Genomic DNA, 283,006 nt, shown 5'->3' with positions numbered 1-283,006 from the left:
CTGGGAAGGGTCTTTATACACTGTGAGGAATAAGTGGAAGCAAGGAAGGGATGCCTGCTGAGGAAGGGGAGTTTTTCTTACTAGAAAGGATGTGTATATCGTATTTTTTTAAAAAAAAAAGAACACTTGGTTCTGACTATATGGACCCTGTGCTAACCCACGCAGAATGGGGCAGCAGGAATGCAACACCCCAAGATATGCCTCTGCCATCACCAGACTACAGAGTGCTCCGAGGAGCCCTGCAGCTCCTGGGTTACGTTACAGCAGCCAACAGCTCCTCTGTGAGGCGTAAGCTGGCCTTTCTCTGCCTTCCTCCGAGGGATGATTTGCAGGGTACAACCCGCTCCGTCCATTGGAGCACTGCCAGCAGCCCTCTTGCTGCTCCGATTCTGCGTTGTAGGTGACCACAGCAAAATGAAAGGGATTGCCTTGGTTGCGCCACAGCAGGAGCGGCGAGCCACCTTCCCAGCCCCGTGCCCAGCCTGAGCTTGCTTCTCAGCCTCGCACCCGCTTCTGCTCCTCGACCGTCCTGGGCTCACGGCTGGACATCCAGCAGCAGCTCCCGGCTACGGGTAGCCCTCGCCTGCTTTCCCTCTACTTTGAGTGGTTTGAGAGGTTGGGGCTTCTCGCCCCATTTTCTCCTGCTCGTTCACGGGCGCCAGGCTCCCACGGGTCCTGCAATCCCCTTGTTAATATTCCGGGTGTGAGAGCATTCAGCATCACATGAACAGAAGCCAGAGGTTAAAAAGTACAAATATAATTATGGTGAAAACACTCCTGGGCAGCCAGCTGGAATGGCAGGGAAGGAGGTGACTAGAGAGGGCTTTGCCGTCAGCCTCCACTCCACCCTGGCTTCCTCTGACCAGGTATTTTTCTTCTCTGCTTGGGGTAATGCATCCTCAGTACCAAGATCCCAGGCCACAGGGAGGCTGAGGGTTTCAACTTAGTTTTGAGAGACACGGCTCACGAGCACGTTGGTTTCCCCATGCTCCACGCCAGCTCCCATCCCTCCTCCATTGCTTACAGGTCCTTCAGGTGCAACGGAGCTGGGTGCTGGCTTTAAAGCATCCACTCTTGCGTTTGCAATGTGGTCTTCATGCTAACCATATCCATTTAATAACAGCCAAGGCCCCGTGTATTCCCTGGCAAGCTTGACCTAAATTCGGCAGCAAGGTTTATTCTGCAGCTTGCACTGCAGCGGATGGGAGAGTCTGCAGCAGCTGGGGGAAAAAACCAAAACTTGAAAGGGAGAAGCTTGGATTGAATTAAATCTGAATCAAATCACAGCCATCTCCTCTATTTATTTAATTGGAAGTTCGAATTCAGTTTATTGTTACCAGCTCCATCATTTTTAGTTCCCAATGTGCTGCAGGATTTGCAATCTCAAATGGCTGTGATTGTTGCACAGGGAAACTTTTGACTGCTGTGGATGCTAGAAATTGGGTGAGAGCTGTGGTGTAGTTTGGATGATGGTTTATTACGTTTCAGAGTTAGCACTGAGTGGAAGGTTCCCTGCCTCTGTGAGGCATTACTGGCTTCTCTTTCATCACCCGTGGAAGGTATTCACTGGGCTAATTTATTTTATGTTATTACAGTGACACTTAGGCATAAAGGGCATAAATAGGTGGCTCCAGCAAACTCCATTCTTGGGGAACAAGAAAATAGCCAGGGTTTGATAATGACAAGCTAAACAGGTCTCACATACATGCCTTTAACCACTGTAACCTCAGGAGGGTTAGAGCAATGACACGCTTAATCCTGGCTGTTTGGCCAACTCTTAACTTTGTTAGTCAGCTCCCTGGAGGAGGAACAAAGCTGCTCACGTATGTACAGCTCTAAGCCATTGGCCATGCTCCAGGAAACAGTCCTCTCTGCTGCTGGAGAAGGATCCTCACCAAGCTTTGCTTGTGCTCATTCAGGCACATCCCCTGAAGGGAATAATGCTCAGGAGACGCCACCTGAAACATGCAGAGAAAGGGAAATGCCACTTTTCCCTGGAGAGTGGCAAGGGGTACGCTGTCAGATTCAGGTGTAGGCAGGAGCCAATGCTGGGAGCCTTCTGGTATTGCCTTATGCTCCGGGGCAAGCCCGGGCTCTGGCACCCTCCTCAGCAATGTCTAAGGCCCACCTCCACCACCTGCCCAAGTAGGCAGCTCAGCAGTGTTGTAAGAGACTGGGAACAGAGCTAGATGGAGGAGGATGAGGATATGGTCTCATATTGCCTGATCAGAGCTTTGCCCCAGCCTCGGCGTAGGTGTCTCGTCACCACCCTGTTGCAACCCTCCTGCTCAGCCTTTGGGAAATGCCTCTTTGCTGCTGGAGAGACTGCCCCTGCTCCGCCAGCCCCGCCTTGCCATGCCACCCTGGCCCCTGGCAGCAGCAATTGCACGCTGTTGGCTTAAGAAACCCAAAGTCATCAATCCCTGCTAGGCAGCTCCCAGCTCTGCCACCCGGTGCCTCACTCCAGCCAAACATTGAAGAGCTGAGCCCCATCGTGCCACTAGTACCCAGGACCCACTTTGGCGTGCGTGGCAGGGACCTGCACTTCCAGCTGCCCCAAGGATGGCTCCAAACATCCTCCCCTCTTCCTGGGTATCACTTGGGGTGCTTTGGGAGAAGGGGTGGTTTTGGTTTTGTTCACATCACCGGGGAGGAGGAGGGAAATGCAACTCTTCTGCTCTTTTCCAAGCCCAGGCGAGTTAGCCTCCTTGTCTCCTGTTATCCCCCCAAGGGGCTGGGGATAACACTCTGCTCCTCAGAGGGACCAGGGCAGGTCCTACAGAGGCTTTGGACCCTTCATCTTCAGCAGGAGGGAGGTGAGACAGCATGGGGGACCCTTTGCAGCCCACCAGTGCAGCCCAGATGTGCCCTGGGCCTTGCCAGGCTGTAGGAAATGGCTGTTCTGGCAGGGAAAATCAGATGCTGCTCCATAAGTAACCTGCGTTTTGGCTGGAGAGACAGAAGGGGCAGGATGGCCTGGCGTGATGCTGTGAGGGGGGCAGCAGGTGCTGGATGGAGGGGTCCCGCTATGGTGGCAGCCCTGTCCCAGGGGAGCTGGCTGCTCCTGGGCTCACAGGGCACAGCAGGGAGGGAGGGAGGGAGGGTGCTGACACATCCCACAGAGATGCCCCAGCTGGCTCTCCCCAAAAACACATCAAGGCAAACCAAGCACCTGGGGGAGCCAGGCGGGGTGCTTTGGAGCCCCGTTTGGGGCGGACGCTCTGCCAACTTGGCCACCAAGGCAGGGGGACATCCCTGCCACACCAGATGCATCTCTCACCTGAAAAGCCAACTTCAGCCCGACTCCGGAGAACGAAGCCAGAGCAAAGCAAAAGCAGAGTCACCCTTTGGTTTCTCCACCTGACCTAGCCTTAAAAACTCAATTTGAAGGTGGCATTAGGGAAGTAAGATATCGTTTATCAGGAGTGACATATCCAATCTATAAATTAACATGCTCAGCCTGGGAGCCAGGAGGCAGAGATATCAATTCCTCCCCAGCAGGCTGACACAGGCACACAAATTTGGCCAATTCCCCAGAGCAGCACCTGGTCTCCAGCAGTCCTGAGGACCCAGGAGTGCTGGGGGATAGAGCCAGCAATGGGGAAATTATATGGGAGAGCCCTGGAAAAGAACCAAGCTCCCACCTCCACCCCACCCTGTCCTCTGTGACATGGGAACAAGAGGACCCCCAAGAAAATGGGGTTGGCATCTCAGTCCAAAGGCATAATATGTTTTTAAATGCACCATCAAGGCATTCACTATATGATGAGTTACAAAATGGCTGCAGTCCGTTAGGGAAAAGCTGGCATTTTAAGATACATCTACACAGTTCTCCTCAACCCTCCAAAAAGAAAGGATAAGCCATGGAAATAGTATTTGCTTTTTATGCAGGACCTACACAAACATAACTTTACATGTATACAAATTACTGTCTCTGTGCCCAGTAAATCTGGGGTCTTAGGGCTGCTCACCTGCCAGCCCTGGGAGGTGCTGGGTGACATTTGGTGATGCCTGGCATGACTATGCTGAAAAGGACAAGTAAATGAGGACATTCGCAAACCTGTCACGAGGCACTTGTCTCGCTGAATCCCTTTTCTACATAAAACCAGAGAGGCTGGGCCAAATGGTGAGAATGGGTTCGATCAGAGCCCCCGGCACAGCCTCGCACCCACCCCAGGTAGCTGAGTCTCTGCATCAGCCGCTCCCCGCAGGGAGGGACGGCCGGCGGGGCCGAGGGGACGGCTCCCTCCGAGGGACATGGAAATGAAATGATCAGGGGGCTCAGACAGTGCAGCCAGGAAGCCTGTTAAAGGCCTCGTAAATAAGAGCCCATGTAGACAGCAGGTACTGCAGGGCTTTATAGGCCTATAAAACACCCTGAGCTGCCACGGAGGCTGGAAGGGATGGGTAGGGAATCTAATTTCACAGGATTTAAAGCAGGTGAGAGAGATATAAATGTGTGTTTTTAATAGTAATTAATGCTGCCATTCAGAAGCACTTAAGCACTGGGTTCGGAGAGTTTCCAAGGGCTTGTCTCATAAATCACAGCCCGCTGCCTACCCACCCTGCTCCTGGGGAGACGGGCTGCTGCTCCCTCACCTGACCCAGCCACGGCAGCAGGGCCATTTCCAGCCTCAAGCGGAGAGCTCAGCATTGCTGCGGCCAGGCTGCTCCAGAGCCATGGCAAGTGGAGCCAGCCCCAGCCATCCCTCTGAACTGGCCACCACCCTGGGATGGGCACAGGGCCACCTTCCCCCAAGGTTATTCCCTTTTCTGCAGAGCCAGAGGGACTAAGCAGCAGCTTCCTCACGCCTAGCTAACTGCTCGCTTCTCTGCCGTGGGCTGAGAGTTTTCACCCTGCCTTCTTGTGTCATTTCTGCTGTGCAGGTGGTCAGGCCCCAGCCAGCTCCTTCTGCCTGCTGTGGGTGGGGAGCAGAGGCTGCTGCAGCCCACAGGGATGAGGTGGGGAGTGGGGGGGTGCACGGGAAACGCGCAGGAACCAGGCAGTGTACATAATCCGTGCTGGTTTGTGTGGTGCTGTGATTTCTAAGCTGATGCCAGGACCCTTGGGGTCTGATTTCATACCGTTCCTGGATGGTGACAGAGGCCAAGTGCTTAGCAGAGAAGCCCGGTGTGGGCAGCTGAAGATGCACCTTAGCATCGCCACGCACCCTGGAAAGCAGTTGCAGAGCGCACGGTCTTTGCTGCATGGTGTGCACCCACTCCTGCCTCCCACGGCTGCAAGTGGGCAGGCGAAGCAGGACAGCAAGGCCAGGGCTCGCCTCCACCGCGGCCCCAGTCCTCCCCCAGCCTAGCCCCAGTCCTGTCCACCCCTACCCCAGTGCCTCCCAGTCCAGCCCCAGGCTTGTCCCAGCCCTGGCTGGGAAGGCTCCAACCGTGTGCCAGCCCTGCCCTCTAGTGTCACTTCTGCCACAACCGCACTTTATAATACAGCTCATTCCCCCAGCACCTCTGGTGCAGATGTTCGGTCGGGTCTAAGGTGCGACTGCTTCAGGCAGAGCTTGACTTTCATGCTAAGGGAGCAGGACAGGGCAAGGATCCAGGCTCAGAGATTTGCCAGGTGGTGATGCTGTAATTTGGGGGGTGGAAGGAACTTGCTGCTGCCTTCACCTCTGGTCCCTGCCCATGGTCAAAGCAGGTCCGCACCGTTTCCCCAGTCAAGGCAGGAGTCCTGAGGAAACCAGGCAAGATCACGACAGCCAGGAGAAACCTTCATTAACTATTTCTTATGCACTATTCTTCCACTTACATGCAGTCAGATTATCCAGGTTGGGGATTAAGCATGCCCCAGATGCAGAGACAGTCTGAGATGTGGCCAGGTTTATTAGCTGATGGGGCACCTGCACTGCTTCCAGAAACAGCTTGGGTCTGCAAAGCCCAGGGCTGCTTTGGTGTGGCACAGCGCCCACACAGAGGTCCTCTTGGACCCCATTGCCTCCATAAAGAGCTGAGTCAGCATGACTGCTCCAGGGCCCTGGCACCAGACACGCAGAGGCTGAAGAGCTCAGGCAGTGCTGGTTTTGATCCAGTTACAGAGCTTGTTTGGATCCAGCTGGGAGTGAGCACCTTCTGGGCTCCAGCAGACTCTGCATGAGTCCCCCATGTCCTGCAGTCCAGGAAGGTGTCTGAGCCAGGTGCAGCTGCAGCCACTCTCCAGCTGGTGCCACCAAGCTGCTGGAGGGCAGCACGTGGGGCAGGCACCGAAGCATCTTTGCAGCAGCTGCCTGGGCCAACACTGCTGGCACAGAACCACAGCTAATAAATCCACATGGACCAAATCTGTTCCCATTTTGCAGTGACACCAGGCTGCCTCTGCAGTGGACTCCCCAGGTGCTCCATGTTTCTCCATGATACAACTGCAGAGACATCTATTATCCTGCACGAGAGAGAGCTACAGCAGCACTACCTTGCCACAGCCATTTCTCCTACTAACCAGGGAGAGTCTGGAAAGACACTGTATCATAATGGGAAATGCCAGCACTAGAAACTGGTGTTGTTTGGGGGTGATACTAAGAGATTTCTATTCTCTCACCCTGATTCATGTCTACTACCTAGCAGAGAGAGACCTGATCCAGCTGTTCTGACCTGATAAATCAGACTTGGATTTTGCATTGGCCTCCTTTTCCTGTATTAATTATCAGCAAATATGAAAGAATGGTGCAACAGCTGAGACCTGTTGTTACCAGGCAATATCTGAAGTTCAAACTTGAAACCTTGAACGCTCAAGCTAGTTTTGCTGAGGTACACAGCAAACCAGAGGAATCACCAGAAGGTGCAGTAATACTCCCGCCACAGGTGAACCCTCCTGGGTTGTTGGTCCCTGCTTGGATGCCCTTGTGGGGTCATACTGACTACATACAGGCTGAGCATACACACATGCATATGTACAGATATACATATACTTACATATATGTGTGTATATACATGTGTACATGTGCTAATGCATGCATAAAGCTAGATTGATGCCTTGACTTGTTAGCCCCACACTTTATAAACATCTGCATCAGGGATGCTTGTATTAACTGGAAATCAGATCCCCATACACACAAGGAACAATAAATCCTTAAATACAGTGGAATGACCTCACTGCCGAGCTGGTTTCTTCCCATTTCCCATTCCAGGTAGCGGAATGAGCCCTATTTCTAACCCCAAAGGGGTCTTCCTGAAGACCCAGAAATACTCAAAACTGGTGGTGTTTTCTGCTGCTTTGTTTGCTGTTCTACACGACTTACAAAGGGCCTGTTCCTTCACTAACATGCTGGTCAGTACGTCCAGGTCTCCTGTGTGGCCAGGAAATGCAATTTATGCTGTCTCACCACATAGGTGAGGGTTTGACCTACACCCCAAAGCCTATTGCTATTTTATCAGCCAGGCTGCTGGTTATCAGCTGTTTTGCTTTCAAGTAGGTCACATAATTTAAAGGGGAAGGGGAGAGCTCTCCTCAGGGGACCACTGCCTCTCATATTTTAAAAGGTTTTCTGTTCCCATAGGAAAGGATTAAATAAGATGCAGGAGTGCACGCATGTGTGTGTGCATGCCGGCGGGCAGCCAGGCGTGCCAGCCACCGGCAGCAGCACAGGCACCTCGCAAGGCATGGGAGCAAGGGCACTACTAGGCAGCCAGATTTCCCAACACGAAGAACCTGTCAAGGCTGCTTATTTTCCAGCCTGAGACCTCCACTAGCGATAATTGTTTATTTTGAAAGCGCTCGGGGAACATGAAGCAGCACACTCCTAAACCAGAAATAATCCTGTGCTGGCTCTTCACGATATGTGCTATCATGTTAATATACGACCAGGCAGCAGGGCAGGAAAAATACCTAGGTCTCGGCTGCATAAGGAAGCAAATTGCTGCTGCTATAGCATAATAAGCATGCTCTGTAAGGAAGTTAAATGTATTTATCTTCTCAAAAAAATGGATTAAAAGGTAACTTCATCTGCCTGTAAGCGTTTGCTTGTAAAAAAATCAGCTAAGTTGTAACAAGATCCAGAGGTTGAAATCTTGAATCAGACAACTCCAAGCATGAAAAAGAGTATACATTATTTAGTGGGAAATAATCAGCCCTCAGAATAATATTGCTAGTGTCCTACTGAATTCAGTATCCCTGGAAGTATTTTTAATTGAGATGATTGATTTTTTTTTTTTTCCTAAAAGATCAGCTTTAATTCAAGCAGGAATTAATTCAAGGAAGCCCAAGGTGCTGTGCAGGAGACCAGACTACATTGTCACAACAGCTCCAATCAGCATTATAACCTGTTCATTACTACCTTTACTCTGAAATTTCTAAATCACCTACAACTTTAGATCACCTTCTCCCCAGAGCAGAGCATCCCTGTGAGGCAGGCAGGCAGGCACAGCTATGGCAGAGTAACTCTGCTGGTCAGTTTTTGCACCTAGGCAAGCCTTTATGCAAAGCACTTGTCAGAACCATTGCCATGCTCTAGACAAGCTCTGCCTAAGGGGATTGACCAGCACAACTATCACAGAACTACCTGATTATTCGAGAATAAATCACTTTTATTTTGGAATACACTGTCAACACTGGGGAGTTATATTGGCAGAACTGAGCGCGCTATTCTGGTCAATTCTCCCATGCAGACGTGCCATACATGTGTGATAAGGGTGGAGAATAATCCCCCAGGAGAAGCAATGAACATTTTATTGATTGGGGTATTTCAAACTTGTGCAGGACAAAGCAATCTTCTATGTGCTGAATGAGCAGACAAGATGGAATTGAGGGTTGGGGTTTTTTCCATCTCTAATTTCTGTGTTTAGTTTAGAGAAGACATTTTGAACAACACTAGCAAGTGGTGGGGCGGGGGGAGGGGGGGGAAGATCTATATCTGGCTCTGATTCTGCCAGAGGTGCTATCATACTTGAGACATTAGTGGTAGGAGAGGTCATCTCCTTGAAATTCAAGACAAATGTGTGATGCTGAAGCACACAGGTATGTGTAACAGGCCACGGGGACCTCTAGCACCGACCCAGAGCCCCACACCCAGCCTGTTCCCTTTCTTTTTCTTAGCCGACCAACGCTGTTTACGGGACAAGCGCTGGGCCAGGTGCTGGAAGGAGGTGGATGGGAAGGGACGCAGGATGGGAAGTTTGCAATGAGTAAGTGCTAGCTGCACTTCTAGCAGCAGGATCAAAGTGTGGCTGAGCTAGAGGGGACGCCGGTCGATCATTTCCAGCATATCGATAGCAGCTTTCCCTGCCTTGATGCCAGCCCCTCTGCAGAGTCATGATCTCTGCTGTTTCCACAGCAGGAACTGCAGGCCTGCGTCCGCCTGCTCTCACGCCCCGTGTGCGCTGGGGCAAACACCACGCACCGCTGCGGCTGTCCCGGCTGCCTGCGCAGGCAGGCTGAGCGGGGAGGTCAGTGAGGCGAGGAAGCAAAACTCGCTTGGGGTTGCAAGGGCTCTCCCAGGCTGGAAAGGCGCGTGATAGCCCCTCACAAGGGGCAGGGGTGGGAGCTGGTGCTCAGCATGTACCCAGAGCTCTCCATCACCCCGCGGGGCGCTTGGGCAGTCCAGAGCAAACACCCAGGCACCAACTTTTTCTGTCCAGAGGGAACGTGATTCCTACCAGTGCCCAGGTGCTGTTTACAAGGGAAGGGCTATGAGGAAAGGCAACACCTTTTACTAAACCAACTGATGCAGCTGGGGGGGGGGGGGGGAAATCAAGTGTGATTTCAGAGATTTGAGAAAAGCACATTATGCCTGAAACATTTTCCAGCCACATCAACTGGTCTGATGAAATACGTCATTTCTCTCCCCACAACCCCTGCTACGCTTCTGTCCTTCACAACTGCAAGAGCATGGCTGCTATGAGGGCAATTAACGCTGCTGGCTTTGCCTCCGAAATCCCCTTAATTGTGCCCTCTGCGAATCGCTGGGCCTCAGGGCATTGCAGAGCAGACATTTTGCAGCAGTCTCAGCTGAAATAAGGCGTGGGGGATCGTACTGACCAATGTTTGACACTGAGCTCACTGCTGCCTCCCCCGCCACATGGAATCTGGTATTAATTTTAATTTATTTCGTCCTGTCTAGCAGTTTGAATTCACAACATGCTCGAGTTTGGTATTGAAAAGGCTCCTTTGTTATAAAGCACCATTAAGAGAAGGCGGGACCTTTTGGCATGTGAGTACGGGCAGAAGGGTCTTTTATACCTGGGATGATGATTTAGGACTGCGGGATAACTGCTTTAGCAGGAGAGCGTGTGCAGCTTACCCCAATACCCAGGCTACCTTGCAAGTCGGTAGTTCCTGCATTGCTCCCAGTGTAGCAGGGTGCAGAGTCCAGCGCATCAGTACCCGAGTAGTTAATGATGGCATTGGCAGCGACATTCTCCTGACTTGGTTTCAAAGTTAACGCTGCAGGAAGGGGAACAAGGCAGCCGACACTTCCCTGTGCTGCCCTTAGGAGCTGTTTGCAGGTGTCACCATGTCTACTTCATTCAGGTCAGGTGGGGAAGGTTTTATTTGCCTCCACAAAAGCGTGAACTTTATTTCTGTAAAGAAGGCTCAGGCAGCAGAGCGCAGACCGGCGCTTTGCGGGGGGCTGCGGGGACAATCCGTGCTGGGAAATCACTGAACGCACAGACCCAGCTCCCATGGCAGCACCTCCCCAACGGCGCCTGCAGCAAGCCCTTCCCCGCTGCCCGCACGGGGGTGCATGAGGACGAAACCGCTCCGGGTGTTCACCCCCCCCCGGCAGCGCTCCCCGCCGCCCCTCCGCCTGCCGCGGCCTGGGCCGGGGCGGGGCGGCGGGGCCGGGCCGGGCCCTCCCCCGACATGGCGGCGCGGCCGGGCGGGCGCCGAGGGGCGCCCGCGGGGCGTGAATACAGGGCGGCGGGCGGGGCCGCGGCGCTCCGGGAAGCTCGGGCCCGGCGGCGGGTGAGCGGGTGAGCGGGGCCGGCGGCGGTAGGAGGGCGGCCGGGCCGGGCCGGGGCGGGGCGGGGCGGGGCGGGGCTGGCGGCCGTCGGCTGACGGCCCGCGCCCGCCATGAGCAGGGCGCAGCTGACGCGGACGGGGATCCTGCGGATGGCGCTGGGCGGCGGCGCCGCCGACCCGCTGCTGCCGGCGGAGGGCGGCGGGGGCCGGCGGGCGCCCTTCCTGCTGCGGGCCCTGCGCATCGCCGTGGTGGTCTGCCTCTACTGGTTCACCTCCATCGCCATGGTCTTCCTCAACAAGTACCTGCTGGACAGCCCCTCGCTGCGCCTCGACGCCCCCCTCTTCGTCACCTTCTTCCAGTGCGCCCTGACGGCCGCCCTCTGCCTGGGCCTCAGCCTGGGGGCGGCCTGCGGACCCCCCTGCCCCGGCCTGCCTGCCCTCCGCCTCGACCCCAAGGTGTCCCGCAGCGTCCTGCCCCTCTCCGCCGTCTTCATTGGCATGGTCACCTCCAACAACCTCTGCCTCAAGCATGTCGGCGTGGCCTTCTACAATGTGGGGCGCTCCCTCACCACCGTCTTCAATGTGCTGCTCTCCTACCTGCTCCTCAAGCAGACCACCTCCCTCTACGCCCTCCTGGCCTGCGGAGTCATCATAGGTGAGGGGGAGCGGGAGGGGGCTGCCCCATAACCCCGGAGGGCCGGAGGTGGGGTGTCTGTCCCGTGGGAAACCATCTCTGCCTGCACGGCGGCTCCCTGGCAAGGTGGGGTCGCTCAGGGCTATTGCCTTGCTCTGCCGTGAGCAACCCGCTTCGTCTGTCTGGAGTACGTAGGTAACTTATTAAGAAAGGAAATTACCCTTACTTGACCACGGCTCCCTTTTTCCTTTGAGCACTAAAACCTGTCTGCTCTCTAATGAAGTTTAACTTGCCATACCTTTTTTTTTCTTTTCCCCCTACAAAGGCCATAAACCAGCAGGTGGCTTTGTCCCTGTTCTCAAGTGTTTGTTGATTATTAACTTTGGTAACAATAACAGTATTTATGTCAGCACCATTGGGACCATACAATGGAGCCAGCCAATTCAGACAGGCTGAATGCATGGGATGAAGGGTTAGCTGATCAAGGCGAGTGTAAAACACCACCAGAAGATCTGGTTGTGTGGTTAGTATGTAGGGCAGGGCATTGACTGGGTTAACGGGAATTGCTTACAAGTCTTTCGTTCCAAAGGCTGCCTTCCACTGGAGGGCCAGTTAGATGCCAAGAATGGTGAAATGTTGACTTCAGTCTGGTTCCAGGTGGACATGTGTTCACTTTGGTGCTTAGACAAGCAGATGGACCCAGATGAAAATGAGACAAGAGATTCTCCTCTCCATAGAAGAGGTGAACAGGAACAGAACTACTGTTTTTTCCACCCAAGTGATGCAAGCAATTGCCTTCAGTTAGTCTTGTGGTCAGATATTGCCCAGGACTGTGGCGTCTGCCAGCCTTGCAGGGTTTCTCCGAGACTCTATCCCCCTGGCTCGCATCTCCTTTTGCTGTGGGAGCATTGCCCATATGCCTATAGCAGCGTGGCTGAGCATCTTCTGTGGCCTGACGCAAAGTCTTTCCTGTCTATGCATTGAACCCATTTGTATTTGGGCTTAGTTTAAAGCACGTTAGCTGCTTTGCAGGCAGCTTCCCAGACGGCCTCCAACATGATGAAGCAGCTAATGGAGAGGCGGTGCAGTGCTCCTTCGGTAGCTCGTCTCCCCTTTTATGTTTTGCTTATGAGCAGGATGGGGAGAGGTCTCCCTCTCTGCCCTGGAGACACAAAGCCTGTAGCTCCTGTTTTGGAGGTGGTTAAAGAGTGCATTACCCATCAAAGAAGCTTAAGATGTTGAAGATGCTGCACTCAGTTTCTGCTTTGTGATCTTTTTTTGATCAAGCTTCTTAATATCACATGCACGTGTTTACTATCTTTCCATCTTCTTTTAACATATCTTTCCCTTCCTCTTAACAGCGCAGCAAAGCCTGAGGCCTTTTTTTTTTTTTTTTTTTTTAAAAACCTTGAGGAATATTTCTTGCTACCTGTGTGTCAGTTTCCTGCCTTTTCAATTAAAAAAAAAAATCACATGATCTCCTGAAAATGACCTATACAAAAAGAGTAGCTTTAGCTTTAGTTCATGGCTCTTTGGAATAATAGTTTCTAAACTCATGCTGCCTGCTCAGTGTGGGAATCGGTCCTCTGAGATTGAATGATAGCACCGTAAATTACCTGCACTCCCAAAATAAATCTTACCAGGGCACTAGTCAGGACACTTTGTGGGTTCACTTAATAGAAAGGGGAAGCCCTTAAGCCTGTCTCTGCTTGTGGTTGTGGTTGTTCAGTATAAGATAGATGATGAATTGCTGACTGTATGTTTTGAGTCCTTCAGCAGTTGTTCAGATGATGTCTGATTTGTTTGGTTGCAGGTGGCTTCTGGCTGGGTGTTGACCAGGAAGGAGCAGAGGGCACTCTGTCATGGCCAGGTATAGTCTTTGGGATCTTAGCAAGCCTGTGTGTCTCGCTCAATGCCATCTACACGAAGAAGGTGCTGCCGGTGGTGGATGGTAGCATCTGGCGCCTGACCTTCTACAACAACGTCAATGCTTGTGTCCTGTTCTTCCCTCTCATGATGCTGCTGGGCGAGTTCCGTACCCTCTACCACTTTGACAAGCTGGGAAGCCCCAGTTTTTGGGGCATGATGACCCTGGGGGGAGTGTTTGGCTTTGCCATTGGGTATGTGACCGGACTTCAGATTAAGTTCACTAGCCCACTCACCCACAATGTGTCTGGGACAGCCAAGGCCTGTGCCCAAACAGTGCTGGCTGTTATCTACTTTGAGGAGACAAAGAGCCTCTTGTGGTGGACGAGTAACTTGATGGTTCTGGGCGGCTCCTTCGCCTACACGTGGGTGAAAGGGCTGGAGATGAGAAAGGTGCAAGAGGATCCTAATGTCAAAAGCAGCGAAAGAAACGAGACTGGTGTGTAGGCAGCTCCTGCACCTCCATTTCTGTGCCCGGGGAGTTAACCTTCAGTGCTCCTTTCCTCCTGGGGAGAAGAAGAGCAAGGAGCAGGAAAGAATTCACCTGCAAAGTATATGGGGAACTGTGTCAGGAACTAGAGCCAAAGACCTGACTGGATCATGTTTTATCCACAGGATCTCACCCTGTATCAGAGTTGGGGAGAGCATGTGTTGTAGAGAGCAATCAGGTTTTTTTTGTGATTGTTTTTTAAAATGGATGTTGATATTGACCTAATCTGGGCAATTTGCATCTCTGGGGGGGTGGGCTCGTAGCAGACAAAGACCGGGATGGGAGCTTTGTGTACTTGGGGATCTACAGTTAACTGAATGAGCGCAGTCTGAAGTTATAAAATCCTAAACCTCCATGTAAGGAAGAAGCAGGTAGCCAGACTGTTGGGGATAGACTGCAGTAAACTGTTCTGCTGTAAAAGGATTGGCAACTGCCGTTCTTCCTGTTGCCCCATGCAATGCGAGGGATGGGAAATTCCCTCCCTTCTGGTTCTGTAGAAGCCTAAGCAGCAGCAGGGCCTCCAGATCTCCTTTCCAAAGAGTCAGTATCACATCCTGCTGAGGTCTCTTCTGCGTTTCTCTCCACCTGGTTTCTTAGTTCGGGAAATCATGCTAAGGAGCGGGAATGAAACTTCTCATTCCCTCCGCACTGTGTCCTGTGAGGGAGAGCATGCTCTCTCCAGTGGCCTTTCTCAGGGAGGAGTGAGCTTGGCCTCTGCCTCTGTCGGGGACAGGCAGGAGGGGAAAAGTTACTCTGAAGCACTTGCTTCTGTAGGGTGGAGATCCCAGTTCACCGGGTTCACAATACTTGTCTTCTTTACCCTCTGTGTAGGGGGTAGGTTTCTGTTTGAAAATGGGGTTCTTGCTAATTAGGCTTGTTTCGGAGGACTTGTTCCATGCCTACTTTGGATCTCCTCTGGTGTTTGGAGTTTGTCTTTTGGCCCGTTCTTTTTAAACACCCCCCGTAGCCAGCTCAATGAATTCTTCACCCCCAAAAATCCTGGTTCTGCTCAGCTGCATCAATCCCTTTCCTTGAAACTTGCTGCTGAACAGTTAGTCCTGCAGAAATCTCTGCCCCTCCGTCTGGCCTCATGCAGGTGCCACCCAAGGTGATTTTTGATCCCAGGGGTCAGCTGCAACATCCTATAGTCAGCTGTCATGCTGCACCGGCTTTCTAAACCCCTGCCCCCTTTATATTTAACGGGTTATTTGAACAAGGGTGTGGGGCAGTTGGTGTGACTGCTTCGTGCCCTGCCCCTTGGATCCTCCACGATATAGCCAGCCCCCGTGCGTGATGTCTGGCCGCTCCTACGGAAGGACACTCCATTTCTGCCCGGAATATGTTCCTGTCTAATTTTGGGGGCGCTCCTGCTCCAGGTTTCATGACCACAGGTACCTTCTTTTGGGTGCAGGGTGCCATTTGGGGTCCTGGAATTATTTTTTTTTATTTTTTTTTTTTTTTACGGGAACTGACGTTTTTAATGTCGCACGTACTGACTTGTAACGGCCAAATCTGCTGAATAAAGTCGGGGGGTCGCTTTCCGGGTCTGATGAGGGGTGGGAGCGACGGTTGCAGCGTGTATCGCCATGGCGGGGGAGGGGGACGACACACACACACGACAGGCGACAGCTCCCTGTGCCCAGCTCCGGGCGCGGCCGCTAGGGGGCGGCAGAGCGCCTTTAGAGCACCGCCCGCTCCCGCCCCACCCCGCCGCGCTGATTGGCTGTCGCCGCGTACGCGGCGACAGCCAATCAGCGCGGCGGGGTGGGGCGGGAGCGGGCGGCGCGCGGAGGCCGCGGCGGCAGTTGGCGGCGGCGATGGCGGCGGCTGCCCCGGTCCCGGCCCCGGCCCTTTGCCGGTCGGTGCATTGGTTCCGCCGCGGGCTGCGCCTCCACGATAATCCGGCGCTGCAGGAAGCGTTACGTGACGCCGCCTCCCTCCGTTGCATCTATATCTTGGACCCCTGGTTCGCCGCCTCTTCCGCCGTGGGCATCAACCGCTGGCGGTGAGTGGGCTGAGGAGGTTGCTGGGCCCTCAGGCCCGCGGGTAGGCCCGAGGGGGACCGGGCAGGCTTAGGGACGCGCCAGGTGTGGGCAGGAGCGACGGGACTGTTGCTGGGAAGGGAGTCGGAGCGCTTTTAGGTGCAGCGGCTGGGCCGTGTCGGTCAGGCCGCCGCCGCAGCAGCGGGAGCAGCGCACGCTGCCTCGTCCCGCCCGGTCCACGTATTGCTCCCGCCGGTGCTCTCCGGGCAGGAGAGAGCTTGCCTTCCGCGGCTGGCCTCGCCACGGCTTTCACAGCGGTGTTGCCTGACTGTGTGGGAGGGTGCCTTCAACTTTATGTAATGTCATTAGACTTTCTCCTTATAAGCTGGCCGAATGTATGACAGCAGCAACCCATGGGCGTTTCGCTTCAGGAACGCTTTTGCCTGAATTCAGAGACAAATGCAACGAACCCTCCGAGCTGCGTGACCGCACCGCGCCTTCCCTCTGCCCTTCGGCTGCCGAGGGTGCGTAGGCATGTGCGCACACCTGCCGCCTTCCCATCCCCCAAATTTTTACGGAAATACGCTTTGGCTGCTGCTAGGAAGGTAGAGAGGAAGCTGTTTGGGCTTTTCCCCTCTCTGCAAATGGGAAAATGTGTGGGGTGAGTTGTGTCTGTGCAGAGAGCGAGACCTTATGTACTGACAGCCGGTAACATTACATAATTCCGTCAGGTCTCAGCTGCCTAAACATTTGGAAACCCAGTCCGGACAGGGATTCTTCTCTGCAAGACTGCCCTGCATACAAGCGAAGCAGATCTCCCCCTGCCCTTGCACTACCCTGTCAAGGGGGTTCTGGACAGGACAGCCACCTGGCTAAAAATCCCTTAAGCGCTCTTTGAAATGTCACGTGGCTGTGTGTGTAAGGTTAGGGAAACTGTGGTTGTAACTGATTGCCTCTGCTGTCCACCTTTGCTTCATCTTAAAGGAATGGGATAGCATGGGTGGTTTCTAAGCGTTTCTAGAACCAACATCAGAGGATGGCTTAAACGTTGTAAATGTGCAGAAATGACCACAACGTAGATGTTTAAATTACAGAAAACTGTGGGTTGTGTTACTGCTTGATATCCTAGGAGCCTGAAGAGATCTTTCCATAGACCAGACTTTCTACAGGCAGCAGCAGACAGAAATGCCTTTCACGTGCTGCTGTTGTTGCTAACTGTCCTCATTTGGAAGAACGAAAGCGGTGCCCCCAAAAAGTTAATTCCTGATCCATTTAATCCTTGTTTATTTCCACCAACATTGCAGAGGGAGGGAAGCAGGTAGTGGTTTTATTTATGTTGTAGTCATGGAATATATGAGCTGGTGAAGTTTTTAAAAATAATGTTTTCTTGGAGGTGTGTAGCTACACACAGAAATTAGCACCACTGGCTGTTAGGCAAAAATGTATTAGCAAGTTACTTATATTTACCAGAGTTCCATTGGTTCCCATTGGGAACCTTGGCTTTGTTTTGCTGTTTTTGTTTTTTTTTTTTTTTATGCAATTACTTGTATTCAGAGTTCTGTGCTCCAAAAGCAAATGTTTGTGTTTTACCTAGCTACCAGAAATTTATCATGTCGAAAATCCCGTATTGTTTTACTGCACAGCATGTGTGAGGCATATAGGACTAACCCTTGTTTAATTTTTAGAACACCTTGGAAAGCTGATATTTCTATTTAATAGATGGAAAGTGGGCTGGGGGTGGGGGAGTGGTTTGTTTAGGTTACCCAGACCTGGTTCTGGGTCTTCTGTACTGTGATACTGAGCCCTTCTTTCCATGAACCCCGAGTCCCTTTCTCCCTCAGGAAGTGCAGAAGGAGCTTGTTCTATCTCAAAGTTTGCAGTTCACATTATGGGCAGTGCAGTTGAGGAGAAAGTACCCGGTTTGCAGGGCAGTTGTAGCTTAGCTCTCCTGTTAGCTGTCTGTGGTCTCAAGGCAGCTGATGCAGATACTCATGTCTTGCAGATCACGCTGCAGAGTGAGCATGTAGGAATGAGGGAGAGGTAGAGGTTGGCAGGCTCACTTACAAAGGGTTGCGAGTTTGCCAGCAGTGCCACGTGCTGTCGCAGAGATTAAAGTTTTAAAGCTGGCGTCTTTTGCAGAGTTAGACAAAACGAAGTGACGTTATGATGTAGATGGGGTGACGTATGGCTGTGAAAGCAAAGATGATACATTTGATGTTTTGTAGCATAGTGGGGGATCAGTAAGACACACCATTGAATGCAAAGAGCACTTAAATGCTTTTTTTACAGTTTTGGGGTGGGAGGGAATAGATTAATGTCTTGGCATGCTCTCAGCTTTGCATCTTCATGGTGGAAGATAAATTGCAGTTCTGCTTGCAACTATTCTCAGTACAGATAATTCTTGCCTTGGGACATCTTGGTGCTCAGTCTCATGCTACTGATGGGCTAGGAGTGTACATTTCTGTGCTGTGACATTGCCTGTTTGTAGCCAGAACGGTAAACTTTGCACAGTTCTTGTAGTGATTCATTGCTTTCCTTGGACAAGTGTATCGACATCTTTCTACTTCATATGCAAAATCCCTCCTGCCCCAGAACCCATGAAAGAATATACTGTAGTGAATTATATATATAAATATACGCTTTTCTCCATGTCGTAATGCGGAGAGAGCAGCTGGCGGGGGGTGCTCCCAGCTCAGAGAGAACATGGAAGGGGCTTGCAGGAAGAAGAAAATCCTGGAAACCTCTTGCATCTGGACAAGCACAACATGCATGTGAATGGCTGGGAGCTGGCTCGTGCTGTGATCTCATAGCAGTTGGTAGACAGACTGGGGATGAATACAAATTCTTGTTTTCTGTTTCTTGTCCTAACTTTCAGTTTGATTTGGTGATGCAGGTTTGCTGGAGTTCCCTGCAAATTATCCTTGTTTGTCTTTTAGCTGTAACTGGACTGACTGACACTTAACTGCTGTTGTTTCTTCTCTGCAGATTTCTGCTCCAGTCTCTGGAAGATCTGGACAACAGTTTAAGGAAACTCAACTCCCGCTTGTTTGTTGTGCGAGGGCAGCCAACAGATGTCTTCCCAAGACTCTTTAAAGTAAGAGAATAAAGTCATTTTCTGGAGCATAGTGAAGAAAAACTGATGTCCCAATGCTATCCTTGTTTTCACTCACTAATGATTTGCTAGTTGTTGGAAATCCCCTCAGCTTCTCTTTAACTATAACTAATTCTTCACTATAACAAACTGTTCTCTTTAACTACAACTAACTTTAACCACTGTCCATAAGGGCCAGCTTGGGAGCCAGATACAGTCTTGAACTCAGACTTGTAAATAAATTTAGTAGTAGGGTGTAACCTAGTACCGGGGTGCTTGAGCTTTTCTTTTTGGATGGTGGCCTTTGCCTTTGTTTCTGTTAAGTCAGGTCTCACAGAGTTGCACTGTAACACGCTGACTCCTCTGTGTTGAGAGCTTCTTCCCTACTGGCCATTTTCTTCCTGCAGCTCTTACTTGAGAAGACTGCTATGTCCATATACCTTTACAGACAACTGAAAAAGCGTATTGATCTGTTTGTGAATTGCAAATAGGGCTTTGTGTTAAAATTTCAAAATTCAGAAGCTTTTGTGTTAGCTGACCTTCCTTTTCTTCTCCTGTTCAAGGCTGCAGTTCAGTCAGCTCAGCAGCAGAATACAGCTTGGGTCCAAGCTTCCTGCTGATGATTTAGGACAGTGGAATATGCGGTGACCTCAGTGGTCGATGATGTGTGATGATTAGTGGGGATACATTTCTAAAGTGATATGTCAGTGCTGCAGATTATGAGAGACAGGACTGGCAAGACCATCTCCTTGAATATCAAGGTTCCTCAAGCAGTATCATTCTTCTTTATCCTGCTCTAAGATTGTACTTCCTATTGTCTTTGAAGCTTTTTGATGGTGTCTTTGCTAGAGTGACAAAGCTAAAGGAAAAAAAACACGGTTCACAATAGTTTTATGAATTGGGTTTCTCACGTGGGCTGTACCTTACATATGGTTGACAGAACTAGTGTCCCCAAGGCCTGCTATAAACCAGCTGGTGAGAAGGAGTGGTAAACTTGAATCTATGCCCTCCTGCTGTAAATGGTTCTGATGTGTATTTTCTGGAGGAGGGTAGCACTGGGAAGGGGAATTGGACTAGGCAGGTCAAAAGGGGCACAGATTTATTTTGGCTTCTGCATCTTAACACATTACACAAACTATGTGCCGCTTTGGGCCTTTTCAGAGTCTGGGTTATTTTTGTCTTTTGATCTGCAAATAAATTCTGGCTAGTAGTAGTCTGTGCGCTCCTTATTTTAGTTCAAGGTATTCACAGGCTAATTGAAACTTTGTTGGAGAAAAATGGCCGCTTTGGTCAAAGAACAAAAAGTAGTTGGCAGCGTCTGAGGTTTGAGAGATGGGTGTGGAATCAGCCAGACCTGCATTTTGCTGACGTCTGTTTTGCCTGGGCGAGTGAGTTGATGAGTATCTTAGATGTGCTGTAACAGAGCTGAAAAGAATGTGGGGGTTTTTTATGCTATTGTATGGTAAATGTATGGCTTTTCATGGGAATTCAGACCTCTCCAGAGCTGCTGCACTGAACAGTGAATTAGCAGCAGCTCATGCCTTGCTGTCAGCTGTTGTGGAGAGGAGAGTTATGTCACATGTGGTAATGCAACAGTTAGACCTAGTATAATTTCTGCTCTTGCTGCCACTAGCTGAGCTATGTTGTTGATAGCAGTCACTGCAAAGGTACTATTATGCATGAATATCATGAGAAGTGTACTTGTTAGCTCTGTGTTAACCTTTGCAGAGGTTTTTCTGTCTCACTTGCTCTGAACAAACATCTGTAATTTTACCTCTTCTGTCAAAGAAAAGTGTGTCGTTTCTTCACTGAAGTTTGCTCACAGTCCCTTTGGTGTGTTTTTTTTTTCCTTACCGTTTTTCTTTGCTGTAGGGTAGTTACTAAGAGACAAGTCAGTCATGACTTTTGTATATCTGCAGCAATTTGTTGTCATACAGTTTACTGTTTTCTGGTTGGTTGTGCTCTGCTTCCTGTGTGCTACTGTAGCACATAGAGTGGTGGGCTTCTCAAAACTGTAGGAAATACCTGATTTTGAAGTTTCGTATTCTTACCTAAAATCTTTTAGCCTTAATTTTTTTTTTTTTTTTTATTCCATGCCTTTCTTTCAAGGCAGTAATGTATGTTTCTTCAAAACCAAAGCCATCTTTTCTAAGCCTTCCAGCTGATACTGTCTTTCATATAAAAGAAAGAAAAGTTTAAAATTAAGCTGTTAAATCACATAGGAGCAGGGCAGGAACATGTCTGTTTGACCCCTGCTCTGAGTTATGGATGCTGTCATGTTCTTATTTTGAAAAAGGAGTGGAGGACCTCTCAGAGATGTACATTCAGTGGTCCATTACTGTTTCAGTTCTCTGTTCTTCCTAATACTATATTTTAGGATTGAATCTGGAAGCTTAGAGAAGAAAGGGGCTTATACAGTTGTTTTCTGCTTCTAAATTCCCTTCCCCAGCTTGGGCATTATTTTTTAATGGTCTTTAGTGAATTAATCACATCTATTCTTTGTGCTGCATTTCTGGTTCTGGTTCCAAGGTGGAAAAGACTGTCCTGTATATACAGAGGTGATTTAGACTCTCACTTTGAGAATGTGGTTCACATCTTAGTTGTGTGAGGGGTTTTTTAAGTGTCTCTATAGATTTCTGGCTGTGTTTGACTAAAGTGTTTGCTAAACAAATCTGTGGGCTGCTGCTCTGCTTGATGGATGTCTCGGGAGGGTCGCTGTGGAAACTGTTAAACCTCTTCTCATAGGATTCATTTTCTGAGGAAAACTAGGCCATAGCCTTTGAGAGCAAACTGTGCTCTGGAAAAGCCTGGAAGAGGCTGAATGCTATTTCATAAGGCCTATTCCATGTAATCTGTGAGGGATCTATTAAAGGTGTGAAGATACAGAATACGTGCATAGCATGACTAGCGTGAAATAACTCTCCAAAGGCAGGACTTTAATTTGAAACTGAATTGCAGTATCATACTCTACTGTGCTGACCAGAAAGGTTCACTCAGTTGCCACCCTTTGTCCTGCATTTCCCACTACCTTGTTTTTTGCTGTTCAGGTTGGATATTGGTCCTCTATTATGTGATGGCTTTAAAGAGACATTGGAAAAAATTTAGAGTGTGTTGGTTTTACTTAATGGTAGTCTCCACATAAAAATACGGTTTTTTAGAAGAGAACTTGTATTGAAAGAGTTCTCTGAAATGCTTTCTCTGCAAATGGTGGAACAGGATGGTAGGGTTACTTTTGGACATCGTGGGCAACAAAACAAGGTGTTGTTAGGCTTCGGGACTGAGCTGTAACCTAAGAACATCAATAGAGAAGAACTCAAAGCTCCTCTTATGTGTTTTAAACCTGACATATAGGAATTTGCATAGCAGATGTGATGTTTGCTAGAGTTGATAAAATTATTGATTCTTTGGTTATCTTGGCTCCAGACTGCTGTTTCTCACAGGAACCATCTCTAAGCTTCCAGGACTTAACACTGGCCAGGAATTCCAACATCCTCATTCGTAATTGTGCTAGTTAGAAAGTCTTCTGTTTGACAGCTGTGTGTATTGTGTTTCTTGCAGGAATGGGGAGTCACCCGTCTCACCTTTGAATACGACTCGGAGCCGTTTGGTAAGGAGAGGGACGCAGCTATCGTCAAACTGGCCAAGGAGGCTGGCGTGGAGGTGGTGATAGAGAACTCCCACACCCTCTATGACCTGGACAGGTACGGGGAGAGCAAGGGCAGAGGTGCTGCCTGGGCTAGGCTGGGATTGTCGCGTCTGGGAAGGCTTCGGTTTCCTCCATTACGTTGATCACTACACGTTGATCACTGTCATCCTGTGTGAGCCTAGAAGGTGTCAACAGGATTACTCTGTGCACTCGCACTTTTGATTAGAGGACGTCAGAGTGCTGACAGTGACGTGAAGGTACAGAAAGGTGTTGCCTCAAGCTTATTAAACTGTACTTGACAATCATTTTCGTTGTTCAGCTGTGTCCTATTGATTCTCTCCTTGAGCATGCCCTCACTGCGTGGACTGCTTTTTTTGCTTCATTGTAATAAAGATAGTTGAGCTGTTGTCTCAAACAGGTTATGAAGGCAGGGCTTTTAACTGATGGATGTGCCAGAACAGCTGGAAGAAGTAGTACGAGGTAGATTGTGGCAAACTTACCTTATTTTAAAACCTGAATGCCTTGTCTTTGTTGTGTATTTGCTATGGGGGAGCCTTGCCTTTATGTTGAGTTTTATGTATTTACTTATATATGTAATCTCTCTCTGTATATGATCTCCTTAAACAGTGGAGACAGTCTTTCAGCGAAGACTCTAAGGTATGCTTTTCTTCAACCATGTTTCAGTACTACTCGTACAGGTTGCTTGGTTTTTTTGGGGGGCTTTTTTTTTTTTTTTGATGACTGGTGCAAGTAATGCTGAATGTAGATTTCCTCCTATCTTTAGCATCCATAATTTCCTATGGGAAGGAGCACATGCTGGGTGGAAATGTTTGTCTTTGGAGTGAGGGGGATTCTTGAACCTGCCTCGTGAGCAGACACCACTTTCTAATTTTTGCATTAGAAGAGACCATGAATACTTATTACATCCTCACCCCTTCAATGTCAATGCTCCTCACATCCTTCCTCATGTCATCTTTGTCTTTTCCAAGGTGGAGAGTCCTAGTTTATTTAAGTTTTCAGGTGGAATCTGTTCCAAATCTCTTCTAAGTTTTGCTCTAGAGATGGAGAGCAGTGGTGAAAACTCTAGCTAGTGTTCAAAATGTAGGAGCAACTTGGATTTGTATAGCGCTATAATGTTTCCTGTCTTCTCCTAATAGTCACTAACATTCTTTTTGCTTTTTTTGAGTGCTGCTAAACACTAAACTGATATCTCGGGGCTTCCTTCCAGAATGGTCGTAGGTTATTTGAGAGGCTGCTACTATATAAGTAAGTTTAAGATTGCATAGCCATGCATATGGAGAAACAACATGACCAACACTGCATTTCATCTGATATTTTTGTCAGCTGGTCATGTGGTGTATAGGGAAATTTTTAAGTTGCCTTTCATTTTTAGCTATCCCAGATAGCTTCTTGCGTCAGTAAACTTTATCATCACGCTCTTTTTTGTCCCTTTGCAGATCATTTATGAATAATGTTGAGCAGCACAAGCCCTAGCTCAGCTCTGTGTAGGATTTCTCCTCCTGTTGGAAAAATGGATTCCTACTCTGTCCTGTATCTCGAAGAATTTTCTGTCTGCAGGGACCTTTTCCTTTATCCCAATTTATCTTGGTTTCTTTAAAAATTTTCAGTGAGGGATCTAGTCAGATGGCTTCTGAAAATCCAGGTAGAGTATATCAACTAAATCTCCCTTGCCCCAGGCTCAAATGTCACTAATAGATTTTTGAGGCACAACTTCCCTTTACCAAGCCCAAATTAACCCTCCAGCATATTGCATATACCCATCCATTCACTGATTCCATTAGTATTTTATACCCATCTGCCTAATGCACATATCAGACTTTCTGTTCTGTCATCCCTCTGATGCCCTTGAAATGCTTTTTAAATCTGGAGTCATATTTGCCTTTTTTTCCTCATAGTATTCGGACAGTTTTAAGGCAAGTGTTACATGCAGCAGCTATTAGTTTGGGTATTTCTTGATGTCCTTTACAACTCCTAGGTGAATGCTTGCTGGTCCTGGCAAGCTGTTGCTGTTCAAGCATAGCTTTGTTTTGTGGTGTTTCTTCCTGACTTCCCAGTCTGTGACATCTCCTGATACATTTCCTTAAACAGATTCAGAGTGGCAGCCTACCCGAATACCTCCATAGCGAATACACATGCAGAACTAAATGCATGATTTTTTTCTGTGGTGTTACAGTCTCTGCTTTTTTTATGACTTGATCAGCTCTTGACGCTGTAAATATCCTGGAGTGTCTGTAAAGGGATTTTATTTTTTTTTTTAACTATTTATGCTTTTTTTTAAAAGGTTTCTCAAACTTTCATTTGCGTTGGGAGGTGCAAAGAGGCTGCTTTTGTGGCTTTTAATTTAACCTACCTGTTGTTTTTTTCTGTCTTTATTTGGCGTTCATTTTTCTGAATGATTTTGCCTTCTGTTAGCGTTGATGATGGTATTCTTTAATTGTTTTGACTTTTGTGATCTTTCTGAAATCTTTTTTTGATGGTTTGTGTGCATTTGTTGAATTTTTTTTCCCCATCATCTTCAAATCATCTCTGTGTTGCCTGTCAGTGGTTTACATCTCAGCTTGTTCTTTTTGCTTAGCACGCTTCCTTATTTTTATGCATTTCTCTTCTTGAAATATAAGCCGTTATGGTATTATAGCTGCTGGAAGGATGTTAAATTGTTGCATGCCAAAGTCACGGTTAGAGCAGGCAAGTGATGACTAACATTTTCAGCTATACCTTAGCGCTGCCTAAGACTAAATCATGAATTGCCTTTCCTTGTGGGTTCCTGATTAATTGTTCCATGGAGCAGTCATTTATGACAACTAGAAGATTGGTTTTTGGCAGGCAGCGGGGTGTGACAGCTACCCAGTCTGTGTGGAGGCAGTTGAAGTCTCCAGTTACTCTGACATTTCCTGGTTCTTGGCATCTCTGAGATTTCTCAGCAGGTGGTAATACAGTTCTAATATTATATTTCTCCTGGAAGCCTCTCTCAGAGTGTATCGCCCTCCAGTCATGTTACTCAGTCTTTTAACTCATGGTATGTGTTGTCCCTCTGCTCAGCCTACTGTTTTTCCTGCATAATTACTAACCTGGTGGTGGTGTCCTACTTCTCATCTTTCTTTAATCAAGTTTCTGACAAGATTGTCAGGCCTGGTTTTGAACAATTTAGACTAATCTTTTACTTCTACATAAATGATTCCAGCAGTCCTTCTCTTGTTCCCTGCAGCGTATTCACAGTACCATCACCACCAGCTCCTTTTAAACATGTACAAAGAGCCTGTTCAGTTAACTTGTGAATTTGACCAGTTCTACCCAGCAGGAAGATTACAATATGCTCCTTGTTGGCACTGCCAGGATAGCTGTGTGGTTATCAGAGCATCTTTCCCCTCCCCCAAAACAGGGAGACGGCTATAGAAAATCAGCATCAGTGCTGGAAAATACTCCTAAGAAAATCTAGGAATTCTCAGTCAAGATTAGCGATGTTCAGATTGTAGAAGTCAGACAGAAAAGATAATCTCTCGGGTATCAGCTTAGCCTGCTCAAAGTCTTTACTTGACAATTATTCTGTCTGACAACTTCCAGCTGACAAGTTGTTTTGTCCCTTCTCTGGGTCTGCCTGTTTTCTCCTCCTTAGGATCTAAATCCTCTGTATTCTGCTTGCTGACGGTCAGCATCATAGTTTCAGTAATCCAGGGCAGGCCGGGGTTATTCAGGGGGAGCGGTTTAGGTCAGAAAAGAACACTGTGAACTTGTATGTTTGTAGCATGCATCAGGAGCAGCTTTTCCTCAAATATTCTAGCCTAAGGCTGAAGTGATAGCTAAATGCACTTTAATAGGAGGATGTACTGACTTAAAGGAACAAAGCACTGGGGAAGTGTGCATACCGTGGTGGTTCTGCAATTCAGAATTACGCTATGCCAAAAAAATGGTTTATTTCCATCTAAGAAGGTTAAGTCAAACTTCTGCCTGCCAGATCTTGTTATCCTTGTCTGTCTTGCATGGTGCTCTGGTGTCAGGTGTTTTCCCCCTGCGCTGATACTTAGCCTGTCATCAAGTCACTTCTTCATCTTTCACACACTCGTGTGTGCGATTCTGCGGAAGTTGAATTGTTCGTCCTTTGTCCAGTGTCTGTTGTGTGGAATATCTTTTGGTTATCTCTCATCTCCTCTTCGAATCTGTAGAAATACTCCTTTTCTTATACACGTGTAGCCCTACGCGAGCTCTCTGCAGCGAGGATTTAGATCAGAGCAATTGCATAAGCTGGCGAGGCTAACGAAATAGTCTGTGGGAGCTGGTAGTGGGGTGCATTGTTGAGCAGCTTGCTTGCCGAGTGCTGGCACCCAGCTCTTCCTCGCGGGAGGAAGTAGGGGGGAGCACATTCAGTCCCTTGCCAGAGCCGGGCCCTGTCATTTGCAAGCGAGCTGAGGTGTCAGGTTTTTGAGGCGAGCGGCTTTCCCTCGCCCGGTGGCCATCCTGCTGGGGCACTGGTGTGGAGGTGTGAGTCGGAAGCTGACACCTGTGGGAGTGTGTATTCAAAGTCTGCCGACGCTCTGCTGTCACAGGTGACTGACGGTAGGATACCTGATAATCCTAGCAGCACCAGAACTCTGGTCAGGTTTTGGTTGCCTGCTTTCTTGAGGTAAAGTGTGACTGACAGTCAAAAAGACCCTCATAACTTCTGGCATCCAGGTACTACTGTCAGGCAGCGCTGGGCACTATATTGCTAGGCTGGTAGCGCAGCTATTTTTATGTGTGTTCACTAACACCAGAAAGATTAGGTTTTGTAGGATGAATACAGTGATTCTGCTCTTCTCTGTTCCGCTTCAAGAAAGCTAGAAGAATAATGGCCACGTGTAGTCTGAGGGTTGTGCTGGGGAGATGGATGAAATGGGAGTATTAAATCCTGGGGAAGGACCTCCCTTTTTCTGTCCTCGGGCAAAGTCCTGTGAGATTGTACTGCCTGGGTTAGAAGGACAGGAGGAGGAAGGAAAGGACTCCTGCTTGGGGGGCTTCCTGTACAAATCTTTGTACAGAAGGCTGAACAGCACTACAATACCCAGTATGTATCGTATAATATCCAGTATTGTACAGTAGCCAATATTTGATACTTCTTTTCATGGCGGTATTGTGAAAGGTTCAAATTCTGTTGCATAATGCCAGTGTCAGGTGCTGTGAAATGTGCAAGTTGTCCTAGTCCTATCTCTTAAAGATTTGTGTCCCAGATCCAATAACTGTCTGGTTAGGAATTCAGGAGCTGTACAAGGTAACTTCACTCGTATTCACGTTCTTCAGGATGTCAAATACAGGCACTGGCATCCACCTGCAAGTCACAGCGATTTGCTCAAAGCTGTCTGTTCACAAAAGTTTTAGCTGTGGATCTGGGACGTGGTATAATAGCGTGGATCTCAGACTGAGCTGCAGCCTCAGCAGGTCTGTGGAAGAGGACTGAAAAATGAGGCAGTGTTGAAGAAGCGGCTTCCCCGCCCCCATCCCAGGCACCTCAGGGCAAGCACCGTGCAGCTTTGTCACGTTTTTGCTTCCCAGCACTGAACTACTCTGGAAACAAGGGAGCGTCTGTGGAGTGCTGTAACTGGAAATGCCTCTCTTCTCTTCCAGCAGCAACACTGATTTTCTGGGGATCTCTGTGAAGTGATGGGCTTGTTTGGGGGCCCCAGTGCTCAGAGCAAGCCACAGAGAAGATTGTGGTGGGTAGTATTCATGAGCGTTCACGATCTCGTACTATCTCTGGGGTGGTACACGGAGACAGCCGGCTGAGAAGTGAGTGAAAGCAGAGGAGATGCTCCAGTGTTTCGCACTCTGTGCACATCCCGCTTGCCCTCCCTCCCCTGTCCTGTTCATTAGTGTCGTCTTCTCCCAGTGTTTACAACCTAGAAGCAGAAAACCAGGAGGAAACTGCAGGAGGCTTTATTTTTAACCTTTGCAACTGTGCTGCCTGTTTTCAAGGCTCCCCTTCCCTCGGCTGGCAGTGTGCAGGAGGCCCGGGCTCCGGCTGGCCGGGATGGAGGCACTGGGCAGTGGGGCCAGCTGCCCGCATTGCCGGGGCTGGGTGACTGCTGGGTGACTGCGGCGCACACGTGAGGAAGGGCTGCGGGCTGGGCAGGCCCTGGGCCGGCATGTCGCTCCTCCTCGCTACACGTGCGGCTTCGGGGGGAAGGGAAGGCACATGGCGTCCGCCGAAAGGCTGGGCTTTAAGCCCAGCCCCTTGCATAAGCTGTTGACTGTAATGGGTGGGGAAGGTGGCTCTGCTGCAGCTCCTGTGTGAGCTGTGGGGTTGGCTGCCTCAACTTTATGTAATGCTGGCGATCCCTGTGCTGTCTGCTTTGCTGTTAACTCCTTCCTCGCCCTGCAGGAGAGGGGGTTAAAAATGGCATCTTTGACCCTGGGGAAGCTTGCCTTGCCTGGGGGGCTTCTCAAAGCTCTCTGTCTCAGGAAAAATGAGGCTGTGTGGCCCTAGCAGGCTGTGGATTCTTAGTAAAGTAGAGGAATGGGGAACCGTGGCTGTCTTTTCCGTGGCATGATCTGACACGGGTGAATTAGCATGAGACAGGTCTACTCGTGACCTTATGGCGTGGGGGAGGGTGGTGATTTCTCTAATCATGGGGAGAGAGGAACGACATGACGCAAACTGGGATTTGTCTCATCCAAGATAGGTGGAGGAGGGGTCACTAACAGGCTGGGACCTTTTGTGTCAGACGAGGAGGGAGTAAGGTCAGAATCAGGTTAGGATATCACAAGGTGTCAGGGGAACAGTTGCAGGTCTGGGATCTGCCATCTTGGGGAGACAGAAAGGCAGTAATCAGATTGAGATTTCATACAGGGGTCTGATGAGGACCTCTGGGAGAGAGATTGATGCTAAGCCTGATTCAGCTGGAGCTGTTTTGTTTTGTTTTTTCCTATGGACATGAATTAGTATGTGGGGTTTTGTTTTCTGGTGTGTTTGGGGGTTTTGTTTGTTTGTTTTTAATATCCCTTTGAGGGATGCATCAAGTGGAAGGTAGGTCTGTAAGGATTTCTGTATCCAAAGAGAAAGGCTGTCCTGAGCAGTGATAGTGGGATGCAGTTTGGCTGTTATTTCCTTGTGTCTTCTGTGGTAGCAAGGCTGCGTTGTTTCACCTTGCTTATTTTGTCTCCAGAATAATTGAGCTGAATGGCCACAAGCCACCCCTCACCTACAAGCGCTTCCAGGCCATCATTAGCCGTATGGAGCTCCCAAAGAAGCCGGTGAGCACCGTAATGAGCCAGCAGATGGAGACATGTAAAGTGGACATCCAGGAGAACCATGACGATGTGTATGGGGTCCCATCCCTGGAAGAGCTGGGTATGTGTCAAGAGTGAAGGCAAGGGTTAACTGCCAGCTGAAACGGGCTCTAGTGAAACTGTTCCTGATGGCTGGCATGTGCCCAGAACAAGTCCAGCCTTCTCATCTGACCTGGGCTGCCTCTAGCCATAGAAGCAGCCTAATGTTTTCAGTGAGTGCTGGACCTCATGAAAATAGACTGCTGTCCCTTGCACTACTGTCGATGCACAGCGTCCCCTTTAACATTGCTCTGAAACGCTCTGCATCTGTCCTTCTGTTCTCTGCTATACTGAGCATGTAACCGCTGTATCAGTGTCTCATGTCCTTGCCAGCTGCTTTCCTCCTACTGCCATCTCTGACACATTGTGTAACAGACCTGAAGAGGTAAACTAACTGTGTACCAGGCTTAGATCATTTAATTCAGTTATTGCCAAGCAGCAGCAATTTGGGAGCTTAGCAAAACAAAAGATTACAGAAGCTTCTTTCACTCATCCTGTGATGCCTTGTGGTCCTGTATTTTTCTTGGAGGAGGATGAATTGAGAGCTGAGGCATGAGGTATGCAAGGCCTATATCAGAGAAGTGAATCTAAATGCAAGGGAAGAAAGGATTAATGCAGAATACTGTGTGTGTGACTGGAGGCTCCATGCCAACTTTATAGGAGTATCACCTGTACCTTAAGGTACAGTTTTAGCAGTCGTGTAAAAGCGGAGGGCTTCACAACAGGAGCATCCAAAGGGTTGCAGTCCTGGGTAGCTCTGCTGCCTTTATTGTCTGGCCTAATGAGAGACTGCCTGCAACCTTACGCTGCTCTGCTTGCTGCAGGGGAGGCTCCTCTGTCAGCCCAGAGCAGAGCAGGGCAACTGCATTATTACTTCCCCTTTTGCATCAGTTCTTCAGCACTAATCCAGTGCCCTCCCCAGCATTCGCTTTCAGCAGAATAGGATCCTCACCAGGAGCAGCCAGGCTCTCTAGTGAGCTGCTGGTGTCCATGGCAAGGTATTTTGGAAGGCAGAGCTGTGGAGCAGATGTTCCTTTGCCAGCTGCTCTGGCCTTTGGAGCAGAGCCCTGTGGGTAGTGCTGACACACAAGAGAGAGTACTGGCGTACGAGTGATGGGAGAAGTCCCCAGAAGGCTGCCTGAAGCGTTGCAGGGAGAGGCCCTTGTAGTGCAGTGTCATGAGCAGGCTCTCCCCATGTTCCACATGATTTGCCTGCTGTAGAAGGACTAGAGCAGCAAGGAAGCCATGTTAGGCAACTGCAGTATGTAGTGTCTTGCTGTTACTAGTGCTTAGTCCCATCTATACCCTTTGTCTAGGCATGGCTTCAATTCTTACAAAGTTCTTTCCCTCAGGCTTTCCTACAGATGGTCTTGCCCCTGCAGTTTGGCAAGGAGGGGAGACGGAAGCCTTGGCGCGTCTGGATAAACACTTGGAAAGAAAGGTAACCCCTGTTATTTAAGTGGCGATTCCTGCAGGCTGTGCCTCCAAACGAAAAATGTTGAGCGTTGGCCATTGCTCTATTTCCCTGCTCTGCCTAGCAACAGTTGCAGCGTTCACCTCTGGAAGGCTATTTAGTACTGTTGGAGTACCCCTGTGATCTTGGGTTGTGTGTGGAGCAGGGAGCTCCTGGGCTTCCTCAGACCCAAAGAAGTAGAGGTGTGTATTAATTATGCTGCTGTTTGAAACACATAGGATTCTTTTCCTTGTTTCTACCCCTCAGTTTCCTTTAGAGGAGTGCAAACTTGGAAACTCTCGTCTAACTCTTGTTCAGTCCCTGCTGCACACTGCACACCATCTCGTTTTGTCTTTAGCTGAGGTACTGGTGCGAGTACATGCTCATAAAAGAATGCCTTCCCCTTGTACCTCAGCCTGTTAATATGTTGTCTCACTGGCTGGCATTCCTTGAGCCCCTTGCTGAAATACTCTCTTTTTCCTATGGGCATGTATTCTTGATTATAGTGCACAAGGCAAACAATTTCAGAGTAATGAAAGATGACCCAGCTGCAAAGGCATGACTCAATTTTAACCAGTTTGTATCTTTTTAATGCTGGGTGGTTTGGTGGCAGTTGTAGAGATCAAAGCGTAAATTCTTGTGCTGAAGGGGGAATAAACTGTCAATATAATACTCCACAAAAAGGTCTAAATTTCCCTAATTTTCTTGTTTAGTATGAGAAATGAGATAGTTGTACCTGGACATAAACAATTGCATTAGCTTGTGTCCCTAGGAGCTCTCAGGGTTATTAGCTCCTGCATGCAAAGCAAATTTGGTCCTTTTCTTGGCCAAAATGACTAACTGGTTTAAATCCTGGAGCAAAGGTTTTGCATTTCTGGAATAGGGTGTGGGGGTTGGGATTGCCCACTTGAGATCTCTCCCAGGGGTGGTTGGAGGTGAACAGAAGAGACTGCTGTCAGACCCGAGTGGCCTTACCACCTGCACAGAGGCCTGCCCTTTGCAGCATCGCACAAATTTAGGGTTTTTTTTGGCTCATTTCTCCTGAATGTCTAGGCATGGGTTGCAAATTATGAAAGACCAAGGATGAACGCCAATTCGTTGCTGGCCAGCCCTACAGGACTCAGTCCCTACCTGCGTTTTGGCTGCTTGTCCTGTCGCTTGTTTTACTACCGTCTCTGGGAGCTGTATAAGAAGGTAAGACAAAAGGTTCATCTGGAGAGCAGGCTGGTTTTGAGCATAGCATGATGCTGGTTCCCAGACAGTGTGCCAGAACAGCTGCAAAAGTTACTGTTGCCTCACTTGGGTTTGACTGTTGGGCTAAGCTTGTTGCTAGTACAGAAGAGGCTCTTGGGTGAGGAAAAGTGTTTCTTCTGTATATAGTTGAGCAAACCTTAAATCTGCCAATGCCCTGTTCTTCAACCTGGACTCCTGTGTCATGAGCCACGTAGAGCTTTTTGCTGTTAGTTTTGGGTCATTCAAGTCTCTTGTCAGTGTCCTGGGTGAGCCAAAAGCAGCACTGACTTTACTACCTGGGGTTTCTGGTGAAGGATGATCTGGAACTGAGCTCCTTTATGGCAGTTGTCAGTAACTGACTTGAGAATTCTGTATAAATGCATGGGTGGCCTACAGCTGAGCTTAATGAAGCCAGTCCTCCCCTGCTTGTGAATACCCTTATTTCCTCCTCCACAGGTAAAGCGGAACAGCACGCCCCCCCTCTCTCTGTACGGCCAGCTTCTGTGGCGGGAGTTTTTCTACACAGCAGCCACAAACAACCCGAAGTTTGATCGTATGGAGGGGAACCCCATCTGCATCCAAATCCCCTGGGACAGGAACCCTGAAGCCTTGGCAAAGTGGGCAGAGGGCAAGACAGGCTTCCCTTGGATCGATGCGATCATGACTCAACTGAGACAGGAAGGGTGGATCCACCATCTGGCCAGGCATGCGGTGGCCTGCTTCCTGACCAGGGGCGACCTCTGGATCAGCTGGGAGTCAGGAGTCAGGGTGAGTCTGGCATTTCCAGAGGCTTGCAGGAGGCCATAAGGAAAACAGTCTCCCTGGCACTCAATGCAAGGATGGGCGCACAGGTATGGCTTTTGCTTCGCATGTAAAAGTTGCGTGGAAGAGAGGATTTGCTAGCGGGCTCTTGGCCTGCCAACGGCCTGACTTCTTTCTGCCTTCTACCACAAGGCTCTGATAGTATCAAGAGTCTCCAGTAACCATAACTAAATGGTAGTGGGACCCACTGGTAAATATGGTCTGGGGTTTTGGGTGCTTTTTTACTTTTTTGCAAAAGTTCTCTCAGTCCATCTGTTTTCTTTGCAAGTTCAATGTCAGTTCATAACTGGACCTTTTTCCTCATTGTGTAATCCATCACCGTGCCGGTCAGGGAACGCTCCATGACTGTGAGATCCGAGTCTAGAGTCTCTCAAGGAAAGAGGTAAAAGACCCTCCTCTTGGGCCATCTGAAGGGACAGGCAGCTTTGAACCTATCCAGTGTACCTATTGCCCTACGCAAAAAGTGGAGGCAGGGGCATCTTGTCACAAAGCTGACAAAGCAGAGCATAGCTGAAAGTGCGTCATAGGGTCAGATGCTAAAAGCGCAGCGTCTGTGCATGGAAGTGAGTGAGTTACTGCTGAAACCTGTCCGCCTGTCAGTGGCAGTGTGCTCTGGGACCTTCAGAGGGGTTCTTCCTTCTTGCTTTGGTGCTTGTTCTTCTGTGCAGCATCTGCCTGCTTCCCACGGTTGGTGCTTTGCACTTGTTACGCCTCCCAGGCTAGGATCAATATCCAAGGCTTGCTGCAACACTAGGTAGTGATTTAGCCTGTAGCTGCATGAGAGAGAAGCCAGCACTTCATCAGCATGAGCAGACAGTACCTCCCTATGTGAAAGCATCAGGAAGTGAGATATATTGACCAGCCAACTGGCTTCAGCCAGCAGATCACCTCTTTGCTGCTGCTTTGGTTACTAGGAGCTGTTCTCACAGCTCAGTGCCTGCCATTTGAAAGAGCACCTTGGGTCCTCCTGCCACAAAGTCCCTCCTGGGGAAGCTCTCACTGCCTTTTCCTCCAATTGCTGCAGGTATTTGACGAACTGTTGCTGGATGCAGATTTCAGCGTAAATGCAGGCAGCTGGATGTGGCTTTCATGCAGTGCGTTCTTCCAGCAGTTCTTCCACTGTTACTGCCCCGTGGGCTTCGGCCGTCGCACAGACCCCAGTGGTGACTACGTTAAGTAAGCGATGTGACTGGAGCTTCTTTCTTGCTTGATCTGTGAGCCTAAGTCGTTCAGTAGCTGACAGGTGCACGGTGCTTTCTGTGCATTGTGAATGCTGCAAGTGCAGCCACTTGTAAGTGGTGTTTCTGCATCTTTTTACTTGTGTTGCAGGAGGTATCTGCCCAAACTAAAGGGCTTCCCCTCACGATATATCTACGAACCGTGGAATGCCCCGGAGTCTGTGCAGAAGGCAGCCAAGTGCATCATTGGGGTGGACTACCCCAAACCCATGGTGAACCATGCGGAGACCAGCCGACTGAACATCGAACGCATGAAGCAGATCTACCAGCAGCTGTCGCGCTACAGGGGGCTCTGTAAGTACCAAAAATTGCAAAAGATTGTGTCTTTAATAGGAAATAAAAAAGATGGGAGGAGGGGTCGTGATTTAAAACAGATAGCATTTGTCTCTCTGGCCAGTCTTTGCAAGAGGAAGCAGTCCCTGCCAAAGCTGCTGAATCAGTTTCCAGGGAGAGCTCCATTGAGCTCTTGGACAGCTAAGAGTGGAGTTTGATTAGTTTTGAGAGCTGGCGATGGCACGGCACCATCCATATGCCACCAATGGTCCAGTCTTCACTTTGGAAAAAAAACCTAGGTATCGCATCCTAAATAAATACGCTGCTAGATCCCAGTGTCTGTCTGTCGCCACCACTGGATGAGCGCAGCTCTGAACTCATCCCGCTTTGGGATATGGATGTGCTGGTTGGTGATCACTAAGGTGTTCCCATGTGAAAGGCTTCTCTCACCCCAGGTGTTTTTTGTTTCTTAGCTATGGCCCTTTTGCCTTTCTCCAGGTTTACTGGCATCAGTCCCTTCGTGTGTGGAAGATCTCAGTGGCCCAGTCACAGACACAGCTTCGGGGCAGGGCTGCAGCACCAGCACAGGTGAGTCAGAGCTATTCATGTGTTTCTGAGATAGTTTCATGTCGACTTAAAGGCTACAGGCAGGAGAGAGAGATCCTTTTCTAATAAGAAGAGGGTGTGTAACTAGGAAAACATAGATCACGTTCACCTTCCTTTAGGCTTTCTTCAGAAGTCCCCAGTGAGCCTTTATTCCTAAAAGGGCTGAAGAACAGGAGTTCATTAAAGTGAATCTTTTATTGCCTGTATGGGATCGTGTGCAGTCACTTAAGGGAGAAGTGCAGATCACTGTAGGGCTAATCAGGTATAATTAAGCTGTCCCCTGTCAAAGGAGGATACTTTTGTGTTTGTTCTGGGGGACTCAATTGTTCTGCTTTTAACTTTTCAAAAGTTTTCAAGGAGGCTGTGGCAACATCTCTCTGTGCTTGTGCACTGCATAGTCTTCTTTCTCCCAGCTCTGTAGCAGGTTAGGCTAGGGTGTGTTTCTGAGGAGATTTAAAGGCAGGGGAAATGTTGCAGTGACTCTTCTTCCTTTACAGCAATGAGGCTGTCACAAGCAGACCAGGCCTCTCCAAAGCGCAAACATGAGGGAGCAGAAGAGCTGTGCACTGAAGAACTGTACAAACGAGCCAAAGTGACATGTCTGCCCGCTCCAGAGATCCCTGGCAAGAGTTTATGATTGTGAGTAGTCCCTAGTGTGATCTGGCCTAAACTACCTTGTTCTGGCAGCTAGCAAGGCTCAATCTTTTGCTCCCTGTGTTTTAATGAACTAAACGGACTTGCTTGTGGAGGGAGGTGGCTCCTAACTGTAATTCCATAGCCCTGTTAATTTGGCACTGGTCTGCCCTCTGGTTGTTTTGCTTTTGCTTGACAAGCTGTTAACTCAGTTGTCCAGCAGAGAGCAGTACCCTGTTACTACAATCACAGAGCACAGTTGTTTGTAGGCTTGCTTTAGTGAGGCTGCTTCTCCTTCCACAGAGTGGGTTTGCAAGCCAGGTTTGCCCATGTGGTGAGGGTACGGGCTAGAGGAGGGGAGCAGGCAGGTCCAGTCGTATGCCTGAAATGTTCCGGATCCCAGGAGGGAGGAGCTGGTCGCATGTTCTGCCAACTTTTCAGTATGAGGGCGAGAGGTCAAGGCAAATTCTGTCTTTTGCTTTCTCCTACAGCCAGCGACAAGCACCTTGCAAGTGAAGAGTGAGAGTGCTGAAGAGGTGACCAGAGGAGGAGGGACTGCTGCCACAGAAGGACTGGAACTTGTGATCCGCAACAGAAAATCTGGGGTCTCATACAAATGTGTAATTCCAATAGCTGCCACAAAAGGGCACTGCATTACTTGTGCTTGGGAATATTTGGCTTTGTGGTCTCCAAAGAGCCAAATATGTCTCTTCTCAGCCATGCCCAAAATCTGCCCCCATTTAAGGGGGCAAGAGCCTCCTGTCAACTTGTTCACTCCCAGGTGTATCTTTCTCTTCTGACAGTGGCTCAGTGCGTGTGAGTTGATGCAATGATGTAGGGAGCAGCATCTGCGCCTCTCAGACATAGTGAACATCCTTTCTCATCACTAGTACTAGGCAGGGAGGTGCACTGATTACTTCAAGTTATAGTAGGAGTTGAGAAGGAAGCTGCTACAGTGTCAAAAATGGAGTACCCATCCTACAAGAGAACAGGGAAATTTCAGTATTTCTTTCATTAGGCTAGACTGATGGGGATGTAAACGCTTTCTGAGTAAATCAAGGTGGTACTCATGTGGGATGGAAATGAAATGAAGGACAACTGTAGCACAAGAACAAAGAGATTCAAACTGTCTGTACACTTGACAGGCACTTAAAACTTGCCCTGCAGAAGAATCTCACTGCTGCAGGGTGAGCCATAGTGCTGTTGCCTGGAATGGGCAGCTTCAGAGCGGTTTGACATCTGGTGAGGGGGGACTCTGAGAGAAGGAGGAATTCTTCAGGGAATAAGATCATGCCTTGATATGAGTAAAGCAGTCTCCCAGAAGCTTGCTGGTCCAAATAATAAGGTAGCTGCACCTGGGCCCTGTACTCTACAGCATTTCCTTCCCTGAGTGAGAGCTCTCTCAAACGGAGTGACTGGTGTCTGGTGTGTGGCCTGTGGAGTGCCTCGTACTGATAGGGGATGTATTACACATCAGCTCCTTGAAGTGAGTCTTACTCGGGCTCTGTCTGTTGTCCATTCTGTGTGGATGTTTGCTCTTTCCTGTATTGGCATCTGTGTTTTGAGTTTCTACACAGTATACTCCTGTACCTCGTGCCCTGCACACTGCTCCTTCTTGCCATTTGCATTCACGCTGGTGCTTTGTGTCTAGCAGGACAATTGCGTAGCTTTCCTGGCTCTTAACCATACACTCCTTGGCCTGCTCCTGTTATGTGTCATTTCAACACGGTGCTGGCAGAGCGCCTCTGCTTGCCTTCCCACCTAAGAGGGCAAGGGAGGGTAGTGCTGCAGAAGAGCCTCTCTTTTGGCGGTTTTCAAGAGGGATTAGATCGAGTAGCTAATCCCGTGCAATGGGCTGCCGTTGGCACTGTTTTCATTTGCTGTCCAAAACCTTTCATCCCCGCCTGGCACAGACAGTGTGGGGCTATAGGTGAGCTTATGCAACTAACAGCTTGGGGAGCACAGGAGTTGTCTCCCACTCTGACTGGGATAATCAGATTCCGTTTTGGAGCCCATGTTTGAGCGCAGAGCAATGGGGCTACAAATAGAAACTGGCTCAAATCTATCTGGGAAACCTGGAGTGGTTCAGTTAGGTCGGTGAGTTAATTTATTGAATAGCTGAATAACCTTTCCTTCCCACTCATCTCTCTGGGGCATTGACCCTAGATTCCTTTTTCCAAGGGAATCCATTGGCCAGACTGACCAAGTAAACAAGAGTCACTTTTCCTGCCCTTACTTTCTTCTAAACTGCTATTCATAGTCTGCCTAGTGGATAACTCAGTAATAAACAGGTTTTGTCTCCTTCAGTCTGACCCAGACCTTACTCCCACTGTCTTGAGGGTAAAAAGGTATAAAGAAAAAGAGACCCTCCCACCCCACCCCATCTTCTGCTGCAGAGAGAAGAAAGGGGAAAGACATGCACTTTGTACACTTAGATTACAGAAATTGTGACTTCTGTCATTTGGAGAGTTACATGTTTAGGCAATGGTCTGTAAATATGACTTTTTTATATATATATATAAATGTCTTTAACCCTCTCTTTGCTGTCATCCAAATTATTTTGTTTGGTAAGTGGCATTTTTGGGGCTGGATCCATGGGGGTAAGGAGCCAAAAGGAGGAGAGGAAAAATCTCCTAAGCGATCTCTTAGAAGGCTTTGTGGGTGAGGAGGAAATCGCATTTGCAAGGTTTCTGTCAGCGTGGCATGTGGCACACATCTGTGATGTGGATGGTGGCAGCTGGAAGAGCTGCAGTTTGGGTAGTAGAACTGGGATGGACACGGAGAAACACAAGGCCAAGCAAAGATACAGGAAAAACTTCCTGCAGGAAGCCGGTTAAGTAGGCTGAGATTCATCCACTGATACCTTTTCCCAGTTGAAATGATAATGGGGTGTGAAACTGTATGACAAAGAAGTAGAGAAGGGGATGGTTGTTCACTGTGTTCTGTAATGTTTAGGATTGGGTGTGTTCAATTAAACAAGACCGCACACTGAACAAGGTTGCAGCTTCCTTAGTTTTTCTGGTAAGCTGTGGGTGCTAACAGTTTGACTGAGTTCAAAAAGGCTTGACCAGTTCAGGGGGAAAGAAAAGGCCATCAATAACCATTAGTGAAGATACCATCTTTGTTTCAGGAAGGAGCACAGGATTGCTGGAGGCTGAGGTAAAGGAAGCATCATGAAATGGATGCCAGTTTGGGGGTTTCCATTTCATACAGTCATAGAATCGTTTAGGCTGAAAAAGACCTTTAAAATCATCAAGTCCAACCGTTAACCTGTCACTGCCAAGTCCACCACTAAACCATGTCCCTAAGCACCACGTCTACCCGTCTTTTAAATACCGCCAGGGATGGAGACTCAACCCCTTCCCTGGGCAGCCTGTTCCAATGCCTGACTACCCTTTCGGTGAAGAAGTTTTTCCTAATGTCCAACCTAAACCTCCCCTGGCGCAGCTTGAGGCCGTTTCCTGTCGTCCTATCACTCGTTATGTGGGAGAAGAGACCGACCCCCACCTCGCTACAACCTCCTTTCAGCTAGTTGTAGAGAGCAATAAGGTCTCCCCTCAGCCTCCTCTTCTCCAGACTAAACCACCCCAGCTCCCTCAGCCTCTCCTCATAAGACTTGGGCTCCAGACCCTTCACCAATGTCATTGCCCTACTTTGGACACGCTCCAGCACCTCAATGTCCTTCTTGTAGTGAGGGGCCCAACACTGAACACAGTACTCGAGGTGCGGCCTCACCAGTGCCACGTACAGGGGGACGATCACTGTCCTAGGCCTGCTGGCCACACTATTCCTGATACAAGCCAGGATGCTGTTAGCTGCCTTGGCCACCTGAGCACACTGCCAGATAATATTCAGCCGGCTGTCGACCAACACCCCCAGGTCCTTTTCCACTGGGCAGCTTTCCAGCCACTCTTCCCCATTGCATGGGGTTGTTGTGACCCAAGTGCAGGACCCGGCACTTAGCCTTGTTGAATCTCATACAGGTGGCCTCAGCCCAACGATCCAGCCTGTCCAGGTCCCTCTGCAGGACCTTCCTGCCCTCCAGCAGATCAACACTTCCACCCAACTTGGTGTGGTCTGCAAACTTACTGAGGGTGCACTTGATCCCCTCATCCAGATCATCAATGAAGATGTTGAACAGGACTGGCCCCAACACTGAGCCCTGGGGAACACCACTCGTGACCGGCCGCCAACTGGATTTGACTCCATTCACCACCGCTCTCTGGGCTCAGCCGTCCAGCCAGTTTTTAACCCAGCGCAGAGTGCACTTATCCAAGCCGTGAGCAGCCAGCTTCTCCAGGAGAATGCTGTGGGAGACAGTGTCAAAGGCCTTACTAAAGTCCAAGTAGACAACATCCACAGCCTTCCCCTCATCCACTAAGCGGGTCACCTTGTCGTAGAAGACCAGGTTAGTCAAGCAGGACCTGCCTTTCGTCAACCCATGCTGGCTGGGCCTGATCCCCTGTTGGTTTGGGTTTTTTTTATTTCCCGGGATAACAACTGTTTTCTGTGTCTCAGGGCTAGGTGACAATACCTGACCTGGTACAGGCACCCCCAAAGCAGGCATAGTGTGAGCTCTTTACCCGAGAAGAGGGAGCAGTTTGGTTTGGATGTTGTGAGAGCGGTGGCTTTCAGGGTGTTCCACAGGGTGGTGTGGAGGCTCCTTTCAGCTGAGAGGGTGGGCGCTGGGACAGAGAAGTGCTGCAGAGCTGTGAACAATGTGAACGTTGTTCGGCATGGGTCTCCTGTCAGTGACTGAGCCTTTTCTCTTGCAGTTCTTCAGCTAGGTCATGAACTGATACTAAATACACCATGACTGAGCAGTCTAGTTACTAGCTGGGACACAGTTGGAGTAAAGTTCTGCTTGTGCACTGTGCCATCATCCTCGCTGCTCCTGCGTAGACCCAGTTACTGGAACCTTTTTTTTATCTTTGGAGAATTACATGAGGTACGTTATTTTCTTAGTAACCAGCAAGACTTTAGGAATTGCAAGTAGCCATGAAATTTCTCATCCAGGTTTGGCAGTGGGGCTGATCTAGAACAGAAGTTGCTACGCCCCTAGCCTCAGTTGGGTATGTTCAGATACCACCAGTCCAAACACCAGCTAAGCGATTATTACAAACAATTTAACAAAGCCAAGGTGCAATTTTAAACATTTTGCATATATAAGTATTTAAAATTTGGAGCCTAATTTGTTCAGCAAGTTTGAAACGCAAAAGGCAGTTTTTGAAGGTGCAAAGAGGTCTTTTAAAGAGGCGCTGGAGCTAAAAGGGCACATCTGGTCTACAGGGAGAGCAACGTGTACAGTGCGTTGGTTAACTGAGTGAGGGTGCGGTCAAGGTTCATGCTATTGCTGGGTTCTCTTGTCTCCAGCGACGACCTCGTGGGCTTGAGGAAGTAACACTTCAATGCTTGAAGTGGCTCGTACGTGACAAAAACCTTTTGAAAACAGCAGCCGAAGATGAAGAGCCAGGCTGACAGCAAGCTCAGTCCAGCTTTCTCTACCCCGAGTGTAACAATGTAAATTAAACCTGGAGAGGCTGGGTTTGAGGCTGCTTCTCTGTGCTGGCCAGAACATCTGTCAAAGCAATGATGGTGATGTGGCTAAGGATGGACACTGGCTAACCTTGGATTTCTAGCAGAGAGTGATTGCCTGCTCCACGTGCTGGTGGTTGGGGAAGCTCACTACCCCCATGTCTCTTCTGTCTGCACAAAGAAGGAGCTGGAGTAGCTTCAGGTGGGGCTGGCTGAAAGGTTTGAAAGTAGAAAACACACCTGGATATGAAGGGATGGGAGCCGGAGCTGTGGCCACAGGGGCAGAGGGGGAAGTGGAGCAGTGAGAAGGATGGCTGATGGAAAGAGAGCAGAGTGCTAGTCTGGTATCACAGCTACATCTAGGGGGAGATCGGGTGGTTCAGCTGGGAGAGAGAAGCTGGAAAACCTCTCAGCACATAACCTTTCCTCAGGTTTAGATTAAGGCTGGGAACAGTTGCTCTGAAGTGAACCCGATGGTCAACTGGACAATTTGAAAGAGACTAAAACAACAGCAGATGCCTTGTGAGCAGAGACACTGGCTAGGACAGAAGCGTAGTCTCTGTTTTGCAGGACATGTACGTGCACATCCTCTGGGAGCCCTCTCCCAGAGGCCATGGGCTCTACCATGCATACAAGGAGATAGATGTGAGCGGCAGTAGCGCAGCCAGAAAGACCAAAGTGGGTCTCCTGCCACGCCAGCCTGCGCCAGGGCTGGGATGAAGGGCCTGATGGCCAGATGGAGGGGGAGCTCTTGGTGCTGGGCTTCCCAGAACAAGACGAGATATGCTGGTGGTGATCTGGCTGCAGGAGGAGGAGGAGGCAGCCTTACCTTCTGCCCCAGGTCAGAGGCCAAACCACAGCTGTGCTGTGGAGGAATAGTTTTGACAGCTGGGGTTTATGCTTTAAGATGGAGCTGTGTCAAAGCTCCCCCAGTCCCTCAGTGGATGCTGCTGAGTCTCTTGGGTCCTGCATGTAAGACCATTCAGTCTGTGCATCCAAACTGCAAAGGGGACACCTCCCCTGCCTTGGGAGGCTGCCCCGGAGGTTCCTGTGCGTGGTGACCCTGTGGGCGTGCGCTTGTTTCCATGCTGGCCCAGGAGTAACATCTCTTTTGAGTTTGTCTGGCAGGAGATCAAGACTCCCGAGTGAGAGCAGGGCTGTGTGCCTCGGAGGGCTCTGCTTGCTCTTCTCTGGAGGAGCAGCTGATGTCCTGGGTCTTGGCCAAGAACTAATACCTTTGCCTCAATGACAGTCTGCTCCGTGGTGTGAGAGATGCTGGTGGCACCTGCTATATCTTTAAAGTTTGAACTGCTAAAGCAGTGACAACCACCCCATCCAGGACTGTCACGGACAGTAACCGGGAGCACACTGGGCATGCAGGGAATGTGATCCTGTTCAGGTCCAGAAGTGGCCTTGTGACCTAAAAATACTGATGTTGCCCACTTCTGCGCACAGCACAACCTGCACGGTTTTATGAGATAGCCTGCAAAGCGTGAGGAGGAGAGGCAGGGGCGAGAAAGCTGCTGCTCAGGCTGGTGGGAAAGGGTAGCAGCGAAGAGCATTCACCCAAGGTAAGATGCTCCCTGGGACACAGCTGGATGCAAGAGTGGATCTGTCTGTTCTGGGGAGAGACCTGCAACCTCGAGATGCATTTTTTCCCCCTTGTGCCTGTGGAACGTGTATATAAGCTGCTTTTTTAATTCTCCTTGCAGCCCTGGCAAGCTTCAATAGGGACGGGGTTCGTGCTGGGGCTGCCGGACCTGTTGCCAGCCGGGCGCTGCCAACCTGCGATGGGTGGGAAGGCGCAGGCTGATTCCCGCGGCGGCTCCTGCTGCCCCCGCTGCGGGGAGACCCTTGCAAGCGGCCCTGTGCGTCCAGCCCCTCGCCCTGGGCTGCTGCCTGCCGGCTCCGCCAGCCAGCCCCGGGCCTGGGGGGGACCCCGGCCAGCCCCCCGCACCGGGGCTCTGGGGCTGCTGCCGCCACCTGCGGCACATCTGCCCGGGGGGCGCTGCCTCCAGCTGCGGGCACAGCTGGGGAGAGGGGCGATCCAGCTGCGGGCACATCTGCCCCGCCGGGGCCGGCGTTTCCCAGGGCCCGGGCGGTGCGGCTGGGGACGGGGTGCAGGGGGCCGCCTCCAGCTGCGGCCGCATCTGTCCTGCAGCTGCCGCCGGGGGCCGCGGGAAGGAGCCCCCGGGCTGCGCCCGCCGCTCCCCCCCCGACGGCAGGTATGTCCCTCCCCGCCGGCACCGCCGGCATCCCCCTCCCTCCATCCCTCCTTCCCTGCCTCCTTCCCTGCCTCCCTCCCTCCCGCCCGCCCTCCGCCTGCATGGAGAGAGCCACAGAATGGCGGAGCGAGAGAAAGGAGCCGCATCCCCGCCCGCCTCCTCCCCCTTCCTGGGGCTGCACCTCGCCTCGCCCCCCAATTTCAGGTACTGGCCGCCCCCCCCCCCGGATCCCCGCGGGGCTGCCCCTGCCCCCCGCCCCGGGCAGCGCTCCCCATCTGCTGCAGCCCCCGCCCCGCACCGCCGGGCCCCCGCCTCGTCCAGCGCTGCTGCCTCCTTCCCGCGCATCCCTTCGCCCCCCACCCACCCCGTCCCACCCATCCCTTCAGCCCCCCACCCCAGACACCGCTGAACCCCCACCCCACACACACCAGCCCCTCCATCGCTGCTTCAGCCCACCCACCCCATATGTTCCTTCAGCCCCCCCACCCCCCAAGTCCATGTTGGCCCTCACCCCATTTCAGCTCCTGCCAGGCCCCTGCTTGGCCCCATGTCCCCTTCCAACCTGCCCAGCCTCCTTACCTGTCTTATCTCCTCTTCAAACACCTCTTCCTCACAAAAAAAAAAAAAAAGCTTCATCTCTTTCTCCACCCCCAGGAAAGCCTTTTTCTAGCCCTTTCCTAGAAATCCCAGGTGCTCCCGCTTCCTTCCCACCCCTGTGAAACAGGAACCCCAAGTGAGAGGGTGGGAGAGTGCCAGAATTGATCCTCTTGGCAATACCAAGTGCTCCCATCGATTTGGGATGCAGGGGGCTGTCTCTCCTCCGAAACCCAGCGAGGCTGCTCACAGGGACTTCCGATGGCACCGGCCAGGCCAGGGATGGCTGGAGGTGCTGATCTGCGGGGGCCGGGGGCTTTGGACCCTCCCGTGCCTCCCGAGGGCAGTTCTGGGATGGGGATGCGCTGGGCAGGTAAGGGAGCTCTGCCACTGCCCTCGGGTGCGGTGCCCGGCGTTGCTTGCTTGTCATCCGGGGGAGGCTCGATGCTTCTGGCGGCTGTGCCATCGTCAGCCATTGCTCTCTGCTTGCCTCTGGCACTGAGGGGTGCTGCGGGGGAGCTGGCTGAGAAGGGGGATCAGTACCGGCTGCTTTGTGTGGCAAGAATTTGGGGAGGAAGAGGAGGGGCTGGTCCACGCTTGGGGCCACGGCTGAGCTCATGCCTGCCTCTGGCAGGCCCCAGTCCCTGAGGCTTGGGGGCCAGCGGGCCCCTGCAAGGAAGCAGGCAGGTGCAGTTGAGGCAATTTATGGTGGTGTTCAGGCAATTTACCCCTGAAGGGCTCCTCTGCTCCTGGAGCCCCTTTGCCGAGTGGCTCCGGAGCTTCAGCAGCTGCCTCCTATTGCAGCGCTGCCTGTGAGAGCTGCTGGGAGCTGTTGCAACATGGCTGGGTAAACCCTGCAAATCGAGCGATTAAATGCTGCCTCTGGAAATGTCCACCATAGAGAAGGGGCTTGGCCACCGAGCCGGGGGCTGGAGGCTGAGTTGCCAAGCAGCTCTGGGCCCATGAGAGGGTCAGGCTCGCCACACGGCGCTGTCCTGGATGCAGCAGCTGTTCCCTGGACACCCTCCTGCTCCCCAGCAAGTGGTGACACCCCGGGAGGGAGAACGAGGGGCTGCTTCTTGCTGTGCCTCAGACCTTTGGAAAGGGAGCCCAGCCTGCTCCGGGGAAGAGCCGACCTCCGTGGGGGAGGCCGTGCAGCCAGGTGGAGAGCTGGCGAGCTGGAGCAGGAGTGTGAGATCTTCCCTGGGCGCTGAGCTCGGTGTGTGAGATACGAAGTGGAAGGAGACGCCAGTGATGTCCCTGAGCCTGGGGCAGGGTCTGGCAGACCAGAGGTGACACTGCAGTGGGGAGCGGTGTGTGAGGAGGGAGCTCTGCTTGTGCAATATTTGTGAGCTGGGTTACATGACACAGCTTGGGTTGTGCCTGTCCCAGGTCCTGCATCCCCACCGTGGGGGCTCAGCGAGGGGCCATCCCCCATAGCCGAGCTGGAGCCGGCAACAATGAGCATGGTCTAGGGTGAGGGATCAGCCCGTGGCTGGTGGTGAGGTCCTGGGTGACTCCTGCCCTCTCCCCCAGCTTGCTGCTTGCAGGATGAGGTATTTCAGCATTTTTGCCCTCTGGTACGTGCGCCTGCTCTTCCAGCTCCCTGAGCAGCCCAAGCATTAGGTGATTGGGTGGCTTGAATCAAGAGAGGACTTGGTTCTGGCCAGCAAGTGGCCCGATGGGCTGGGGTCTGAAGCTCTGGTGGCCAGAGATGACGGTCTGGCAGGTCCTCATTGCTGGTGATGGTTTGGTGTTGTCTGAGAAGAGGTGGGAGGAGAAGGATGGTGAGGTGAGCCCTCCTTTAGCCAGGAGGCCCTCCAGAGGTGGCTGCTCACCACGACAAGAACAGCAGCATTTTAGGAAACAGCAATAAAAAAGTTCTTCTCACCCAGCCTCCCAAAGCCCTTTAAGCCTCCCAAAGCCCCGCGGTCGGGGCTGCGCCCTGCTGGGGCTCCTTGGCACCTTCCTCTGGGACACCATGTTGCAGCTCCTCACCCTGCCAAGAAGCTTTGCCAGTGCTTCAGGCCAAGCTTTCCTGCAAGGGGCTCTCAGGGGCCTCTCCAGGGGTGGGGGTCCCTCTGCCCAGTATAAGAGGGGCAGGGAGGGCTGGCACAACCGGGGTGCAGCTGGGTACCTGCCCCGCTGCCCACTGGAGCACGGCTCTGATGTAGCCAGGACCTGGGGGAGGGGTCAGCGACCAATCTCCTCTATCTCCTTCTGGTTTCTGCAATCCACCTTGCTGCTGGGGCAGGAAGGCTCCTAGAGAAGGAAACCCTTAGGGAAGTGCTTAGAAGCACCTTCAAGCTGAGGCAAAAATCAGTCCCAGCACGATGGGTTGTTTTACGTGTCTGCCATGCTCATCTGGAGCTGTCGGAGGAGCCTGTTTGGAGACAATGAGCTGGGCGTTGGAGTGGGGCTACCTGTCTTCTTGCAAGGGGAGACGAAAGGGCTGTCTTCTTCTGATGGAGAGAGAGAGGAGCCGCCTCCTCGGTTCAAATAAGAGAGTCATTTGGCAAGCCAAATGTAAGATGTTTCTTTCCTGCTGATGCTGGTTACAGGACTTCCACACCACGCTGCCTGGGAGCAGAGTACCGGAGTACGGCCTGACCAGCCTGGGAAATCCTGCGCGGCGGCAGCGGGCTGGGGAGGCGATGCTGGAAATCCCCTTTTCCCTGGCAGGGGATGGAGTGGAGGGAGGTGCAGCAGCCAGGCTTGATTATAAGGCTGTTATTAGGATTGTGATCAAGCCGCTCCTGCTAAGGGCAGGTACCGGCTGCCTCTGCTCACGCACACACACGTGCTCCCTCGCTCGCAGTTCCCAGGTGTCCTAAGTTTATAGGTTCTTGTGCATTCCACAGGTCTGCCAGCCTCCGGGAGCCTCTCGGCACATCCCTCAGGAGAGCACCCGTAACCTCTGCAGACTCAGGGCTCACCCACCGTCACGGCCAAGGGGCAACCTCCCACGTACCTGTGACGCCGTGGTGCCTGCCTGCAGCGGCATGTTGGTGGCACCCGTGCCTCTGCTGCTGCCGCTGGGGAGGGAAGTTGGCCAAAATACCCGTGTAGGTCCTGCTCAGACTTTTACTGCCAATGATGCAGCTGAGGGGAGTCAGAGCTGTTTCGTTTTGCTGGTATTTTTAGCCTCTTTGAGAAGCAAGAGAGAAAGGCAGGGGTGTTTCCAGCACAGGGAGCGAGGGGGGATAACGGAGAGCCTTCCTTGTATCTCCTAAGAAGTCCTGGAGCATCCATGTGAGAGGAGAAAAGGGTGGGAGTAATACAGAGACAGAGATTTCTCTATTCATTGCATTAAGCGAGGAGGTTTCGAGCAGACGAGGTGCCTCCAGGCAGAGCTGATAGGGAAGATGGAGCCCTGGATACTGTTATCGAGGAACTGAGAGACAGCGAGCACAGTATCATGAGTGACATTTGCCAGTGGCATGGCACTGGCACAGTGACAATTAGCTCAGCAGAGTGGTCCAGGCCACCCAGTGACCTGGACTTCTGCGAACATCACCCACCTTAACCCGGCTAGGGGCGAAGCTGGGTCCCAAGGACCTGACAGTGCTGGTCAGGCTGGTGGGAGATGCACCCATCACTCCCAGCCCCTGGGCTGGGGTCCAAGGAGAGCTCCTGGGGTGGGTGCCAGCGTGGGGCAGGAGGGCAGTGCTGAATGGGCGGCAGTGGGGCACGACCCTGCTGGGTGCCAGAGCAGTGTATGTGCAGCTGGTGGGGAGCGGGGTCCCCCATCCCCATCTCGAAATTGGGGTGGGTGCCTCTTTCCCAGAGCTGCTTTGGCTCCATCCGATGGGGCAAGGGGTGAATGGCTCCACAGAGGCTCAGGGTCTGTGGCATGCCGGCGGGCAGTGAGTGGCTGCAAGAGGCATCGGAGTGATGGAGGATTATCTGAGGCCCCTACGCCAACATTTTGTTGGCAACACCTGGCAGCCCCTCCTGGGAAAGGCTCCTATTTCCTTCGGCAGCAGAAGAGGGGTGGGAGCTGGCAGAGCAGCTCACCAGGTATTTTTCTGGCCCTTAACAGGGGTTAGAGGTTGGGGAAGCTCAGGGATGGCCCTGCCTGAGGTGGGAGTGGGGCTGGGGGTTAGGTGGGGGCAGAAAGGGAAAGGGCAACACTCCTGGCACTGCTCTGCACTGGCTGGGCTTGCCCCTTGGCAAAGGTGCTCATCTTGCTTCCCTCCACTCGGGGAATGCGGCCGGCTGTGATGCCGGTCCTGCTGTGCTGGAAGCTCTCCGGCCTTTGCGTCGGTGAGCCAGCCCCACTCTACCTGGCGAGAAGCCGGACAAGTGCTCCCGTCTCCTGCAGGAAGGGATCCCATCGCTGCAGCGGGGCAGAGAGGGGCAGAGCCCCTTGTCCCTGGCTCGGCCAGTGATGCTGCAAGGGCAGGAGGAGGAGGAGGCTGGGTGGCGCAGGCATCTGTGCCGGGGTAAGCAGATCCCCTGTGCCCGCTGCGGGTGGTGGGGAGCGGGCGCTGGAGCAGGACCAGGAGCCGGGCTGGCTGGCTGGCAGGCGGAAGCAGTCAGCATCCCCGGCAGAGTGCAGGGACTTGGCACTGGCTCAGCTGGGGAGGTTATTTTTTTTTTTTTTCCCCTCCAGGACAGCTGATTCCATCTATTTTTAATGAGCTTCCCCAGGTTGCGCAGTGAGGAGACAGAGCAGCGCCGGCAGCCACAGACTGCGCCGGGGCAGGCAGAGGGACAGCGGGTGCCTGGGGCTCGGCTGTCACCTCCCTCACTCCTCCTCAACCTGGCCCTGGGAATCTTCTTTGGGGTGGGAGCGTGTCCCCCAGGGAAGGGGGGTCCTTCTCAATGCAGCTGCCCTTGAAAATGGAGTCGAGCACCGAGGAGGACTGCTGGCTGGAAGATCAGTGGGAGAAATGGTAGGGGATCTGCCGGGCCTCAGGGAGGGGGGGCTGTCCCCACGGGTGGGCACAGGGATGAGGGGCAGCTCCTTGCCCCTGGGCACATTGCCCTCCTCCACGAGAGATGGCCGCAGGACAGGAGAAAACTTGGCACCCAGTTGAGCCCAAAGTTTTCCCGGCTGCGCAGAGATCTGCGTGGCAGCCGGGCGCCAGAGCGGCAAAGGTGGCCGGCCGCATCTTGCCATGCACCAGCTTCTGCCTTGTCTCCCCGTCCCTGAGAGCACGGGTAGGGCTGGCTGTCCCCATCCCGGAGCAGGGGGCACTGCCACCCACCCCAGCCGCTCCTGCAGAGCTGGGGAGCCCCTGCCAGCCCCTCAGCAATGTTGAGCCTCTTGCCAGGACCCCGCGGCACCCGCTGCGCTCCTGCGCCAGGGCGAGTGAGGCCCCGAGCATTAGCGGCTGATGGTGTCCCACCCTGGCGACCCACGTAACCGGAGAAGAAATCGATTTGTGCTTTGAAGGCTCATCATGAGCCTCCTGCTCCACGTTCCTTCCCTCCCATGGGCAGCAGCGGGAGATGGACGGGGGAGGGGGTGTCCGGACTCCCCACCCTGTGCTGGAGGCTGTGTCCCTGCCCCCCAACCCTTCTCTTTCCTTCCCCGCCAGTGAGGGCCAAGCTGGAGAGGGGTGCTGGGCTCGGCGTGGTGCTTCCACCCCAGCATCCCCCAGCCCGAGGAGCTGGGAGCAAATGGAAATGGCAGCACACAAAGCAGCGCCTGTGGCTGTTCCAGGCAAACTTGGGGGGCTGAGTTGGTTGGCAGAGGACTTCCGAGCTGGGCTCTTTTATTTACCCCCATGGTAATGAATAAGCGAGAGGAGCATTGCGGTACCACCACTGAGAAATGTTTTAATGCACAGAAGCCAGGAGCGCCTCGCTGTTCCCCTGGGGATGCAAGCAAGCACGCCAAGAGCCTGCTCATCAGCACGTTTCCAGCCACTAAAAGGATATCTCTGTAAACTTTTTAAAGGGGTGTAATGAGCTTGTGGGGCTGACAGCCTTAAGGGACCCCTGAGGCCATGCAGTTGGGCTTGGCACCGCGGGCTTGGCAGCACCTATAGCCATGGGGATGCCCGCAGTCACCCCGGGCAGTGATTTTGGCACAGAGGGAAATTGCTTCCCTCTCTTACTGCAGACACCTGGGCTGGGCCATCCCTCCCAGCTGTGGCTCAGGGGCTGGTTGTGCCATCGTCTGCGGGTTTGCGGTGCTTGCAAGGTCTGTGGGTCTTGCTGTGGTCACCTGTCCCAGCAGGTCCATCCTCCAGCTGTGCCCTGCCAGGACCCCAGCCCTTCCGCTCCCTGTAACCCTGGCCTTTGCCCTGCTGGGTGCCTGTGCCCAGCTGGAACAACACCAGAGCCTCCTGGCGATGGTGGGAGCCGAACCTCCTGGGAACACCTGGCTGTGCCATCTGTCCTGTCCTCTCCCAACCTGCATGTCCCTGCTGGCTTCAGTCAGGCAGGGGCTGGTTTGGGGCACACTCCTCCTGCCTTCCCACAGTCACAGACCATGCCAAGCCCAGCTGTTTGGTGGGGACAGACCCATCCCCTCCAGAAGGAGCCCCCTTCCCAGTCTTTCTGCCCAGTAAAGACTGGGAGAGCCTCTCCCCGGGGCGGGCGGTGCTGCTCACTGCTCCTGCCTGCTGCCTGCACAGGGGGTGACCACCCCGTCTCTGCTCCCTCCAGGCTCACCCACGACATCAGCCTTGAGGAGTTTGAGGATGAAGACCTCTCCGAGATCACCGACGAGTGTGGAATCAGCCTGCACTGCAAGGAGAGCCTGGCCACCCGGGTAAGCGCGATGGGGACAGGAAGGGGGATGGGGACAGGCAGAGCCTGTCAGTGGGGCTAGTGGGGCCAGCAGCTCCTGTGCAGGACCACCAGATCCCCAGGCCAGTGATGCTTCCTTGATGTACCCATTGCCATGACCCCAATCCCCTCTGCTTGGCAGTGTCCTCTCCTCACCACGGCACAGCACAGACCCTTTCTGACCCAGCCAAACCCAGGGGTCAAAAAAGCATCTCAAAGCTGGTGCCTTTTGGTCCCCACTGCGCTGGAGGGGTTTGAGTTCATTCCTCAGGGATGAGCCTAAGGCTTTGGGCATGACTGGGGGCATGTCCCCAATTTGAGCGGGATGGCCAGCGAGCCTCTGGCACCTGATCAGCATCCTTGGGAAACAAGGACACATGCAAGGTGGCACCGAAGGTCCTGCACAGGCTGTGCCTCCTGCCCCCACGTGCATCCCTGCACCTGCAGGTGCAGCTGGGCTGGCACGGTGAGAGCCCTCCTCCACCCAGCCAAGGCGTTACTTCTGGCTGCCTTTAGCAGGAGCCAACCTCAGGTGTTTTGGAAGCGGGAGACCTGGCATGCCAGGGAAACGGGGATGGAGAAAGCAGCTCCAACCGCAGCAGGCAGCAGGTGAAATAAAAATGGGAGCTGTGAAGCCTGTGCAGATCCTGCAGGCAGATCTCCCACCCACCTTAAGCACCCTAGGGCATGCTGTGGAGACCCCGACAGGGTTCACACCACTATTTGAACTGCTCAAGGAGGCCATGGGGGCAGAAATGTGGAGATAAACTGAGAATTACACTGGATTTGAAAATATGCAGGGATCCTGTGTTTTGTCAATGTGTTTCATGCTAAAGGGATGCAAATGCTGGAGGAGCAACCAAATGGTTTGAGAATCATTTTGTCCCTCAGGAGAAATATTTCCTCTGCAAAACTGATGAAGACCCAGCAAGGAGGGGAAAGGCAGAGGAATTTCTCGCAGATTTAAAATCTGAAAGTGAATTTGTGGTGTTGGGAGTCCCTCATTGCAGGCAGAAGGGTACAGGCAGACCTCATCCCTGGGAGGTGAAGGTGTCCTGCTGTGCTCCCTGGTCTAATTCAGGACCTTCCCAGCAGAAATTCGGCTGCTCCCAGAGATGGGGCTGCTGCTCCACGTCTTCTCTGGCCGCAGCCTCCTGCTGCTCCAGGGAAGGACGGGGAGAGCCTGGGCTCGTGGGCTGTGTACGCTGAAGGAAAGAGGGATAATGCTGGAGGCAAGACCAGAGGCAAACCTGGTGCTGGGTGTCCATGAGGGCACAGTTGCAGCAAGGGCAGGGCATCGGGAAGATCCTCCTGCCTGCAATAGGTGAGCTCTTAGGACAGGATTTCTTTTTTCTTTAGGGACTGCCAGCCCTTGGCTGAGGTTTGGCAGGGAGGGTAAGAGGTGGGGGAGGACTTGCAGCTCAACTGCTGCAGGCCTTCCTTGAGGGTGAGGAAAAATAGACTGTTTTGCCCATTTAAAACAGTTTACTGCGATGCAGAGACCTGACCCTCGGTAGAGGGTTTGCTCGGGCTCCAGCAGCGAGCCCCATGCCTTCCCCAGGGACGGCTCGGAGCTGCTTTGCACAAATGCCCGGGTGCACTGAGAGTCTCCTGGGGTGGAAGGGGGATGCGAGGCTGCCCCCGGCGAAGCAATGAGCTATTCATAAACACAGCAGTGGAAGAAGCCTACGACGCTCAGAAAAAATGCCTGCTAAAAATATGTCCAAATGGGACGCGGAGGATTGCCCGAGGAGCAGAACCGAAAGCGGTGACAGCAATGGCGGCAAGAGGGGCTTTTCAATCCCAAACACCGAAGGCGAGAGCCAGGGAGCTTTCCAACTCAATTGCCATCCAGAGTGAGCTCGGGGCGACGGGCTTGCAGGATCTGCCTGATGGAAGCAGCCAGGCCCAGAGGGAGCGGCTTGGCCGGGTCTCTGCGCAGTGCGGGGGCCAGCAAATCAGTAATGACCCGTGGCCGGCATCAGCCAGCTAATTGCATCACGTGGGGACGGCTGGCTTGGCAAGTCAGCCCGATGCCGGGGCTGGGGGGGCCCCGCGCCGATGCCCTGCCTGCGTCGAGCTCCTGTGCCGGTGTCGCAGAGCACCCATGGTACGTAGGAGGCAGGGTTGGCCCTGGTCGCACAGAAGCACCGGGCGGCTGGTGAAAACCCAGTGATGGAGCAAGGGATGTGGGGCGAGGGCAAGCTGCCAGCTTGCCAGATCACACCGGAGCAGAGAGCAATGAGGAAGGCAGAAACAGAGGCTCTGGGGAGCACGGTGAGCCACGGGGCTGGGGGCATCCCGCCGCTCCAAGCTTCCCGACCCAGAGGTGAGTCTCTGGAGAGAGGGCAGGAGCAGTAACTGCCCCAGCAGCGAGCAGGAAAGCACCAGGACGGAGCGAGGGAACAAGCCCTGCCAGAGGGCTGGGAAGGAGGCTACTAGATGGGGACGGCCGGTGACCTTGGCAAGGCAGGGGGTCTGGGCAGAGCTGCTTGGCGGCAAAGCCCCGTGGCAGGAACAGGCAGCTGGTGTGGAGTTCAACACCCAAACAGAGGTGGGGTTTGGGTTTTTTTTTTCAGTCCTGGAAAAACAAAGATGACTTCATCATCAGCTATTTTAGCAGCTTGCCAGAAATAGTGGCTTAGACACACAGAAACTGCAAGGAGGCGTAGACTGATGTTTGTGCAAGAGGGAACTCTATACGACGATAAGGACTGCACCTCATGGACGGGAGACCACGTACTAAAAATGAGGAATATTCCCAAACGCAGCGGAAACACCCCTTAATTTCCACAAGAAGTCCCAGGTGAATGAAAACTGGGAACGAAGCGAGGGGTGGGCTGAGGCGAGCGCTCAGCGGAGGAGCAGAGCTGCCTTTAGGGCAGGAGGCCGGCTGGGGAGGAGCAGCAGCCGCCGGGGCGAGCGACGCCACTCCCGCCTCGCAAATGGCAGCCGGCTCCAGCTCGGGCGCGTCGAGAGGGACGGTTGCAACAGAAGCGTCAGGCATGTGCTTCGGGTTTGACCTCAGTTTGGTGGCTTGGAAATCTAGGGTGACTGTTCTTGGCTTCAGCAAGATGGATCCCAGCAAACAACCAGGCTGTGGTTAATAAAGGCTCGGTGCCTCATCTGTATTCCAGGAGCTGCGGAAAAAGGTTAATGCAGGAATGAAAAAAAAGAAAAAAATAAGAAATACCCTTCTTGGAAATACCTGCAAGCATGAGAACAAGTGCCCAAACGAAAAGAACCAATATAGGGCTGTGCTGAGCCTTCATGGTCTGCATGAAAAGGCCTGAACCGGCCATGAAGATACAGATATGTGGAGGAAAAAACCAAAACACTTTGGTTTTCCAGCATAACGAGACCGCTGGAAATGCCGGGCTTCCTCTTGATGATCACCATCACTGATGCAGCGTGCCGCTGGCAGCAGCCGGCCCTGGAAGGCCAGCGGGACCCACTGCAAAGGGGGAAGCAGGTGCCAGCAGCCAGCAGACCTGCTGATCCCGGGACTAGCGGGGAGCCGGCTGCATGGGCTGGGAGCAAACGATACAGCAGCAAGGCGGCTGCTTACTCCAGGCGGCTTTTCAAAGGCTGTCCCGCCTCTGTGATCCATTGCCAGCTGCGGCTGCACCAGGCTGGGGGCAGAGAGGCTTCTCCTGGCACTTTGAAGCCAGGAGGAAAGCAGTCACAGCCAGGTGGTAGGGAGAGGGGACACAGTTGTCCCCTCTGCTCGGCAAGTCCCCCATGCTCATAAAATGCTTTTCCCAGCTGAAGGTTTTGTCACTCCTCTGATGGGGAAGGCTGCGGAGGTGGAGGAGCAGGGAAGAGCCTTTCGCTTGCTCAACCACAGGGGGTAGGGACCAGGGTCACTCAAGCAACACCTTGCGTATCACCCCGCTCCCCTTGCAAGAGCCTTTCATTCGTAGGGAAGCGAGCAGCATCCGTCCCTTCCTGGGGTCAGCAGCAGCCCCCACGCAGGCGGTTCCCCTGGCTAGATCAGTGCTCCCAGGGGTGCTCTCAGCACCCCGCAATTGCAGCAGGGCTCGAGCTGCTCCGGCTCCCCTGGGGCCCATGGATCACAGCATCAGGACCATCAGACACTGGTTGCTGGACACTGGGACTTCTTGCCATTGGGACGGCACCATGCGGGTGGGAGCACACCAGCAGTGTGGCCATCCCAGGGACAGATCCGTGATGGAGGTGTGAGCCTCCCTGTGACTGCATTGGGGTCCAGGTGTGCATCTTGTGTACAACCTGCCGCAGGATTCGGGCACTGGTACTGGTCTCCCACACAGCCTAATCTCTCCCACGGGCTGAAGGGAGTTTGGGAAGTCGCCTCACTGTCGCATACTCAGGCTGGCCTTAGGTTACATGAACTTCTTCCTAGAGGGCTCCCAGGGCAGCCTGTTCTGGTGGGGCAGTGTCCTTCCAGTCAGAAAGGCTTCCCAACATCTAGTCCCTGCCGTCGCTTTGCAGATCACCGCAGGTCCCACTTGGGTGGCAAGGTGATCTATTGCTGCACGGTTTCAAAATCACTTTGTTGTGCTACAGTCCATTAATAAGTACCTGCAGTGGTTGTAGCTTCCTCCTAGCTATTGAACCTGGAATGGTGCATCCCTCCTAGGGTACACTTTTCTTCAGAACAGGTGGTGTTTTGCTTTTCTGCATCCTTCTGGGACTTCCCCTCCTCTGTGAGTTTTCCAAGTGATTGCTACAGCTACAGGATTACTGAGGCAGCATCATTAGCAGTCTAGGTTGAACGTCACCAGCTAACTCGAACACACCTACCTTAGCTAGGTACAATCTATTTAGTTGGCATTTTGTCCCAGTTCTTCTCCTTTGCTTCTGTTTCCTTCTTAAAATCCATGTCATTTGCCATAAGCAACTGGTAGGATCTGCCATAGAAACACAGAACTTGTTGTATGAAGGCTAACATTAAAAACAAGGGAGTTAAAGCCTTGAGAGGACAGGTTTTGGTGGCAGTGCTCCAGTGCTCCCTGTGCCTGCCAGGACTGCAGCAGGGACACTGGGGTGAAATGGCCCCCATGAGAGGGGTCGTACTGTGCCTGCAGCAGGCAGAGCCCTGCCTGTGCTGGCTTTAGTCCAACAGTTTAGGAGCTGGTAGCAGTGAGAGCTCTTGGAGGGGCTGCCAGAGCTGCTGGGGCTGTTTCTTCTCCCACAGCTCAAGGGGCATCCTCTGTGCAGCCGGAGACACGGATAGCATCAGCTGCAAAAAAATGCCTGCTGACGAGCTTTCCAGTCACCACAAACAGCTGATAACATGGGGACTTCGACTCGCTAATGCCAAGTTGCAGCCTTTATTGCTGTCTGCAGCAACCTGTGCATGTGCAAGCTCCAGTTACTGCAAGGAACGTGGCTTGGGAAGGAAACCACTGACCTTTAAACACCTGCAACCGTGGGGGGACATCGGTGGCTCTTCGCCCAGCAATGCAGCCCTGAGGGCGTCCGCTCCTCGCAGCCCTCAGGGGCCATGGTGGCCACCTTGCTCCAAGGGTGCAAGGGGAAAGAGTGGGGCTGTTCCTGGCCAGAGTACAGCCACTGCCAGCGGGTGACTGGAAAGCTAATGCCAGGCTGCCGGCTTGTCGGGTATCCCTTCTGCACGGTTTCACATCCCAATATGTGCAAATGCAAGGTGTATGAGAAGAGGCTTGTTCAAGGAGAGGAGGCCAAGGGGGATGTAACTGCTGTCCCTGGCTGCCTCACAGGCGATACAGGGAAGAAGGAGCCTCACTCCTCTCAGCGGTGTGCAGTGAAAATGTCAACCCCATAGAGAGAAAAAGTAGTGGTAGTGCAGCACTGGCACCAGTGCCCAATGCGGCGGTGGGTTCTCTGTCTGTGAGGATACTCGGGTGTGATGGGCAAGGCCCTGAGCGACCTGCCCCAGGCAGGGGTTGGACCAAACCTCCAACCAAAATGATTGCGTGCTTGTACGAGTCCCAGTGGGCAGGACAGGAACCAAGGGCACGGTCTGCCTTGGGAGGAAGAATCATAGGACAGCCCATGCTGGAAGGGACCTTGGAAGATCACCTGGCCCAACCTTTCGTGGGAAAGGGAGCCTGGATAAGATTATCTAGCACCCTGTCCAGTCGCATCTTGAAAACCTCCAGCGATGGGGACTCTACCACGTCCCTGGGGAGGTTGTTTCAGTGAACGATTGCTCTCACTGTAGAAAAATGTCCTTGTTACGTCGAGATGAAACCTGGGTGCGCACATTGGTGCGCTTTGCGGTGGATGTGATGGGGACACGTACCTCCAGACACCTGCCGGGAGCGAGGTGGAGGGGTGTCCCGGCACCCGGGGCGGGGAGCAAGGAGGGATGGGGAGGCGGGGAGGGGGCGCGGGGCTCCCCGGCCCCGGGAATAACACCCTGCCCCTTTAAAAGGCAGCGGCCGCCGGGTGCCGATGCGGCTGCACCGGCGCCGGCCCCCCCTCCCCGGCCCCGGCGGGAGGCGCGGCGCGGCGGCTGCCGGCCCGCCCGCCCGCCCTCCCGGTGGCCTGATCGCCGCCGCTAATCCCGGCAGGGCCATGTGAGCCGGCAGGGCGGCGGGGCCCGGGCGGCGGGCGGCGGGGAGGCCAGCCGGCTGCAGGCGGAGATGCTCCAGCTCGACCTCATCGACGCGGCGGGGGACGCGCCGGCCGAGGAGCAGACGGCGCCCGAGCCGCTGCAGAAAGACCCCCCGGCCGGGACCACGGAGGTCTACAGGCCGAAGAGACCCACAACTCTCAACCTCTTCCCGCAGGTGCCTCGCAGCCAGGTGAGGCCGGGCCGGGGGGGGCTCGGGGAGAGCGGGCCGGGGGGGGCGGGGAGGAGGAGGAGGAGGAGGAGGGATGCTCCCGCCGCCGGGGGCTTTTGTCTCGGAGGGATGGAGAGAGGGAGGGAGGGATGGCGGGGCTCGGCTGGAGGGGCGGCGGGGAGAGGCTCCGCTGCCCCTCCCCGCGATGCCCTGCGGGGCGGCCGCCCCCCGCCCGGGGTCCCTGCCCGCCGCCGCCCGCGTCCCCGGGCCGGGCGCAGCGCGGGCTCGGTCCCTACCGCGGAGCCGGGGGGAGCGGTCTGCGGGCCCGGGGGCACCGGGGGGACGCGAGGCCCCGCCGTGCCGCCCCCTCGCACCGCCCGCCCGGGCACCGCGTTCGGCGGGGGCGGATGGCGGGGCCTAGGGGCCGGGTGGGTCCTTCTTCCATCCCTGCCGCCGGGGCGGGGAGGGCACAGGCCAGGCCGGGGCATCAGTGGGGCAGGGCTGGGCTGTGCCCCCAGCAGAGCCTGTGGGGCAGGGGCAGGGTGGGAGCGGGGAAGGGACCCCGTGGGGATGCAGGGCGAATGAGGCATGGCGTACCGAACGCATGAATGAGCCATCACGGGACAGGGCACCACGCCGCGGGGCTGGCGAGCCCCCGGCGGCACTGCTGGCCAACAGCTGGCAGGGCTCCAGCCCCAGGCCAGGGCAGCGCCAGCCCCGGGGCAGGGTGGTGACACTGGGTGCCCCGTGCCCAGCAGTGGGGACTCAGCGGCCTCCGCTCCTGAGCAGCAGCGCCCGGCAAAAGAAGCATTAATGTCAGCGCCCGGTGCAAAATTCAAGAGACAGACTGGCAACGCCCAAAATGGTGGCTGGGAGGACGAGGGGGTTCTGTTGTCTCACTTGCTCTCAGATTTTGCACGAGGTTTTGGATGGTTTTCCCCAACACTGCCCACCCCACGCAGCCTTGGGGTTGCTGTTATCCCCAGGGCAGGTGGCGTTTCGGCGCCCCGCGCCCTGGCTCTCTGCGCGGCAGCCAGAGTCCCTTTGCCCCGTCTCTCCTGCAAACTTCATGAACGCATGCAAGATGCGCGAGGCGCAGGGCTATTTTTGCCACCCTCCTGCGTTCAGCCATGCCTTCTGCCAAGTAGGAGGATTTTCGTCTTGGTGACGTTCAGCCAAGGAGCACGAAGCGAGAGGCAGGTGTCCCCGTGGGTGACAGATGGGGAGTAGTCAGAGCTGGGTGTCACCAGCCCAGCACCAGCAGCTGATGCCAGCTCTCTGCCTGAGGCCACGGGTGGGAGGAGGAGGAGGAGGAGGAAGGCACAGAGCCAGGATGGGCGCCCTCAGGGCAGCTGGCACTGGGGACAAAGGCAACAGGGCTGGGGAGGCGGGGGGAGCCCCACCGAGCATAATGGACAAGGGGACAGCAGCAGCCTTGTCCCACCCTGCACAGGGACCCCGAGGAGCAAGTGGCACGTGGCAGCCACATCCAGCTGGGGTGACGGGGGACAGCAGGGCCCCCCTCCCAGGCAGCCGGTCCCAACCAGTGTCCAGGGGTGGCAGCATATGGTCCCCTCGCAGGGGAATGCTGGAGGCTGCGGGGCCACAGGCATGGCTGAAGGTGAGGACATGGGGAACAGGAGGTGAGGGCTTTGCCACAGCTGGCAGTGGGAGCCCGGAGGGGGATGGAGGCACAGGGCTGGGGCATGGCTGAACGGGGAGGGTGGTGCTGTCAGTGGCATCTATCAAGAAGCAGGAGAAGTGCCGGAGGCAGGCTGGCTGTAAGGTGCTTGGGGTGCCTGTTTTGGATGCCTGCCTCTGGCCACAGGTAGGCAGGTGCCCCTGCCCACATGTAGTGCCCCGAGGAGAGGACAAGGTGCAGAGCATCCCTTGGGGATCGGCCCGAGATCTGCCTCCACCTGTGCCAGACCCTCCTGCACCCTCCTGGCTTGCCCGCCTCCCTCCTCCTGCAGGTGGTCAGAAGAGGGACCGTAGCCATGCGTCCTCTCTTGAATGCCCAGCCAGGACACCAGGCTGCCCTCCCGTGCCTCCAGCCTCCTCGTGCTGGGCAGGGTGTGCATGGGCAGGGCACCGTCCCACCCTCTGCTCCAGCTTCTCCTTGCGGGGCTAGGAGCTGGCTTGGTGATGTCTTGGTTGCCACTCTCTGTGAGAGTCATCCCAGGTAGGTGGCCCGGGATGAGAGGAGCATCCCCCCCAACTTCCTAGGAGGGGAAGAAACAGCTGTTGGGACTGACTAGATTCATCCTCTAAGACCTTGTGAGTGCCTCTCCGCCATGGCTGGGTGTTACTGACCCCAGCATGCCCTGGCCCTGCGGGATGGGTGGGCTCTGCCTGCTGTGTTGCTGCCTCCTGCCCTGGTCCAGGCAGCTGGGCTGGCTCGTGTGCTGGCCCCGTGGCACTTCGCACGCAGAGGCTGTCACTGCGGCAGCTCGCCTGGCCCGCGTCCCGGCCCACCGTGTCCCTGGGAAAGGCAAGCAGGGATGCGCCGTTATTTGCCTTGGCACAGGAGGGGCTCGCGGAGGCCGTGCTGGAAGGTCGCCAAAGCCCTGTGGCGGGGGTCTTTCCCCTCCCTGCGTGAAGGCAGGGATCTGGCAGCCGTGTGACTCCGTGGAGTTTCAGGGCAAAGGCTTGCTTCGTGTTGGTGGGGAAGCAAAGTAAGTACAGGGCAGCTCCTGCGCTGCTGGTGATAGCTGCAAGCTGGCGATAAGGCCGTGAGAAAATCCAGGGAGTCCCAACGGGGCTTAGTACTTGAGCAAAAACTAACGATGTGGAAAATGCCGCTGCTGCAGCTGGGGGAGAAACACCCTTGCGAAGATGGGCAGGGAGGACTTGTCCCCCATCTGCAAGAGGGCCCTTGTTGGAGGGGGACCAGTGGCCTTCGGGACCGGGGAGGGCTCCTCTCCCAGCCCTGCAGACATGAGCCTGCTGCGGTTCCCTGTCCCCAGGTCTCACAGTGAGGCTGAGCACACGTTCCCCTGGGAACACACGCATGTGGCACAAGCGTGGCCGGCCACCCAGGGCAAGGTAGGCAGGGCACAGCACCCAAGGAAACTCACCTAAGCATGGGCAGCACAGGTGGCCTGATCCTGCCTCGCCTCTCCAGCTGATCAGGATTGACATCTGCTAGTGGACTATATATATATATATATATAAAAAGTGTGTCTGCATGTATAGATATGTATCCATACATATATGTGTGTGCATATGTATACCCCTATATACACCCAATATGGATGACTCCAGTAGCAGATGTCAGTCTATCCAGTAGCTGGCTCCCAGCTGGGCAGCAGCACAACCCCTGGCCCTTGGGACTTACCCCATTTAATAACATTGGGTGGTTTGAAGGTAGGTAGGAGCAAAGCATGCCTGCCCAGCCTAGGTGGGCTCCAGGCAGGCTCAGGTCTTGAATTTTTGGCTTGGGACCGTCCAGCCGTGGGCTCCTGCATCCAAGCCTCCCCAGGGCAGACAAGTACATCCATCCAGGCCAGGCCATCTGCCTCCCAGCTGGCTCCTTGCCCGCCTTGCTTTGGCCGCCGGGCCAGCTCTCGCAGCAGCGGCATGGCAAGGTGTGGGGCTGGCAGGCAGGTCCCCCTAAGCACTACGTGTCCTGGTGTGCCCAGGCGAGGGGGGAGCCAAGCAGGGTGCTGTGGATCCGGGGAGGGATGGGTGCTGCCGCCGCTGCGCCACGCGCTGTTTACTGTTGAGGCTACAAGGCGGCTTTGTTCTTCTCCTCAGGACACTCTGAATAACAACTCTCTGGGGAAAAAGCACAGTTGGCAGGAGCGGGTGTCCCGGTCATCGTCCCCTCTGAAAACGGGTGAGTTCTCGGGCTGTTGGCCAGGGGCAGCTCCTTGCACCCTTTTGTGGCTCTCGGGAGCCTGGGGCAAGTGGTGCCAGAGCAGGAGGTTGGGGGAAACATCCCACATGGATGCAGGGTGCATGTCCATCTTGAGTCTGGGTGGCATCCCTGGCCACCTTCCCTGGCAGGGACTATCACCCTCTGCGGGGCTGTCAATGCTGCTTTCCTCCCCCTCCAGGTGAGCAGACCCCTCCCCACGACCACGTTTGCCTGAGTGATGAGGTCAATCACCAAAACAGCACAACCTCCACCAAAGACCGGGGCACGTCCACAGAGAGCCCATGCCGGCGCACAGCGGCCACCCAGATGGCACCTGCCTGTGTTGCCTCATCCCGGCCACCCGAGAAGCACCAGGCCACCAGCCGGCCCCCACCACACGGCGCCAGCGTGGTGGTGGTGACAACGAGAGGCCCCGAGGCCCACCGGGACCGCATCCGCTACCAGACGGATGTGAGGCTGGAAGCCACAGAGGAGATCTACCTGACGCCTGTGCAGAAGAACTCGGACCCCCTGGAGACGGACAAGCCGTTCCTGTCTCAGTCCAGTGAGAACCGCATGTCCATCAGCTCTGACATCGACACCTCTGGCTATTCGGCCCTGGTGGGGAAAACCAACCCCTCCATCAGCGAGGAGGACGAGGTGCTGGACTACATGTCCTCCCCCGACAAGATGAACCTGCCCAGGGCCTCCTGCGGTGGCGGGAGCGGTGGCTGCCGGCCCGGGCACAGCCTTCAGAGAGCCTCGGTGAGTTCGGACACCAGCGCCCTCTCCTACGACTCGGTCAAGTACACACTGGTGGTGGACGAGAACGTGCAGCTGGAGCTCGTCAGCCTCAAGCAGTGCTACTCAGGCTACAGCGACGAGAGCGACTCGGCCACCGTCTACGACAATTGTGTCTCCTCGCCCTACGAGTCGGCCATCGGCGAGGAGTATGAGGAGGACGCGCTGAAGCGTGACTCGGTCTGCCTCTCCGAGGACTCCACCCCGGAGGCAGACATCCACTTCTCCAAGAAGTTCCTCAACGTCTTCATGAGCGGCCGGGCGCGCTCCTCCAGTGAGTGCTGGGTGCCAGGGGGAGGTGGGCTGGTGGCTGCCTGCCCGGGCAGCCCTGCCTGTCCCTGGTACGAGGCTGAGGGCACGCTCATGGCCCCGCAGCGAGGTGGAGAGCCACCAGCAGGCACCAGCCCCAGCTCTGCTTGCTACAGCCTGTGGCTTCGTCCCTGGTGGCAGGGGGCGGGGGGGGGGAGCCTTGGAAAAGCCTTGTGACCTGCAGGTGGGGGTGGCCAGAGGTGTTTCAGGCTGCTTTTTTGGCTAGTATGGCTGTGCTGAGGGTACTGAAGGCTGCATGGTCTCACAGTGGGACAGCATCATTTCTGGAGTGTCCCCCTCCTCCCTGAGCCTGGAGGAACACCAGGGCTGGTGGCACGCCCCGGCAGGCATGGCTTCCTGCGGCATGGCCAGTCCCACAGTGCTGGTGGCACCAGCTGTCACAGCTGTGCAGGATGGCGCAGGGAGGTCGTGGTCCCAGTGGGGACCACTGGACACCAGTGTGGTGGCTCTAGCCATGCCTTTCTCTCGTGCGGCATCACGCACCTTCGTCTCAGCCCAGTGATCCCCCAGGGGCATCAGGAGCCTGTTTGGCTTGATGTCCATCCCTTAGTTGTGGTGCTGACCCCTCAACGCTGAGATGTCCCCCTCTGCCTTTGTCCCCAGGTGCCGAGTCCTTTGGGTTGTTCTCCTGTGTGATCAATGGGGAGGAGCAGGAGCAGACCCACCGTGCTGTCTTCAGGTGAGCTTGCATGAGCGAGCGGTGTCCCCAGCTTCTCATGGGGCAAAGCCAGTGCTGCCCTACCACCATGGTGGGGCCAGCCCAAACCCCAGTGTTTCCAGCTTTTGGGAAGCTCCAGGGACCAAACCACTGCCCATAGCTCATGTCCTGCCCAGGAGTGACATCTGCCCAGGGTGCTGCAGGGGCAAGACCTCTGAGGGCAGCTGGGACCTCTGGGGAGCAGCATGGGTGGTGCCATAGGGATACTCTTGCCTTAGGTGCCAGGGTGCTGCCACCTTTTGAGCCTAAACCTGCTCAGATGCTTTATTCAGCATCTCAGGTCCCCATGGCTAATTACACCTGCCATGGTGCTGCCTGCCTGGGCCGGTGGCAGGTTTTGTGTTGCCCCCTGCCCCAGCAGTGTGCCGGTGAGAAGGCCACCAGCGCTGCTGGCCGGCCAGGTGCTAGTGCCTCCCTGCCCAGGTTTGTGCCTCGCCATGCGGATGAGCTGGAACTGGAGGTGGACGATCCTTTGCTGGTGGAGGTGCAGGCAGAAGATTATTGGTACGAGGCCTACAACATGCGGACGGGTGACCGGGGCATTTTTCCTGCCTACTATGCTATCGAAGTCACCAAGGACCCAGACCATGTAACAGGTACCAGTCCTCTGCGTGCAGCCTGCTGATGTCCCCTGTCTTGTGTCCACCTCCTCTCTGCTGAGCAGAGCCTGGTGCTGAGCAGGGGGATGGAGGGAGGACCAAGCTGGGCACCCGGCAGGGAGTGATGGGCAGCTTCTGGTGCAATGCTGGGAGCTGGAACCCGGTGCTGCAGGAAGCCTTCCCTGGGCAGGGAAATATGCAGGGCTGGGAATATGGAGCAGGGAGGCGGGTCTCGGCCCACGTTCCCCGTCACCAGAGATGATCCCTGCTGTGTGCTCTCTCTTCCAGCTCTGGCCAAGAGCAGTGACTGGGTGGACCAGTTTCGGGTGAAGTTCCTTGGCTCGGTGCAGGTTCCCTATCACAAGGGCAATGACGTGCTGTGCGCGGCCATGCAGAAGGTAGTGTCCCACTCCATCCCTGGGAGCAGGAGTGCCTGCTTCTGGCAGCAGGGCAGAGCCTCAGTGGGGAAGGGGAAAGGGAAGGGGAAAGGGTGAGCCATCATCACTGCTCACGAGTGCTAGGGCTTTGTCTCTGTTTTCCCCCCAGATTGCCACCACGCGCCGCCTCACTGTGCACTTTAATCCACCCTCCAGCTGCGTCCTGGAGATCAGCGTGCGTGGGGTCAAGATTGCCGTGAAAGCCGACGACTCCAAGGAGCACAGCAAGGTAGTGCCCTGTTCCTAGCTCGTCTCGTCCCTTCCTCGGCTGCTGGCTCGTGCCCCCTGTGCTACAGGTCATGTTTGCATATGAAAATGGAGGATCTCCACCCATCTAAGGGTGTGAAAAACACTATCAGCAGGGTTGTAGGCCCACCTCAGGGTCCCTCATGCCCCACGGGCTCCCAGCTTTGGGCTGTACCGCCGGCTGATGCCCTTGCAGTTGCCAAGCACATAGCTGTGCTGGGATGCTGCGAGCTGAGCCACCCCTGGTAATCTGTCAGCTGCTCCTAAACCCTTCTGCTACTATTTTGAGTGGTGTCCTCCAGATCTGCCCTGTAATCTCTTTAGCTGGCTATGGCAGGCTGCTGATTAGCATTCTGCATAAGTAGCCTAGCAAAGCATGGCAAGATGCTGGGCAGAGGCAAACAAGCGCTTTGCAGCAAGCCTTTGGGAAACCTCCCCTACAGCTGGGGGCAGGAGTAGTTCATGGCTGTGGATGCTGTGGTAGGGACCTGGGCTGGGGTTTCTACAAGTCCTGCCTGTATTTACAGGATGCCATCAACTTGGTTGCTCTTTAAACTTATATAAATAAGTTCTCATTTCTAGCTGGGACCTTTTGAACACCCAGGCTTGAATGACTTAGAACTAAGTTATCCATTCACCTTCTATCTGCTGGTATTTCTGAGAGCCTTTTTAGCGAGGGAGAAGGGCTGTGTGCACCAGGCAAACAGCAGCCTAACCCAGGGCCTCCAGGGAAGCTCCGCAGGAGCTGCTGGAGGTGGAGGCAGCTGGGGTGGGAGCCAGCCGGGCTGCCTGGAAGAGCACCCTGTGTGCGGGTGCTTGGGGCCATCCTGAAGTGCTGCAGGTAGCAGCCCAGGATCAGGCTCCAATTCCTTTCACTGCACAGCCCAAGTGCGTGTTTCCAGGGGCCAGAGACTGGCTGCCCCACAGAGTGGTGGGGAGGAACTCTTTGACAGTTCATCTCTCTCCCCCCCCCAGGTAAACAAGTGTAGCCATTTTTTCCAGCTGAAGAACATTTCCTTTTGTGGGTACCATCCAAAGAACAACAAGTGAGTAGCAGGGAGGCGCGGGGCGGCTCTCAATGCCAGCATCTCGGCACGGAGGCTTTGCTGCCTTCCTGCTCCCTGGGGGCAGTGCAATTGGGGCTGGGAAGGGTCCTGAGGGCTCCCCTTCCCTGTGAGCCCAGCACTGCGGCTTCATGCAAAAGCAGCCTTTGGATGGGAATTACATCCCAGCTCTAGGCACGGGATGTGGCAGCTGGTGACCACTAGGGTTTGGGGGCGGGGGTGGAGGTCCCAAAACCTTATGCTCAAGGGTGGGTACACCTTGGGGATGTTGGGGTACCTGTGCCTGCTTCTCTGCTGGTCCAGTCACACCTACTCTCTCTGCCCTCAGATATTTTGGGTTCATCACCAAGCATCCTGCTGACCACAGATTTGCCTGTCATGTCTTCGTCTCGGAGGAGTCCACGAAGCCACTGGCCGAGTCCGTAGGGTGAGTCCTGGCTGGGCAGGGAGGGAGGCGCTTGCTCCCAAAGGGCAGGAGGAATGAGGCAGCCAGGATGAATCCTGCCATCTCCCCCTACGTGTGGGGCTTGGGCCTGGCCCCAGGCTGGCACCTCTTCCCTCAAGTGAGAGGCCTGGGGCGAGAGCCAGGGCTATGGGCAGCATATTCCTGACAGCACTGGAACAAATCCCAGGGCAAGGCTTTGCAGGCAGATGGCTGAAAGTCATGTGCTGTGCAGGGAATCAGAGCAAGGATGGATACCCTGTGGCTCTGATGGCAGCTCTGGGTGCTAATGCGGGAGGGGCTGGGGGGCTAGAGGGTCAAACTGGCTGGAGGGTAGGGAGAGAGGGTGAGAAGGAAAGCGGCTTTGTACACGCGTCTCGGGGAGGACGCTGCTCAGCTTTGCCGGGTGCTGTGTTGCAGGAGGGCTTTTCAGCAATTCTACAAGGAGTATGTGGAGTACACGTGCCCCACGGAGGACATCTACCTGGAGTAGGGGCTGGCACAGGCACCTCCTGCACAGCCAGGGCTGCCATCTGCCCCTTCCCCGTGTCGTGCATGGACAAGAGCTGCTTTGAGCCTGGAGAAGGAGCGGGCCCGGGGCAGGGCTCCCTGGGGCACGGAGCGCCGCCTCTTTTCATGACTCCCCTTCCTTGGGCTGGGGGGGATGGGAGGGGGGAGGGCTGGACAAATTGTGTTTATTGTACAAAATATTCTTAGTTTATTCTATTGGAGAAGCACCCGCTGGGTGCCCTGCCTGTGAGCAGCGGAGGGGTGAGCAGCAGCATGCTCTGGCCCTTTCCTGCTGCAGGCTGGGGTGACAGCGTCTCCTCCTCGTGACCATGGCCCAGCTTCCCATCACATCCCTCTGGGGTGACTTTTAATGCAGTGGCAGAGTCGGACTGTCGCAGTATGAAGACGCAGCAGCTACAGCAAACAAGGCCCACGTGCAGGTTCATGCCTGGGGCATGGGCTTGCCTTGGGCAGGCATCGCCTCCCTGCCAGGCCCTGGGGCCAAGGCTGCTGGGCAGGGATGACAGAGGAAGCCCCAGTATCTCCTCTGCCAGAGGCGTGCCAGCACCAGGCTGAGCTGAGCCAGCTCACCCCTGCCTCTGCCCCCATCACCACGCCTCCCTCTTGTCTCTGTGCCCTGGGGAGAGAAAAGTCCGCCCCATACCTCCCTGCAGTAACTACACCCTTGGGAGGGGAGACTTTCTCTGCCCCTCTCCCCCTCTCCCCCCAGCTGCAGGTGCCAGAGGCAGCGGCAGGGCTGGGCCACCCCAGGGCGGTGGGGCTTAGCCCCTGCGCAGAGCTGGGTCCCTGTCAGAAGCGGGGCAGGGGAGGAATAAAGCCTGCAGGGAGCCGTGCAAAACACCGGGGCGGTAGAAGAGCTCTCCCCGTCCCTGCAGCCAGCAGTCTCTGTGCTTCAGCTGGATCTGCTGTGATGGCAACAACTATTAAATATGATGGTTCATGGAGCAGGGCTGCTGTGCTGTTTGTGTCCCACCACAGTGGGTTTGGGCTCTGGCTCATTCCTTCCCTTGGAACCCCAAGAGGAGCTGGAGCTTCTCAGGTTTGGCCTGAGAGCCCAGCTGCAATCCCTGGAGGCCAGAGATCATCGTATGATGATCAGAAGGGACTGCTGGAGGTCATCTGCTCCAGCCCCCACCCTAAGCAGGGCTTACCCTTACCCCCCCGGCCATTGCTACACTCCACACCTACCCCGTCCTGCAGCAGCGGAGGCAGGTGGGTCCCAGAGGCCGGGCTGCAGTGGGCATAGGGGCACGCTGGCTCAGAGGCGGGCATCATAGTAGTACTCCAGCAAGTCAAGCTCATCGCGCTTGCTTTTGCCAGCTCTGCGCAGCCCTGCTGGCCGCTCCCGGGCTGCCCGGGTCCTGAAGCGAGGCTGCTTGGGTTTGATGCCATAATCTGTGGGGAGAGCAGAGAGGCTGGGCTCAGCTGTGGGGCTGCTCGTGGGGCTGGGGACAACCACCCATCTGGAGGGGTGAGCACGTGGAAAGGGGGTTCAGAGGGGTGAGGAGAGCACTGTACCGTCCACCAGGCCAAAGTGCTGCTGTGGAAGCTCCAGGGGAGCAGAGAAGTCCTCAGGGACCCAGTAGCTGACCCTGTGGAGGATAACCAGGGGCAGGAGTGAGCCGAGACCCTACAGCGCTCACCCATGCTGACACAACAGCTCCCATGCACCACTTATCTTCACCCAGCCCGGCCAGCTCTCTAGGGCTTGGTGCCACAAGTGCCAGCCCACGCCTAGGCCAGGAGCCCTGGGGTACCTCTGCAGGTACCGGGGCAGGGAGGAGGAGGAGGAGCGGGGGGAAGCGCCGTCACCTCTGGCGCAGGGGCCGTGGGCGGGCAGCCCCCAGCAGCAGGGCAAGCAGCAGGAGCCAGCACCGCATGGCGCACCCCGACACTGACTCGACGGCGAGGTCACAGAGGAGCCACCCCGGTGGCCTGGGACACCGGCTGGGCTGGGCAGGAGGCAGGCACGGCCAAAGCCCTGGGATCCCCAACTGCGGTGACCCATTAGGGGGTTGGGGGGGGGGTACATCCCCTATTTCAGGTGCTGAGCCAAGCAGGCTGTGACCCCTGCAGCCCCAGCATCCCTCCAGGATGGTTCAGGTAGGAATGCTCCTGTCACCCACTTGAGGCTAACACACCTGGCAGTTTCCAGCTTCCAAGCTCTGCACAGGGCTGGCAGCTGCCTGGGGGGCAATCCAGTGCCACCAGCTGGCTACCCCTTTGTCTGGGCCAAGGGAGCCTCCACAGCAGCTCACTGAGCAGACTGGTGCCTCAACTGTCCACTAGTTAGCAGAGCAGATACAAAAAGATGGCCATGGCTGTCCATGCCTCTCCTGGGCCCGTTATTAAGCACGGCACAGCAGTATTTGCTGAATTAACCTCTTCATTTCTCCTCTTCTCTGCCCTTGGCCAAGGCCCTGAGCACTGGCTGGCAGCCACTCTGCAAACCCTTTTAGCACACATTAGGTGCTAGGAAAGCAGCCCGCAAACTGCAGCTCTCCACACCCCCAGGGGAACCCCAGGAAACTGGGGACTGAACCAGACACCTGGAGTTAGAGAGGCTACAGTCATCAGCCGAGCACTGTGTGGGGCCCTGCCTGACACAGGCTAAGGGACAGCGTATCCCAGGGTAGACAACTGCAAAAGCTGCTCTTTCTGATAGAGAGAGACCTGCTGGCATCCAGACATGAGGAGAGCCCATGCAAACAGGGGAAAAGAGGTCTTTCAGCTCAATTCTTTCTGTTCAGTCAGTTTATTTGACATACAAGCCCGCTCCAAGCAGATCGGCCAGGCACGGCCAACACAAGCAGGTCAATCTCAGCGCCATAAGGTGGGAGACAATGCTCTCCAAAAAACCACTACGCTGCCGGCTTTATTATAGAGCAGCTGTATAAAAGGAGAAAAATAAGTGCTTTTAAAAAAAAAAAAAAAAAAAAGAGATTGTCCCGTCACCATCACTGCAGCCACAGCACGGTCCAGAGAAATAGGTGGCCAGGGTCTCTCCATGCATGTAGCGTCCATCATTCACAGACAGATCTGTTAAAAAAGTTACATACACCCCCCTCCCCACCCTGCAGAACAGGAGCTTCTCACTGATGGCTTAACTGGAAATTAGACATTATCAACATCCCTCCCCCAGCCTGCTTGCCCTCCTTAGAAATGTCTAGCCATGATCTTAGCAGAGAATAATCATCTTCTCATCAGCCCCAGTTATAGAAATAGATTTTCTGCCAAGCAGGCAAGTAATCCATCAGTGGCCCTGAAACAAGAGAACAGAGGGATCACGCACATAGAAAGGCAAGAATTTGAAGCTGTATGTATACAGGGTACATCCCCCCTTCTCATTATGATACCCAACAATCCCAAATCTCCAGTTACACCACTCCCTCAGAGCGGACACATCCAAGCTCCAGTGGGAAGGGGGTTTTACGATGTGCAAGGGGAAAACCTGCATGCAGCGAGTCAGGAGGACGCTGCTGCGGCACAGGAAAGAGGGAAGACAACTCAGTAGTAACGAGCAGGTACAGACACAGAAGCAACTGCTGTAGAATGAAAACGCTTATGTACCACATGGCTTAATGCAGGCTCCAACACCTCTCCGAAATCACTAACTGGAGGAAGCAGCTCCTGAGCTAGCCAGCTTTGTGAACTCCCCAAAGAAAGTACCATCCCACGATGCCAGGCTGATCTAATGCAACAACACTGCCATGAATCACTCCACAAAAGGCTTCACATCGGCAAGCAAGAGGGGGAGGTGGAATTTTGGCCCATAATAAAGGGATCCTCTGGTGAAGGACTAGGAGAAGACAGACTGGGTTCGGCCCTTTGATTTACAATTGGCTCCTGGCTGGGTCGATACCTCTAGGCACCTGTTTACCCCTCATGTCTACACTGCAGACTGGGGATCAAGGAAACAAGTTCAAAAACAGGGGCTGCAAAGCAGGTCTCTGGCGCACCAGCTGAGGTGCAGAAAGGGAGCCCAGGAGAACAAGCCGAGGTGGCAGAGACCGAGCTCTGCAGCCTGGGAGTGCACAGGGAGATTTATCACTGTGGTCGAGCACAGGTCCCTAATAGCCAGGAAGCAACGCATCCTTTCCTGTTCCAGTTTAACACAACACAAGCATCAATACAGGGCGCACTGGTGCTAACCCTTCTAGGGACTTCCCAATTCCTTCCTCAGGTTGGAAACCAATTGACAAATGTTCCGCCCAACTCCCCCGATTTTTCTCCACCCAACAGAAACAGGATATAGCAGCGGGGCCCACTTACGTGTGACAAAGCCAACTCCAGGCACATAATCAGCCAACAAGCGCAGAAGGAGGAGGATCCTGCCCCTAGGAAGGGAGAAAGTATAAACAAGTCCAGTGGGACACCTCCTGCCCCAGCTGTTGAATGCACGAACAGCAATGGCAGCTGTTACGCAAGGGCTCAGATTAACCTGGTCACAGGCACCCAGACCTCTTCAGATCTACTCACCCAGTCCCCTGACGCTATTTCTGTTAAAAGGGAAATTTTCAGCAAAAGCCCAGCAGGGGCCCCTTACTCTGAGTATCGGTCATAGAAAGGAGATCTCAGCAGGTAGTACAGCAGTAGGATGGTTCGTCGCCTCAGCTCTGCTCGCTCTCGCCTGTTCAGGTCTTTCAGATCACTCAGCAAGCTCAGACTGGAAGGAGAAGAGCAGAGAGCTAACTCACGGCAACGACAGCCAGCAGGGAAAAGAAAGTGGGTTTCTAAATGCCCTCCGTTCTCAGCTCCATGCAGAGCAGGCTGCACCAGCTCAGAACAGAGAGTACCATAAGTGCTGCAGAAGGTAACTACATGTGTCAATCTCCCAGCTAAAGACCAGGCCCAGCCCCCGTGCGTATTTCTCTCAGTAGGGCCTGCCCTGGATTGGGGAGCAGGGGGAAATGTGATGCTCAGCCACCACCAACCTCAAGCACCTGCAAAGACTCTTCGTCAGACTGACCTAGAGATGTCCAGGACTGCCGAGAGGAGCCAGGGTTTCCACGATCTCTGGCCCCACACTCCTAAACTCAATACTAGGAACACACAGTCAAGGAACAGAAAGAATCAGAGATGCCTAACAAGAGGCAGGCAGACAAGTGATGCCCTGGGTACCAGCAAAGTCTGCTGAGCCCAGGAGAACACACTGTAAGGCAGTGCTGGGGGGGCCCACACACTGTAAGGCAGTGCTGGGGGGGCCCACACACTGTAAGGCAGTGCTGGGGGGGCCCAGGGAAGGGGCTGGAGGACTTGCGCCCACAACTCCAGCGGCTGAGGCTAGCCATCAAGGCGTAAGGGAGGAGAACCCAGGCCTCTGCCTAAGCTGCCTGGCGTGGCACTGCCCTGCGCCAGGGCCGCAGCACCCTCTGCCGGCACCCGGGGTATGGCGTGAGCCCGCACGCAGCCAGGGCAGGATACGGTGGAGCAGAGGGCGGGTAATGTAGATGGATTCTGCGATGGTTTCTTGGAGACCCAGAGGGGTGGGAGGCTGGTTCATCTCCTCGGCTCTTCGGCTCTGCGACTCCTCCCTCTGCTGGGGGGACCCCCAATGCCGGGACTGCAGGGATGGGGCTGAAACAAGCAGATCAGGACACTAACACAAGTAAAACCTTCCTCCTGCGCTTCCCCACACGACAACCCCACTGCTTTCTGCACCGTGAAGGCGTGAAACAGGAAAGCTTGAAGAGCTGCGCACACAGCAACGGCTGCGGCTGACCAGCACCCTCAGAGCTTGCCTCCAGAGGGGACAGAGCAGGGAGAGGTACTTGTAAGGTCCGTGGTCCTCAAAGCATAACCACGCTGAAGGGTTGTCTCCGTTGCACAGCCCACTTAGGAAAATACAATTTAAGCACGAGCCTTGCACCACGTGCCTGAATCCCCGTTGCTTTGATGTCCCCCCACCCACAGGGCCCAGTGACTGGCAGGATATGCCCCAATACAATGTTCTGCTCTTTACTGCCCACACCCAGGTCATACATGAAGGGCACAGAGCAGAAACAGCTCGGGCAAGGACAGAAAACGGGCTCAGCTACTTACTGCTCTGGAGAGAGCGCACAACACGGCTGGAACGCCTGCCAACATAGGTCTGATCCTTCCCTGAGGAGCTGTCCTCCACGTCTGCAAAAGAAAACAGCCACAGGGGTCAAGCTCCAAAGGAACATGCCTCACCCCAGAGCTGGCAGCACCCTTCCCTACATTGTCATCAAGAAGACCAGATCGAAAGTTTGATCTAGTGCAAAACAGACCATCCTGAAGGGGCTAACACTGCGCAGAGCTGTCAGAGGATGAAAAGGTAAATCTGCCTGACATTGCCCAGGCCTAGGATCTCTTTCCTCACTATCAGACCAGGGGGACACACAGCCTGACTCACAGTTCAGCCAGTGGTTCCAGGCTTGGACTCCTTCACCCCTTCCTTCCAGACTGTAGGACAACCCTGCCACTAAGCTAACTTGTGCTCTGCAGAGGGTGGAAAGTTCAACGTAGCTCAGCTTTGTGTACTGAAGCCTTACAACTGTGCCACTCAAGCCACTGCTCTGATGACTAATTCCTAGCAGGACAAGACGTGTGGCCCAGCGAGGCGCCAAGCCAGTGATGACAGCACTGTGGGCTCACCTTGGGGGTGGAGAGGCTGCTGCTGCTCCCTGTTCAGCGGCACGATGGGAGGAGACGTCTGGATGCCAGCTTTGTACCACAGCAGGAGCAGGAGACGAAGGATGGCTCTGTGAGAAGATGTATGGAAGCCTTCAATACCAGGCTATGGAGCTGGGCTCCTGTTGCACTGGAAAGGTGGCTTCCACAGAAGAGGGAAACACTCGGGTCTGCTCAGGGCAACTAGCAAGGCGAGAGGGGTAAGGGTCCCCTTCTGTGGCACAGTATCCAGCACGCCGTGGGGCTCCAAATTCCCCCAGCCTCAGGGACCCGCAGCTCAGTCCTGCTTGGGCTTTTTCCTGGGGTACTGCTGAGTCCCCTCCAGATCCCCTTTCCGAGCGCACGCTGCCCCTTCCCCTCCGCCCGCGGCACTTACTTAGCCAGCTGGATGAGGACAATGATGGTCCACCGGCCCATCTCCCCCCACACCCTGGCTGTCCCCATCTCTGCAAAGACCTCCACGCATTCTAGCACACTCAGCCAGGTCAGCAGCTTCTGCTGGGGCAGCGACTGCAAAACACAGAGGGGAGGAGGGGGACAGGATGCAGGGTCTGCTTGGGAGTTAAACAGGGCAGAAGCACAGCCCAACCTGGCAGGACTCTCAGAAATAAGCACCAGGTGGCCTTGGAAGTCACAGCCCCAGAAGCAGAGAGTGGCGCCTCCACCGTGGCCAGAGTCTACGCACAAGCCCACTTCTCTGCCTCCAAGGAGGGGCAGACCGAGACATCACAGTATCACACAGAGCTGCTACCCCAGAAACAGGGAGAACATCACCCCTGTATCTTGGATTGCCTTCTACCCCCGCTGACACAGCGCGATAGTCTCCTGGGTTGCGGCACTGTGCCTGAACTCCACAGCAAAACTCTCTCCTCCTCCTTGTCCCGGAGTTGTGATACAGGACAAACCTCCTCCCTGGTTAGAGCTGACAAGGGAGTACGCTTGGAGCAGAGGGAAGGGGACCCAGCGTCCACAGTCACGCCAGAGCGGATGCCTGCTGAATACAGCATCAGTCTAGGTCAGGAACCCCAAGACGGTGGGTGCTCTTCCAGCCTGGGTCCCTGCTCCCCACATGGGAACTTGCTGGTGCTGCCAACCACAGGATTTAACCCGTTGAAAAGCGTCAATAAAGACAATACAGCTGAAATTCACTTCAGCCTTTAACAACCAGGAAAGCAAATCATCTGCATTTCTGTTCGTTACACACCTGACGCTCCAGCCAGAGAGCTGCCTACACCCAAACCCACACAGCGGGCAGGCTTGCAACAGAAGAGGCCTGTCTGGAAAAAACCGCCCTCCTCTGCATTCCCCAAAGGGTCTAACAAGTGCTGGGAGCCAGCCTGGGGCTCTTGCAAGAGACACATAGAAGCAAGGTGCTTATACTTGTTTTGCTCAATAGCATATGCAAAGGAAGAGTCTGAGGGACACAGACTGAGGGACGACTGAGGGACATATCAGAGCTTCAGTACTCCAGAGCCACTGCTCTGGAAATAGCGATAGTTATTCAGCAACACCTTTGCCTAACTCAAGTTCTGAGCTTCTCAAAAGCCAGTGGAGCTCCTGGTGCAAGCCAGGGCCTGATTTCTGTGGTCCAGGGAGTGCTCCGGTCACTCCTCCAAGTCAGGAGCTGGAGTTTACCTGCGTTCAGAGGTTGCCTCTGGCCTCTACATACCTCACAGCAAAGAGAGGCCACAGCAAAGAGCTGTTTATTTCTACAGACACTCCCTGATAGCTTCTGCAAGGAAGAAAGCATGTGTCCCAAATCTTCCTCCCACACACACCAGCCTTACCACGGGCAGGCTCCGCTGCAGCTCCTTTCGGAGAATCCAATCATTTAATAGCACTAGGAGGTTGGAGGCAGAGTAGACTAGAAAAGGAAGAGAACACCGCAGTTACGGGATGCACACGAAGCAAACCGAAGCGGGACTGCTGCCTGTTTCCCCGGCAGGGGATGAGGGAAGAAGGGCAGCAAGAGGTGCAGATTCCTCCCACAGGCTGCCGGAGGATGCAGCCAGGCGTGAAGAAAACAGGGAGTCCGGGGAACGGCCCCGCATGCCCCCGCGCAAAGACACACCGCCAGCCCCCCGCTGCCCACCTACCCAGCTCCGACAGGGCGTGCGAGTCCGAGAAGCGACCTGCGAAGGGAGGAGAGCGGCTACCAGCCAGCGCCCAGCGCGGGAGGAGGCCCCCGCTCCCCGCTGGGCCCCGGCCCCCCGCACCCCCCCGGGCAGGTGCCGGAGCGGGGCCCGGCCCAGGCCCAGGCCCAGGCCCCGGCGGGAGGGACGAGGGCCCGGCCGCCCCCCCCCGCACCTGGCAGCAGGTAGGAGAGGCCCCTCACGGTGCCCTCCAATTGGGCCGTGGCGGCCGGGTGCCGCCTCACGTACTCCTGGTAGCGCTGGCACAGCAGGCGCAGCCGCCCCGCCGGGCCGCCGCGGGCAAGGACCGGGGCCGGAGCCCCCACCGCCGCCATGGCTCCCGCGGCCGCGCGCTTCCGGGGGCCGCCACCGCGCCTGCGCGCCCCGCCCCGCCCAGCCCAGCCCAGCCGAGCGGGCGGAGCGGGCCAGGCGCGGCGGCCGAGCGCCGAGCAGCCGATTGAGCGGCGGGGCGGGGGTTTAAAGGCTCGGGAGCGGCGGCGGCGGCGGCTGGGCAGGTGCGGGGCGAGCGCGGGGACGGGGCCGCTGCCTTCTGTGGGGGCCGTGGGTGTCGGGGGCGGGGCGGGCGCGGCTGCCGCGGGGCGTAGAGGCGCGGTACGGGTCGGTTTTGGGGGTCCCCGGGAGGGAAGCGTCCCTCGGGCGCCGCAGCGGGGCGGGGGTCGGCCCACGCGTGGGGTCTGGCGCTCCGTGGGCCCGGGAGCCGGGGCGGCCGGGGCCGCTGGCGGCGATGTGGGCAGCACCGGCCGCCCCTGGGAAAGCCGGCCTGGGGCGGCTCGGGGGAGCTGCCGGGTCTGGTGGCGGCACCCCTAAAAAGTTCCCGGGGGCGTCGGGGAGGGAGCGTGGGCGCCGGCCGCATCTCCGCCCGGCGGGGCCCGACGTGCAGGAGCCCCCGTCCCGGCCGGGAGGGCCCGTGCCCGCCGGGGAGGGGAGGTGCCCCCATGGGCACCCGGGGACCGCGGCGGGGCCCCCCCTCGGCATCCCCGCCCCTGGCCAGGGCTGTGCTTCGGGAAGCGCCAGGCGGGACCCCGCGGGCAGGGGCAGCCCCCGCCGCTGTCGGAGCGGCCCGGCCCCGGCTGCGGGGCGGGAGGGGGTGCCGCCCCGCGGGGTGCAAGCGGCGGGCAGGGGCTGGAAAAGGGGGGGGGGGGGGGGGGGGCCTTGGGGACGGGGACCTGCCAACCGCCTGGTGGTCTTCTATCGTGCGTGGCAGTGCCCCTCCCTGGCGGGGATGGGGGGTCCGGAGGAGGCTGGGGGGGGAGGGCAGGAGGGAGCACCGAGAGGGGGGCAGAGGCGCAGAAGGGAGGTGGTCAGGGCTGTCGGTGCTCCCCTGCTCTTTCCCGGAGCCCGTGCGGGACTTGCACAGCCAGAGTCACGCTCTGGTCTTTACTGCACTTAGCCACTAACCCCCATTTTACAGGTGGGAGGCAGAGGCGCGGGACCCGCCTGGCTGCAGCCTGTTGCAGAAGAAGGCTCAAACCTGCGTTCAGTCCTGCAGGCCCAGTGGTGCTGGGCCGCGCAGGCTGTGCTCCGGCTCTGCCTCCCGCTCAGCCGGGGAGAGTCACCCTGCGCCCAGGTTGCCTGGCCATCCCCTCCTGCTGCACGCTGCTCCCCTGAGCCGGGCCTGGCCCGCGGCACACCTTGCGGTGCAAAGATCGGCAGCAGTGCACAGGGAGACAGCTGCGCGCCTCCCTGCTGAACCTTTGAGGGTGCGCAGGGTGGGTGAGGAGGGTGTTTCGTGGCCTCTTGCAGGTCTCCCGAGTGCAAACACAGCTCCGCCAAGGTGCCCCTCCTTCCTCCTGTCCAGTTACCTCCACACAATGGACGCAGTGTGTGCCTGCAGCTTCCTCTGCAAGAATTACAGTTGCATGGGCAGGCACTTTATCCTTTCTGATCTCTCCTCTTCTCCCCCCTTCCCCCTGAGGGTTTGTTTTCCAGCAGGCTGAGTTCAAAAAGGGCACGAGATACTGCTGGCAAACAGTCTGGCGCTAAACAAACCTTTTTAGTCAGAATCACATGGATTAGACCCAACTTTCCATTCACATGCAGTGCTACCTGTGAGCTCCTCTGAATTTCACAGTGGCCGAGCTGCTAGTCTAAGTACCAGGGCGGGTGAGATAGCACCTGAAGCCCGTGACAGAGGTCTGGAGCGCAGCTTGCTGGGGGTAGGTGTGTGCTGCTGGTGACTCTAGGGGCATATCCAGTGCAGACTGCTGGAGCTGCTCTCCTTCAAGGAGAAGCTCTGCCTCTGCCAGACAGCAATCTGAGAACCGGCTGCCTAGGAGACTGCCAAAGACACCTTGTCTTCAGCCAGAGGTGAAGCTTGATGCACAAAGTCCTTGGGCTACTCCGAACAGCATAGCTAGATACTGCCGTTCTGTCCCTGAGTGAGAAGCTTTTTGGCACATGCTTCCTCTTCATCCCTTGCCCCCAGCCTCCTTCCCACCCGCTGTCTGTCCTGTCCCCCTTTCTGTTCATCTCCCTCCTGCAGCGAGTGAGTTTGGAGGACAGTTTGAGTAGCATCACGCTGCCTTTTTATGGTAAATATGCTGCAAGGGAGTGCTGGAGGAGGGGTGGCTTCTCAGAGCAGCAGCAAGCCCATGAGACTGGCCAAGACTTAAATTGCCTTGGCTTATGGTGCCCACAGTGCGGGGGGGGTAGGAGGTGAAAGGCTGGGTTGAGGGTCTAGTTTCTCTTTCAACTGTACCTGGAAAGATCTCTGAGCAGCTTCTTTCTTAGCACTTACTGTCAGCCTGGGTGCCAAGGGCTCGTGCTTACTGGAAATCCACTGGCTGTAACTGAGGCCAAACAGTTCCTCTGCTCTGATGATGAGGGGTGCAGGCTCAGCACTAATGGTAGGAAAAGAAGCAAACCAAAAAAAGCAAACACTCTGCCAGCCCGTCAGCAGGTACAGTGCTGAAGTCCGGCTTGCTTGGCTGCCAGTGTCTCGCTCTTTGCTCAGATCTGTGAGACCATACCATTTCTAGGGACCCTGATCCCAGGCGGAGCACTGCCGTGTGTCTGAGACAGCTCATCCTAAGTAAGCCTTGCTCAAAACACACCTTGCAGGGTGCTGGGGTAGGTGAGGACGTGTTCGTACGGTGCCTGCCAGCATTAGAGCTGGAGAGCGGGATGCGGGAGAATAGACTCAGTATATCGATGCTTGGCTGTGTCTTGGTAGTTGTGGGGGAAGTGGATATTCTCCCCAGCCATGTTTCCCTGTTGTCCTTCCATCTTTCCAGCTGTGGTTGGAAGGGAGCCGTCCTGGTGGGGGATGAGATGGCCTTTCTGGCCCTGTTTCCTTGGCGCATCCCTTCCTGCCCTGCTCAGCTCCCACACCGTGGTGTGCCCGTCTATTTTCTTTGCTTCTGGATGAGCTCAGCCAATACTTTGGGATAGCTAGGGATAAATTGTGACTCGCTCCAAATAACCTGTAGACAGAGGCATGTCCAGGGAGTATTTTAGTCCCTGACACATGAGCCCTGCCTAGAATGGAAGGCCTGATTCACTCACAGTATCTCACTGGAGGCCAGCACCTTTCAGGAGAGCTCCAAATCTCTGTCCAAATGAGGAGACAAGGGCAATGAAGCACATGAGGCTCCGAGCATGGCATTGCTGGTGGTGGCAGCTTGCACCTCTGATCTCTGACGGCCCTCCTGGAGCCTGGAAAGGCAACAGCTGGCAGGGGATGTTGGTGGTGGTGTCCTTGAGTTCCTGAAGTGTTGCTGACAGGTCTCTTGCTTGAAGCAGTAGTCTGAGGGGAAGGGAAACCCAGGTCAAACAAGCTTAAGGGGCCTTTTAATGCGTGTTTTGACTTGGAGGCATTTTGTTGCTGTTCTCTGTCAGGGTGCCCCTGCCCTTCTCAGCTTAGCTGAGACTTGGCATCTCAGGAGAGAGACGACTCTTGGCTTCCCAGGAGGAACAACACGTCTGGCAATGCGTGCAGAGCCCTGCTGTGAGATTGTGACTGCCTCCTGCCTCCAGATGCTTTTCCAGAAAGCCATTTAGAGCCCCAGGCTTTACTTGGATAAGTCCCTTCCCTGATTCATTAGTAATGTGCAGCCTCTCCTGGTAATATCCCAAATCTGACTGTGCTACAGGCTGAGAGGGAGAGGCCATATCTTTTAATAACCATGTGATGCAGTTGGAAAAAACTTCTGGACATGCAGTTCTCTGGTGGCCTGAGTTGATGGAAACACTCCAAGGGAGAGATGCAGCTGGGCCCTGAGGGAGAGGGTGCTGCAACTGCTTTTGGGTGAGGGGGGCAACTGCTCGTGGTTTCTGATCTGCCTTTCCCCCAGCCTCATCCAAGCTCCCCTGACCCCACCTGGAGAAGGCAGCAGGAGATCGGTCCCACCATGCTGCAGGTCTTGCAGGTCCCGCGCGCGGCGCTGTGTAAATAACTGCTGGTGGCTGGGTTGCAGCCGCTGGACGTGGGCTCCACCCTGGAGATGAGGCTCCTGCCACGTGCGCGCGGGAGGTCTGCTTTCCCGGTGAGGCTGGTGGCCGTGCTGTGGCGGATCCCACTGGGCAGCACTGCTGTGTGTGGCAGGCACACGCCTGGCTCTCCCCACTCAGTATTGGCTCTGCTGAAGGCGCCTTTGCTTTTCCAGCTATTGAAACTACTCAGTCTTGTTGCCAGCAGCTTCTGCTTCCTATCCCAGGTGGGTGCCAGGGGCTTGGCTCTTACCTGCTTAACTGCTCCCTGGAAATGCAGGGCTCTACTAGCACCAGAGGGAGGGTTGTGACTGCAAAAGGGACGTGTGCTGGGCGGATTTGGCACCCTGATTCATATCCTGTTCTCCCTGCTCCAGAAGTATCCATCTTCGAGGTTCCCCCCTTAGACCCCTTCGGTGTGAGGTGGGAGCTGACAGACCAGGACAAGCAGAGTGGGGATGATGGAGGGGGTAGATGTCTGTTCACTGATGCGTGCCATAGTGTCCATACGTGTCCTCTCTCACTGACTGCCACCTTGCAGCCAGATATTGAGGCAGACTTGCAAAGCAGAAGTAGTGTCAGGCCTTGTTGCTGGAGGAGGGTTTTGCTGGGCAGTTGTGTGTACGTCTTCGCTGGAGTTGCTGGGTTTCACTGTTCAGGTAGCAGCTCTTGTAAATTATTTCTTATTTCCAGGCCTTGTTGGGATTGATGTTGCCTCCCGTGTTTCATATTGTGCTGTGCCAGGCTGACCTGGGGTTTGCTGTGGCCAGAGGGGTGCAACGGGGCTGCTGCCCAGCACACTGCACACTTACTTCTCTGTTTGGGATTTTAAAACAGGCAGGACAGACCAGAAAGGTGATTTTGGTAGGTTTTGCCTGCTTTGAAGGTCCTCTTCCTCCTGTATCTCGGAGCAGTGATGTGTGGTTAGAGGGGCTGTAAATCAAAAACTCCTGATACCTCTCTGATTCCTTTGCTCCAACTTATTTGCGTGGCTCTGTGCTTCTGGTTTGGGCTTTCTCCTGATAAGGAGGTGATAATCCCTGTAGCCTCCTGAGAGAAGGGCTCCTCCATTCCAGCCTGCAGTTGTGGGTCGTGGGTGCCCAGCTCCATGGGAGCTGGAGGAAAGGGGTGCGCTGGCAAGATCCCAGCAGAGGAGGAGGATCTCCTCTTCCTCTGAGGAGGAGTGACATGTGCAGGCTGCTCTGCTCTCTGTAGTGCAAGTTCCGTGGTGGTTTTTGCCTGCCTTCTCTCTCCCTGTTGTGCATCTATCTGGATAGACTCTCTTGACTCCCCTCCTGGGACCGGCCAGGGTATGTTGCAGGGGCTCGGGTTACTGGACATGATAGTTAATCCCCTCCTTGCCTCACAAGCTAAACACTTGCTGTTGCTATCATGTTTGGGAGGGGGCCAGGGAACTTGCATCCCTCCCCCAGCTCCTCGTCCTGCTGAAGAGTCAGTGTGAGGACTCACGTGTGTTGCGATGGAGCACGCCGGCTGTGGCTTTGCCAGCACTTCTGGGGACACGTGTACAGTCCTCCTTGCGTGGGTGGGGAATGTGCTATAGGACAGTGCAGTGATCTGAGACTAGAAACATGCAGCACGCAGATATTCTCCCATGGGCTGTCTGGGTAGCCTTGGGTGACATTGAGCTGTGCTTTGTAACAGGCTGGAGGAAAGGGACAGGACCAAGGTGTTGGGTGCTGCTGATCTATGGCACTCTTGGCTGTGCAGGGGCCTGTCCCCAGAGCTCTCTTATGCAGTAGCTCTTCATGTGATTGTTTGCCTTTTGGGTTTCAGGTGGCAGCAAGCTCCAAAACCCTCAAGTACAGCTGAGATGTGTTATCTGCCCTTCAAGTTGAGAATCCCTGGTTAAAGGGTGGTCCTCACGGCCACCACCAGGCCCTGCCGTCTTCTCCAGCTGTTTCCAGGTACCCCTGCAACATTGGCAGTCTCCAAAGGTTAGTTATCTTGCTTGTTAAGTAGATGGTTTACATGTGCCTGCTCCCTTCCTGTCTTAGCGCTTCTGTACCCAAACTGCTAAACTGGGGATAACTGCATGGCAGAAAGTCTTGGCTCTGTGGGTTTCCTCTCTACTGGGCAGGTGGTTATTTGGGACCTGTGGGGAGGTTCTGGAGACAACACTGGCACTTGTAAGCCCCTGTGGCCCAGTTCTCTGGAGGGAAAGACCAGATTCCCTGCATGAATCCTTGGAACAAAGTGTGGTACCATCTCCATGGCTGTTTCAGTTGAACTTCCCTTGAACGTGCACGTCTGGATCCTTCTCGCCAAACACTACTATGGTCTATTGCTTGTTTCTAGTGTAGTGGGCAGTAGGTGACTGGGACCTGGGCTGAGGAGCTGGAACAAGCTCCCTGGGCCAGGGGAAATGGGAAGACCCCCTTCTGAAGGCTGGGAGCTTGTGCTGGCATTGTGCTCCCCTAGCTGCTGCTTTTCCCTCTGTCCCTTACACCAAGTGTTTCTGTGGGGCCACTGTTCACAGTGGCCACCTCTCTCTCCTCTACCCCTCATTAGTACAGGGCTTGGCATGCCAGCAGGAGGGAGCCTCAGCGTGTCTGCGCCTTGATCGGATTTGTCAAGGCTCCTTCCCTTTTCTTCCTGTTCATTGAGGGCTGAAACAAAGCAAACAGAAGAGAGGAATTCCAAAGAATAGGAGCTAGGGAAGAGAGGGACGCTGGAGTGACAGGCTGCCCCTGCACACACGCACCCCCCCGCCTCGGTCTGGTGGGGCAGAGCATTTCGGGAGGTGAGGCCCTTCCCCAGCACTCCTGTTCCCAGCTATGCCACCAGCTGCCTTGCTCCCCGTGCTGTGGGGCCGTGGCATGCTGCAGCCCAGAGAGCTCCTGTCCCCACTGCTTCGGTAGTTTCCCTGGTGAGGCTGTCCGCGCTGCGTGCTGAAGTGCCAGCAGCGAGGAGCGGAGGCTCGGGCTTGCTGCCTCCTCTCGGCACAGGCATGTGGGCCTGAACACAGCTTGAGGGAAATAGGCCATTATTTGAACTACTTTGTTTGTCATAGGCTGCGGTAAAAGGTTTCCCTCTTTACCTGTGCCAGGAAAGTTTCCCCTGCCAGGCAGCCCCAAACGAGCCCAGCGCAGAGCCGAACGTCCTGCCTGGGTGCCAGGGCAGCAAGGCACCATCCCCTCCCCAGCCTGGAGCCAGATAAGCGCTTGAACAAGGGCCTTCTGTGCAGACAGGTCTGTGAAGTGGAGACAAACATGGTCTGGCGCTCATATTGTTTCCCAGGAGGCAGGGGACTCGGGAGGGGAGTCACGGCCGGCTAGGCAAGGCTGGTGCAGGTAAAGTTTCGTCTGGTCTGATGGAGCCCCTCGCTCCCTCCTCTGCCATCCCCAGGCCATCGCGCAGGTTCCCCTTCATCCTGCCCTCAGCCCCGCTGTGGATTGGATCAAGAGAGGCAACAGGATGCTCCGTAGCCCTGGCATAAAGCACTTGTGGTGAAATACATCCCTACCAGTGACCCCCCCACCTTGCATTTAAGCCACAAGGAACAGCCTTTAAGCCACAGCCTCTGTTTCCTTTCCTTCTTCCTCCTTGTTCTCCGCCTTCTGGCAATCTCTGCACTCTGTGGTTTAATTAGAGAGTGGAGTAAAGTGCTTGGACTCCAAAATGTGCAGATTAGGGGGTTACTAATCCTCTTCCTCAACGGGTGCTCACATCCTGCCCAGTCTGTTACTGAGCTTCTGTCCCCAGAGTGGAAACTCAGCCAAACGCGAGACCTCTACCTCTCCTCTTCCTTGCTGCGCAGAGGAGGAAGGGCGCGGGGTGACAGGAGAGCCGTGGGTGAGGAGGGAAGTGAGCCGTGGGCTTCCGAAATTCTCAAGGTGGGTTTGTAGTCAGCACTGGCTGTCTTTGCTTCTTGTGCCCTGGCTGGTTTTGGTGCTCCAGGAGCAATAAAGCAAGGGTCTGGTGTTTTGGGTTTGGGGTTTTTTTTGAGTGCTGTATTCCTGTTCTGACAAAAAAACATTTCTGTCAGAGGAAGCAAATGCTTCCCTGTATGTGTGTGTGCATGTGTGTTTATATGCTGGGTGATTCAGTTTAGATCTTGTGCCTTCCCTGTGCGTACACACCTCTCCCCATGTTCCCCACTGTCTCTTCTGCACTCATTCCCAGCGTACGCCCAAGTGAGCCGTGCTGCAGCATCGCTGAAAGTGCAGGGCTCCCCGCTGAGAGTGGGAGGCTGGTGCCTGGCAGTGCTGCGTGAGGCCGCTCGTATCCTCATCTGTGGAGGCTGAGGTCCCTTGAAAGGACATATTCTGTCAGTGTGAAGGGGAAGGCAGAGTATCTGCTATTCCAGATGGAGGCACCAGCAAGGGAAGAGGGAGTAGGGAGGACGAGTGTGGTGGGAAGGCTAAGACTCTGCCTGGAGGTAGGAGGGAAACTTGATGCTGATGGTCACAGGATGGGCTGAGCTCTTATGCTTCTGTCCCACTCCTGGTGCAGGCTGGATGCTGCACAGAGGTTGCTGTGGATTGCAGAAGACATGAGCTTTTGTCGTGAGCCACTCATCTGCTGCTTGGTTGAGTTGAGGTATGCTGTTTCTTCCCTGCCTTTGTCCTTCGGTGTGCGAGTTCAGGGTTTAGCTCAGCAGTGTGAGAAGCCACCGGGATGGGAACACAAGGAGCAGCAGGAAGGGGAGGAGTGCTGGGAATGGTCAGTAAGGAGTTCGGGTGTTGGGAGCATTCTCCTTTCCACTGCTTGGCTTTGGGAACTGCCTCCCCTCTGGCACCCACTTCCCCTCCGTTTTTTTGCCCCCATCAGTCGCTACCTCATTTCCAGTTTGCAAAATGCCCCATATGCCTTTTTGCAGATAAGTTTGCAGTCTCTTAGCCTAGCCAGCAGCTCTTCCTCCACAGTGTTGTCAGAGCCTATTTGTGATGTGTAAGCCTCTCTGTAGCTCAGGTATCACTTCAGGTCTTACAAAATGCCCAGGGCACCCTGAGTGGATGGCACTATTGCTGCTTGGGTTTTTAGAGCCTGCCCTGAGCCATCCTGGTTTGCTATTTATAGTGCAGTTGTTCCATTCCTCTGTGGATGAGCTCTGCTTTCAGCCTTGCTTGGGCACTGAGGGCACCAGTGCCAGGAATAGCTCTGGGCAAGGAAGACACGGGAGTGGCTGCTTGAGCACAGCTCCCAGTTTGGGCCAGTCCCTGGTAGAAGAGGCAGCAGGCAGCATCCGTGAGCTCTGGCTCTCGGTGAGTGTCAGCCTCCTGCGGCACAGCTGCTTTTCATGCAGGGGAAGTGAAGGGATTGCCTTTCTTCGTCAGGTGCCCCGTGTGCGTGCCTGGCTCCCCTGTGCTGACGAGGAGTAGAAGTCAGCACTGCGAGAGATGTCGTCTGGAAGAGTTGCTCCAGTGCCAGGTACCAGCGGGAGCAGTGAGGGACCTTGGTGTGATATGCCTGCACTGTAGAGGGCAATTTGCTTGGGAAGCCCTGCTCCTAGCATGTCCTTCAAGCAGTGGCTGTGACCTCTTGGTTGTGTATCCTGAACCGCTGCCCACTAGGGCAAGTAGATGCCTTTTCGGTGGGGCACCTGCCATCCCTCACACAGGGCCCTGCTCTCCTTCCCCCAGGAGAGTGCTTGCTGGCCTCGAGGGAGCTCCAGCTGAGGTCTAGAAGGAGCCTGCAGCACAGAAAACACCAACGCTCTCCTCAGCTCTGCTGCTTGGGCAGAACTGCTTCGGCCCTTTGGCTCGTGATGCTCGCAGCTTGTCTGGAGAGCAGAGCTGAACAAATAATTAATTGCTTGATTTAGTGCCCAAAATGAAAAGCTGGAGGAAAAGAACACAACACAGCCGAGTTTGAGAGACCCTTTATCTTTTCTTTTAAATGTAACGCGGCTCAATTTCAAACAAAACAATGCAAAACGAGACTTTTTTTTCTGGGAAAACAAAGCATTTTGTTCTTGTCCAAAACTTGTCGTGAAGTAGCAAATAGCTCTGAGCTGTCTGGAAACTGCAGTTTTCAATCAATAACTATTCAGCCGAAAACACTTAGCCAGCTCTGCCGGTGACAATGCACGGCAGGTACCTGGGGGTCTGGCTCAGATCCGTGCCCCTGGCACCTTACCAGAGGTGGCGGGGAAGATGGTGCTGTGCCTCTTGTGGACTTTTCCAGGTAGAGTGCCGGTCTGGGGTTGTTGGAGTCCCTTTGCCTCCTTTTTTTGCTGTAATTAACCTGATTAATTTTGTATGACATGGTGCAGACTCCACAAGCTTGTTAGGTCTGGTCAGATGTGCTGGGATATGGTCTCCCTTGTCCCACCAGGGAGCAGCTGCTGGTGCAGGTTGTTGAAGGGTTTCAAGGGAGCAGGGAGGTTTGGGGTGGGAAGGAATCTCCTGTCAGTCCCTACCCATGAGCACTGCTAGCTGGAAACTTAAGACATCAGTAGTTCACAGGGTGAAATTCCCACCCCTTTGCTGTATGGGGCGTGATGCCTGCTGGGTGCCCCAGCTGTGCTGATGGCAGAGCTGGAGCTGGCAGAGGGCTTGCTGCAGACTGGCTTGGGCAGAAGCGGGAGCTCCCGGCTGCTGACCCTGCTCAGCTCTGACCCCAGGAACCACCGTCTGCCTCTAGCCCGCGGCAGTGGAAGTATCAGGAAATGGCAGGGGTCAACAGGTATTGATGCCCGGAGCACATCCGGAGGGCGGGACACGGTGAACCTAATGGATTCAGAGCTGGCCATTAGCTGCAGCACAGATGTCAGCAAAAATGCAGATATTAGAAACCTAATCCTGGCAGAGGGAAGGGAGCTGGAGATCAGCCCAAATGCTGCTCCTCTTCTGTTTCAAGAAGCAAGTGGGGTCCTCCTGCCCCTTGTAGTGCTCCTGCACAGAGCCCAGGCTTGTTCCTCCTGTGCCTAGCTGTGCTGGTCAGGGAAGAGATTTGATGTGGAAGAGATTTGATCCAGGACCCTGTAGCTTCTGTGTTACGGTCAGAGCAGCTGTCCTGCGTCAGGCTTATGCTCCATCAGGCCCAGAAGGTGGCCAGTCAGTGTTGATACTTCACCAGCCGAGTATCCTCCTGGCATCAAACAACTTGTAGTCCAGGGAGGAAAAGCTGGAAGCAGTGTGTTGAACAGGTATCTCCTCCGTGAGCATGTTGAGGGTCTCAGCAGCACATGGGCAGGGTCTCACAAAGGGAGGAGGCGCTGGGGTCACCTCCAGGTGCCAGGTTGGAGCGGGGCTGGTGTACCCCACCAGGCTGTGCAGGAAGCGGGCTCAGTGGGAAAACCGTGGCCAGCATGGACATGCGGTGTGCTCCCTTGCCCTGAGCCTGGCACTGTGGGCCCAGGGCTGGCTGAGCGCTGGGGGAAGGTGGTCTTCTCCAGAGCCATGCTGGAGGGTTGGACAACCCTTGGGTGAGGGGCTTCCTGCTGGCAGGGATTGACTTGGTCCCTGAGAGGTGATCCTTACTTCTTGCCCGGTGTGAGACCCAGCGGGTGGTGTTGGCATGTCTGGGTGGGTGTCCTGGGCAGCATGTCTGGTGTGCTGCAGCTCTGCTCACACACAAGCTTCCAGGGTCTATCTTGCTGGTCCCCTGTTGCAACAAGGGACAAATGCAGCACATGCAGAGGAGTGCAAGCCAGCACCCTGCTTTCTGCTGCCCTGGTGTCCCCACAGACGTGGTTGAAGGCTATTGCCAGCTGGATTCTTCCAGCTTCTTCTTGGGCCCAACAGGAGTGAGAGCATTTAGGGACTGTGTTGCTAGCTGGGTGGCCCCCTCTTGCCTTGCCTGCAAAATGCAGCTGCCCAATTTATAAGCGTTGTGGGATGTCTGGTAGACTCCTACGCAACGCTTGCACGCTGTGCCATGGCACCGGACTCCCCGCATGTGCCCTGCACAGCCCTCTCTCCAGCTGGGGCTCTGCCGGGCAGCTGAATCCAGTGCCCGGTTGTGGACAGGGAGACTGGCTGCAGTGCCGCTCTGCAAAAGCGGACTGTGTCTAGCAGGGCCTCATGATCGGAGTCCCTGCCAAGAGGGGTTGGTCCCTGATGCATTCCTGGGGTTTCAGACATGGAGAGGTAAGCAGCGAGGCGTGTTCCCGTGTCAGACCCAGTCTGAACTTGCTTGTTTCCTCTGGAAACAAGGAAACGGTCTGGTGACGAAAGTCTCTGCTTCAGCCAAGCTTGGAGCTTCCACTAACACCCTTCAGAGACTGTTAGCTGCTCCTCCCCAAGTGCTATGCTGCTGTCAGAGAAGAGAAGATGGCTTTTCAGTGTGACCTTTGCAGAATAAAAAGCTGAACTCTTAGAGCAGCAGAATTGTGTGTGGTGATAATATTACGGGCCTGAGGAGAGCTTGATGCGCGAGAATGAGCCATAACTGAGGCACAGCTGGCTGCTGTCCCAGGGAGATCTTCACCTTTCTGGGATTTTCTCTGCAGCTTGGTGATGTTGGGGGCAGTGGGGAGATGGGGACACTTTCTTCTTTTACAGCTCACGTGCTGGTATCCAACTCTGTGGCTGCTGCCTCATCCCACCTCTAGAATATGGTGGCTGTTTTGCCGCGGGTTGCTCTTTCCAGGGAAATAAGAAGGTGAAATTCTCGCTTAAGTTTTGCTTATCATAAGAGTAGGGAGGGAGGGACGACGTGGTAATCCGGAGCATGGGGTTTTAATCCTGCTCTCCAGGCCGAATTCCATTCCGCCTCTGTAAATTCCTGCAGCTGCCCCACTCTGTGCTGCCTGTGTGGTAGCCACCGGCTGGCGCAGCCCCCCTCAAGCGGCAGCATCTCAGCCATGGGGAGCGGGGCAGGGAGGTGACCCCGAATCGTAAGGCACTTTGTCAGATGGGTGCTGCGGTACGTGCTTCAAAGGTGACCTGCTGAATGAGGAACCAGCCTGTCCCCTCCTATCTCTTTGTAAGAGCAGAAGAGATGGTCCCCAGTTGCCTCTCTTCAAAGTGTGGTGCCTTTTCTCAGTTGCCAGTCTTGCTGCGCAGCTCTCACTGTGGCTGTCGGGCCCTTTCTCACCTCCTGCGAGCCCGGAAAGTTGCTGTGTTGTGCTCCTGCTAAGGCAGTCTAAGCAGGTCAGCTAAACTGTTGCCGCTCTCCCAGCACCAAAAATGAGACCTGGGAGAAGGATTTGCAGTTCCTGTCACCTACGGCTAGGTAAGATGCGCCTACAGCGTGGCTCCACAAAATCACTCCTCTCCTGGCTGCCCTGCAGCTCTTTAGTGGGAACAGCCAGGCCACCTCTTCACTTGTAATGCCTGGGGGGACACAGTAGGGGGACAGCAAGCCTGGGGCTGTCCCTGTGCCCCTCAGGGCTGCTGTCCTGTGGGCTGCAGACAGTCTTGCTGTGCCTCAGCATCCCCTCTGCAAGTGCACATTAGCTCTAGGAGAGATAACAGGCTAAGATGCCCACCCTGCCATGGGCCTTGCTGCCAGCTGCAGTGCTGTGGGAAAACAGGGCTGCTCCCCTCTGTGCTTGTGGGACTGGGGAAAACATGCTGATGTGATGGGAAAGCTCCTACCGCCAGCTCTCCCTAAACATTAACTGCTCACCTGATAGTCACCGAGCCAGGGAGAGCGAAGGCCAGTGGGGCTGAGCCACGCTCCTACAAAAAGAGGGGATTTTGAAGGAGCAGGGTGCCAGCACATGGGCAGCTCTGGGGGAGAGCCTGGGGCAAGCAAGGTGGGTGCACTGTCCTGGGAGCAAAGGCTGCTTGTGCACGGAGGGGTGGCTGGCGGGCAGCCAGCCTTGGGCTCCTGCCCACGCCTCAGAGGTTGGTGTGAGTGTGCACCCGGTGTTTGTGCAGCTGCCCGGCTCTGCTGGCTTGACGCTCCCTGTCCCCTGGCTATCGCCCTGTTGGCACTGGAGGCGGGGGTGTCCAGGCACGAGGCAAGACCAGGGTCCTGCCTGCCCCTTCCCCAGTGTCTGCCATCAGCCTCTCCCAGCGAGAGAGGGGACCCGGGTGCCTCTTTCTGTCCTGTTTGCCATGTGCCTGATCCCTTTGGAAGCAGGAGCTGCCCTGCTCCCCGGGAGAACGTGGGGGAGGGAGGATAACCTGCTGCGAACAGCACTTCTGCCCCGCACCCTCGCACTGGGTCGCAAACCTGCAGTATTGGGAAACCTCTCATCTTACTGCTGGCTGCACTTGTCTGGCGTGAGCAAGGAGACCGAGGAGGGAGGGCGGAGAGGCCGAGTGCTGTGGCTGCAGGGATGGGTAGAGCCAGGACGCTTGCATGCCATGACACGGCTGCGGGTACCCACTGTGCCCCTTGCCTGGGAGCCCCTTCGAGCCTTGCCCTCCACTTGCTGTGCCTTTAGCATTTCATGGAGGAGGAGAGGCTGTGTAGCTGCCTTCCTGCTTGCCGTCTCCTCTCCACCACCGTAAACATCCTAAAATGCCTCCGCCTTGCCTGTGCTCCCCAGCAGCCTACCTGCTCCTGCCCTGGCTGGTGAGGACCTGGCTGGGTCTCACTGCACTGGGCCTGCTGCTGGGCCCTCGCTCGCGGGAGCAAGCCCAGATAGGGAGGCCAGGAAAGGCGTGCGGAGAGGCGGCGGTGGTCAGCCGGAGCAGGAGGCGGTTTCCTCCCCCAGAGCAGTGCTGTTGGCAGGGGGCTGCGGGAGGTCTGGACTTCCCCCAGGAGCACGGGTAAGCCGCTGCCTCCGATGCATCAGCTGGAGCACTTGTTACATGATTTGGGACAGGTTTGGGACTTGTACCATGGTTTGGGACAGGACAGTCCCGGGGGCTGAGCTCCATGTGCCCCTGGGCCAGGCGGGGGAGCAAAGGGAGGGCTCCTGCTCTGGGGAGCCGCTGTGGAGGGGCGACTGCTTGTTGTAACGGGGCTCTGCAAGGGCAAGCAAGAGCTGCCTGAGCGGGAGGCAAACGCGTCTCCCGGGGCAGCGATTTCAGTGCTGCCTGGGTGGAGACCCAGCCTGCCCCTGCCCTGGGGCTGGAGGGCTGACTTTGCAGGCGCTGCTCTGCCTTTGCCAGGCAGGCCGGGGCTTGCTGCCGCAGCTCGCCCGTGGGTTATGGGGTGGGGGGCAATTTACGTTTCATCTAAATTGCTATGCAGGCAGTTTGCATCCTAATCCCTGCTGCCGGTGGCGGCCTCCTCCCACCACACCCTGCCTTCTCCAGGCACCCTCCCGAGGCTCCATCCAAGGCCAAGGCAGGCGGGAGGGCAGGGGCTCCTGCCCCGGCCCCGGCAGCAGCTGGCCGCATTTCCCCAGCTGCGGGGCCTGGTGCAGGGTGAGCCGCAGGTAGAGCCCGTCCCCGCATAGTCAGCATTCCCAGCCCTGGCCTCCCGCTCCTCCTGCTGCCATCCTGCTCGCTCCTCGTGCGCGGGGCGGGTCTGGGGGACGCTGCGCATTTTGGGGAGCCCCGCTCTCCTGGGCTGGTGGGGCTGGAGCAAGCCCGGGCAATCGGGGGGCAGCACTTCTTTCCTTTTCAAACCTACAGTGGCGTTTGCACCCTGTCCAGGTGAGGGGCGAGTGCTCCGACGGCAGCTGGTGTCTCTGCTCTCCGGGTAGCGAGGGCTGCACCCCATCCTTGCCGTTCTTGCACCCCGGGCTGGCCGTGCAGCCCCTCTCTGCCAGCCAAGGGAAGGTGGGGTGGGCTCTGCTGCCTTCCAGAGCCCCCCCGAGTATCTCCGTGTGGACAAATGCTCCTGCACCTGCCCCGGGAAAGGAGGAGGCAGGTGCTGGGTAGGGGGTAACTAACACCGATGCTCCCCTTATCTCAGCAAAAGAGGGATATTCGAGGCCTGGGAGCGGGAAGGGGGCTGGAGGGAGGGCGGGTTCCTCCTGACTTACTTCGGGCAACTCCGTGCCCCTGGCGCTGGGGGCTCTTGAGTCGAAAGCGAATTTAATCTCTTGTTTTGTTTGTTCTTTCCTCCTCCGAGAGGGGGGCGGGCGCGGGGCCTGCGGGGGGAGCTCGGGCTGGGAGCGGGGGAAGTGTCAGGTCGGGAAGGGAGGAGTGAAGGGCGGCCGGGGAGCGGCGGCCCCGGGAGGCGGCCGCGGCAGTGGGCTGCCGGCCGGCGGGGAGGCGCCCGCAGCGGGGGGACGGCAGGTAAGGAGCTCGCCTCCTGCCGGGAGAGGAGGGGGAGAGGGGACGGCCACGGGGGGGATGGATGGATGGATGGATGGATGGATGGAGTCCTTGGGTGCCTCCGGGAGGGTCCTTGGCAACTGGCCTGCTGCCAGTCCCATCCCGTGCCCCAAAATCGCCGTCCCGGTAGCGTGCTGACGTGCGGGCTGGGGACAGGGTGCGTTCCCTGCAGTGAGCCCCCCCAGAGGGGCCGCGGGGGCAAGCAGGCGCAGGAGGGGTGCTGCTGTGGGCCACCACCTTCTCCCTCCTTTGTTCGTGCTGAAGTCCCTTTCCCGTCCCGCGGCTTCCCAGGCTGCTCGGTGCCCGCTGCCCTCCCTCATCTCACCTCCCGCCCGTTTCTTCTGTGAGCTCAACGCAAAGTTTGGGGGATGCTTAGGCCAGGCAGGAGGGGTGGAGATTGGCTTGTGGGACGGGGGACAGGCTGGCAGCAGCGTGCAGGGACCTTGCCAGGTCCAGCATGGTTCATGGCTGTGGCAGGGAGAAGGGGCACCAGGGCCTGGTGTGCTCCATGCATCAGCTCCCTCTTCCCCACCATGCCAGCGCTTGGCCTGCTCTATAGAGCGGAGAAGCAGGGCAATGCCAGGCCCTACCTGCAGGGAGCTGTGGTGCACGGCAGGACCCCTTCTCTGCCAGGAAAAGGGGTGCAGCCCTCAGGCGCCGTGCCTGCTGCCACGGGGGCTCGGCTGCATCCCCCAGCGGGCTGGGGCGGCTGTGCCCCAGCCCTTGCAGAGCCTGAGCCTGTTGCTGCGTACCCCTTGCTCCTGGCGAGCTTGCCATCCACCCTCATTTGCATTTGCAGCCTGGCCCCATGGGCTGCTGAGGGTGGTGTCCTCCCGGGCTGCCTCTTTCAGCCCCCAAGCTGGCGGCCCCATGGGCATCTGCACATCAATGGTCTCCAGCGGGGTGTGTGCGAGGGGGAACGGACCCTAATCCGCCCCATTCATCCCTACGGCAGCTTTTGTTGAGCCTCCAGATGTTGCACTGAGGGCCGGGGCTCAGTCTCGAGCTGCAGCAGGCAGGCAGGCAGGCAGGGGTGCGGAGCGAGGCCAGCCTGCCAGGGAGAGGTTGGTGTTCCCTTGCTTTCTGGGTTCCTTGTCTGCCCTGGACACTTGGCTCTTTGGGATCTTGGGGCAGGCCTCTCTGGAGATGGGCTTTCTGTCCCCGTGTTGGGCCTGGGTGCAGGAGCAAGGCGGGGAGCGTGGTGCTCTGCTCAGTGGGGAGCGTCTCGCCGCCGCCAAGGAATGAAAGCAGCGCAGCACGCGTGGCTGGAGCCGCCGTGGTGGGGCGAGGGGGGTCCCCCGGCATGCCCCGTTGAGCCAGCAGTGCCGGGAAGTGAGTTTCACTGAAGCGTTTGGGATTTTTCCACCAAACTTTGTCGGGGCAGGTAGCTGTGAGCAGAGGGGGAGGCGTTTGGCCCACGGCAGACCACAGCATGGGGTGCTGCGGGAGTTCCCCCGAGCCGGTCGGCGGGAGGGCTGGGAAGGAGCCAGCGTGCCCAGCCGGGCTCCTCGCCTGGCTCCGCGTGGGCTGTGCTCCCACCCAGCCTGACCCTGTCCTTGAGGCCTCCTCTCAAGAGCAGTCCTGGCCCCTTCGGCCTCTGGACGCAGTGGGGGAGGGACCTGCGCTTCTTCTCAAGGGCAGGCTCCATTAACCGCCCCGTGACCGGCCACCCGGCTCGGGCAGGACCTCTCCAGCACAGCCTCTCTTCTCCCCTGGCAGCTCTTCGTTCTTTCCCCTTGCCTGTGGGATGGCGAGGAGCAAGGAACAGAGGTAGAGTGAAATCACTTGGAGGACTCCTTCCCTTCTCACGTGTTTGAGGTCCCCCCTGAGAGCCGTGGGGCCGCAGCAGGGTGGTAGGACAGGCGGGGGGGGGGGGGGGGGCAGATGCCCCAGTGTGGGCAGGAGGGTGCCAGCTGGGAGAGGCTGTCACTGGAGTGGTGAAGGGCATCTGTCTCGCCGCTGTGCTCACCCAGGCAGTGTCCTGGAGGGAGCAGGAGATGGGGGACATCCTGCTGGGGGACGTCAGACCACCTGGGTGTGGGCTGCAGGGCTGCTGGTGACACCGCTCTCTGCTCCCCTGCCCCTCGCAGGCTCTAGGATGCCGGGGCCAGCCGGGCTCGGGCTGCCCACCTGATCCTCGCCACCCCCGTCCCACCGGCACACCATGTTGCGCTCCTGGCGCGTGAAGCTGAAGCTGCTGCTCGCCACGGTGACCCTGGCCATCCTCCTCTCCTGGCTCTACCTGTTTGTGGGCAGCCTTGAATGTGAGTGGGTCCTCCTCCTCGGATCAAGGGACAGTCCCCAACAGAGGGTGGGCAGGGGAGGCCGAGGCCTTGGGGTGGTTGCTCTGCGGCTGTGCAAGTCACTGCAGGTGTATCTGAGCAGAGCTGTGATGTTGGCTGAGCACACGTGGGATGTGCCAGGACCCCTCAGCTGGGGCTCTGCCCCCACCCCGCCCCATCCACACCCATCCACACCCGGTCCCTCCCGGCCGAGCTCTGCCTTGCGGTGCCCATCTTATGCCCTGTGTCTCCTCCTCAGATGGCCGCTTCCTCCTGCTGCCGCCCTGCCTGGGCGAGCAGCCGAGCCGGGACGTGGAGCGGGAGGCGCTGGCCTCAAGGGTGCGCAGGGTGGAGGAGGAGAACCAGCAGCTCCGTCTGCAGCTCAGCCAGGTGCAGGCGGAGGGCAGCGATGGCAGCCCGCAGTGGGGGGCCTCTGCCGAGGACGGGGAACCCCCCAGGGGTGCAGAGAGGAGCAACCGCACGGCCTGCCCCAAGCAGCGGACGGTGCACAAGTGTGAGGTGGGTGCTGGCACCGGCACGGTGGATAGGGGATGTCGGATGGGAGGCTGGGACCCTGGCTGAGCATGGATGTATGCGCAGCCTGCCTGGCACTGCTCGCCCCGTGCTCTGGCCATGCTGGGGCCTCATCCTGGCTCTCCATGGTGCTCAATGGGCTACAGCTGGTGGGTGAGGGTGTCTTGCTTCTCTGGAGAGGGAGGCCAGACAGGAGAAGTGACAGCCAGACTCCTGGTCCCTGCTTCTAAGCCAGGGGACTCCCACCTCTCGTTGGGGCTCCTTCCCCAGGGGAAGGGCTGGGTTACGGAGTCTGTCCCCATAGCACGGCCCCAGGGAGGAGCTGACAGGCCCCCGTGAGGGGGGAAGTTCAGTCTCAAAAAGGCGCTGTTTGTCTCTGGGCAGCTCCTGCACGTTGCGATTGTGTGTGCCGGGCACAACGCGAGCCGGGATGTGGTCACCCTGGTGAAATCCATCCTCTTCCACAGGTAATGGGGAGGTGCTGTGCCAGAGGCCTGCTGGTTTGGGGTTCCCAGATGAGCTGCTGTAGGCTGCAGGGGGGGCAGTGCTGCGGGAGAGGGGCTCTAGGGCCTCTCTCTCCCCTCTGTGCCACTGCTTAGAGGGCGAGAGGGGGATTTGTTTCCCCCAGATGGCTGATTTTTCTCCATCTGCCCCCTCAGCTGATGTCTGTCCCCTGGCAGGGGTGGGAGGGATGGGGACCATGTCCTCTTCCTCCTGCTGTGGTGCTGAGTGCTGCTGCGCTTGCCCTCGGCAGGAAAAACCCCCTCCACTTTCACTTCATCACGGACTCGGTGGCCCACCAGATCCTCCAGACGCTCTTCCAGTCCTGGATGGTGCCCTCCGTCCACATCAGCTTCTACAACGCCGATGACTTGAAGGCAGGCACTTGCCCCCCCTTTGCCCTGTCCCAATCCAGTGCTTGGAGGGCGAGGGGAGCAGCAGAGAGGGAGGGCGAGGGGAGCAGCAGAGAGGGGCGTGCGGGAGGGGGTTTATTAACTCTTTTCCTGCTGGTCCCTTGCTCACCTGCTCCCTTTTCTGGACCTGTTGCTGGTCCAGCTGAGAAGGGGGGCACAGGGCTGGTGCTGGAGGGATGGGGAGGCCCCTTGGGGTAGCGCTGCCTCTGCGGTGGAGCTGGGTTCCTCACTGAGCACTGAAACGCTGGGGTTCAGGCGGGGGTTCTGGTGGCTGGAGGAAGAGCCAGGCCAGGGTGAGAGCAAAGGAGATGCAGCGAGTGCCTGAAGGGCCTGGGGAGAGAGGTGTGTGGCTGCCCGTGGTGCAGCTGGAGGAGATGCTCCAGGCTCGGCTGGCTGCACAGCTCTGTTGTGCCCCTCTGCACGGGGTGCCAGGCACACCGAGCCATCCTGCCCAGGCAGGGGAAGGGCATGGCCGTGCCCAGCCCTGAGGCCGTGTCGCCTTGCAGCCGGAGGTGTCGTGGATCCCCAACAAGCACTACTCTGGCATCTACGGGCTGATGAAGCTGACGCTTACCAAGGCACTGCCCTCCAACCTCTCCAAGGTCATCGTCTTGGACACCGACATCACCTTCGCCACTGACATCGCTGAGCTCTGGGCTGTCTTCGGGAAGTTTTCTGGTGAGGACAGGGTGCCCCTGGGACCTGCTGGGGCCCTGGCAGGGCCCTGGGTGCTGGGCTCAGGGTGGCAGTCCCCGTCTGCCACAGCACAAGCACAGTGGATTTGCTTGGGCCCTCTGAACCTACAGCAAGATGGGCTGCATCCATGTCCCTCTGTTTCCTCAGACAAGCAGGTGATTGGGCTGGTGGAGAACCAAAGCGACTGGTATTTGGGCAACCTGTGGAAGAACCACAAACCGTGGCCAGCCCTGGGACGTGGCTTCAACACGGGTGAGTGTGGGCTGCCGGGGTGGGCCCTGCAGCCTGATGGTGCATCCAGCTGAGGCGGTACTTGGCACGGGGAGGCTGGGGAAGGCTGAGGTGAGGCAGGAGAGTCTGGTGGGCATGAGGGGGCTGCTACAGTGTTCCGGGGTTGTGTGGGTGGGCGCAGAAAAGTGCCATGTCCCAGGGGCCGAAGGCATGCAGGCTGCTGTCCTCCAGCTCTGTAATGGCTGGGTGCTGCCTCGGTGACCCAGTGCCCTCTTCCCTGGCACCCAGGGGTGATCCTGCTCCTGCTCGACCGCCTGCGTCGCCTGGGCTGGGAGCAGATGTGGCGGCTGACGGCGGAGCGGGAGCTCATGAGCATGCTCTCCACCTCGCTGGCTGATCAGGTAATGGTCCCTCCTCCGGGGTGGTCGGCCCTGCTGCGTTCCCATAGCGCTGCTGGCACGGCGGGGCCATGCTGTCTTCCTCATCCTCCTGTGCACTCACCTTTCTCTCTCCTAGGACATCTTTAACGCAGTGATCAAGCAGGACCCAGCCTTGGTATACCGGCTCCCCTGCTTCTGGAACGTCCAGCTCTCTGATCACACCCGCTCGGAGCAGTGCTACACCGAGGTCTCGGATCTCAAGGTGGGTGCATTTGCTGCCTTTGAGACTGGGGAGGGCCTGAAGGACAGCGCATGCGCTGGACGTCTGTGGGAGTCAGCGTGGGGTCTGGGGGCTTGGGGACTGCTGGGTGCTGCTGACTTTCCCTCTGCGGGGTGACACACCGCTGCCCTCAGGTGATCCACTGGAACTCGCCCAAGAAGCTGCGGGTGAAGAACAAGCACGTTGAATTCTTCCGCAACCTCTACCTGACCTTCCTGGAGTACGACGGGAACCTGCTGCGCAGGGAGCTCTTCGGCTGTGCCAGTCTCCCCAGCCCACCCAGCGACCAGGTGAGGGCGATTGCGACTCTGCCCTCGACCCCAGATCATGGGGTGGGCAGAGACCCCACGCGGCCGCCCCAGCTCTCCGTGGGGCTCCTGCTCTCCCTCACCTTCACGGCGTTGCAGCTGCAGCAGGCACTGGAGGAGCTGGATGAGGATGATCCCTGCTACGATTTCCGCCGGCAGCACCTCACGCAGCACCGTGTCCACCTGTTCTTCCTGCAGTACGAGTTCCTGGCCCTTCCCAACCCCACCGATGTCACCCTCGTGGCCCAGCTCTCCATGGACAGGTACTTGCTGGTGGGGCTGGTGGGAGGTCAGATTCTACCTCCACTCCTGTGGGGCGGCTCCACAGCTTGGGAGCTACCAGGGATCTTGAAACAGAGGTTCCTCACCCTCACACCAGCACTTTGCAGTGAGGAGGAACATCCCGAGCTGGGAGCTTCAATTCTGGCTGCTCTCCCCCGAACTGGGCTCGGCTGGCACACGGCTGACTGGCAGGCACATGGTTCTGGGTTTGGCCAAGCCACCGTGGAGCAGGTCTCCTGCTCACGCAGTGCCCTCTGCTTCACAGGTTACAGATGTTGGAGGCCATCTGCAAACACTGGGCGGGCCCCATCAGCCTGGCGCTGTACATGTCGGACGCAGAGGCTCAGCAGTTCCTGCGCTACGCCCAGGCCTCAGAGGTGCTGAGCGCCCGTCGCAATGTCGCCTACCACATTGTCTACAAGGAGGGGCAGTTCTACCCCATCAACCTCCTGCGTAACGTGGCGTTGGCCAACACGCAGACGCCATACGTCTTTCTGACAGACATTGACTTCCTGCCTATGTATGGCCTCTACGATTACCTCAGGTAAGGCTTTCTCCAGATGGCTCTTGCTCAGCCTGCTGGGCTCCCCAAGCACTGGGGATTGCAGGAAGCACCATGGGCAGCAGTTCTCAACATGCAGAAACTGTTTCCTTTGTGTTCAACCTTGGGATCCTGCCCTTGCTTTTGTCAGACACCAGCGGGTAAGGAAGCAGCCATGGCTGTGAGGGCTGCCCCGTTTCTCCTGCCCCTGCATGGCACCGCTACAAAGTGTCTAAACCCATTGATACCCTTCTGGGCAGGCTGGAGGGGCCGAGGAAGGAGGCTGTGGCCACAGCTCACAGCCAGGGAGACCTCACACCTTTCCTACCATCATAGGAACTCCATCCAGCAGCTGGATCTGCCCCAGAGGAAGGCAGCTCTCATCGTGCCAGCATTCGAGACCCTGCACTACCGTTTGATCTTCCCCAAATCCAAAGCAGAGCTGCTCTCCATGCTGGACATGGGCTCCCTCTACACCTTCAGGTAGGGACTGGAGTTGCCCCACTGTCCAGCGGGGCTGTCACACCCAGCAGAAGCCAGTTTTGTACCCTTGTGCCTCGGGGCTGTGGGGCAGCCAGGTTAGAGGACCCCCTGCGTCCTCTGCCTGTCCTGGGGAGCTGCCAGTTTTGCCTGGTCTCTCATTTCCATCTCTTCCCGCAGGTACCACGTGTGGCCAAAAGGCCATGCCCCAACTGACTACGCCAAGTGGCGGACGGCCACCGTGCCATACCGTGTGGCATGGCAGCCAGACTTCGAGCCTTACGTTGTAGTGAGGCGAGACTGCCCCAAGTACGACCAGAGGTTCGTGGGCTTCGGCTGGAACAAGGTGTCCCACATCATGGAGCTGGATGCGCAGGTGGGTGAGGGGCTGCTCCTGGCACCATGGAGGCGCTGGGTGTTGGGGGTTCTTGGCTGGGCAGTGACATGTTGGTACCACCAAGCCGATGCTGACAGTAAGGGCTGTTGCTCTGCCCCCAGGAGTATGAGCTGCTGGTCCTGCCCAACGCCTTCATGATCCACATGCCCCATGCCCCCAGCTTTGACATCTCCAAGTTTCGCCTGAGCGCAGGGTACCGGGGCTGCCTCCAGACACTGCGGGAGGAGTTCCACCAGGACCTGTCGCGGCGGTACGGGGCTGCTGCGCTCAAATACCTCACCGCTGAGAGGAGCCTGTGACGCCCGGGGACAGTGGGTGCGGGGTGCTAGCAGCACGCTGGAGAGGGGAGGGCGCAGGGCCTCCCTCCTGCCCCGGCCCACCGCCGTATCCTGGCCCGAGGGCACCGCACCGGCAGCACAGCCTCTCCAGCCCAGCAAAGGGATGCCCATAGATAAGATGGAAGATGCCAGCTGCGAGAACAGGCAGTGCCTGCAGGTCAAGCTGCTGCGGCATGGCCAAGGGTTTTTCCGGAGGAGCAGCCTTCCTGTGTTACAGGGGAACCTCCCCATGCCAGGGGCCAGGGGGACGGGTCTCCTCCCTCCCCTGTTTGAGCAGATGTGGATTCTCATTAGCTCACCTCAGCCTGGGGCCTGGCTGCTAGAGAAGCCTGAGAGCTCTACCTTACCCTCCTCTGCCTCTGCGTTGTGGTACCAAGTCCCAGTCTTCCACACACCCCTCCGGGGCTTTGGTGAGTGGGAGACGAGGACGTAGAGCATCCTTTTGCATCCTTTGTGGAGCAGGCTCAGAGAAAGCCTCCCAGCACCCTGGGAGGTGGGGCCGGGGTGTACCAGGAGTTGCGGAGACCTGGTTCAAGCCCAGACAGAGGCTGGCTGGTTAACAGGGCAAAATAATTTTTACTCCCCATCCCTATGGATGCAGTCTCCAGTGGGGCTGGCCCAGTACTGCTTCACCCAGAGCAGGATGGGCTGTCTGCCTTCCCCAGCAGTGAGCACCCAGAACGGGCCTGTGCCTCCTGGCTGGAAGCAGCCATGCCACTGACGGGCCCCGTCCCGGGTCTGGCAGTGCCCTGCAGGGCAGGGCTGCGAACCACACCTGGCAGCCATTGCGACGGGCAAAACAGCAGCTTCGTGGGCCAGCAGGTGCTTGGAGAAGTTCCTGGCGGGGGACCACCCTGCTCCTCCCCAGCTCGTGGCAGCGCAGACATTGCCATCGACAATCAGGGATGTGGTTGACACTGGACATGACCGTAGCTGAGCACTGTGGCGGGATCCCCGTGCCGGGAGCAGCTTGGCCAGGCACTGTTCCACCGCTATCACACACTGGAGCACAGAGGATGCATTGCTTTCCTCACGCTATTTAAATTATTTAATACTTTTATCATAAGAATTAAATGATTAGGGTGTCTCGGGGTTTTTTTTTTTTTTTTAATCCTTTCTTCCTCCTGGATGATTTTTGCTGGTGGCTCTGGAGGCTGTCCAGGCCAGTTGCTGCTGCAGTCTCTGCTGTTCTCTCCTTTGCATTACTCTGGGCTGCAAGAGCCAGCTCTGTGCAGGTGTAGGATTTCCGTCCATGGTGGGAGCGGCTAGGAGGAGCCATACAAAGCGCGGGGTATGGAAAGGGCACAAGCGCCTCTTGCTTATTCTCTCTTTTTAATTTAATTTTTAAATTAAAGCTTTTTTATTCTTTTTCACATCTTTGTTGGAACTGCCTGGTTATTATTTTTTTTTTCTGCTGCGAGCCTGCACGTGTCCCCTGGAGGGAAGGCAGCGGGAAGAGAGCAATGCAGGGGTAGCCTGAGCCTCAGCTAGGGAAAAGCGTCGCTGGGCTTGCTCTGCCTGGCGCGTTTGAAGCCTTTTCCCTTTCTGGCTGGCACAGTGGGAGGGTGGGGGAGCAAGGAGCAACAGCAGGCAAAAGAAATGCCTGTGTCACCAAGTGGCAGCCTTGAAACAGCTGGCGGTTGCCGACTGCGGTGGGATGGAGCCCGCTGGGGCTGGCAGCCTGGGTGGTGGGGCAGCCTGCTTGCACAGCCAGCGCCCCTTAAATGGAGCCTGGGGCTTCACGGCTTAGGCAGGTAGTGCGTTTAATCACACCCAAGTAGAAGAGATGTGGTTTCTTCTTCTGGCGGTGCTGTGGCTCGCTCCTGAGACCAGCATGTCACGCTGGCCGCTGCGCCGTGACCCGTGGGACCTTCCCCTCGCCCGCCAAGGACAGGCGCCCAGCTCTGGCCACAACGCAGGCAGGAGGACCCCCCCCGCCTTGGCTTTGCAAGACTGTTGGGACTAAAAACCGGCTCTTCGGCCATATGAGCCACCGGCCTTGCAGCTGCGGGGGGAGGGAGGACGGGGGTGGTATGCCAGAAGCAACTTGTTGAGGCTTTATTTGGGAAAGGGCTGGAAAGACATTGCTGATCACCGTGAAGCCAGGCACAGCTCCACCCCACCACTCCCTAGCAGACAGCTTTTGTTTAATACAGCCAAAGCTCGCTGATACCGCTCTGCTTCCACACTAAGCGACAACACAGGTTTAGCTCAGACCTAGACAGGAGCTTAGCCTGCTCTCTGCTAGAGATGTGGTGGCGGAGCAGTGCCGGGATGGAGCAGGCCTCTTCTGGCCGTTTCTTTGATGGTTAGATGGCTACAGAAATGCTGGCTCTGCAGTTTTTTTTGGAAGGTGTACTGCTGTGCCTATAGCAGGAGGACTGTGTGCCATCATTTTCAGATACTCCTTCCCAGCCTAGCCAGCCCTTAGCCCAAAACGTGCCTACAGGGCTTTAGGTACCTGGAGCAAGCCCAGCTCGGTTTTGGTCTCCATGTGCCCTCTGCCGGGCGGCACCAGCTGGAGGCAACCACAGAGTCAGAGCCTGCGGAGAGTTTTCTTCACCGAGCACAGCCCCTGTTAGAGCTAAAATTCGTTTCTACTAACGCAGCACCCTTCCCTCTCCCTGCCAAGAAAGGGAGCCTCCAGCCGGAGCGCGCCGCAGCCACCGCGCAGGGCCACGCTCGGAAACCCCTCTCGGGGCTGGGGACCTTCTGCGGGCACTGCGCCATCCCCGGGGCCTCTGGGACCCGCGGTCCCCGCCTGGTACACATGGCTAAGGAGACAAGAGGTTTTATTGTGTTTTATTTAGTAAAATGTTAAAATAAATAAATACAAATTGATCAGATGCTCTGTACCCCCTCCCCCCCCAACTTTAATTTGCTAAAATCTAAACACATTTGTACCAAAACTGAAACCACAAGGGACTTGAAGGCAGCAAAGAGACTGCAGATCACTATGAGCATCAGGCTAAAAAAAATAGAGATATTTTAAAAACCCAAACCAGCTCATGAGTCGGTGTTCTCATGATGTGATTCTGTGACAACAGAGCGGTACCGGTCAGAAAGGGCATTTTACACCAGGGCCTGCAAGGACGGGAGATTGGCGGGGAGAGGGGCGGCACAGGCGGCGCTGGCTCACGGAGGGCAGAGCCATGGCTTTGCCGTGCGGAAACTCAGCCAGGAGAGAAGCTGCCACCGTCCCCTGGCAGCGCCAGGCCCACGGCCGCAGGGGGCTGCACCACCAGAACTGGGGGCCCTTCACCAAAAGCACCTGGAGAAAGTCGGGCAGGCTGGGGAGCTCGGACACGGCGCCCTTCAGCGTCAGCTCCTGGTCCGACCCCAAGCCAGGACTCTGCCTTTACAGCTTGGTCTCAGGTAAAACGCTGGGGGTGTGGGGGGACAGGACAAAGCACGGCACATAGGCGGGGGGGTGGCATCAACAAGTCTACTGAGATGGTGCCGGCACGATCGCAGGAACGTGAAGCTGTGATCGAGGCTTGAGTATTTTCTCTATGCAAGCAGGGCTGCCTTCACACCCGCCCGCCCTCAGCTGCGGGTGACACGGTGAGTGTTTGCAGATTACAGCTGGTCAGCCCCCAAAAGGTGAAGTACCAGATGGGAAGCCACCCCACCACTGCAGCAGGCCCTCCCAGGCAAGCTGCAGCTCACCACCACGTCTCTGCACCGCGGGCTCCACTGCTGTTAACGCTGGAAAGTTGTTTCTTTCCTCTGCAGGAGCCTGAACAGGTTGGCACTAGCTGCCTTCCTCCCGGTTACCTTGCTTAATCTTTGCTTAATGGAGTTTGCAACAGCACCCCCGTGCTTTGCTCCTGTGGGACTACGAGAGGTGCCTCTGCCAGCGTAAGGGGGTGCCTGGGGGGGCCCTGCAGCTGTAACCGGAGCGAAGCAGCCTGTGGGGCGCGACTGCCTGTTGGCTCTGGTTGCGTGGGGCTGCCGGGAAGCTGCCCGAGCCTCAGGGGTTTGTGCGGTAGCAAAAACCCTCCTTAAGGAGGGTCTTGGCTGCCTGTCACATATGGCATCAGGAATGACTCGGAGACAACGTACCTTCTGGAAGGGAATGCTGACGGGTAAGACGCTACTCCTGGCTCTAGAATCAATCACTGTTTTGATGCCAGTGATAATTAAAGTAAAGAAACGTATGAAACTATGATTAGAAATTACGCATTAGCCCAGAACAAGCAGAAACACACAGCCTCCTGCCGCACCCAGCATGGAGCGTGACTGTACCTCTTCTTTCAACCGTGCCTGCAGCCCATGAGGAACAGCTCTTGCAGCGTCAGAACTGCCGGTACCCGCTTTGCGGAGGGGAACGTGAGGCACAGAGGGATTCTTCCTTTCTCTTTTAAATAAGTGCCGCCCCCCCCTCAGTTTTGGCACTCCCCACCGGATAGATCTGGACAACGAGCAAGGGGGGCCCCCTGCCCTTGCTTGCATGGGCACAGCGTCTTCCCCGTGCTGCTGCAGTATCAACCCTCAGCGCCGGGGATCCAAAATCAAGGGCGGCCACAGAACACAGCCTCTGCCAGCGTCGGACCTGCATAAGCCACCGCCTCCCTTCCCCGCCTGGGCTACATCCCCAAGGCCATTCTGGTTGCTCGCTAAGAAAAGTGCTTTCTCGAGGCTCAGAGGCAACAATACTTCTTTTCCAACAACACAGATAAAAGAAGGCAGGCAACAAAAGGGCAGGAATTGGTCGAGGTCTACATTTTCCAGTGTAAATTTAGGAAAAAGAAAAAAGGTGCAAATTCCCCAGCCGGTGAAAAGTCTGCTGAGTGCCAGCAGACCGATATTGCTCACTGCTTTCTGCTGCTGCCTTTCTGTGCCGCCTCTCCACCCAGGACAGACAGAGGCAAGCTTACAAGGCTTTTGAGTTCCCCAGGCGCTCCTGATAGTAAACATGCTCTTAAGTACTTCTTCCTTCCTAGATGGGGACTGGGCTGAGTTTCTCTGTCTGAAGCATTTGACACCTGCTTGGATACTAAGCAGACACAGAGAGCTTACTAGCCTGCTAACACACTACAGCCGGGACAGCCATTCTCCCAGGAGGGTGCCCCGTGGGCTGCTGCTTAATGTAGCCTTGATGCAGGCCCTCAGCACGGCTCTCCAGGCTCAGCTCCTGAAGGGTTACGTTAAACTTAACACAGGACCCTGTCTAGCTGCTCTGGTGAACCGCCTCTTTACACGTCTCCCTAGATAAACCAGATCCTAAGAAAACAGGGCGGCATTGCTGCAGAGAGTGGTTTTGGCACAGAACTGCCAGACGCGATGGGCCAGAGAACAGGAACCTTGCACGGCCAAGAAGGGCCTGACTCAAAGGTCCTGCCTGGCATCATCTCCTCCGCTCACTCGGGACCCAGGACCTCTAGAAGCTGACCCTGGTTTCAGCTAGGCTGATCGCGACACTCGAACTAGGAGGTGCAACCACACTGGCAAGCTGAACCTTTGGGTAATATTCCTCCCGGGAATATTTCTAGCCAGGGAAATTTTTAATTAATTTGGTCCAGATTAGAGCAGGCTCTGGCTGCCCCGAAGTCTGCTTGATCTGCCTTGTCCCATGTTGTAGCACAGAAGTCAAACAAGGCTCTGGTCAGGACGGGATGACTCGGCAGCAGAAGCAGAGCTAGGGGTGACTTGGCACCCGCTTCCTTCCCCATCTGCAGCTGCGCAGCTCTTTTCTCCCACTACACTCGGTCCTTTTGGAACAGAGATCAACCCAAGTCAGAAACTGAGGTAGGATAAAGAGCCTTTTTGTTCTAGTCTTTCCATTGTACTTTCAAACTCAGGTATCCCTGCAGTTACAGTGTCCTCACAACGGAGCCCTATGTCACTCCTGGATTTTTCCTTGCTTTCCCTCCTTCTCATCTCTTTCTATTTTTTCTCTCTGCTCTGCTTTACCCCACACAATCTTCCTTTCTTTTGCTCCTCCTGCTTCCCTGCTTCCTTCCGCCCGTCTCCGGCGCTGTACCCCGTCTCACTGCCCTTGCTTCTCAGAAGAGGCTTCTGTCCTTCCCTTTGTCCCCGCAGCACCCACCGCTGGCCAGGGGCGAGGAGAAGCCCTGGCCTGACTGCTCTCACGCGACGGACTCCAGCGCAGCACAGCCATTTTCACAGCACCACCGCTCTTGGCGAGCCTGTTTTCCATTCACTACTCGGGTATTTTACTAATACTGACAGGGGATACGGACGGACCCTCACACGGGTAAGGTCTTGGTTTTCTGAAACAAGCCCACATCTTAAATTAACCTCTAGGAGAGGTGTTTGTCTTTTCATGGCTCTATAATTACCAAGCTTACTAGTGCATGGTATAAATAATTTTCTTTATTGGCAAGTTTCAACTATGTGCTCAGCCTATACAAGACACAATGATGCAGAAAGTTCTTGTCCCAGGTGAAAGATAAACACGGGGGAAATGGGAGCTAAATGTAAAGGATAGAGTCAGTCATATTTTTCAAGTATTACATTCCATTCTGCAGGTGTTACAAACAGGACTGAGGCTTAAAGAAGGATCTGAGTAAGACAGCAATAACCCAGAGACAAGATGTCTGCAGCTCTTGTGTTTTCCTAATCCCACCTGATTGTTAGGGCGTTCCCTGGTCCACGTCTGACCACTGAAAACAAGGATCCAACAGCGTGTTGCTGCGAGGCTCGCTCGCCTGTCCTCAGCAGCAGTACCTAGCTGGCTGTTGGAAGGGTTCTTCGGAGACCTTTTGCCTTCTGAATGCCAGAAACTACAGAATCCACATGGTGCTTGGGAATGGCCTTTGCTGAGGTAGTTTGTTGGCCAGGCAAGCCTAAGTGACAAATGAATTAGCTGCACGACAAAACACCTTCCTCTTTCTCCAGGTTCCTGACTCCTCTGAAGAGTTTCTACACACTTGTCAGAAAACTCTCTGCAGTAACGTGGCAAGGCTGAACTTGCCCTGGATCTTCAGAATCCCAAGGGAGGACAAATGGAGGTGAAGAAGTGTCAAAACAGTTCTGAAAAGACACAACAAATTGTGCCCACAGGGGCACGGTCCACAAGGAAGTGTAATATCGGTATTTCAGTGGTTATCTGAGCAGCTCACTGAGAGAGGCCCTCAGTAAAAGAGTGAATTTTGGTTTGACGTCTGAATGTGATATTTTAAAAACACGTTTCATTAAAAAACATGTATTCATCATTAGTGCTTCAGAAGCAAAGAGGGCAGGGTACAACCCAGCTGGCGAAAAAAAGGAAGAGAAACGTGTGTGCTGCAAATTCACAAATATTTTCCACCATATCCACATGGGAAGGAAATTTCAGAGTTTACTCCCTGTGTTGTGGGCTGCCACAGCTTGGTGGGGCTAAGAGGGAGATTTCACTCTGGGTCCTCCCGAATGCTGATCATGCTGCTTTTCAGGGCTGTCTCTGCAACAGTGCAGGGAAAATGATGATTTGAGGCCAAGGAGGTCAGAATTAGGGTTCACATTTCTAGACAGCTGGAATACAGATTTGCTTTCTTAAGCCTGGTCAGCTAGGAAGGACAAAATACAGTATTGTTTTTTCTACCAGAACAAAACCAACAGATCTGCCCATAAAATTATCACCTCTTTAGTTTCTAGGTTAGTGGCTTTTAATTCATATCCCCACCGACAGAAGCTTGCTTGCAACAAAGAAGAAAGTCCTTGTTTTGCTCATGCAAACCATTAGTTCATCCTACCAACATGGTAACTCCTGGCTAATGGTGTCCTCAAAGAATCATCCATGCTACTCACCCTACCTGCCAGTCATCCCTAGAGGTATTGCCTTTACCGTGTTTTGTACAGCACTAAAACCACTGCTGGCTCTAAACGAAGATAATGAGAATACTAATGATAATACTAATTCTTCTAGTCAGGTCACACGTTCGCTTTCCCATTCTGACCACAACGCACCTTTCCAGCTGTTTAAAGAACAGATTGCGAGGAGAAGGGAAAAAACTACTTCTGCCATGCTTAGCCTATTTCTGCGCAAAGAAGCAGGGTGACTTCTTAAAGCCCTTAGCACTGGGCTGAGAGCCAGGACCGTCCCTGATACGAGCTTCCTCTGTGGTCTCATCTCCTCCTTTACAACAGAGATTTAAAAGCCACTGACTTCCCACCAATGACAAGCAATGACATAAGAATTAGTTAGTATCTTGATGGTGGTTTGGAAATACGAAATGCCAGTCATTATGACAGCTTCCCAAAGAGCAGAAGTTTTAGTACAAACTCTGTCTTAAATATTACATGAGAGAAAAAAAAAAAAAAATCCAAACCCAGAAGACAAGCTTGAGCCTTAAGCTGTGAAAGAGTTTAAATTTCTCCCTTGATTGGAACCTCTTAGAGCAGCTAGGAAAAAAACATTTTCCTCTCTATTTAGCAAAGGCCAATTCCCCTTCCACTCTATTGTTGCTAATTGGGCAGAGAGAACCCCAATTTACTTGTGTCTATGTAGCAGCATCATTGCCAGTGTCAGTGCAGCCCTGGGAATGCTCCTTGCCTATTGACTGATACTGCTACAGAGCCAGGAGGGAAAGCACCCAAACAGGATCAGCGCAAGAGAAAGAAAACTATCTAGCAGTATCAAAAAGTCTAAGTTAAGATCATTTCTCTGCCAGGTAATGATTAACTAAAGGCATCCTTTTACAGTCTGGAACACAAATGCTCTAACAAAAGGGACATAAAAGTCTATACTTATCTACTCAGATTCTGGAGACAAGCAGATGCCTCAGAAAAGCAGTAATAGCTGTTTTAACATCTCCTGGTGCTCCAATTTAAATAGGGCTACCAGTGAATTTCACTTCCATCCCCTCCTGAACTGGCAAAGAAAACAGAACTACCAAGTCTTCAGGCATAGCTTGCTACCCCCAAATAGTGCAGTGCTTCCAAGACAGCTCAGAAGGTAACACCAGAACTAAGAACATGAGAACCATGAAGACTCAGTGCACCTATCCCTAGGGACTGTCTCTTACCAGGAATGTACTCAATGCTTCAGGAAGATGACGTTAAGAATTACCCAAGTGGCCAACTAGAGAACAACCTGGCCAAAAAGGCATTTTCTCCTGAGTAGCTGGCCATTAGCTGCTGGCTCATATTCTAAAGAAAGGAGGCTCATGTTCGGTTTGTTTTTTCTCTTCATCCCTTGAAATATAGTCCTTTGTTTAAATGCTATGGGTTGCTGGCCCAGTGCTGCCCTATGGTAATGACCCCCACTGGTAACCGGGTTGATGCAAGGACATTTTTACTTCGACCGGTTTTGACGATGTCTGCCCAGCTGTCTCCCTGCCACTTGTGCTAACTTATCCTTCCAGCTCTGCTAGTTCCAGAACAGCACTCAAACATCAAAAGACAGAGTCGAGGTTATCACAGGTTCAGCTGAGAAGTGCACGTAAGAGTCACTTTCCCAACTACAGACAAATGTGAGAACTTGGGATATCAGTTCTGAGCTCAGAGCTGAAAATAGTGCACACTCCTATAGAAGGAATAAAAGTCTTTAAAGGGCAGAAGGGCAACCTAAAGGCGAGGGAAGAAAACAGCTCCAAGAATCCCGCAGAAGCACACTTGGCTGTGGCAGCAAAGAGACTCTCTCAGGCTATGTAGTGTCTGGAGTATTCACTTCTTCTCGCTCAGAAATGCATCCTTGAAATCCAAAGCTTTTCTGTCTTCCACTAGGAACAGCTGAGCAGGTCTGCCTTGCCACCCAACACATGCTCTCAAGGGCACCACACCAGGGACTCTGCCTCACCTTGTGTGCGTAGTGGCTCAACTCTGCTCCCGCTGGAAGCAAAGGGAGTTTTCCCAGTACTTCCCGTGGAAACAGGGTTTGCCCAAATGTTTATATGCAGCAGTGAAACCAGGCAGCCCTGGGACACAACCTTAAGTGACCAGAATCAGCACTCTAAAGTGAGACAGACCCCACAATAATAGGAAGCACAAGGCAAGATTTGCTATCTAGAGTGAAAAGATTATACATAAGAGATGAACTTCTTAAGCAAGAGGATATAACAGAAGGCGATTTCAGTCCAGCCAACTCACTGCCTTTCATTCTCAAGCTCTAATCAGTCCATATCACAAACTATAAAAGCCTTAAACAAGCACACTGCCAATTGCTTTTCTCTGGGTTACAAACACATGAAAGAATGGGGGAGATACAGTAACAGCAGAGACAAGCCTGGCAGATCCTCCAGGTGGGGTGAGATCCAGCACTGCAGGATTTGATTCTCTTTAGAGTTCAGCCAGTAGCATGTATGGTATAATCTATAGAAACTGTCCCACTGGATTTTAAAACACAAACACAGCAGAATGTCATCATAAATAAGCAAAGTCTGTGTTAAAAAATTCTAAGTACACAGCATTTTCTCCAGTTCTGACACCTTTTTAATAGAAATCACTTGTTTAGGAAACAAATAGCACTTTTGTAATTTTTTTTTTTTTTTTTTACAATGTTTCTTACCTTGATCTTATTTTAAGTAACACTAGGAAGACCTCAATATCTTTTATTTTCCTTTTTAATTTAAAAAAGTTGTTTTTTTTTTTCCCCCAGATACAAAGATTTTGCCCTTGCATAAAAAAACAGTGCCCAAAACGATGACACAAGGACTCACAAAGACTCACTGTATCTCACTGACACTATTACTTCTAATCTATACCATGCAAGGTCCCATCTACCTCTTTAATTAGACTGTCAGCCTGAAAAACAGCTTTTCTATTCCTTATTTAGTTCTTGTTACCAAAAGAAGAGAAAGGAAGTGAAAGAAAAGGACATTTCTCTGTTCAGTTCACACATCTGGGTCATGTGCTACTTTGTTCAGGATACCTTTGTTGTTTATAAATATAGAAAAGGGCTGGAATCTCATTTTCAAGTAATCGATGCACATTTTCTCTTGGGACACCTCCGTCCAATGCTCCAAGCTGACCCTGGATTCTGGCCCTCTATTTTCCCATTCCCAACACAGGCTTTCCGGATGAATGTGAGGACCCAAACCAATTCTGCAAAGCATGTCTGTTGTTTAATGTGAAGAAATAGGATTAACCCAAAGCTGTTGGGACAGTAGATCTTCAGCCTGTTCATGTGCTGGTTACTCAGTGAAAAGTCCATCTCCTTTCCTTTTGTACATCTCCTGTCTAAACAATAGTAAATACTGCTTATTTGATAGACTTGTCCCTTCTGGGCACTGGGATTTGATAATTTATGTTTCTGTTTTTTTGGTTTAATAGTACTGAGAGTTTAGAAACAGGAAAAGCCCACAGGCTCTTTGGACTTTTGTTTTCCCCTAGCTAAACAAACTGTTCTGCAAATAAGGATTTGAAACCTGCTCTCCTCCCCCATCCCTGCTCCTCACCCCAAACAAAAATAAAACAAACCTATAGTGGCTGTGGAGGCTGCTGCAGGCACACACTGGTGTAAAATATAGAGAGAGTAAATATATTATTTCACTTGGCATGGTGCTGGCAAAGAACCCCCAGCTGGCACTATTCATGTAACATGATCCAAACTTTGCATGTACACACAGAATAAGAAGGATCGATTGGCAAACTCCGGTGCCGCCTGGCACAAGCATCTTCACGCTCTCTCTGGAACCAAAGAACTAAAGAATTCTGCACTTTCCAGAAGAAATCCGGTTTTGCTTTTCTAGAGTTTCGTTATTTTGCTCTTCCTCCTCGCCGCCACCTCCCCTGGCCCCTTCTTAACTTCATTGTGTTATTTAGTCTCATCGCCCTTGTTACAGTTCACCATGCAGCTCTGGGAAGGGGAGGGGGCTAAGGTGGAGGTGGCAGCATTAGTATTGTTAGTGGAGTCCATGCCGTTGGAGATGGCTACTGAATTGACCTCAGAGTTTATGGGTTTTGAAAGGTCGATGCCTTGGATGAGGCGGATCAGCTGTTTTACCTTCTCCAAGGAGCTGTGCATCTCCTTCTGTTTTGCAAGGATGGTATTCTTCATTTCCATGCATTTCTGCAGCAAAACAGAAAAGCAGTACTCAGTTCAAGCTTATGAATGAAAGAAGGTAAGAGAAGGAATATGATGTTCACAGATCTAAATGTAAGTACGCAGAAAAGACTGCAGCTACAATTTCACTTTCCCAGCCTAGAAGAAAAAGGGCTGTGTTCACAGGAGAATTTGAATTTGCAGGCTGAGGAATTAAATTGCCAGTATGTAGCTGTCACCTGGTATGGCCCCCTTTCATCCCAAGGTGTTTTGCAAATCCACACAGACAGCTCCATCCTTTTGCGTTCCCTTTGAAGGGAAACTTTGTTATTTTTCTATTAGTATTGCATTGCTGAAATTTCTTTAGCTCAGATCTGCAAACTCAGGCATCCTACTGCAGCTGACTGCTGACAGTGTGTGTGCATGCTGCTAATGGGATACAGCCTTTGCTTTCACATACATTTGAGCAGGAACATCACTTCCTCCTCTCAATAAATAAAGGGGCACTTGAAAAGAAAACCAAGCCCTTCTTCACTTGAAAATCTTATTTTGTGGCCACTTCTTTCTCTTAGAAGCGGTAGTAACCTAGCCAGCTCATCAGTTAAGAGTCAGGGTAAGATAACTTTAAAAAAAGCCCACAAATGATGTTTCAAGGGTGAAAAACTGCTTAGATCTATATTTGAAACTCTCAAAAAGGAGGAGATGGTAGCTATGTCTGTAACATTCAGGTTCTTACATGAAGATGGCAACCTTCCTACATTTTTTAAACCCTTTATCCATGCTGATCTCCAGACACTGTTGGTTTCAGCTTTACTCTTTTCACATGCAGCTCGTGGCATTGTAAAAACACCACAAAATTCAGACCCAATGTGTCTTTTTCAGACAGTTCCAATGAAAGTATAAACAATGACTTGATCATAGAAAATAAACCATTCTCCTTACCTACTGTCAATCCCTCATGTTAAGGGCTTGCATCTGCCTGGGTATGTCACTGAGAAACAGTGTTAGTGCTCTAGTGCTGCTCAGGTTATGCCCAGCTACTGCTAACCAGAAGATGACAGCCTCCAGAACTGCTAACCAGCACCTCTCACCACTTGTTTCCTCACAGTCGTTTTATTTGTATCGTCAGCATTTAGGGGTCTTTAAACATGGGACACTGACTTTTGTTCTAATAGGTAAAGACAGGCAGACCGGAAAGTGCATCTGTATTTAAAAATAAAAGTCTGTACTTATGTATCCAGCCTTACAGATGCTGCCACATATGAGATTTCAGTATTTTTCATTCCATGATACTGACTAGGGCTACGCTAAGTGAGGGGCTCAAACTTTACACTGGTAACTCAAGAGCCTGATTTGCCTATTAAGGTGAGAAGAGAGAGCAAATTCATATGTATGCTCCAATTACTGTGATAAACTAAGGTGGAAACTACAGCTTCTGGTTAGAACTATGACATTGTCTAATTAATATTATGCAGAGGCATGCACAGTGTCCGGCTGCTGATTGCCAAGGCAACATGTCAAGAGCCTGAGAGCCAGTCAAGAGTAAATGCTCACTTTTGTAATAGGAAGGTCTGGAAAGCACACCAAGACTGTAACTCTTATTATGCAGAGAGGCCCAACTATTCATATTTAAGTGAGCCACTAGAGAATTTGACTTAATCTACTGCCCACAGACAGTAATGCTCTGGGTCATGTTTGTCAGCTGCTGATATTACAGGTCACCACACATCTACAATATATGGTCAGCATGGATCATGTATAAGTGACTCAATCTAAGTATATGTTGCCTGTATTTCACTCCTGCTCCCCAAAGTCCTAAAAAGCAAAGGAAAGCACTCACTTAGTTCTCAGTAAATCCAGTGGAAGACAGGTCTAGTACATGGAGTCACTCTATGGTTTTCTCTCTGCATTCTGGCACCAGAACACAGGTGCAGAGCTATTTGGGAGGGCAATACTCACCGTTATAGAATTGCTGAGCTGTTTGACCTTCTGCTCTAGTTGTTCTCTTTCCTGTTTTAAATCTGAACTCCATTTAAGTAGTTTCTGTTTTTCCTCTTCTTTTGCTACAAAACAGAGTATTAATCAGAATATTTAAAATGTTATAGGACAGTGGACAGAGACTCTAAACTGGTTCATATAAAGAGGGTAACTGTGTTTAAAGCCAATTCAACAACTTGTACACTAAATCACACCCAAAATTTCACCTACATACAAAAGCATCACAGAAGGCTTAAGTATTTAGACTGCTGTTTTCACTTCACTAGTGATTAAGGTTCCTCCCCTTTAATTTCCTGTTGTAAAGGAAGTACCATTCTATCCCATTCCCGAAATAACATCTTCCATTATTAAAAGTGATACAAAGTGATGTTCCCCATTTTCCTACCTGCTTTATATGCAATATATGAATGAACAATTGCTAAAGTTCCTGGCCATGGGATTGCTTCTTCCTTCTTTAACATCTGAAAGAAAAGCGTTTAGAGATTTAGCTGGTACACAATCTACCTCTAGGAAAGCAAAAAGGAGAGAGAGGAAGAAGGAAAGACTTGAGAATTTTCTTTTATGGCTATCATTAGTCTCAGCCCTGTTAACATGAAGCTTCACAGACCTGTTCTGAGATTTAATAGAGGGAATTATTCACAACTGTATTGTGGCTCCCACAAAGCAGGCGTGTTTCTTACAAATGTCAGCATTTTCTCAAACTCCCTCCATAGCCACAAATAAACTCTACTAATGAAACTGAACAACTTAAAAGAGGAATGAAAGGATAATATATCTGAACTCAAACTTGCCAGAAGATATAAACATTTCACGGTTCAGACAAATTGCTGATCTTAGTTGTTCTGGGAGAAAACTTTTCATAGCACAGAGCAGCCTCCACACCACATAGTTAAACATCATGCTTCCTGGCTAGTAAAACATGAAACTGTTCTATCTCCTCTTCTTATCAGAATCATCTTAATAGAGCTGTCAAACCCTCTTTATAAGGGTAAGCACCGTTCACGTCTTTCAGATCCTTCCTACATATTCCTTCCTAACAAACTTTATTTTGAGAGGAAAGACACATATCATGTCTTTTGAATAAGTGAATCAGAGGGGTGTCTCAGAAGATAGAGGACTTGGTCACTTCACAGTGAAATAACTCAGATTTTTTTCCCCCTAATTTTGTGGGAAACTATCACAGAAGTATGAAGAGAAGGGATAAGGTCAGAGTAGGCAAGAGTGGGAGTAGGGAAGTGGTAACACCCCCTCCTCACTTGCAACTATTGACCAAGTCATTTGAGTTTTGCATTTTCATGCTTCTGAACAGCATCTTCTGAACAGGCTGTTTTCTTACGTTACCATCTGGCTAGCCAAAGGTCACGTGGGCGACCAAGCAATATGCTAGATCAGACAGAACGCTAACGGCTTCAGGCTGCTGATTATCAGCAATCCTTTGCAACTGCTGGAGTTCCATGTAAGGGTTAAGAATACAACAGTTTACTTCTTTGTCTTGTAATCTCAATGCAATTATAAACAAAATATTAAAATATAATCTGTTCACTTCAATTGTGTACTTTCAGAAAGGGATGTGGAAGGAAGAACCAAACTGTTCACCTACCCTCATTATACTGGTACTGGATGATATTATTATGATTATTATGATTCAGAGATCACTGAAGACAACCTCTCTGACATTTGATTTGTATGAGTAAACAGGGGCTTACATTTGCTCTATCTGTTGAGGTAGGCTTGTGCAAATGTTTTATTTATTTGTCCAGAAGAATATACTAATAACTTTTGAAGAAACAATGAGCTTAAGATGAACAGGAAAATTTCTATGGGTCATAGAGAACCTTTCCCAAAAGTCTGTGTGCTTTGGCCCAGAAAAAGAGTAAAAACAAGGGTAACAAATGAGGACCCCAAATCTGGGAGCAAGACTTAACAGTTTTGTATTTGCATGCATCCCAACAGAGGTAATTCGATCAAATTCACACAAGCCTTATTACAGATCAAATAGATTTGTTCAGTGTCAGACTGTCTTGATCTAAGTAAGCCAAGTGATCTGGTTATTTTCTTTACATGGAAAAATCTTCATAGTGTGCTGCGTGTAAGTCTCCCTGTCTGTCAAACAATACCTGGTCTTGACATTTGGGACAGATCCACATGCCCTTGGGAATGGTTTTCAGAGGCGGGTCCAGACAGTCCAGGTGATAAACACGTGAACATGTGTCACACATCAGCAACTGCCCGCTTTTTCTGCAAACACTGCAAAAATCCTCATGGATATCGCCCTATAAAATTGAGGGGAAGGGGTGTGGGTGAGAGAAAGAGAGAGAGAAGGCAAAAAAGTGAACTTTGACCTTTGACATCTACATCCTAGTTGAACGCAAAGTTTACAGCACAAACTATGTCTAAGGGGATTCCAAATGGTCAAACCTTTTTAGGACATGAAACAGGAAAACCAGGCAGGATGTCAGAAACACTGACATATGTCCTCCCAAACATTCCCTCTGTCCTCCCAAGGCAAAATGTTACAGCAAACACTTATTACCATAGCTTCTCTTAAAAACTGCTATCCCATAGCCTGTAAGATTCCCCCTTTACCCTGCTTTTTTTTTTGCCTAAAGGTATGAGCTACCCACTTTCTTAACCCTTCTCATTTCAGGAGGTAAGCACAAGTCCACTTTGGGAATGCTGATGAGGCTGTCTCTTGCCAGTAATAGTATGTAAGAAACCCCAACTGAGTGACTTAAAAAAACACTGTCAAATATTTAGATCACCTTTAAAAATGAAACTGGAAGGAAAAGGTGTTGTGCTTGTAAATGAGAAAGAACAGAATGAATTATGTTCTGAGACAATTCTTTTTACTTCACTTAGGTTACCTCAAATTGCACCAAGAAAGCTGTGACTCAAAATTTTCTCGTTCTCTACAGAGAGTGGTTTATATTTCATCACTAACATAGGCTGAGAGCCAGGATGAGGGAATACCAAGAGAGATTTTCTAACTAAGCTTTTTTTTTTAAAGAAAGAATTGAAAACATTACTGGCAGTGTCTCTTAAAACAACTAGGTTTAGTTACTATTGCATCACCATCAGAGAGAATTTTTTTCTACAGCCATTAACTTCCCAGAAAGGTAGGTCTGATTTTAGTCACTTTTTCTTCTCTCTCTCTCTCTCCTCCTGTTACTCCCATCTCATGCTTGGAGGCGTGGTGGCGTTTCTCTTTGGTTTTCTTTGGGTTTTGGATATTTGGATATTTGAACAAAGAAGCATGAAAGAAAGATGCCACATCCACAGAGGGGCACGGCAGCCCTCTCCTCTCACTGCCTGTGGGCTGTCCTGGCAACTTGACATACTCAAGGTCCCACCTGGAGTCTGAAATACACACTTCTCACTGACTTCGGACAAAGTTTCACACGCACCAGATCTGCAAGATCGCTATGTGTGTGTGGAGTCAAACTGCACGTACACACTCCCCCTGTATGAAATATCAACGTGTGCAATGTTTCATTTTGACCTGTACAGTCTTTTCACGTGCGTGAATAAGTTCTGTCAGTCTGGAGGGATAGCAGACTTGGCCATGCACTTACATATTAAGTTGCCAGGCAAGAAAAATGACACTAATCTCTACTATGGATAAAATATTAAACATATTAGAAGAATGACACAGAAGCAATCTGCTCAGGTTTCTACTTCCCGGCTCTATTGCTGATGAGGCCTTTCTTCAAAGGGGAGTCTATTCTTCTCTTAATTCCCAAGGTTAGCACTGATGTCATGTTTTGTAAAGGATCAATCTTTAGTGAATTTTCAGTGCTGTGTTGTGGTTCCGTAACTCCCAGGGATCACTGAGAGCTGGGTTATGGCATTATTTCATCCTTTAACACCAAAATGTGCCTCAGTGTTAAATGAAGAATTAAATGAGTGACATTTCATGCCTCTTGTGAAGTGATCTGTGTAACCAGGCTGGGAAGAACTTCTTTTCCTCTATTATGCATTCTGGGAGTATGAGGAAAAAGAAGTAGGCAGGAGATGTCATGTAAGCTAAAACAAAATCCTCTGCAACCTAAGGAAAAATTTAAGAGGAAAATTCTCACGTTTTAGAAGAGAATTCTCATTCTAAAGAATTACATGTGTTAAGATGCTTTGGTTGCCACAGACTACATGATGGCATTTGGTAACTGGCTCAGGTGAAAAATTATTGGTCTGTTGAAAACCAAACCTGTTTTGTCTGATGCCCTGCAGAAAGAGACCTACACAACAGACACATGCAGTTGCTTCTTGAAGGGGAGACATTTAGAAATTTAGACCCAGAACCTTCTGAATTCAATTGAACGCTGCAAAACCTGAAGTGACACAGCTGGTCAGTGTGCAGTGTGGCTGAACGCATTGAGATGACAACACACGTGCACAAAATCCACAGCCCTGTTTTTGGTAATGCAAAATTCAGTGCATTTCCTCAGAAATAATAACCAGCCTTACCAAAATCCAGATTTTATGGGCAGTTAATAAATATATGTATAAAGGGGGGCTGGATTTGATGCTGTGACACGCACCTCACTAGTCTCAGCTTCTGGACCAGCTCTGTGAAGGCTGCAGGCAGCCAACTTAGGCTGGAGCAGAGCTCACTGAGGCTGCTCTAACACATGCTACGGGCTGAAGAGACTGAAGAATAATTTCAGAACAAAGACCATAAAAGGTGATTTAATGTCACTTTTTGCTCTACTTCCTCAGCACCAAGAGACCAGGAAAATAAATGAAAGCTTTTTGGACAGCTAACAGTTTTCTTTTTTTTGTGAAGTGTCTAGAGCAGCACGGCCTGGCTTTAGGCAATACAACTGAATAATACAGCATCAAATCAGAAGTACATGTAGTTTGCGTGTTTGAATATGTATTATGTATATGTATATTTCATTGGAACAACATGGGAAAACTAAATATTCTGCAACAGGAACTGTTCATGACCGTATAAATAAAGATGATCATAATGTATGATGTAAGTGAATTAAGTTATCAGAAGCAATAATAATTCTGGCATTTCCTAACTTCTATGGGCTTGACTTTGCAATCTGAATGTTCTCTAATGCTCCTTTCAATTGAAACATTGTTTTGATATGAAGAGTTTACTAATAAAAAGGCATTTTGTGACCACAGACTTGAACCATCACTAGAACAGAGATTTTTGCACTATTCTTACTGCTGAGTAATTGACCGTCAAAGGCAATTGCTATCTTCCAAGTGAATATGCCACTATTGCGTGAGGGAGAATCACACATAAGCAAGTGGTTCACAGCCAATTGCCAAATAGAAAAAAGGGAAAAAAAAAAAAAAAAAAAAGAAAAAAGAGAAGTTTTGCTCAATCCTGCATAGTGCATTACTTCCTTCCTTTTCCCAGGTTCTGTTCCTACTTTCTACCCCTTAGTCCTTATCACCAATCCCATCTCAAGTTCCTGCTTCATCCTCCCTTCAAACTTTATCCCTGTCATTCAGAGAATGACAAGTCAGGAGAAAGCCAAGAAAGCTGTTCTGGGCCATGGTGCCTGGTGCCAAGTGCTTGGCCTGATTTGTAATTTTCATAGGTTGGATAAAGACAAAGATTACTCAAGTGCTAAATACCAAATTTCCATTCTAAAGCCTATAGGAATTAGACCTTCTCAGCAAATTAATGCAAAAATACTTTAAAGATGGGCAAAACTGTAGTGTTCTTCTATATCGGTCTGAGGAACTGCTCAATTGTCTTAACTGAGACTTCTGAAATAGCCTTTTACTTAGGCATGCACTTGTGTTTTCATTTTTAAGTCTCCAAAAGCTGGAGGCTGTAATGTTTAATAGTCTATTTTTAATTAAAAAATATTTTTATGAGCACTTTGAAATACATTTTCTGCTTTTACATGTATTTTATTTTATATGGAATACAATACCAAATATTTCTGAAAAGTCTACCAAATTAGCCCAATTGATAGCGAATATGCATTGAACAGGACTTTGGGATAAAATTCTTTGAAAAAATTAAACCCACAAAAATGTTAGTGCTGTTGCATATGGATAAACTAAACGACTTGCCTGGAAACATGTTAAAGGAGATTTTTGTATGATTCTAAAGGGGAAAGAGTGCTACTGTGCTATATTATAATATGCTTAGGTAAGAGAGAATGTTAATTACCTGCCATGTAATCTTCCATTGTCTCCTTTAAAATACTTCTGTTTTCATTAATTAATGACTATTAAAGCAATCCAGAACCTAGGCCTAAATACTATCCAAATTCAGAAAATTCAGGGCATTCAGAACTAGATTTGAATGCTACAGGAATTCACTATTCTTGATTTAGCTTGCTGCCACCAGGCATTGCAGAAAACAGGGCAACAACTCACTGTACTGTTTTGAGAGCTCTTACACAGTGGGAAAAGACTCGGCAGTATACACACACAAGTCAGAGATGGAAAAGACCCCCACCACATTATCCAGTCCTCCTCTTGGGGCCAATGTAAAAAATGTGCTCTCCAGCATGTTTGCTAGTTGTTTGTAATGTTTACTTTTAAAAGTCCCCGGAGATGGAGCTGCCCCACCTTCTCCCTGCGGGGCTGTTCCACAGTCCCATTCATTTGACTGCCAGGAAAGGGTTTTTACAGTCAAGTGCTATTCTGCTCTCAAAAGCGACTATATAAAAGAGAACCTTTTAATTTCACATACATACTCCCTGGGTATCAGAATGGCATCTATTTATTTCAGTGACTCAGACACACTTTGATTATTTCTATTCTTGTTACCTCTGTAGAACAAATGCAGTTCAGAGGCAAGAAGTTGGCTTCTATTCCCTATTGTATGTGGCCAGTAGAGCTGGCCTCTCAGTCTATGTACTTACAGTGGTGCAACTGCATAGATGAAAATAAAGTGGCCCAACTCTTCCTTAAAGCCCACTTCAAATGGTTGGGCCTCAATTATATGTGATAATATGTTTAAAAAAACCGCTCTGACTCAGATTGCAGAAGGAGTTTGCAGCACTGGTACAAAGAAATAAGCAAGTACCTTCTTATTTTTAAACTGTGCCCAGTAAGTACTAGTCATTAAAACGCAAGCATTTCACTAGAAGTACACTACAACTCCTGAGAATTTTTGTGCAATGAATTGTTTCACCCATACTGAACAGTCACAGTGCGCTTTCAGACAAATCATAGCATACAGTCCCTTCGTTACATCATTTTGGACCTACATAGCAACTCAGTCCAATCCTTCCCACATTATTTATCTTCTAAAGTTTATACATGACCTTTAATTTTTTTCATCATGCTTTTGCAAGAAATAGAAACAATGAAATAACTGGACAGTTCTCAGCAACTTAAAAAAGGTTGTGCTTTCAGTAGCAAATCTTAACTTCGAATTAACTTAAAATAAGAACACTCAGTTCTTCATAAATTATAACAAAATGTCCAGATTTCACGATTTGACCACAGGGGCGATGAATTTAGCTACGCCAGTACACCAGAACTGCCACAACCAGTGCTGTGAACGCTGCTCCTGGCTGTCCTGGGTGATCCAAGCAGTTTCCCTCCTTCTCCCATTACAGAAACACCCCAACTTTTTGTTATTATGGTCTGTAAGTAATACTTTTCATTCTCCCCTTCCCCCTTTTTCATGGATGACAGATTCAATTCAGTCAGACAAGATCTCAGACACTGCACAAAGGAAATGAGCTCATCTGGCATGCCTGGTGCCTCCCAATGTTTCAATCCACTGAAGAAGTTATAAATAAAATCTCCACAGGATAAGAACATAGGTGCAGGAGGAAAAAGGAAGGGTGTTAAAGGAACACTGGACTGTTTTACTGCACTGAATCAGGACAAATGATGAGTGAGACTAAAGAAACAAAATCTGTAACGATTTTCCTTGTGGCTGTTTCTGCGTATCTTTCTAAAAGTAACCCCCCTCCCCATGAGTTACTTACGTCTGTGGAGCTGGGGCTAGGCAGGGACACAGGCTGAACAGCTGCGGGAAAAGTAAATGTGGTCTCTGTCTTTTCATTGTCGGGGGAGTCAGGATAACTGGACAGAGGGGACGTGGGGGTCAAAGCCCCGAACCCCAGCACCGTGTTGTATTTAGGTGGACGACCTACATATTAACAACAGGGAACAAAACAAAACAAAACAAAACAAAAAAAAAAAAAAAAAAAAGGAAAAATGATCTTACATACCTTTGGCCAGTGGTCCTCATTGGCTAGCGTGAAAAAGGAAATGATGTAGCACAGAGAGGAAGTTAATATAAAAGTTACAAGTAGAAGGACAGAAGCAAAGATTTAAACATTTTTTAGAAATCTTTAAGTAGAATTTTGCAAGGAAAGAACATTTAAAAGATGTATTTCAGAAGGAAATAGAAATAAGCTCTGTAGAAGGTCAAAGAATCACTCCCACAAAAGCAGCATGGGGACACTTGCCACTCCTAGAAATGAGGCTATTCAGTTTTTAGGGAAAACATGTTGGCATCAAAGCTAGAGAGAAGCTACAATAACTACTATTAAATCCTTTCTACTGTTATTCCACACCTCCCTATCTTTCTAGTGCCAGCATAAATCTACATAAAGGTTAAGTCCTTTATCAGAGGCCAACACTCACCAACCCCCTCCTTTTCTTCCCCCTTTTTTAAACCCACTCACCCACAGATCAGCACTTTCTACCCTACTGATACTTTCTAAATTAGGCTACCTCAAGAACGGGTCCTGTTGTCTGACCCATTACACCAGCACTACCAGTTGTAACCTACCACTGGTCTTCCACTGTAACCCTCCTCAAATTCTGTATTCTTTCTTAGACTTTCTCAGACAAGTATGTTTGATTATGTACAACTCCTATATGCTCCTTTAGACTAGCAGAAATGCAAAATGTGTTCGTAACAATTTTCATAAAATTATGTATGCAAAGCAAGACAGCAAAAAACCAGTATGTAACCGTCATTTCTGCCTCCCTTCTCCAGGGTAATTTATGGATATGTAAACATAAAGGAGTTAGGATCTAGGAATAATTCCCCAGATCTTATGTTTACAGATTGTCAGTCTATACCTATTAACATGCTAAACCTTGCATTTAAGGTCTGGATAGGTTCCAGAACTAAGTATGTCCTTGGAAACGGATTTCTGATAGTGATGTCCATGGCTGAAATTTCTGACATGCTCAGCACCATCTAGAATTAAAGTAAAGCTCTCAAGGGCATATGCTTGCATTAGCTTTTCACCTAATATACTGCTATACTAAATCACAAACCAAACGTATATATTTGTCAACTGAAAATGTGTGCTACTAATTTGGTGCTGACGCAAGGTACAGGCTCACAACAGGGTGTGAGAAAAAAAAGAAAGTATAATAGCAGTCAGTGCGCAAAAACAGGCTACAAGAGTATCCAGTACAAAAGCATGCAATTGTTTTCATTGATACAGTAATTGCTCACAATGAGTTATAAAACAGAACTAAGAAATCATTACTAGAAGAAGGAACATTTACTTATCCACAGAGTAAATGCAAAACTCTTCTCTCTATAAAATCTACATCATGTAATTTTAAAAAATACATTTAATGTTATTAGAGGATGGCGGTAGAGACTGATGTCTTTTGTTTAGAAACAGCATAGCTGCAGAAGTGCCAGCTTTGCCACATTGCCTGCTGGACTGAAGAGGTGTATCAATGAGAGCACATATCAAATGAATATTTGACCTTGCAGCCAAAAAACAACGATAATGGAACTGGTCAGTGCTAGGTAGGACTGTGGGTTTTTTAATTGGATTGATGACTTTTTTTAGACAGCAAACTCAGGAGTAGAGAAGGTGTTAGGAGTCTTTAAGGACTGCAGAAAATCATCAAAAATCAGGGAAAGATTGACATATATGTGTGGTTGATGCCATGCACAAAAAATGGTATCACGTTCTCTCCTATGCTGTTCTGACTCATCTGTTTCTCCATAATCTAAGTCTTAAAATTTCCCCTGTTCTACGGAAGGATTTCTACTGAATAATACTGCATACCTATATGAAAGATCATCTCTCATTTTAGGACAAGTGGCACTCTGGTTGCAGAGAAGTGCTCAGTATGAGCATGATAGCCTTTCTTGCTCAAGATAAATTCTTTTGAAGGACCCATCTCTACTCCCAGTGGGGAACAAGGCTTTTGTTACACACTAAGCTTCCTCTCCTATTCAGGGCACAGACACTTTTTCCATAACCACCTTCCTCTTTACAGTAACAATATGATTTAGTTATTAACAAGAGGATCTTGACAGCAGCTTTATACCACTAAATGATGTTCAAACATCTCACCTTTCACTTTGCTCTATCTATTGGTTTGTTTTTTGGGGGGTTTTTGTTGTTTTTTGAGAGTGAAACTGAAATGAAACATAGAGCTGCCTAATAAAACCTGCTATGTTAATCCCTAGAAGTCATGATCTTTGTCTACCATGGAAATTTACTGGACAAATGAAGTACTGTAGAGTCCTTCTTTGTTTTGCTCTTCTAAATCAACTAGGGGATTGCAAATGGAAGGTGGAGGAAGAGGCATACAGCAGGGAGACAGGTCTAAGTATACCTCACCTCTTTTACGTGTCCCGGGATGCATTGTGCTGTTCAGGTACGTGACTGTACTCTTCTTGCGCTGCAGGGAAGAATGTAACAATTTTTGTTGGCTAACATTTTTGGCAACAACTATATGCAAGAGCTGAGGAACAGCACAGTAGTACTAAGTGAGATTACTGGCTGTTCTGTTTTCTGAAGCACAACTTCAGAAAAGTTAACTTTTTTACACTACTTCTGACATCTGGACTGCTTCAAGGCTGATACACAAGCTGACCTAATGGTAGACACACTGCCATTTAATGTCAGCTTTACATAGGCAGAAAAATACATAAGTATTAGAAGAACACCCCAATGTATTTACTAATTAAAAATCCGAGGGTCATATCATTGCAATGGCCTTTTGAATTATAAATGATAGCTTGCCTGTCTAGTTAGAACTGAGACAGCTTAGGAGGTAGCAACATGGCAGAAAGACACACAAGCTCAGAATGAAAATACCCGCTTCCCCCAGCAAAAAATTAATACCTCGGGCTCAAAAACGGCTCCACTGTACACTGGATTTGCTGTTGTTCTTCTTTTCCTCTCTTGTCGCTTACTTTGGATTTCTTGTAAAACAAAGCATTCAGGTTAGAAAACAACGGGTCTCAGAAATTATAAAAAGTCCTCAGAATTCAGTTTGCATGTGAGGAGAGCTGTGAAGATTTCTACAGAACACCAATCATGCTGAATATAGGCAACTTTGTTAAACTTCTAATTTCTGAAGCTTTGAAAACTAAGAGCTGACAAGGAATACAAATACAGTGCTCAAGTAACTAATGAAATGACTGCCATCTTCTTGCCAAGTACTCCATGACTAAGGCATTTTAAAGTCATGGTCAGTGTGATTGGGATCTAAAATGAAAAGCCTCTGGTAACTTTGTTGATACTTAAAAATAAATACAGTAGAGAAATATGCAAGTCATTGAAATGTTAGGCTGTATTTCACTGTATAGGATGAAGGAGTTTAAATTATAAAACCCATTATAATCTATAAACTCATTCACTACAGATTACAGTCCCATGAAATCATGAAATAAATGAAAAATCCAGATGTGGGTTACAGTAAAATGATCCATGGTGTAACTTTGCAGATACAGGAGTTGTGCAGAAAGCAATGGGATTGTCACAAATGTCCTTCCTACCATCAGAGCATACGCTTTCTCCCCAACCACTGCTCTCAGCTGCATAAGCAACTGCTTTGTTTCAATGTAATACAAGGAATAAAAAAGTATGCACAGCAAACTAAGTTGGATCAAGAGTACAGACATCCCAAATGCACTTTCGTGCAAGAAAACACTGCATTTAATACAGAAATATTTTGGACCTGTACTTCCAATTCAGAATGGCCATGAAACAAGGAGCTCAAGAACCAACTTAAGACATTTTTCCTACCTTCCAGATGGTCATGAGTAACTAGTCCCAGAGACACCATGAAGGCAAGTTTCTGTGAGGGGGGAGAAAAAAAGATCATGACAAGTCCAACCATTAGGATGAGCTATGTCACTTAGGCCCTTTGAAGTCAGTTGACAGGTAACTAAGAAAAATGTTATTAGTAATACTTTGCTTCTATAAATCACTTTTAATTCATATATGTCAAACTGCTTTACAGAGGATAGACAACAGTCCCGTTTTCTAGATGACAACCTAGGCTGAAGTACAGGGAAAATGCCAGTTGCTCATGATCACAGAGCTGGCAGCGCTAAGAAAGAGAAAGCAGTTTCTTTACTTCCAGCCCAGCGCTGAACCACCATGTGATTGGCTCTTAGTAAATACCAACACAGTTCAATTGCCAGCAAAATACTGCTAGTTGAAGATCATTCTCCATATATTGCGAAGTACAAGGAGCAACTCTGGTTTACATTTGCCGTTTGATAAGGGCTATGGCTTTCTTAAAGGATTCTAATTTTAATGCAGGAAGTGCACAGATGTGTAAAAATTAGAATTCGTACTGACAACAGTTAATGCTCACACAGTAGGCAGTTTGAATCCATCTACAAAAACAAATGTAGTAGAGCATTTAGCTGTAATCAGTTCCAAAGCTCTGCATGGCAGAAAGGCTTTAAGAAATAACCATTCTGGCCTCTCTTTCCCCCCAAAACCAACTGGACCTAAACTGGAATAAAACCTGGGCAGAATGTGAACATACATGACTCTTTCCATCCTGCTCACCAGAGCAGAAATGTTTTATAAAGCAAAATAAAGACATTTCTCCAGCATTAAAAATAACTCCAGAAGTCTAAAACCTCAAAGGAACAGAAATCAACACTGTAACCTAAGCCTCCTCATTGAAGGAAGTATCAGAAGGAAATTATAATCTTCTAACTTACAAAAGACTCAGAAGTCAAATGCATTCCAGGACTGAAAAATGCAATGCATTATATTTATTTAGATTTCTTATTCTGTACCCTTATCAACTACTGCTGTCCAACGGGAATGTATGGAATGTTAAAAGTTAAGGAGTCTTGAGGGAACAGAGGGGGAAAAATGTTTTCTGAAAGACAGAGAGTTTCCTTTTTTTCTCAAAAGAAAGCTCTGGGTGTGTGCTCGTACCTGTGGATTTTCTTCTCGTTTTGGCTTCGGTGCAGCAGGTGGAGTAACTGTACGACTTTCTGTTTGCTTCTCTTCTGCTTCCACATGTGGTTTAATAGTCTGAAAAGAAACAGTGTTTTTCTCATTCAGTGATAAGAATTACTTTTTTACTTTGACTAATAAAGCAGAACAAATACTTCCGCAGATACAGGAGAAAAAGTTTAAAGCTGGCAGTGTACTAACAAAGACTTAATTGAGGAATCTGACGTGAGAGGAATGTTAAATAAACTGTTTTCCTTTAACAAAGGATGAAACAGTCTTACCACCATTCCATTAACCCACACAGCCATGCAAGCAATAAAAGTAATCTTAAGAGTTAACTCCCTTACAGAAATCACTATACGGTATGGGAAAACTAACAGACACTTTAAGAAAAAGCATCCCATGGAAGACTTCCAGGTAGAAACCATTCTGCATGGCACATGCATTTTGTACTTCTCACTCCTCAGTCTTTATATTTCATAGGCTTATGAATGGCTCAAAAGCTGTCTCTCTGACTCCTGTGATTTCAGATGTTTCTGAAGCTTTTTTTTTTTTTCTGAAGTCATAATCTTCTGCAACGGTATCACAAACCCTGCACGACAATCCTCAGCCCCTGGCATAGCTGCTGAGGCTACAAACTGCATAAGGTAAGCTACAGAGAGAAAAACCTTTCCCCTTTATGATATGGAGAAAATATACAGGAAAATTCATGTATTATTAAGCCACCACCATTCTTCTGTATGTTTTTCAACAGTTGAATTGCCGGTAATCATTCGAAGAGCAAACAAATATTGCTAACACCAAAAGGAATAGGCATCAAAAGTACAATATTGTAGAAGTACGACTTCAAATCATAAGAAAAGGGCATGCATTGCTGAACAACTTGTGGAACAGTCTTGAGGTACGCAAGAACCTACTCATGAGAACTCATAAGCAGAACTGAGCATGAGCATATCTTTCATGCATGTGATTTTCACAGTCTCCATAGGTGACTTCAAAAGCAGAAAGTAACTTCAAGGCACATTAGTCTATGAAAGAGTTATAAATGAAATATATACTACTATTATTTATATAAATTACAGAAACATTATATGTTATAGATAATGCATTATATAGTATACAATATTATACTAACAGATAGTATATGAAAGAGTTAAAAGTGAAACAAAAGATTGCTTTGCTTCAACTGAATGGCAAGGACTTGGTTGCAATCCACACTGACTAAAGTCACGTTTTATTTTATAAAAGTCTTTTCTGGAGAGAGACTTTAAAACTGAATATCTAGAATTCTCTGTTTCTGAGGGTGACCTTTCCACTCAATCAATCCAATTTAGTCATGGGGAACTATCAGTCTTCAGAAGCTGAGTGAGACTATTTTGCCTCCAATCACAAGACTGCAACATTAAGGAAGAAATGGCTACATTTATTGTATAAAAATACCCCTGCGATTTTGCGTAATTTTTGTCCTTCACGTAGCCACCCTTTGAAAAACAGAAACACAGAAAACATTTTTCCAGTGTTTCTTAAAGGCTTGATATGAACATGGACTTCAGTTTGTACTTGGTCTCCAAGATACTAGTACAGCCCTGCAATGTAGCTAGCTTATAAACTACTCAAGTTAAGACAGTAGGGGGAGCATAAAACACTGAAGCACGAGAAAAAGATTCCAATGGGCTGTATTAAAGAAAATGGGAACTTCTGGCTCAAGAGTTGCAAGTCATTCCCTAAATTGTACTGTTATTGGAACATAAGTATCTCCAGTACCCACTGAAAATTTCTCCATGGTTGTCGTCCTCTCCAAACCGGCACAGTAAAGCAATAAACCAAGTATGCTGCACTAATAGACACTTTCTTATCTGTACCTGTTTTTCAATGTTTGGTTTGCTGATCTGTACAGTCTGAGGTCCAGCGAGCCTGGTACCCGGTGCTGCTATCACAATGCTGGTGAGCTGTGCCATAGGGAAGGTTTTGGCTATGGTTGCTGTCTGCCCGTTAACTACACGAACAGGATGTATGGAGTTCTGAGAGTTGGGTAAAGAGGTGGGTGTGAATTTTGTTGTCAACATCACAGGCCTCTGAATAAGCTGAGGAGCTGCAAGCATTGGAGGAGGTGCTGGGGCAATAGGAATGTTATTTTGGGCAACCGGTTTAGGTCGAACCTACAAAAAAAAGAAAAAAGAAAAAAAAAGAGAGAGATTTGTATATCAGTATTTCCGATGAACTTTTTTTACTAAGTCTTTCAATTCAGCCTGTATAGTCTGCAGAAGGTTGCTTGATTTTTTATAGAATGTAATTTTTAGCATAGTGTCCTAAGTATGCTATGAAAAGGAAAAAGCCGCATTTTCAAACCTACTTGCATAAAATGCATCCGTAACATTTGCATATGCAGTCACTGTCCCTGAAATGGCATTTGGATGCACAGACACTTATATTGCATGTTTATTGCCAAGTGCCTTATCTGTATCTAAATCAACACATTGGTTTTGCAAGCCAAAAAATTCATGTAATATTTACAGGCACAGCTGAGGCTCTCATGTTACAAGTGTGTCTCAGGGCTTTATATTGAGCCTCCAAGAAATCATGAACAGTTGATTGTTCCCTGAAAGAAATAATTAAAATTTTCAACAAATCCTTGTTACCTTTGTCAGCTCTATATATTATTTAGACACCTGCATAACCAATCTTGCTAAGCAAAAAAATTGTTAAGATTATACATTAATCCCTCATTGAAAGGGCTAAAGGCTACAGGCAAATGCAGTCATTACTCTTTTTCTTCTTTCACAAGAAAGAAAAGAGCTGCAAGAATCTTCCAATCCTCCACCACCAATACTTGCTTATTTCTTGCCCATTGTTAAGTTTGTACTTATCACATCATTACAGAGTACATAAGTAGAATACATTACTCTGAAAAGAAACTCTTCTTCCTTATTTAATTTCTCTTGTCCTATCCACCTTTAATACTCCATAATGCATTTTATCATGGAAAACTAGGTCACATTGCAACAGATCCCACCATCCCCAAATCTTAATCAGATACCAGCCTATACTTTTCTTTTTTCTTTTGTAAAAGATTTATACTTGGTACAGCCCAATATGCTGCTAGGCTTCTTTGCTGCCAGGGCAGACTGCTAGTTTAGCTACTGTCAACCAAGACCTTTTAAGCAGTGCTGTTCCCCATCCAGCCAGTCCTCAGCCTGTACCCAGGCAGGGGGTTAGTCCATTCCAGGCCCATTTCTCTATCCTGTGTAGGACCCTCTGAATGTCAGCACTGCCCTCAAGAGTATTGACTGCACCCTCAAATTTGGCACCATCTGCAAACCTGTTGAGGAATAATTGTCCCCTCCACCAGGTCACCAATAAAGACTGATGAAAATGATGTTCATAGAAAGTATCTCCTATCTATGCTATAATTAAGTTCCTTCTTCTATTGCTTGCTCTCTGTACACTCACCTGTGGAAGAAAATTTGGACGAGGAGTAAGTCTGGGAGGAGGGATGAACTGCGGCACTTTTATGGGCTGAGGCGTAGCCTGAACCTGCTATGAGAATACAAGAGAGTTCAGTAAGAGGAAAATAGCTCTGAAGTCATTCACCAAAATCAACATCCTGAATGTATTTTCAAACCTGATGTCCCCGGTTTTCCACTCTGTAAATAATTTTTCACAGTAACAGATTCCTCCTTAGAAATGTATTAAACACAGAGCTAATCTTACTTTCCAGTTCCTACACACCTTGCTTCATAAATTGAAGGCATCTTTCCTTTTAGTTCAACTGTACTAACTACTGTGCTCTACAATCTAAAACCATTTCATTTGAAGATAATGAAAACTCCTATTTGTTTTAATAGTTAAAAACTGGCTTTACAACAGACAGAAAATAATAAGAGACTTTGATGTCACATAAATCATTGTCCTTTCATACTGAATGGAATACAGAAGAATGAAAGAGTATCTCATGCAAATAGAAAAGATCTGGAAGTTCCAACTCTTTTAGCAACATTAATGACACTATGAAGGGCTCTAAATACACAACTTGAAATTTTCAGAAGTAAGCCATTCATTCGAAACAATTAAGATCTCATTTTAAGGTATCCTAAGTACTTCCCTGTCTCACTGAAATCAGTTAGATGGAGCTGCCACATGATAACCTCTAAATAGCACTACTAGCTACCCTAAGTTGTGTACTCGGCAAGATTCTCTGAAATTAACGTCCATGTTCATTTCCACCCTTCTGTACTTCTGTCCACCCGCATAAGATCGCAATTTACTTCAAAAAGGTCTTGTACTGATTAGTTAATGCTTGGGATAATATTCTGAGATTTTTGATGAAATTTGCCACAGAAACATGAATCATGAACTATTATTAGAACAGAATCACCTCCCCAAAACTAAGTAAGTTATTCAGCAAAGAAATGAAGCACAGACGCAAAGGACAGATGAGAGTGGTGCAAGGGACGGCATGGGAAAAGAGAACAGTAGAAAAAACTCCACTCAAATAGTCTTCTCTATTTTGATTGCAAACATATGCCTCATTAGGAAGCAAAATTACTTCCATTTGCATTATTAAACTGTATTTTTCAATAAAGATAAATTGGATTTATGTTTAGTGAAGCCTTAACCTTTACTCCAGAAGTAAAATTTCCCTGTCATGATGTTATACAATGCCTGGTTTCCAGACCAGTAAGCCTATATAACCCAATTCTAAAGCATTACTCCTTTCATTTCTAGGTGGCTAACTATTCTGGAAAACACCGTGTGATGTAATCAAAGCACATTCCAAAATATACACTTAAAGAAACAGGTCCTGTACATGTGTACGAAAAAGTGGTGAGTGAAGACATGGTAGCGGGCAGTTAAGTGATGTGTCTAACACTAGAGACTTTATCACACAAAGGGAATGAGAGAGATTTACTCAAAAAAATCTACGATGAAAACCCAAACTGATCAAATGAAGAAAGTCTGACATCTCCTTTACCAAAGAAAAGAGCAGGAATTCTGCAGAACACAGCCACATAGATTAGGTAGGGGCAAAACAATTGCTTCTTCCCCATGACTAACAGTTACTAACAGGGGAAACTTTACACAGAGGTGATGATAGCACTGATTTAATTCTACAAACCAAAACAGTAATAACAACCCATGTAGATGGTAAATGCTTTTCTCTTAGACTATCATTTTAACAACGCCAACTAGTGAAGACTCACGACATGTCCCGACTAGTCTTTCTGTGCAAAACCCTGTTTGTTTGTTTATCTTTTTCAATAACCCTCTTGTAAACTAAACCCACACATATCTGCAGGGCAAACACATGAAACGCTTACCAAAGTTACTGTGTTTTTTGCCACTATTTGGACTGCCTCAGCTCCTGGCCCAGTGACCTTATTTGTTGTCTGGAGGTTGACTGGTGCACTCTGCGCATCAGTGCTGAGGACTGCTTTCTGATTGTTGTTGATAGCAGTAACCATGGCAATGGTAGGTCTCTGACCCACAACAGAGGCAGGCATGGTCGCAGTTGCTGCTTTCAAGACGAGAGGTAGTGTCTTAGTGGTGATCATAGAAGCTGTAGTTACAGTTTTCTAAGGGAAACAGAAAATACACTGTAAGAGACAGAGACACTTCGCATCAGATAGGACGTGGGTTGGTTAGTCAGAAACAACAGACAGTAAGAGAAAGAAAAGGCAGCACTGAGTCTATCTACCTGTTGTTCACACAAGCACATTATCTTACACCCTGGAAAACTGGATAGCTAGAAAGGATTCTCATTTGGGGCACCTGTTGGGTATATTTGAATCATCTGCAGCATTACAGATTGATTCAAAACAAATTCCTGAGAAAATGACAATCAAGTGTTAGTAGTGGCATATGCATTTTTGGATCTTTTGGTTTCATATTACGTCCAAATATGTGCTGTCAATATCAAACAAATAAGGTGGAGGTTTATGAAACATATCAGCAAACTAGCTTCTCACCAATTAGAACTCACATTTTCAAATGGAAACTTTATTTACAGAGATCCTCACAATCAGAGGAAGAGGGGAAAACATTCATAAATTGGTTTCTTTAAGAATAAAAATGTATTTTGACTTTGGGTATCCCAAATTTCAGTTTTATCCGTACATACAGTTACTTAGCCCTTAACTTTCTTTCCTAAGAATATCAGTAGGGCTATCCTGAAGTCGTAAGAGCTGGCTGTTAGTCTGTCCAGGTGCAGGCAATGAAGTTTAACCTCTGCGGAATGGGGTGGTTTTGGAACATACATGTGATGCCATGAGTTGCTCTCGGCCTGTTTTCAAGAGAGTGGTTTTGAATCACTCAATGCCAGCATTTACCTGAAATGCCCGAATACACTATGTCCACAAATTCCAAAGTTAAAACAACTATAATTTCATATTTTTGTTTTAAAAAGTACTGTCTTCTGAGATGTGAAGGGAACAACGGACAATTACAAATCTCATTCAAAAAGCAACAAGGCAAGAGAGTCTCCATATAAAACCAGAACACCATGTGCACAGAAAACTCATGGCAAGCGACACTCAACAGAATGGGAAGTGGGCTTATTTCTTTTCTCTTTGGTGTAAAAAGTCCATTGTACCAATGGCACTGCATCTTCAGAACAGTTACTGGCATGATCAAGTGCTGCTAGTATGAAATAACCACCATTCCCTCACTGATGTCAGCGCTACGCTCTACAACAGGAAAAATGGAGAACCAGGGATCAGGCAGTCTTTTTCGTGTTCTGAACATGCCTCATTTAGACTGCTTGATTTTAATCACACAAGACCTTGCTCTTCTTTCTAATAAAATAACTATATTTCCAGTTGGATTCTTTAGTATTTTCACTGATATTGTCTCCTTAAACAAAAATGCAGTTAACTTTCACACGTCTAATTTCATAATGCTTAAACTATATCCCGTTAATTACGCACAAGTGTGAAAAAATTCAAACACTGTATAATGCCAAATCAAAGGATAATTAACGTTTCAATTTTATACATTTATACAAAATCCAGACATAATTAACTTTTTCTTGTCACAATGTGAACAAATCCCTTAACTTTTTAACTGAGATTCAAGAGCTTCTTATTGACCTCTGCTGCACCTTCTCCAAAGCAAGAGGCTCCACTCCCCTAATGCAGTAACATTACTCAAGGTTTTCCAATGAGATGTAACATGGTAGCATTTTCACAAGCATTACATTCAGCCATAAACGTTTTAAAGAAAAGTGTAATCAATCATGTAATACAAGACTGTGACTCTTTGAAGGGGTTCTAGTAGGTCTCTAAGTACTAAGAGTCTAGCTTCAGTCAGCAGATCACAGAGCTTGAATATCCCTGTTACTTTGCTGAGCATTAATTACCTTGGTTATTCTAAAAAGTTTTCAATGCATGAATTCATACTGAAGTAGCATTCATAGTAAGTCTGCATTATTTCGCATAACAACATTGCAAGAATATGACCTTTTAGCAGGCTTGCTGCTTTATGAAAATTTTAAAAGTCCTTTTTACTGGACTATATTAAGTATATTAAAATGTCACTATTAAGGCAGCATATATACCTTGACTCCTAAATTGAATTACTCTGAGAATAACCATTGAAAGCATCCTCTTTACTGACACAGCCTTGAAAGATGTATTATTTACAAAAGTAAGCACCAAAAAACTTTATAGAGAGACAAAACATTTGACTTTTCTTTGCTGAAAGAGATTGAGGGGCAACAGGACAGAGGCACAACCTGAGATGCAAAATGTGGACAGAAGCAAGTGGGGTTACTTCAGAATTATACCAACATAAATAAAAATAGAAAAGTGTTAAGGATAAAAGCTGGCTTATTTATTCAAATGAGAATATGAACTGCCTTTCAGTTTATAATTACTTTCCAACTACAACTGTATCAACGGTAGTCAGAAGGGTGTAGCAGTTTTTTGACTGTTTCACTAGAGGGCTCTTTAACTTTGAACAAAACCTCAATTTTTACAACCCAGGAGATGACCTGGAAGTTAATGCATGAATGCAAAGTGTGGAATACACAGAAACGCATGAAACTGCTTTTGCAGTCATGTTTCCTGACTGAAAAACAGAGACCAGTGATACAGCAAATAGTGATCCATGCCTGTAAATATTTTAGGACACAGTAATATTTACTTCTTTGTTCTGTTTTAGCTTTGATATAGATGTTGCTGCTCAAAAACACCTTTTCCTTAGTTAAATTTGCTTAATTTCGTCAATATTCTTTTATCAAAAATGCAATTACCTAAGTCTCTCAAATACATTTTTAGACAGCATCCAAAACAACCTGTTGAGTTACTGAGAAAAGTAACAGCCCAGCCCTTTCTCCCCTTTCTGTTTCCAGGAAAAGACAAGACAAGAACCACCACTGGTCAAAGCTATGGTTGTGATTCACTGCAACGTGCATAAAGTAAACTTCATGGGTGGATTCTGCCATCTGCCTGTCCAGGTGAAGGCGAACTGCTGAGATTGCATCAATGGGAAAAAAGACCTCACACACACTTCTTTTTACAAAACACCTCCATGCACTTTCTTGCTGTTTTATTAGCACACTTTGGGGATTCTAAATAATTGAACAGGAGAGACTTGGAATCAGCTTGGAATTCCCCTCTCAGTAAAAGCAGACCACTTTCTCTGGTGAGTTCTGGGATTATTATGTCTCTAATCCTATACTGTACTGAAATGCAGTGTACCTTCCCAATAAAGACACTACTTTCTAAAATTCAAACTTTGCAATTACCATTGTGTAATTTTAGACTAATCCTTGAAAACTCAGGTAAGTATTATCTGATACGAGTTACATCTGTTTAAAAAGAACCAAGCAGAAAGAAGAGGGAACTATTTTCTTACATTTGGTTCACAGATACAGTGAGCACTCTGTTATTCTTTTAAAAATAAATTATTTTAGTCATACACCTCATACAGTGCATGTAAAGTCTCTACTGTTTCTTAAGACCTACTGGGCATGGACAGACAATCATTCATGCACCTATGGAAAAGACAGGTTCATTTGCTAAACTTTCATTTATTTTTAAGAAAGGTGATACTGCCACGCTTCTTTTCTGTCACGTTGCCATCTGACTTTTAAACACTACATTTTTTTTTTGACTCAGATAGGAGGTTATTGCTGAAAAAAAACCCCACAAGACCTATACGTGTATATACACAAAAGGAGAAACTCATATTGGTACACTAACGGGCATAAGGGAAAGTTTGTAATTTTCTCTCTGCACCTTTTTTTGTGGTTTTTGTTTTTGTTTTGTTTTGTTTTGTTTTTTTGCAGTGAACTTCACCTTCAGCAAGGAAAAGAATTATTGTAGAGATTTTTACCTGTGATCCAATCACGTTTGGAGAGGGTGCAGTAGACTGCTGCTGCTGTTGATGGTGGTGTTGCTGTAGCTGTTGTAGTGGTTGCGGCTGTGGTGTCTGTAGTTTGTTTTCTGACTGTGCCAACGGCTGTATTTGAAACTTACTGTCCGGCTGTTCCTGCTTCACTATCAAATTCTTTCGAAGTTGTTCCACCACTCTTTTCTACCAGATAAACAGAAACAAACAGAAATGATGATAGTAATTTAGCTGCACATATTAGAGAAGATAATAACACCTGAATTTACATTTATTTAATGTAAATAAAGAACTGTTCAGAAGCTTAGTGGGATTTCTCTTTTTCGAATTTTAAATATTGGTGTTATCTAATGGGCAGAGTGTCAAAATAGGCCACAGAGGAGTACTGCTGCCCAGCAGGGTGACCTTGCTGTCCTTGCAGAAACCCACCCATCTGAATTCAGCCTGTTCACAAACCACTGCAAGACTTCATTAACCTGTATTCACTTGAGACTGTAAGCATTCAGATTCCAAAGTTTTTGACTCCTTCAAACATGCACCATTCCTACACAGTCATGAAAAAGGACTTCAGGTTGAAGCCTCAGGGCTGACTTCAAGGCAATGAGGATGCCGTTTTGTGCCAGGCATCGAAACCGAGTGGAGAGACAGCCAGTTTGAGTGCAGAGTGGGGAACAGGAAGGGCGCGGTTGTGCGGTCATTCTGTTCCATATTATTGTCACCTGAAAGAAAATCAGACAGGGCTACCTACGTGGGAAGGAAACTGCACAGATTTATCTTTCCCAGCTTAAAAGCTTCCTATTACATTATAGCTTCCATGAAAGTTTGAAACTATTTAAAAAAGAAGTTTCTTCTTTTGGTAGCCATTGTGTATCTTTAGATGGCAACTCAACAGATTTAAGAGCAGACCAGGTGACCTGCAGGATAAGATACCATGTCGCCACATGGGCAATAAGGGCTTACAATTTATGTTTATATTATACTTCAGTGTGGACAAGGGTGAAAACACCACGAGACTTTTTTTACCTTTTGCGAGCATGATAGAAAATGGACTTTTTTTCCTACACTCCAACCACTCCCAAATCAGGACAGCTTTAAAAAAATTTAGATATATACTTAAGCCCCCTTCATCAAGACCATACGCATACTCCAAAACAGTTATACAACAAGGTTGGCTTCGGAAGAGGACAATGAAGTCAACAGACGTGGCAGGGACTCAACTGAGAAAGCTCTAGCGGAAACAGAAATGGTCAGGAAACCTCTACCAGAGCCAGGCGCTGACAGAGTGGGCCGCCCCAAGCAGTTCCACTTACACGGAACGGAAAAGAAAAAAAAACATCCTGACAATATAAAATGCTTAGATTTTTGTTTTGAAGCATTAGTGTTAAGACACAGAACAAAACAGAGAGATCGAACAAACAAACAAACAAACAAAAGAATCCAGCTATTTACAACCAACTGAAACAATTTTTTCCCTCCAATTTCTTTCACACAGGACATTCTGAGCTAACAAAATATCTGTTCTCTGCATAGTTCTTGTGGACATACTGTAGACTTTCGATTCCGAGTATCTTGCTTACAATGAGTTAAAACCGTGCTGGGCCTCACACACTGAATGTGTACCTCTAGCCCAGAAGAAGGTAACAAAAGGTGCAGGGTGACAGATTGGCAGATGTGCAACCAGAACTTTAAAAAGCCAAATAAAACACACAATCAAGGAAAAAAACACCTCTGTTTCTTCAGGTTGAAATGTGTGAGCTCACATTTTTTGCAAAAGACTGAATTCAGCGACTCAGAGGTGTACAGAAGAAGGACTGCCTGGCTTCTACAAACCCCCCAGCCCTGGCTGGGGATGCACGCTCAGCTCCAACAATAAGAGAAACATAGGCCCAACTTCACCGAAAATTCAGGGAGTTGGTAATGGACAGCAGTGTGAAGGAACTATTTTACGCTGCATCCAGAAAAGTGCTAAAAGCTGTCAAAGCCCAAAAGCTGTGAATTGTTTGTTCCCTGCTAGAACAAGGAGGAAATAATAGGAGGTGTAGAAGGAATTTTTCTAATTCAGATATTTTACATAGTTTTAAATGGCCTGTGTCTATCAGCCCATTCGTACACTTAATAACAGGACAATCATTTAAAATTGCTTTCTGAAAAGACCAACCACGTTAACATGCAAACCAAAGTAACGTGTCAGCGAGCAGATACAAGAGCTGAAAAAACATGTCCAGAGAGTAACCCAAGGGGGAGGGGAGGAGAACGGAGCAAAGAGAGGAAATAACGCAACATGCCTTTGGAATACCTGCCAAAAACTGGACTGCACATACACTGCACAGGAGGCTAAAGAATTACTGTACCCGGCGTGAACAGGAAGGGAGTTTTTGTCTTCCACAGCTGCCTGTATGAAGTTCAGTGATATGCTGCTCTCCTACTGATTCCCTAACTGGAGGAAATCAGCAGCAATGGCCCAAGAATTCATTTCCATCTTGTTCTTTACAATGGGAGGGAACATTAGAAAGGATTTAAAAAAAAAAAAAAAAAAAAAGAGAGAGAGAGAGAGAGGAGAGGGAGAGGCAGGCTGGAGGACTCCTGCCATACTGCTATGGCAGGGCGAGAGCCAGCAAGAATGGGAGCAGGAGCGAGGTGAGTCACATCACATTCACATACCGCCTGTTCCACCCCCGGGCCCGAACCACGGCGTGCAGGGCTGGGGAAAAACAGGGCCGAAGCACAACTTTTATTAGTGCCTTGGGCAAAAAGCTGAGGCTCAGCATATTTGGCACAAGATGGATAACGTGAGTGGAAAAACGCTGTTGCTCTGGAAGTCTACAGTAGCCTGTTAGAGGCTGCTGAGAGCTGCCTGGCAGCAGCATATCCTGCCATCCATATCCATTATGCAGATATTAAATTGGAAGAAACATCTAATGCTTTTAAGATTCAGAGAGTAAAACTGAAGTTTGCAGTGCATGCCAATTGCTTACTCAGTTTATTAAGCTGCTTCTACCAACTGTCAGTAAAAATGCCACACTGAAACTACAGAAATCATTTTACTATCTGCAAGACTGTTGGGATTAGCTGTTTGCTAGTACTTATCAAGAGGGACTCTGAACAACACATTCCAAAATTACTTAGCTTAATTAGCAAAACCAGACGAGACTCTCAGGGTTGCACCTACACAGGAACTAAGAGCAGATCTACGCCCATTTTCAGCACTACCCTCTGCTGCGTCCTCCTCTGCACGGTCTCAACCCACGCTGTCGGTCTGACACCGTCCAGCTCTTCCTCGGCGTCCTGCTGGAACCGCTGCTCTGCGGTCGCGCAAGAGCCCCGGCACGTGGCTTGTCTGCAGCAATGTGAGCAGAGCCTCGTTTTGCAGGGGATTAAACAAGAGGGCAGTATGAAAGAAACTCTTGTCTACTGCCAGACTTGATACTTCATTCAGACTGTATTTTAAAATTGTTCTTGAGTTACTTGACTGTTGTTAATCAATTTTGGAGGTGGCTTGTGCTGCAGAAATTACAATCTGTATGACCGAAATTTGCCAAGGCTGGTATAAAGTCCTAGCTATGTGCCTTAGAGACTGAGTGCCAGTGAGACTGAAGTTATCTAAAAGTACAGCAGAACTCTTAAGAAATATTCCTAATTCTTTAAATGTAATCACTGCCATTTTTCCTTCCCACTGTTATTTAAGAATATTTAATTTAATTAAATTCTGACTGACAAATTCAAAATTTTAAATTGAGATTAACTCAGTCATAAACACATCATCATAAACACAACATAATAGTTTTTCTGCATGTCAGAAAGCTCTAACCCTCTCCATATTCCTAAAATAGTTTCTTTTCCGGCAACACTACAGATGTATGAAAAACATGTCTTTCAAGTTTACTGAATTTTCCTCAAAGCCAAACGCCAATCCTCTCTTTACATCCAGAATGTTAAAGGAATTAATAATCACATCCTTTCTTCCAAACTGTATTCTACCCAAAAAGTAACTGCTAGCCCTCTGCAATGGTTACTGTCAGACTACTTCAAAATCCATTTGTCGAACAGTGCCCTGTAAGCATACTTCATAATCTCATAGCTCTTGCTGTCTTGACAGCTTCATCGCTAATCTCATCAAGAACCGCTCACACCACTGAGTTCACAGAGCTCTAGACATCTTATATGACCCTTTCTTAAAGGTAATAAATGTAATCAATATTGTGACATTTAGTGATACCACTTTCTCATTCATGCCACAGGCCAGATCCTAACATAGCATTAGAAGATTATTTTGCTTTGATTAAGCAGAAAATCTGCCTCTATGTCTTGTTGGCCATAGATCTGTGCCAAAAGGTGTCTTCTCTGTGCTCACAGAAAAAACTATCACGAATATGTTGCTGTAAGATAAGGACAGTCCTTGGAGCAAACTGAAAGCTCAGTAAGGTTTAAGTATAACATTATTAGCTAAGCATTATTTCCATTTTAATCAATCAATCAATAACAAAGTAATTCTCTGAGTATAGCAATTTTTAAAATACTAGATCCCTTGTTACGTTTGGTGACACATTTTCTTCTTCATCCAGGAAACGCATTCAGGAAAGCTAAAGGATAGAATATTGAAAGGAAGGTCTGTTTTTAAACTTCAAAAATCTATAAAAATTAAAAAACAAAAATCTTCTAAAAATGAGAGAGAAAAGTAAAGTACTAAACAGCCTTGCAATGCATACCTTTTATATCACAAAAACAAAGCTGAGGTGGTTTGAATTGCTCAACTGCCTGCTAGTGACCTGCTTTCCTCCACCACCAATTCCAGGAAGTCAGCTATTAGGGATCCTCTGTTACCTGTTCCCTCCAATGACCAAGAGATGCTCTCTCGAATATAAAAGTTGCCAACTGCTGAGACTGAAATGGTAAGAGAAAGTACTGATTTCAGATAAGCTCCAACTCGGGAGCGGGGAAGATGGACTGAATCTTTCTTTCCAGCCTCCCGCCCCTCTCCTTGCCAGCGCCATCCCCTGCCGCTACTCAAAGAGAAGTGAAATACCTCTGCGTTTTGACAAAACAGAAAGAGACCAAAACTTCCGTGGCAGAAAGAAGCTAAAAGATTTTGGAGCCCTGGCATGGTTAGTCTCTAACCTGCAAAGAGGGTGCGTTTTGGGAGTGGAAATACTACAAGCAAGGAGAATAACTGTACGCTCATCTACCGCTTTAAGATAGGATCTAAAATTTAAAGTAGTTAAATCCAATTATAGAAATTGATGACGCAGAATCTACACCAGCGAGAAAAAAAACCTGTTGTACAAAACAACTTGAATTTAATTCCATTGAAAGACTGATCAAAGGACTATAGAAATATTTTCAGCTATTTCTGTGGTTATCCTGTATTTTTATGGAATTTTGCACTTCTGGCTGTGCTTCACTCATACCCAGATCTTTTTATCAACAAAAAAAATCTAAACCAACTAAATTAGAAAGAATTTTATTCCAAGAAAAAAGCATGGTACAATTTCCTATTTCTTAAAGATGATCCAACTGGCACCTATACCTTTCAGTCGGGAAAGACTCTCTCGGGGCAGGGGTGCTTGCGTGCTGAATGGGAATGTAGCAGCGGGTCTGGGAGACCACCTCCGCTGCAAGCCTGAATGTCTTACTGGGCATGATTGCTGAAATGTGCACCATTTCTTTTTATAGTTTAAAAACTTAATTTTTTTTAAAGCTTTGTTAAATACACAGATATCTTAAGCATACCCAGTCAACGGCTTCATTGCCAACACTCCAGTAACTATCCCGAAGAGCACGTGCTGCATTCGGCCTGCAGAAACCATGGCTAAAAGCCGCACAAAGATACAAGGACTTCGGCATGTCTAAAAGGGGTTGCAGAGCATGTTAGGGGAACCGAATGATTCTCCTCCCTCTGCCACGATGGTCCTATGGGATAAAATGAGCAACACACTTGTGATACCGATGAGCACTAGAGATGGTCCAAGACAGTACAGTTAATTTTGGTATGCTCTAAATTGATGAGCTTGCTTTGCGGTCTTAATATCTTTAATACAATTATTGAATATGGCATAGGGTACCTTGTGTAAAACGGAATTTAAATAAATCTTCATTCCGTAAAAATCTACTTTGACATTTTGTCAGATAAATATTGTTATATAGCATTGGCATGATGTGAAAAGTATTTTTGTCATTAAAAATGTTGGCAAACTTATTACACTTCATTGTCTTTTAAATTATTTAGAATAATTACTACAGGTGTGATTCTGAAACAAATACACAGTTCACACATGAACGTACATACTTTGAAAAGGAATGTGGGATTTTTCCTTTATGATAGAGAAACACTACTTGAAGTCGCTAGAAATCATTCATAAGTGAATTATGTAAGGTCTGAAAATAATGTTCATTCCTTCATTCTTAACGGGGGCGAATGCTTATCATTTTTTATTTTCTTTAAAAATATAGCTAGAATTATAAATGAAAATGACCAAAAATAGCTGCTGTGCCATTCTGCTTTATGTGACTTCTTGATTGCTTTATTTTCAGTACCGTGTCTTTTACCATTTGCAGCACCACAAGACGAATTAATTTTTGGAAAGGAATGTTGTACCGTGAAATGCCTTATGCATCACTGTCTTCTCGGTTTAGAATTTTTACTCTTGCACAAAGTAGGGAACCGAGGCTGAACTAGTAGGAGCAGCACACATACAACATTTTCCTGCATCTTAATATATTAAATAAATGTAGTATCTACCTTCTCACCCCAGTACGTACGTTAACGGAAAGAAACTTGCAAGAACAGCTACAGTAATTAAACAATGAAGCAATTAATGAATGGAGAATTAAGTGTGTGACAACAGGCAAAACAGAACAGGAAAGACAGTTAAGTGCAGTACTTTGAATGTAATTAAGGAGGAATGGAATGAAAGGAGGGAAATTAAATTTTTTTTAAATTTGACAAGGTTTGACAAGGTTTGTTTTGTTTTGGTTTAGGTTTTTCCACTTCCCAGAAATACTTCCGAGCACAAATACAAACTGGTAAAACAACGTGGGGATCACCTCAACATGAAAAGGCTGAAGAGACCAAAAAATTAAACTGCTGACTACCATGGAAAAGGTGTTCATTTTAATTTTATCTTGCCTATCTCTGTATTGTTCTACCTCCATTTGTCTGTTTCAGGGGAAAAAAAAAAATCTCCTTAGAAAAAAAAAAGCCACCTAGATTGTGCAGAAATGAAACAAGGGTTTTTTTGTACTTCAACGTGAAGTATGTTTCTATGATCTCTGACTGAACCTAGTTTTCCAGAAGTGTATAATGTGGTCTTGTAAAATCTGTCATGGACTGAAGCTTGGGATATAAAATCACAGCACAAAAAATACTGTGGATTATTATTCCTGTGCAGGAGAACACACAGGAACAACCACCCCCCTGGGAAAGCCATTCGCATCTATACGCAGTAGCCAGTTGTCTAAGCTAAACACCCCTGCCAGTGAAGTCCTGCCGCTTCTCTTCTCTTACCTCTGATTTACCTCATAACGTGACATTCTTTAAACTGAATTTCTCTGAATTAAGCAAACCCAGTAGAGCAATTTAAATCTGTAAACTTATTTCATGTTTTACAAAGGATCAACCTAAATAAAAGTCTACTTTCTAATCTGGTAACTCCTCATATTTTTGAATAACCCAAGTGGAAAGGATAGTCATCAAGTAATTTTACAGTGTACTACTGCACAGTAACACAGTCCCTTGAATAAAAATGAATCAGCTTCAGCAGGATTCTTGTGCATCCTACAGCTATTCCCACGACTGAATCACACCTCCTCTCCTCCTCATGAAAGGAAACACACACCGTTCATGCTCATGCGCTTCACGCATGATACGAAGTAGCGAGCAAAATGACTAGTTTTATTCCACCACAGAACACAAACTTGTTCTTTTGTGAACAGAAAGATCTGGATGCACAAACTATGTTGCACAACCACCTGTTGATTACTCTGATGTTGTTAACAGCATCTAACATTTCTTTTTCCACAGTTGTTTCCCAAACTAACAGCAGCAGACAGGCTTTTCCCCTACGTCGTCAACCAAATACTGCTTAGCGCCAATTCAATTAAAACCCATCACTAACAACATTGCATCGCAATTCACTGTTGATCTCTAATTCACAGGCAGAATGAGCTACCAGAGCAAAAAGTCATAGTTTCACCTCGCTCAAATGAGAGATTTTCTCTCTTCCTAGTCGCTTGAACAGTATATCAGATATTCTGACCAGCTAAATATACCTGCTGTACTATTCTCTTTAGTTAACCAAGCACGATCAAAACAAAGAAAAATGCTTGCTTCACAGAGCAGACATCAAATTAAATCACTGAAGACAACCCAAATTGCTGTTCTTCAATGGTATCAAGGTTTGTGGATCAATCAACGGTGACTCTCTGAAAAACAGAGCAATGGTTCTTCCTTAGCCTCCCAATTTAAATGGCAAGGGGAGGGGGCTTTGACCCTGAGTTTGTTTATCTCAGCGCAAAAAGCGCCTCACTAAGTAAGGCTAAAACTACTCAACAATGAAGATTTGGTGAACTTCCACTTCTCTTAAAAACTCCCAAGAAAACAGGCATTTTGCCAAAAGAATGGAAAGCTACCTTTTTCACAGGGGATGCAGAGCTACTGGAGACAGTTCAAAGGAAAACCACAAATGTAATCAAGGACCCAAGAAACCACGGTGTGTAATGTGAGGCTTACTGGGGCTCAGCATATCCAGTTTATCAGAGAGAAGCCTGAGAGGTAACTTCTCACTGAGTATAGATATTTATACATGGAGAAGACATCTGATGATGGGAGGGGTTTTAGTTTCTCTGAGAAACGTAAAATGCTGATTCTGTGGCTGCAAGTTGAAGGCAGACAAATTCAACCTTGAAATCAAGATGCAGAGATGGTTAAATGCTGGAACAGCCTAGTATGAGAGGTAATGGCCCACCATGGTTTGAAGTCTTTAGGACAAGGTTGTGCAGCTTTCTAAAGGAAATGCTTAATCTAAATTTTGGAGGAGATTGTACAGTACACGTGACGGGGAGAGGGCCCTGGAACCTGAGAAGCCTCTGCTCATTCCCATCCCTTACCAGGGACAGTGCAAATGCCAGCGCTGTTCCCAGCATGCTTCTCCAGCACTGAAACTCCGCATAAGGACAGTCTTACTCTTCAGAATATGAACATGTCCAGAGGCACAACCAACCAGGTACGCTCAAGGGTGTTTTTTCACCTTCCTCTGAAACACAAGATATTGGCCACAGCTAGAGAAAAGAAGCTAAGCAAAGCAAGCTTATCTTCTTCCTTTGATGCCTTTTATTGTATGCCTTCTTTACATATATAGATTCTTATTGATTTTAGACTTGGAATGGGAAAAAACTTCCCCAGGTCAGACTTCCTGAGATGTTGTTTTTTTCCCTTCCACTGCAATGCAGGATGTGGACTGCCTGCTAGGATTAGCTGGGCAAATTTCCCCTAATCAACCTGCTGACATTGCAAGGGCCTTCAGAATAACTGGCAGCTCAATCCACCACCTGTTTTCTGGAACACAAAGATGTGGAAGACAAAAATTTAGTCTCCTGATGACCAAACTGTCCTAGTCTCCCTGAAGGCAGAAGATGTCACACAGGAGTACTGGAGTAGAATATAAGGGCCTCTAACATGCAGAAGTTAAATTGGTTAATCTCCTTGCCCTTTTTGACATGTGGTGTCTTCCTTTTACTTCCTAGATGCAGTTTCACAACTGAAGTTTATCAATTTTCTTTTAAAAGACAAAAAAGAAATCTGCATGTTAGATGAAAGACAAAAAAACATTTTATGAACATGATAGTTTTCAACAGATGTACACAGTACCTAACTTAATTAACAGGATCAGGCATTAGTATCTAATCTCAAATTATCCATGTAATCTCAAATTTTGGTTAGTTCCTGGAATGTAAACCCAGAAGCTGTTCTTGCTCCCACCAGAACTCTTCTCTGTGAAAAATTAATCCCTTGCTATCAAAATGCCTTAGGAAGGTGCCATCACTTCATCCAGCAAGGTAACAGTAATGTGATGCGCAGACACGAAGAAGCCACGCATGGAACAGAAAGATCTTTCTGGCTTTGATGGACACCTCACAGGAAAATGCATTTGAGACCTGTTATATCAATATGGACAATATCCAGCATGAAAAAAAGTACTAACAGAGACCACATAAGGGAATGTAAACATTTCTATCCATAAGTTCATACTACTTCTTCACAGTGTGCTTGCTTGTTTGACAGTTATACTGTCATCATTTTAGACTGTTAAACCTCTGCTCTAGGGTTTATAAAAGATCAGAGCACTTGTCACTCTCAGTGCAGGTAGAGTGAGATAGAGTGGTTGAGCAGTTCATTTTTCTTTCTAATTACACTCCATTAACCTTCCACATGAGAGCTCCCCTGTGCTTTCGTACCAGCAGCACCAACTGGCTGTGTTTGATAAGGCTCAGCAGAGTCTGCAAGACCAGCACGTGTAACTAAAGGAACACTTCAGCACTGCAGGCTTGACAGAAGCTGGGCTGAAGCTCTGTTACTGAGCAGCAGTCGTATTCAGCTAAATGGTACACAGATGGACACCAGCCTCACCCTACCCACTTCCCTCACAACTTTACTCCTTGAACTTCACAGATACATGATCTAGCATTTGAAAGCCAAATGCAGAACTAGGGAATTATTCACTATAAGGAACTGAATAGTTACATGCTTTTACCTCACTGCACAGACCTGCCAAGAGAAATGCATTTAGAGCATTAAAGCATGCAGGGCAATAGAAAAGAAGTTCTCGTTACATTATAATTAGATCATGTTAGTGTATGCAACCAGAGTACAGAGAAGGAAAATTCCTTTTGAAATTTAAATCTTTTTTTAATGCACTTTCAGTATCCAGGGTTGTTTGTTGTATGTTCTGAAGACCACACTGTTAACAAAACAGCATTATATTTATCTATAACCTTCTCAACGGTGACCACCTAAATGACAGGCTTTTCTAAAAAGAGAGACTTCTTCGATTAATAATGTATTCTATGGGAGTTTTAAACTCAGTGCCAGGAAAGCTATATTCCATGTGCATGAAGGTAGATTAGCATTTGTGTATACTGAGCAACAGTGTCAGCACATGCTTACACAGATAAAAGGGAAACAAATTTGGAAGGAGGGATTGTAAACAATCTGGAACAGAATCCAAATTATTTAAAAAATAAATGAAACACTACAAAATCTGCACTTTCAAATGACATTTTATACTATCAGTTGGAATTTTTAACTGTTTCAAATGACTTCACAACATAAAGTTGTGTACGGAACTGGCCTATATAAGTGAGTGATGATGATATTCTTTTCGCTATTACCTCCATTATCCTTTCCCATCCCTCTCCTGTTGTTTAACATATTGCGATACTCACATCTGCATGCATCTCCATAAATAAATATAACTTATTTCTCTTCTACGGTAAGTTTCCCAACCTTCAGCTAATATTTTGAAATGATCTGCTGTTTTCTAAGTCTTGGTAACTCTGAAGTGCCTGAAAGAGAATCTGTTTGTGCTACAAGCCAAGCTATGAATCCAACACTGTCCTTGTTCAGAACGGTACAGGGATTTTATTTCAGAGTTCTGGTGAATGCTGTCAAAGATCCCCTCCAGTACAAAGGAAACAGAGGTGGCCCTTCTCTTCTAACAGAAAGGCAAACACTGCTACTGAACCCACCTAAAGCACCGTGAAGAGACTTGGTTTTCAGAGTGATCATTAAAGGCTCTTAACATAAGACTTCTTACATCTAAGTAATTTTCTAATAGATTTTGGACCTCCTTTCCCAAATTTTCTTAAATTTAATCTAAAGATGCCAGTTCAGTCTTTAATGCAATTTAACTTGTGCCATCTAAGCCTATAATATACGACATAAATTCAGAATTCGTGGATGTGACTGAACACAGTGATTCCAAAACTGTCAAGCTGCTGAGGTTGCCTCAGGAAAGCTGAATAGTCAGAGGACAGTTAGTTCTTCCCTCTAAGACAGGCTTGCTCAAAGTGCAAACACAAGTACCTTTGTAACAGTAATTTCTTAGATGAACAATGAACGCTGTTGTTGGGATGCATTTGATATCAACTGAGATGCAAGATGAATTTTGTCAGATATAATTTCTCTACTAAAGATGATGTTCACTATCAAACCTAATAAATTTGAAACATACATGATTAGGACATTGAATAAAATTATCCAAAGCATCCATCTCTCTTGTTTCGTAAAAATGTATCTATAGTGCTTCAATGCTGTAATGCAACAAAATCTTGTTTGAGATGCAATTAAAATTTGTCAGGACAGTCAGGATAGCACTGTGAAGGAAGGCAGAACCACATTTTTGAGCCACACTTAGCTCTTACTTCTGTAAAAAGAATTTTGAATTTATGTACACATGAATTGTACTTAATGCCTCTATAACTTGCTCTCTCGTCTTTTTTGGAGTACGTACTAGAATCATGACTGAAAGCTACAAAATTCCTGGCTGCAAGCATCCAGTGTTGAAACTGCTTTCAGAACACAGCATTGCAGAGGTGCTTCCACTTCCTTCAGCTGTCCCATCGCTGCTAACACCATTCGGAATACTGTTTTCCAACCAGTGGGCCAAGCTCACCTCTGAAGAATGCAACATTGCAGTTGATGGGACCTTTTTTTAGCTCATCACCTGAGAAATATCCCTCTTCAGAACCTTTTGGTAATGTTTGTTCTTTTCCCAACACCTCTTAGGAAATACTTCAGAAGGAAATATTTTGCTCTATGCTGGCTCATCATTCTCTTTTTACAGAAGACCTGTCAGAAATAATGCAAGTACTTTCCTTTTTTATTATGTCAATAAAGAATATCTCTTGAGAGTTTTGGGGGGCCATGAGGTGGGTAAACAGATCTTTTAACCTAACACATACAGAAATATGCAGTCTGGTGACAGATTCTGGAAGAGAATTGCTGAGGCTTTTTATACTGTTCCTGTAATAATCCTTGAAGACTGAGGAACTGTTGGTATCACAAATACAAACGTGAGAACCCCATTTCAAAAGGTGGGAAAAGAGTCCCAGTGCAACTGGCTAAAACTCTCTGTATTTTATTTTTTGGGGGGGAGTATTTTTGTTAACAGTATTTTGTTAAAACTTTTAATAAGACAGACTGTAAATGCTACAGATGTAAAATGAACTCTGAAGAAGCCTTTGATTAATTTCTATAACTCTCCAAGGAGTTCTCTATCATAGAGAGGTAAGAAATAGAAAATAATATTTCTTGTAATTCCTCTTTATGCAATACTAAACATATATAATAAGTGTGTTTTTAGGGGAGACCAAGATTTCTTCTTTGCCTCTGCAGGCCCATATTAGATTTAAAAGGCAAATTAACTTTTTTTTCAAAAGGATTAAACAAAAACTACCATATATTTTCATCACATAATGAAGTGCAAGTTCTTTTTTGAGACCATATGCTTGACTTGTTACTTATTGCAGAGAACACACAATATATTGCCGGGTGAACACATTTCATGCTACAAACCGGTCTGACCAGTTAAACCTGCTCTCAGAGGTATCAGACAGTCTTCGTGAAACTCAGAAGTATTATTTCATTGGCCCTCACTCAGCATTTCTTGCGTGACAATTCAGCTGCGAATATGTTTGGAAGCATTAGCTCAGAACACACAGCCTTCTAAAAACAGCACCAGCAGGTCTCTCTCGGGTATCTCTAAAGACACCCATCACACCTGTCTCTAAGAGCTGTACATCACCAAACAGTAGTTTTCCTCCCCATGGTTTTGCACTGATGGATTTTTTTTTTTTTTTTAAAAGAAACACATGTTGCGCTGTTGAGAAAGGCTGAAAGATTACAGAAACCTAGCAACTGAAACACAGGCTATTACAGCAAGCCATCTTGCTTTGTGTCCTCAGGTCTGGTAACTTATACTGGGATCTCAAGCTCTGTTATTTACCTGGAGAACTACCTTAAAGCTGCACTGTCTCTGCAACCAGAGTCTAATTAAAGTTTCGTATACATAATGTGTACCTTTTTCAATTCCAGTCCATAAAAATAAGCCCTCTCATAACCCTCTTTCTCAGATAACCTCCACAAAACGAGAAGCAGAAGGGGAGCTTCAACATTAGGAAAGTGGTTCTGTGGGCTCTGAGCTAGGGAGGCCATTAGAGCAAAGAAGCAGCTGAGAGAACATTTTCCCTCACATTACCTCTGAATAAACCAAACTGACGCTGAAATGCAGGGGTGCTTTGGGGGAAAAAGCTTCAGGGTTTCTTTCTGTTTTCTAACAAATACGACAGGGCACATATTGAAGAAAACAGAGCATATTTATTTGTTTGTTTTGATAAAACTATCCTCTATTGTATTTCATCTGGAGTTGGGGTAGGATGTAAGCAGAGGAAAGAGGCTTTTAAAAGATCTATACTACACACCCACACACTTCTATCAGTAAATACATGCAAGGGCATGTTAGTAACTAGTGATCTAACTTTACTTTTAAAAAAAACCCACCATGACCAAAGGCTAAGAAAATGTTAACTAATTGTAACAAAAATGTCAGTGTGTGACAGGTGTTGCAGAAATAGAACAAAAAAAAACAACATGAAGATTTTAACGCGCAAACCGAAATACTTGACTTCACACTGTATAGGCAGTATTTCATTACGAGCAGAGTAGGACTTTCATGGTAACTGTTTGGAGGATATATAAATATGTTCATATCAAAACCACACTTAATCCCAAACATGTTTGCCAGTCTACATAGGAAGACAGTCAAGCTGTCATTGATTGCAAGGAAGCTCAGAAGGAAACAAAAACCAAGCTCCGAAGAACAGTATCAGGAAACACAGAAAGGAGTAAGAGGAACAGGTTCACGCAAGCGAACGGCACTCACACACAATGTAAAGCTGAATGGCAAAGTAGTGAAGTCTGACAAGCAAAAATTAGTCCTGTCTCACTGGCAGGTGAGGCTTGCAGGAGAAAGTATTATATTTTACCAGACTGACTTGGAAAAAAGGGCACACTTCTGGCCACATAAGCCCCCTTCAAAGCCCCTTCTCACTGACACGTCAGGCCTATGCCCAGAGGGATGTCCAAGGTGACACAAGTAGTGCAGGGCATACTTTGAGATTTTTTTCCAAGGTATTAGAAATAACCATCTCAGTGAAGAAAGAAAGTCCATACTTCATATACACATATGCAAAACCCGACCGGTAAACCATGCTCAGTTTAACCTCACAGACCCACATTCTTAATTGTTTTTCCTCGTTTGTCTCCCCGCCGGTAGGTTGCACAATTAGCTTGTAGGCTCTGCAGACCAAAAACCTAGTCTGCAAAAATCTTTTAAAATATTTAACACATACCAGTACTACGCAAATAGTAATAACAATTCAGTGGCCTTTTCCTGCTCTGCATTTTGAATGTATTTACTATGAGCTAGACAAATAATGCAGGATTGTAGCATTCTGCCTCCACATTCCTTGTCTTCCTCTTCCAGTTTACCAGAGCAATGAGGAAAGAGGAGTTTTTGCTCCAAGCCTTTAACACCTTCAGCACAGATTCTCACACTGCGTAGCTCTCCGAAGTGGACGATCCATCTTTTGCACAGGGGCAGAAACTGGTTTTCTTAATTAATTTAAAGAAGATCAGAAGCCTGCCCAGTGACCCACATTGCTCAAGAAACCGCACCATCAGCGGAGGCTATAGAGGCAGCTGCTTTTAGGCCAGCAACAGCATGCTCAGCATGAACAGACTGTACTAAGATTTTTCTCCCACACACAAAACCAAACTGTTCCTGTGCCCCCTTTGTGCTGATGGAGCCTGTCTCTCGGTTGATGAGCAAGTCGCTATTTAGAAAATAATTTCTCAGCCTATTTTGGAAATCCACAATCACGTACAATTGGCTGCGTTGGTTAGTATTCAGCGGCGATTTCAAAGGTTCTTTGTCCTGGGGAGGAGATACAACCATTCACCAGCATGCCGGCAGAACTGCTGAGTTACACAGCTGGAGCGTACGCGGGGGAAGGGAAACGGTGTATGATTTTGCAATTGTATCTGTTAAATCCATACAGTTTTGAAGAATGATCACTTGGCATTTTTTCTGTTCTGCAAGTAAAAACTTTTAATGCATTTGCCAGAATTATTTGGCTGTTTTTTCTTGTAAGAGGATAGAGGATCAGTGCAGAGAAACGTTAAGCCACATGTACGTGCTACATAATTGGTTCTTTCAGCCCCTTGCAGCGCAAATGATTTGCAGTAACATGCTCCGCACCTCCTTACTAGTCAGCAGCCCAATCCAAGACAAATACATCAAGAAAGATAGAGAGGAAAAAGCTGTGGACAAGATTAACCACAGTAGCTTGTTTTTTTCATGATGCTCGCATTTTTTCTATTACCCAGCTGCCAGATATTCAAGAGGAAACAGGGTGTACTGTAACAACTGCTACAACAGGCCACAAGAGCATAAAACCAGTAAGAAACCTTTCTGTTTGGCTCTTCACAGGGCTCTCACTTGTACTAGAAAAACGTCACTTTGATGCCCTGTTTGCATTCCATTTCCAACAACAAGGAGGAGGATGGAGGTCTCCGGTTTCTATGGCAACCCAGATGGGCCACAATACAAGATACTTACAAATGTTCAACTGCGGGGATGCCAGATCAAATTAAGCTAGAGTTTACACTACTTCACAGAAACTAAAATGAAAGAAAAAACCCAAACAAAACATGAATGTCAAAGGAAGGATGACATTTCCTCAGCACATTCCAAAAGATTTCTGAAAGTAGATGATAAAGAAAGGAGGGATTTTTCTCTGAAAAAAATAATAATGTCAATACAAACAAACCAAAACCCTCATTTACATGAGTAAATGTTTTCATTAAAACTAGACTACTGGAAAATTACCACCAGACATTAAAAGCAGAAAACAGGTCCCCAAAATAACATGATTTTATTAATTTACTTAACTCATTATAAACTGGCAAATTTGTCATCCCACTGTTTTGTATGGCTGTTTTAACGCCATGAGTTATATTTTGCAATACTGTTTGTTTTTCTGTTGTTTTACCCCTGATCTGGTCTTCTATGATATTTTGCAAAAGACACTTGGATGCAGAAAATACTCCGTATTCTACCTGGAGAAGTGAAATTAGGGATAGTGAGATATTTTAGTAACACTAACAAAACTGCAAATACATTTCATGTGTGTTCTTAGTAGCTTAACTGGTCAGTTGTTAAAAAGGTGGGGTGACCTTACTTCTCAAAGGCACTGACTCCATGTGCTGGGAAGGCCGGTAACTGTAACAGGCAAGCCAGTTTAGGCAACATGAGTAAAACGCCTTCTGAAGAAACACCTGCAAAAGCTTTTTGTAAGCTTTTCAGATGTGATATGCATAGGTGTGGTTCCCAAAACAAATCAAGTTAAAGAATTTCTTAATACACGCTAGGTATTGTCTTTCTTTTTAGTCACTGTCCTATTTCCAGTTACTCCCCTTTCTTTCTTTCAACTTAATCACAAGGTAGTTAATAGCCTTCATTAAATATGTGAGAGCCAGCAAGGCTCACAGTAAGACAGATAACCATGGACTTTTAGAGGCTTATGTTCTTTGGGGAGAGGAGAGGCAGAAGAGGAGAGAAAGGCTTAACAGCTGTGCCTAGTCAAAATAATCCAAAATTAGAGGGACTGTAACATTTAAAATTGGAACAGAGAGCCTTAAAACCTGGGTGTGTGCAGACATCTTTAAATACTTTATTAAAAACTGCAGACACTCACTCTTCATAAATCAGTCCCCTTTGCAGCACCGCTAACCAGAACTATTCACACAAGGACTCGTCAGCCTGGCTTGGCAGTGCCACCTCATCACCCAGGAGCACCCGGCGCTGCCAGCTGAGAACACCCACCCCTCGGCACCAGTCGGCTGTGCCTGCTGGTGCCTCAGCCTCTCCCCCTATTTAAGGGACGAGCCAGGACCTGGGGGCCACGGATTTAGACAACATGCCTGGTGTGGGCAGACAGTGGCACTGAGACACCCCGGTTAGCACCTGCCTGTCACCCGCTCCCCAGCACTCCTCCTCCTTCCTTTTTCACCCCAAGCCCTCCCGCTGAAAGCCGTCTCCCCTGTGAACAGCACAGCCCGACACTGCGAGGGCTCTCGCCGCTGCTGACAGGAGCACGGCTGGCACGTGGTGTGGCAGGCCGAGGCCGAGCAGCAGCGGCATGCCCTGCCGCGTTCCCGCGCCCCACGCAACGGTGAGCTGAGCGGAGCCGGGAAGACACGCTGCAGGGATGGTATCGGCACCTCAGGCAGAGTGCTCCGGGGATTTGCAAGGAGCTCCTGCAGAATGACCAGAGTGCCTCAGTGCCGAGGGGTGAAGAGCTGAGGGCTGAAATTACACATCTGTAATAAAAATTAACATACCCGACGACTCCACTCAGCTAGTGGGAATTAACTGGAAGTGACGAATTAGGATGGAGAGGTGTGACTAAGGACACAGCTGGGCACGATTAGCTTTAAACTGGGACTGCACTGCTTAAACTTTGGCTATACAGCTGGGGCTGTGCAGTCACATCATGTAACTGCTACCTGTGTTTCGCATACAAAGCAGAAAACAAGGAACGGCGCAGTGAAAAAGAGAACCTGTAAAGTGCTAATGCTTACTAGAATTGTAACAGTTTAATGGGAAGAACAGAACGAACTGGAAATAACAGCAGGAAGGAGCTCTAAGTTGGAAGGGATGGCAGTGTGGCAATGAAGAATCTGCTTGATGTCACACGGTTAAGAGTTACTCTAATCATAATTGGGTGTAAATATCAAGAAACTGGACAAGTAACCAGGCCAGTGGATTCCTCTCACAGGTGCTATTGCCCATCTCATACTCCAGGCATTTTAAAGCATGAACTTCCACTCTGCAGTGATATGGCACGGAAAAAAGCTGTACTTGCAAATTGCACAACATCCGCTATTCCACCGGCTCATTCATCTATCAGTTTCATCCAACAGCAACAGCATAACTGATTACTGACCCCCACAAGGAATTCTTTCTTATCAACAAAGAACATGGACAAACACCGAAGTTTTAAGGAAATTCAGCAACAAAAATCTTTATTAACAAGGAATTATAGCTGTCTGGTGCTATTGCTGACTATCAAACTCAGTGAAACCCAAGTATCTGAAACTAAGGAAGTGTTCAGGGTACACATCCATGCATATTAATTTTGTCCTCTTGGGATCCTCATGCTCTGGATATCATCAACACTAAATGCATGGTACTTTTTTTTTTTAGAAGTAGCGGGGAACGTATTTGCAGTCTTCCAGTACCTCAGCTGACTACAGCACAGATATTTTCAGAAAAGCCATCTACACTGCGTACCTAGGATGGTATTCAGCTCTTCTAGTACTGTAATTAAAAACTAAATCATCCTTTGCCTCCACATATATTCAACAGAAACAGACAGCTGGATGGTTCAATAAGTAATGCTCGGCATGTGCCCTGTCTTCACAAATTCTGGACAGTTTAGACTACTTTTTACACAGCTGAAATTAGAAACCTTGAGCTCACTCTCTAGACAGAACATCTCTTCCTCAACTCCACAGACCCCTCTTTTACCGTTATGCATATACCGCTGTTTGATATTATAACTTAATCTGTCCATCATTGAAAACAGCAACCACACTCATCCTCCACTTTGTTGTTGACAGCAGCAATCACTTACAGATGCATACCCTGATGCAAAAACACAGGCAATACAATGCAGCACCTCTGCCCTTGCTGACATTCACTCTGCTTCACAAATACCACCCACCTCTTCCTCTCCGACTGACAGTTTTCAATTAAAACTCTGAGTGACTCTTCTCAGCGTGTTTGTAGCTTGAAGCGTGCTTTTTCCATTTTGCAACTATAAAAGGCTTGCGTTCCTGATGGGGCATCATTTCTTTGAATCAAAGACATTACCACTTCCTACAAACTTTGCCACAGTGAAATGATTCACAGCAGATCTCCCTGGGTAGATACGCATCTTGCTTGTTTGGTTATGAACACGATGGAGACACAAAGGGGTTATCTCATAAATCATCTAGGAAATCCCCTTAAAACAGCTTTGACATATGATCCAGCTAAGTATTGTTAACTTTGCACACTGTTTTGACTGACTTCAGGTTAATACTAAAGTATTCGCAAATAATTCCTACAGGCTAGCTCCAGCATCAAAGGAGCCCTAACACGGAGTTTTGCTGAACTTAGCTTTCTGCGAGGGCCCAAGATACTATTGGGAAAGCTGTGTTAAAATTTCTAACACTATTCGTATTTTCAATATATGTATCATAACATATTGCGTTTCAGCCAGAACTGACACACTTTGCAGGGGGAATCAAAAAAGTAGATAATCTCTCCCAGATTATTAAAGCCCATGAGACTGGAGAACTACCAAGGATCACTAGACTTACAGCTGTTCCATCGTCTTGGCTTTACGGCTATACTGAAATACAGAAAATCACCTACACAAGAAAGTAAAGCAGCATGGTTTTTAGCAGCTGGTAAATGATAATTTTAGAACTGAACCAGTATTATCAGTCTTGAAGATGCACAAGCAACGAAGCAAATAAGACGACCTCTGTTAAATTCACATCCAATAAATACACATGAAATACATCAAAGTTTGCTGAACAGAATAGGATGCAGCAGATGAAAAGCAGGTAACTTATCTGCTTCTAACAGACTTTTTGCAAACAGATTAAAACCAAAAGATATTAACATTTATAAACCCAAAAATAGTTAAAAGCTTTTTACATGCCCAAACATTTAAGTGGTTGCATCTGTAAAATGCATCCTTCTTTTGGACTTGACATTTTTCAAAGGTATCAAATCGATGTTCATGTTTTTAGTTATGTGAAGTCTTAATAACATCGATACCAAATTGATGTTCGTGTTTTCAGTTATGCAAAGTCTTGACAACATTGAGCAAGTAAGTATTGTTGTAAGCCAGCTAAATACTTCTGCTGCTGCATTTTGTTCAAAACCCAATCACAGTACCAAACACTTCTGCCCATTGTTTTCTGCTTTTGCACTTTTTCCCCAAATCTACTCAATTATACTATCTATGTGCAGACAGGAAAAACGTATGTTCTCAAAAACTTGCCCCCACAGATGTTTCTGTATTCATTTTCAATTAATTAGGGTCGGAATGGTCTTTAAAAGTAAGATAGCTGAACGCTAACAATCTGTCAGTGTAAAACAAGCACTGAAAGACAAGCTCATGCTGTTCAAAGTACTGGCTGTTCCGTGCATCTGGAAGAATTTGCACTCATCAAGCGTGTTTGCACGATCGGACCAAAAATTACTTTACCAGAACATGGAAGTTGTTTCAGTAGCAGGAACCCTGACATCTTTAAGAACTGGTCTTCCAAAAAATTACCTACTTAATGCACATGAATAGGAATTTCGCATTAACCCCCCCCCCCCCAAAAGCCAAACTCTCAAAACTTGCACAAAGGTTTGCATTCTTTAAAATGAGCTGAAACTTCTACAAAATACCCCAAAACAAACCCTCACAAATTTATCTCTGTTACACAGAATTAAAAATAATGGACAGTGCCAAAAACCCTCCCAAGTAAATAAGAAGCGCCTCTTCCACTTCACTTGTCCAGTGGCCAAACCACCAAAATGGCTAACAAATAATTTGGTTGTTAATTCAGTTATTATAAAACTTTTTTTCTTCTTGGAAGATACTGAGCAACTTCCTGTTCCAACAGAGAACGGCGACATCCTACCCTCACTTTCTAAAAGCGTAGCAGAGCAGAGGGATGAGAAGCCGAGCCCTTGCAGAAACCATCAGAAAGGAGGAAGGCGGCCGCGTGTACAGGCGGCAGAGGGGCGCACGGTGCGTGCCACCACCCGATGCCCATTCCCGTGTTACAGAAGGCGGCGGACGCAAAGTCCATCTTCGGCTCACAGAGGACGGGCGCCCGCGGCTTCGGCGGACCCGTGCGGCGCCGGGGCCGGGGCGGAGGCCGGGGCCCGCCACCCCGCCGCTGCCCGGCCGCCGGATCCCGCAGCGCCGCGGCGGCGGCGGGAGGGAACGGCCGCCATCTAGCGGGGGCGGCGGGCGGCGGGCGCTGCGGCTGCCTGCGGCCGCACCGCGCCTCGCTCGCCCACCGGGTTCTGGATCGGGCAGCAGCGGAGATGAGAGTTTGCACCGATATAAAAAAAACCCTCACACCGCTGTTGAACTCCTAAGAGATTTTCCAGATCTGAAAACCCATCTACATCTGTCTGTAGTGAAACGGAAGCATGGCAATGATGCTGTAGAGTCTTCATTCACATTAATCTCCTAAAAAAGTTGTTGCTAGACTTAACTCCACGGTTAGCACGAAACCTCTCTTGCGTGACGTTATTTACTCCTAACGCACATTACGGTATTTGCAAAGGCTCTAGCTGAAGACCGAACAAGACTTCGGAGACTTCCACCGCCGATCCCGCTCCAGCTGCTGCGCGCTGCGCCAGCGGCTCGAGGCAGCTGGAAAGCCAGGGGGAACAGCAGCCCAGGCACTCCAGCAAGGCAGGGGTCCCTCCCCAGATGTGCCACAGCTGGCACACCAGCTCAGGCGCTACTCGCTGCCGGGCACAACCAAACCAGAACGTTACACCCACTCTCAGACTTAACTGCCCTCGTGGCCAGCGGAGCTACAGCCAAGCAGATGTCCGCAAAAGGCTTTCAGCACCCTCTAACTTGCAGCAAAGTCTAGCCTCATCTGTCCTCAAATGAGAGGAACATAATCAAGACAGACAGACACACACATATACGTATATAAGGAATGCGAGCGAGCTAATATTATGAGAAATCTGGTTCTACATTTCTGTGAGTTATGGCAGAGTATAATCTAAATGTGCTCCGCCTTACATACAAAGTGCAAGACACCTGAAAACAAATACTAATTTCCACATGCCCGTAACAGCCATCTGTCTAGCCACATCCACGTACACAAACAGGTTATCATGTTCAAGACCAGCAGATACCTCCGCTGCTGGCCTGAAAGCCGGGCCTCTGACAAGCACTGTTCAGAGACGCGTACCAGTATCAGCTGTCCGGCAGGCATCCCAGACCTCCCAAGCATCACAGATTTCAGTGTTTCAGAGCCTGAGTCAATCAATCTCCTTGACACGCATCTCTGCTAAGCAGAAGTTGAGAAAAACGGTGTTCTACAAAATATATGGCCTTAAGGAAGGTACAGTGAACTATAAGGCAAGGCACACTCACTGCTATTCATGTTTTTGTTCAGCTCTAACATTTTACTATTGAACCTGGCCACAAACCATTCACCCTGTAAGGGCAACAAATTATTTCTTTTGCGTTATAAATGAATTAACATAGATTGCACAAGGGTATTTCTGCAATACCAGACATGAAACCAAAAGAAAAAAGACTCACCCAGTCCAGCCTTTACGACGGTGTGTGAAATCCGTATATTTGACTATCCTGCATAAAACCACAGCTCTAATCAGGTGCCTCTCCTCAAAATAGGAAGAGATTCAAGGAAATCGAATGCACATTCAAATGCTACTTTAAAAATAGCTGTGTTTTTGGCAAAAACACCAACAAATTGCTTTTGTTACTTCTCCCACTATCCCATTAACTCAGTCAAGAGAGAGCCGTGCTGAGAGCTAACGAAAGGTCCTTGTTTCAAACCTTCTCGTAATCCACTTGCGCGAGGACTGAAAGTAGCATATTTATCATGGTAACCCATAGCAAAATCTGTTTTTTTTCTAGTTTTCTTTCATAAATAAGTATTTGATTTAATTCACATGAATATTTTCTTCAAAAAATCATCATTGACAAAAATACCAGAACTGAAATTACAAGGACGTACAACAGAAGACAGGTGTTGGAAATTTCAGTCGCTTCTCATGTGTTTTGATCATGTCCCACACACCGTATGTCACAGCGCGTGGAGGCTGAGACGCGCCGCCCTCCGCTGTCCCAGCAGCTCTCTGGCAGCCGAAGCCCAAGGGCCTGATGGGTCAGCAGAAACTCCAGCGCTGTAGAGAGCAAGAACTGAGCTTTCCTAACTTCATAGATCTGAGATGAACCTGCAGCTCCTGAACTTTATAAAGGACCAGTTAAATGTATCCACGCACTTTGAAAATAAGCCTCCTTTCCTCTCTCCTGACATTTTCGCACTGTTTTCAGACAAAAAAAAAAAAAAAAAAAGAACCTGCCTGTACAATTGTTTAATATACTAAGACTTTAATCTTAACTAGGTCTTCTGGCTGTTTACATTAATAAGCAAAATCAAGCCTTTAATAGTTGGAAGAGCTGAGCTAAACTGATATTGGTGAATGCAAAAAAATGGAAAACATTAAATTTTTTTTCCTTCAATTTGGTTCTGAACACTTAAGGAGGAATATGCTACAAAAATTCAAGATAAAATTAGAATCACGTGAAAAGGAAGTTTAAATACGGAAAGTGCAAGGATGAACTTAGCTAAAAATAACATCAGAGTAATTAAAAAAAAAGTATCAGAACACGTGGAATCAAACAGAAATGTAACAATTTTTCTGTCTCATCTCTAGTCAAGAACATCTCTCTGCTTAAAACTTTTTTAAGAAAGTGCAGAAACAGAAAGAACAGAGGTTTTAAAAATGAGAATGCCAGATGTTGAACATAATACTCTGCTAAATTGTTTTCCTGGATACTGCTGGAAATCACTGGTTGAAAAACCTTACTCCAGCAATCTTGTTTCAGGAAGCTACCGTTTTTGTTCCAGTGCATTACTGACTTTCTGAGGTGTTATTAATAATTAAACTTTTCTTTTAAAATTATTCATTAATATTAACTTTGTCTGAAATCTTACTGGAAGCTAATACTTTTAAAGGAAATAAAACAGTAAAAATACACTAACCGCAACAGTTAAATAAAATAAAGCATTTAATTTGAGAAAGGAAGTTACTTCTTGTAAATTCACTTTCCACGACTCATACTCGGTAGTACAGTAAAAATGCTGGATAAAAGACATTTTCAGTCTTCACTTTTTACGCCTATGAGAAACTGAAAAGTGATGGCAATTTACCAACCTGATCTCCTTCTTTGCTTTTGATTCCTCTAAACTAATAGAAGGTAAAGTAAGATAAGAAAGTAAAATAATGTAGGGGAAACCATCCTATCTAAGCCTCAGAAGCCAAGTAGGCTAGCGAAGTCTGTTTGACACCACTTGCATCTGAAATGTGAGGAATAACCATTAGTACTGAATTGGATCCAAACGAGCTGTCTTACAAGAAAAGCCACTTCTCTAAGCTCCCGGAGATACTGAGTTCCAAGTTATTTCATTCTTACTTTTTCCACCTTTTTTCCTAGTGGCTAGTGCAGCACAGCTCCACATTGTGGAACTGAACGCATCATCCCGGCTACCTACACACAGGCTCACATGACCATGCTGGGCCACCTCTGCACCTTATGCAGTGCTTAGGGAGAGTTAACACGAAAGATTTACAACACCTGGAGTCCCATTAGTCCAATTCTGCCTAAAGGAAATCCTGAAGAGAAAAAATGCCTGAAATCCCATCTCTTCTGCACACTTAGGCATCTACCCACATTACTCGGGCAGTGCTTGGCTGCACATGTCCTTGTGGTTGGAGTACTTGCCCAAAAAGTGACAGATGACATTCATTTCCCCTTTCAGCTCGAGATAATACAGAAGTACATCTCTTTTTCCCAAGAGCTTTCTAAGCGCCTAGTAGTATGTGAAGTTGGGCCAGGGACGCTTATTATCTCCCCTTCTTAGCCACAATGTAGAAAAGAACCCAAGATTCCCAGGAATGGAGTGAGAAGGGAAGAGGGAGTTTAAAGAGGGATTTTCCCCGAGAGAGAATGCTGGTCTCTGCACCAGCATCTGTTTATTTTAATTTTGCGTTTGAAACCATCAGATACCATAGATATGAAGTACTCCCATACAGACTGCCTTATCAGGACCCCCCATCTTCCAAGCCACTGCACATGAACTATAAAATTCCATCTTCTGCAATCATTCAGTCACTGCCATGTCTCCCGCCCCGGACCGAACAAAGCTCTGCAAGACATCCCAGGGGCACACTGCTACCCAGATTCCACCAAGAATCACATGCAAGGGCTTCTGCCGCGTTTCGATTTAGTGGGAGGACTGTGTCTTGAGCCTCTACCTAAAAAAGCTACATGTTACCTACAGGTTCTATCTGCTCCCTTAGAAGAACCAGTTAAGTCCATATTATTCCTAGGTCTTGTTTGGATTCATTTATTAACTTCTGCATCAAATATTTCTGGCACGTTTATTTTACTTTCCTCTTGAAACACTGTAGAGAAAGTAATGAAAAAAATGCATACAGAGTGTACTGAGGAGAACTGGGTTCTCCTCTAACATCACAACTCAGAAATCCTGGTCTGCAAAACCTACTCTCTACAAACTACAAGCAGAAGATGACTGTGTTGCAATATGCGCAGCATTAAATTGTTTAAAGCTGTTCAAATAAGTCTTACAGTATTTTTCCTTAAAAACATTTTCTAACCTCAGTTGCCTCAGTAAAACAAAAATGAGGTTGTTATTTGGGTATAACTATACCCTAATTCTACAAATATTTTTTCCCCCGTTTCTTAAGGGAAGGAAAAAATGCTACAAAAGATGATGGCTTCCAGCAACTAAGTGCTGTCAGATGAGTTCAACAGGCTTTCTCATTTGCATTTTGCCTGTAACAGAGTCACTGAGCACTCTCACGTAACACACGCCGCTAACTGCTGTTCCCCCCTCCTCCAAAAACCTTCTTTCCAGATGCAGAAACCCAAAGTATAAGCAGTAGCTTTAAGGAGAAGCTACTGATAAACTTATGAGGCCTGTCTGTACAGGGTGGCTGACTAGCAGGTCACAATTCCCTTTGCCATTCAAGCTGAGGAGCAGCAGCTGCTGTCCCTTCTCAATCTGTACAAAACTGCTGAAATGTCTATCATGTTCATTAATATTTTTTAAACCTCTTCTAGAAGTAGCCTGTCAAGATCATTTTCACGTTAAAGCGAACTCCAGTATCAGGTCCATATAGCACAGCATACAGAATCCATTTAAGTCAGCTACAAAACCCCCAAACGCTTATGTGGACTAGGGAAAATCCAAATGCTGCCTTTTGTTAATTTATAATACATTTATTGCATGTTTTGGATTCTGAAACATACTGTAATACCACACAAAACTGTAACCTCAAGGATTCAACCGTATAGTCAACTCAGCCAATGCTGTCACCAACCTGAACAGCTTTACCTGGGTTAAACTGCTGCCAGCTGAGGCTAGAAAGAGTAAAAACTGTATCATTAGTTTCAGTCGCAGCAGAAATGACTACAGTTCCCCAAATAATGGTAATGAATGTCCGTGTACCTATGTAGATGCCCTGTGTAATGTCAGGTAGACAATGTGAAAGCAATAGGAGCAGTAACCGAATGCATGATGGCAGAATAACATAACACTTTCCTTTTCTTCGTCTCTAATAACCTGCAGGTGTCCAAGCCTGCTTCTTACAGAGACGACAAATTACAGTAACATAGCTCAGTGCAGGGCACTGGCAAAAGTTGCAAGACGTGTTGCGACAACTGCAAAACTAATGTATGTCACATGTATCTGTAGCAAAAGCGCATCCTTACTGCGACAGGATCTCGGTTAAAGCTATGAAAGAACAGGAAGACTAAGCAATAATTCAAAACTAGACCTTTAGAAATATACAGAGGCCAGTATTACCTATTTGAAAGTCAGCTCCTAGAGGGAAATAATGATGTTTTGAAAGTCTAGGCCTATCAATGGGTATGAGACATTTTCTGAAGTTTGACCTGGGATACATCAACACAATATTATTTTTTTAAATACCTCCTTTCAAAGTTCCTCACACGGTATCAGCTATGTCCGTGATGGTTAAAAATTAATATATTTCCTTTGTGTGCACACGATGAGATACACATTATATTGTCTGAGGGCCTGCAATTTCTCATTTTAAATAGTTGGCTTTTGCTTTAACTTCTTGAATACACAGAGAAAAGCTACTTCTCATGTTTTTTAAAGCCTTCTAAAGCATTTCTGGGGTGTCAGCATTCTCATTTGCCACTAGAAGCTCTTTCTGATGAGCTCAGGACTTCAGCTTCAAATCAAGTTACATCAAAATGACATCAGCTGAATATTAATCAGGGCAGCATGCACAAACAGGTGTGACAAAACCACGCTGTGACTAAAATGTGAAATTCTAATTCACATCAAGCCCCCAAAAGAGTCTTCATTTAAGTCCATCCGTCAAAAAAGACACAAAAACCTATCGAACATATTGAAACGACAGAATTGTTCACTAAAGAAGTCATGCACTGTACAATCATCCTCTTGACAAATCAAACAGCAAAATGTAAACTATCAGGTTAGTGTAATTCAAATATGGAGAGTTACACATTCACTTCTGGATGCTGATGACAAGGCTGTGGTTACATGCTACTATTAGACACTACTACATTACTGATAAATTCAACCTTTCTGGAGGCTACTCATTTCTTCAGCCCTGCTGGTTCAGCTGTGGCTGGAATAAAACACATGTGGCGCAGGGAAGGAAAGGAGGTAATCTAACAACCAACAGAATAGTAACAAGAAAGTGCTACCTACGATGCTGCAGCTAAAGCACGATGCTGTTGACCTTGGCTTCTAACATACCTCTCTCTCCCGGTAGTCAGATAAAGAAGCGAACATCCACTAGTGACATTATAAACAAAACAGATCATACGGACACAAAGAGAAAGACTTGGACAATGCTGTCGCCCTCTGTGACTCCTAGACACAAAGATCTATAGGTACCCCTACATTATCAGGTGAGTTAAATAAATTAAAGTCTACGGGTACATTTTATCCATCAGGGCCCACAAAGTCAGTGAGCTTTGATTTTGATTTTTCCTTTGAACAGGAAAATCTTCATTTAAAGAGCTGGGTTTTAATCTTTTCTGAATTTGTATTTCTTTTTAACTTTTTAGAAAAAAGTTGGTTCTCACTGGCAGTGAATCTATAAAACAATGTAACAAAACCAGTCTCTCAAATTTTGCTCAGATCGGTATAATTTTAAGGTAAAAATAAAGCTAAACATACATTCATTCAAATTATTCACATATAGATGACTATGTTCAAAAATTATTATTTCATGTTACTAGATTTTATTCTTTTAATCTCTTACTATAATTTGTGGCAAGAAGAATATCAATATTGTACCAGAACACTACACATTTTAAAGATGATCAGTACAAATATATTGAATGTGTTGTGTATCTGAGGGGAATGGAAGTTTATCAAGGCATGATTCGCATTTAAAACAGACGTATTAAACAGAGAGGGGGCATCTGATAAGACAAAACTGAACTGGTTTTAGTGAGCATGTCCTTCAAGATTTTAGAATTAGTAGATCTTGCCCTTCTTCAGCTGCTTTTTACTTACAGATTAAGATAGAAAACAGTTTCTCCATCATTGTTTTTCAGCTCTTTATGAAGTGATTATAAAACTAAATTAACTGAATATGCATAAATGAGTAAATATGCTCTTTACCTGCAGAAGGGACTACTACTCTCATAATTCAATTTAACACATAAACACTAATTCCAGCAGTGTACCAAGTGATTTCCATGAGGTGGTTCATTTGAGTTCTTTAAGATGTCACAAACAACCTTGTATTGTTTAATATTATCTTTATTAAAATTAGATTTATTCAAATTGAAACAGGGCATGACATTGATTTGTAATAATTTTAAGTAGGCACATTTTAAAATAAAAGGAGGAATTTAAATGAACAACCTTTTTTTCTTCTTTGTTAAATTATCAACTGCTAACTACTCATCATTGAACATTACACATTTACCTATAGGATGAACCATGCAAATACCTAATAAAGCACAGTAATACTGCTGGCAATATTCAGGCCTTTATATAATGTTTACAAGCATAATTAATCTTCACAATAACCTTGTAATGTTGGTAGGGAGTAAAGTATTCATTATTCTTTAACTTCACATATGGGAAAACTGAAACAGAGAGATTAATTTAACAACAAAAACGCAAGTGTAGGTCCCCCAAATGTAAAGTCAAGGCCTAAGCAAAAAAAGACTAATTTTAAAGGCACTAAAATCAATAAAAGCAGATGGGGCTCTGAGCTTGTGAAAACAAGTTTTCTCCAGGAGTATAGCATTAGACATTTGACAGTCTGAGCTAACATTTTTATTTTAATTTATTTTTGAAATTTTGTTACATTATCTTCCATAATTAATGAAATGGGGGTCCAGTTCTGTAGCAAGATTAGCCAGGTCCTGTTAAAGCTTCTAGCCCACGATCTTACCTACCTTTTTATAATAATAAATTTCAACTAAGAATGCATGTTAGTTCTTCAGCTATACAGACACAGAGAGGCCTTTATTTAATACTATGAAGAATCATACACTGGGTCAATGGCACCTTCGTCAGAATTAGGGCAACCAAGCGCCAGCCTGGGCCCACTTTTACTTTGGTTTTAACGTGAAGCAGGACAACGGTGGCTCCAAACTTACACGGAGAGGACACCTCTCTGCATGCATTTTTATTGTAGAGAAGTAGAAAAACTACCACTGTCTCCTTTGGCTGTTCTGATTATTCACCACAGGAAAATGGACTGTATATACTATGCCATATCAGTTCAAGGTAAATAACTTCCTAGCAGGACATCTTTGCTCTTAATTTGGCTTCACTTCCTTTGAGGGCACGGCACTTTTTTCCAATATAATTCTTAACCAGTGAACAAACCTTCTCTCAGCTGATCTCTTACACATACATTTAGATTTTTTCGGAACAAAACCTGATATTGCTTTGGGTCAGCACGTTCACCGAGTCTTTCGCTTATTCCATCTCCCGCAAAGAAAAAGTTCGTGAAAATAAGTACAAAAGAAACACCTCACCGCGGGTGCTGACTGGGGAGCGGTGAAAGGAAAGGTATTCCAGCACGCAGCTGACATATGTGAGCACACGCCAATGAAAAATACGTGTGCTTGCCCAGAGCTGGTCTGGTCTTTGTTCCTGGGCTGGAACAGATTCCTGCCAGGGACACAAAATCCAACGAGAAAAGACGGTGCAGTAGCAGAAAGACGACGCAAGGTGGTGGTCACTGAAGCCCGGAGGAGAGGAACGGGAGCGGAAAGCCTGAGTGGGGAAGGCCATGAAATGGGGATGTTGGCTCCAACCGTGGTATCTGACTGCCGGGCAGGGGATGCTGTAATGGAAAGCACTCCCTTTGAATCTAAGCCAAAAACTTAAAAGCATCGCCACAGCTGCCTGCATTGTGTTACTTTAGGTTTCAAAAGGGGAGGAAAAAAATCCAGAACTCCCCCCCCCCCAGCTCAGTTCACAAGCTCCACCAGTTTCTCCGATTACGCTTGGAAGCTCATACAAACACACAAGATAGCTAACCGGACACATGCACACAAACGTGTATGAGCACTGCCCAGAGAGGATCCCTCTGGGGAAGGGCAGGTGTCGTACACCTGGAATTCCAAACACTAACCGCTAACTTACAACTTCAGAAAAATTATGTGGGTCAAAAGGCTTTACAAATAAAGGCAGGGAAACTAAAACCCCAATACTTACTAGAAAGCCTTTTACCAAGCGAAAAAGACTCATAGAAACCATAAAACAAGCAAAGAAAAAAAACCCATACAGAATAGGAAGCAGAAAAGTGAGAAATAAACCAATTTCATTAATGGTGTGATTGAAGAGGTTATTAGAGGCAAACATGCATCCTTCAAAGGAGGGAAATTCACCCCCAGCAAACCAACAGCAGGCAGTATCAATTATGACAACTGAAATGAAAGATGGAAATACGGAGACACGAGGGGAAATGTGAAGAGCAAAGAACAGAGCTGTAACGGCAATACCAAGGCATTCTTGAAATGCATCAAAGCAGGAAGCCACCAGGCTGCTGAAGAATCAACGGACAGCTAAGGTCAAACATTTGCAGAGAAAACAAAATTATGTCTTTGTATGAGGTCTTCTTCACAGAAGATGAATATATGCCTATAACTTTGCTTTTCGTGTACCTTGATATGATAACTGAGATGCCAAAGAGAGGGTGTTGGAATCGGATGATAAAATTACAGGAGAGAGAGAGTCACTGAGAAGATATATAAAATATCTGGAAACTATTAAGAAATTTAAAATTAAGGACGTGAGCAACTGGCAGAAACAGGCGTTTTATATACAGCAGCATATTAAAATGTAAACACTAAAACTGTCTTAAAGATGCAAAAAGAAATCCTAGCAATTACAGCTGAACCAGCTTTACTTCAGCGTAAGGCACTTTGAACGCTTACTACAGACAATCCAGTCAGCAATGACATAGCAAAATCAATCAATAAATATATTTGAAATTAAAAAACTAGAATGTTTCTTTTGGAATCTCAGTTTTACACAATGTGAAAATTATTTTTAAAAAAGGAAAGCAAAGAAGATGTAATACACAAATGATACGGCATTATATAAATGAACAGTAGGCCTAGGATCCTGAATGTATTTTTTCCCTATTTCTGTTCACGGAAACAACCAAAATATAATTAATTCAGTAACAGACAACACAAATAAATATAAGGTTTAGAAAGATTTTCATGTGAAGAAATAAAAAATCAGGCTTATATAATTGATTCAAATGAAGTGAGTGAATAAATGCTACAGAGAAAACAAAGTCCTATTAGTCCTTTTAAAAATTGAAGTACAAAGGAATATAAAAAAAATTGAAAGTAAACAATTTCAATTAAAAATAAACTAATTTTGTTTAATAACTTGTAGAACTCACAGCCACAAGGTAGCATGGTGAAGAACTTACATTCACATTTATTTAGGTAAGGACATCACTATGTAAAGACAAGACTCCTCCTACCCCTTTATTTCCCCTTTTCTCCCCCAAAAGACAGGAAATCTGATTTATCTCAAGGTTTAAGGTACCAAATCAATTGCAGTCTCATAGCACATTTTGATAGAGAAGGGAAGTTAACTACATTATCTCAATATGTAAAAATATTTTACTTATCTCCTTGTCAGGAATACTCCAAACAGCACATCAGGTCAAGATATAACGTAATACTCTACACTGCTTAGTTGTGCACCAGCCTGGTTACAATAATCTTCCCACAAAACATTTCCTAATGTAAAAATTTAAGATTTCTTTAAGATTTCTGAAGATTGCCAGAGTTACAGAGTAAAGGAGCTGGGGGTACTGGGAAAGGTGAGAGGCTGGAGGGAACTGACCTTCACATGATATCAAATCAATTGGTAAAACTCCTGCATCCGAGTAGTTAAACAAGTCACTTAGGCTCTATGCTCTTGCGTGTTAGGCAGACATCTAGCCAGAAATCACCTCCAAGTGGAATCAATGCCTGCCTTTATAAGTCCCCCATGTGACTTATGAATGGAATTGCCCTAATATTCAAAAAGGTAATTTTAAGGTAATACCACTGCATGTGTTTAAAATGTCAATTAAAAAAGAAGAAAAAAAAAAACAAAACAAAACAAAAAAATGAAACAGGCTGGTAACTGTTACAGACTTATTCTCATACACAGCCAAGATTTGTGTGACGCTCAATCTCACCTGACACTATCATTTCAGATGGCATTCAGGACATGTAAACAAGCCCTACTACTATAACATGTTTGATTCATGCAAAAAATCAGTAACAAACTGTTAAATAGTGTTTCCTGAAACAAAAGTACTATACCATTCAAAACTATTTAACATACCAAAAATTTGGTTTGGTCCATTTATTTAATTTCTTTAGAATGTGAAAACTATGCATTGCTTTAAAAAATAAAATGCTTAGCATATATATACAAACAATCATCACTGGTATCTGATGTGTTACAGCCAAGCACAGTAATCTAGCTACCAGCCTGCCCGATTATAAATAGGCTGCCAATCCGGGCAGCAGCGGCAGCAGCAGCTGTCTCTCATCATTCTGCTTTCTCCCTCCATTTCTATTAGATTTCTAACATGATATAGTGATTTCTACGTATTTTCTCCACGCTTTGTAATAGGTGTGACAGGCACAAGCACAAATACATTTGTTTTTAAGATTATACACAATGAACACAATTCCATACTAGCCTGTTACTGTTTACCTGATTTATATATGTGTACAGACTAACTGGCCTGCACACTTGCATTGTCTGTTATAAATTAAATGTTTAGTATTATAATTCAGCTGTCTTTAGAAAAACAACTAAACTGCTTGTCCTACTAGACACTGGGAAATAATATATGCACCTGAATGCTGAAGCCTGCAGCAACAACCGCCAGACACAGCCCAGTCTGTGCCTCTGTCACGCAAGCAACAAAACCTACCCAACTCACTGAGGCACTTACTCAAATACCAACATAATGAAAAGCATGCTCAGAAGTCTGCCAGCTCATTTTTAAACTACATACAAACTAAAAATCAAAATTATAATTAAAACCAACTTATTTTTGTGTTATGCACAGAAATGCCATAAAAAATACTTCATCATAGTTAATATTCTGGAGGAATTATATAAAGGATGACTCTCAGAGTACAATTCTTATTACAAAAACTATAAGAGGTGATCTCTGGTTTTGTATTTGCAACACATTAAGTCTTGACACTGTTCCTACTTGAACACTTTTACTTTCTGTTCTTAAAGTATTTTCTCTTGACTATAGAAAACTTACTTTGTCAGGTAAGCATGAGTTTTATCCTGTTGGCAAAACTGTATGTTCAGATACCACTATATTAGACTATGTCCTTACAAGTTGTACAGGTATTTTTAAGACAAAGTACACAAGTGAAAATGTTCTTGAAGGGCTCTTAATGGTTGTAATGCTCTAAGTAATTGGTAATGCACTCACAATTCTTCTACGCGCTCCTTGGCCAAAAAGTTCAAAGTCCAGTTGGTTTAGTGGCTATTTCCAGCAAAGGCACATCATTTCATTTCAATACACACATATGTTATTACACAGCTTGTATTTGAGAATTTTCAGTGGGATCAATTAAAGACTACCTTTCCTGCTGCATACTTCCTCTAAAATATTGAAATCAACACGTACAATGCACCCAGCGGTGCTTAAAGTAAAGTTCAAGAAAGCTGGAAACAGATGCTCTCAGCAAAAGACATGAAGCTATAGAACACTGACACTGATCAGGGTTAATCGTATGTCTTCCTTCTTTTAAAGCAACACAAGACATATCTGTTTGCTTCAGGTACTTTCAGACAGGATCCTACACCTAGAACCAAAACAGTGTTGTACCGATAAAAAAAAACAAACCAAAACAAAAAAACCCCAAACCCAAGACCCAACTACCTGCCCTCTTAATACAGTGTTAGCAAGATCATGCTGAGCTAAAATTTTCAGTAGATGCCTAATTTTTACTATGCCTGCAGTATCAATATAGGTCATACAGAAATGTAAAAAAATAAAGTGCAGAGCTTTTCACTTGTCCTTCAAGTTTTGTCAGTATGAGCACTGTACAGATTCCTATTCCTGCCCAGGCGCTTACTGATACCACACATCATACAGAAATTCATTAGTAATCTTTGCAAGCGTAATGCAAGTTCTGAAGTTATACCTGTTTAAACCTGATGCACAAACAACGTACTAGTTGCTTTCCAGACAGCCTGGGCTCCAGCAGATATTATCTTGTAAATCTGCCTACAACCCTTTTAGGAGTTACTTTTCCCCACTCCTATGTTCTACTCCTCTGCAGATGAAAACTTGAGGTCACTTTGCCCCAAGTTTTGTCCCCATCAGCTTGTAAAACATTTGAAGTATTTGATTAGCTGCGGTGCAGAACATGTAACTGCTGCTAGTAACGTCTTAAATTATTCTAGACATTTTTGCAAAAGGGTATCTGTCTAGGCATTTAAAGGGAGTTGGTAATATGAGCAGCGTACAGTTTATAGATACAGCAACAGAAGTTACAGAAGGAGGAATAATAAACAGGAAAGATTTTTTTTTTTTTTTTTTAAATAAAATCCAACTCAGCTCCATAAAAGGAGAAGAAGTGTGCTCTTAAATGGGACTTAAATGTGGCCAAGCTACGCGCTTCTACAGATGAGTCCTGGGAGGTCATAGTATGCATAGATGGTAACATGGAAGATGACACGGAAGCAACTGCTCAAGAAGTGACAGATGGATGTGTGGGAACATTAAAGAAGTGGAGCGGGTGGGGGAGAGACAGGAAACTCAACGAAGGAACATAAGTAAGGAAGGGCAGAATTATATAGAACTTTGAAAGTACTGAAAGGAGCTCGAATCTGATGCAAATATGGGTGGTGAACAGTAGGGGGAATACAAAAATAAGAGCGACAATTAAATCAGCAAGCAGGAAGGATTATTTTAACAGCTACATGTTAGGAAGTGAAAGAAGTCTCTATTCCTTCTGTCATAATAGACATGTCTAGAACAGAGCTGAAGATAGTGCAGTGGTGAAGACATGGCATGAAATGAGGCTTGCCCATAGGGATACAAAAAAAAAAAAAAAAAAAAGCATGTCTGAAGATGCTAAGAAATCAAGCACCAGATTTATAGCTGACCTAGATGACTACAACCAATGGAATGAAAATACTAAAAAAAAAAATCTAAAAATTGCATACCTGAATAATATAGAAATTGAAGACTGTATTGTCAGGAGCAGAAAAAGACAGAAAACTAAGAAGCTGGGACAGAAATAGGACAAGAGATGAAACTTTGGCCCCACTGAAATAAATAGCAAAATGTACACCAGCTTCATTGATATCTGGATTTTACAAAAGGAAATAAGTTTTGGCCATTTTTCAGCTGATGACATGATATCTGAGAACCATCATATGCATGACTGCCTCATACTGGAAAATGGATCTGGAGGTGTCATGGAGAAGCAGAATAAAATGTAGTTTCTGAACACATTCATATTAGTAAGATCTCATGAAATAACTGGGGGAGATTCAAGAGGTTATGAAAGGGGCTAATTTTTTTTTTTTTTCGGCTTTCCACCAGCTGAGTACCAAACCTCAGACAATTTTCACTATTCACATCCTAATTTAAAGAAGGATTACTCAGTTTTAATTATCCCATTTTACCGATGTTTAGAAACAAACAGGACTGCATTTGTATCAGTCCAATAAAAGACTAGAATATGAACACTGAAAAATTTTGCAAAAGGTCTGCTCTATATTCTACTCCAAAGAACTCTAGAGCTTGGCTGTAGTCTTACACTCCATTACACCTGCTGCAATCTTTAAAAAATAATTTTAAAGTTAAATAAAGACAAACTTTCCACAATGGTCCAAATGACTACAAAGTCTGTTTTCCATTTGCAGAAGGTGAGTAGGCACTTCAAAGTCCGCGCCTTCAAGAAAGACAGCAAGTCCTAATTTTGGAGATCTATTCCGTGGCTCCTGTCAAATATTAAATGGACGAAGCCAGGCTGACTACAAATAAAATATATTTGAGAGAGAACTAAGACCTACAAAAAGCAAGATTAACAACTCGTTCCACAATTAAAAAAAAAAAAACACTATTAAAAGCAGTTTTGTTTGGACAGCAATTCCTGTGTTTGCAACACATGTAATATATTAGCACCAATATAGCTGATCAGAAACATAAATTATCTTTACAGAACTAGGATGTAATACAAAAGTTGGCAAAAAATATAGCAAATAATGTTATTTCGCAAATTGCCCGGTTTAACTACTCTTAGGGATGTTGTTAATGGTGTGTTTCAAGGATTTTTCTTTTACTTTCTCTTCTACATATGGACTAAATCCCTGAGCTACTCACTTATTTCTCATTCCCCATATTCTTAGACAATTTCTCACCAATTCAGTGGGTATTCACCCAAAAGAGCACTTCAAGAATTGGCTCTATTTTCTAACTGACACCTTTCCAAATGCGGTTGAGAGTTTCATTTTTGAATAGGTGAGAATTGAGAGCAGGACCAATAAAACAGCTTAAGAACACACCCACTTCCACTAAGAACCTGCATTTTCACATTAATGAAAGAAATACACTACATAGTTAATTCATGCTTTACATGCGTATCTTAAATCAAGTCATTAAGAATAATAATTTTAATGTATTCAAAAAGTTCTGTGGTTGGTGTAGTGATTTTAAGTGTTATGAACACTGTCACCTTCTACTATTCAGTATCTTTAAGAGTAAGCTATGAGTATTGTTCATGGTGACTGCTGGGAACGCTGCTCTGGAGGCCGCTTTGCGCAGGCTGTCCATGGCTGGACAATGTTTCTGGGTTCTCCTCTGGCCTGTTTCAAGATTGATTGTTTCATTTTCTCTAACAACAGAGGTAAATTTACTGTTTAAAACATGAACGGAAACTTAGAGTTCAATTATTTTATTCCTTAGTGATATTATGTAGTAAAAATCAGAAAATACAAGAATTTTCCATGGGAGGCTTGATTCTGTACCAATTCAAGTGAACAGAAAAATTGTTGATTTTAAATGATGAGAACCAAGCCTGGGAAGGGGCTGGAATATGCTACACCTTGTACTAAATAATTATCAATACCCACAGATAAACTCTTTGATACATTGCTTATGTAATGTAATGTAAATATTCTGGTCCATTTAGCAGATCTGACTTTTTGTAAGTTATAAAAGTTAAATAAAAGTTTTGTAAACTTTTATTGTTAAATACTGCTGAATCCATCCATGCAGAATTTATTCAATAAAAATTATTTCTGCTTCATATCAAATCAAATTCAAACCAACTTTGAGGATACTGTTCAATAATTTTTTATCTTCCATCATTTTACTCAACCTGCTTTAAAAAGCAGGAAAATATTTGTCGAGACATTATTTTTTTTTTTGTCCAGAATTTATCCTCCTGAACTGAAATGAAGACAACTGTTTTTAACACAAAAATTAGGCTGTCCTTTTGTAAAATCAGCGCAGCTTACTTTCTGCAGTAGCAGTACAGAAAGACATCCTTACAAATTGATCGGAAGTCAATGTTCAATAGTTACCAATGACACAAGGGCAGTAGAGAGAGCGTAATACAATGGTGCTTGTGGCAACTAACTCCCCCTCCGCCCGTACTGTGACACATGTATAGTGTACTTAGCTCTCCCATCATATAAACCAACAGGTAAACAGGTCAGACTTTTAATCAAAAAAACTTGTATCATTTGCTGTACCATTTTCATTCTGACGTTCATGAGTGGTATGCAGTGCGCTGAAATTTCCTGAATGAGTAGTGTAAATTGATGCACAAGTTAGCCATTCTATGCACTGCACCTATTGACCTATTCTTTTCCCAAATTCAGTTTAGGAAAAATAAATTAGTCAATAGAACGGAAGATAACTCTGTTCCTCAGCCACACCTGTTCACAGTCCGACACCTTGCCATAAATTATAACTTAGCATGAGTATGAGATATGATACAGGACTGAACTGGTAAAGTCTAAGCATGCAGTACGTTCCTTCCTTCTACTGACAGGGCAGTAACTTGCAACAGAGAAATACACTGGCTACCTTAAGGCAGAGCCCTACCTGTAGAGCTGCTACTCTTCTTTCTTTTCCTGTCCTTCTGACACAAAACTAGGAGAGCACCCTCTCGCTAGCAAATAACTAAAATCTATTACTAAATTCCCATTGTCTTTGAAGAGTTTCTCTCAAAGCAAAGGAAAACCATCATTAAAGAGAAACAGACAAACTGAAAATAAAGAACCACTGGAGGCTGTAAAAATCTGGAATTTTTTCTGAAGAAGCTCAAAACTTTCTGAATAAGATTAAGTAAATATGTCAGAATGAAGATTACCAGTAGGTCTGACTCTGTCTTCTTCCCTTCCACACTTCATTTCATAGCAAAATGAAGCATGAAAGTATGCTCCAAATTCACATGTGAAATTACCGAACACTAAAACCTTGTCCTAAATAGGTGTTTATATTTGTAGGTTCATCTACACAGACGGTTCTCCCACCTACACGCACCTAGGTGCTGCCCAGACACTACAGCATTATACCAAACCAACACTATTATAACAGAATTTGCCCTTCCTTATGTATGAGCAACTAAAGTAGGTTATAACACTATTTTGTCCCTATTGCTTATGAGGCAATTTAATACTTCAAAGCACCACACAAACATTAACAAATTGATATGGAGAATCTTTTATAAGTTACTCTACAGAAGTAAATTCTACAAAGTAGAAATTCTACATTCTACAGCTCTACATGTTGGAACAATTTTTGCGCTTTCATTTCACACACTGGGGAATAAAATCTTCATTTACGTGACTTCCAGCATAATTACTTCTGAATGAATTAGTTAAAGTGAATAAGAAAACAGCAGAACAAGGCAAACAATGTCCATACCACAATACATTGCTTCTTCCCATTTGCAGCCTTCTTCGCATGGCTGTGAACGAGTCCTCTTCTCTCCATGTGGGGGGCTGTCAAGCTATCTAAGTTTCAGCTGAACACATCTACAGACAAACACTGCCACATAATTCCCCGATTTTGATGTAGCATTACATACGCATAATGAAAACTGCCAAAAGATTCATTTTTAAAGAAAATTACCCACTTTCAAAAATCAGCAGTTTTTTGTTCCAGGTGAAATATGAATATTTATATCTAATAGTGATGATGCCAGAAGCAAACATTCCAAACAGGATTACTGATGTGAGCATTTCACTTGGGCATCCTGAAGGACAATTCTCTAATAATTTTCTTAGCCCTCAGAACTGTAAATTGCAGATAGGGTGGCTACGTGTGAGGAAAACAATGAAAAATTAATCTCTCTTAGAATCTTAAAATGTGCATTTAATGATTTATATCAAGCCATTTAATAATTGAATTTGCAGTAAATCAAGGGAACTGGGCAACTTGGGGTTTGCGGTTAACAGCTTTAAACCTGTTTCTATCTTTGCCACACGTTAACAAAGCTTTCTCATCGGGCACCATGGTTCAGGCCAGCATAAACTTATTGTGATGACACTTAACTGAAATCCAGTTCAAACCGGAGATCAGTTGCTTAAGGACAGACTGATTTTGACAACTCTTAATACAGCATACTCAAAGAAAATAAGCCGAGAAACATTACATCCTACCCAAATCCGCACAAAAACCCCCTTACATCAAGACATTCTTTCTATCTAGATTATGCCTTCTTTAAATTCACCAGAAAGTAAAACTGTTTGCTAGTCTTTGATCGGCCTTCTTTGAACTGACTGTCCTGCTACAAGGAGTTTCAACTAAGCTTAAAAACGCCCAGTTTAATACTAAGGCACATTTGTTTGCCAAGTATCTATTGTTAAAATGTTGCATCTTAAAATGTTTAAATTTACAATTAGCTTAGAGTTGGTTTTAACTGCTTTTGTGGGGAGAGGAGCAGGGGTCCTGCAGAAGCTCTCTTTCTTCCCTTCCTTAAATACGCTATTTAAGCAATGCCACTACACAGCACTTGCACAAACATTACTGCCTAATGAAAAAGCTTTTATTGCCCTGTGCATGTTTTCCCTTGGAAGACCAGAATATATCTGAAAGTTTTTCTACATACAGGAAGGATTTAAAACCCACAATGCTAAAAAAGAAATATTTTGAAAAATTAGAAGACGTGCTAGGGTAACGTTTATATGTAGCTATAGTCTACATGGACATCAGGGTACTTCTGTGTCCATGCCCAAGTGTGTAGTATTGGATCGCTTACATTTAATAGTAACGTAGCTCTTCGCATAATCTAGGTAGTTTGTAAACAGAAATTAATATATCTTCAGTTACTTAGTTACTTGATGACATACTCTGAGCCATGTTTAATTGATCAGGGATCTGGCACAGAGAAGCTTTTGTAAGTACATCCAGTGAATGACAGGGAAGTAGGAATTAGAATTCAGAGCAGTTGCTAACTTCCAGACTATGATTTTTTTACCTACTCACTGAACAGAACGTGCTGCAAAAGTGTTCTGTGAAGAGAGAATATGGTGAACTAGTAAGGGGAAAATACAGACAGTAAACATCTTTTTTTACCTCTTTTGATAAACTTCACAATGAAGATCACCAAAACTGTAGTCCCCCCTTCCCACCTTGCTCTTACAAGTACTCTCTCAGTTCCTTCCTGAACTGAAATCATCCTGTGAGCGACTGGGATGCTTAGGGTGAACAACAGGAATCAGTGTATTCTAAGTGTAATTAAATTTTAAACCAGCCTTTTGGGGACTCTAGTTAAACAGAAAGCCCGCTATTTCCCTTTGTATTTTTATTTCAACAGCACTAGAAATCAAACTTTCAAATGTGAGTATCCCTGCTCCGAAGGTTGTCCACATTACAGAGCATCCATGCGCCCTCTCTACACAGCCGTAAGCGCGCTGATATGCCCTCTTTCACAGCATCTGGGGAAGTACCTTCTGGCTCTTTGTACTGAAACCCTTTTGATTCCTTCTCAATCAAATGTGCAAAATCTACAAGCATTTGCAGATGGGATAAAGAAGCATGTAAGTTACAGGAAAACACTGGAGATTTTACGTTATTTAGTGTGCATCCTTAACCACAGACTGGCATCTGCCAGCTCACAGTTAAGCAAAATTCACATTTGAATCCACATCTCCAGTGAGCAACCTAGTCAAGAATTAAGTCATGTCACATAAGATGTATATGCAAGGACTGTCACAGGACTCAGAATAAACCTTTATGTTCAAGGGCCAATCCACATCTAGGCCACAAGCCCTGTTACAGCAGGACAGTCCCTAATAGCCAAAGGCACACAAAGGAACCGATGCAATCAGCAGACACGGCTGCCCAGCATGAATGATCAGGTAGTCCCACTGTCAACGCAGCAGAGACCAAAGGGAAAGTTTTCAGTGGCAGTTTGAAGCAAGGCTAAAACTCACACCTCAACCTGGACATAAGAAGGGCTTTAATTTCTACATCACCACATCCCTGAAGGCGAGATAAGCACCATGCCGTTATCACTGCAGCTTGCTCGAATGACTGGCATCCAGATTCGAGCTGATGTGTAAGCAGGGACACTGTATTGCCATATCCCACTATCTTCGCATAGGTAACAAACTACCTACAGTTTGCTGATAGGATTTCAGGCCCTAGCACAGGTTGCTTTTGTGTTGTATGCATTAAGTGGTGCGTCTTTCCCAGTTTTAGAACTTGCCTACTCTTCCAAATACATGATAGAAAGAAACTACAAAAAGCCATTAGAAAACTACCATATTGCAATGACTACAACGTTATTCAGAAGTGGCTGATTAAAAAGATAAGTGTAAAAAAATACTGCCCATGCTTAATACAGACTCCTAGCTGCAGCAGCAAAGGTGAGCTTCAAATCATGCCAAATTCGGTGAAACGTTTGGTGCGTGCATTTGTATAGAAGTTTACATAGAAATATGAGCGTGAAAAATCCTGAGAACAAGCCGGGTTAATTCTGCAATAAAAATACACACTAAAGGAACAATTTTATTTCTCTTTCATTAAACTTCACAGGCAGCTTTGCTATTGTGAAGTTTTACTGACTTCCCAGAGTTTGCATCTTGTCTTGTTTTAGGACTGCATGCATCTGTGTTTTAAGAGCACAAGTTGGTCCTTCAACAGTTAGTTGTAGTTACTCAAGCGTTTTCAAACGCTTGAAATATTGAAGAACGTTTCTAAGTTATTAATGCTTATCATCTATTATGGTTTGCTCCTAAAGTAACACCTTAAAAACTGACTAGTTGTTACCTTACAACAGTAAGCCATTTTTGTAGCTATCTGTTACAACTGAAATCCCCAATATTTGCAAGCTTTAGCTAGCATTCAGCATGAGAGATTATGAAAGCACATGCTACCCCATCATCTTTCGCTGAGTTTCTTGGAGGCTTTCTCTCTCTCTGCATACGCTTGCACGGGAGTCTATGTTCTTCAGTCAATTCACACACATCATTGAACAGCAAGAGCACGTATCCAGGCCCACAGCAGGGGGCTTAATTAACTGTACAAGGGACAGAGCTAGCTCTAGAGCTATCTTTTACATGTATACAGAGAATAAACAGAGCTGACACTCAAGGGAAAATGCAGTAAGTTTTGCACTCCTCACTTCCTCATAAAAAGACACTAATTTTAAAAAAAAAAAGTTTAGCAGCAGCTCTAGACTAGACTTGACTAAGAAAGATCTCATCTCAAACGCTGACAGTGAAACACTCACTTTAAGACTCTCTACAGACTGGAATAAGATCTTGCAGATGGACAAATGAAAACATTTATCTCCTTGTCACAGCACCTGCTCAGATCTACTGCACTTAATAATGGCTGGATGCACAAGAGAAAAGCAGTGGTTGCTTACTTTCGTGTTAAGAGTTAGCAGACAACACAGTAACAAAAACCGTTTGCATACAGCACCACTCCTCTTGGTGTTAGTGCCAGCAGAGCTGCAGCAGTGTTAATGCCCTGGAAGTGTTTCAGAAAAACAACAGTGTTTTCAAAACATCTTCCTAAAATGCTGCAATGGAGGGAGTTTTCCAGCCCAGGAAAATAAATTGTCAAATATATGCATGAACATATTAAGACTGATGGCACATGCATTGAGTTCAGACAGTGACACTAAGTAATACAAATGGGAAAACAACTCTTATACTTTTATTCAAATAATGCAAGTCCAGGCCATCAATCTCTTTTGGGAGACTGGTATCACCCTGTAGTCATGAAGTACATATGTCCTTTGAGCAGGAGGTTGGACTAGACGACCTCTGGAGCTCCCTTTGTACCTAGTTTTCCATTTACCATACCCCATCAAAACACCAATTATGGTATCAGCCCTGAATGCACATTGCGAAAATAAAACTTGAATTACATGCTCTTGAGTGTACCCCATGCCTGAACTTCTCCATCTTTTTCACTTTCCTGTGTCATAACAATCTTATTTCTTATCATTGAGGCATAACACGCTTCTGACAAGCATCCTGTATGAGTCTGTGCCTCTAGAGTTGAACTATGTACTCTAACAGTGCACTTGGGGGCGGGGGGGATATATAACAAATGTAAGCTAGGGTCAAAGATGTTTCCTACTTCCTCCGTGTAAAGAAGTCTACCTCTGCCTATTGTCCCTCACTCTTTAGACTATTTTCTCACTCTTTAGACTATGAGGATCTAGGTTGATGATAAGAGGAGACACTTTTCTTGGGCTTTCTTTTTTCATTGTATTGGTTGTGGTAGCTTGGTGGGGGAGGAAGAAGGTGGTTGGTTGTTTTTAAGCTCCATTATGTTAGTCTTTGTCATTTACAATTCCTTTCTGGCTGACCTGGCTGCTGCTTTGTCCAGAAACAACCTGACTGCATCAGCACACTAGTAAAAAATTATTGAACAGCATGTTAAAGTTTCACAGATGTCTTTCCTCTCAGACATCCTTCCCCATCACCCTACTACCATATAAAGCAATTCTGATGAGGGATTTGCAGGGGGCAGAGGAGCAGAAAAATGAGAGACTGCCCTGCTTGGAAAAAGCAGAAAACCTCTTACAAGTGCCTGGCCCAAATAGTAATTTTTAAATTTTTTTCTTTTTTTTTTTTTTTTTTTTTTTAAATCCATGCCTGTGACCAACTAAATGAGAGTGTCTGCATTCTTATGCTTTAGCATTGAGTTTCTCTAGCATTTTTTAAGTGATCAAGTGATAAATGTCTTAATAACAACTATGTACTGATCCAAAATATAAAGATGCCCTACAGCATTAGACTGAAGTTACTCTCTAGAATTCTTGATTCTGAAAGTGATTTTGTGTAAGTCATACTGCTAGCTTTCTGTTACAGACTCAGCTACGCTTTGTGTAGTGCAGAAAAGTTGTCTTCCTTAGCAGCTTGATCCCCACATACATTTAAAGTATAAAACAAACAAACAAACAAAAAAACCCAAACAAACAATTTTACTATTTTTTATTTATGTTGAATCAACTCTGCAGAACTTGGAAGGAAAAAAACCCCTTGTTTCTATTCCAATTCATGCATAAAAACAACCCAACGCTTCCTAACCAAGCTCCAAGTACAGGACAAATTCTCCCTGTAGCTATGCCTACGTAAGACCACTGAAAACAAAAGTAGCTGTGGAAAATTCACATCCTTTTCAGCAGAATTCAGGGGTTTCCTCCTTTTTCATAATTGGGCAGCAGGAGTGAGGATACCCACAGTGGAAACTCAGGACTTGTGTTGCAAGTTCTCAGGCAGAATTTAAAAGTTCTGTCTCTGACCAATTCAGTTTGAAATTTGCTAAACAAAAATCATAACGCCTTCGAATTCAGGTTGCTCTCTGCTGTCAAACAGCTTCCAAAAACCTTCTCAGCTGTTCTTGCTATGTACAACTCAAGTTATACAAATTCAGTTCTTCAAAGAACACTCAATTACTGTTTTAGATTTCTTTTTGTGCTTCATCTTCATACTTCTTGTGTTAGGTTATACTGAAAATAGTATCAGTGGTAACAAACAAAATGCAAAGCTTTAACAGAAATTTTCTGTGTGCAACTGTAACAATCTCCATTCTCTATGCTTAAATCCCAGTCATTCAGGTCTACCGTCACATGTCTTACGTCTGCTTCATGCATACGGCCAATGTGCGGATTAGCTATTCCGGTGGGAGAAGGAAGATAGACACAGCCTGCCTTCCTTTCTGCCATTCAGGAGCTGCAGGTACATTTACCATAACTGCACCCCTGAAAAAGGAGACTACCAAGTCACAGATTGGGGTCAAAGCTGTGGTTACACAGCTGTTTAGTCCAGGATAAATTCAGGCAGCTGTCAAATGAAAGATGTTTCACCCTTCCTTTGTTTCAGCCCTTCCTTTCTGCCACTTCCCTTATGCCAAAAGCAGCGTTTGTTCAACTGCATGCAAGCCAAGCAAGCAAACTGGATCATGCTCAAAAACTAGCACATCTCAGAGTTAGTCTTCAGCCAGACAACTTTTTGACTGCAGTTACTGCACAGCGACATGAGCACTAATTCTGGCACAAGAGAGGGGCAGAAGTATGCAGCTAAACCAGGCAGGAAGGCAGGTCACTACTTCCACACCAGCAGTCTCATTTGAAGCTTAATGAAAGCGGCCAAACCAAATCACAACCTACAAAAGCACAAGGTATGGGATCTGAACTCAGTTTTGCCTCTGAAACATAGTGTATTTGGTGCCTTGGAAGCACAGCGCTGGAACCACTGGTTCCAGAGGAAGACAAAGGAAAGAACCACAACCTTTCCTCACTCCTGCGCACTGTTTCAGTAACTCCAGATAATGACACTATAAACTGTTATCATCAGCCCAACCACAGGATGTTCTTAAATAGGCATTTCTTCAGCAACCTGCTTACAGCCTTTCAAAGACCATTAGGAAAAAACAAAGAAAACAGCAGTTTGTAAAAAGCAGGTTTGGGGGGTATTTTTTAGTACAAGATGAACATTTATTAAAAAAGCAGACACTTCTCTAGTCTGAGTTACCAAAGGCCTGTTGCAAAAATAAAAGTACAAAAGCTTCTTAAAGAAATGTTTATCTTTTATAATAGGCACCACAGAGATTAACTCTTTCTATAAATTATATGCCACACATCAGTCGATTAAACAATTTATTGAAATGTGCTCAGCCCTACAAAATAAAAGATTTCAAAACAACCCGTACTTTTAAAGACAGGCCAGGAAACAGAATGGACTGGGAGCGAGGGGGAAGATTACTTTTAAAGATATTTTCTTATTACCTTGTTCCCTGTAGAACTTGGCTCCTTACCAAAGCAGTTTAAACACACACATTAAATTACCTAAAGCCTTGTAATAGGCAATTTTTATTTCTTATGACACTACATTTGATGCCTACTGTCTTCGCAGCTTTCCCAGCACGCTGAAAGCACAACCTGCTTCGGGGACGTTACACAGTTGGAAAGTGCCACAGCGTAGGTCAGTGCAAACAGGATACGCACGAGGTGCGCCATCCTTTCAGGGGATGCATCCCACTCCTCTCTCGGCAGTTTGTCCTCTTTGCCGACCTCCAGAAATGACGAGTGGGCTGCAAAAAGGGCTTCATCTCCGGGGAATAGGAATAGTCCGAGTAGGCATGAAGTGTAGGTAAACACATGGCACAGTTGGACAGCTTCCCTTAAAAGCAGGTATGAAAGCAGTAATGGACACTGGGAAATACTGAGCAAATTGAGATTAGATGGGTGGACAGGACTGCAACTGTTCTGAAGAGTTTAAAGTGTTTTGGGGTGCAACTGCTCTTATAATCCAAATCCATGCACCGGAGACAAAAATTTTCTCTTGGCATCAATAAACACCTTATGTCGTGACGTCTTCAATATGGGAGAGTAAGCTACAGTCAGATACGCAAACGCTGCCTCTCCCCCCTCCCCCAGCAAGGCAGACAAAAGACCATCTGAGAATGGGCCAAGCTCCTACCAAGCCTTCCAACAGAAGCACACGTACCCCATACCCAAGCCCTCTGATAAGAAAAAAATACCCCAGTAACGCAACACCAACCTTCGTGCAAGCTTTCTCCTCAGAAGCAGCTGCTAACAGGGCTTCCCCCAGGGCCTCTGCAGTCCTGCCTCCCTCTCACTTTTGGTTCAGAGACACGCTCCTGTCCCCGTTCTGGTCCACGTTAAATCACATTCATCTTTCAGCCTGACGTGGCAGTAATGATCCTGGGTCTTAGTGGAGAGTTTTATCAAGCGAGTCCAAGATTATTAAAGCACCTGGTATTTCCTCATGGCCTCAGAATTTGGCACTGTTATTAGGACACTCTTAGAGGAAAATTTAACTTTATAGAAATTTATACAACTAATTTTCAAGATACTAGGTGGGGAGGGAGGGTAAATCTGTTTTCACAGATTTACTGGCTATCCCAGACAGTCCAAGAGAGCACAGACACTCTATCCTGTGGGTTGTAGGAACAACTCTAACAAAAAAATAAAACAACAAGAAAATACCACACACTCCCCTGCATGCCTCAGACTGGGGTCAAATTTAAGTCCACAACCCATTTCTCCCCTCGTACAGAAGTTTATGAGATATTATGTGATCAATTAGTCAAACCTTGTCTTTTCAAGGAACAGACTTCAACTCAGGAGGTCTTAGAATATTTAATATTGTTTGAGACATGTAACTAAACACATAGAAACCCTGGGTACCATAAGCGGCAAAATGAACTTTTTGTCTCAGCATTTTCTAGTCTTAATCAGCATATTGCATGAGCAAATCATTAATATTTTAAAGGCAAATACAGGCTGTAATGAAATTTTGGAGACATCTGACCCACTAAAATATTTTTGAAAGCTAAGGCTCAAAATGACTGTATGTGTGTCAGTTAAGTGGGTCTCCTGCTAACTCAGGAGAGGTCAGAAGGCAAGCTAACTATCTTCTAAATGCTGCAATTCACATACTGTTTAAAAAAAAACATTCCTGCATAGAGAAATTATATAAACTTTAAAAGCTAACCAAGCAGCCACCATTCAAAGATATAAATAAGTGAACTATGAAGGTGAAGGAGGAGATTTTATCACCTGCAAGGCTTCAAATGATCAGCGATTTTCATTCAAGCAACTTTTGAATAATTTGGAACCTATGAAGATTATTCTGAGAAGAAGTACATCAAGTTTAATTCCACATAGCTAAATGCAAATAATGTAAACCCCACTATGAAATGATGGAATAAAAAGTGTTTACATCACTTAATACAGTGGAAAGAGATAAGCAGGATAAAGAAAGAGGAAAGGGCAAAACTTCTTTATTTACCCTTTACCTTCTAAAAGTGCTACATAGATTACTTAATATGCACTGTATACTAGTGCCAGTGCTTTGAGATCATGCCTGATTATCATAGAGGACGTACAAGCCTAATAAATACTAACTCTTGTTCTGAAGGAATTTAGTTTAAAAGTAGCATTTATATTCAAAACTAAAACACAGAATAAAAGCAGTGCAATATTTCAAGTTCTAAGCTCTCTTTTTAAACATGAGGACAATAACTGCCTCTTACCATTCAAATATAGAACCCAGCATGCTATACAGGGAGTTAAACCTAGCGCTGCCATACTGCAGTCTAGGTGATGTTACCCCATAAAAATAAGCAGGTATACTGTGTTAGTGTCCCATGTAGTGCCACACCCCGGCTGCTGCAGGGCTGTCCTACTTAACACTTTGATTATTGCCTGTGTTCTTGTCAGAAAAATTAAGGTTTAGGGATATAGAACCTGATACATTTTTATATTACCATAATGCACCTTCCTAATGCAAAGGATAAAAGCAATGCATTTGGCATTTACTACAAACACACACACCCCCGCAAAAACAAAACAAACAAACAAAAAAAACCCAGAAAAAACTATCAGCTGTGGTTTTACCTGGTTTGTCCAGGAAAAATGAATTGTAGAGCATCCGTAAGGTAAACCCAGCTAGCATAGCTGTTCCTAAAAATGTTTGGCTATATATTTCCTCTAAGTGTTTTAGTTTTATGACGGACATTACATCTAGCAATTTTTGGTGACCTCAGAAAAAATATTCTGCTTGCAGATCCATCCAGCTCGCAGGCAAGCTTGCCCAACAGACCATTTTGCTTGCCTGCAGTTGGTGCGTCTGCTTGACTTCTTGCAGTGCCCAGAGATGTTTGCATTCTAAGTGTCGATTTCTATGGGTTCTTGAAGAGTTTTCTCTTTATAGTTCTCCATGTAAGCAGGATTTCAAGGCCTTCAGATTACTAAACTAAGAAGAATAATAGAGACAAGGCTAAAAGTTAAAATGGCTTCATATTTTAAGTTAACTGGACTCTACCCATAATATTCCTTGGATTTTAAACTCTGAATAGACTTGCTGAGGGCCTGACCCAGTGCTCTTATTAACAGGAGATACACATAGCTCTGAACTCCAGGGCATAGAGAATGTTCAAGTATCCAAAGTGATCTACAAATTCATAATAGCTCCTAAAGAATCAACCTCATATCATAACTAAAAATCCTCTCAAAAATATCTTTCCATTAACTGATCAAAATTGAATTTGTAGTATCTGCATTTCTCATCTAACTGTATTGTATTTTGCTCAAAAATTAAGACCTTTGCAGAAATTTCATTCTTGACTGTTGAAACTCTGTCAGATAAAAGCTACGCAACTACTTGAATGCATTTAAAAGTAATTTGGGAGAAATTATCAAGTCTCTCGCCAGTTCTCCATACAGAAAACTGTTATAAACTCCCAATCTATTTTCTGATAGTCATGTCTAAGTGAATATTTAAAGGAAATTAATATACACTAAGTTACATTTCAAGACTAAATCTTTCAAATAATTTGTCTGTATCTATAAATATAAATTAGTGTCATTTGCTTTTGAAAAAGAAGCCTAGTATCTGATTAAAATGAATCTTCTCCAGTTAAGCACTGTATTGTGCACAAAAATCCTTTACACAGTAACTTCTGAAGTTCCTAAAGCTATGTTAAAAGCATACCTACAACAAATTTTTGTCCCAAATGACAGTACCTTGATAGGTAACCAAACAATAGGGTAGAAATTCAAAAGAAGGGAATAATATTCAGTTCTCTAAACAACAGAATTATTTGACACTTATATGATACCCAGTTCCCCTACAGAGAGCCATTTTCTCCATAAGATATTAAAGCACCAGCCCTGGCCTGGTAGCAGAAGAAATTCTAACATTTAGACAGAGCAAGATTTTGCAGCTTTCCATCCATTTGAAGTGGACAATTTCGATGCACTAAAGCATCCCAATAACTTATTTCTGAAGAGTCTCACTGTATGGAAGAAACACCTATCAAACCAGCCTTCAAGTGCAGGATTCCTGCATATTACAGAAGACAAGATGTTGAGAAAGTAGTTCTTATGTGGCAGGTAGAACTGAATCTTGGATAGCCAGTAAGCCATTCTCATTTGAAAAAACTTAAATTGAAAATCTTCTTCTGTTTCCAAGCTTCAAACAGCGAACATAGTACCTTTAGGCCACACAATTTTAATTGCCCAGCAGACAAATGTTAGGAGCTTAGTTTTCTGGGTTGCTGTAAAACTGCTTCCCCCAAATGATTTACTCGGAGAATGGGATACTTCTGTTTCTTGAGATATACGACAAAATTTAAAATGAGTTGGAGAATTCGAGAACGTAGTTTTGTCCAAGTTGATCGCTGAAGCATTTGTTACCAGCCCAAAGGTGCACGTGGAGCTTTTGACGCTAGAAAGCTGCTGACAATCAGGCACTTCCACACCGCTCTGGGCTGGCTGCAACTCTAAAGGACAAAGCGCTGCTCTGAAAAGCTGCCATACTACTACGAAAATTAAGCCATTTATAAAAAGAGTGCATGGATATGGAGCAAGACTCCACAGGCTTAAATACTGCCAAGTATTCAATTTTTCAGAAGTCTAAAATAAAAGGATAGCCACTCGCTGTTCTGCAGGACATTAAGCAGCTCTAAAGCATATGTCTCAAAAACTCACATCACATATTAGAGTTCCCATGTAACTTTTCTCTGTTTATTTTTAAAGGAAAAATAAGGTAAACAAGTTCTGCTTTCTATAAACAGTGCAAACACCATCACTGAAATTTTACTTAACAGGAAAGGAAAAAGCTGGTTCATTTCTCCTTGCTACATGGGGCAGCCTGGGTCCAACTGTTTTACACACTAGTGTCCATTTACTATGGCATACTGCCAACGTTTTACTGAGAAAATCTTGAGAAAGAAGAAGAAAAAAAAAAAAAAAATCACAACTACTTAACTGTTTCTACCTCGCCTCAGCTAACCTTGAAGGGAGTTTACAGGACAAAGAAGAAATGCTCATCACAACTCAATGGCTTTCGCCCTGCTAGCTTTCAAAAGTCTACCATAAGACAACACATAGATTTTCTTGCTATTAAAAAAAAAAAAAAGAATAGGAAAAGAATTCTTTTCCATAGAATAGATCAGATAAATGTTGTAGGGAAAACAGGTAATGAACTCACAGAAGTTAACTGAAGCCTAATCTTCCTACAAGTTTTCTATAGTCAGTGGAGTGAGGGGTGGGCCCTCACAAAGGCAACACGGAACGGTTAAGAATTAGGTTCCCTTGTCTGAATTGCCTCCTGGAAAGTACTCTTTCCACCTCTCTGTTGATCCCCATAGTAATTCAAAATTCATTCCAGCAAAATTTGTCAGAATTCTGCACTCACCACTGCCTAAATCTACCTGTTACATTACAATAAGGGGGGAAAGTTAAGAAAGGCACCTTGCACATCAATACCAGTTTTGACAGACTTAGCAGGAGGAAGGAGGACTTAGAAGGAGGAAATGAAGAAAAGCTCAGAGAATAATGGACCTAATCAAAACAAAAAACACACCAAGAAAACCCACATGCTATCTGGCCTCCACCACCTATCTTCCCTAACAGGGAAGCTCCCCGTCAGGTGTCTCTGCTAACTAGTTATTGCAATACAACCGCAAGGGAAACGTTGCTCTAAAGAGATTATATACTTTTTGGAGTTTCTTAAAGTCAGAACAAGTATTTTAAATGTTAACCCAGAAATGAGTACAATACTGAAAGAAACTGACTATATATAATGCCCACAAATAGCAGAATTCACATTGACTTGACCCACAATTGAAGAAAATACTCTTAATTATTTCTGTGGACAGAAAATGTATATCAGATTATAATTTCAGTGAACACCAATGTTTCCTGAGGATGAAGACTGCATTCTTTCCCTACAACAGTGTCAATATAGAAAAGAAGGCACAGAGATTTAGTGAAACCCCATCAAGGGCATTCTTACCCTTTAATCCTTAGAGTTTGTTCTCTCTTTAAGCCCTTCAAGGCCCAAGCCTATCACAGTCTCCACAATAAAACGAGGGAAAAAAAAAAAAAAAACAACAAAAAACAAACCTCAGAGACTAGAGCAATAAGGGCAGATAACACTTATGAAAATAGAAAAGTCAAACCCTAAAATAAACTTTTACAAAAACTGTACACGCATTTAGCCCTCTAATGCTTCCTTAGTATGCCATCTTCTCTCTAAATCACTTCCAGAAGGGCATATCTCCTCTTTACTTGTCCAGTGTCCATCACAAAGGACCCCCAGTCCACCTGGAAAGTGCAGTACAATTAACAGAAACCAATTCCAAGCTGGCACTACAGAAGCAACGTAATGTATCACATTCACCTCGGTCCTTTTCAAAAATAAGCATGAGGAGTTGAACTGAGTGGTTCCACAATGCACTATGAGGGTGTAACGTGTAACCCGTATGTTGGAAAATACTACCTAATGCTGACTATCCTAGTCAGTCTTGTTCTTGGCATAGTACCATTAAATAAGTTAATCTTTACTAACAACATTTTTTAGCCCATAGCTGTACTACATTTCATAACTCTTAGTGCAAAACAGCACAATCTCAGGAAGCGGTTTATTTTCAAATCAAGTAACAGGCAGCAGAGAACAAACAGCAAAAGACAAGATTTGCCTGTATTCTAAGCATTAGACACACTGTCTTTCTCTCTTCTTCCATCCAAAATTCAACACAGTTTTCAGAAGAGCTGGGGACCAAACAACTCCAATAGGAACTAAAGATCCATAAGGCTCTGAAAAGCAGATCCCTGGATTTGATTCCCCTCCTAACACTGATACACTTGGAACAAATCAAAATACTCTTTCTGCGGCTGTGAGGTTGTTCCACTGAGACATGCAGAACACAGCAGAATGGGCTATTTTAATCTGTTTTCACTTATAAAATTCATTAGTAGATTTAATCCCTTTTCCCAGCCTCCAACTAAGATGCCTTTAAGGGTGCTATACAAAACATCCTAAGTCCCAGCCATCACAATCTGATGTTTCGCCTGTCTTTCCTCCAACTATAAAAAGGAAAAGGGAATAGTAGGCCTTGAAACAACTACTGATGTGTGAGGTTATCCAGCAAGTCAAAACATGCAGGAGCACCTAATAACAAACTCTCGCCATCAGTAGGGGATTTTCAAGGAAATACTGTGATTTAACTGCCCATTTTCTATCTACAATGTTGATTTTCAAGCAGAGCAGGCTATTTTGGAGTTATGCCCTAGCTTATATGAAGATGAAAGACGTATCCAACTAGGCTCAATTAAAAAAAAAGTTCTCCAGCTGCATCCAAATCTGGCTTAAATACAGCATGAACTCAAAAATTAAGAGTTGAGCCAGAAAATCAATGCTAAAGGAAGGGTAGCAAGAGGAAGATGTGGAGGGTTTTTCTTCTTTTTAATGATACCATGAAATGGTCACTTGCATTTCCTAAATTAAGTTACTCCGGTGCTAATGTGTATTAGATACGCAAAAATTAAGTTCACAAACCAACAGTGAGAAGTCTAGGTGGAGTTACATTAAGAGAAGAATGGGAAATCCAAGTTTAAATGCTGGTATGGGTTTAATCATGATTTAAGCATTACAAAAGGTCTGAGAAAGCTTAGCAATATTTCAGTCATATGCAAATGATTATAACATCAGTTTCGCAAAAGAGTTTGGGGCAAAAGAGGCAGCAGGGAGAGATACATGCACTCTGCCTATCTACAATCACCTGTACAACATTGAAAATTTGTTTCAGCCAATATATCTTGAGAATATGAAAGATGATAACTTAATGAGAAGTCATTATATTCACATTTTCACACAATATTTGGATGCAAATTAAATAAATAACGAAGATTAAAATAGTAAACTCATGCAGATTTCTCAGACAAACATTCACCTTCTAAACAGGTGCTGTTCACACTGATCAGAGGGTTCAAAAGGGTCTGATGAGTCACAGAGACAGTTAACTTACTCCTCCTTATGTCCAGATAGACCAGTATCTTTCTGACAGGAATCTACAAATAGTCAATTATGGGAGGAGACAGAGCTAACTGTATCACTACAGGGTTTCATTATTAAAACCAAACTCTGGGAAGGTGCAGAATCGTTTTCATATATTTTAAGACTGCTTTATGAACTGTTGGCATAAATGGATGCTTGCAGTTACATGGAAATTAGTGTATCTTTATCATTCATGCCATTTAGTTTTAAAAGATAGGTGTGTAATAATACATACAGTTCCAGATAAACAATTGGAACTGAAATTAAGCATCACCTGCCTCGAGTTATTAGTTACTACACGTTCATATGGCATATTTGCACATTTCCTCCGTTACTGACAGAATAACTGGCATTTTAATATGCCCTTGACGGATCTTGGGGAAAGGAGGGATTAGAAACTCCAGACAAAACTGGCAGGAGTGAGAAGTGACTGTCTTCATTATCTCCTTCCAGATTTTGAGCCCTAAAGTTCTCATGGTATTCATTAGGTGTACCTACAACATACAGGCGTATCTTGCCTACCTTCTCATGCAGAAGCATTTCGAAGTGCTCTTTCCTACTTGTTAACTGCACTCAGTTTCCCTCCTGCTCTCTAGCTTTCTTGCGCTTACTTTCCTCTCACCGAAACACAGCCTTTCATCTTTACAGAACATGATGGAACACGTTTCAGGTACAATTTTCTGATAATGTGTTCAAAAAGCCTCCATAAAAATTCACCTTTACTATGGATGACAAGCATTCAAGAACAGTCTCACAGGATGAATTTATGCACATTACCAATCTTTTCATTACTCCGTTATGGTACTTGTAATAAATATAGCAACATTAATGCCTAAACCTATTCCTGACAGTTTTTGAAGACTTAAATAACAAGTTTCCTTTGTCAGTCTAAACCGCATGTTTACATTTATTCAACTATACAAAACCATGGTTAAATTACACTACCTTTCTTAAAATCCCCCCCCAAATCCCCTTTCCCATTACTTGCTATTTAGCGGCAAGGTTAAAAGGAGTCTCACCTTGAACATACAGAACAACCTCAACGACCTCAATTTGCTGTAAACTTTAAAGACAAGCAAAAGTCACTAGATTTGCCTATTCATAATAATAGAGATAAGCTTGCTTTTTTAGTGTGCATTGTTTCTGATGATACAGTTTCAACTATTCACAGTAAAGTATGTTAAACTTTCCCCCATGAAAAATAAAAACACAAGTATCCCTATATTAACAACTATTTTTGAGTACTTTTTCCTACAAGTGTATACAGCTCTTCAGATATCAAAGTAACAAAGGGATTCACTTTATTATTTCGATGTCAAGAGCAAATGCATTAGAATACAAGTCTAGTTTTCACAAGACCGTTTTCTTGAAGATTCAATGAATTTAACTGCAATTACAGTAAGAGACATTTTCATTTTAAAGATAAGGGAAAGAGCCATGCAATTTCTTTAGTATATGCTTACCACCATCACCTTTTTACTGTAACATCAAAAGGCTATTCCTGTAAGCTTTCTTCCACATTTAAGACAAAACGCTGCTCCAACTTTTCCAAGAAATTGTGATAAGGATAGATGTAGAAAATCCTTTGTATTTGACATGATATTGCTAAAAAGCATTAATTGCTGCCCACTTCTTTCTTTACATTTCTTTAGTCAAACAAACATGACCTCTTCCTTGTCACTGAAAAAAAGTACTGTTATGATAGACACTCGATGATATATCTGCAAGATCATATTGTAATTTTTTAATTAACTATGGAGGGAAAGAAGCAGAAAAAAGGTGTTACTTCAAGATTACATCCCTCCTGCTCCTTTATGTTAGCCCTGCTCTACCGCAGTCTTTCACTACTGCCACTGGTAACAATCTCTACCCTACCTCCCCAAAGTAAAAAAAGTACACTCTGGTAAACTTCCTTATGGAAAAATGCAATAACACATTCTTTGTTTTTTATTGTAAGGAGTATATTTAACCCACAAAAGCTGAGTAGTGACAGGTAATTGTGGGTAAAAGTCTACAAAGCAGAATACCAAAGGAAGACATTATCGTAGAATACAAAGTAAAGAGTGCTAAGACTACTACTTTCTTACAATGATGTGAAAACATAATAAAAAACAGTGCTACACAGCAACAGAATTAATTCATATTTGCAACCCAAGCTTAGATTTGGCAATTAAAACTGTTTTGCAAAAAGCTAATCTTGACTTCTCATTACTGAAGAGAGGGGTGGGGGAAGAAAGAGGAAACCAGTTTTAAAACGAAGGCATTCAGGGTTTCCAAACTGCAGCACTCACATTTCTAGCTGAGCAACAAGACTGTTAAACTGAATTCACTTTATTGCCCCCAGATTAGGAAAATAAAGTAAGCACAGTTTAGAACTCCATGGTAATAACAAAAAGAGACTAGCAGAGGAAAAATGATCATCTGAAGGATTCATGTTTACTGCCCTTTAAATGCAAATTATCTTCAAATAAGTTTTTTCTCTTTTTGAAGTTTTTCTTCCATATGATAACAAAATCAGCATACATTGCTCATCAACTCTCAGGTGAAACAAATCAAAGCACTTATTTTCACCTCTTTAACATTTTCAAAAAAGCGTATGAATATATGACATACCTTATGCTGTAACAGTTTAACCCTGCATTGGCTAACAAATTTCTTTAGGTCTAAGCCTACATGCTGCACAGCCTACTTGCTTTCTTTTTATACTTCGCCAGACCTCTTCAGTTTCACAAACTTCTGAACAGAGCTGTCATTATTAATTCTCAGCAAGAAACCTAAGCCACTATGAATCACCGCAGCGACTGGCAGCAAGTGTCGGCACTACTCTCACAATGCTTCAGAAATGGAGAGAAGTCCTAAAGCAACTAAAAGCTTTTAGTTAACCTACCACTGACTTGCTTCTTGCACAAGTCTTCATGCAACTTCATTAAATAAGAGAGCAAAGAAAAAGGGTACATAAGGCTGACATAATATTTCAGAAGCCAGAAATATTTCAGTATTCTGCCTAACACCAGGGTCTCAGCTCCATGCCACTGTCTCCAAGTAGGGACACCACACAGGCTGGAACTTTAGTTTTGCACATTTCATTAAAAGCTTGCCAGACAGCAACAATTATACCTCCCATATCTGTCCACAGTGGAACTAGGCCCTCAGAGTTTATTCATCAAACATCAGACATCCAGACTACTTACTTGGCTCTAAACAAGAGTACAGATAACACATGTTGCACTCTTCCTTAAGAAACGCACTGGACAATGTAAAGCATTTATTTACTATGCAAAACCGCACATTTCTCTATACTGTGTGAAAATTAAATTGTTGGATTATATTCTCCCCATAAAACATTTGATAATAATTATTTTTCCTAAAGAGAAATGAAAGTGAGAACAGAAAAAAGGGCTTTGTTGTAGTCTCTAAAATGGTGCTCAACTCTGCACTGCTAAGCCACAGACGTCTATAAAACAGATTCCTACAAGTAAGAGGGAGCGAGCATTTCTCTGCATTGGGAAGTTGTGGGTTTTTTTCTAGAACTCACACTTGCCATGACCATTGCATTTTAGCAGCCATAGTACTTTAACAGCACTATCATCTAGGACACTGGCAGCTCTGTGGTCCAGTGGTAGATATAGCAAAATATTTAAACTTCAACAATCGTAGAGAAGTTCACTGTTCTACTGATAATCAAAACCATAAAAATACAAAGAAGGAAACTGGACTGTGACTTCGTATTGACTGTATTCGCTGTGTGGTGGAAGTGAAGTCAGAAACTTATTTTTCAAAGTCTTTTGGAAACTTAGCCCATGTTCATCCCCTGGACATGTGCGCTTTAGTACTTTGAGCTGTTATTTTCAGCAGAAAGGATACAGCTGCATTTCTGGTGATGAGCAATTTAAAATACATGATAGTATAGACCACTCTGTAACATAACTTCAAAGAGTTATGAATCCAAGTTTAAAAGTTACAGTAAGATATACTTACTTCTTTCTTACCTTCCACTCGCTATCTCACTGCCTGTCCCTGCTGATCATGTGAACTGGTAGTCAATATGACTTGCTTCGTGGCATCAAGGGAAGCTAATTTTGAAATTACCATGGGCCTCCAGAGCTTACCAGAGAATTCTGAAGCTGCTTGCTGTGCGACATAGCCACATGCAGAGGCCCATGCTGGTTTTAGAGAATAAATCATCTTCAAGAGAGGCATGCCATCACATCAGCAAAACCTCAGTTTTTGTTGAATTAGTATTCTCATTAAAAAATCATTTTCTTTATTATCTTTACATGTTCCTTCCCAGACTCACTGTTCCACTACTAAAACATACTATAATGTTTTAGTAAACAAAGTTTCTAGATAAATGTTAATCCCTGTCGGCCCATTTCCTTAGGAAAGGTAATTCTCAAAACAGAACACATGCACATAACAACAGGTAAATACAGGTATCTAGATGTGACACTGATGCATAACTGTATTCTTACCTATGCACACGTTCTGAAATGTTTCCTCTCTTCAGAGGTGTTAAATATTGACCTAATTTGGTTCCGTTATTGACACAGTAGCAATACAATTAAGGGACTGCTTAAGTCAGTTCAGGTTTGGTTTGTTGTTTTTTGGTTGGTTGTTTTTTTTTGTTTGTTTGTTTTTTTTTTCCAGGGAAGTGGGTGGGGGGAGTATTGAGGGGTTTTTGTGTGTGTTGCTGTTCTGTTTTTTTTAAACATAAGCGAGAACAAGTTTTGTAGATCTCTCAATGTTACTTATTTTTCTTCTAGTTACCCACGAGATGCATCTTCAAGTTCTACAACCTTTCTATTAAGCATTCAGTTGTAGTTATTACTCATACTTTAGACCTGTCAAAGAGAATTCCTACCAAATGGCGAACGTAAGACAACTGTGGTGTAATTTACCATGGTAAAAACACACAACTAATTTCCAAATTGTCTATTAGGTACCCATATTTAGTTGGTCTAGACACAAAGAATAATTCCAGCATATTCATCCAGATGCACAGTGTGGACCAACTAAGACAAAATCTAAAGATTTGCCCAAACCAGAACGGTCTGGGTTTAGAATAAGTTTCAAGACAATAACAAAAGGAAGTGACAAAATTAATTCATTTTCCCAGCTCCCTTAATACAAAACATTAGTTTCAACACAAGAAAAATTGCTATAGCTTCCACTGATTACACTAGTTGCTTGTTTGACAGACTCACAATAACTCATCCTATCTTTTGTTGAGAAATCAAAAATCCAAAATGTCTGGTTGCCCACACTTATTTTTACACTTAAAAATTTAGCAGCTATCTTGGAAGCTGGGAAAAAGAGACATCTTTAGCAAAGGGTGTTAAAAATACATCTCTGCTTCCCTACCTGTTTCTCACTCAGAGCTGTGATTTTGGCTTGAAGTTCATGAAGCTGTTTCTTCAAATCAGCGTTCTGATTAGAAAGAAAAAATATCTGTGAGAAAGATATTCCATTTGTTAACATAGAGTAGTAGCAGGAAGGTGGTTTTTTTGTTGTTGTTGTTTTTGTTTTTTGCATAGTGTACTACAAATAGAGCACCTCTGGATGTACAACCAATAAAATTCAAGAGGCTCAACAAAGCCTTACTTAAGTCACTGAGTGCAGCAATAACCAAGAGGACCTTTCTAGCACTCAGAGAAACAACCCAGTTTGGAACGAAGATTTCATTAAAACATCCATTAGTGCTTACTGCATTATAAAGCACATTTGTACATTTCATCAAGCTTACAAATTAAACGAGAAATGTTTGTTAATATGTAAACTATAGTATCATATTGTATACAATAGTATGCTATGGTATGTTACCTAAAGCATTCTCACCTATGCTACTTAGGCAAAGACATTATCATACATTTGACTGTGTAGAGCATCAGCAAATATATCTATTAAATCTTAACTGACACATGTCAAATGAAGGCAAACATATCTAAGTCTTCACTTCCATGTACGGTTATGCCTTAAACTGTATTTAAGAGAATTACATTTGCCTTAGCACATCATTCATATCAGCACTTTGCTTACAATAGCACTTTAAGATTTGAAAGCCATAAGCATCACTATAAAGATGCAGTCAGAAAACAATTTTTTACCAGGACTGTTTCTTTCCTACTAAAAATAAAATAAAAAAATCTGTCCTCAGTTTAAAGCCTGTGAAGCTCTGCAGAAACATGACAGGGAAGCGAGCTTCCCTGCCTTTTGCTCTTTTTCTACTTTTTTTGTTCTCATTTATGGTATAAACTCTTTACACTAGATTACACAGGTTTGCTTTGCTACACAAAAATATTAAAACATAGGACTACTATCATTACAGGAGCTTCATGCTCAGGACAACTTCCCTATTTTTGTATTCCTCCATACAATTTTGAAATGCATTACAATCTCAGCTTGTAGATAGCCTTCTCCAATATATATACAATTTTAGCAAAACCAGATATTGACCAATCATCCTCCCTTCGTCTAGATTCCACTTGATAATCTGGGATAAAAATGCATTAAAAGCACCAGAAGCAGGGACCAGATTTACTCTTCCTGGTTCCAGGAACTTTGCATGGCTGCTTGCAGCATGACTTGGCTTTCAGCAGAGATGAACCAAAAGCGAACTGCTCTGCAGGCTAATCATTAGCGGACTTGCCCAGCAAGAAGGAGTAGCAGACCTTACCCAAATCCCATCAGAATAAGGAATTTCTAGAAAGCAGATTTTCCAATATCACCCTACTCTTTGCTCATCCCTCCCCGTCAGGGGTCTAACTACTTGACTGTTACAAAAGGCTGTCTTCCCACTCCACTAAGCTCAGAAAAAGATATGCTCAGAAAATTACAGGGCATTTAGTATTGTATGGGGATGGAAGCACTTAACAGCAAGCTTCAGGTGAGCTGCCTTTATCCCTCTACTCGACATTTCAGACTGGTTAGAGAACTCCACAGAACTCCCCATTCAGCACACTGGAGTGCTTAATTGCCGTACAAGACAATCTAGTCTCCTTACACAGTCACTGGGAAAGGGATGACTTCTGCTGTCTACACGAGGAGTCTAGTTATCCAACTTCAGTAACTCTGAAACATCCCAAGGCCAAGTGTCCACTCTTTGGACACTACAGTGCTGAAGTTGGATACCTAAGACAGGCAATCTGAACATAGCCTTAAGCTGCATTCTTTATTTGGACAAAATATCCTATCTGTTCTTGTACAACTGTGAACCTTCCGATACTCAGAAAAGGAAAACGTGAATTCTAGTAATGGCAGATTTTATAGAGCAGCTTCCAATAGAATCAGAAACTTACTGCATATGTTTGAACTGCACCATAACCCACAAGAGTCGCTTGCTTTAAACTATTAAGAATGTGAGGCAAAAGGCTTCATAAAGGCAAAAGTTTTTGTTTTGTTTTAAACTATCCAACAGTCATTGTTTAAAGACTTGTTCATAATAGTTTTCTTCTAAACATTGTGTTAGCCAGGAAGAACATAATCAAGAAATATCTAAAATTCTCGAGCTTCATGCACTGTTATTTCCTGTATTTTTAAGGGTAAATAATGCAGTATAAAAATAAATAGTTACCTGTGGATCTTGCTTCATTTGGGCAACCAATTTCTAGAAAGAAAAAAGATGCAACAATACAATGAAGATTTTCATTGCGGATCTTGTCGAACAGTTTAAAAATTCAACATTTTTGAAGAACCTTTGTAAAAGCAAAATATTCAGTTTACAGCATTTCAATAGCAAGGCCTGGAATGCAATATTATGTGATTTCCAAACCCATTCTTATTAATATAGTAAAACTACCACACTAAGCTACCGCTTTTGCTCCTTCTCCTAAACAGATCTTGAACAAGTGATGCTTTTTAAGGACAATTTAAGCCAGCTGGGTAAGATAATACAATAGCTGTGTCTCCTCTGGAACTGCTGCCTTCTTTGCTTGCAGTCACAAGAATCACAAATCACAGATAACGGCTGTGGGCACAAAAGCTGTTTGTATATTCAAGAGCAGAACATTTCGAGTACTGAGGGTCCGCCTGTGTGTTCGCTTGGCTGGTACCACATGGAAGACCCATGTTCAGAAGTATCTTTGCCACTTTTCTCCCTCAGAGAGAGATTGAGATCATTGTAGAAGAGATGCCCTCTAGATCCAAGGGAAAGCAGACAGATGGTTACCATTCACTATTCTTCCTCCTTCACTTCCTTCAGGCAGCTGCAGGAGAATGCTGTCTATTGCTAAGCAAGGAAAAAGTTACCAGGCTGCCACCAAAGAAAACCACAGCCCAGAATGAAGAGGCAATGTAAACCAAAAATTCCCAATTTCTTTTTTGGTTACAGCCACGTTTATTCATCACATTGCCATGTGCCTTCCACACATGCAAAGAACAATGTAAAGTCCGTACTTTCTTCCCCATTTGCTCATCAGAATCAGGAAAAAGAGTGAGAAACAGGACAGAGCAAGCAAGAAAAATGTGTTTCATTCCACCTGCACTAATACTGCTCAGAGAATTCAGACTTTGACAACTAATTCTCTTTAAAGTTTATTTCATTTCACATCCTAAAAATGGTGTTAATCAGAAAAAAAAAGCATACCACAAAGGTAGCTCTGTGTCAGACCACAGGTTTACCTGCTGCATTTTCTGTCTAGTACTAGCTGATAGCAAAAAAAGGCATCAGCATGATGGCTATGCTGGACAAGCATAGTGTTATCTCCCATCTTTCAGAAATTTACATCTCTGATGTCTTCAAAGATTATGTGTTAAGTTTAATAGCTAGCAACGCACTTTTCTTCCATTACTCTGCCTTAATCACTTTTTGAACTCAGGAAAACACTCAAGATTCTGTGACAATACGTTCCAAAGTTAACTACAGGACTCTTATGTAAAAGGACCTCCTTATTCTTTTGAATCTGCCTCCTGATAATGCAAGCATGAGGGGCAAATAAGATTATGGAAAACCAGTCTTGACTCGAGTCAAGAGCAGCTGGAAGTTGGACTCGATGATCCTTATGGGTCCCTTCCAAGTCAAGATATTCCATGATTCTATGACTGTTTCTCTATTCATCTTCTTCCTACATTCTTTCCTCACCACATATTCCCCCATCAGTCATCGCTGCTTCAGATTGAAAGTCTCCTCATGCACAAATCATTCCATTGCTTTGTTCACTCTTAGCACTCTTCCCTGTACTTCTCTAGTTTGTCTCTATCATCTGGAGACAAAGTTTAGAATGGCATGCTACACTCAAGTACTCTGTACTGCAAGAACTCCTTCCGAAGTGCTAATAGCTAATTCACAGCCTGCTATTGCAGATGTAAAACCAGGACCGTTTTCCCAAAGTGCATCACTTGGCATTTGTCTATACTGAATATTATTGTTTCGTCACGCCGCTGTTCAGTGTCATGGGAGCTAAGGTGCTTTGTTACCCTTCTGCTTACATGCCTAGCTTATTTTTCCTTGGTGCTTTCTGCCACATCAGAGTTTGACAAGCAACAAATCTGTTAGTTTTTATAGAAAGTGCTTGCACATGCTCAGTCATAAGACAATACAGTCAGTGACTGTAAACTGTTCATAAAGTATTGATAAATTTATGGATCACACAATACTGTGTCATCCAATCATAAGAAAAAAAAGAAGTTCTTTTGCACTGACCCCAAATGCAAGCTAAATTTAAGATATTTTAAAACCTAAAGGATGTTTTAGGTTCTTTCCATACATCAGCTCGAGGAGTCATCCATGAAGCCCAACCCTTCTGTGAGAATAGCTAAATATAAATCCTTTAACTCCTCTTGTGATCAAAACTATGAAGAGCAGACTGTTTCAAATAACCTTAATTAAGTCAACACAGTAGCAGAATGAACCACTTAGATTTGATGCATCTCTTCTCAGGGCAAGCAATATAGCTTTGACATGGAAGATACTCGAACGTTGAAGCTGTACTCTGATACAGCAAGTGACCTGGTCAGACTTCATTTATGGAAGATTCTTCGATCATCAAAATGAAACAAAAAACGTAGCTTTTTCTAAACACCTCCTCTGGGTCCTTACTGGTAGTTTAAGATACGCTTTGCCAAATCAGCAGCATCAAACCTTCAGACAGAGTTCTAGAGGTGAACTGTAATAGGCGGGAAACAAGGAGCTACTCTACAAACAAAAATAGTCATACTGAGCATCACTTTCGACAGCCGTGTAAGCAGTCACAGGTAACACGTGGCATCAGGAAGCTGGGAGGCTTTGCTCACAGTGCAGAGCTGAACTCTGTATGCCCATGACAGACACCTGTCCACCACTTACAAGGGGACAACAAACTATGACTGCGTGAGTGTTGACAAGCTTTTTTAGAGAGTCCTCAAAAAAAGAAGTATTAGGTAAGTAAAAGATGACAAGTGAGACAATTCTCCACAAATGCTGAGCACTGCCAAAAGAAGGGATATATTGTAACTCTAGGTTACAAAATTCTGAGATACCCAATACAGTTCAAGCATTTAATTTGAAGAATTTTTTTTTTTTGGTGCCAAAACCAGTTTCATTTCTATCAGTGGCCACTTGACGAGCACAGCAGTAACCACTCATGCACAGTTCAAGAAAAGTTTACTGAAGCACCCAACATGTTGCTACAAGTGTTATTTTCCACTGTAGACATTTAGACTTGTTCTTAGCCTTAATTATGGGAATATACAGTATCTTGAAGAAAAAAAAAAAAAAAAAAAGACAAGCTTTGATATAATGGCTTGTGTAGTTTCACCAACTAAAACCAAATTTAATTAAACTTGATTTCAGTGCAGAGCTCACTTTTAATGAGGACTGGGCAAAGCTAAGGCAAACAGGGTCAAAAAAAAAAAATCTTGAAGTTGTTAAAAAAAGTCTTTTTGGACATTTTCCAGTCTTCATCGCTGTTCATCATCATCATTATGAACTGATGCTAAAGATTATTCAAAATTCAGAGTCTTAAAATTTTTGGTTAGCTTAGGCATAAAAGGGAATGAAGATACACACACAAGGTAAACGCTGTTATACAAAGACAAGTACGACTAGCGTTCTGATCACCATACAGCAGATAATACTTGAAAAAAAAAAAAAAATACGTAGTGGCCTTAAATTTTTTAATGCCTGCAGCAAAATGCTACAGGCAATTTCTGAATTCCCTTACCCTTGTAACAAAACTTCATTGAAGTTTTGAATGCAAGGGCCTTGGAGTTTGAGGAGAGCAAAATACTTGTCTGTAGTTCTGGAAATTAGCTTTTTCAAGTTTTTCCCCCTAGCTGAAAGTTGTATTTTGTTAAAGCAGACATAGTTTCATTTTACTAATTCACCCGTTCAAGTTCTTGCACTATGCTCATCATTGCAGCAACTACTGAACAAGTCATCTAGAACTCTTGATCAGACAAGTCACCAGGTAATTTGGAGACATTTTCCAAATTTTATATGACGGGTTACGCTGATCGGTGTAGCATGTATCATATTTTTTATCCACTGTGTAGCAGTTGTGAGTTTCAGATATCCAACAGAAATACTTGGAGAACTGTCTTTAGAAAAGGTCTCATTGATAAATTTAACATTTCAAGTTGGCAGCTACTCTATGTTTATGGCTGTAACAATTTTGTTCCAAGAATTAATATGCATATGTCCTCTTACATTTGCTAAATTAGGTCTTATTATTTTTAATATTTCTCATTTGTATTGTAACAGAATGGCAAACTGCAACTCTACTGCCATATAGTATTGGACATGCTATCAGTAAAAAGACCCAACGTATAAAAATTTCTGAGCCCAGGCACTACAACATTTTGGTTAGCGAAAATAAACAATCACAAGTTTAGAAGGTACTAAAGTAGAAGACTTTGGTCTCCAGAAGAGAAGCACCAGATGAGACCATACAGCACTATGCACATTTTGCTTGAATTGTTCCTCCACCATATTCTTCCATTGCCAACTGAATACTGAAGTTGGCTTCAGAACATTAGAAAAACCTTCCAGACAGAAGTTGCTGAACATAGAGTTTTCAGAATGTTTTTATCACTGCTACAAAATATTAAAAAAAAAAAAAAAATCCCCACCCACAGCCTGATATGTAGATTTTTCACATTTGCTAAAAAACAACAGGTGTTGGGGTCAAAATGCAGAGGATAAAATTCTAAAGCAGTTTCAAGCTTATAAAACAATTATTACTATAGTTGTAGTGCTATTACTTAATGCTGCCATGAGTATTAATACTATCAGCAGTACAAATGCTGCTATTACTTGGAAGTATAAAACAAGAAAGAATACAAGTTACCTGGTGAACCTGAATTTCCACTTTCAGAGCCTCCTGTAGAGTCTGCAGCTCCATTCTCTACCTTCTCCACTTTCTCTAGAAGTGTCTTTGCTGATTCCAGTGCCTTTAGTTTCTGGTTTCCTCTTTTAACACCGGTGCTATAGAAAGAAAAAAGGTTTTGTTTTGGTTAGTGAAGGAGAGATATCAATTTGAAAAAAAGGAGATTATAACAGAGCAGAAATTCAGTAGTGAACTATATTCAACTGCAGATTTCTAGCCTAAACACAATCAATCTTTCGAACACAAGAAATCTACAGGCTGTACAAAATGCCTGCCTTGGAGTCATTTAGCCAAATTTGTTACTTCCCACATATCCCAAAGTTGACATACTTGTCCCTTATCTTAGTTTGCAGGCAGCTATTTCCTACCAATATCCTATTGCAGTTGCATATTAAATTAGAAAATTTAACTACTGAGAATGTTTTAAAAATCTGTGTAGATGAGAAAATATTCTGGAGACTAGAATTCTGCAACCCAAACAGCAATAAATTGTTAAACAGAACATACTGCATTAACATACTTCCATGATACTACAGAGCTGTTCTTAGATGGGATAGTCTGCATGCAATTTGACAGAACAACATTAATATATTAATAACCCACTGCCTAAAGTTTGTGCTGAGTTAGTCATTTCAGTTGAAACCTATTTTGAAGGAACACAAGATTGATATAATGCAGCACAAGACTTTTTCAAGCCCGTTAATTTTAAAATCCTTTTAATCCTGGAATTCTGCTTGTAGAACATGAGTATGAGTTTACCGTCTTCACTTGTACTACAAACAAATTAATCCCCCCAACCTCTGACATAGAAAAGCATTATCAGCCATACTTCTAAAAGCCTTGAAAGTTGGACAAGAGATTTTTTTTCAGAAATATGTTAAAGGTATCAGCTTCTGAAACAGGATTAAGATTCCTGTCTTTATCCCATATGCTCAAATCACAATGGAACCTGTGTAAAAACATCTATAAATACATACACATAAAAGCCATCAGAAAGCATTATATAGCAATCTTTCCAGTTGCTTTTCCATCCAGACACGACACATTAAAGAACTGCTGGAGTGTTCAAACAGTTCCTATTTTTTTATTTTTTGAAAATTGCTCACAATTATCACACAGGTATTGTAGCCAACTCAGAGGCCTTCATAATGGGACTTCATTGTTTTCAAAAGGGTATTGACAGTTTAGATAAGACATGTAGGCTGTAAAAAGAGAATAATTCCCCTAGGTTAAATAATTTTAACATTGTCTCACTATAGTAAACTGAAGTGCTGGACAAGTTGGCGAACTCCTGAAAATAAAAAGTTGGGATGTGTGTGTTTTGTTTATTTAAATTAATTGTTTCTCTTTCCAAACAGAAATACGTTACGAAAAGAGAAGACTATAAAGGGGTTTTAAAAAGCATTATATTTAAACTCATTCTTTGTCAGTGCTGTCTGCTGTTAGCTTAAAGTTACTTATTTAAATAACAAAGACCTGATCAGACTTCTAGTCAACACATTAAATGACCTTCTGCAAGGGCCTCTCCCACATGTGACACAGACAAGCGAAAACAGCTGCCTTTGCAGCACTACTCTCCATAAAATTGTAATTTGTATCAAGGGATACATGGAAATTACACACAGTTCCCTGTTCTATTACCACAAACAGTAATGAGAAAATAGAATCCCGGATTATTACTTCCACTCACTGACAAGAACAACTATAGTCTGCATGAAGTCCCTACCACTGCAGTTTCAAAAGAAACCATGCTTCAGAAAATCACGTGGGAAACTGGCTCATGTAAACTGGAACCCACTGCAGAGGCAAAAAGTCTTTCATAAGCCTTAGAAATTCAATTTTGTGGTAAAGATACAGGCAGATATGGCCATAGTTTCTTTCTCAGTGTGTCTTCAATGAACGAGAAGGCACTCATAATGAACAGCCAGTATCACTCTCTAAAGTTAAGTGCAAAACAGCAGAAGAGACAGTTCTATCAACTGAGAATGTAAACAATACCCATAATTTTAATACATGTGACTGTAAAGCCCAGTACTAGTTCATGGGAAAAATGACACAGTACTTATGTTAAAAAAAACATATAAAGATTAAGCAGCTACTATTAATGCCCAACTTAATTTGACAGGTAGAAATTATAGTATTAATGGTTCATAAAAACTAATCCAACCTGATTTCATAGATGCCCGGAACAGCTAGAAAGATTTTTCAAAATTAATTTTTAAAAGCTTTAAGAAAAAAGTGATAGTGCTTAGCAGAAGCAAGTGGTTGCTCAGCCTAGCCACGTTTACAAGGGTGTAGACATGAACAAACATAATGCACTGTCATATTGACGAACATCTATTGTGACAAGTAAAAAATCAAAACAATTCTAGTAACGTACCAATCATTCAGTTCTATCCCAAAATATTTGTTACAATTTCAGATTTTCCTTTCATTGTAATTTTAAAAGTTAGCAGATTTTAAGATTCCTTAAAATTTATTCCTTCAATATACATAAATTTGAAATAGGTGCCATACTATAACATCCTGAAGAATTAATTTCAATTCATAAGACTGAAGCTTCCAAGAAAAGGCAAGAGAGATTAACAAACTTTTGACCTTTCTTCTAAGAGTTTTCTAACTCTTCACTCTTTCTTCCTACTTCCCCTCCTCCAGCATTCCCATTATAGCCTCAGAGCCACTCACTTTGCAGTCTCATTTACTTCCAGTTGCCTTCTGCTGCCAAAGTTACACTGAAAGCACATTTTAAACATAGGAAACAACCCCCTCTTCAAAAACTAAGTGTCTGATATGTAACGAAAGAGAAACTAATGCTGCTTTAGCAGCAAAGGCCACACAGTAAAGAATGATCTTTTGCAATCACCTCTGCCAGTTGCTGTATTTGTCAGCTAGCAGCATCAGTGTTCTCCGTAGTAAAAAAAAAGAACCAGGAAAAGCAGTTATGAGAACTTTGTTAAATTACAACTAAGATACCATATATTTGGCATTGCATCCCAGCCAAGGCATGCATCGCCACCACTTTAGAGACAAGGAAACAGGAAAAGGACAGTGAAGAAATTAAGAGGTTCTGAAGTGTTCTAAGCACCTAAATCACTGGTGAGGTGGGAGAACATATTAAATAAAATGTTCATTTAAAAATTTGGTCAAGCTGATGACTTCTGAATATGAAATATATACAGTTGTTATTCAGTTGTACCCCTCTAGAACTGAAACACTCTAGACCATGCACTTGTAGCTTCCCTTCCCAAGCAGGAATAACTATCCAAAGTTATCACTGTCCAAAATTCCCCTGAAGTACCGTAAACACTTACCCAATGTTAATAAAAAGTGATCATTCCTTACATCCAACAAATCCTAGACTGTGTTTTTCTCTTTTATGTACAATAATGTCTAGAAAAATCTATGAGGGCGGCTTGTTAAGTGTTGCTCATATTTCCTTTGAAAGCAGGTACAAAACTACATAAGCAAGTGGTCACACACATTTTGTGAGTGCAAAACTCCTCAATATTTTTGAACTTTCATTCTTTTAGACTGAACTTCAAGGGAAGATTTAAAAACTTAAGTCCAGTGGCATTATAAACTACCTAGAATACCACATCTGAAGATGTATAAAACCATCCCTGGATTAATCATAAAACATACTGCATTTTCCACTTTACTGTTATGACAGCAGAACTATTTTAATTAAAAAGCTTGTAGATGATTGAAATTGCATGGATGGGTTGGTATGCAAACATCCTTCATTCCATTAGTTTTTAAAGGAAAACATGCAAAGGCCTTGTTCAATGCTAGAATCAGTGACTTCCAAAAGGAAAGCAGAGGATTGTGGAGTACGTGCATCTCTTGTACATCTAGACAGACTTCCAAGCCTCAGCCAGAAACAGTACTGAGAGCAAGAGGTGAATTTGCGATTCCTTGGATTGATTTCAACTATTGGAGGCAGCAGTCCTCCATTCAATTTCTTGCTGGCACACATTTGTTATAAATAATCCCTTATTTCTTATGCGGTTGCTTCGTGACTTAAAATTTCATACTCAGATAAGTACCCCAATGCACTACAGTTAAGGTAGTAGATGTTTATATCCTATATAAATATTCAGAGACTTAATGAAACCTTAAACTCTACAATAATCATGTAAGTGCATTAGCACTTCTCCATTATTATCTCAATTAAATACAATCCACATCAGAACCTCTAAAATATCACAAAGCTATTTAAACTACAGCTATTTTGGAAACTATAATAAAAACACGCTGACAAGGTATATATATATATACACAAAAAAAAAGGTAGGACCCATACAAAAGCCATGAATGCCTTCTGTGAGTATGGAATGACTCTGAGTAACTTAAAATTTTAGACAGAAGTCTTTCTGTGCCAAAAATCCCTTCAAATAAATTTGGTTTTCACATTACACAGAAAAAAATTTAATATTATTATTTTTGAGTAGATGAATTTATATGTCCACTGTACTTACAGACCCTTGGGCCCAAATCTCAGCCCTACAGTAATTTTATTTATAGGACTGGGGCTTCCATCAGTAACATTTACTTTTTAAGATTTAATTTCTGAATATAAGGATAGGATTTCAGTTTCAGTAAACACCAAACTTTTCCAGGAATGGACGCCAGCTCTTCATATCATCTATTCTTAGGTAAACCATCTCAGCCCTGGGAAGAAATACTTACCGGTTTTGAGAAAGTTATTCCCTTCAGCTCTCTACCCCCTCCTACAAAAGAAAAACAACAAAAAAAAGATAATTACAAAGAGCTTAACTACAGTTTTACACAGAAAAGAAAATTCAAAGATTTGGAAAGTTGGGGCAGGGGGGAGTTTTTTGGGTTTTGGGGAGGGGGTTTTTTGTTTGTTTTTTTCAGTTTTTGGCTTCTTTTTTAAGTGCTGAAGCTAACTATAAAATACCACTTGGAAAGAAAATCTGTTTGGCATGGCAGGGAAAGTCAAGGAGACCTACAGTTCTAATCTGGATTAAAATACAAACTATTACTGTCACTAGAGGAAGAAGAGATTACAAGTACAAGCTTTTCTGGTTCTGTGCAAGGCCTGTGTCCCCCTCCCCTGAGGGAAGTACCTCCTTTCCATTACATTTATTAACATATAAATCACAAACCCTGTCAGTTGCCACAGCTAAATATGACAAGGTTACCCCCCCCAGCCATTTGCCTACCACCTCTGCTAGAGGTTATACCAACACAACAAAGATGGTAGAGCAGGTGGTGTGTCAGCACAGTCACTAGAGCTCAAATCCCAGAGTACTAATGTAAACTGAAATCAATGGCAGTTTAAGCTAATATGCTAGGTCATGAACTGTGGAGGCCGAGAAGATACACTGCCCATTACACTGCCTGTGTCATGGGAAGAACAACATTTAGCAGCGGAGCAAGGTAGTACCTCTTAAATCATCCTCACATGAATCATAAAAAACTCATGAGTCAGAGTCCTAAAAAGATAGCTAAAATATAAACAATAACTCATTTGCTCAATTACTTTGCCTGATGCTAAAAAAGCCTCCAAAATACTCCAATTTTCTAGTAAAATACTAGAATATTAGCCTATTTTAAGCTTCGACTCCATAGCTAACAAGAACTTTGCAGATATGTTTCTATCCACACACAAGTCATCACAGAGCTGAAGTTTAAGCCCCAGCCTTATAAATAGATACAGCAGTAGAAAGCCACATAATCATCTCTCACTCAGTGGAGACCAGCACAAGTGGAGGAGTTTACATTTACTAACCAGCAGAACCAGGGTGCTGATGAACACCAAGAACAGAAAACAGGAAGCCTGCTGCTGGTAGTGACTGTAAGTATTGTCACTCTTCAAGTCTCAAATTTTATTGCGCATTTTGAGCAACAAAATATTACAGAAGATTCGTTGTTAAATTAATTTTAGAGCAATTTCAGGTTAGTTTCAATAACATCCATCTGCTAACATGGCAGGTTATGAACTGGGGAGTATGGACTGTTTTGAGGCTATCTTCAAATTAAGTGCATTTGCTCTGGATGCTACAGAATTTGAAATACCCTCATTGTCGAGGGTGCTGAAGAGACAGGTGTGATTCTCAAACTCTAGTTGTTTCTTCTTCAATATTAAAACCTTAGTTGTTACCGCCATCTCCCGCTATCAACCAATTATTTCATTGGTCCGGAAACCTACAGAGGAAACTCTTTCATCATGCAAGCACTAACTGTCCCTCTTCAACAAGCAACTACACCTATATCTCCATGCTATTAATTAAAAAAATAAAAAAAATAAAAAAAATCTTGCCGCTGTAGATGACTGACTCCGGAAAGCTAAACAAAACGGTCGATGCTACACATTTGCAAATATAGTCTTAGAATAAGAGAGCATAATTTTTATTTTAAAAAGAAAAATATCAATTTACTTGTAGCACAAGTACACACATAAACTGTCACTTAAAAGTAACAACATGATTAACTGTTCCTTCCTTCCTTTTTTCCCCCGCTACGTAGAGACTGGTCTTCATAGCAGGACCCTAGCTTCATCAAGACTGAACTGCGCAGAAAAAAGCCACAGTTACAAACCTTCAGATTACATTTAACCACTCTGAAGGGCTGCAACCCTGGGCTGCAACCCCAGGCTGAGAACCCAGGGGCTCCCGAGGACAAAGTCAGGAACACCAGGAGTTTAATCGTGACTATCCGAGTGATTTGCTGTGTTGCCTTGGAGAAGGCACTTAGAGAGGACCTAGACAGGGAATGGAAATACATTTGCATCCTCTTCTGTACATAATTTTTTACAGGGTTTTTCTTAAGTGTTTAGAACAGGTTAATGTTTGAAAGTCAGTCCTTTGGAAATACAAAATACTTTAATTCTGCCCTCATGCAAGTATAGTGTTTTTACTGGCATCTCTGCCTCATTTACCAGAGAGGACAAGCTTAAAGAATGACGTATCTGTTGAATAATTTCTTTTCATTCTGAGTTTTCAGTTTGCATGCTTTTTTCAATTCAACATCTAAGCTCTACAACAAATAAAGAATTGGTTTCCTCATAAGCAACACACTAACGAGAGCCACAGAAAAACTTGTGCCTGATACAGGTAAGTTTTCTTAGATAGGGAATTGAGACAGAGAAATTAAGAACATCCAAGATTGGTAACTCCAAGCATCTTAAACAGACTTACGTTTTCCACTGCTCTTAACATTTTTATAGTAGAGAACAGTTTATGACCAACTAAACCTGTAGCTTTGGTTCTTGACAATTCTCCACATTTGTGGCTACTGGGAACCAACCCAGAACAGTATTAATGAAAAAGGTACCAGATAAAATCCATGCTATAGATGAAATGAGATTATTTCTTGTTCACAGCAAGAGTACACACACAAACTCACAGTGCCTCCTCTCTCACTACAAAACACATCAGAAAGTTAAGATTAGATAGCTCACAATCACTCCTATCAATAGAGACATCTGAAGAGTTTAGCATTTTGCAGGGTTTCTTAAAAACTTCAGCAACTAGAAACGTATCACGAAATCTCAGCTATTCATTTTACAGAGGTGGTCTTTTGAAGGCTCTAGAAACACGTGCTGTAAGCTGTCAGAGCTACGAGTCTGCACAGCTAACTCTCAGATTATTACAGTATAGTCTGCAATATTTGGGGTTTTTAAAACCCCAGCTCTGGCAGTCGTCTCTGCTTTCTATTAGAGAACACCGCCTTCTTCCCAAAACATACATATGATCAGAAGAAAAGCTTGAGCAATGCTTACCTATGTTTACTACAAGCTAAAAAACAAAAAGCAATTTAAATTAGCATTAACCAAATAAAACATCAGTCTTAGAAATACATTTTCCTTAGTGAGATTGACTGCTGAGAATCTGATGTTAGTGTTACTAACAGGAAGGGTAGTTTGATATATACACAGACTTGAAGTAATACACCCCCCCCGCCCCCAAATAAAAGGCTCTTAACCTTTTCAACAGTTCTATACAACATATATAAGGAAAAATACACCACCATTACCAAAACAATCATATTCTGCAGATCAACTTTAAACTTTTTGTTGAAGTTCCTAAATAGACGTTACTCATTTCATGGGACTGTTACGAAAACAAAAACCTCAAACACAAAACTCCTATGTTTAAGGCTTGGTAGCCCCTGAGGGCATCAGAAGAACTACATCGTGGTTAAACTTTTTAGCATACAGCACCTGAATGTTTAAGACTATGTAAATGCTAAGTATCTGTATATTAAGATGTTTGGTTACATCAATCAGATACTTACTATTACCTTTATATATATGCTACCGTAACCAGAGACTCATTTGGAAAAAATGGGAGACATGAAAAGTCATGTTTAGCCATTTTTTGTTAGCATTTTTCCTAACTCTAGAAGCTCGTGCATGTTTACTGTTGGACCATGTAACTTTAATCAGGAACTTTATATGTACATATCACATTACAATATTTACTTATGTAATTTTTACTTCTTGCCAATAGGACCTTGGTCTTGTTCAGTGCACAGGATACACTCAGATGAAAGAGGACGAATTGTTGTGCACAGGCAATTGTGAGCCTGACATTCTTTCACATTTCAGAGCACTGCTTGACAATATTAAGTGTAAAGCATTAATTAAAAAATTAAAAATTAATTTTTTTTTTTTTGTGTAAAATACACTGCACACAGAAGGGATTCACAGTTTTCTCTGGATCTCTGTCTTTAGATGTGAACTCCTCAAAGCAACAGGTCTCCTTCCTAGATTTGAAAGACATCCTGTATATAGAGAGCACTCTATCAATATGTTCTAGGAAAACAAGTCGCAACAGTTACTTCACTGTGATCCTCAAGTCAGAAATGAAGCGACTCATATTCCTTAACAGGACAGGATTTCTGCAGTCTCAAGAAAAAGACAGACCAAACACAGCCCAGACAGGGGGTATACAAGCTATTTCAAATTACATTATTATAAGGCTCACGTTTCAAAGACCATGTTAGCAACACCAGTGCGGCCGCTTCCGTGATTAAAACCAAGCCTCCCATGCGCCAGAGCAGGGAATCTGATCTTGCCGTTGTGCTGCAGCTAGGAGAACTCCCAGTCAGCCCCAGTAACACGTGTCAGGCAGGTGGTAAAGGGACCAACAGGATTGCCCAAGATAACCGAGACTGCACTGAAGTGTACTAGCCATGCCTTCCAGTTTGTCCCTCTGCACAACTCCTTTATAACTTCTCTCTCTTTCTCCTCCCTATCCCCACCCAATACTGGTAGACAGCTCCCACGAAAATGGTCAAGGAGCTTGGACTTTCTATTGATGCATACAGACAACCCACGGGATTCAAACAACAAGCTCCAATTCTGCCTCCAAGTTCCTTCTGCCACGATGATTAGCCATGAAACAGATGCAGTTTGGAGTTTACAACACCAGAAGCTGATTTCATTTGGGGATAGATCACTTCACCTTCTCTAAAAGAGTTCAGAAAACCATCAAACTCAGTTTTAATGGAAGTGTGTGATGCCATCATTCATCTTTGCAAAAGCAGTACTATATTTAACATACAGAAAATGAGCTAAAAGACTCATTACAGCTAAAAAGACCATCCCCATTGTAAAGACAAAACCACTTCACAACCCGATTTTTAAAATATCAACCAAGACTTGCCATGGCAGTCAAACGCATGTAAGCAGATGAAGATCGTCCTCTTAGCTCTGCTTGTCCTATGACTGCAGCTCTGATTGCCATTAGCAACTCTTCCTGAACACAGCCTTTCCTGGCATCTAGGGGATGGGGGCAGGGCGGGGAATGAGCGCTCTCTAGCAAAATGAAAAAAACACACTTGGCCTCGTGGAAAGTTAGCACAAGTTATGTTTTCAAATCTCAGGATCGCCTCTCTCACCCGAGCAGATTTAAGGTATGTGCTTTGCACTTTTTACCAACTCACAAACCCTTCTTCTTTGAACAGTCTTAGTATATTTCTTGAATCAGAGAAGCACATCTTAAAGCCACTTACACTCAAAAGGAAAAAAGTTTGCATAATTTAACTTGCCAAGGATTAACCATTTAAGCCATCTTTAAAATAAAACACTCATCCTCCCACTTCTCACACACATATACCCTCCCTCCTTCTAAAGGAAAAAGAGTAAGGTCCTGCCAGTTAGAACAGAACAAAACCAAACCAACCCATGACAAATTCAACTCCCTGCTTTTCTATTTCCTTCCATACAATAAGGCATTCAGGAAACTTTTTATTTTTTTTTTAATAAAAACTAAACTAGAAGATTACAGAAAGTCTGCCTCTCTAACCCACGACCATTAGTAAGCCTGGCAGAAGTTCTTCCTGACTTGATAACAAGGATACTGAGGAATACAAGTATTCCCCATCTAACCCCTCCTAACATTCATAAAGTTACCATCAGTACAATTCTACTTTTTGCACCCAGAAACCAGAGTATGGGGATGTTTTACAGCATTGTTGCATTCAAAAGTTATGGTACTGCAGACAGAGAAATACAAACAAGAACACTAAGCTTCAGATTGCTCGGTGAGTTACCATTCACCAGTTTTAAATAAACACAAAACCACCTTCTACACAGCGTGGCTAAAATCATGCTCAAGTAAAAAGCTGGATGACCTGAACTTTCATTTTAGGGAATTGCTTTGTTATTTAGAAGGACTGTTTACCTATACATACACTAAGAGGAAACCTCGGTCCTAATTAAGTCTATAAATTTATGCTTTACTAACAGTACAACAGCAAAGTTTCATATTTGAAGGAGGGAGCCAGGGAATTTTTTGCAAAAATTAAAACATTTACATGATGTAAAGATATAAATCGGTGGAAGGCAGAGTTTGGTGTTTGTTTCTAAAAATTTTTACTGCATTCTGCCACATTCCATAAAGTTGCTGGAAACGTGGGGTTTTTTTAGAAAACAAAGTTTATCAATTAAACTTCAAAAAAAAGTCAGTTAATCTGTTAAGTCTTAGAACAGGATTTTTTTTTTTTTTAATTATTTTCAACTTATTTTCAAAGTATACATACAGCTGGGAGGGGAAAAAAGATGGAAGGTCAGTAGAAAACAGAAGGAGTTGCTCCCTCCCACCTGTACTAGCCCACTGTTTTGTCTCAAAATTTATAAGAAAGTCAAAGGGACATTATTTGGAGGTTGGTGTTTTGGGTTTTGTTTTTTTTTTTTAATAACACACCTAGAAAAATCAGTTCATTATCCTCTACTGTTCTTAAAGTGTGTTGTAAATGTCTCATTCCAGTCACTGAAGTTTTTGCCTTCCCTTCATACTTCAGAGACAGGGGACTATTTGGAGAAAAGGAGATAGAGGAGAAGGAGTTGCAAGGAGGAGAGAAGACTACTTTCTAGAAAGAACGCACACAGGAAATCCTAGTAATTAATTTAACAACTGAAGATGCAAAGAACAAGAAAAAAATGAAGAAAACTCTACTCTAGTACTGATTAAAGTATTTTTTCCCCTCAAACTCCATTAAGAACGGATGGATCTCCGATTTCTTGTTTTATTCTTTTAAACATGACAGGAAATTTCATATTGAGTGCCAAACTATTTTTCCCCTTCTAGCAATCCACTTTATCTTGGAAAGAACTGGCTCGCGGGAACAATGCGTTAGTGAGGCAGAAGTGCCTTAAGAGTTTTGGGAAGAGGTCCAGAGCACAAGAGGAGATGATCTGGGTAGTGCTGCAAGGCTGCAGGCATGAAATGCAAAACTAGAGGTACCTCTATCACTAGAAATGCTACTGCACTTATGATGGGAAGAACTTCAGGTATGTGCGCATCCCCTGCTTGTACAAACTATTCTTTGAATTTTATCCACCTACCAGAGGTGTTCGGGGGGGGGGGGGGGGGGGGATCAGAAAAAGCAGCCAGCGCCTCAACCACAAAACAGTGACATTCAAGGACAACTACAGCCTTCCATTTCCACAGCAGAAAGAAGTGCTATTAACTCAATCTGCCAGCAGGGGGAAATGCCAAACAAGTGAAAAAAAGTTAAGAGCAAAACACTAAAGATAAAGATGAGGAATAAAATTAAAACAAAACAAACCAATCCCCCCCACACACACACATCCTCAGCAGTTAAGGAAAGGAAGGATTCTGCTCCTGGAGAGGGGAGGCCGGATAATAGAAGTATATACAACTCAAAGTAACTGAGCATTTTGCTCATTCTTCCAGGCTCTAGAGAGGAAACAGTGAAAGTGTCAGTCCAAAATATAAGCATTTCAGAACCGTACCAGCAAGCAAAAACAAGCTTTCCGTTTCAGTGTTAGCACAGAGTGACTGCAAATCAATTACAGTTTTCTTATATGTAGCATTTCAATGAAGAGCAAACTGATTACACAACTGAGAGAACTGAGGTGAAAGAATATGAATTTTTAAAGGACTATCCAACATGAATGTATGAACTAATTTATTTAAAGTGAATACATATATTCTAGAAAATCATTCTGCATTACAGAAGACTTCCTCTTACTCTTATACAGAATCCCAAGAGTCTGGACTTTTTTTTTTGCTGAAGCGATTTCTGAACAGCAAGGGTCCCATTAGACACCCTGTTTTTCCTTCTACCTTATAAATATTATCTGTACACCATTTCCATGGTTACAAAGTACAGTGAAAACTACTTAAAGGGAGTATCAGTTAAGAGAATAAATCTGTGTTAAACATATTTTGATGAAGGGCAACTTGCATGCAACAGACAGGAAACAGACACAATTACACAATGCATTTTAAAATTAAGAAACAGAAAACCAAAATGTGAAAATTCGTTGAACGAAGAAATTTAACATGCATTTACAATGAAAAAAAGACAAGCCCTGCCATCATAAGGACTTTCAGTTTAAAGCATCACAGGCTAAGATTCACAAGGAGCAACGAGGAGATTTTCAGAGAGATTTATGGAGATGAGCTACACAAGCTTCTACTGATGTTACCTTCCCACAAGTATTAGACAGAAGCTAGGTACACACGTAATAATAAGCAAAGATTAAAAAATCCAGATGAATTGTCATTAGTGATTATATGGTAGGGCACCTTACAACAATAGGTCATCTTTTATATGCCCATATTTATAAAGCTCTTTCAAAAATCAGATGCTGTACTTTCAGTAAAGCTCTTCTCTCTGCATCCATGACACCTGCTAACTGAATGATAGTTCAAGCATGCACAAGGAAAGACTAGACTAACAGTACATCAAGAAGTTTAAGTAAAACCCAGTTCTGCTCAGAGTTTATAGTTCTACCTCCAGTTTCTCCACTTTAATTTATCCTGCAGCTGGAAAACTCCCACAGGCAGCTAATCTATCTGACCAAGGCGCTCTCCTTTATGTTCTCTTCCAGCTGTGAAGTCCAGCAGTCCCCACTCTTTTTCTGGGGGGAGTGGGAGGTGAGGGGCTGTCACACTCCACAGAAAGCTGAAGTGATTCACAGATAGGCCTGAGGAGCACCAAGCACAAGCTTAAGCAGCAGAAGCACTCAGCTAGCAGCAGAAGGGAGACCTCCTTCCTTCAGCAGTCAATGAGTTCCAGTGTGCTATAGTGGGTAACAGACTGAGCACTTCGCTGCTTTTCTTTTTAACTAAAGCAATCATCAAGGAGTCATCTTTCACTTTCCCCACCTGGTCAGATGTTTGGCTTGTGAGTTATGTTTTCAGTGATCTGGTCACATAAACACGTTCTTTTCATTTTGAGACTGGAAGACCTATAGGATGACTGGGGAAAAAAGAGGCATCTGAGTCTGCCCGGCATCTGAATTTTGTATATTCCGCCTGTTACTCAGGCAGACTAGAAATCACTGTAATTTTCTGCTTATCCTCATTATGGCACAGGGGATAACAGTTCTTTACTTGTTTACTGTATAGTCCAGGAAAAAAGTAGTAAAAAGGTCAAGGAGAAAAATCATTATTTAAGATGTACTTTAAACACTAAAATTAAACCAACCTGTGCTGTTTGTGCTATGGGTCAACTTTCGTGTCAATATACTGGAACAAGTACTGGTCCACGCTTCCTGTCTGGCACGGTTCTTATAATAAACTGGCCTCTTCAATTTAATTGTTTTAGCACATGCATTAAAAATAAGCCATTTCATGTATACAAAGTGCAGCAGCATAAACTTGAAAATTTGCTGCTAATGTACATTCTTGTGTCCTGTATTTTATGATACTGCAAAAAATACTCATTTTATCTTTTGTAGAACTTTTGTTTTAACAGGAAGCGAGATGGCTCAAAATGAGAAACTATACATAATTCTTGCCTTTACAGCATTTCAGATCACTGGCTCTAATATGTCACAGGCTTCTGAATAATTGTCAGAAGACAATATGAAAATGATTTGTTACTGAACAGATGTTCACATGACAAAAGTATCAAAGAACAATCATTTGTTTCTTAATCTGTCTTCAGATTTTAAGAACAAGATGAAAAAGGTAATGCTTCTCACCTGCTAGAAGGTTTTTTTTCTAGAAAGAATACTGGCAATTTAATTTCACGCAGTTCTATGCAAAAAAGTCTCAGACTTCCGTTGATTCTGTTGGGTGCTCTGAACCCTGTAAAAGGCAGCTGGGACCCTCTGCTGCTACCAGAAAGGTATCACATTTTCCTCTCCTCTTGAATAAATACAACACCTGTTCTAAGTACAGCCTGCTAACATGTACTAAAAACCATTCTCATTCTATGTTTGAATTTTATTTGCTTTTTAGTCAAGCTTATTTTATTTCACCAGCTATTACTTCATTATACTGTGTTGTCATTTTGGCATTCCTTGATCTCCTGAGCACAGAGACCCACTAAAAAAAGAAAAAAAAAAAAAAAAAAAAAAAAAAAAAAAAGACGAGCTTGAGACCCTCTAACAATAAGTACAGTATGATCTGTGTATGGATTAAATAAAGAAAATAGCATTAAGGTTTTCACGAGTTTCTAGTTTTGTGTACTCATAAATTATGATAGAGCACTTAAAGGCATCAACATGTTTTACAAGTAGTCTAAATAAAAAGGCAGTAAACAGAATTAGGTAAAACATGCTTGTTTCAAACTCTTAACTAAACAGAATATTGAAAGCTCCTTTCTCTCCCGCTCCATCCCAAAATAAAAGCGTGAGTGAGAAGGGATTTCATTACATTCTTAGAACTGTTATAAGCGAAGTCAAATCCAGCCAGTCACATTTAGCATGCAGGCTGTACACACTCCCAAGCACGTCACACTAAGAAAACATGCTTGCTGAGCTATCTGCCTTCCCAGGGCCTCCAACGCAACTGCCGCTAGGCCTAAATCAGGTAGGCTCTGTGTGCATTGCTGCTGCAGATGAGCAGGAGTCCACCCCTTCTCCCCATTTCCCTTCAGATTTAAATTACCAGATCCTTCCAGCATCAGCTTTTTTTCCTCTACTTCCTTTAGCTGTAGTGTCTGTATTTAAAAAGACAAGGGAATCACAATTTACACTGTGCAAGATTTGGCCCTAATTTTTTTCTTCTTTACTACACCAGCTACCCTGCAGCTTCTAAGCCATCGTCGGCTGTTGTTTTTTGTTCCTTCAATGCAAAAGGACTTCGCCTGCCAGGCTGCATCACTGTTTTCGCAGCATACCTCTAAGGGGAAAAAAATCCCCTGTTCTCACTTGCTTCCTGCTGGGCTCGGTGAACATTCAGATTTCCCCATTCTCTCAACAGACACACAAGTCCAACACTGGTTCAATACTCGCACATTTCTCTCTCTTTCATCACCAGTTCCTTACTCCCCTGTTTATTTTCATACAAAGCTATTAAATAAAAGTGCAATTAAGTGGTGGTCCAAGTACCTCAAGTGTTCTCTTAAAGAGAACTTGATTTCTCTGTCAGGTTAATCCCATTCTGACAACTACTTTAAGCCTTTTACTTTATCTAATTCAGCATTTTTCTGCTCTTAGGATTCCTAATCTACCTTGTAGCTTTGCAACACCCAGGTTCAGGACAAAAAAAGTTTCGTATCTGTATAGCATGAACTTTCTCATCCAGGCAAGATGGAACAACACTGAGATAAAAAAAACACATTTTCTAATAGCTTTACCCTGAATGACATTTTGGGTAAAGTACTTGATGCAACACAGTCTCATGAGACTGACACAAAACTACTGGGAAAACACAACAGCATGAACTAAGGTATAGATCAAGTCTCAAAATTCATCTTCATCAGGCCAAAGAAAAAAGGGTAACATTCTGGAGGTGAAACGTATCAGAATACCGTATTAAAAAAAAAAAAAAAAAAAAGAAAGAACACTGAGACTTAGAGGTAAGTACAGAAATACACACTTTACCTGAATACTGGAGGCAAAAATGGTTTCACTGTACTTTTTCTTTAAAAAAAAAAAATCCACATACACACACACAAAAAAAAAAAATCACCAGTTTGTTCCTTCCAGGGAATGGTCCACAGCAATTAAAAAATAAAAGATTTCCCAGACAATCCAGAGTACACACAACCTTTTTTTAAAATATATAATTATTTAAACAGTGATTTAACTAGCTCATTGCAATGTAAAGCCTGACAACACTTGATACATCAAACATTTATGACAGAGTCCTAAAGAACTCACTATTAGACAACAACCAACACAAAAAAGACAGACAAGTGAGAACAAGTTTATATACGCACCTTGGAAAGACCTGTTTTCTCTTCCCCATTACAGATTTGTTTTCTGAAGTCAAAATTTGAGCAGCTGTTTCCCTCTCTCTATTCTGCACAATATACCTGAACTAAATTCCAAGGTTTATTTCAGTCCCTTGTCTTCCAAGAAATGCCTGCCCTAGAAGGAAGGAAAAGCAGGAGGACACCACTCTCCACACCCTTTTCAGCCCCCTCTGCTGCAAGAAAACATATATCCTTGTACCAGGCAGGAGGCATTTAAGTTCCCAAAACAAACACGAGCATTTTAAAGAATTCTAAAACAAGAGGCATTTAATGTCTCGGAAGTCAGTCCTAGTGAATAATAGTCCCTGTTGTCATTTTAACCTGTGCTAAATGGCATATTTTCAAATCATCTATTGGAGAAACATTAAGAATTTCAATTATTTCAGCCCTTTCTATTTTCTCAAGTTGCATTAACAAGCACATAATATCTGGCACAGGTTCTGTGGGGGAAGTGGCTTGTATATCATCCTTTCATACACACTACAGGCTCCAGTCCTGGAAGAAGGCAGAATGCTAAGAAGTACTTTTTTTCTGAAAAGGACAGGATGGTTGTTCAGCAAACAGACCAAAGGACCCTGGGATGAGCAGTAGCATGTGTTGCCAATTTCAGAACTAGTTCATTTGAACAGCCTCTGCCAAGTCACTTAAAGTGTTTCATCTTCCAAATACAAACACACAATGATGACACCTGGTTTATAACAATGCAAGTATTCATTTCTTGGCCTTATATGTTTTTAGAAGTGTCTGAATAAAGTTCACTAATACGCAAAACAATGGTTTGTCCAGGTAGAGACAGAGAACCAAAGCAAGCTTCAGCTGCTTAAGTTACATGTTATTCAGACTTCTCATTCATGAACATCTAAAAGTGTCAGTCTTACTTTTTAAAAATCTGCATAAAAGGTCTTACACAAGCAGTCAAGGTAACAGTAATTTTTATGAATTAAACTTTTTGCAGTTATTAAGTTCCTGCTGCAGTCACACATTACACTAGAGATTATTCAAATTCCACAACAGATTAATACTAACCTACCAAAAAAATATTTTTTCCACAACTTGCGAAGCATCACAAGTATGCACCCACACAAGAGCACAAGCTGCCAAGAGCTTCTGAATATAATAATGTAAAATTATAATTCAAATTACCAAATGCACAAATAGCAAGGAAGTTGAAAGGGGGTTGATTCCCCCAACAATAATCTAAACCACCTAAATATCTGAAAATTTGTACAATCCCTACACACTGAGCAAAGCTGAAGTAAAGGATGCACTACAGCAGTAAATTGTTACAGTCCAGATGTCAAATCTGCATGTTCATACATGAAGCGTTAGTCTTCTTGTCCTCCAGGCTAGAAGTCTTCTGGACAGAAGTGCATCACAGCCCTTCTTCCTACCACTCAGATATGACAAGAAAGAACACATGTACTACTCTATCAGTCTAATTATTTAATCCCCAATCAATACTTAGAGCAGCAAGGGAAAGGTAAATCCACATGTAGAACCATAATAATCAGAAGAAGCATTACTTTCTAGCAGTATTTCTTCTCTGAAAAGTGTCTGTTCCCACTTTTCTAAAAATTTGACTAGTTAATAAAAACTCCCCCAGAAATCAAACTGAGATGTTCTAGTTAAACAAGGATTAAACCTATGAGAGTTAACACCTGCCCTTTCCCTGACAGTCAAACTGCCTTAAAACTGATCATTATCTCCCTCATTGAGATCAATGCTGGTTGAGCGAGAAGTTTTGGCTTTCAAACCAGAGTTTCAAATAAAAACTATGAAAATCCTACTAAGATGATAAAAAGAGATAAGCAGTGGATTCTTGATATTTATTAAAAAAATAAAAACTTACAGCTGGTCATAACAAAAACATGACAGACCTGGTTAAATGACAGGGACTTCCACAAACTCGAAGAGGAAAGAACTGAAAAAAGAGGCAGGGAATGCCACTACCTACCGGAGGTGATATAATTCATGGTACTAAGCTTACAAAGCACTGGCCATTTAAACTATCATAAAAAAGAAAAAAAAAAAATAAAAGAAGTCACGTCTCTGAGGAACACTCTCTTCTAAGCATTCATATAGAAGATTGCAATCTTAATGAAATGAAGCTTTTGGACATCCAACTTCAAAGCAAAAGAAAAGGGACACAGGAACATATACATCTTGAGCAGTGAAAGGTTCATACACCACGTTGCATCAAAAACAAAAGGAAGGTGAACCCATTTGTACACCTTGCACCACCTTAGAGCAAAATCCATGAGAAGACCTTCCCCTTCTTAAGAATATATTAAAAGACTGAAAATAAAGAAAACACTAAACAGTCAAAAAGCAGGGTAGTTACCATAACAAGGATCAGGGTTAAATCTGTGAGCATACTTTTAACTGATCTGGCAAAAAGTGAGGTAGCAGACATTAAGATGCCTTCCATTATTCCAGAGAGTTAAAATTAAAGCAAACTTCAAAGAGTTACAGGGGATCTGATAATACTGAATGATTGATTTTCATTTGTCATTTTATTGTCCTGTGTCAACAAGTGCCAAGTAACATACTCAGAGGAAAAAATAACCCTAGCTATAAATACACAATGATGAGTCTAAACTAGGCATTACTACTTACAAAAAAGATTTTGAGATTATTGCAAGCAAACAGTTCAACTCCCAGCAGCAAGAATTCAGAGAAAATCTCAGAAGGTATTAGAAACAGAACAGAAAACAAACAGGGAACATTCTGCTGTGATGCACGCTGCATGCAATTCTGGCTGCTCCACCTCAAAAAGGGAAGAGCTAGAAATGGTACAGGGAGGAATGACAATTAGTGAGCATGTATAAAACAAATGAAACTATTTTTCTTGCATCAACCCACCACGCACACAAAAAAATGCAGTTAAACTGCGTGGAACTTGCTGCTGCGGAATACTATGGAAGGCACGGATATGAATGAGTTCAAAAAGGCAACAAACAAATTCACCTATAAATAGTTTGATTCACAGAGCAATAGCCCAAATGTAGCTCAGGCAGCAGCTAAACAAGTGTCTGTCAGAAATTTACTGTTAATATTTCAGCAGCTGACAGAATTCACCCATTTCCTACGCCGTTCAGTCAGCTGCTGCTGCTGGCCACTGATAAAGGCAAGATGCTGGATTAGATGGGCATTTGGTCCAGCACAGTATGTTAGTTCTTACATTTAATCACATTGAGCAGCCATACCGGTACATGTCTTGGGTTGTTTCGGAGGTTGGTTCTTCTGGTAAATAAACCAGGCTAAAATTCAAGCATGTAATGTTAAAAGCAGAAATTGTAACTTCTGAAGCAGAAATCAAACTGGTTTATGCTTATTGTGTAATATAATGTAACACTGAAATAAAGACATGATCAAATATTCAAGGATGTGAGGTTTTTTTGTTTTTTACATAACGCATCAGACTGCTGAAAAATTCTCCTGTAAGCCCCTCACGAATCAGGATGTCAACCCAAGGAGATTCAGGCAGTTAGTCCCTCCTAACAGAGAAAGACCCAGAAAGTTGGAAAGCAGCACTCAACATAAGCCATGGATGTTTGCTGGAAAAACTGCCAAGACCCATTTAAGATTGGCAACAACTTGGCTTCCTCCCAGCTGACCAGAGGAAAGATCTCCTGAACCAATGGATTCAAAGGGAACATGTAGATGAATGTCTGTCTCCTCTCCAAGAAAACTGAACTTGCCAAAGTCATCAGGTCCTGTCTGACCCTGGAGCGGTACTGGATGCTCTTCTTTTTAATAAGGAAGTCTAGCTGAAGAAGTACTACTGTCACAGAAAATACATAACCTCAAGCTGAGGCCCAGGACAAACATCGAACAGAATTCGGCTAGGAAGTACTGCTAATCCTGCTAGAAAGCACTGCCTAAACAATTTGGTGAATGTCTGCTTTCTCATCACTGTCAGCTTCCTTCTCTTCTGACAGATGAGCTTTTGAAGATAGCCAAGCTGAAAGCCATGCAGGATAAACAAGCGGGTCTCAATCTGTGAGAAACACAGAAGTTTCATTTTCTAGAACCCAAATTACAACGGGTCTCGAAAAAAAAAGCGGTGTCCGGTATACACCACCTTTCAGTATTCCTGTAGGCAGTAAGATGAAGATGGATGTACCCAATAAGCTTATCGTCCTTATCAGGAACAAGCAAGCATCAAGGATAAAAATGTATAAGAAAGAGCAGAAGCATTGTGATCAGTTTCATGAAGACGCAGACATTGCCTCAATAAAATTACTGCTCAGCTACACTGGTGATAAAGCGGACCACGATCCAGTTTATATGAGAAGTCTCTTAAGTCACACAAAAAGACAACAAAGTAAGAATTTCAGGCTGCGCTACGTTTTGTTTTCATTTCACATGAGGTAGTATCATTTTGTTATTTAAATAACCTTCTGCTTACAGAATCACACAGGTAGGTTTGGGGTTCTTTCATTTTGTTTGGGGGGGGCGGGGGTGTTATCTAGGCCAGTAATAGCATTGAAACTGGTCCTGCTGAAATAAAACAGCAACATAATGCCATTGTCATCCCAAAGATCATTTGTGCAAACTACACAGGCAACAAACAGCACTACAAACTAACAACTCAAAGAAATCGGCACTCTTATTTGTAGTTGGGAACTTCAGATTTGCTAGATGTTTTCTCACTCCATGGTGTCATAGGCTGAATGTTTCAGGTTGAATTTGTTGCTATCCCCGAGAGAACTGCAAGAAGATTTAATGGTAGCATGCATGCATAGCGAGTTTATTCATGCTTCAGTGCTTCTGCTAATCATCCATGGGGCAACACTTCTCTCTTCTCCATCCCACCAGTAAAGCTCATCACAGATGCATAATTTGTCTTCCAGATACATAACTTGGAAAGTTTTCTTCTGAAGTGCCCCATCTCTCATTGAGAGCAAATTCCAGTACCAAGCAAGCTATAAAAGAGCTCCAAGCAGTACCAAGAAACTTCTCAAATCTCATTCACATTTTCTGCTCGCAAAAAAAACCAAACAACAACAAAAACCCCAAACGCTTATCCTCTTGCTGTCCTCCTAAGTTCAAGGGGAGTTTCTGTTCTCTCCCGTATCTGTTGATACTTCAATTATTACACAGGAAAACTCAGTTGATTCTGATATATTCCAAAATACAGGCAATGATTTTGATGCATCTTCTCCTCACACATCAGGCTGCGTGGAGACGGAGGAAGAACCGGACAACTGTACGGATGTCTCCAGATTTATACCCGTTTGCCTGCAATTCCAAGCCACTGGTCTTAGTGATGATGCAGGCTGACCTTTCCAGTGCAATACAGTTCTCATTTTGGTTTACTTCACATTTCCATGACACTTGCATACAAAGCAGAACTGCTTCCTTTGGCAACATGGAGAGCAATAATTCAAAATCTTCTCTCTGAAAAATGCAGTGCCAGCCAACACTATCTCTTTGGATCTCAGGCCTTTAATGCCAAGGCAATATACCTGAGAATTATTTTAGAAACATAATTTCATTAGGCAGTGGAGATGAAAGTGGGACTAACTGCATGTGAACAGGAGAAGCATGCCAATCACTAAATTGTTAACACAAGAAGATACTCCAAGAAGTTTCATTACACCCATCTATAAATCAAGAGATCACCAAAACCAGAATTCTACTTCACAGAAGTCACATCATAGAGTATGAGGCACGGTAGTTACTGAAGTTGCCTTGTATTTGGCCTTGAAGCTGTCTCCACAGTTACAGAGTTGAGATGCCACAGCATAAAAACACTTCAGTAAAGAGACTGTACTAAACCAGCTTACTGCCAAAAGTCAACCCCAGGCTTATGCAGAACCAGAGCCTCAAAACATGAACAACCCTAATGAAATATTAGAGGAGCATATGCCAAAGTTCCCAAGCTCCACAAATACTCTAGGACACCAGCAGACACCACAAGCAGTGCCACTAAGCGTTGTAACTGGAGATACTCCAGAGCAAGAGACATGCGTTTAAAAGATCATGATTCAATATCCCACCTGAGCCCAAGAGCCCAATGCCATGGGTAGTCACAGAATCAATCACATGGAGTTCTAAGCACCAGACTCACACCTTTAAGTGAGCTATTTACAGTAGACAGTGAGGCATGTAACAAAGAGGGAGCCATACCTTTCATGTTTGCATTGGAATATAGTGTCCTTATTAAGCAGCACTAAAAGAGTTAGTGGAAGCAACACCGGACCCAGCCAACTGGGACAGATGCAGAAATTTGGGTATTGCTGACTCTGCTGACGTTCCACTTAGAAAAGGGGTTTGTCCAAATTAACAAGGTATCTGTCCCTGAACAGTACTCACTTGGGAGAACTGGAGAATTCTGCTCACATAAGCTGTACACAGAATAGTTTTAACAAGTGGTTAAGACTTTAGCGCTGATGACACTAGTTACTCAGTGTTAGTTTTGCTGTGCATTGAACCATTTCACGCAACTAGCTATGTTAAGTCCTTTATACCAGACTCAGAAAGTATGATACAGAAACAGTGATATTATGCAGTAAAGGTATTGGAACCTCATTCACACACTGGCCGTAGACAAAGTATGTTCTGGAGAAGTTTCGATTTGGTAAACGTAAGCACTAACCTTAACTCTGACCCTCCTAATACATTTAGGATATGTGCCCATGTAACAGTATCTGTAAAAACATAATCATGCCTACATGGTAATATGCAATTTCTTGTATTAATTGTAGTATAATGCAAGGGAGCTAGAAAGGTGGACAAAAAAAATTTCAACAGCAACAACAACAACCACCACCACCTTAATTTCTTCTATATTTTTTTCAGGTTCCGCAGAACTTAACTCAGGACTGTTTCTTGGCACCAGCGCTCACCTGTGCAACTCAGATGCCACTGGATTTCAAATTCACATTTATTCATCATTATCTCCCCTGTGCACCAGGTCTCCCATTCACATTCAAACCTGTACTTCAACCCAAGATAACCTAATAAAAAAAAAATACCCCAAACTTCAAAAACAAACTACCCTATTTAATTTGTACAAGCAGTTTTACAAGAATCTCACCTCCTTTGGGGCAAGAACTACTTATTGGTACGCTACCCATAGTTAATCAATAAATCATTTTTAGGCTTGTTTTTGTTTACAGCGTAGCAACATTGAGGACTTGAAGGAAGCAGGCCGTTTACTGGATTAAACACGCAAGTGAGGGCCTCCATTCCTAGCTTAAGGTCTCCAATAAATTTACCACAATGCAGAATAAGTCAATTTCTATCTGCCTCAGTTTCTAATCTGAAACATGGAAATAATACTACTTACCAGACTGACCTGTTATCTTTCAAGTGGAGCAGATTCTCAAATAATAACAGGCACACTTATACTCAAGTGAATAAACTATGCTGATTCACAACAGCAGATTGCCTGGGCCAAATTCCATGCAGTATTAACAAGTCAACAGGAAGCACTCCAAAATTATTTCACTGATGTGCTCTGATCTTCCTTCCCCTACACTCCAGTCAGCTGGCACTCTCGCTGCTCCCTGTAAATATATAGACACAGGTATCAACCTCGAATTCTGTCTTCCCTTCCCCTTTTATTATGTTCTCCCTCCTTACCCCTTAAAAGCCTTTTTTTTCTTCCTTCTCCTCAAAAGCACACAAATGGGAACTGTAGCATCTGGAGAATGGTATTTGTAGCTGGGGTAGTCACACTCAGTGTGGGAGTACTGATGGTAGTCACTAGTCTGAAAGGAAGAATTCAAGTAACCATACACTTAATAGAAGTTCCTTTCTTCTCAAAACCATGATTATTCAATATAAGTAAAGAGACTTACACGCTATATCACATAAACATAAAACTGAAATCGCTGTGCCAATCTAACATGGAATCACGTAAGTATACAATTAGTGTTTAATGGAAGAAAAGCTGAGTGCAAGACTGCTGTACAATGAAAGTAGACTTCAGCTACAAGAAAAACAAAGCGTCCAAAACATTTTTACTCGCACTGATTGCCATGGATTTTTAACTGATCGTTTACTTAAAATAGGAAGACTAAACTGTAGATTTATCCATTTTTAGTGGCTACTATAACCAACTGAAAGGCAATACCATTTTCAACTTTCACGATGCTGATAGAAAGTGAAAGGGTATCACGGAGCATGGTACGATTACACTTTCTAAACAAAAGGATCGGCAGTTTGAAGGAGGCTGCTGGTGGCAGGCAATTTTCCCTCTCCCTCAAATTATTTTTATTCCCAAGAAGCCAGGACCTATCCCCCATGGGCTTCACCCAGAGGAGAAGGCAGTAACGTGCTGCTGAGGGACACTCCTCTCACGTCCCCTCACAGAAACATCACCACATCCTTCACCTGCCCTCCCGGGACCTACTGATTCCATGTACACAACAGCCCCACTCCAACACTGCCCTCGGAGATGGAGACAGCCACCCCATGGCAAGAAGGCTTACCATAACAGCAGACACTAAGATGAGACAAAACAGTGACGGGCACTAAACTAGTGCTGCATATGCCACAGTAGTATCAAGACCAACACTCACAATGATATATTTACAATCACAGCACTACTGTGGTATTAGTGTAGTGCCCATCATTACAGTAACTTCTTTGCAAACTTACTCTCTAAACAAATTCTGTTCTCTAAAAATTAATGCCCAGATTTTTAATGGTCTGTAGCTGTGCAAAAAAGATGTTTTTAAACATCTCTCTCCACACACACACACACACAGAAATTCTCGTGCAATCCTTTCATTACATTGTCCTCACATATTCCTCTCCTTGCTGTTTCAAGGATGGCTTTTTTTTTTTTCCCTTTTAAAATCCCTTTGAGAAAAATCCCAGCTCCTCTCAATTAAGACTCTGGTTATTACACAGCAGAGGGGAAAAAAGCCGTATGAGGACCAGAAACATACATGAAAGTTTATTGCATGATTTTAAGTCCCTTCTAATACAACTTCTGAACCCCAAGAAGCCCATACGAGTCTTACTGCCTACTGGACTACCAAAGACCACAGCATGGAAAGCAATGTAGAGAAAACAAAATCTAATCATAACACAATGGAGGTTGCATAGCTGAAGGCTTAAAATGTATCCCATATATGTGGGAAAATGGCAAAACTATGCAGACAGTATTTACCACCTTTCCCATATTATGCAGGAGTTCCTGAAGAAGCTGCAGGAGTTTGATATAGCCGAGAGAAAAACACAGGCATGTCTCACATATAGTACTTTCTACACACAACAAACACAGATTTAACAGATACTTGTCCCCATCCTTAGTTTAAGTTTCCAAAAGCCTTAGAGTAAAACGGCTTATATACACGATGATGAAATCATCCATTATATTAACAATATATTTGGCATAAGGAAAAAACAGCATTTTTGGACAAAAACAACCATGGGCAGAGAAGGGTAGATTAAGTTAGAAAAGGGAAACCAGAAAGAAGGTCGCAACTTTTGAGGAATCATACATCTTTACCTTACATCAGGAAGGAGCAAACCTAAGATCAGTATTTTCGCTCATGCAATTTTGTAGCAATGACAATGTCAGTGCAAAGCAACAAGGTGAGGTACTGGTATTTACAGTCATAGACCTATGCTGAACTAATCAACTCTGCAGCTGAGAAGATACTGTTACTACACTGAGGCACTAACCTGGAGCATGCATTTAACAGGCCAACAACATCAGATTTTGACTGGCTGCAAAAACTGCAGCTCATCATCACAGGAAAAACTGATTAAATTAAATGCTGCACAATCTATTAGAGTTCTGCATCAACAGTCAGGCATCCAAATATAATTCCTGCAAGAAGTAAGGTGGGAAAAGACACTGCGAGTTTTAAGCCAAGAAGAAATTGCCGTATGGGTATGAGAATCATGTGAAGGGGGGAGATCTTCATGTTTACTCTAGAGCATGAAAATCAAAGGAAAAGTAGAGCTGGTGAAATACGCCAAAACGCAGGTGGGAAATGGAAACCAAGTCTCTGATGCTGAAACAAGTTACATGGCGACAAATCCACTGATTTCAGCAGGATTCTCTGAGAATGCAAAATAAGGGGTATGGGGGGATTCCTCCTTGGGAGAAGGATTGCAGTTGACTCAAGGACAGGTACTTGGTGTTCAGAAACAGTGCAAACCTTGCTAGAACCCTCCCAATTTATTCCTGACCAGAATGTACTCTCTGAAAGGGTAATAAGGGAAGCTCAGGTAGCCACATCCTTTCCGTTTGGGGTCACTGACAAGAGCATCCTTAATACAGCAAATTCATACTACACACAGCAATAGATTTACATGATAAAGATGCTTATCAGAGACAATTACTACAAGCGAAGCAGCAGTGAAACAGTAAGGTATCCGGAGCTCCAGCTAGATGCAAATTAGCAAAAAGCTTCGTTATTAGTAATATAGGCCACTGTAGTCCTTTTACAAAGTTATGAAAAAGGTTTGTTAGCTGGGGGGGAGGGGCTGTTTTTTTGTTCGGGCTTGCTTTGTTTGTTCTGGTTTTTAATCCATCACAAGTCAGGTTATTCAAATTTCAGACTGAACATCTCAAATTGGGACAGTTTTGCCACACTGGCAAGAAGGAAGAGACGGAGACAAAAAGTATTCCTTGGATACATCAAGGACTAATTTCTGGCTTTCATGTAAAATTTTGTCGTATTAGCAAATTAAGCAAAAGCCCTGAATAAATAGATTCCAAGTTCTTACAAAGCGTTACGGGAGCTCAATATTATCCACTTTTTAAAGGAGCAGCAAAGACACTAGGAGACAAAGTACCTGGTGCGAGATCCCCCAAGAGCCAGCAGCATCTTAAACAGATGCCAGATTCTTCAAACTTTGCTTCAGCCCTGCAAAATCCACTTACAAATACCCTTTTTGGAGAAAATAATTAAAGCCTGGTACTCTTGATTCAACTGGGAAGCTTCCCATCAACTTGAGCAGGGCCAGGATTTCCTCCCAGATCAGGACACTTTTGCTCTTACGAGATAAGAAGTACTTCTAGAAGAGGTTTTTCTTTACAACTATGCATCAAACCCTTTTGTACATCCCTATTACCCACGTTCCTTATCTAGAATACCCTGATACAGCAGCGTTACAAAGGGCGCTGTCGCAGGCTCTCTACAGAGGGTAAAACGTCCTTGAAGGACAAGATACATCATCATTCCACTACATATAGATTTATCTCGGTTTCTTCTCCTGCCTGTTGTGTAGGCCCAATCAGTCAATGAAAGGGAATTTCATCCTTGCACGGCAACAATGACAGCCTTTCTAATCATGTCAATATACTAATAGTAACTATTTCAGCTAACCATGTGCCCTGTCAGCAATTCGCTCCACATGGGCTGTGAAGGGGCTGGGAACACTTAAAGAAAAGTATATTACTAACTGTTTACAAACTCTATTACAGTTACAGCATATGTAAGGTTTTAGATGAATCTCTGTATAGATTTACCTTTTTCTATCAGTTTTAAACAGAAGTGTCAGCAATGTACAGCGTGTACAACGCATCAGTGCTAACAAAATACATTCCCTGCCTCAAAGAAGGTATTACCACCTAAATATCTGTCATATTTATAATCTGTACAGGTGAAGGAGAGAGCAACTTTTTGTTGGGGGTTTTTTTGCACAACTATGAAGCAAATATGAACTCTAAATTTATATTGAATATACTGGAATTTACATTTATATTGGAATTTCCAGACAATTATGAAAATAATTTTGCCACACAGACCTAGATATAAGCTAATTGTGGTGAATACAAGGAAGTTACTCTCCAACATTAGAAGTCTGGAGGTCTTGATCCTACTACTACTTACATCGGTTCCGATTTTAGGCATTCAGATATCCTCTCTGACTTCTGCAGGACTTAACGTAAAATACACATGACTTTCTGCAAGACCGGAGCTCTAATTAATTTCTCCAAAACCGTCAAAAAAGGTTCATTTCATATTGTTTGGCACTTAAATATAAACCTTTTTTCATTATTATCTCACACAAACTGAAGAAGAAATTGACTGGGATCAGTTAAAGTTAAGTGCTTGCTCACTTCAAAATTAAGACAACGGCAGTATCCAAAACCTAGCACATGAGACTACAGCAAATACTAAACTTGCTACTGGCCTAAGAACTGAAATCAAATTAAGGTCCACATTAACTTTAGCAAATCCCACCGAACGTTATTAGCTAGCGTCTTGTGTGAAAACACACAATTCTTACGGATTTAAAAAAAAATAAGCAGTCTGAAAGCTACTATTGGTCTACCTCTACTCCAGAAACACTTCACCTCCTTCGAAGCGAGTTCAAGCACGGCGGTCAAGGCTCAAACACACTGGACAACAGCCGCCAGAGGCGCCCTGCCTCTGGCCGCACCTGCCAGTACCTGAGTTTGAGACCCCGCGTCTCCCTGGCAACCGGTGGTGACGTCACCAACGCCCACAGCAGGCGGCTCCCCTGGCTCTGCGCCTTAAGGCGGCTACGTCACGGCTCGACTCTGCGCCTTAAGGCGGCTACGTCACGGCTCGACCTCAAGCAACGGAGCAGAGAGGCGGGATCTCGGCAGGTAAAAAGCTGTCCAAACCCCCTTTCGCTTTGACAGAAACCCCCTGTGACAGTTGGCTGGGCGGCAGGTGACAGGAGAACGTGGCAGCCACATTGCCAGTAATGGAAGCCTCCTTCCCCCCAATGTTTCCATCCATAACGTTGCCTTGAAAGATTAAAAACTTCCAGAATATCAAACAGGATACTTGTAATCGCAGACGAAGCAAGGTATTAGTGCAATTATTAATATATTCTTTGTACAAAGACACATAGGCAGTTGGAAAACTTTTTTCATCGCCTGCTTTTCCCTAAGCATACCGCCCAACTACAAACTGCCTTCGACTTGTAAATAAAAATACATGCTGCTGCACGGTAATAGCGGCACAGGTTTAAGCTGACCAACTAAGAGCTGCGTAAGGTATCAACGACTCGGTTTCTAGAACAGGATAGCATCTTTCACTTGTCACCCCCAATCTCCGACTTCTGCTCAGGAAAACTACAGGTCCCAGGATGCATTAGTACACGGCAATCCAGGCACGCTATTCGGATAAAAACACAGCACTGCATACTGGGGCCTGTAGTTTCCACGAGCCACATGCTTACTGAAGACGAGACCAGATGTAGGCCATGTTGCACACTTCCACGGGCCAGCAAACAACGTGCACCTACCGTGCAGGGAGGCCGCTGCTGGGAACCATCAGGTAAGCTGGATCGATACCCACTTCTCGTGTGTCAAAGCGGACAAAGGTTTCAGTAAAAATCCACATCAGCTAACCAATAATTCTCAAAGAATAATCAGCAGTTCAGCTACTTTCAAACATGCAGAATGGGCCATGGCTTTTTAACATCTTCATACTAAAAGTACAGTCATTTCCCCCCCCCCCCCCCCAAGACTGCTACATTTATTAAAGAGTGCTCTTCTGAATATCAATAGGAAAAGTAGGTTTGGCGAGGGGCATATTCTCCCTGTCCAGAATTTAGTAATCTGGAAACAAATTACTCTCTTCCTCCATTTCTACAACGTACTGAAGCAGGAGCTTGCCTCTCTTCCAAAAAGAAGCAGAGCTTAGCTGAAAATTAAATAGCTGTATCTCAGCGTAGGCCTCAGAGAAGAATACGCTGTACTTCAGTTCGGTAAAGGGAAGGGCAGCTCCCCCTACCAGTCTGTTCTAAGAAGGTTTTAATCGAGGAAGGAAACAACCAGGGATCAAAATGAATAAGTCCTCCTTTCTTTTCCCTCCCTTTTCCCCGAGCTCTGGATTATTATTAAAAAACAATAATACGCATATATAATTCCATCTAAGTACTGATATATTCAGCTAGTCTTTGTAGAACAAGACAGGCTTTGCAGCATTTCCAGGCGAGCAGGCAGCACCCGCAAGAACGCGCAGAAGAAAAAGGACCAAGACTCTGACCCAAGAGAAAGACAGCGTCCCGCTGCAACAGAAAGGCAAACGGTGACGCTTCAGTCACCCGAAAGACATCCTGATGTACTTCCCTATAGAGGCAAGAGGCCTCAGGAGCATCTAAAGGTTTTGTCAATACAGCAATACTGTCCATAGGCCAAAGACAGCTGTTGCCATAGTTACTATCAGCCAGCTTATCAGAAAATAATTATTGCGATTACTCAGAAGTTTTGTTAAAACAATTTAAAGCTTCAGTAGGACACCACTTGATCTCTTCAATTAACTGTCTGCAACGACACTGCCTTCGGGATCCACATAGTTAACGACGCTTGGATCTGCAGGGTTGGAGGGGAACAAGGAAAGGAATCAATGTTCCTTCTCCCTTTCGTACCAACAGCTTGTATTTCGCAGGCAGAAACAACGAAACCGAACCGACCGTAAGCTCGGCTGCTCTGCCTGAGTTCTCCTCTCGCAGGCCCGGAGACCGAGTCCAAGTACAGGCCATCTTAGAGTCACAGGCTCAAGTCTGCCCTCGTTTGTTTTAACCATTCATGTATCCCTGCTCCCATTCAAGAAACACACCGGCTACGTTTTCAAAACATATTTCTAATTACACACGGAATGGTAGAGCCCCTCACTTAAGAGGCACGCAACGCAATTTCTGTAGTAAGTGAACCCAAGTTCACTTTTGTCCTACAAGCGCAGTACTGTCAGGTGGAAGGGCAGAGCCTGGAAAACACGTGTTTTCAGAAATCCGACATTAAAAAAAGCATAGAAGCTGTGTGAACATGGCCTACAACAGAGCTCTCTCCTTACATACTGTCTATAAATGCATTCCCACCCGTAACAACAAACATTAGGCTAGGGGCTGGGGGGCGGAGAGTAGTATTGGGAGGGGGGTAGGGGTGGTGTTTTCTGGTGTGGGTTTTTTAAAGGATGCTTTGAGTATACAATCTCTCATCAAAGAGTGAGTGTTTGCAATTACAGTGAACAAGAAATCTCAGGTAAGAAAGAACGAATAATAGGTCAAATCGTCTAGGCAAAGAGCTTTTAAGGCACAGGGTACTTGATAATTCCAACAGAGATATTAAAACGATGTAAACAGAAAATAAATGCTGCAGAGAAGCCTATACAAAGTAGTGCATTCCTTCCTCAAAAGCCTGGGATGATCAAAGTATTAAGACAAAAGATTCTGTGGTAAAGTTGGGGCTTTGTTAGGGCAGTAGGCATGGCAATCCTCTCAGACAGACAGAGGGGACCTTTCAGAACTTTCTACAGCTTTAACAATTATTTTAAGGACAGGTGATTCTAATTGCAAAGTCTGACTGTCACACGAGTGCACCTTTCCTCAGCACTACGTACATTTTAAAAAACTCTTTTGATTTTTGTACATTTTATAGCCATTCTGTATCTACACTCGCCACTGCTTTTGTGAGGTTTTGACATAACAAAACCAGAGTCAGACAAACTTAAAATCATAGTTTACCAATTTTAATTCAGTGAGGAACTTGGTAAGGTGCAGGAGCCATAAATTATTTAAAACTTATGAAAGAAACACAGGGCTTTTTTTTTTTTTTTAATGAGACTGTATTTGCAATAAGAAAAAAAAAAAAAAAGGAAAATAAGAAAATATGAAGTTCCTCCCCCCTCAAATGTAAATAAACTTCTTTTTTGCCTGCATAATGCATACCTCTACCACCAGCACAAGCCAGACACTGGCTTTGTGCTGTACTGAACATGAAATATTAATGTAAGATACCTATAAAAACTATCCTTCAGTTCACCCTCTATTTACAGGGCACAGAAGTAAATATCTTACCCCTTGCATTCGGCAGACATCTCAAAACCCTTCTGCGCACTGCCCCACCTTTCCAGTATATGGTTTGTTCCTAAATAACCTTTGTGCAGTTAAAATACATCAGAAACAGGATGTGAGTGAGCTGCTTTCTGGCACAGAATAATTGAACAAGGGCAATTCACGAACGTACAGGAGCCAGGCCTTCTGTGGAGTCTTACACTTCTAGTACAGAGCTACGCATGTGACTGCACAGTTGTGAGCATAAAGGGTGAAGGGGACAGTACAGAAATACTATTAGAAGCTTAATAATAGGTTTTTAGTGCTGCCCCTTCTACACAAGCAGCCTCTCCTGAAGGCTACTCTGCGTTACAGCTCACATCACTGGGCGATGGCCCTCCGAAAAGCAAAGCCCTATCACACTACGAAGTTCTTTCTGGAAGATTTTAAACAAGCAAAACCAACAAACAACAAACCCAAAACAATAGTAAAAAGGTTAAGTCACCAACATGTGTTTCTCACATGACGTTCATCTTGAGTTTCTGGTACCCACGCGAAATGCCCATAACACACGAAATAAGACAGTCTATCAAGGTTCTTACAAACCGGTACTGAAATGAGAGAGAAATCTCTGTTGTAAACAAATTCCGGTAGTATCAATTCATTTGACTGAATAAAGTTCTTCAGGACTCTGAGAACAAGCATAAAGGAACTGAACAGCTACGATGTGTTCATATGCAAGTATGACCACTATAAACAAACTGCATGAACAACCCAAGTGATAGCCAGGCTCGCTATTAAAGCTTTCCAACTGCACACAGAATTTCACAACTTTTCAAGGCGCCATTAAAACATGTTTTATTTTCCTAAAAGGAAAAAAAAAAAACCAAACCAACCACAAAAACACATGAAAATTGCCTCCTCTGTACAGATCCAGTCAAAGGATTTTTTTTTTTAATTATAATTTCTACAGTGACATTTAACAGACACACACAAAACCTAATCTCTAAAAAAGAGAAGTTGGAGTAAGAACTATTTAGGCCCAATGCTTGAAACACAGCTGAAGCTGAATGGCCTAGGGTGAAGAGAGATCTTTACAAAACCCAAACTGAAAGCAGAGATCTTACTGTTGAAGCTGGAAAACACAACAGCGTTTTTCTCTGAGCAGCGTAAGTTTCAGTTTCCTACTTTTGCTTTCAGTTCTGTGAAGGAAAGTTTTGTATTTTCATTCCCTAAAGGAAGAAAACCACTTTCAACTGCCTTCTTCCGCCTCACAACAAATCCAGTTCAGGATGCACAGAGAGAAGAGCAAAGATTAAAAGCTTTCAGGTAAAAATCTTAGGATGACTAATGGTAAAATAATTATTAATAACAAAATATTCCTTAAAGCGACATTTTGAATAATACACCATGGTAGCTTTGTTAGTTAACTGAAAAAAAAAAAAAAAAAAAAAATCACTGAAACCCATAATGGGATCCCCTCCAAGTTTCTTGTTGCTCAGGTCAGCATGGCTAAAAACCGGGGGTATGCCATAGTTGACATCCCGCTGGTGGTAAGTACTCTGTGAGCAAGCACCTACCTTCTGCTGGACAACTGGTCTCTTAAGACCTTGAAGTGGTACTCTATATATGCTACTGTGCAACATGACATCAATGGATACAGAGGTTGCTTCATATTCCCTCTGTATCAGCTGAAACTTCTAGCTGATGTAACTATGATAAAATAATCTAATTTCTCTGCCACAGTAAGGTTGAGAGGTTTAAAAACATGCAAGAAGCACTTATTTTTTTTAAATACAGTTTTAAAGTTTCATTTACTGAGCTACAGAATTCCTTTCTAGAAAATACTGATAAAAAATGCCCCCAAAGAAACAGTTTCATTCAGCTATCGTGAAACATGCCCAGATATAAACAAAATTCCCAAAGCCTGTGATCTTTCTACTAAAGTGTGGTAATTAACTTCTCCAACTAATATGGGTAGTTATGCACATTTTTTTCTTTCAAGATCCTGTTATTACTAGTAATTTAATGTCACTATTTAAATATAAACGATAAAGTTATATTATACACAATCACTAACAAGCTTAATATAAAAGTTTTAGCATTACACGTTAACCGGGTAGAAGTAATGAATTTTAGATTTCCAGGGTTGTGGTTTTTTTTTTTTCCAAGGCTTTGAAAAGCATGTTATTTTCTTCACAAATTAAGCCCCAAAATAAGCTTCTTTTCATCAAAGTTAAACATTCCCCCGCTATGTAGCATATCCAGCCTCACCAGCTAGCTCCGGGCAGGCGCAGGAAAGTCAGAGGAAGCTGACTTACAAAACTGAAACTAAGCAGGTGTCTTCATTGTTAGAAGTGAGCACAATGAAGGAGGGGGAAAAAAAAAAAAAAAGAAGTAAACAGACAGCCAAAATCCTTTTTTATTTCTGATACCTGAAAATCTACAGCTAAGGAAAAAAGATGTATCTATTTATCGATATGGGTGTGCAGGAGCATCTGTCTTTTAACCTGATAACAAGCAACAGCACATCTAGTTAAGAAAACTTCACTGGCCCGAAGGAGCCTACCCCTTACTGAGCGCACATCCCCACCTGGTTTTTCCATGCTCAGACCTACTGCACAGCACAGGACACAACTTTCTCGTGACACGCAAGTTATTACCCCCAGTGGGACCTTTCTGCATGCAGTCTCCACAGTGAACAAAAGTTCATTGTCAAGCTCAATGCTTGGGCCCAAACAAACATCCAGGGGGTAGGAGGGGGAGAAAGAGGGGAAGTGCTCCTATCCACAATTGTCAGATTTGCAGGCAACCACCGCTACTTACAATTAAAAAGTGGGAACAGGTGTAGCAGATATCATACTTTGATAGCTGAACAAAGAATATTACAGCACGTGACTGAAATGTGATGACATTTGTTCACCAATCGAAAACAAAAGCCACTCTCCAATGGCACTCTTTCCTCCACCCCCAAGAATTAGGAACTTGGAAATCTCTCCATATTGAAACACATCTGTTCATAGCCTCATTTTTTGACACTTGAGAAGAAGTTGAATGAAGAGCTCCATGGATTAATCCAATACGAATTCACCTAAACACCTCGGCGTACAATCCCGTCAGCACCCACCGAACTGCAGAGGTGGGCGGGGGGGGGGGGGGAAGGGAAAAAGCTCTACCGACAGCGAAGCTCGGAATAATAAAGAAAAGAAAAAACAAAACACACACCACCACAAAAAGAAAAAAAAACCACCGCAGAAAGGCAAGTGAAGAAAGGAGCATGCACAAGAGGACTACACCAAATGGCAGAGTCCCACATAGAGCCCCACTCCACCTACGCAAACGCAGGAGGGAGGGAAAAAATAAAAAATAAAGAAGTAGCCGTCCCCAACGCCGGCAGCCGTGCCGGAGCAGGAGCGGGAACCCCCGGCGGCGCCCCGGCCCCGAGCTCCGTACCTGTGCGGGAAGGGCAGCCCCAGGGCCAGGGGGGCAGGCCCGGCTCCAGAATAACAAGTTGCAGAAGAAACGGAATTTTCCCGGCGCTGCTCGGGCCACAAAGACGAATGAAAGGAAGGAGGAGAGAGAGGGAAGGGGGAAAAAAAAAAAAAAAAAAAAAAAAAAACCAAAACGCAGCAGCAGCAGCTTTACTACGAATTATCCATCACCGAAAGCGGCATCATTTCCCAGATAATAATAAAACTTCCCCGACAGCATCGCGGCGAAGGACCCGACCGAGAGAAAAGGGCCTGGAAATAATCATCCTGAAGGAAACCGGAGGGGAGGGGATAAGCCTCCCTCCCCCACCCCATCCCCAGTGCAATGTGTCATCTCCTTCCCCTGCTCCTCCCCCCAACCCCAATGTGTCACCTCCTCCTTTTACCCCAAGTGTCACCCTCCTCCACCTCTCCCGCTCCCGCTCGCAAACTTCTGCCGGCGCCCGCCGGGGAGGCCGGGGGGGGGGCCGCGGCGGCGCCCCGGGACGCTCCGCTCTCTCCCCCCCCCACCCCCCCGAGGGAGGGGCCGGGGGCCGCGGCGAAGTTGCTGCTCCTCATCGCCAAGTTGGCCGGAGAGTGCGGGGCCGGCCGCCGCCATCCTCGGCGCCCCCAGCCCCGCGGCGGCGGGGGGCGCGGGAGGGAGGGGGGGGGGACGGCGCCCGGGGGCGGGGGGGGCAGGGAGGAGGAGGAGGAGGAGGCGAATCCGAAAGGTGGGATACTACACCCTGCTGGCGGCGGCGGTGCTGCTGCGGGCCGGCCGGGGTCCCCCTGGCAGGACCTCTCTGTGAGGGGGAGGACTCTTCTTCATAGGGGGAGGGTGCCGGCGCCGCCGCTCCTCCGGGCCTCCCTGTCCCCCTCTTCTGGGCGCCTCTCTCTCTCTCCTCCTCTCACTTTCTTTAAGCTAAGCGGGGAGTGGAAGATGGTAGGTTGCTCCCTTCTCCTCCTCCTCTTCGCTCGCTCTCGCCTCTGTGGGGTCCTTTTCCTTCCCCCTCTCCGCGGGGGGCTCCTCCTGCGGCGGGGAGGAGGGGGCGGGCGGGGAGGGAGGCACGAAGCCGGAGAGGCGCAGGAGGAGAGAAACTGTGACACAAAAACAAGCCGAGAAGCTGAACTCTTCTTCAATCCCATTCACCCGGCCCGGCCGCAGCACCGCTCGCCGGGATCCCTCCGCCGCCGGCCTCCCTCCCTCCCTCCCTCCCTGCCTGCCTGCCTGCCTGCGGCGCGCTCCCGACACGCCGCCGCGCGCGCCCCCGCCCGCCCCGGCCCGGCCCGGCCCGCCGCCGCCGGAGGCCCGCGGGGGAAGGCGGGGGGGAGCCCGGACCGACGGACCCAGCCCCCCTCCCCTCCCCACCCCGCGACGGCGGCGGGGCGCCGCCGACCGGGCCCGGGCCGGGGAGCGGGGCGGGGGGGGGGGGGGAGCCGGGAGGGCGGGCTCGACGGCTCCTCCTGAGGGGGACTACTTGACGTGTCGGTGCGGCGAATTTATTTCCCTTTGCCTAAGGAACGGGCTGTGCTGCGGCCCCCATTGCCTAGGGAAAAAGCCCGGATGTAAAGTGAGTGAAACTAAAGTAGAGTGAAGTAGGGCACCAAACTCTGCCGGAGCGGCGCCGCCGGCCGCGGCGGCGGGGGGCACCGGGCGCCCGCCCCGCCCCGCCACCGCCGCCCCGCCGCTGCCGGACGGGGGGGGCGCCCGGATGAGGGGGGGGGGCTCGGCCGGCGCGCGGCCCCCCCCCCCGCACTCCCCCGCCGCCTCCCCTCCCCCCGCCCGGCCGGCCGGCGCGCGGGGCTCGGCGGGGGCGGGCGCGCGGCCGGCGGGGCCGCGCGGCCGGGCGCGCGCGGGGCCGCGCGCAGGAAGCTGGGGCGGGCGGGAGGAGGCGCGCGGGGCCCCGCCGCGAGGGGCTCCGCACAGGAAGTTGATGCAACAGGGCCGCGGGGGGGGGGGGGGGGGGGGGGGCGGGGGGCGCGCGCAGGAAGCGGCCGCAGCAGCGGCGGCGGCGGCGGCGGCGGCGGCGGGGGGGGGCGGGAGGGAGGCCGGCCTCCTCCTCCTCCTCATCCCCGTCCCTGGGCCGCCGGGCCCGCGCCCACGGCAGCCGGCGGGCCCCCCGGCCGAGCCGCCGTGTTATTCGCAGGACTAGCGCAGCCGCTCGCCGTGCGGCCGGGGAGGGCTCTCCCGCCGCGCCGCGCCTCCGCCGGCCGCCGCTTTCCGCCTATGCCGTTCGTGCGGTGGGGTTTGCTTATTTATTTATTAACTTACTACTCCAGTGCCGGGTGGTGCTGCCATTTGCTTTCGTGCGAGCAGCGGGGAACGGCAGCGCATCAGCTTTCCCTGCCTTTTTTTTTCTTTTTTTTTTTTTTTTTTTTTTTTCCTCCCCTTCCTCTTAATTCCCCTCCCAAAAGGAAAAAAAAAAAAATCGTGGCGAGTCAGAAAGTTTTATAGGCCGGTTCAAAGCCGTGAAGTTACATATCATGAATTTTAACGTTTCTGCGGCGCCCGTCGACACGAAAGGCCGAGGGGCGTCAATTTTCCGTGGGGGGCTGCGGGGATCAGGATGTCGGAGCGGCGAAGGCCCCTCGCTCCCTCGCCCCCACGAACGTTCCTGGGCCGGCGTGAGAAGGCAGCTCGGGGACCACCGTCCCCCCCCCCCCCCCCCGGTTCCCAGCCACGGCACAGTGGGCTGCTGGGGGCTGCCCAAAGCCAGGCAGCCAACCACCCACGCAGGATCAGCGCTTATCTGCAATAAACTAGCTTAAGTTACAGGCATGGCATGCACAGCCTGTGCCTCTCCGGCTTCTGAAAGTCTCCAGAGTCTCTGAAATACTTAAAACCTCGCCTGTATATCAGAGCCACCATTGCTAAAGCAGTGGGACATGTCCTGGACGCTGCGGGGTTTGCATGAGCTCGCACAGAAAGCCGGGGTTTGATGCAATGCAAAACCGATTTTTTTTTTTTTTTTTTTTAATAGCCTCTTGCATCGTTTTATTTCTTCAAAATGTTCACAAGTTGGGAAGAAAAGTAAGTGTTTGCATTATCTCTGCAGATGCTTCAGGAAAGCACGATGAACTCATTATTATGTTGTGAAACTAAATCCATAAAGCAGTCATGATGAGTAACTCAGGGACTCATCGTAATTGGGCAGTAATGCACAGTTTTATCATCTGGAGGATTCTGGCGTGCTCGATGTGAGCAGGGATTTACAGCAAGGTTCCCTCTCAACTGTCAAAAAATTGGGCTACCAAGCCATTGTTTATTTAATTACTGTTAATTTTCCACTTCTTTTTCCATCAGTTGGTTGCCAAGTTGTGTATGATTTAATTGTGAACTTTACAACATTTGGTGCCTTTCTTAAAGCTGTAGCTCCTGGACTTATACAATTATGCAAGAAACTCAGGTTTATTTTTTTTTTAATTAAGTTTCTAGCCTGTGGGTTTGTAGATAGGAGCTTGAAGACACAAACCTTAAAGGCACAAAAAGGAAAAGGTGCGAAGCAAATAGAGTCATCCAAAAATGCCTTTTTTTTTTTTTCTTGTACTGTCACATTGTTTGGCTTTTTCTTTTTGAGGCACTCTCTCCTACCCCTCCCCTTTTTTTCTCTTTTTTTTCTTTTTTTTTCCCTTTTTTTGGTTTTTTTTTTGGTTTTTTTTTTTTTTGCAAGCCAGGTATGATTCTGAACAGCCGGGTTGATGGAGTACTAAAAAAATAAACACACAGAAAATGCCAGGGTGCTCATCAAATAGTTACCGATAGGTGCACTGCTCGTGGGTTAACGGGTAAGGTCACGTGCACAGGACTACCAAAAGATCTGACGGCCGTCACAGTAGGTTCTCTAACGTTTCCAACTGTGACAAGAAGTGTTACGGTTAGTATAATAAAAATATTACACAATTTTTAATAAATGTATATTTGCTGCTTCTTTCTACTTCTACAGCCACTCAGCAGATCAAGTAATAGGGGGATCAGGTCGATTACTGTCAGATCTGCACGTTAGTTTACTGGGATTTCTCCTGGGGCTGGGGGACCGTCCAGCCCCCTCCCTCCTCTCACCCCTCCAGTCTCGAGTCCGTAACCAGTTTTTAAACCCCTCTGCAAATCCCAGCCCTGATACTGAGATTTTTCCTCCTCCGTGTAAACTTTTAGTACCGGCAGTTCAAGTCGTGGAAGCCGAGTGTTACAACCCAGACAACAGCCTGGATTTTAATTTTACCTTCAGTTAGGGCTTGAAGCAAGAAGAGGAGTCAACTTACTCTTCAGACCGGAGTTGCTTTTGTCCTTCAGAGTTTTTGACAGAGGTAACAGAAAAATAAATACCGAGTAAAGCCTGTTTATTTCACTGTTTTTTATCTTTCTGGTTAACAAGCAAGTTAAAAGAAGGCAGAACGAGTGATAAAGCGTTATTAGAGATTTGGCATGTTTATTCTGCTGAGGAGTCAATACGTGCAGTTTGACTAAAGTTTGTTCTAGAGATGAACTTTGGACAAAGTTCAAAGAAAAAAATAATCATTAGCTGTTACCATAGATGCGCAAAGAAATTTTACATGATTTGTCTTAGAAATCGGAGTGCGATGGGTGTCTCGCGATAGTGGTTATATTCAGCGCGCACTACCCACAGTGATCTTCAGGTCACAGCCGGGTAGAGCGGCTCAGACCATTTCATACCCTGAACTCAGCAGTTTAAGCCACAGATCCTGATTATCGCAGGCGTGCTGAAAGTTTTTCCTTTAAAACCAGCGCACGTACACCGCTCCTTTGTTCAGACTTGCGATGATGAAGAGGAGCGGTCCCAGCCTCTGTGCGATTTAGCTTCACTTCCACGTCAGCAAAAAGGGCCTCCGTAGGTGTATGTGTAGCGTTCACCTCCTAGTAGCATTAGAAGTGGTTTCAGGTACGAAATTGGAAGCAACGGTACCGTCAGATGCACAGCTAAACGCTTGAATAAACTGGCTGGTTTTGTTTGTTGGCTTCGTACAGAGATAGCTAGCTGGCTTGCCGTGAAAGGAAACCTTGCTAGAAGCCTAGGAAAAAAAAAATCCCTCCTTTGCTTTCTGAGCCTTTGTGCACAAAGTTGTTCTCCGCACCTCTGCCTCCACGTGTGGTATTCGTGCTGCTCGTCAGAAGCCGTAGTTCGGTTTGTCCAGATTTTCCACTTTCTGCGTGATCACATCACCCTGGGTACTCACCCAGCCCCCTTTTCCAAGTTTGTTTCCGAAGAGCACTTAAAAGTAGAAGGCAAATCCAAAGCCTTTCCAAAGTTAGTGGAAAACTCGCAAAAATCAACAGGCTTTCGATGAGAGTTTGCAAGCGCCTACTCGATGATAATGTTTCTCATTGAATGTTATTTCACCAGTTCGGGTGAATTTCAGAGAAAGACGCACAGTTCATGTAAACTTTTAATGCAGGGGCACCTCAAGAGTAATCAGTCGTCATTACTGACAATTATTGTAATAAGTTACATCATAATGTGCTAGCTTTGCTATATCCAGCCCACCTTACAGTGCTGTTTGCTGGGAATCCTTAAGCAAAATCCGAGGAGGCATTAGTTAACATGCAGAAACAGCCTTGTAGCAGCTCCTGTGAAAAGGAATCAGCAGCAAGTGCAAAGGCGCCTAAACCACAGGTCATAGATTCAGTTGACAGTGGAGTAGCCATGTAGCGCTTTCTCTTCCCCTGGTTTTCAGCAACAAAACTACCTTAAAAAATAAACTAGGAGTTAGCTACTTGCCTATTGCTGTTTTTCACTGTGCTTTTGGCAGGGATGCTAGATGGCTGCAAATAAGAGGGGAGATAGCCTGTGCAGCCGTGCTTAAAAGAGACAGCCACAAGACCATTTCAGGCAAGACATACCCCAGCCTAAGAAAACAGTCGGGAAGCTGCCTGGTTTTCTCATCGGTGTTTGAACATGGGGTTATCTCTCCAGCAGGATCCAGGCAAAGAGCTCCTTCTACAAGCAAATACCTTCCTCTTTCCCAGGGTCAGGGAAGGATAGGGCATCACTCACTCCCAGATGATAAGGAAAATTAAGCAGACAGTTTAGACCACTGGTTGGGGCCAGAGCCTGAAAACATGACGCATGTGAGACACTCGCCGTTAAGGACATCAGCCTAAGTACAAACTGCGTTGCTTAATATAACAGCCTCCGACTTCGACCATGGATTATTGCCTTACATAGGAGCTATCGCTTACGGCAGCCAATGAAGCAGACCCCTGCTTACCCTGGCCCATCTGAAAGGACTTGCTCACTTGGAGCTGTCGGTCGGTCCAGCCGGGAGCGGTGCAGCTGCAAATCTCGCTCTTCTGATGCTCTGCCTGGGAGGCGGCGGTTGAGTGAGCTAAAAACGTCTGCAGGAGTGCATTGCCTGGGATCTATATTCCAAGAAAGGTAATTCAGCCTTCGGGCTGCCCTGTTCCTTTTGCAAAATTCATGTTCTCCAGGCCGTCCCCAGCAGCAGAGCCGGGAAAGGCCTGTCAGCGCAGCGCAGCGTTGCGTCCGTAGTGGGACTTCACTGGGGTTGCAGGCTCTTCTGAGGTTAGCCTCGAAAGGACGACTCCGTCTCGCTTTCTCTTCCCCTGATTACTTACTGTTCGGCTTACCAGAGGTGCCGGTTATTTTGTACAGAAAGTAGAGGACTGTAGCTCAGAGCGGGTGGCCTGGCCTGTTGCACCAGAGAGCTGGGGGTACTTGTGAGGACCCACCATCGTCTCGTACCTGCCAGCAGCTCCCCGAGCTCTTCTTCCTTGGCTCCCCTCTTAGCGTTTCAGTCATGTTAAGGTTTTGGTATGTGAAGTCAGGAAGGTTGGCGGCTCCTTATCTAATCTGACCTCCAGCAGAATGCTGGCTGTTTCAACCAGTAATTCTGTATCAGGTCTGCAATTTGGGGAGGCCAGAGTGTATCTCACCCTTCACAAGCCATTGCTCACTGCTTCTGGAGATGCATCTGCTTTCAGAGAGTCTGGTGGTCTGGCCGCTTCCAGACTGAAGGAAGATCTGAGCAGCGATACTGTCTCTGGGAATCAAGAGGAATGGGTTTCCTTGCCCTTTTTTAATCTTTTCTCTTTAAATAGATGTGAGCAGTCATAAAGGGGACATTGCTCACGGCTCTCAGGTGGCTGGCCAGGCTGACTAAGCACGCTTACGGATCCCGTACGCTGTTTAGAATCACAATGAGCCAGAAATTGTGTGCCAAGATGCAAACGGTCCAGGGAACAGTTACTCATTTTTAAGCCAGCAGTATGAAGTATCCTAGGAGCAATTGCAGCTCCATTATCAGGTAAAAGAAGCTCGTTTTGGCCCATCGCCCTTTTTGTTAAACAATGTAATGCCCCCTAATTCAGGTTGATTTGTTGTAAGGTTGGTCGCTGCTAAGTGTTTCAGCTGGAGATTGTTGGACCACTAGTGATGAGGGATATCTAGTCTCCATCAAAATACCCTTTTCCAGATGCCTTCAGCAGAATTCTCTCACTTTTATTTTTGAGAAGCTTGGAGGGGAGAAAGTCTAGTGGAACTGGAAAGCTGTGGATGGAAATGAAACAGCTGAGTAAGTTTTCAAGGACCCACTGAGAGGAAATGACAACTTTTGTAATGGAGCATTTCGGTGTGTCACTAACCTGATAAGCAAAGAGAAGTGCAGAGTGGTAAACCAAAGGCACAAGCCATAGATCGTGACAGCAACTACCAGGTCGTAACGCAGGCGTATGGACATCCCAACAGGTAGACCTCCCACATGCACAGAAATCAGACGTTGCAGCAAAGGGCGTCCACAAAAAAAATGTCCATTCCTATAAACGGTACAACACCAGTAGACAGGACGCCATGTCTTTTTAGTTCTTTTAGGTGTTAGTGGTAATTTTGGCACCTCGCAGGAGAGATGCGGTAAAGCAGAGCCTGCCCCGAGGAACATACAATTTAAAAGGTCACTACAGGGGAGAGGCGGGGAACCAAGGTGCCTTAGGAAACCTAGGTGATGATGGTGGTAATTTCAGGATGCTAAGTACTTCAAATATAAATACTGATTGTGGTTTTCAAAACTATTTGCATAAATTTGGCCCCTAAATTCTTCCATATCACTAGATACATAAAGAGCCTGGGGTTTGAGTGGATGGAGCACCTAAAAAGCAATTCAGTTCTCTTTAAGTATTTAACTAGGCGTATATTTGAGCTGTCAGTTTGGGACTACCAGCTGAGCAGCATCTTCTATAGAATGATGTAGCAAGAAGAATATCGGTGTTTGAGCGCAGTGCAGAAGTAGTAAGCTTTGGGAAGTATTAAACTACTGGAATCCCGTGTATTTATCATGTGTTGTCCTGACTTCACTGTGCTGAAAAGTAGCCCAGCATAGGCACAGGGACAGGGGAGGGAAGAGGAGCTGTGAAACGGCTGTTATTAAGGAGGGATGGGGAAGGGGAATCCAGGAACAGAGCTGTGCCTGGCTTTGCATGTGAGAATAAGAGAGTTAATGATGACTCAGTGGAGAGAGAGGTCAGTGTCAGTGCCAGTGCAGGGATTCAGAGTGGGTTTTCATGGCCTAACAATAAATAGTGTTAGTCAACTCTAAATTATCTGGGATTAAGTGTATCGTGGGTGCAGATACCCGCGAGGTGACTGATGCTAAACTAGCGTGGGCTCATGGGAGCGCTGCTGTGCTCACGCAGCACCGTGCCACACGGCATTGCATCTTCTGAGGACCTGTGGTCCCCTGCGCTTCACAGCCCCTGGTGTCACCAGTCCTTCCTGATGGCGTGACACCCTCTTCTCCGAGCTTCCTGGGCAGGTCTGGCTATCTCTGGGTTTCTGCGTTGGCTGCGTTATCTCGTCTTGCCGCTTTCTCGGATAATCCGGGGTTGAATGCAGCTGCATTTTGAACGGAGTGGGAAGGGGCAAAGTAAAGATCAAAAAAAAGTCAATAAACCTGACGGCCATGGAAGGCATCTGCATAGCGAGACGATGCCCTTTTTACGTTGTCATGTCTTACGATACAGCTACCGCATTATAAATTCAGAGACACATGTATGTAGAGAGAGGTCTACACAGATATATAATTTATAATTGATTTTAGTATCTTCCACTCAAGTCTTCTGTTGTTTGAGTGATAGGCAAGTTGCAAAATATATCACTCAAGAGTTAGGGAATTTGGCAATTAAGCCTGTTTGTGCATTCTTTGTGTTCAAAATTGATTAATAACAGTAAGATACTCCAACATTATGCTTTTCAGTTAAAAGACAGTTAGATAATGTCAATATATTCACAAATCTCATTGGCATCGCTTCCCTATATGAATAGTACATGTAAGCATAAACATATTTTTCTCTCACTAGGAGGGAGAGAATGAAAAGGCTGTTTCTTTCAAAACTCTATTAGGCAATCAAGTGGAAACATGACATAATTTGATTAGTTTCTCTCGCAGTGGACTTGGAAACACCATAATGAATTTGAATAAAAGCCTATGATAGTTTGAAAACATTGCAAAGTTCCCGTTCGCCTTAGCCTCACTGGTAATATCAGTGGGGCTCCTGAGAGCATCGACTCAGTGCTTGCCATCAGCCAGATAGTTAAACAAGGAGTTGGAAGTCATCTGAAGTCTATAAAATTCAATGGAAACTTGTATTTTGCCTATTTACGAAGCCATTGCATGCCCATGCCCTCAGAGCAACTTGGAGGATGTTGTTTCAAAAAAGATATGCCAGAATTAGAAAGGCAACAGAAGGGATAGGGAATAACTTTCACCTTGAGAAAAAAAAAAAACGTGGGGACTAGGACTTTTCAGCTGAAATAAGAGAAAACTGAGAGGGAACATAAGAGGCCTGCTAGACGGAGAGCAGTATGGAGAAGGAGAATAGGGAGCTATTGTTCACCGTTCCTGAAGATGCAAGAGTAAGTGGCACTGAGTGAAATGATTAGACAACGTTTAAAACAAACAAAAAGCCATACCTTTTCGCTCAATGCCTAATTACATTTGGAACTCATTGCTGCAAGAGTTCATGGTGCCTGAAAGTATAAATGTGTTCAGAAAGGCGTGAAACAAATCTACTGAAGGGTGCCACGTCTGTCTCAGCCCTTTTACCACTGATCGCCGGAGGCTTCCAGGAGGAAGATCCTTCTGGATGCACCCCATTTCTTACAGTCCTCCTTAAGTACCCGAGTCAGGACATTATCAGAGAAAGGCTGGGCTAGATGATGCATCTTTGGTCTCCTTCAGTATTATCACTTTCATGAGTTCAGGAACAAAGGAAGTAGTAATATTTTGGTGGAGGAGAAAATAATTAGTGCAAGAGGCTTCTCCTCTATTCATGTGTGCTGACGGTATGTAGACTTTGCTCTTTACTTGAATAGAGTGAAGCTTCTTGTACTGTGAGTTGGGTTTTTTTCTTCTGAGAATGAAAACAGGCCTTACGTTGTCATTCATATCACATTTATTGGAATAGGAGGCAGTTTATCTTTTAATAAAACCAGATTGTTCGAACGGGAATCACACAAGGGCGCCGTTTGAAGGCCATGGAGGAACTGTGCTACACATCCCTGCAAAACAAAACAGCATCCTGACTCTCCGCTGCTTGAAATGCTGTTTGCAGGCAGCCGGTGTTGGGCACTGGCCGGGGGACTGCCCGCTGGTGCCTGGTGGTCCCTGGTGTGGCTCTGCTGCGCCCCTGCGGTGGGTTCGCAACCACCCACCGGCATACACCCATCCCAGCCATCCCAGCCAGCCTCTTCCCTGGAGAGATGGAGACCAGGGTCAACCCACCCAGCAGCTTCCACTAGGGGCCACTGCTCCACAGAGGAGGAGGAGGAGGAAGAGGAGAGGGAAGAGTTCAGAAAGCATTGCAGTCTTCAGGTTTTATTTTCAGGCATGAGGACATCTGTTTGTAAACCACTTGGCAAATGTGTATGAAGTACTACCATTTCTGTTGAGGTGGACAAGAAAGAAGGGATGGCCACTGGGAGCTGCAGGGGCTGGTTCGTTTCCACCTCAGATGTTACTGGCAGGGACTGAAAAGTCGCCCCTCGATCCAAACCCTTCTCCCTGCACTGTATGAACTTAGAGAAGCAGTGGATTCCTTGTTCCTGGGGGGACATCTGAGGTCGAGGAGGTGAAATGTCCTGTGCAACAGCACTGCAGAGAGGAAGCAATGCATGTTATAACAACAATGAAGTTATATTTACAAATATCTGTAAGAAATTTGCTGCTTCCAGTTTGGACCTAAAGACAGGCTTGCGTGCCTAAATGCTTGTTTGTGTTTTCCAGCGATACTGGTTGATCTCCTAATATATATGTAACCTTCAAGACTTGCCCTTCTTTATTCTTAGACCATGGCAACTACAGTACTACTAAATATAATATTGAGACTTGGCAAAATGTATTTTTAACTCCCTAGTTTCACATGAACCATGTCTTTCCTCACTTGCAGAGGATGCTTGCTGCTTTCTAGGGCTTCAGTATGAGCAAAACTGAACGTACAGGGCCAGGGAGTAATTATATCAATGGATATTTCTGGGGAATTCATTCAAAAGTTTAAAATTCTTTAGGGAATCCCTTCTGGCAGAGATGAGAAGACTGTATGAGGAATATTAACCTTGATGGATAAAATGAGAGACCTCAAACTCTGCCTGCCCTCATGGAGAAGAAAGGCCTCCTCTACAGATTTAGAGAGAAATTTCAAGTAAAATGTCCAAATACGTAAAGGTGCTAAAACACCATTTCCAGCCCACCACGTCCCTCAGCAATTCTACTATCACCCAGACCTGAAAGAAATTAATTATTCCCCAAACAAGTGTTTCTCTGCTATTTGTAAAGAGCTAAGTGATAGGAAGTTACACCCCTTCTACTGTAGAGTCCTTAGAGGGGATCAAATAGCTTGTGTTTATTTATCTTTACTAGCATAACCGGCTGTCAGCGGATTATCTCCTTCTGGCATCGAGATGGCTCCTTTTCACCATCAGGCAGCTGCAGAAGCAGCAGAGATTTTTTTTGCTGATTTTTGGCTTCCTGGTTCATTGTGTCTCTGCCTTTGGTTGCTGGTGCGAACTGCTTGGTGGGGAATCTGCCTCTGAGGCCACTCTGCCCTGCTTCTCTGCTACGTATCTGAAAAGTTGAGAGGCTCCTTCTTTGTTTCAATATTGAGGATAAAATGGTGTGATTAGATAAACAATAGTGTCATTTTGCGTCCTCTGGCTCAAGATACAGCTGCCCCCTAGATGTGCTTTGAAATGATACAGGCACAGGAGCTTGTGCTGGGAAGCAGGGGGATTCTCCACTGCAAGGTAGGATTGTCCCAGATGTACATTTGTCATGGTACAGCAGCACCAACACCTGATTCAGACAGGAACCGTGTTTTTTGGGCACTGTGCAAACAGTTAAGGAAAAGACTGACTATTTCCACCTCCGAAAACATAACATACAGCATTGGCATTAACAAACTCCAGCCCTTATCTCAGTCTGAAACTGCATGCAGTGAGAAGATGTGCCCTTTGCCATTACCTGGCTTACTGCTACTGCCACCCCTAACCCTGGGCTTAACATCTGCAGAGGGAATATGCCGGTGCCAGAACAGAGCGTGCAGCGTTAGGGTTATTCAGATACGGTCCTCATCTTCACCTGGAAGAAGAAACTGCGTACAGTAATAAGGAGTCCTCTACAACTGCTGGCTGCCTCCTTCCACGTTGCCACAGCTTAGTGTATGCAGGAAGGTCCTTTCTGTTGACTTTAGCTGGGGGCATCTCAGGATGTATCACTTTGAGGGAGACTCCAAGTGGTGCGGGGTGAGGAAGGTCCCTGTGACACCTTCGTCCGTGGGGGTCTGGGATACCTCAGCAGTGTGTGGGCTGGGGCAGGGTGGTGCCTGGGGGGTACACCTGCATCTGGAGCGGTCCAGGGTGCTGCCATGCGGTGGGGCCCAGAAGAGAGTAATTTGGAGGCTGAGATTCCTCAGCATTTTAAGGTGAGGAACGGGTCACCTCAATTACAAGGGGACTGAGATGCTTGCTGTGGGACCACCTGAGGTTCCTCAGTCCCAGGGATATGGATGATGCCTCAGGAAAGACAGCCTGGACTGCCAGAATTCAGAAACGTCCCTTAAGCCTCCATTTGGGGTGATGTGGGACATCTCAGTTTGGCGTTGACAAGACACCTCAGATTCGCTGCAGTGCCTTGATTCTGTGAGGGGCACGCAGGGGGCACTCAACATTTGGGGAGGTCTCCAGATCTCAGTCCATTGGCCTCAATATGCCAACATTGAGGATCAGGATACAACCATCTGGATGGGCAGTTAGCTCAAGGCACACCAGTTTTTGGAGTGCAGGACTGTGTGATATAGAAAGGACAAGAGAACCTCAGTTTGTAGAGGAGATGTTGCCCAAGGGCACCTCCATGGTGCTGCCAGGATACCTGAGTATGGTGGGTGTCAGCAGAGCAGAGCTTGGAGATCTCTGGGTGCCTGGATTTGGGAGGGTACCAGGCATCTCAGCTGGAAGGCACGCATGGTGCTGAGCGCCATGTCCACTGTGTCGCTGGCTTCTTAATTTGGGGGTATCCATTGTGCCTTCATTCCCTGTGAAACCCCTGGTCCAAACAGTACTTCTGGCAACCTTTATGCAGTTGATAGGAGGAGTGTAGGATAATATCCAAGTCCAAATTTATATGGACTTCCCATGTCTACAGCCAGGCCTAGCGTCCGGGCTTGGCTGAGGGGTGGGAAACACAGGGCTGAGCAGCACTCTTGGGTATGGCAAGCACCTCCATGGTCAAAGCCAAGAGGGTCGTTGCTGTGCATTGGTCCCCATGCTGCAGAGCAAGGTGGGGGCTTGCATTGCAAGTTAGGGTGAGGCTCAGAAAGTGTCCCGGTGAGGCACTGTCACTCCTGCCTGGCTCCTGATCTTCCAGCTTTACCATTCATTGCAGTTCAAAAGCATGGCAGAGCACCCCAGGGTGGGGGAAGGCCTGCCAGCAATGATGAGGTAAAAAGAGAAAAGGGAACCTGCACTTTTTTCTAATTCAGATCAAATATTTGGATCAAAACAGAAGGTCAAAAGAGATTAGGGATGTTTGAATATGAAGCAGAAGGGACCAGAAACCATGAGGTCAAGTGTTGAAAGCGAATAGAGAATAGACGTGTGATGGGCCTACACATGGTGGAGGGGGATATTCCTTTCTACTGGTGTTCAAAGAGGAACTGTAATGTTTTAGATATTTCCCTTTCATGAGAAGGAATGAAATACTGAAGGTACCCTGGGAAGTTGCATGAGATCATCAGGGAGAGTACCAAGGCTCGGTGATATGTGCGGGGCACATGCTTTGGCAGGGGTAGGTAGGAGACGGCTTCTAGAGGTGGGCACCTGGAGAGCGAGAGGGAAAGAGATGAAAAAGAGGCATGGGCAACAGATGGACCCCCAGAAGGCATCAGAATAGGGTGGGTGAGGAACACACAATCCGAAACCGAGTAAGTTGTTTGAGAACAGTAGGCAGAAAGTGAAATTGGGCTGAAAAACGTGAAAGGGAAAGATAAAAGAAAAACAACAGAACCAGGGAGAAAGTGACAACAAAGAGAGAAAACCAGACTGTGAAATCCACCTGAAAAGATAAGTGAGTTCCTCTCTCCGTATCTCTCACTGCAGTGAATATTTGGAGGATTTGACTTGCTGCCCGAGGCAAATTATGTTAAGTAACGGGGAAGATAATGGGGTTTACACATGGAGGGATCTTCTTGCCTCCCTACTGCTGTTTCAGTAACAAGTGTGTGGCTTTACATTATGTCCTTTGTATAGGGAAGGGCTCTATAGTACGTCAGGGATTTTATAGTGAAGTAAGGGTGGTAAGGGCTGGGAGCAGGAAAGGTGACTGAGTGTGCTTGACAATGTTTCAATGCTTAAGAAAGTGTGTGTTCATATTGTTGTTGTGATATTTTTTATAAATATTCAGTTCAGAGCTGTTTTAGGGAGGAATTCTGAAATACTCCACGGCTCTTCTTTCCTCCTGTATTTCTGTCTTCCCCCCAAGACTCAAACAATCTTCACCTTTTTTCATGCTGTGTTTTAGGATTACTGTTGTCTTCTGTTTTCTAACTCCTTTTTTCCTCCCTCATCCATTCTAGTATTTGGATTTCTTTTTTTCTTTCATTCCTTCTTTTCCCCCTTTCTTTCCCTTCAGCCCCAAGTACTTTCCTCACTGCAAGTGTAATTCTGCCTTTAATTACTCCCCTCCATGAAATCTCCCTTCTCTCTTGCCTCCTAGTGCACATTCTTTCTCATATCCTTCTACTTCCCCTCGCTCTTGCATACACTCTTCCCTAGCTTCCCATCTTTTTTCCCCCATCCTTCCTTGACATTTGCTTTCCTCTCCTTGCTCCTGTCTTTATCCCTGTGAGTGTCCCTCCCTGCCTTCCTCTCCCTCCATCCTCTTCCTTGCTCACTTGCGACTCCCCTGGCCCCCAGCTTTCCCTTGCTGTCAATGCCCCCCTCCAGCCCAAATGCCTCCATCTCTCCTTCTCCTTGTGGGAAGACAGGCTTGGGATAGCCTGTGAGAGGAACAAGCCTGAAAAGAAGCACTTACAATGAGAACTTGAGAAGAACAAGCCACAAGGAAAGCCGAAGAGGAAGCGAAGTGTGTAGGAAGAAAATAAAGGAAGGGAAATGAGACCAGGGAGGCAAAACCAGAGAGAAGAACTAAGAGTCATGAAAACACTCGGACACGGTAGGGGGAGAGAGAGACAAAAAAATACCCAGCTGGAAAGTGCAGTAGAAAAGATAAGGGTGTTCCTAGTTATCTGGGGCTGTGGCAATGAGTCAGAATCACTGAGTTTCCGATCTCCTATTCAAATGTAAACAAATATTTCTTCATCTGTATTGCAGTGGTGCCCAAAGGGTGCCAATCAACCCGCAGCACGGCAGGGTTATTCACACGTGAGAGACCTTGCAACGCCAGCAGCACTTTTGCTGTAACGCAAAGGCAAAGAGCAGGGAGGAAGGTACAGCACACCTGCAAAGCTGTCAGGTGGGTGTCAAGCAGGGGGGTTAATAACTGGTTGGGTTTTTTTTTGTTTTTTTCCACCAACCATGAAATACATGAAGATGCTTGCCCACAGATGAGCCAGGATCACCCCTCTGGCAGGACAGCCTGGCCCTCACCAGCTCTGGTACTCCTCTTTGGCCTGAAGAGATGTGCAGCAGCTAGATATTCTGCTCCTCTGTCCTTTGCTTCCTGTAACTGAACCCTACGCACTCCCAATAACTCTTACCTCGCATATTCAGGAAAGTCTGACCCCTGTTTAGATACGTGAACTAGAGAGAAGTGCTAGGCTGACCCTCGTTAAAAATTATTGTATTCTCGGACAGTGAAGTCTGTAAGATTTACCCATTTTGCTCTTCCCTTTGGACCCATAACTGCATGAAAATAAATAATTCTAATAAACAGTGATTACCTTTTCTAGGTATGTCTTGCCTGTATCTGGCCATATGTCAATGTGAGACTGCCTCACCCTTTACTTTATATTTGTCAGGAGAAGCTAAGTAAAGGTTGTATTAACTGCTATTTGCCCTGGTCCTGTGGTATGCAGCCGGTGTGAAATTCAAAGACAATTTAGAATGCTATCACCGGTCCTACTGACGGTATTTTGCACTCCCTTTATTTAGTACAAAGCAAATCGTACCCCAGGTGCTTAATTTTCTTCTGAAAAAATTAAGACATTAAACATATTTGCTTTTCAGCTTGCAAACACTCCATCCCTCTGATGCAGTGGTTCTGCCTTCCTGGGGACTGCCTGTCTAGAAATGTTTGTGCAGAGCTGCTCACTGTACAAATACACCTTTAGGATCCACTCTTAGCAAGTACTCCCCGTTTAAATCCACCTAAGTTGGTTGTGAAGCAGAAGGGTCACTGAATATACTTTGGTCCTTACAACTGCAATCACTTTTTGGAGAGCAGAAAGTTTCCTCAGGCAGCAAAAATATGTTCGCTCCATCAGCAAGACAGCACAGATTGAGGCTGTTGGCACTTAATGTATGTAAATTGTCAGGAATCCCAAGTCACCCATCCAAACCAGCTCTTCTGAAGGCAACGCACCGCACCCCGTCTCTCTCAAATCCGCCACAAGCCTTGGCCAACTCTTGTTGGCTATTTCTGGCATGAACTAGTGAAACCCTTCCAGAGTTTTTAGTACTGGAAGGGATCACACATTTTGTAACGCTGTATTTCAAACATGTAGCAGATTACAGGAAAACAAGCTGCAAGAAAAGCGATCTATGTTCAGATCTTCTCTTTTTCAGTGGCTTGCTGGTGGTGTGCTAGCCAAATCACTGGATTTCTCTGCCTACTCTTCCTTATGCAAACAAGGGGAAGTGATACTTAGTCATTATTATAACATCTAGGGATGCAAATTACTGTGTCAATGATTACTGTTTGTTCTCAAAATACATTCCATTTCCCTTTATCCCATTTACAACACTGGATTAGTCATTTCCAATGTTACAGAATCATAACCATTCATTCCTTTGGATGAAATACTAGTTCCCCTAAAAAGAAAAGCAACTGTTAGAGGTGGGCCACTATTTAACACAAGGTTATGCGGGATCAAGTTGCTTAGATACTGGGGTGATGGAGAATATTAAGTACAGAGGTGACCAATAAACAGCACCAAAAAGTGCATAATGTATCGAGGATATAGCAAACGCTTGTCTAATGTAACATCTGATGGCTAATGAGGATTTGTAACTCATCTGTAAGAACAGCTTTACTTTCTTGCAATGATACTGATTGCATCAGGAATTTCATAGTAGTGCAGAACAGTACATAAATTAAAATCATTAAACTGATGGGATACACAACTATTAGCACACATCAGTGTGCTTCCTTGAATGTGGATTTTACAAAGTCGGAAATATCTTCAAGAATCTACCTACATCTTCGTGTTTTTGCAAAGGGGCTTTTCACTGCTACATGTGTATTAGTGCCAACTTCTCCCTTGCTGAATTTGGGATTGTAAAAAAGTCTCTGATCTCTGACTATATATTGTCCTAGCAAGGGAGGAAAATGTTTTATTGAAGCTTGCTGGAATTCTGAATGAGCTTTAATCACTGAGATGCTGGAGACAATTACTCGGGCTATGGCTACACACAAAATTGCAGCAATTGAACTGAAGATTGGAAACTGATAAAGCAGTTCAAGCTTGTATAAAAATACCTTTCTCAGCTTAGGTCAGTGTGGGCTTTATACACCCTTCTTTGCAGGTAAGGAGGAAGTAACAGTTGTCATACATCTTGATTCTTAGAAGGTTTTGACACCATTCCACATGGCATTCTCCTAAGCAAACAAAGAAAATATAGTTTACATGAAATCCTCGTAAAGTAGATGCATGGCTGGTGAAAAAAATAGCTTTAAACCCCCGTTATCAATTGTTCCCTGTCAGACTTAGAGGAATTTTCAAACGGGGTCCTTCCAACATCTGCGTGGAATCCATTTTATGCAGTATTTTCATTAACAACCTGTGACGAGGGAATAAAGAGTACTCATAAAATCTGCAGACATCATCTAGCTGGGAGAGGATGCAAACAGTTTGGCGGATGGACTGAGAATTCAAAATGATCTTGCTAAATTGGAGAAAATCAACGACTCAGTAAAGAAAAGTGCAAAGTGCTACACTTAAGAGGAGGAAATCAAAAGCACAAAGAGAAAGTGGGGAATAAGTGGCCAGGCAGCAGTACTGCAGAAAGGCAGCTCGGGGTGTGAGCGACGAACTGAATAGGAGTCAACAAATGCTGTTCCAAAAAAAAGGCAGAGCTAATGCAGGGTGTTGGGTGCACAATGCAGCAGGTGACCAGTTTGCTCTTCCTGGCACGGGGAAGGCCGGACGCAAACTGAAGGTTCAAGGCCAGGCAGCCAACCTGAGAAGAGGCTCCGAAAGCACGTCCTGCGAAGAAAGATTAAGAAGGTTTGTTTAAGCAGGGCAAGACTAGAGAATGATGTGCTAACTGTTGGCTTGTAAAGATGACATCTTCTCACTGACCGCTGGGAGCGGGACAAGAAGACATTTCTGCTTCAAAACAGAGACTCCGGGAAGGTACAAAAACCCCTGCCATTTAGGCATAAGGGAATGAAGTCGTGGAGCTACCGAGGTGGCCGTGCACAGTGTCCTTCAACACGTTGTGACCAGCTTCCTCCAGGGATGCTGTAGGTATGCCCGGGCCTGCCAGTGGGTGGCGAATGTAGGATGCAGATGGAAACAAGCTCAAGGCATCTGCACAGGGTGGCCACAGCTGAACTGTGCCACCTCAGAAATGAAGACAAGATGACTTATTTTGCTGTAAACCCCCAAGATGCCAACACTCAGTCTGACAGTGAAAGCAGAGCAACTTCCTCCTGCCTACCAAGTTGCAGAGAAACCCTACAGCAGCTGGTGGAAAAAGGCCATGAATTATGTCCCCGGCCTCTCCTGTTGAGCCGTTTCTGAACACCTTGGTGAAGAGATCCCGGGAGGCTTCCAGAAGGCAATATAAAGTGCCTAAGTCCTTGTCAGTGCAGACAGTCTCTGCCTGTCAGCTGTGTCTTGCCTATATCCACGTGGACATTTTGCCTTTCAGTAGCCATTAGTCTCTGTTGTGATTTAACTGGGGAAAAAATTGACAATATCTTCAATTCTCCCTAGGGTTGGCTGCAGTTTCTTTGAATCCTGGAGCTTTGAATTTCATTGAGGAAACAAAACAACCAAAACTGCAGAACAATCCTGGCACCCACTGAGTTTTTCACCCTGTTTCTCAACCAGGAGAAGGAAAGCATAGCCAATGGCGAGTGGCAAATATGGGTTTGCTAACATCCACTGTCCAAACTTAGTGACTAACGTCTCCTTTCTTTTGGATGAAATGGGATTAGCAGATGTATATTGGTCTTGAAAATCAATCAAGAAACCTACAGTTCTGGTAGAAGTTGGGAAGAAGCTCTGTGGAGATCCATCATTACTTAGGAAGCTGTATCCTCTGCAGTAGACCCGTAGCTGGAAGGATGCAACACAACTGGACTATCCTGTTTGCTGTGGAGTGAGGGGGGGAGAAGCACAAATAGCACTGTGGAGGAGCGCGTGGCTCAGTGGGAAGAGGGCTGGATGGGCAGGTAGCGGGACCTGGGGCTAATTGGGCCTGCTGCATGACACTGAGGAAACTGTTTCACCTGTCCCTGTGCCACAACATCTCCAACTATAAAAAGAGATAATAAGCCTGCCTTTTCCTTATAAATAACTTAAACTAACTTTCCTTATGAATGACTTTCCTTATAAATAACTTTCCTTATAAATAGCTTACATGGCAAATACTACATAGGACAGAACAGGCTCTGTGGCATTTTTTGTAATAAACACATTTCAGAACCCAAATAGCTCAGTAAAACAGTTGCAGATGCTATTTTTCTTAAGGGAAACATGTGCTTTCAAAATGTGTTGTTAGTATAAAAAACCAATTCATTGGGCTGATTTAAATGTATTAGCTAGCATCTAACCTGCAGTAATTTAATTGCAAAAATTTAATTGCAAAATTAAAACAATTAGCAAGGCAGCCCTCAATGTTCATGATACTACATCTATTTTACACAGAAATTGATAGTATCTGAAGCACCCTATAAGATAAACAAAATAATCGCTAACTGAAGACAGGTTGTTTTTGCAGACCTGTCGGTTTAGAGTTAAAACAAGTAACTTTGCCCATTAGTCACAGAGTGGCTGCTTACTCGGGCTGGAAGCCAGCCCATGCCAGCACTCACTGGATCAAAACCACATGCTACAGCCCAGCATAGCAGAGTTCCCCCAAGTGACAGTAGCTAACGGGGCAAAGAGGTGTTTTGTGATCCCAGTTCACGTGCATAGAGGGCAAGATCCACATCTTCCAACAGTTAAGCAGATAAAGAAGGCGAGAGCACAGATTGAGCTGGTTCACCCAAGAAACTGCTTAGCTTAAACGACCACATCCACTCTCCTTTCTTGAAACGTTCTTGCAAGTAAGTGGCTTCTCGTATGGTGAAGCTTCCCCTCTACTTGCAGGTTGAAGTTTATACACTGGCCAATGCTTGGTGGTGGCCCCAACATGCTGCGACTTGTTGGAGAAGGTAAAAAACATTGGATGTTTTACCTTCTGCTCATGCCCAGGCAATGGTGATTAGTTGGGGAATGTTTGAATTGGTGTTGGCGACTCGGTGCCTCTTTGCAGGATGGCTGCTTTGGGTTTCATCCTGACTTTAGCTTCAGAAGCCAAGTTCACGCCAGGGCTGGTGGGCTTGGGGCTTTGTTCCCGTTGTCTTCCAGGAGCCGCTCTTCACTTCTGAGAATTATCGAGTGCTGAGGTTGCCGGCTGAGCTGGTTTCTGGTAGAGCAGGCAGAGCAGATGAACTTGACCTGGTTAGCAAGAACATACTGATCTTCTCGAATATTTCTGATGAAGTATCCAGTGGTTTCATTTCAGTTAGGGTCAAAAAACTTCACTTCCACAAGGTGAAAATGTCTCATTTAAATTATCTTAAGAAGGCAATCATGAAGTTCAGTTCTCCAGCCTTGTCAAAAAAAGGGTCTTCAACCAGCCTGCTGCTGGGCCTCCCGGCACCACCCTACTGATGGGACTATTTCCCTGTACAGGCAGTTGTTTGTGAAACTCAGCTTAGCCCTTTCACAACACCCTCTTAGCACTTTCCAAAAGCCATTTAGCACTTATCACAGTAAGCAATATGTGGCCAAGGAGATGGGAATAGAAGAGGGATATATTAGGGCCAACTGCTGTTTGAGGGAATTTGCTTATTAAAGCAGATGATAATATCAGAAACAGTAATCAGGTACTGCGGTAGACAGAAAAAAAAAAAACCTTCCAGGGCTAAATATCTTCAGACTCTGGTTCTGACTACTTTTTAACCAAATCAAAATCTGCAGTCGCTAGAAGCTCAGTGGAATCTACGTCTTTATTCAGTACATAATTTGTCTGAGCTTAGTTGCCATCTTTTGAAGAACTGGGCAATCGTCCAGATATTTCCCCCTCTAAATAAGCATGCACTACATGTGAGAGATTGTGTGTGGAATATCTGGTAAAAGGGACAAGAAGTTTGGTGAAGTGTCCCAGGATAAGCTGCTCCTGAGCAGCTTCCTGGTTCTTTCTTTCTTTCACATCGTCAACTCACGTGTCCATGATTTGGACTTCAGACTGAAGTCTTCTGTGTCTGGAACAGGCTGCCCAGGGAAGTGGTTGAGTCTCCATCCCTGGAGGTATTTAGAAGACGGGTAGATGCGGTGCTTAGGGACATGCTTTAGTGGTGGACTTGGCAGTGATAGGTTAACGGTTGGACTCGATGATCTTAAGGGTCTTTTCCAACCTAAACGATTCTATGATTCTATGATACTCCGCTTGCTGCACTTTGCTGCAGTCTCGGCAGCGCTTTGTGGCTGGGAAAGCTCTGCCCATGCCCTCCGTGGAACAGACAGCTCAGCCCTGGTGTTCCTTTTATAATCCTCTATATTTCTGTGCTTTCAGTCCACAGACAATTTTCTGTATAGTTTCCTACTAAATGCCATAGACAAACAGCACGCTCAGCTTTGCTGGCACATTTTGAACCCCTTTTTCCAGCAGATCTTTCATAAGTTAGCATCCCTTTATAGATTTTCCACTGATTTCCACTCCTGTTTCTGTGGATGTTCCTTCCTCTGCATGACCCGGAGACAGCTCGGCAGCCCAACGCAGCCTAAGGAGCTGCTTCTATGCAGAAACCGCAGGTCCTAGAGTGTGCTGAGCCAACATCAAAGATAAAACATTAAAGACACTGACACAGCAATGGCACTAGTGATCAGGTCTTGCACGTGTGAAGAATCTGTAAAGATGTCCTTATGCACCTCCTTGTTCTATCCATCTGATTAACATGATCTGCTACCGTTTACATCACTTTGCCAAATGTATATATATATTTGCCAGTTCAGTCTGCTGTGACCAAGAACATTAATGTCTGTGAAAGCTTCCATGTTCTTATCATTATCCACTACTTGTTACAAGTTTGATCACTTCCTGAAGACAGTTTTCCCTTTAGCCAAGTGCTATGAACCCCTTATAAATCCTAGTTTTCACAAGGGCAGGGAGCTAACCTGGGTTAACTCTGCACTTATCTTTTGTTTCTTAGCTTTGTTTGGACTTTGTTTTAAATACTAGGTGGTTTTGCAAAAGGTAGGTGTTTGATGCAACTCAGAACATGAATCAAAAGGCTGCAAAAGTGGAAAGAATGAATTCCTCACTTAGCCCATCCTTCTGCACTGCAACCCCAGGCTCCTGCAGGGAACAGATGACACGATACCATCAACATACTGGCACACAGTGAGCAGAAGCGCATCTCACTGCATGGCCACCTTGCTGCCAGGGCAGTGGAGACAGACCAGAGCCAGCTGCCAGCTAGCAACTCCTACCAGTATAGCTGTGGCTACTGGGGGTTCAGTGCCGGGGTCTTTCCCCAGCCTCTCAAAGAGTTTACAGTTGGCATGAAACGTCACGCTGCTCACAACACACTGGTTAGCAGCCAAGCTGTCAGTGCAAACCAGCTCTACCATATGAACCGCTGTTACATCTGAGTTAGAGGCAGCTTTCTTCAGTAGGAAACACAAAGCCACAGCCAGCCTGGACAGCTAATCTACATCCTCCGTTATCTCTTCCTTCAAGATCTTCCTCCATACTTACACCTTGGACCCATCTCGGCATTTGGACGAGGCTGGTGCTCATATATCAGCGCAGTGATACAAAGATGTATGGATGGGTTCAGCAGTCCAAGTTCTCCCCGGAGGATGCAGAGAACTTGGGCCACTGAACCCATCTTTGCATTCGGACGAGGCCGGTGCAATGATACAAAGACGTATAGCATCCCCTATGCAAAGACCTCTTGCCATGAGAGGCAGCTTTAGGATCGCCTCTGTCCTAAGGAGAATTTCCCTCTTGGATGGCTTAGTAAAACCAGGACGTTTTCAGCTGAAGAGTTGGTCTCTAAGCCCGAGCAAGCTTTTGAGGACTCCTCCACCTGCTCTGAGGTGCAGGGAAGGAGGTCCCCGGGGGAAGCACCTCTGCCGAAATGGCCAACCTGGGACGAGGGTTGTGGCGCGTTTAGTCCCGGCCCTTCAGCTCCGAGGTGCTAAGCTCAAACGTTTCGGGCTGTCAGAGGAAACCCGCTCTTCCCAGCCTCACGCAGGCGGCGCACCTTTACGTGGCCGAGCCTTTCCTCTGGGAAAAACAAACAAACAAACAAACAAACAAACAAACAAACAAACAAACAAACAAACAAACAAACAAACAAACAAACGGTAACCGACCGCGTTCTTCACCTCAGGAGCAACCGCCGAGGGCGGCGGGGCCGGGGCTCATGGCGGCGGCCGCGGCTCCGCCCTCTTCCGCCGTGGCCGCGGCGGCGGCGCCCCCTGGCGGCCGTGCCGGGTGCGGGCGGCCCCGCGCTGCCGCTGCCCCCCCCCAACTTTGTCCGCACCTCCTCGGTGCTGCATAAAATAACGTTAAGTACCAGCAGTTTTTACTGAAAATTGCGCAAACTTTCCAAAAAATCACCAATATCCTTTGGGGAGGTGCAACAAATTGGAGGAGGGAATATTTAGCTTTCCCATTACATCCAGGGAAGCGGGGTCCTTCGTGCAGGTTTGTTTACCGAAACCACCTCTGCGGTGGCAAGGTGGCTTGGCTCAGCGCCCACGGCGCGGGCGCGGGCACGGGCGCGGGCGCGGACGCGGACACGGACACGGACACGGACGCGGACAGGGACGCGGACGCGGACAGGGACGCGGACAGGGCAGCGCCGCCTGCCCGCCGCCAGGGGGCAGCGCCGCCGAGGGCCGGGCCGGGCCGGGCGTTGCGCGCGCGCGGCGCCTCGTCAGCGCGTGGCGGGGCGTGGGCGGCGCCTCGCCTCATGGCGGCCCGGGGGCTGAGGGAGCCGGCGGGGACTCTCGGCGGGCGGCTCGCCGGAGCCGGGCCCCCGGCAGGCGAGGCGGGAGGGAGGGGAAGGGGTGTCGGCGGTGCTCCCGGCCGGGGGCCCTCAGGCCCGAGCGAAGCGGCCTCTTGGCAGGGGTCCGGCGTCGGGGCCGCCAGCTGCGCCGCGACCCGCCCGGCGGCGTGGGCTGCCCCCGCTCGCTCTCTGTGGCACTTCCACCCACCGTAACGTAAATATTTGGCGGGGGGGGGGGGGCAGGGCTTGCCCGTTCCCCGATGTGCACCCCTGGGCGGGGAGGACGGGTGCCTGGTGCGGAGGCAGGCGAGTGCGGCAAGCCAAGATGGATCCTGCCTTCCCCCGCCCGGTCCTGCGAGCTCAGCCTGCCCCGTTTCCTCTCCAGCGGTTCCCTCTGCCAGCGTACGGAGAGCAGCACCATCTGGCTTCTACTTGCCTTTTTCCTAAACCTACATGCTTCACAAATTGCCAGCATTCACCCTATAAGTAGCACTCCATACAGTGTAATTTGCCTTTTTTTTCTTCCACTTCTCCATTGCTGTTTTCTCCACTATGAAGAGCAGCAAAGAATGAGTGGCATTGGGGTCCAAGAGAGAAGATCACTTCAAAAGGGAGGAGGAAGAGAGCGAAAATATAACTTCTTAGCTCTCTTCCCGATTTTTCATGGAAAAAGGCTAATAGCTGTAGGATATGCAAGGCTCTGGCCTGCATGCTTCACCAGCGCAGGAGGTGGCAGGTTTCAGGACTAGAGCAGCCATCAATAGGGTCCAGCACAGCAAGTTTCCTTTGATTAAGAGATTTGGGTGCAAAGGGCCAACCAGCCAGTCAATTTTTGGGAAAACATCCAGAAACAAAAAGGAATCGAAACAATCCATTACTTTTGAAGATAAAGGTGAGGTGGCACAAATGTCACCCAAATTGCTGAGCATCTCTCTATTGCCTGTGTTGCGTTCACAGGTCAAATGCAGTGTGAAGGCAATGTGAAAATCTAACTGCCAAGACATCTGGGCTGTGTCAGAAAGACTTGCTGCTCTCTGCTTTCTTGGAGCTAAAAGAAAATTCAGTAAGTTGCTGAGTTGAATGCTTCATCCTCCTCCCTCATAAGCTTCTGGAGGTGACAGATGTTTCCTCAGGGCCTGTTATTTTAGACACCTCCATGATTTATATATCTCTGCAAGCCTGGTGGGTGGAATTGGATGTCACAGACGAGCTGAAAATAACTCGTATACTCAGACTGATATCTACTGGCCCATGTAGAAAAACTCCAAGATCAAATTGAATCACATTATATGTGCCTGGCAGATGCATTGAGATGTACAGATGGAGCAATGGTGGGTTAAAATGAAGTTGAAATGTTCTGTGGAGAGCGCTGGCAAGGACTCTGCAATAACGTTGTGCACAGCAGAACCACCCTGGCTTAGCCCTCATGACTGTTTTGCTAAGATCTGCAGTAGCATACAGAGGAAAAATTCATGTTTAGAACAATATGTAATTTCCTGTGTGATCACGACGTAGAACTGGACAGAATGCCTTTGGCCGCTACGTGAGAGGTTCAGGAAGACCCCTGGACGGATGACCTTGCAGGGTTGTGTTTGGGTGTGCCAGAAGTAAGGCCAAGGGGCTTCGAACCTGCTTCACTGTCCTCACTAGAAGCTGTACTTGGTGGGAAAATAGTGCTGTGGGACCTTGGAGTCTCAAGCCGTTAATGCCTTGTCAGGTGTTTTGGGATAGTCTGGTGGAAGAGGCAGACAAATAAATATGCTACATCCACACGTGCCCAGCACTGCAAAAATATAAGTCAGGGGACACTATATTTATGGCACATAGGCAGGTACCGGGCTGAAAGCACAGTGTCAGGGCTAAGGTGTAAGGGCATATTCTCAGGTGAACTTCTCAAAAGCCAAGGTCTCTGCCTCTCTCCGTGTGTAGAGCCCAGGGAGTTTCACCCACGTGTTCATGAAGTTTTCCCCAAGTGCAGCCTGGCTTCCTTTGGGTACGGCTCAGAACCAGCGTTCTCTGGGAGATGATAATATTTTCCAAGGCTGGGCCATTTGTCCATGCCAGCCAGATATGGAGAAGCTGTGCAGAAAGGGCCTGGGCACACTCGGCCACACCCTGTAGCCAGCGGTAGAACATTCACAGCCTGCCAAGGTAAACTGCGTGAGCGGTACACCTCGATTCACAGCCAGATCTCTAAAGCAAAAGCAGTGAGTGAAGAGTGGCAGAACTTTAACTCCTTGTGAGGAGCTGAAGACAGAACTCACAGCGGAGGACCCAAGCTCCTCGAGGATATTCCCACCTCCAGGGAGCATGTGTCTCACAGGGTTTCCTGACGAGTTTCTGCCGTAGCACAGCCTTGGCGCATGTCATCTCTGCATTTAAAGCCATTTTTGTTGTTTTTTTTTTTTTCCAAAAATCTCCTTCAGATATTTGTTTCCACTTACCTGAGTGCTTCCCAAACACTAGGTTTAACCTCGCTGCTGTCTCTAGTCCCCTTTGCGCACCAATATGTGATGATTCAGATCTCCTGAGGCCTAATCCAGTGCTTTCATCCAGGAATTGTTCAACCTGCCTCTTTAATTCATCAGAGATTATTTGGATTCAGCATGTGCTCCTTTCCCTTTCTTCAAGGCCACATGACTTCCACTCTTTCCTTGCATCTTCCAACCTCCCTGTCCCCATGGTTGTTTGCTGTTCCTTTTCCTTCTTTTGAGTCTCTGCCACAAAGCGTTGCACAAAGTGATACTTTTGGATGTACGGTGGAGGGGACAGGGGACATTAATCCTGCTCTCAGAGGTCCCTTTAGAAAAAACATTCTTTAAACGCCCACAAAGATTTCAGCCAAAAGGTTTTCATTCTTAAGCTGATGAACAAATAATTTGTCCAGAGTCAAAATATTTGTGCTGATAATGGTGCTGTGCCCTAAGGGAATTCACTTCCCTGTGTTATATTACTGGACTTTCCTGCTTGTGGATGCCCCAGTCCAGTGATATCCCATGTTGTATCCCAGTCGGAGACTCACGGGCACACTCTTGCAGGAGGAAAATGCTGCATCTTTGGAAAACTTGGGTGAAATTTTAAGTGGCACAGCAGGAATAGAACCCAAGGCTTTGTGCTGGTTCACTGTTACCCAGCATATTTTGGACTTGTTTGTCCAAAACTTTGGATGATGTCAGTGGGATAAGTGGTATAAAATTGCCGTTCTGTCTGGGGGGATGTTAGATCCATTTGCTCTCACCATGTCCTGATGTGTGTGGCTGTACAGGAGTGTGGCAGCGACTCCTCTGATCTTCAGCCTATTGTTGTAGCGGAAAAAACAATGTAGAAATGTCATGTAATTGTGCAAAAAAAAGAAGTTTGGTTGTTTTTTTTTCCTTAAAAAAAGGCCTCCCAATTCTCCTGTCACTAGTTGCAACTCAGGAAACTCTGTGTTTATTAAGCACTGTGTAAATTTGCAGCTCTCTATAAATGTAAAATCAATAACAATGATAACAGCAGCAAAGTGCTTAGTCCAGCTCTGGTAATAACCCAAGACTGCTAACTTCTTGATAAGGTCACTTGCTTTACACAGGCACCTCCTCTCCATGTGAAAACACAGGGAGCGGGACGGAAGATACTTGTGTTCCCTGACACGAAAGGAAACACTGAAAATGTGATTTCCAGCAGGTGACGATGGCAGGCAATGACCTGAAGGACTCTCTTAAAATCTATTGTGGGGGCCTTAGCCCCTCCACTGAGGGCTGCAAACACGCACTTCCTCTTCTAGGAAATTAAAACCTTAACAAACATCTCCTCATTAATGGTATCTTTTTTTCAGCTCTTCTCGCAAGTACACAAGAAAGGGGAATCCCCGGTAACCTGACAGAGTGAGCAAAATTGCAATTTCTGGAGGATGAACAGAGCGACGAGATGACGGCTGCTGTGGCTGACCCCTCTGAGCTCCGGCCTCTGTCAGTGATGCCACCACCCAGCTGCTTTTAGTAGGGCACAGCCTGGGCAGTTTCTGTGGTTCACAGCAGGGGTCACCGAGTGTGCGTTGGGACCGCTCTTCCACCTCTGCCTGGCTGTCCTGCAGCTCTGCTTCCCCCTCTGCCTTTCACTATGGTGGTTCCCTTAAGGGTGGAACCGCTGCAGGCAGCTGTGCTTGGCTCCATGCAGTCTGCTCCGCTTCCACCAGGTCCCCTTTAATCCTAGTTTAGGGTTCCCAGACGATTTACTGCCAGCCGTCCAGCGTCCGTCATGACCTCCCCAAGGAGCTCACCGACAGACATGAGACCCCAGAAGTAATCCCTTCCCTCCTCCCTGCCCAGCTCTGCCAGTGAGCCTGGCCTCATCTTGCCCAGTGGCAGGGCCACAGTCACCTTTGGGCTTTTCCGTTGCCATGCTTCTGTGGAAAATTGAGTCCATCTGTGCATCAGTTCCCTTCTGTTTTCTTCTTCCCTGACCTTTGCCTGCTAACTTCTCCCTAGGTCCAGTGACCTTCAACGCAGGAAGAATCCTCCTTAAGCGCCTACCCCAAAGGCGGCACTCCCACTGTTAAATAATAATCATACAGTAATAATGACCAGAGGGCTGTCGGGGACTTTAGGAAGTCTCCGAAGCCGTCCCCCCCTCTCTGAGGTGGAGTCACCCAGGAGCAGTGCCTGACGCCTGCGTGAAATGCTTCTAGCGATCGGGATGCTGCAGCCTCCCCAGCAGCCCCCTGCGGCCCAGGAGACCTTCCTGGGAAGAAATCACTTTCTTGAGTGCAGCCCATGTCTTTCCTCCTGCAAATCAGGCCAATTATTACTCGTCCTTCTGGTGGATCTGGAGAAGAACCGATAACAGTCTGCCCTGTAGCAACCTTTTATATAATAGCAAGACAGCTTTTAGAGTAACCGAGAAAGAGGCGTTTGCTCACTTGCAAAGTCAGGAAATTCCCTGCCAATGGACATTCTTTGTCAGGGATCCTTTGCCAGCATAGGCTGAGCACTAAGCCCCACAATCTGCGTTTTCCTTTTGAATGACTCCCACAAAATAAACCAAATATCACATCCAAGGAGATTTATTACATCCCTTCCAAGGGCGAAGCATTCCTCAGCTACATTCCACTTCTGTCTTTTGTGCTTAGGAAAGGGGAAAAAAATCTCTGTGATGCCTCTGGATCCCACCCCTTGAGGGCTTCTGTCGTTAATAAAGGCGAGCAGCTGGAGCCAGATTTGTCAGACTAGTCCTGAATGGCTGGCTCGCTCCTGCTGCAAGAGCAGCACCATCAGAGCAGCCCCAGGATTCCTGCCTCTGCTAGAAGATTAATAACTCGTGGCACCACGTTTCCTCAGTAAAAACACCTTTTGTTGTTCCCAGTGACACCCTGTCCCCGTGGCAGCAGCTGCCAGAGTGGATCTTCTCACTTCCTAGCCGCTCTGGCTTCTCCTGCCTCTGCATGATGCAAGAGTTTGCAATGCTTTTTGGGAGCTCGGATGCGCTCTCAGGGACTCTGTGCTTGAAGCGATTGCTCTCTCCAGGCTTTGCAGTGAACCTTTTATCCAGATGTGTAAAGGAGGATGTGTACGGAGGGAGGGCAAGGGGGTGAAACCTCTGTTGTGTTATCTGAGCTTAATTAAGCTTCTCCCTAGGCAGTCGCTAATTGATTGACCCCGGGACTGCAAAAGGGAGCAAATTTACCAGAGCTCATTAAAAGAGCAGAGTTTGGAATTTGAATTTTTTTATTTCAGAGATTAGTATCTTTGACTGATGTCTCGCTGACTGATACCAGTGAAACAGACACTACTCAGCGAATGTTGGTAGGTGGATTTGGCTTTTTTAAATCCAAATGAGAGAAGTGGTGACTCCTCACATGCCTGCTTATCATCATCGTGCCCCTTGTCACCATTTATAGGTATCACTTAACTGGAGCTCTGATACTACTTTCTGCCCCAGCCTGGGCTGTGCAAATTGATGAAAAAATACCCTCCCCAAACCAAAAATCAATTCACCCCCTGTAAAATGCAGCCACTGCAGGTGTGGGTGAGGCCAGCTCTGCGACAGCACAGGGCAACACCCCAACGCAACTGTGTAGAACGTGGAGAAGGGGAAAAGATGCTGTGTCCAAGGCGAGCTGCAGGAGGAATGAAGGGAAGAGGACCATCCCCTCCCAAACGCTTGGGACGTTGGCTTTACCAAAAATGCTGAGATCATTTCCAGTCTGATGCTGTTCAGATCTGTTTTATACAATTGAACCCCCACCCAGAGCCACGTACAGCACAGAGCAGGGGTTCAGGCTCACCCCGAGTGACAGGTGCCGCCTTCTCAAATACCTGCAGCCTGGGGCACTGTTTGCAGGTCTCCTCTGCAAGCACTACTCTTGGTGACATCTGACATGATGAAAGCTCACCCCGTCAGGACTGAGACATAGCCAGTGTGCAGGAGAGGCTGCAGGAAGATGATGTGTGCAAGTGTGGAAGCAATATGCATGCCTGAAGATGGAGACCATCACAAGGACAAGGTGGCTGGAAGAACAGCCACTCGCCAGGTGACAGAAGGCTGTTAAAATGCCAGCTTTCACAACCAGCACAGCCAAAGCTCCTTGTATCACTTGGAGCCAATTCAGGGTGGCTCCAGTCAGCCTTAAAATCATCTCAGCTGGGCTTCAAAGCGGTTCAGAGCATGGAGGGAAAGCCCTAGTGTGTAGCGAACTGACAAAGTTGTGTGAGCACCCTGGGTGTGAGAGGTTGCTGCAGATTTGAAGATTTTGACACCTATCCTCCGCGGTTTTCACTGTGAACACATCTCTGCAGTCATGTCTGCCTATTGCTGTCCTAGGCCTGTTCACCTCTAGACCCTTCAGAGCACTTCAGAGCTGCTTTTCTGTCTCTTCTGCTTAGCAAATATTTAACATCAGTGAGCGTTTACAGGTAAGCCCCAATTTTCATGCCATGTGTGAAGGACACTGGTTTGTTGGGTCTCTGGGTTTAGGTAGTGGCTGCAAGAACAAGACCCTAGGTGTAGCTGTGAGGAAGAGGGACTGCCACTGTCTCTGCAGTCAAAGGACTTTTGTCAGCAAGGAGAACTGACCCTCCAGAAGAAGATGGTGCTGAGGAAAGAGAGGAAGCCAAGTGTCTCCTCTCCAGAGCACACGGACTTCCACATCCTGAGGAGGACAATTGTGACCCTCACAACCCTCCCCTCTGCTTCTCGCTCTGTCTGCTTCTTTCTCTTTCTTCTTTTCCTCTCTCCTCAACCACACCCACGATTTAACCATTTAGATATAAAAATAAAAAATAAAAAAACCACCCAACCCACTAGACAGAGGGTTTGCTAAAGAAGGGTAATTTTAAAAGCAAGTCTTTGAGGTCAGCGTGTAATTGTAACATTGGGACTATGTGATCCAAGACAAAAATAACCCACTGGGTATCTGGTCAAGGAGGAGAGGATGGCAGCCTGCAGTGAAGGAAGAGCGACTTACACGGGATTGATCAGATGGCAAGAGACCAGGCAAAAATACTCTCTGGCACCAGGACTAATATTTGTGTAGGATACTGCAAGATTTTCTGTCTGTGATGGGATCGTAAGAGCTGCCGTTTGGGGTCACAGCCTCCCTTGGTTTGTAGCCCTGCCTCTGCCAAGGGCCGGCACTGGGTGCTTCCCAGGAATTTAATGGTCTTCCGCAGAAATACAGATATGATGTGAAGTATATTTAAATATTAACCAGGTCATGAGGAGCATTTCTGGTTTGGTCTGGAGTTTAGGGTGCTGAAGTTTTTTAACGGTTCTCCGTTTTCAATCCCCTGCTTCAGGTACTTTATGAAAACCTGTCTTCTTCAAAGGGTTCATGGGGCTGCAAGCCATGCCCTTCCCTTGCGTTGTGTAACAGAGGATGTTTTCACCCCTATAAATGTCAGATCCTTTCCTCACAGTTCCTTCTCAGTTATAACTGATAGCAATAAGTTATGTGGGCCAATCATAGAATGCATTTTCTTCATTTAAAATGCACTAGAGGAAATACTAGTAAGTGAATCTTGTAAGTGCCTGAATATCTCTGCTGTCTGCTAGCCCTGAGAGTACGATACAGGGAGTAGGAGGACCACACCACAGTGCTGGTTCTGGCGAGAGGCAGCAGCAGCCCCCATCACTTGGAAATAATGATGCTAATTCTTGTACTGGGGCAAGGCACCAACTGTCCACAGTGGACTCTGATTTTTTCCTGGCTCCAGAGGTGGCATGGGCAGGACACCAAGCAGCCTTTCATCTCTGTTGTTCCTAAGATTGAGCTGATTTCACATTTGCTCCCAGATGAAAGCACCATAAAAATCAGTTTTACTGTGAAAGAATTTAGGTGTAAGAGGAGGAAGCATGCCTGTACATTGATGCCAATGGCTGGGGGTATAGGGCTGTACCTGAATTGATGCCACTTGTGTTTCTATTCCAAGATGCCCGGCCATCAACTCTCCAAGCTTTCACCACAGTTCAGTATTTCCCCTTCTCAAACCACTGTCTGTGCATGAAAGGGATTTATTTTTAATCAGAGGCCAGCACTGGTTGCAGGGGTCTTTACTTTGTGACCTTCAATTCTGTTTCTAGGAGGAGACAGTGGGTTTCAGTACCTTCTTGCTGTGGCTGTCTCTGGGTCAGCCCTTCCCAGAACAGATGCCACTGATTCAGGAGGGCTCGCTGCCTCCCCTTTATTTAAGTGCTGGTTACACAGCCCCGCCAGGATCCACTGCAGTCATAAACCATGCTCAAGGGATGAGCAATTTAGGGTTTGGAGTCATTGTGGACCAGCCCTGGAGACCTCATGCAATTGTTTTTCATCTCTCTTACACCCACAGTTTTGCTAGATTAGAGTTACTGCAGAACCCAGAGAGTTTCTGACTTGAATTTGAGTTGGGAAAGACACACAAAAGAAAGGAATTTGTGTTGTAAATTAGATTTCTCAGATTTCGGTGATTTGTCATGGAAATGTGGCTCAATCTATGCAGTCATAAAAACATTTCACATGTTCAGACTCTTCTCATGCTGTTAAGTTCCCCGATGTGGCAGGGTACAGTGACTGTAGGAGGTAAGGTTAATTTCAGATCAGCTGTGGTAGAAAAATGACTTGGCACCCCAGCTGGGGAAGCATTAAACCTACAAAATGAGTATTAACCTAGAAACCCTTCCCCAATCCTAGTGATCTATGTTAGAAGACTGGATTCTTGGCTCAAGTTGTTTTCTGCCCCTTCCAAAGTGTCCAACAGGGTATATGCTGCCTCTTGGTGCATCTCGGGTCAGCGGGAGAGCACCCGAGTACCTCCCTGCGCGCGTTGTGCTCCCCCATGACCCAAAATGAAAATCATAATTCAGAGCTCAGTCAATGGGGGTGGTGTAAAAATAACAGGATTGAAACCAGTAAATGATGCTTTCTTAGGTTTGCCCGCCTGTGTCGTAGCCAGGGGGTGCATTTTCAGCCAGTGCCCTGCAACCATCAGAAGTCACCTAAGAAAAGAGCAGGGAAGGCGAGAAGCTTCCACGTCCCCAGGACTCCAGGAGCTCAGGCTTTAAGAAAACCACTAAATGTTCTGAGATGCCTGGAGAGAGAAAGAGCTGGCAACACTGTTTGCCCTGTTTGCCACACAAACCAGAACCTCTCATTTCTCATTCATCAGTGGACGTTAGAGATGCACAGGCGCAGTGCCGCGGGCGGCGAGTTCTCGAGCACTTCAAAGAGCCTTTTCCTTAGTGCTGCTGCCTTTGGGCACATTTCATGCTTCAAGTTTTGGGCTGCTGCCACACTCAAGCTCTCGATGAATCCAGAGCTGTACAGGACACGGAAGCACCAAAGGGCCCATGCTCAGCATGCTAAGGCGACAGGGACTCTGGGACAGAGGAGCCAGGGACTCTACTGCCCTGCCTTGCCTTGCCTCACATATCTACCCTCCAGTCAGCTGAAGAAACCACATCTCTCTGCATCTCTGTTTCCTTGCTGGGCATCTATCTAGCAAGTGTGAGGGCTTTGCTCAGCAGGGCTTCTGGAAGGCAGCTGATAATTTTTATCTCTTTATTTCAGAGCTCGATCAGTGCATGAAGAAGGCCGCATTACACACTTGGCTGCAGCTGTATGAGACTTGTTGACCCAGGAAGCCCCCTCTCTTCCTTTTTGCAGGTTGAAAAAGCCACACGAGGGCTTTTCAGTCTGGAAATGCCGGTCAAGCAGGGAGCTCTGCAAACCCCACTTAACAGGGCTTTCCCCAAAGCGGTTCTTGCTCGGCGAGAGGGTGGCTGGCTGGCTCAGGTAAGCTCTCCTGAGGCTGGGAGAGCAGCGGGGCCAGCGCCGGGCTGCTCCCAAATGTAGCTGCGTGCCCGAGCGGCATGGGCAGTGCCAGCTCCACGCTGCCTTCCTGCTGCCAGCCCCAGCCCCACGTGCCGCTTGGGCAGGGAGAGCCGGGCAGGGGAGTTCGCTGACGAGAGTGACATTTCTGCGTGCGCCTGACAGCATCTGTTGCCATGGCAATGCGTATTTGAGCCTGAGCCGCGCCGCATCTTCCCTGAAGTTGTGAATTGAGCTTAGCTTTATTTATTTAAAACCAACCATAACGAGCGATAGAAAGAGAAGAGACGTTACAAATCCCCTTGCGCAGGCCATAGGCAAATGAGTCAGAGGCACTGCAGGCTTTAATCAGCCCACCTGACGTCAAACCTCTCCATCAGAGGAATGTGCCGTCTGGAAATGTCAACATGCCCAAATGGAAAGGCCAGAAGGTAAATCTTTTCCTGTGCTCACTCACCGAGTAGGAAAGAACAATTAAAATTCAGCCAGTTCCCCAGACACATCTTAATAGCAACCTGATTGAACGGTTTTCTCCTCCCGGTCCTCTCCCATCCCTGCCATTAGCTGCCTGGGGACAAGGCCTCTAGGTTTAAAGGATCTTTCTAATGCAGCATCAAACCTCAGATCCTGCAAGAACAAGGTGTTACCGTCAGCAGCGAAAATGGGCTCTGCAGGAAAACTCTGTCGCTGAAAGGAGCTCTCCCACAAACACCGAGCTAACCGTGCCACGATAGCGGTTCCCAGTTTCACACCTGTGAATGCTCAGGGGTAAGAACAGCAGCTTAGCTGGGATCTACATCACTTGCAGACAGAAAGTTGGGATGAGGAAGAAAGCAGCGAGAATGAGACTGTGTTTGCCAGAGAAGGTGTCAGCCACCTGTGGGCAGGTCAGCGCCAACCCTGAAGGATGGCCCCAGCAATGGGAAGCGGTCATGGGCTGTAACAGGGGAGTGTCCTACTGGGAAGAAAACCCCCCCTGCATCCTTTCTAACAGAGCTTAAACTTTGGGCTCCTGTGATATAGACAACATGAGAAGGAGCCCCCAGCTTTGGATGCAAGAAGCCCGTTCTTTAGTGTATATCATACTTAGGTGTGCAAAGGGGAGAGGGGTCAGCCAAGGACACCTACAGCTTTATGTGCCCCTTTGAGGAACGTCAAGCTAGGGAGCCTAGGGAAACCATCCCTTCCCGGCCCACTGGTGTCTGCCAGGGGTGACAAGGGGACACACGCAGACATCAGGGGACACGAGCACGCAGAGAAGGAGGAAGGAAGGAAGGAAGAATGCAAGATGCAAACCACACCGCTTAAAACCAGGGAGGCTTTCCAGTTCCTCCAAAGTGCTCCCCACACCCAGCACTGTACAGCAGCCAACCTGGTGGGCTTCTGATCTTCCCAAATCACTTAACACTTCTCCCCTGTTTATTTTTGTCCTAAATGTAAGCATTTTGCTTTGGTGGCTGATCCTGGCAACATGCCCCAGACATTACGCTGGGGTTGCTTTTGCTCTAGGAGATAAGTCTGTAATGAAGGTTTCCTCCGCCGTGTCTCTTTTTCCCCTGTAGTGAAAGTCTGTAATTACCAGTGAGGGGCGAGGCAGACAGCACTGAAACAATGTCATTTGGATGGGGGTGAGACGTGCCTGAATTGCTGGGTTGTGCTTTTCTCCTCAGCAGGACTGCTTGTGGATCCAGACCTTGCTTTTAACCCCTGGCAGGGCAGGGAACGCTGTCCCCCCGTTCCCCCCACTGGCCTGCGTGCGCCGGGTCTGCTTGGCTCTGATTGGGGCAGACCCTGTTGGACGTAGCCAAGAGGTGAGCGTCCGACTTCTCCGCCGTGCTCGAGGGGCTAAGTGGCACAAATCAGCGGGGATTTCCCCCTAGTCATCGTGCGGGTAACTGGGGTTTTGGAGTTGACTCCATATGGCGCATGCGGTTTGTCAACACAGAGCCATTGCAGTCTCCTTGCCCCGACTCAGCTAGTCCTGTGCCAGTGGCTCTTCAGCTCCCTCCTGCACCAAAGCTGTCTGCTTCCCGCTCCTTGATGCAAGGTATCTTCTTGGGGTAAAATTCAATCAAACAAGGTGTGCAGCTATACCCCTCATCCTTCCTGGGGAAAGGTTTGAGATGGAGGAGGTGGTTAAGAGAAATGAGGCAATACAGCCCCCTCAGAATGACTCTTCAGGTTGTCTGCAGCCCCATGAAGGCTGCCTGGGTCCCTTTTGCAAGCCAATAAAAATTAGTGCATGGGAAGCTGAGGCAGGCACCCTCCTCTGCTGTTCTGTAGCTTCCCAGTCACCTGAATTTCCTGAAGGGGAGTTATTTACGGTGTCTTCAAATGCTAACAAACTGCTGGAAGGAGATGCACTCATACTGAAGTTACTCTTCATTCAGTTAGTCACTCTCAAAGTTGTCTGGTTCTCCAGGGAGATTTCCAGAAAAAAAAAAAAAAGGCAGAATCTCTGCTCTTTCCGAGGTATAGAGCAGGGAAGGCAGATTGTGCGTGACAAGGCAGAGAAACATTCTTAGCCTGCCATGAAGAAGTGAAGGAGGTACAAGGTGATTTTTCCCCCTTTATCAGTTACTTTCAAAGTGGTGAGCTTTCAGTTCTCATCTTTTGTTATCGTACCCATTTACTATTTTGGGGCTTTACTTTCCGGTGTGCCTAATCCTGCTGCAGGCGGCTCCGCCACATTCCCAGGAGGCTGAAGGGGTTCCATTGCTAGGGTCTGGTGTCTTGTATTCAACGCTTTCCTTTCCGTAGGTCTTGCATTCCCCACTTCCCTGCCTGTCACTCACTCCTTGTTTGCAAGGCTGATTTAAATCTATCTGAGGGCCCTAAGTTCACCCCAGAAAGAATAATAATTGCAGCGCTGAGCTCTGTGGCTTCCCTTTCATTCCCCACATAGCATTAGGGTGCTCACTGAAACCACAGCATTCATGGATCCTTGCCATATGCAAACATGCAATTAATATGGTCTTCACTTTCCCCTCTACTTCCCAAGAAAGAGGGGAGGGGGGAAAGCAAAAGTTGTGGCGTACATTCCCTTAGCACACACACACACACACACGCGCGTGTGTCTGCACCTCGCTCGAGTGCTCCAGCGTGGCTTGCACCTATCTGGACTTGGTGGTTACGGAAGAAATGTGTCCGCTTGCAGGCAAACATTTAATTTGATGCAGCACCAGTTGTGGGTAGCTGCACGCAAAGCAACGCGCGCAACACAACTCGTTCCCTCTCTGAGCTGTGGCAGCAGATTTATGAAGATTTCACAGGTCTTCCCTCCCTTTCTCTGGTGTTAGCAGGGAGCTGAGATAGGTGTGATTTCCTTGCTGGCTCCCCTCCCTGTCCCACTGCGGCTCGCTGGCGGTGGGAGCAGGGGTGCTGGGTACCTGGCAGGGAGACAGCACCCAGGAGGAGGGAGAAATAGAAAGCAGCCAAAGCTGGCTGGAAGGAGAAGCGTGTGTGTGTGAGGGTTTAAACCAGCCACTGGAAGGAAATCAAAAGGGTGCCGGATTTCCCGGATGAGGCGGGGCTGTGGAGCAGAGGGCAGAGAAAGGCTCCAGCATCTGCAAGTCCTTCCTCGAAAGTTACCTTTTGCTAGAGGACATTTTGCTGGATTCCTCCCCTCCTATCTTGACTTCTTCACGGGCTTTGAATTGTTCCCACAAAAACTAAATGAAAAAATGACAGCCTGAGCGTTGGATACGCAACTACTTGTGCCATCGCACACAGCCTGGCTCCTACGGGACTGTCTGGGGACTGCAGTGCCTCTTCTTTGAACTAGGTTGAAAGTCTCGTTTCCATCCTCGCCTTGTTCTCAGTGGGACTTCAGGAGCAGAGGGGAGCTACAACGCAGCAGTTGCTCCCTCTGCCTGGGTGGCACAAAACAGTGAGCAAAACCACCCCCGAGTGATGCACTGAGAGGTAATCGAGTCCAGAGAAAAGCCGGAGAGAAATAAAGGCAGGACTGCTATGAAGAGCTACTGAAGGGCCAAAGTATGGAGTCTGCATGGCTCCAGAAAGCCTTCGTGGCTAGGACGATGGCTTGTGGCAGAAACCAGCTATTCCATCCATACGAACACCAAAGCTGGAAAAATAAACAGGACAAATGGTATCTTTCACCAGACTTGAAGTAAAAGCTCTGCTGTGGTGGCAGTCCTAAAAAGCCAGCCTGACCCCCAAAGCAAGCAGCTCTAACAGCGTGAATCATTCCCGTACCGGCTCTCCAGGCTGCAAATGAGGGCAAACACCAGGCAGACGACCCCTCCTGTAACAACGGAGCCTGCATGCAGCAAACCAAAAATCACTGACCTAGGCAATTCGCCCCACATTCCTCAAGAACCACTCATCCTTGATGAGTTTGTGAAACCTCCTGGCTCGGTCGGGGCTGGGGCGGGGGGGGGAAACCAAAAGCTTCAGCTTTGCAGGCTGCAAAATGGCCTGGATTGCAGTGCACGTGTTCCGGCCCAGGGGCTGCTTCCCTTGTCTTGCTCACAACGGCGCAGGGTGAAGGCAAAGCGAATGCAAGGTGGCACGATGAGGGGCTTGCAGTTCTCTCTCCATGGGTATAAAGGCAGGCAGGGGCAGCAAGACCAGGCAGGATGGAGCACAGGAGAGCAGGATCCCTTTCTTATGAGAACTGGGTTGATGATTCACTTCTCAGCACTGATAAAATGAGCTTGGTCATGCATGCGCGTTTGCAGTATCAAATGTTGTGAGGCCAGGAAGGCTTATCTGCTCTCAGTTTGAGACTCGTTCAATCTAAACATACGTGGTTGCTGTTTTGGTCTCCTGCTGCAATCAGATTGCAAATAAATCTAAACAGAACATCAGAGGAAATAAGGCTGAAAAGGGATTTGAGCGATCATGTGATTCAGCCCCTGCCCCAAGGTTGCCTCCTGATCACCCGTCCCAAGAGATGGCTGCAGAACTCGATTTTAAAGATGCTCCGGTAAGGGTGCCCTGTCCCGGGCACTCGTCTGTTGCTGCTTGTCCCCTCCAGTGTGGCAACGAAGAACAAGTCTTGCCTTCCTATTTCCTGCAGCTGTTTGAATGCCTAAAGACTGTTGGCATGAGAGTCTTCTCTTTAGACCAAAGAAGCCCCATTCCTTCAGTTCTTTTTTAGGGTCCCCTTTTTCTCCAGTCATTCCCACTGCCCTCCTCTGGACCCGGCCCACTTAGTCCCCACTTTGCTCGTGCTCCCACCCCAGATGGGCACGGCATTTTGGCTAACACCATGTTCTGCACTGGTCCTCTGCAGAGCAGAAGGGGAACTTCATGTCCTAAAGGTTTTGTACGAGGATTCCTGCATTTATATCCCAGCGTGGCATTTGCCTTTTTCACAGCCGTGTGACGCTGCTAACACTGCTCCAGTGTTGTAAGCGCTGTAGCGGCCAGGCCTCTTGGGCAGCAGCCTGGCCTTTCCCCCCTCGCTGTGGGCACCCCCTGCCAGCTGCAGCAGCACGTCTGAGTCCTTCCGAATTGCGATCACCTCCCCTCACCCCATCAACACTTTCCCTGCCCTCAGGTCTCTTTTGGAGCACAGAACTGCTCACCTGCAGAAATACCTCTCCTTTTTGGCTCCGGAGGGTCAGCGGTGGCACTCTCTGAACACAGGGGTAACGTTTGCATTGCCTGTCATGGACTGCACTGGTGTCCGACATGGGGAAAATGCCCGTTTCAAAGCTCTATGCAAGTGCTAGGGATGGGGTTCCCCATCGGAGCTCTCCAAGATGGGACAGAGCAGCTTTGCAGCATGATACCGAAAAGGCAGGTTTGTTATAGTCCTTCCTTGCCTGCAGAGGTGCAGCAGCAATAGACAGGAGAGCTGCAGCCAGGGCAGCTACGTTCAGCACTAAAAGTATTTAATAGAAGCAGCGTCTCAGAGCAGGCAATTTCATTTTTTTCAAGCTATTCTAATCTTCTGAATGGACTTCACAATCCCTATCTGAATGTGCCAAAGCATTTTTCCTTCAGAGTGCAGACAAACAAGTGAGGTTTACTTTGCTTGACCTTTTCAGATGACACTGCCACCCATGCTGTGCAAACAGTCGCTGGAGCTGACACCATCTCGGCTTCTCGGCCTGGCGCTGAGGATAAATACAGCGTGTGTCCTGAGAAGAGGCTTCCTTCTGTTAACTTGGGCGAGGCGCTCAACCAGAAACACTTGGTTTCATCGGTGAGTCTCCGCAGCTAGGGAAGCGATATCCGTGTTTGGCTAGCAGCGGGAGGTGGAAGCTGCCCCTGCTGTGGCTCTGCCCGTGCCCCATGACCCCGGGCTGTCACCCATCGCTATCGCGGGGCTCGATCCTTCTGCCCCTTGCTGCTGAGAACCCCGTTGATGGGGATGTTAAAGGCAAGACGCCTTTCCCCTTGCTTGGAGGCAGAGGTTTGCTTCTTGCTGAAGAGCCTGTACATATTTCTTCTCCCCATTTTACAGCAGCAAAGGTTTCTGTGTTCCTGCCTTTAAACCCACTGGCACCCACATTGACAAAGAGGTTTCTTTACCGTTAAGGGAGGAGGAACGGCATTATTTTCTCAGCACAACTCCGTCCTGGCTGAATTTATGTATCTGACCCTTTTACCCAAAGGCTCTTTACACTTGACTGAGGTATGGTAAAAGTAAAGGTAACTGTAAGAGCCCATTGTGTGTGCAAGTGTAAAGGCTTTTGTGTGCAGGAGGTAGCACGCGGCTGCTTGTGCTACGAGTAGCCAAGGAGCGCCTTGGGCTGTGCTGTTCGTCCTGAGACCCGTGGGGAGCCTGGAGCAAGAGCCCAGATGGGTGGATGGATGGATGGATGGATGGATGGATGGATGGAAACCCAGGGTCTGGTTCAAGCGCAGGCTCCAGCCAGCCTCCAGTCTGCACTTCCCCACCATGACCCTTGTTGTTGGCAACTTTCAGCTACATTTCTTCCAGGAGAGGTGCACCGCTGTCTTTGTTTTTTTTCTCCATATGCCTGTGACCAAGAATGCCATTGCCAGGGGCTGTGACTCCAGTCCCTTCTCTGTGGAGCCATGAAAGCAGGGACAGATTAATAAAACATCAGGGCTTCTTCAACAGGTTTATTGTAAGTGGTTTTCGTGAGTACTGGTTGGAGTAAGGATCAGAGAGGACAGGGATCCATAATCCTATTTATCTGAAGCCATATAATCTTCCCGGAGCTCTTTAATGGTGCCAACTCTTTAATTACAGGGCAGCCACATGGGCTGCTGCAGCCAGCCCGACCCGCAAGCCCGCGGCGGAGAGCAGGGGCGAGCGGATCTCCCCGCCGGCGAGCGGCCCCGCTT

At 46.9% G+C, this 283,006-nt stretch overlaps 7 protein-coding genes and 2 long non-coding RNA genes across 38 annotated transcripts; 5 read left to right on the top strand and 4 right to left on the bottom strand.

Annotated features, from left to right (window-relative positions):
• The first annotated feature begins 10,138 nt into the window (after nucleotides 1-10,138).
• Nucleotides 10,139-14,187, top strand: SLC35C1 (solute carrier family 35 member C1). 3 transcript variants are annotated; one of them, XM_087746212.1, is made up of 3 exons: nucleotides 10,139-10,160; nucleotides 11,032-11,567; nucleotides 13,360-14,187. In XM_087746212.1, coding segments are annotated over exons 1-3 (1,098 nt in total). In that variant the 5' UTR covers nucleotides 10,139-10,158; the 3' UTR covers nucleotides 13,920-14,187. The 3 variants fall into 3 exon arrangements, with proteins under 3 accessions (XP_087602338.1, XP_087602340.1, XP_009472164.2); XM_087746214.1 differs by lacking the exon at nucleotides 10,139-10,160 and adding an exon at nucleotides 10,903-10,923; XM_009473889.2 differs by lacking the exon at nucleotides 10,139-10,160 and having other exon boundaries at nucleotides 10,998-11,567.
• On the top strand, nucleotides 13,398-38,795 carry CRY2 (cryptochrome circadian regulator 2). 3 transcript variants are annotated; one of them, XM_087746210.1, is made up of 12 exons: nucleotides 13,398-13,416; nucleotides 18,930-19,038; nucleotides 22,594-22,736; nucleotides 29,836-30,020; nucleotides 31,351-31,439; nucleotides 32,505-32,645; nucleotides 33,141-33,452; nucleotides 34,531-34,682; nucleotides 34,836-35,038; nucleotides 35,516-35,605; nucleotides 36,121-36,262; nucleotides 36,748-38,795. In XM_087746210.1, the coding sequence occupies exons 1-11, from the start codon at nucleotides 13,409-13,411 to the stop codon at nucleotides 36,258-36,260; spliced, it is 1,572 nt and encodes a 523-aa protein (XP_087602336.1). In that variant the 5' UTR covers nucleotides 13,398-13,408; the 3' UTR covers nucleotides 36,261-36,262; nucleotides 36,748-38,795. The 3 variants fall into 3 exon arrangements, with proteins under 3 accessions (XP_087602336.1, XP_009472060.2, XP_087602337.1); XM_009473785.2 differs by lacking the exon at nucleotides 13,398-13,416 and adding an exon at nucleotides 15,736-15,967; XM_087746211.1 differs by lacking the exons at nucleotides 13,398-13,416; nucleotides 18,930-19,038; nucleotides 22,594-22,736 and adding an exon at nucleotides 28,314-28,459.
• A 5,306-nt stretch (nucleotides 38,796-44,101) lies between these two features.
• Nucleotides 44,102-68,077, top strand: MAPK8IP1 (mitogen-activated protein kinase 8 interacting protein 1). Of its 2 annotated transcripts, none has more exons than XM_087746203.1 (12): nucleotides 44,102-44,220; nucleotides 51,232-51,337; nucleotides 57,894-58,127; nucleotides 61,863-61,944; nucleotides 62,165-63,040; nucleotides 63,700-63,775; nucleotides 64,238-64,410; nucleotides 64,702-64,811; nucleotides 64,960-65,079; nucleotides 66,072-66,142; nucleotides 66,489-66,587; nucleotides 67,023-68,077. In XM_087746203.1, the coding sequence occupies exons 1-12, from the start codon at nucleotides 44,135-44,137 to the stop codon at nucleotides 67,093-67,095; spliced, it is 2,106 nt and encodes a 701-aa protein (XP_087602329.1). In that variant the 5' UTR covers nucleotides 44,102-44,134; the 3' UTR covers nucleotides 67,096-68,077. The 2 variants fall into 2 exon arrangements, with proteins under 2 accessions (XP_087602329.1, XP_087602330.1); XM_087746204.1 differs by lacking the exon at nucleotides 44,102-44,220 and adding an exon at nucleotides 49,399-49,508.
• On the bottom strand, nucleotides 67,643-69,676 carry FREY1 (Frey regulator of sperm-oocyte fusion 1). The gene is made up of 4 exons (XM_087746209.1): nucleotides 68,946-69,676; nucleotides 68,652-68,725; nucleotides 68,322-68,528; nucleotides 67,643-67,749 (listed from the first exon to the last, which is right to left on the bottom strand). Exons 1-3 carry the CDS (start codon nucleotides 69,011-69,013, stop codon nucleotides 68,392-68,394), a joined length of 279 nt encoding a protein of 92 aa, XP_087602335.1. The 5' UTR covers nucleotides 69,014-69,676; the 3' UTR covers nucleotides 67,643-67,749; nucleotides 68,322-68,391.
• Nucleotides 69,677-69,863: 187 nt separating this feature from the next.
• PEX16 (peroxisomal biogenesis factor 16) lies at nucleotides 69,864-76,302 on the bottom strand. Of its 4 annotated transcripts, none has more exons than XM_087746208.1 (11): nucleotides 76,095-76,302; nucleotides 75,884-75,919; nucleotides 75,575-75,651; nucleotides 74,164-74,297; nucleotides 73,752-73,858; nucleotides 73,176-73,256; nucleotides 72,558-72,710; nucleotides 72,103-72,175; nucleotides 71,680-71,799; nucleotides 71,406-71,470; nucleotides 69,864-70,022 (listed from the first exon to the last, which is right to left on the bottom strand). In XM_087746208.1, exons 1-11 carry the CDS (start codon nucleotides 76,252-76,254, stop codon nucleotides 70,012-70,014), a joined length of 1,017 nt encoding a protein of 338 aa, XP_087602334.1. In that variant the 5' UTR covers nucleotides 76,255-76,302; the 3' UTR covers nucleotides 69,864-70,011. The 4 variants fall into 4 exon arrangements, 3 of the variants coding, with proteins under 3 accessions (XP_087602334.1, XP_087602331.1, XP_087602333.1); XM_087746207.1 differs by having other exon boundaries at nucleotides 69,872-70,395; XR_015701914.1 differs by lacking the exon at nucleotides 69,864-70,022 and adding an exon at nucleotides 70,324-70,395 and having other exon boundaries at nucleotides 71,613-71,799.
• A 14-nt stretch (nucleotides 76,303-76,316) lies between these two features.
• On the top strand, nucleotides 76,317-101,499 carry LARGE2 (LARGE xylosyl- and glucuronyltransferase 2). Of its 6 annotated transcripts, XM_087746198.1 has the most exons (17): nucleotides 76,317-76,434; nucleotides 82,166-82,326; nucleotides 84,095-84,225; nucleotides 94,554-94,727; nucleotides 95,005-95,264; nucleotides 95,664-95,746; nucleotides 96,034-96,157; nucleotides 96,700-96,871; nucleotides 97,037-97,141; nucleotides 97,409-97,521; nucleotides 97,637-97,762; nucleotides 97,915-98,070; nucleotides 98,188-98,351; nucleotides 98,636-98,914; nucleotides 99,248-99,394; nucleotides 99,572-99,767; nucleotides 99,890-101,499. In XM_087746198.1, exons 4-17 carry the CDS (start codon nucleotides 94,628-94,630, stop codon nucleotides 100,085-100,087), a joined length of 2,223 nt encoding a protein of 740 aa, XP_087602324.1. In that variant the 5' UTR covers nucleotides 76,317-76,434; nucleotides 82,166-82,326; nucleotides 84,095-84,225; nucleotides 94,554-94,627; the 3' UTR covers nucleotides 100,088-101,499. The 6 variants fall into 6 exon arrangements, with proteins under 6 accessions (XP_087602324.1, XP_087602323.1, XP_087602327.1 ...); XM_087746197.1 differs by lacking the exon at nucleotides 84,095-84,225; XM_087746201.1 differs by lacking the exons at nucleotides 82,166-82,326; nucleotides 84,095-84,225 and having other exon boundaries at nucleotides 76,344-76,434.
• A 1,415-nt stretch (nucleotides 101,500-102,914) lies between these two features.
• On the bottom strand, nucleotides 102,915-241,669 carry PHF21A (PHD finger protein 21A). Of its 16 annotated transcripts, none has more exons than XM_087746191.1 (20): nucleotides 241,244-241,669; nucleotides 228,890-229,017; nucleotides 228,594-228,813; nucleotides 209,333-209,373; nucleotides 204,605-204,741; nucleotides 199,915-199,947; nucleotides 197,706-197,771; nucleotides 136,526-136,726; nucleotides 132,511-132,765; nucleotides 130,643-130,726; nucleotides 129,055-129,351; nucleotides 127,172-127,270; nucleotides 126,014-126,065; nucleotides 125,108-125,187; nucleotides 124,601-124,661; nucleotides 122,222-122,244; nucleotides 116,171-116,326; nucleotides 114,439-114,514; nucleotides 114,015-114,118; nucleotides 102,915-112,082 (listed from the first exon to the last, which is right to left on the bottom strand). In XM_087746191.1, exons 5-20 carry the CDS (start codon nucleotides 204,656-204,658, stop codon nucleotides 111,828-111,830), a joined length of 1,896 nt encoding a protein of 631 aa, XP_087602317.1. In that variant the 5' UTR covers nucleotides 204,659-204,741; nucleotides 209,333-209,373; nucleotides 228,594-228,813; nucleotides 228,890-229,017; nucleotides 241,244-241,669; the 3' UTR covers nucleotides 102,915-111,827. The 16 variants fall into 16 exon arrangements, with proteins under 16 accessions (XP_087602317.1, XP_087602315.1, XP_087602311.1 ...); XM_087746189.1 differs by having other exon boundaries at nucleotides 130,643-130,729; nucleotides 197,706-197,792; nucleotides 241,244-241,668; XM_087746185.1 differs by lacking the exon at nucleotides 122,222-122,244 and adding an exon at nucleotides 121,976-122,139 and having other exon boundaries at nucleotides 197,706-197,792; nucleotides 241,244-241,668.
• Nucleotides 241,670-244,910: 3,241 nt separating this feature from the next.
• Nucleotides 244,911-265,067, bottom strand: LOC148057135 (uncharacterized). Of its 2 annotated transcripts, none has more exons than XR_015701912.1 (4): nucleotides 264,794-265,067; nucleotides 258,673-258,792; nucleotides 248,117-248,287; nucleotides 244,911-248,021 (listed from the first exon to the last, which is right to left on the bottom strand). It is a non-coding gene; the product is annotated as an uncharacterized LOC148057135 (long non-coding RNA). The 2 variants fall into 2 exon arrangements; XR_015701911.1 differs by having other exon boundaries at nucleotides 264,806-265,067.
• Nucleotides 265,068-265,516: 449 nt separating this feature from the next.
• LOC148057134 (uncharacterized) lies at nucleotides 265,517-270,753 on the top strand. The gene is made up of 3 exons (XR_015701913.1): nucleotides 265,517-265,645; nucleotides 266,389-266,494; nucleotides 269,249-270,753. It is a non-coding gene; the product is annotated as an uncharacterized LOC148057134 (long non-coding RNA).
• Nucleotides 270,754-283,006: the final 12,253 nt, after the last annotated feature.

Source organism: Nipponia nippon, unplaced genomic scaffold (assembly GCF_047370975.1).
Source record: "Nipponia nippon isolate SJK-2023a ecotype South Korea unplaced genomic scaffold, ASM4737097v1 scaffold_10, whole genome shotgun sequence".
NCBI lineage: Eukaryota > Metazoa > Chordata > Aves > Pelecaniformes > Threskiornithidae > Nipponia > Nipponia nippon.
The sequence above is the reverse complement of the archived record's forward strand: the minus strand, read 5'-3'. Positions and strand labels throughout refer to the sequence as shown.

What these genes read in the sequence shown, in the direction of transcription:
- SLC35C1 (XM_009473889.2), top strand. Translation starts at nt 11,024, where the DNA reads ATGAGCAGGGCGCAGCTGACGCGGACGGGGATCCTGCGGATGGCGCTG. An exon ending in GGCCTGCGGAGTCATCATAG is followed by an intron (nt 11,568 to 13,359) that starts GTGAGGGGGAGC and finishes GTTTGGTTGCAG; the next exon opens with GTGGCTTCTGGCTGGGTGTT.
- CRY2 (XM_009473785.2), top strand. Translation starts at nt 15,780, where the DNA reads ATGGCGGCGGCTGCCCCGGTCCCGGCCCCGGCCCTTTGCCGGTCGGTG. An exon ending in GTGGGCATCAACCGCTGGCG is followed by an intron (nt 15,968 to 18,929) that starts GTGAGTGGGCTG and finishes TCTTCTCTGCAG; the next exon opens with ATTTCTGCTCCAGTCTCTGG. An exon ending in ATAAACACTTGGAAAGAAAG is followed by an intron (nt 31,440 to 32,504) that starts GTAACCCCTGTT and finishes CTGAATGTCTAG; the next exon opens with GCATGGGTTGCAAATTATGA.
- MAPK8IP1 (XM_087746203.1), top strand. Translation starts at nt 44,135, where the DNA reads ATGGCGGAGCGAGAGAAAGGAGCCGCATCCCCGCCCGCCTCCTCCCCC. An exon ending in AGGAGAGCCTGGCCACCCGG is followed by an intron (nt 51,338 to 57,893) that starts GTAAGCGCGATG and finishes TAATCCCGGCAG; the next exon opens with GGCCATGTGAGCCGGCAGGG. An exon ending in TACCATCCAAAGAACAACAA is followed by an intron (nt 66,143 to 66,488) that starts GTGAGTAGCAGG and finishes CTCTGCCCTCAG; the next exon opens with ATATTTTGGGTTCATCACCA.
- FREY1 (XM_087746209.1), bottom strand. Translation starts at nt 69,013, where the DNA reads ATGCGGTGCTGGCTCCTGCTGCTTGCCCTGCTGCTGGGGGCTGCCCGC. An exon ending in CCACGGCCCCTGCGCCAGAG is followed by an intron (nt 68,726 to 68,945) that starts GTGACGGCGCTT and finishes TATCCTCCACAG; the next exon opens with GGTCAGCTACTGGGTCCCTG. An exon ending in GCACTTTGGCCTGGTGGACG is followed by an intron (nt 68,529 to 68,651) that starts GTACAGTGCTCT and finishes CTCTCCCCACAG; the next exon opens with ATTATGGCATCAAACCCAAG.
- PEX16 (XM_087746205.1), bottom strand. Translation starts at nt 76,254, where the DNA reads ATGGCGGCGGTGGGGGCTCCGGCCCCGGTCCTTGCCCGCGGCGGCCCG. An exon ending in GTCCTCATCCAGCTGGCTAA is followed by an intron (nt 73,859 to 74,163) that starts GTAAGTGCCGCG and finishes ATCTTCTCACAG; the next exon opens with AGCCATCCTTCGTCTCCTGC. An exon ending in TACCCGCCCTCTGCTCCACC is followed by an intron (nt 72,176 to 72,557) that starts GTATCCTGCCCT and finishes GTGTGTTCCTAG; the next exon opens with TATTGAGTTTAGGAGTGTGG.
- LARGE2 (XM_087746197.1), top strand. Translation starts at nt 94,628, where the DNA reads ATGTTGCGCTCCTGGCGCGTGAAGCTGAAGCTGCTGCTCGCCACGGTG. An exon ending in GGGACGTGGCTTCAACACGG is followed by an intron (nt 97,142 to 97,408) that starts GTGAGTGTGGGC and finishes CCTGGCACCCAG; the next exon opens with GGGTGATCCTGCTCCTGCTC. An exon ending in GCCCAGCTCTCCATGGACAG is followed by an intron (nt 98,352 to 98,635) that starts GTACTTGCTGGT and finishes TCTGCTTCACAG; the next exon opens with GTTACAGATGTTGGAGGCCA.
- PHF21A (XM_087746179.1), bottom strand. Translation starts at nt 204,658, where the DNA reads ATGGAGCTGCAGACTCTACAGGAGGCTCTGAAAGTGGAAATTCAGGTT. An exon ending in CAGCTCTGAGTGAGAAACAG is followed by an intron (nt 136,727 to 197,705) that starts GTAGGGAAGCAG and finishes TTTATCTGGTAG; the next exon opens with AAAAGAGTGGTGGAACAACT. An exon ending in TACTCATGACCATCTGGAAG is followed by an intron (nt 125,188 to 126,013) that starts GTAGGAAAAATG and finishes TTGTTTTACAAG; the next exon opens with AAATCCAAAGTAAGCGACAA.